This window comes from Ischnura elegans, chromosome 1 (genome assembly GCF_921293095.1).
Source record: "Ischnura elegans chromosome 1, ioIscEleg1.1, whole genome shotgun sequence".
Lineage (NCBI taxonomy): Eukaryota > Metazoa > Arthropoda > Insecta > Odonata > Coenagrionidae > Ischnura > Ischnura elegans.
Window position 1 is genome coordinate 125,386,855 of NC_060246.1, and position 246,105 is coordinate 125,632,959.

Consider the following 246,105-nt stretch of genomic DNA (forward strand, 5'->3'; position numbering starts at 1 on the left):
GTGTGACAATTTTCATGAATATTGCTCCATGCAAAGTTACTAAAATTACAGGTCAAAAATGACACACGACCCTTGGGACAGTCTGTATGATAAAAATTCTTGCTATGGTCCTGTATCCCCAACCGCTTATTTTCCCTCAGCTCCCAATCGTAGCCTGAGCTGCATCCGGGCACAAAACACCGAGATTTACCCATGATATTTCGTAAATATCTTACTGGTGGAGAAATACTAAAAAAAAACACCAAAATCGGTGAAATTCTCGGCTCACAGAGGATGATAACAGCCGCTCACTCATAAGCCGCCACTGACAACAAGCCTAATGAAAGGAATAGTAGTGTCGGTCGCGCCACAAGTGGCAAAAGTTGGAACTTGAATTAATGCGCGGGACCCGTGTTCAAATTATGACTGCTACCGCCACCTAGTGGGGCCTCCTTAGTAATGTAAACTCTATGGTCAAGATATACAGGCGCACTTGTTTTAAACCGCCCAAAAACCGCATTCAACTTTCCCCTGATATCTAGAAAAGTCGTTGGCTTGAAGTTCAATATCGAGGAATAGAGGTTGAAATCATTAGGAGGTGATAAAACACTAGCTATAAACGGAAGAAGACCGCAAACCTGCAACCACCAATAGGGAAGTAAATTTTACATACAAGTAAACGTAACAGCATTATCTATTCAAAAAATATTTTAACAGTGCACTAAATAATAGAAATAATAATTTTATTTTATACATATCCTAAGTGTAGCTGAAATATAGTGCTACCTATAGTTGATACCTATACCTCTACTGAAACTTAAGAAGCGTTTTTACTTACATGCCAAAATATTTATGAAAATTGACAGTATTTTTTCCTCCCCACTGCCCAAGTCCCCAATTCCACAAGATTTTTTTATTCCTTTAATAATCTCGTTCAAAGCTAAAGCTTTTATTGATCAAACTGCCTTGATTTATTGAGGAAAAGGTACATTAGCTTGATCAATATCGCTAAGTTTCGATACAACTGTCCGTTTATCTCTCGAAAGCGATATTTATTTTCAGAAATGAATAGTTTTCAACAACGCATAAATCGAATAACATGCAATAAAAATAAAACGTTTAATCCATATTTTTTTCTACCCTGGGTCCAGCCAACTCCATTTCACGCCACTCATCTATTTAAGCTTTGCCTTTGTACGAACGAAAGAAAAAAGTAATTGGGATAGAATTTAAGGGACTAGAATTGCGAGTGAGAAGAGGGAGGGACGTATAACTCGACGTTCTCCGGATTCGAATAGGAAAGAGGAGGAAATTAGCAGGGAGATGTACTCCATGCGCGAGGTTGCAGGGCGATGCTTTTGTCATCTCTCACATCCGCCTAACACGTACGCACTATACAATGCTCGACCACTTCCAATCATAGCTATTTTCACCAAAAAGTGAAGCTAACAGGAAATTATCACAGCAGAAATAATAGACGAAAAAAGCGAGGGAACAAATAGGGTGCTTGAAATACAAAACCAAGAACCAGGCATACTAATAATAAAAGAAAAAACAATTGCCTATTTTACAAGAATCATCTTCATCCAATGAAATGATGGTTAACTTTATTTCCACTCGACTCCTTTTTTTGCAGAGTAGTCTTCGGCTAAGATCAATTAGTTAAAATAAACGAAATCACCCCATAAAGTATGCGAAATCATTATTTATCAGTAAAATATTGAAAAGTCAAGGAATGATAATTATAATAACTAACTCATTTATTCTTCTAGGAGTGAACTCCTTTGGAGCATGGAAAGTACATTTATAGGTTACTTTTATAGAATTTTTCCCACCCATAGCCCGGTCAAAATAGACATTGACCCTTGCATGAATTGCCAACAAGCTGAAAATTTGCATGAACCTCAAGGACACCACTTTAATGAAATGCTGAAAAGTCCCCATCGATCCCGTGTGTGCAAAACATTTTATTCGAGGTCAAAGGTCACAAAAATGATGTTTTTGCATTTTTTGGCCAAACGGTTAGTTTTATGATAAAATTGCTAAAATCAAAATTGTAGATCAGAATTTATCTAGAAGATTGTTATTTCACTTTTTTCTATAAGATCCTAAGATTTCACTAAGATTACCGTTTCTGAGAAAAAGCCATTCGAATGTAGGCTGGAGCTGTATTCTCCGTAATATGCATGACTATACTGTTGCGCTCTCCGAACATTATTGGACGCGTAACTCGTATATTGGTTACTAGCTCTCACCTGTCCATCCGCCAACACTCCTCGTCCGTCCACCGCTGCATTAACTCTCCCCCTATCCTTTTGCATAACTCGTATTCCATTTCCTCATCATCCCTATTCCCTTCTTCATTCTTTTATAATTCCATTTACGTCCCAGCAGACCCAGTGGGCTTTCATACGGCACATCTTTTGCATCGTACAAATTTGATAATCCTCCGATTATCGGGTAATCCTGCCACGTAGGATGCTCACCGATATCTATCTATATTATACATACCTACCTACAGCAGGGTTTTCACGAATTTTAGAAATTATTCTATCGCTCGCCGAAAAAAATAAGTAAAAATCCTCAATTCTATATAGAATTTCATTTGATTTAGTACCGAATAAAATGAAGTGAGAAAGAGGAAACTCACAGAGAGACCTCGTTCGCGGATTGGTGGTTACTGTAACATCATGTTTTAAATCAATTTTGCATTGATAGACTACTGGCAATAGTCTGCAGCCATATGAATGATCAGAGAAAATATTTTTTCTTTATCTATAAAGAATTCAAAATGTGAGCAGAGATTTAATATTTTACCGCATTTACTTTCGTATTGAAGAACCATTATTGCTAAATTAAGCAAAAATCAAGGTTTACTCCAAATCTCAACTTCACACCGCTCCAAAATTGCTACATTAACAGAGTATAGAAAATTAATTAATTATTCGCCAATGTTTTTTTCGTAATCTAGTAGATAAAGTAACATCATTTCGAGCAATTTTTCAAATTTCATAGACATCCTCGAGTTGCAGGCACATTAAACCCCAAACGACCATACGAGCAGGCCAACACAGTCGTGACAGAACTACAGAGATAAATATTGTACCCTTTACCCCAAAAAAATTCTCCTTTGTATATTCTAATCTATTACATCTTCGTCTGAAGTCTCACTGACAGAATTCATCGATTCTGGAAGGTGCCTTCTTGGAAAGCAGCACAATTTCTCTGCCTTTAGCGCTCATTGAGAGGGGATGAATCCCCACAGAAAAGCGCTAAAATCTTAGGGTAATAGCAGTTGTTGATCCTTCATCATTGTATTTAAAACAAAATGTTGCTAGTATTATTTTACTGACGCTGTGAGCGCGTCAGTTTCTAAAAATGAGAAAAATGCGATCATATATCCCGTAGTGCACAATTACATTTCTAATAGCAATAAGTGATACAAATTTGAAGCAATTTGTCCATTTGCAGAAAAAATAATTATTTAATTCCTATTTTTGAAACTTGAATATGATCATGTCGAAATAAAGAAAAAATACCTCAATTTGAATCCTATTTTTTATTCATATCGACTCCGATTTAACAATTTATCTCATGTCATCTTTTTATTTAGCATATATTGAGAACTGAAATGGCTCCAGCAATAACACAACCTAACGGAAAGATATATTGTGATGGCCTGCTTCGACGCTTTCTTACGGGTAAAGGATTCCCCTCAGCATCCTCCGGCCCCTCGATTCCAACAGCCTCATACAATCCCTCGCAGCCGAGCGCACGCACGCCATTTTTATTGCCTTAATCTCGAGTCATCCCTCCCAAGAACACGTACGCTTGCCCCTTACACTCCCTCCCCCCGAATTTATACTACCTCGCCCCATTGATCCTTAAGGCAGCAGAGTGGAGGGATCTACTGGGTGATTGCGTTTACTCAAGTATTTGTCACTTGTCATTTCCGTAAAAGGGAGGAAAAGATGATGAACGGGTCCGACAGCCAAAACGAGATCAGTCTTCCACTATCTGCCCGTAACACTCACGCCCTGTCCTCCTCCATGGCGTGATCCACGTACAAATGTGGACGCTCTTACCCTGCACTTCCACATCCATACAAAATCGAATCCCAATTACGGCTCAACTGGATCTTGAAAACACTTCCTACTCCAAATGCGTCCAATGGCTGAAACAGTGGTGTAGCCAAGGGGAAGGGTCCAGGGGGTCCCCCCCCCCCCCGAACTATGAAAACACAATTATTTTCCGTCATAAAAGAAAACAAAATATTGAAAAATCATGAAATTACAAATTATTTCTTTAACAAATTAAGTTTTTTCGATTATGAAAAGTGTTAACCCTCTCATGCATGGTGTCCTCATATGAGGACGCCAAATCTCTCTTGCTACAATGTAACCAAATGCAACTGTATCGGTTTCCTGAGATACCAGCAGCTTTTTCATGATATTACGATCCAGCTGAGACAAAGAAACTTTGTATTAGTGTTACATTGTCCCTTTTGGATGTCTGCAAAGGAGTGGGGGTAGTGGCGCTGTGATCGGAGCGTGGAAGCTCATTTTCGTGCTGTGTTTTCAAGGGTCTACATGCAGTGGATTTTGCCTGTGAGTATAAATATTTGATTTTTGATGTTTAATTTATTATTCACGGCATTAAATTAAGCAAGTTTTATATCTATAAATATTTTTATGGGACAAATGTCATGCGTCCTCATATGAGGACATTATGCGTGTAGAAGGTCAAATGCATGCATATTATGGAGTGTTGTTTATTCCAAGATTTTTACTTTCTTACATGCCTAGAAACTCAATGCTACTTACTTTGAGTGTTAGTAATTATAAGTAATGTTGTGTGATATTTACAAACAGTACAATGACTACGTACTAATTAGTCCATAATTTGTATTGCCAATAACTATACAAGTTTTGCGATAAAATCACTATTGATCATTTCACAGGAAATGAGCTTACCTTGAAGTTATTTTGATCACTTTTAAGTAATTAAATGTAACTTGTAAATTTTATTTTTTTTCAGCAAATATTAATGTTTTTTATGTTTAATATTATTTTTGCAGCAACCATTAATATCTATTTGTAATAAAGAAGAGAACGTATATAAGTTAAGATATTGTAATAATCAATAGAATTAATTGAGGTAGTATTTTTGCAAAGGAGACTTGTGGCATGTAAGTTTATTAATACTGAGACTTTGTTATAGGATAACACAACCTACTGAGTTATCTTGCTGATACCAACCCAAAAGACCAACTAAGGACGTTATGGTAAGATATGGTGCTCCAATTTCCATTTTTTTCAGTGTTTGAAATTATAAGATATTTAAGTATTACAGTCAGCATGTTGGAACAATATATATTTATAATTGTTTCCCAAAATACATTGCATGAATGACCTTGTTTCAACTAGCTAACAAGTGGCATATCTTCCTCAGGATCGCATATGCATTTCAACTCGATCAAGAAAACGACTGGAGCAATGTGAAATCGTTGAAATCCTCAATGAAGAGTCAGAGGATGGAATGGATTGGGATAGTGATGGCTCTCTCCATGATCCAGGGAACACTTCAGAGGTGTCTCCTTCATCTGACGAAGATGCCGGTGGCATTGCAACAACCAGCAATTCTGCAAGTACAAGTCCATCGATATCTGCAAGTTTTGGGCAATCGTCATCCCCCGCTAATCGTAATGTAATATGGTTTGCTGAAAAGGATAACCCTTTATTAGGATCTCCCCCTTCGACTAATTCACGGGTGAAGGTAAAGGTCAATGGAGAGTTTCCCGTCGATTACTTTTTAGGTTTAATTACAGAAAAATATATGAATGATTTAGTAGAGCAAAGTTGCCTATATGCATTTCAAAATGGCAAAGAAAATTTTAAGCTCACTATTTCAGAATTGAAAGTTTTTCTGGGAATAACTCTTGTCATGACATATGTAAAATACCCCAGAGTTAGACTCTATTGGTCTTCAGACACGGGTTTGAAACTGTCATTAGTGGCTGAAAACATGACCATTAACAGATATGAAGAAATAAGGCGATATCTGCACTTCACAGATTCTTCTAGGATACCAGCAGATAACAGGGATAAGTTGATTAAAATCCGACCATTTTTGGACTTTCTCCACAAATCATTTCATAATGCCCTCGACCCAGAAGAGTTCCAATCAATAGACGAGATGATGATTCCTTTTAAGGGGCGCTCATCCTTGAAAAATTATCTCCCAAAAAAACCAAAGAAATGGGGATACAAAACGTGGGTTAGGGCTGGGGTGTCTGGATATGTTTTCTGTTTTGAATTGTACCAGGGGGCATCAGAACAGCCGCCCTCTGAATGTGGTGCATCTGGTGATGTTGTTCTTAGGTTTTGCCATGATATTCACCATCTAAATGTGAAGGTATATGCAGACAATTTTTTCTCTAGTCTTCCCCTCGTTCGAAAGTTGAAAGAAATTGGAGTATGGTACGTTGGAACATGCAGGGAAAACAGGTTAAAAGATGCAGTAAAAAAGTTGAAGGATGTAAAAGACATAAAGAAAGGTGGGAGAGGGAGTTCTTCCATTGCCACTTCTTCAGATGGTATTACTGTGGCTCGGTGGTTTGACAATAATGTAGTGCATACTATATCATCATACGCCGGAATTCAACCCATGGGAAAAGCCAAAAGATGGTGCAAACGGAATAAGGAGTACGTGGATGTAAACCGACCCGTGAGCATTGAAATTTATAACAAGCATATGGGAGGGGTAGATCTCATGGATTCCCTTGTTGCATTATACAGGAACGATATTCGCAACTCAAGGTGGTATATGAGGATATTTTACCACATGCTGAATGTGGCGGTGGTTAACGCCTGGCTATTATGGAGGAAAAGCAATAACGTACCAATTGATCTACTCGAATTCAAGAGCCGGGTGGCAAACGGACTGATTTTCAGTGGCAAAGCAGCGCAGTCGAGAAAAAGGGGACGATCAAATTCAACAAGTCCTTCCTCGCTGCCGACGAAGAAAAAACCGAGTCATAAGGTCATAGATGAGCTAAGACTAAGTAAATGTGGCCACTATCCAAAAAAAATTGAAAGCAATAACGCAAATAGGTGTCGGGACAAGAGATGCACAAGCAAAACCAGGTACATGTGCGGCACTTGCTTGGTCCCACTATGCCCAGACTGTTTTGAAAGTTTTCACTCATAATGTGCATTCAGGGCCCAAAAATATAAATTGTAATATATGTTAAACATTTTGTAACAATGGTAATTTTAGACTTCATATTTAAAAATAATTTTAATCTGGAAGTGCCAATTTTTTGTAAACTTATTATAAATTTTTGATGGTTATTTTAATGTTATTTTCCTTGCCTTTTTGCAAGATTGATGTTAAAATATTAAATGTGATAATATGTGTAAATTAACAAAATGTAGTAACAAACACCCGGAAAACGTTTCTATGAATGTTAAATAAACAATTAATGATATAATAATACTAAAAGTAGAGTTGAATATTTTTTGTACCTAAAAGATCCAATTCATAAGTTTAGCGGGTTATATAACGATGACCAGTTTCAAGCATAATGTCCTCATATGAGGACGTCAAAATTTTGCCATTAAATGGCAAAAATGTTTATTTTTTTCAATATTACTTCAATATTAGAGTCAATAACACGTAGAAACTCGATTTAAAAAAATTATATCGCTTGAATTTAGTAACTCATGCATGAGAGGGTTAACATTATAATAAAACCCATTACTTAGCATCCTGTTTTTCAAAAATTTTTCCCCCTTGTTTTGGACCACTCACCCCCCCCCCCCCCCCCCCGAAAGAAATTCCTGGCTACGCCACTGGGCTGAGGCCAGTCCCTCGATTATAGCCTACTTGATTGAATATGGCTCATTTTAATCATTGATTATAACCGTAAAGAACCCAGTGAAGAAAGCATTCCATCATCATTTACACCACTTATTCGAAGACCAATAGATCTGCGTTATGGCTTGAGTCACATCCCCCACCTGTGCACACAATTTACAAGCAAAGGCAATAAAATATTCAACCAAAAAAATTATTCCCTTCATAATTATTATTGGACTTCCGTTCTTCACGTTTAGAGGGTGATAATTGGATGATAATGACAGAGCATGCAGTTTAATGGAAACATTCTCAACCATCCATTGTTCGAAAAAACTCCTTGTTTTCATGAAGGACATCCTAATTGTCCATTGTCCGAAGCATGAATCTAGGCGGCGAAAAACGATTTCAAGCGGATAAAAATGCACTAGAGCACATTCAGCAAAAAAGGTATGAGAGGACGACATCGCAATCCACGTTCTCATTTCTTTTAAATTCTCCTCTCGCTCCAGTTCACTGCTTCGGTATAAATCACGAATAAAGCTGATGCAACAGAAGGCTCGTGAATCGTATTTCACATTTTCACATCCCTCCCACTACAGTTCTCTCCATCACGGTATCACACCTTGAATATACTTTCAATTGTTTTCAATTTCAATTTAGTGTAACGTCATGAGAAAACAATAGTAATCCATTGAGCCTAAAACATATCAGAAGTTCATTTCAAATGCTACATTTTCTGTCCACTCTTCACGCCCGCTCAAAGATATCTTTCCTTGGAATGTAGATGGTAAAATCAAATTCAATAGCTAATTTCATTACAGCGCCACAACCCTATGAAGACCTTATGGTCAATATTTGAGGGAAATCTACGCAGGTTTAATTTGAATTCTTGAACCAGGATAGATTTCATTTCCATTGACGAGACTGTATAGTACCCAACGCTGCTCATTGGATGGAACTAACTGATTTAGAAAAAAATTCTAATGGCCAAGTTTTGAAAAGATACATCCCCGGGAAGTCGACAAGTTTTTGCACCCTGCATGAAACTTGCCTATGTGAACCGTGGCCATTACCGTCACGAGAAGGGCTGGGAATTGGGTCGGGCCGAGATGTACGAGAGAGCCCATCGAAACCCTTTTTTTCGCGGAAGATACGCCTTGGTATATTCGATACAATTTCCATAAAAAAACCAGCGCTTCGCACAGACCCAACGGCACATCTCACACACTCTGTATCACGTACATCTCCCAAAATAGTTTTATTTCCTCAGGCCCATGCACTGCATGAAGGGCTTCGGAAAAGAGGATAAAAACTCAACTCGAAACGAACTCAAAAACTGTCAACACTAATAACTTTAAATTTTATTTAATTGATGAAGAAAAGATTGATATTTTAAGCACATTTTATGCCACTCTATTCATTTTTATCCGACATAGTTAAATTGATAAAACTCTACCGTATGAATTAACTTCACATCTGGGGATATTAAATCATCTCTTTCCTGTGCCAAAAGGTTCTCTGCAATTTTTTCCGTGGTCATTCGTCATAGAACGCAGTTACATTCAATGAACAACATCTCGATAAAATCGCAAGGATACTATTCAGCTACTGACTTCAAAGAGAGGGACTTCTAATTCCATCTCTTTCTAACTAAATATTATAGTAGTTATATTTCTTTGAGAAAATGGCTGGGATTGACACACACAAGAGGACGTATTCAAGAAATATAGCGGGGGAAAAAAGTACTCTTTACCAGCCAATAGCCGAAATGATAGCAAATCCAATTCAGAATTTGAAGAAAGAAACGTGGAAGTCGCAAAATGGAATCGACAGTTCATCTACATTATTTTTTATTATTTTTCTCGTGTTAATTTAATACACGTAATGAAATTTTAGTTTAAAACTAGCCATACTCCAACTGAGAAGTTTTTTTCTAAACTGAATTTCAAAGAAAATTACACCGGGAAATCGCATCGCCAGCAGTAATCTTAATATTGAACTGTATGAAGTATAAAGATTTTGTTTTTCCTCTTAGCACCACCTCATTAAATTAATGATGAAATAATTCCTGGAGTATAGGTCACATATAACCAATACTCTAATAATATACGGTATGACCTATACTACAGGAATTATTTTATCATTAAGAATTTGCACATTACAGAAACTTCGAAACCGGTATCAATTCATAGAGAGAAATACCTCCACAGATAGCATAATTTTTCAATAGCATACTTTCATTATTCCATGTCCTATTTTTTCCCATCTTCATTACACCCTAAATTTACCACTTAGTCACATTCAAACTATTTGCAAGCAAAGAAAGATGCTCGAAAAGAATAAAGAGTAGAGAATTCAAAATGTTTCTATTGTAGTCACTTATAAAGAGAGACTTTAATCTTGCATTGATGTTGTATGGGTTGGTTCAGCAGAATCTAGTCACCAAACTTGAGAGATAAGGTGATAGCATTACATATTTTCTTCGATTTTGCTACCTCTCATAAAGGACGACAGCTAGTAATTATATTAAATGTAATATTAGCAAATTACAAACGAGAACGAGGACATGATTTTAGAAGTAAAATAATTTGACGTAATTTAGAGGGGAAATACTGAAAAAGAGAGTATGGTTAAAGCGAGATAGAGATTCGAGCACTTAATTTTACACATTAATTTCTAAAGAAAGCAAGAGGACTGAAAGGCGTCGGGAAATTCAGCAGGAGGAAAAGGAGACTCCGCCGCGTTACCCCTTGCACTAGGTCTCTTAATATGCCTTGTTACAGGCTGAAGTCACGTGCCGAGGAGGAAATTAGACACGGTCTGGCGAGGGAGAATGTAGCATATTAAAGCGCGGTGACCTTAACGGACCACACAGACAGATTCCTAAACCCTATTTCTTCTCCTCTAGTCAACATTATACTAAGATAATCCAAAAACAGAGATAAATACTCCTTACCGATCATACAATTCCAAGCAAAATGACGCATGACGAATGAAAAAAATACAGTGAGAAGTTGTAATTAAGGAAAACGCTGAAAACGTGGCAAACAGGAACTGGCAGTTGTGATAAGATTCTTCAAAATACAAAGAACTGTTCAATTTTTTTGATTACCGTCTTTATGCCGTGTGTGCGATCCTCTTTCAAAATCTTCAAAAATATCCCAACTAATTACATGAATGGACCTCAAAGTTTTCGTTGCTACCAATATTTCAAATGCGATTCAGGCACCATTCGAAGTCAAACAAGTCCGTACAAATCTTAATAAGTTTGTTATTCCAAGTATATTACCTCCAAATTTCTGCCAGCATGGAAATTCTCTCCGCTTTTTCTTTATTTCTCATTTACTTCGTTTATTTCGGCCTTTTATGTTTTATAGCAAGCTTATTAAATCAGGAGATCACCCAAACCCGACTTTAATTTTCTATTTACTGCTGAATTTTAGTTTATGGCAACATGAATAGCGTGATCATTATGAGTAATCTCGGAGAAATAAGTGAATGATAGCAACAAGTTTCCTTCACGACTTTTCATGTTTCACTTCATGCGTGAATATGTAGAAACTCTGAATAACATGGAAAGTAATTCACCATTTAGAGCAAGGAAATATCTTAATTTGCCTCTCAAAACTATTTCATACGACATTCATGAACTCAAAAAGACTTATTGATCATATATGAGCTGGAAGTGAAGATTGCACGGGTTGATGATATCTCAATCAATGCTCTCCATGAAAAGGTTCTTGGAAGGTAACAAGGGGTCATAGAAATGAGAATGGAGAATACGAGGGTTCAAGGAAGGGGAAAAATTGTAGGATAGAAGATGGAAACCGATGATGCCGCAGGAAACTTGTCTCGGTAAGGCAGCTGATTCATGAGAAAGGGAAAGTTAATGATGGGCGGGTAAGGCCCACGAAAACGCTCTCCAAAGAAGGAAACGGGTCTATGGATAAATATTCCGCAGCGGGGAACCCTGATAAAAGGTTATAAAATTTAGAGGAGATTTCACATTTTTTAAGCTTATTTCAATGTACGAGGAGGAACATACTAATAATATAAACCGACAATTTCGCTAGAATCTTACGTACACACGCCAAAAACCACAGTTACCACAGAAAGAGCATTACACCCATCAGAAAAAGTTCTAAAGGGATACGGAGGTTGGTAATCAGTGAAGTTGTAAGTACAAGCAAGATTCGAAGGAATGAAAGGAAAAAATACGAGAGTGGATTAGCGTACGATTGGGTGTAGGTTGACCGAAAGTTTTGTAGATAAGAGACCTAATCATGGGCGTACCCAGAATCAAAACTGGGGGGGGGGGGGCAAAAATAGCCGTGGTCGTTCAAGTTGTAAATTTTTTGCAGAGAAAAGGTTAATGAAACCAATATTTTAAGGAAATCATGACAACAATTTATTAGTTTTTATAGCTATTTGCTTGAAAAAATAATGATTTTCATTTTATTTCCATATCTTATACTAATATTATTTTTCTTCAAAAGGAAAATTTGTTCATCACTTTCGTTTTGAATGAAATTTATTTTTGCTTCTAGGGGGGCAGTCGCTGGGTACGCCCATGGACCTAATCTCTAAGAAACTATGAAGTGGTGGATTGGTCTATTGGTGTATTGCATACATTTTAATCCACTGTTTACCATGCACATTAATTCAAAGAACTTCTTTGTATTTTAAAGTAGATACAACCGAATATATAAATACTTTCAGAAATTCTATCAATTTTTCAGACAAAACAGGCGTCGTTAAAACGCTCACGCAGAAAACAATTTCAAAATTATCACAAGTAAATTATTTGGAAAAAATGAAGCAAATATAAGTTATTAATTATTGCGTGATAGAAATTTCAAATAGGTACTTATGGACGCATCCATTTAAATATGAAATCTAATGACTGTAATTAGAATCAAAATAATATAAATCAATACCACATCCTCTGCTGTGCAAATATAACTATTTAACAGTACGAATATTAAGGCACCGAGTCTTAATTGATACGATGCACTCTCATTTTTACAAAAATCAAAGTTAAAATGTTGAAATAATGTTCCATATTGCACAAATATATCCCAAATACCTTATTTTAATGTTATATTGTACAAATGTGAGCATTTAAAGCGTTTTAAAGATAGTAACAGGCAATATATTCATCTGACAAAACTTTCATTTTCCAAAAAAAAATACTTTTTGCCCAGACTGTGATATAGATTCAAAAAATGGAAATGAGACAGATGCAGTGATGTCCAATGGTAAGAACGCTCTCCTGAATAAAATCAAAGAGAATATCTGATAAGTAGAAAGAACTTTTTCCTTGATTCCGAGTTGAAAGATTGCCAAGTGGAGCAAAGCAGTCAGATGAAATGGAACCTTCACTTTAACACAATGTTTGAGAGAAGATGAGATGAGAAACGGAGGAAGGCATAAGTACAAAAGGGCCAGGGGAAGAAATTTCAAGACAATCGAGGGAGTAAGTGCCAAGAAAAGAGACGAGGGAGCCCTCACAAGTGTGGGGTGAGGAGATCCAAGGAGAGACATTTAAAAAATGAGATGGCATCTTAAGGGGGTGCAAAAAACAATTTGATGAGGCCCCAACGTTGGGTCACAGATGATTAATATTTCAATTTGGAAAGGGGAGAGAGCAGGAGGGTATGAGAAATTAATGTCATCACATTATCTCGGATTAAAAAATTACAATAAAGAAGCAGAGCATTTTCCAAGGAATAATTAAATATGTATTCGAATCGAATTAGGAGCCAGGATATATTTTATTATATCTGTATTAATAACGTGTTTATTTTTTACGGTATGCTTATCAACTGTAACTTAGGTACTTATTGGTAATTTGAAATCAACATCAGGAAATAGTGTGAACACAATTCACACCACATAAAGTAAAATTTCATTAATACAGTTTTTACGTTCAACGTTGATGATTACGCATCAGTATAAGTTAAAATTATTTGAATAAACATAGGAAATACAGAAAATGAAAATAACTTTAAAAATTTCACAATTGGTAGAAATACAATGAAGAAATATGGTATCTCACATTTCAATGTCAAGTTTGGACGAATTAGAGCGAATGAGCAGATAAAGTGAGCTAGTAGGCGGATACTTACATTACATAAAAGCAATTATTATGAATTCAAGGAATAAATGCAAGCAGTAGCACGTTACACTCGTGTGCAGCAGATATTCAATTAATAGCGTGCTCTATTGCTATAACATTACTCGTTCTTATCAAGCGCAAATCATTGTCAGCTTCAGAAAAATTAGGCCACCAGCGACGTCCAAAAATACGCAGCTATCTTTTTGAGACAGAAAGTATCGTAAGATAGATCGTGAAATTGCTAAATATTCGACAAAAAGTCACATCAAATGATTTCATTTGTTTGTTTGACTCAGCACTGTATTTCAAAGAATGAGACCTCATTCCAGCTAACTTTCTAGAAATAGCGACGTAAGTGACCCAAAACGCGGAATGGTAACTTTTTTTTAGGTTAAAAGGAGTGATCTCACACATTTTGTCAACGCATTGCATTTCTTGAATACAGCCAAAACAGCTCCACATGAAATACACATACGTATTGCACCACACTTTTTTCACATCTTTTTGTAGGCGTTACATAGAAGTATCAGGTTTTCATGTCCATCTCAAATTACGCAATCCAGCTTATAAGAATAATATGAACTCATCACCTAATATAGTGAATACAATCATTTCTTATAGAAAATAAACTACAAAATTGTACGGAAAAGGGTCTCCGCCTTTTCAAAATTGACAAAGGGAAACATTTTAGCTTAGGCGGGTAAAAATTCAAAACGCAGAATTTTTTTATTTGAGAGTTCAAAGGCACCACAGTTCAAAGGCGATACTTACGTATTCAGAGCTCTATACCACCCAAAAACAGTAATTTTTTTCCTTCCATCACGATTTTTACCTCCCTTGCTCCTCGGTTTCCTCGCAGATATAAAAATGGTCCCCTAAAACAATGCGATTGATGCAAATGAGATGGTACAATAATTAACGACACATATAGGCCTTGAAGAAACATACAGATGAAAAATCTAAATCTTGACTTTTATTGCATGATTTCCTAGGATTTTGGAAGGATTTATGTTCCAGATTTAGGAGGCAGTATAGCAATATTTAAAAATGTATATTGCCATTGATGTATGATTCTGTATTATTAGCAAATCCTATTAGATTTCGTTAAAATGCATATCTAAAATTTAGAGAACCTGAATGTAGTAGTATTTTTATTATTGTGGTACATCTAACCATACAATGTGGTACATCTAACCATACAATGTGGTACATCTAGCAATATATCCGAAATATTCATTTGATATCTTATCTCTTGGTCCTATAACAATCTGAATATCGTTAAGATTGGCAAACAACAAATTTGTAAAAAATTGATTGCCGAACTACCTCATTATCTGCTCTACAACATTAGTTATTTCCCTATATATGTTCCAACCGGCAATATAACGTCGCGGAAACCCAACTGGGGCCCTTTGGGACGATGCGATTGATAACAACTTCGAACGGCGCCATATGGCACTGGACATGACATGACGTAATAAATTTCACCGAAAATCAGTAACCAACAAAAATCGACTGTAAAGCGCGTGGTGTTGAAACTCAGAAAGCCTTGGCTGATCCGGGTTTACATTTTAACCAATATTATCATGCTCCCATAATTCCCCCCTACTTCACTTCTTATCCAAGCTTCATTTCCAAACGCTGAACAGAAATAAATTAAACGACGGTGATACATTTCACTGTAAACATTAATATAACACCATAATGTAGGGGAAGATCATCAAACTCGATAAAATTATGTTCTACATACTCCTATTCCTCTACACCAGGTAAATGAATATTAACGCGATTTCAGTTCACAAATGTAGACTACAGGTCGTACATACGAACGTAAACATAAGTACTACCTTAAAGTACGCTTAAGTCACAAAATCAAACATCAGCGAACATCAGCGCAAAATATATTGCAAAGAATAAAACTAATTGAATATTGACTTTATGATCAATTTTATCACCTAAACACACGCACTGACATAATGCGGGTTGAGTTAAAGGGATTTATTTGTTACTATGACAAAAATATGTAAATTATCAGGAAAGGATTTTTAGCCATTCCAGAAGTTGTGGGAGAATAAGAGTAGAAAAGTTTAATGTGCAAATTTATATGCAAAAAAATGATCGCTGAAATAATTTTCTACCTTGCCCAACAAGTACCTTATCTAGGCCCCAGTGGTCATGTGTCATTCGCCATTTCAGCTAAAACATAAATCCTAACTGAGCCTTAATAATTTAAGTCACAAAACAAGAGAAAGTGTTAAACCAATGTTTTATGAAGATAGAATTTTTGTTGCAGCGTACATGAAAATCCCCAATAGCACCCATAGTTATGATAAAATTGAGGCGACATGTGTCCCCATTCTCCGAGAAAAAAAATAGTCTCAATTTCGAACCATAAATCTCCCATCAAAGATGCATCCATCCTCCTGTGTGAAAAAAAGCAAAAGAACGAAGCATGCTGCGACAGACAGGAGTCGCTAATCTAGAAAAATCGCCAAAGCCTTTCCTGGTATCAGTGACCTATATTTCAAATTTTTACGATGACATCGCCATAACATTCGCGCACTAGCGACCACTAACGAATATTTAGGCGCTCAAAAATTCCATCCCAGTTCCCCCAACCACTCTGTCTCGTAGCGAAATTGAAAAGACGCATTTACCTAATAGAATAGGTTGTTTTGCTTGTATCCACATGATCCCGTAGCTGTTGAATCTTCTACACACATAAAGATGGAACCAGATGTTATTAAGAGAAGTCATACCTTCCAAAGTGCACTCGAAGAACAAAAAACATGTTACAATACTCCATTAGTCCAGTATTAACTCGACATGAGATTGCGCTGTTAATTGCACACTTTTCGAAAACTTGCAAACCCATCGAAGTCATAAGAATTCAATCCGATTTGATAATGGATTGGAATTGATTTCAAGGTAAGGTTGAATACTAGGTAAAGCCCAACAACTCGCAAAGGATGCTAGCCACATCCAAATAGGTCATAATATTTTTTAGTCTTTAAATGCAATGTCTTTTAATTTCAACTCAGTTAGCTTTTCGGTTAATGAAAATTGGTTAAAAAAATTATGCCTATTCTATATGGCCATTTTTCCTCTTTCGAAATATTTCACTTATGTTTCGATCCGATTAGTATTATACCCTTGCAATGCTATACAGTTTTGTCCTCATCTTCCCTTTCATGGCGCCATTAGACGCTCCAATGTCCTCCTTCCGATGACGAAAAATTAATCTGACTGTAAAAACAGAAACGGCTACTATGACGTCGGCGATAGAGATAGGCCACATAAAATATATCCCAGAGCTGGGTTAATAAAGAAAGAACGAAAATGCAAAGGCGTTACTATCACAACAGGAGTTGTCACTATTCTTTCACATGAAAAGGGTTGTCACGAGCTTTGTAAGCAGCCAAAACATGTCGAATCACGATCTACCAAGCAGCTTCTAAAGCGGAGACGTCGTGGAACGAATTCGAGAGTAGGGTTACGGGCAGTGCAGGCATTCTTTGCGCCTTTTCTTTTTTCACTTTACACGCCGTCTCTCCCAAATTCCTCCTGCTCATCAATTTCCTGACTGCTCGAGCCGTTTACGAGGAGAAGTGAGCGAGCAGGAAAGGCCTAAAGGCTCGAAAGGAATGCGGAAGGAGCGAGGCTAATTCGCGATCTTCCCAATCACCTCTCGTGCCTTCTCCCGCCATTAGTCGGATCCATTTAACTCAACGCCCGGGGTTCCATAATGCATTCCGTTCCTTCTCAGTAACATTAAAAAAAGAAGAAAAAACTGTTAACATCCACACCATGGAAATTAAACTTACCATTCAGAAAATACCATTATTTTTTATATTTCCATCGTAGCATCTTAAGAAATCCTACTAGAAACGTCAAAAACCTCCCTTAAAAGTAATGAAAAAATCGGAAATAAAGGTATCACAACTATAAAACGTAGAAATGCAGAAAATATTAATTGGTTGTCATTTGAGGCATTTCTATGAAGCCTTTTCTATGAAGAAAGAATTCCTTATCGAAGAAATGTTTTCTCCAAATTAGTAACTAAAGGTCTCGTCCTGGTGCACTTTGCACCCAAACCGTAGCGTTAGCATGATCCATAAAAATGTCTCGTTGTAATTTCTGGGGCTAGTTTAATGCAAATAAAATCTGACTACGGAGATGAAATGCTCAAACTTTTTAAAATTTCTAACGCTGAGACAGAAATGTGCGCCATGAGGGAGATTTATTTTTTACTTTTTAACGGAATATTATTTATTTTAACACAAAGAACTGACGAATTGAAAAATTCAACTCTCATCTACATCTAAATACTACCCTACAAGCCGCCTAAAAGGCGTGTGTCAGGGGGTATTAGGACACCAGCCATTTCCACATAAAAAAGAAATGCTCTAACGTAATTACGACTGGGATTTTTTAAAGTCTTTTTTGGTTCGGGGGAAAAAGGAATTCGCATATCTATCCGTTCGGCAAAATATCTCTCGTAATTTATCGCTTCTGTCGGACCTGGAAATAAAATGGGGCTCTAATATTACGTTCTCCGAGTCGCTCCTAAAGATATCCATGATCAATTGTTCAAGAAATCTAAGCCTAACGCGCAGCCTACGAGCATCCAGCGGCTCCCAGCCTAATTCGCTTAATATCTGGGTAACGCTCTCTGTACGCCCGTAGCAGTTTTTGATGAACCGCGCAGCCTTCCTTTGTATTTTATTCAGTTTGCGGATTCTTTCTACACCGGATCCCAGACGCTCCCTGCATATTCAACGTGCGATCGAACGAGTGCGAAATAGCCCCTTTCTTTTACTTTCTCATCCGATAATCTTCCCACAATACCCTTGACGAATCCTAACCTCTTCAGGGCTGTGCCGCAAATATTCCTTATATGTGTTCCCCACGATAGGTTCGAGGTTATCGTAACTCGTAGGTACTTCACTTCGTCTGTTACCTTTACGTTAATACCATCCGCAAGATAAACATGGTTAAAGTTGGATTAACTCTGCAAAAAATGCACCGACATGCATTTACTCAGATTAAGTTCGATTCCCCCCTCTTGGCTCCACAAATAAATACTCTTTAAATCCTTCGATAAAATTTCATAGTAAGAGTGATCACTAATTTCGTTATAGATGACAGCGTCGTCAGAAAATAAACGTATTTTACTGCTAATTCTGGAGCAGAGGTCATTAATGTATATAATGATTAAAAGGGGGCCGATTACGCTTCCTCCTCTCATGCTAAACACGAAAAATTGCTGCAGAAAATTTAACAAGACATGTTTTGTCCCACTCACGTGAGGAAACGTTCTTCAAGCGTAGCAATAATGAAGTGCTTACAGTTTAATGCAGCGAGAAATGGGAACAATGTGGTGATTGATGAGGGAAAAAGTCCAGAAAGACATTTTTTTCCTTAAGGAAACAAATTTTCCGTTGGGTGACATGCATGGATCGCCCCACATAGCAATACTCTTAATGCGGAATAATTACGGTCAAAATAATAAATTGATAACCTAGTTAAATCTGAAATTAATTTCTAATGATGTACACTTACTATTCAAACCCTGGATGAGTACGTACTTCAAAGCCGTCATTTAATTGCCGGAGTTCGATAGCAAGCAGCAACAACTTTCCTCTATATTGATTATTTACTTAACCTCAATATGAGCTTGGGATGTTGGTTAGTTAAACAAAATATTTCATCGTCAACGTTTAGGAACCTGGTACACCGTAGCCCATCGCAGTGTAATTAAATAATCGATGCATCCTAAACAAACGACTACGAAATTTATTATCTATTAAATGGGTTTAATTATCAGTTCTAATGTAAACCTAATCATGTAAACCTAGTTTTTTTCCCGCCGACATTCCTCAGGGACCAACTTTTCTTACAAAAAAATGTTGATGATCATCCATGAAAAGACTAAATTTATTAACAGCGGGCTAGATCCGACATTAGCGATTTCCGTTAATGAGTAATCAAATCGAAATATAAATATCATCAACCAAATATGAAGTAAACCAAAATTTGAAACTCGGACATCGATTTAATAAGCAAACATCTAATGCATCAACTGCAGGAGATCAACCCTACTATTTGTGAATATAAATAGCGTAAAAAAATTAAATTTTACTTTCAAAATATCTTGACTGCGTCCTTAACCTTATTTTGAGCTTTGAAAATTGATAAGTGAAACTTGAAATTTCCTCACCAGCGTTTATTACCCTAAAATTTATTGATATAAGCTCTTACATTAATTTACAGCTCTTGTGCCGCAGCATGTGCATGTAAATATATATTAATATTAATCATGCTGGCAACTTACAAGTCAAATTCTTTGAAATCGTATTTCTGAAATTCTTTTAGTATTATCGATGCACAAAACATGTTCATAACTAGCAACCAGTTACACCACATTAAGTAAAATAGCATGTAATTTCAAGTCAACAGTTTAAATAAACGATAATAAATATAAGCAAATGTTAATATTAAAGTTTTTTATTTTTTTTTTTTTTGCTTCTTTTGGCATAAGCGAAACACGTTCTTTCTAGTACTGAACAAGGTAATTTTCATCACAAACATTCAAAATGATAACAATAATTCTACTTACTATCAATCGACTAAAGGTTCGCTGTCCTAGAAGTAGAATGAAAAAATACCCTTCGGCTTGGAAAAGAGAGAAATTACTGCCGCATTCAACTTTTGTTTAGTACATGGGAGACTAAAATGCGCAAAATCCGGTCCACGTCCTATGGGTGTTAAAAAAAACTACATAGTCATTCAAAACGCCCTTTAAAAATTTCAAGAATTCAGCCATGAAGAACATTTATATTTGAGATGAAAAGATAAGTATATCGCCGGACATTGGCGACGATTGCAGTAAATGTTTGCGGGGGATGGGCTTCCGGGAGGCCCAGGGGGTGTGGAATTCCCCCAATAGGCGGAGTCCAGGCGCCCTCACCAGAAATAATAAAAAATTCTAATTCATAACAATCTCATTATCATCATTCATCATTCTCTGCGGGACATATGCTACATATTGTCGGGGACGCGTTCCCCAACACGATCAACGCCAGTGTCGCTGAAGAAATGTTAACGTTTAAAAAATTATCAACATGACATGGCCATGAAGTTATTTTCTCTCAATTCTCCCGACGCTGCATTCCTCCGCCGGCACGCTGAATCCCCTTTACTCCTTCTCCAAAGTAACCCAGCCCTAGAATCTTAAATATGATATATTTCCCGCCCATTCGGTACAAGTTGCATCAGCTAGGAAGCAAAATATTTATGAGAGAATGAAGCGAGAACATTGGAAAACTAGTAGACGACTAGCGGATGGTGAAAACAACACCAACACCGTAATAAATGAACCGGATAATTAAAAGTGATACTACGCTTCTTTTCTAGAAAATTATCACATTTGAGATTTTTCTTCTCATTTTAAGAATTTAATTTAATTTTTTCTCTTTGATGCCAAGAGTTAAAGGTAACCTAACAATGAGATTCAGAACCTTTTTTCATGCTATCTTCGCAACATAAGATTCATACAATCACTCGTCAGGCAACTCTTCGTATACTCGGCAAGCATATTTGGTTCAGCGCAGAAATATTTCGATCGTGAACTAGATGGAGTACAAATGGAATGAAAGCGATTCGTCAAAATATGCTACGAGCGTTACTTACCATTTACACTAATTTAGCTGAGGCTGCAAAATTGTGGCGGACCCAGCATAGAGACAAGTAGATTTGGTGGGGGGCCTGGGGAGAGAGTGTCCGAAAAAAATAACCATTTTATCTAGTGTAAATTTAATTTATCAGGGTAGTACTATAGGCCCCCCAAGCACTCTCTTGATCCGCCGCTGAATACGAGTCGAGGATAGGAATTCATGGGGAAATATGTAAGTACTTACCTCCGTAATGGGAGGTAAGTACGAAGTAAATAGGGAGAGTGCAAATTATTTTCCCAAACAAAAGTTACCAAACTTGCCTCAAATCTCAAATATAATTTAAAACATCCAATGGAGAACGATAATCATTCATGCACAAACTAGTTAAACGGCATAATACGCCATTTTCTTTTTACTTTATGGAATTGACCTGATGCTCATGGTGTCATCTAACCTATCACGCGGAGCAAATAAAAATAATTCTTGGGATTGAAAATGAGTCCCAAAGAGGCGAGAACACTGTGGAAAGGTTCTCAGGTGAAAAGGTGAAAGGGGCGTGTTATTTAGCACTCGTCAAGTAACACTTATAATGCAGTGTCCGCAAGAGCGTTGGGAGCTACGGATAATTAAGAGAAGAATATTTTATAGCGAAAGGAGAATATCATCTTACTTAGTGCTATATTTCCAGGTCAGAATTGAACAATAAAATGAGACCTACTTTGATGGACAGATATGAAAAGGGAATTCATATTCCTCCAGAATAATCGAGACCTTTATAAAATTCTAGATCGAACTTCAGCAGTCAAACCTCACAGAACGCGCGCCTAAAATTTTTTGGTATTCTCGTAGACTTCTTTGATATATTGACAGCTCCCGCCATTCACCTAATGAAACGGCTTGCGGGGCAATATGTAGATGTACTCATACAAGCTCTAGTAAAAGAGAATTCTAAAAGAAGATTCTCTAGAAAGAAGAGATTCTAAAATTACAGGTAAAAGCGAATAATTCGGTTTTTATTCTAATACAAAATCGATTGATAGTTTATGAATTAAAAAAGTTATCCTTCACTCTGTGCAACTTAGATAAATATTTCAAAATCAAATAAATTTTTCACCAAATCGATCGATCAGCAATAGATACTTCAACAGGAATCTTACAGATTGCTCAATTTAATAGAAGAGACACTTCAATTCAATTGGCCACAAAGAGTAAACAAGAGCCTATCAACGAGAGACAAAAAGGCTTCACCCGGAATTTCAGCCCGTTTGAAGCTCTACCCAACAAGCTCCCTGAAGTTTTTAGTAATCTTTTACCGATCGACAGTTATAACCGGCGAAATTCTCAAAGAATATTATCTAATTTTTATCATGGACACATCGATTATATGAAATATGGGTCTCAGAAACACTACTACTTCATATGATTATGCTAATCAGAAATTAACGCAAAAATTTCTTTCATCTCCAACGTACAAATTGCGTAGAAATTTTCTGATTCACAATTGTCCACTAAATCTTAGATGAAAACGTTGCTTTGTCCTTACATATATTATATTTTACGTCAAACTTTTACTGCATTTACGGTCCAGGTAATTTGAACCGAGGATACATTTAAGAAATAAATGGCAAGACAGAAATGCGGTATCCAGAGGCAGACAGAAAATGCCACAGGGGGAGATCAGAGCAACAGTAATCATGACCTAATGTCCTCGAGTGGCTGGCTCGAAGACAAATGGCGATATATATTCGAAAATAGACTGGCAAATTACGTTTACAAACACCAGAACAGATTGTAATCTCCTCATTTAAGCCTGAAAAAATAATCCACTCCCCTATTTCTGCATGGTTATGAGGAGCCGGAGAAGGAATAGTCGGTGGATGTAGGAGAACAAAGGGAAAGCGTGTAAATACGAATTTCCAACATTTTGGCCGGTGGTAGAAGGTATACAAAACCGCAAATAACGCCATGAAATACACACAGCCGCAGGGTGGACTGAGCAGTCCTATTTTCTTATTTTTGGACGGGCAAACAAATCCCTTTCGGGACCAAAGTCAACAAGACCACAGGGTTTTTGTTATCTTAGAGCTCATCCTGAATCTCTGCAAAAGAGCAAAAAATCATAAGAGAATGAAGGTTAGAAAAAAATAACCAATGTCCCTACAGCAAGGTAGAATATGTTTTGTTTTGTGAAGCTCATCTCTAGTTCACTCAAAGCTACTTGTACTCAAATTGTGACATCTACTCGATAAAAGTAAACTATCGCCAGAGGAAGTGATGGATCAAAAATTATAAGGACAGAAAAGAATCCGCTTATTAAATAATTAAATGAATTTTCAAAATTATGAAGGAAATACATCAAAAATAGCTAGCAAATAATGCCTTTGTCATATGGCTAATTCAATCAAAAAATGCCAGCTTTACTTCAAAGAGCAAATATTGATGCGGTAATCAGATTTTAAGTCCGATAAAATTTCAACTTGGAGGCTTTCGATTAAAGTCTACCAAGAATGCACATAAAAACTTATGCTCTAAAATTGATTTTATTACTACATATATCTTTGACCTGCCTGAATAAAGTAAGTATTTTCATCCGCGTGTCAAGGGTACACCGCCATCTGAGCATAGAATGAAAACGTAGGAGAGGGTACAGAAATAAAAGTCCATTATACGTATAACTAACGGGATTCCTACTTGGAATTTCCAATTGCATGCTTGTTTGCACCGGTGTACGTGACAGTTTAACAGTCAGGTATAAATGGCAATGGAACAGTAAATACCTAATTGTTACACTGTCACGCATTGCGGAATTTGACTAAATCGAATGGATGAAGGTTATTTAAAATTCTTCGAGGCAATTTGAAAGCCATTTTAGAGCTGCAACTCCATCAAAAATACTTAATCCAAACCGTCGCACAGTGGTCTGAAATCGAAAAAAGCTGGACAAAAGTCCAAAATGACGTTTTTTGAGATAGAGACTTCAAACTTGGCCTAAATACTTATAAATGATTACCAACTATAGATGTATGTGCCTTTTTACATCAATACGACTCGTAACCGAGATACAGTGGCCCAAACATGACCAACTTTTTAGAAATACGCGCGATCTCGTTTTTCTTCAGAAACCTTTGAGTTTAATCAGGTGGTGTTGCGTTGGCATGATTTTTATGGAATAAAAAACGCAATATTCCTTTGACCTGATGCTTTGCCTATACTTTCCATGAATTTTGAAGATTTTGGTTCTCATTTGACTGGTTTTACAACGCAAAATGGCGGACCCGTTTTTCACGTGAAATTTGACGTAAAGTAGACATTATCTTTCGTTCACGAAATATATAACTCGGGAAATTCACATTATGGTGTAAAGTAGAGATTTCTTAATAATACTAAGCAGAAATCTTGGAAAAAAGTCTGCGACGAAGGAAATGAGAGCGATTTTTCGATCGCGAGTCAAGACTGAGCTACACGCCGCGGGACCCTGAGGCTCGGTAACAGAGGTCGATGTTTCAAGTTTTTTGAAACTTTATTCGTGAAAACCGTCATTATAAGCACAGAACCTAGTCAGTATTGATCTAAAACACTATACTGATGACATTAACAAGCATTATGGATCGACCGAATTGACCATTTAACGCGTTACTCGAGTGAAAATGCAAGGGATTGGATATTTGTCGGAACCAACGTATAAGAAACATGCTTCGGGTATTGAAGTGAAGTTAAGAGATTAAGTTGGCATACTAAAGAGAGAGAAAAACAAACTGTTTCCGTGAAAGGCAACTACCGATACCCTTTTCCATTTCCAACCTCGCCGAGGTGGGTCGCGCGGAAAGGGGCGTTTTATGACGACGAACAGCCTTTGAAGGTATTTAGCGGATTCTTTCCCCAGTCTTTATCATTTTTGATTTAACCATGAGATGTACAATAGGGGAACGTTTTAGTGTAAAGGAAAAAAGTTTAAATTTAAATTCATAATTTTTTCATTATTATAAAATGTTATGTTAAATGAAGAGTTAACTTGACCAGGTAAAATTTCACTTTCGGTCGTCTAGCGCAAAGTCAATATACGTGGTAACATGTCTAATAAATGGAAATTGAAAATAAAATAATGCAAATGCATAGGAAAAATGTTTGATAATGTTTTGCTCTCTCCGTATAGGGATATTTAAATATGAATAAAATATAGCATCGATGGAAATCCACGGATTACCTTAAACTTTCATATAATATCAATGCAGAATCATAAATTGGGATATAAATAGAATGGATGTATATTTGTCACACATTATTGTTCTTCCTTTACTGAATTGTATTGAATTGTATAACTGATAGTTGCTTAGTTGTATTTTTTTCATTTATAGAGTTTCCACCTTCAATCCGCCGATGAACTTATTTCCTCACTAGCGTTTGTTCCTCTTCTACACTCATAAAAAATAAGATCTCTTAAATCTTTTGGCATTTCCTTTGGTCTCCTCGGAGTTGATACCAGGATGGAGGAAGTAATGTATCAGACGATAATAATAGTCGTTTGAAAAGGTCTTCATACGAGGCCTCTCTGGAGTGCTTTCTGTTGAATCTCAGACGGAATTTACGGGTGTCCTTATTCCGGGCTCCAAATGCCCCCTCAGATAATTGTCCCATAGGAAGAGTCAACTCTTTTGCAAAATCGCTTCTATGCAGATGCATCTTATGTACCGTGGTTGTTATATAATACCAGGGATACATCTAAGCGAATAACTCCGCAGTTCTCTGGCAGTAGTCCGAGAAAGCTATATAATTTAAGGTTATGCCACTTGATATTGCCCTCAGAATGATGGAAAAATGTTTAATGAGGTCAAAGTTGATAGCTGGAATCATGAAAAATTAATTTTCTTCTGATGGTGCATTACATTTTCTTATGAAAACATACAATTTAGATAAATTATATTACCATTTCATATGCAAATATGCGTGAATGTTACATATGCTTTACAGTGCATGGTTTGCATATGCTATTACAGTCGACATTTACTCAATTACCCGTCTAATCATCGGTCAAGTTTGGGGAATCGAAGAAACGCATCGCGATGTTACCGTCATTCATGTTCCCTGATAAAGGCCTTGGAATATGAACAATAAACCCCATCTTTCCTCTAAAATCATTCTAAAATATAAATTTTCTGTTCACAAGGAGTGTTTTCAGATTTCCTCGGGCCTGTAAAGAATGTTGGCCGTAATAAAAAGGCATTTTCACCATTGAACTAGATTCCAGATTTGTTGTATTCTTTCTTGCCTGCAACTTTATTAATTATATCCTGTACGATAAAAAAATCGGATGTAGCAATGTGAGGTTGATAATCCAAAAGATATTTGATCACACCTACAAGTCGATTCTATATTGCCTTCAAATCATTCACCACCGTAGCTGTTGATCCGAAGATGTAGCACTAAAATATTTCCTTATTCCGTCAATATTGTCTCCACATTTTTTCATAATAGGACGAGAATCTCAACTTAAGTCGTTCACGGAGACCATCTTTAGCAGCCTCGTAGCTCTCAACATTTAATCTCCGCTACAAAAAATCCAAAAAGTGTATTTTTTGGCCTGGTGTCATTTCCTTCGTTTGTAATAATTCATAATGAAACTCAAAACGATTAACTTGGTTTGAATCCATTTGTACGTCAAAAAGCGCTCGAAACCCTACGAGGCGAATTGAAAATTATAAATATAAGTTAAGGAACACGCATCATAATTGCCATGGTTACTGAGTGACAAAAATAGTAAAAATCGATAGGTAATTAAAATATATCATTAAAAATGAACTAAAACAACTCATCTTTGAAAAGGAAAGAATAAATAAACTTACTGTTTAAAATTTAAGCTGGAAAATCACTGCGACGTCAAACTCCGAGAAAAGGTAGAATTTCAGAAAAACCCGCAAGAAATCAATAGGCAAAACGAACTTGACAATCACACTACTGCACGACACAACACTAGGAGAACAAGCTCGACACTACTTCACCTTTTCCAAAATAAGACTGCAAGTTGACACGTATTTTTGCTCAGGAAAGGGAAAAACCCTTGAGGAAGAATCCGCTAAATACCTTCAAAGGCTGTTCGTCGTCATAAAACGCCCCTTTCCGCGCGACCCACCTCGGCGAGGTTGGAAATGGAAAAGGGTATCGGTAGTTGCCTTTCACGGAAACAGTTTGTTTTTCTCTCTCTTTAGTATGCCAACTTAATCTCTTAACTTCACTTCAATACCCGAAGCATGTTTCTTATACGTTGGTTCCGACAAATATCCAATCCCTTGCATTTTCACTCGAGTAACGCGTTAAATGGTCAATTCGGTCGATCCATAATGCTTGTTAATGTCATCAGTATAGTGTTTTAGATCAATACTGACTAGGTTCTGTGCTTATAATGACGGTTTTCACGAATAAAGTTTCAAAAAACTTGAAACATCGACCTCTGTTACCGAGCCTCAGGGTCCCGCGGCGTGTAGCTCAGTCTTGACTCGCGATCGAAAAATCGCTCTCATTTCCTTCGTCGCAGACTTTTTTCCAAGATTTCTGCTTAGTATTATTAAGAAATCTCTACTTTACACCATAATGTGAATTTCCCGAGTTATATATTTCGTGAACGAAAGATAATGTCTACTTTACGTCAAATTTCACGTGAAAAACGGGTCCGCCATTTTGCGTTGTAAAACCAGTCAAATGAGAACCAAAATCTTCAAAATTCATGGAAAGTATAGGCAAAGCATCAGGTCAAAGGAATATTGCGTTTTTTATTCCATAAAAATCATGCCAACGCAACACCACCTGATTAAACTCAAAGGTTTCTGAAGAAAAACGAGATCGCGCGTATTTCTAAAAAGTTGGTCATGTTTGGGCCACTGTATCTCGGTTACGAGTCGTATTGATGTAAAAAGGCACATACATCTATAGTTGGTAATCATTTATAAGTATTTAGGCCAAGTTTGAAGTCTCTATCTCAAAAAACGTCATTTTGGACTTTTGTCCAGCTTTTTTCGATTTCAGACCACTGTGCGTCGGGTACTTTTCTCTCCATTTTTCTATCTGAGTCACTCCGCTAAATAACGATTTCTTCACCTTTCCCTGCAGGAATTTATTGGCAATATTATATCACATTAATGCCTATAATTGTATTTCAAATGTAATAATATCCTTTGTTAATGTGAATTATCCTTTTCCCTATCCTTTCTAACATTTCAACTCGTTTCGAGACATTTCTTTCGATAATCGCCATTTTTAAGGATAAGAAGAAAATTCTATTTTTGTCACAATTGACATTATTTTCATCATGCATAACAATGAAGAATACTAATGCAAAGTGGGCTCACATGTATCTCTGTCTCTTTATATCTTCGTCTTGAATAAGGTTCGCACATTAAGCCTCCAATTATTACATAATTCCAACAGCACTTCGTGCGGACAGATCCCCCAAACAACCAACTGCAGAAACCACCCTCGCCTCACCTCAGCATGCATATGCGCCCTTTGCGGTATAGTTTGAAACCCTGACTCCCGTTTAATCTAACCGCACCAACACATTCCAAACATATCTTGAGTTCCATTTGGTTGATACGTTTCCAGTTCACCAATATTCTGAAACCTTTCGGCGCACTCACCCCGCAACCCTTACTCATCGTAACGTCGGACGGACGAGAGAAAAAAAAGCAAGCCTCACCACCGCCGCGCGATTATTTCCATTCCGCTGCATATTTCATCTCCTCCTCTCCTCACTTATCCATTCTGAATGGCAAATGTTTGAAATCCGCCGTGGTTCTCGGCGCTCGTGGCTGCATGACAGGTACACGAGGAAACCATGCGAGTGCCCTTCTGCCGTGTGCACTTTTATATCGAGCGTGTGGGACTCGCCAGAATCGAGCGCTATGAACCTTGGCAAACACGCGAAGCTTCGGCGGATTGAATATGTATTTTTTGAGGAGGCATTAATATGATTGAGCACTTTTTCGAAGGCGAAGAAATCAAAATTCCAGATTTGAGTTATTTCCCACAAAAATTGTGATTGCAGGCAGGGAAAATGGTCTCTTTAACATATGTATCAAGCTATCTTTGCCATAGTACTTGTAGCTAGGGCTTACGTAGAGTTATTAAACAATGATACTTCTAAATTGTACCAAAATACCTCTCTGGCTTCAGTAAGTATATATAATATAATATAAAGCTGAATTAGTCAGTAACAGTATAGGACGAACCATAAGAGAAGAGCATGCATCGATATCTGATGAGGGTGGAAGAAGGTGAAAAATAGAAATACATAAATCAAACAAGCAATAATCGAAATGTTTATAGCAGAGATCACTATGATAGGATACGTGTCGATTGTGTATGTATTCATGAAACGATCGGAGCTTAAAGTGGCGTTGTGAGTTCCCAATAGGATAGACTGTATAACCAAAGTTTTGTTTCACCCCAGTTTACAGTTTTCACCCCAGTTTAAAAAATTAACTTAATATTGCATTGAAATGTATAAAATACTTTAAAATATTCCCTTGAGGCTAGGATTAAACTCTAAAGGAATACTACAAACATTTTCATCACTGCTCAAAAGATAAAAACCATACAGCAATCGCTGAATCAACGCGTTATTTTCCTACAAAATTTGGAAATAATATTCAAAATCTCGCAATACAACAGTTTTTATTTCCAATAATTTCGAAAATATGAGCATTAACTTTACAGCGACTTTTAACATACAAGTATTTTAAATGTGCAAAAACGTCCACTGGAGGGATGCAATCAAGGTAAAGCGAATGGATAGAGTTCATTAGTTAGAAGAAATGCACATCACGAATAACCAAATTTTCAATGTCGGCGTGTTGAGAATTTCTTTTCATATGAATCTTCAAGTAAAAATATCCCTTATACCTTGAACTTAACCTTCAAAAAATCAATATGATGCATCTGACATGCTTAAAACCTGGTAAAAACATGGTAGGCTATCCATTCTACTCATCAATTACCAATTTCTGACATAGGAGCGGATATAATTTTGTTACACTCATTACATATGACGTAATATTAAGGAAATCAGCGTCTTAATAGAAAATGGCGAGGTAATGTATAATAGTGAAACGTATTGCTATCGGAATATTTTCCTAACCATGACTCAGGTTATGAGTAGTAATTGCCAATATAATCAATCGAGTTTTTACACAATATGACCCAAAAATATTATAACATAGGGTTTCCGCGGAGATAAAATGTAGGTTTGACGACGGGTATTCTAAAGATGGTCAACCATTCATAACATAAATATATGACATAGTAGAGATGAATGAGGGATTCGGGAATGTAAAACTATAAGCGGAAGCAGTTGATAAAGGAGAGAAGGACAGAGAGAGATGAAAAATACGAGGGAAACAGTAGAGAGATTGTGAAGAGTGAAGCACGCGGCGAAGAGGGTGAGTAAAGGTCGGGAGAGAGGTTTAAGGGAAGATTCATGAGCAATGTACAAGTTGAGAGATTGTGTAGCGAGTCCTCGTCTGCCTTTGCGAGCGCTTTTAATCGTTGAAGGGCGCACTTAAATTGGACTGGACGGACTCATGAATGACAAGGGTGCAAGGATGGGACTTACAGAGTTTTTTTAGGGAAAAGAGTTGAAGGAGAAACAGAAAGAGCGTAAAAAAGGTTAAGTGATAAGATAAAGATTTGGGGAATTCAGGAATGAAGAGGTCGGTGGTAGAATACACTTGGGCACTCAAGCTTAAGAGGTTGAAAAGTAGCATCCCTAAAGAAGAAATCAGAGTTAATAGGGTGGCTAATGACAAGAGAAAATGATGAGTAGTGAAATTAATGCTGAAATGTGAAGAAATGCTATTGACAACGTGAGATATATATGCCCGAAAAGATTTATGGATGTAAAACTCGCACAGAATCTTACAAAAGGCGAACAGATGGCAGTTGAGTTAAGGAATATTGTTGCGTATTTTAAATCATGATACATGTTTGTGAACCAGTTTAATATATAGAAGAATGCGCTTACACTTTTCCAAAGCAATATTTGGGTGAATCTTCAAAATAAGGAATTTCGCCCCTTTCTTAATATTTTCGGATTTTACCCAATTTTAGCCTCACACTCAAATCTTGATGAAAGACTAATTTCTACTTGCCTCATAATTTTTCCTCTCAATTTCAATATTTCTTTTATTGGAAAAAATATGTAAGCAATAAGGGAATTCAACGATCAAATGGTAAAAGTCATTCCAACAAGCAAATAATTACGTGTGAACATAAATTTTCGATTCCTAAATTCCTAGTAATTTGTGGAAAAACATTTTTGTGAGGAGAGTCTCCTCAAAATCAATGTACTATTTCGGATACTTTAAAAAAAAAGAACCTATATTATCATGTTTGGAAAATTGTGTAAGGCAGGAAAAATAAAAGTAAGCTTTACGTTTGTCGGTAATTCCTTTGGTAGCTATGCATTCTTGGCCCACCAAGATATTTGAAAAATCTCTAAATGAGGATCGTTGTCAATTACGTCCACTCTTATACCATATTGGACCTCTAATCGACCAAATATTCATCCCTCTCCAAATATGAAAAATTCCTAACGTTCTCCATCGAGGTATGCGGGACGCAGAAATATCCACATCCCCACGTGGACACGTCCTCTCATTCTTCCACTCGCCATCCGAAAGGGCTCCTCCACAATAGCCGTTACGTCCCCTTTCCATTGCGTAGGAGGAAAGGAAAAGAGTAGAGGAAGAAGAAGTAGGTTTCAGTAACTCAACGACTACGAAAAATGCTCTAATCTAGCGAATAGAGAAGGACCATATTCCGTTACCAGAGTCCAAAACTTAATTTTCAATGTAAAACAAGCTTTTTCCTCGAATATTTCAATTGCACACTTTTCTTAATCGCTTAAGGATACCTACCGTTAACCAAGTTGCGAATTGGCAGTTAACTTTTTATTTCAGGACAGAAATATCTTAATGTTGGAAGAATAAATGCAGCTTCTATCGGAAATAATTAAACGATTGGTAATATTTACATGCTACAATTTTATTCCTACTTATACTTGCTACACTTCATCATTATCAGGCCTACAGAGCAACCTCATCTAAACTTGGTCCAAAGTGATATATTATTTTGCGTGAAACCAGAGGTAATCAATAAGAGGCTATTAAAGGCAATGATTGTTTGGCAACCAATTATTAGAATCGATGAATTAAATTGTGCTTTACCTTGAGGCATACTTGATTTTTTTGTTTTTAATATATTCATACTGAGAGATCAATAGGCGATTTCAATCTGAAATCATAAATAAGATAATCCAATCACGCCAATATAAGCTTAATATAAGTTTTACTGGATAATTTAGATATCAACGCAACCAGGAAAGAAATAAAATCTGGCATAAGCCACTCTGAGGCAAAGTAAGTATTTAATATTGGTGACTACATCTAGAATAAAATTATAGTTTTGAGTATCAACGTAACCTATAGGTATATTTACTTATGCATTTTTCAACACGAGTGGAAAATTTATCTATTTTAGGAATCTATCTATTTTTTTCATTTCATCAGAATTGTTTGACATCCGTAAGTTAAAACAGAGCAAGTCTGTTTATAGGAAACCAGTGATTAAAAGCGTACAGAAAAACTGTTCAGGGCGTTACATTAAAATAAAAAAAGAGGCGAAGATCTGAAGAATGAGTTAGAAAGGCGGATCAAAGGGTCAGAAAAGAAAAAAACACCTGATCGAAAAAAACGAACTTTTCGCAGCGCAATAAGCAATCGATCGGTTACGAAATTTGTTTGGAGAAGCAAAGAGTGGGAAATGGAAGTTGTGCGCAGCCTTCGGTTGTTTGCGAATCCTTTCAGTCAGCACGATTCGCGTCCGTATATGAGCAATCTGAGCGGCCCTGAGAAAGGAATTAACTCTCCGGAACAACAGAAGTTTCAAGAGGATGATGGGAATCCGACAAGAGCGTGCGCGAGAGAAACAGAGGCAACAGTGAAAGTAGAACACACGATGAAGGGACGTATTGAGCATAGAAACAACTGGAAAGGAATGAAATAATACAAATGGGAGAAAGAAGATGATGACACGAGGTCACAAACGTGAAAAGGAGGAAAATAGAAGCTATCTATGAAATAGGTAGTTGAAACAAAAATATGAGTATAGAATGGCACAAAGAAAGCGAGAGAGAGGGTATTTTAGAAATAACAAAGGTAATATACATCAAGGTATGATAAGTAGAGGACTGCTCACAATGAAGTTTCGAGAGAGAGATAAAAATCATATCAATATCACATATGGTGTGTTCGATGAGTGTCCACGTGGGCTCAACCTACGCTACGCTCAACAACGCTAAATGTCAGAGGATTTTTTAACTTCCAACTGGTTGGGTATTACGCAATGACAGCGATAAGAAACTGGAGCGAGCAGAGCGGTGCGAGTGACTCGGAAAACTGGAAAATATCCAAAAATAAACTAACACATAAATATGCTCTGAAGGATCACCCGAGTGGGTACGGGAGTGGATCCACTAGGTATTTTATCATCTCGAACGACGCCGACGGAGGAAAGAAACTTCCCTCGCATACGAGTCATAAAATACCAGAATATGGAATGAAAGCACCTGGTCCCAGGAAGAGTAAGTTTCACCCGCGCCATATAAAAAGGAAACACCCTTGGAAGAAATCGGCAGTGTTAAAGAGAAATGTAACATTTTATCGTATTGAAATTGAAAGATACATCAGGATATTTCCTGCCAGGAAAAAAGTATTACTTCGTTTTTTATGGAGATGAAATTTAGCGATCGAGGTAATAAATGCAGACGAACGCTCGCGGAGTCATTAAGTCGATCGATTCGTTCTGGCCTCAGTCTGAAGGACTCGTAACCTACCAAGAGAGAATATACGTGAGAGGAGAGGAAAATATGTACGATGGCAGATAACTAAATAAAGAAAACACAGCGACATGGTGTTCATTAAAATGAAAGGAACGCCTCTTTTCTTTCATTAAAGCTGAGGGTAAAAGATATGCAGGGATGTTTACGGTATCAGTAGAGTTTAAGCGATTGAAACGGTGCATGGATGCATGAGCAAAAATCGTGAGCTTCAAACCTATTTTTGCTCTCCTAAAATGTGTCGTTTATGAAATGAACCAAAAACGGTGAAAACAACGATTAATTAAACCGAGGACCCCGTGCAAGCGTGCATACGATTGGCTGTTTGCCTAAATGTCTAACTTATGATGATACGACTAAAATAATACTCACAATAATTTATAAATTTGAATACGTATGAGAAATAAGTTGTTTGGGAAGGCAAATTTAAACGTTGCATTTGAGGTCCTCAGCCATAAAAACTCTTGGCGGTCCTTCACTTTTTTGACATGAAGAGAGTGCGTTGAATATAAGCGTTGATACTGTGCAAACTTCCGATAAAGCGATCATGATCAGGAAGGAGAGATAAGCGGATGCGAAGGGTACGATTCTTTTTCGTCACGTAGTCTGCTGAAAGGTTGCAGATATTTTTTTCTGCTGCTGACACGGGAGAGACTATGAGAGCAGCTGAAAATATCAACGGAAGGGTCTGAGTGACGGAGAGGGTTGCAATTGTGATTACGATAACGCCAGAAGGGTATTCACTAGTGGTCGATTCCAAAATTTTATCGATTAATATCCCGATTCCGATTCTGACATTTCGATTCCGATTCTACCGATACCGATTCCATCGATTCTGATGCCATAGGCTCCAAGAAAAATATCACTTAATTCCAGGCAACAAGAAAACCACTTTTAAAAATATTACTCTGTGAAAGAGTCAGTCAAACAAAAGCATCTTTCATATCATCAATATGTAATTAAAATATAATAGCTAAATTTCAAAACAGAACATACCTGAAAAGTGGTGTTACATGATAGGTATTACTTTAGAATATTAGCACTCATGTTTAAATTTAAAATAAAAGTATTTCCTTTAATATCTATCATTTATTGATAATATCTTATCATTATCAATAATGTCTCACAAATTTAGTCTCCTTTTACAGACTAAATTTTTGCTCAGAAAGCAAAGCATCTTCACTCTGCCAGGATAAAGCCTGTTGCATTTTACATCACATATTTTTCCTGCAGAACTAAATGTCTTTCACTGAACAAAGTGGATGGCGGTATGGCAAGAAACCTCTTCGCTAATACTTTCAGCCTTGGGTAGGAGATACAAGTCTTTCAGTATTTCCCAGGGAAGGAATTTGGTGGTGCATTCATCTATGATAAATAAGCTTCCACTTCAGCTTCAACAGTGTTTGGTATGGTGACTTTGGGTACTTATCCAAATGCATCACTGTATCTTGACCATATACCTGTCACAGGCTCCCTAGTCTGCATTTGCTCCTTCGGAATATATAAGGGATTTCCAAGTAGCACTTTTTGATCTCGAGTTGAGTTGAAAATTACTCGTAAGTATTGAGTCGAGTATGATAATTTCTGAAACAGGCAATACAGCAATGCATACTACAATATATTATACCCCAATTTTCTATGATGAACGTCTAGCCTAATGTAAAAAGGAAAATATAATGAGGATCGTTGATGGTTATTGCCAGAAGTAGGAGATGAAAGAAAATTAATGTGTCTTCAACTGTTCCATAGGGAAAATTGAAATTATTTAACCCAAAGTAATATGTAGACCATATATATGTATCCAAACTACAAGGGAGAGCCCTGAGTATAGTAATTTTCATAGCTATAATAAAGACTACGTAATAAGTATATGAATCATGTAATATTTGTCCCTTTCAAATTCTCAAGCAGAAAATCCAATTATTCTACATGCTCCGCCAGCAGGTTTTGACATCTCCATGTTACAGTATTACTGCCTGCAGAAAATTGGCTTTCGCTACACACTTGTGTGACTGGGCAAGTACTTTCCTACCGAAATTGCAAGATTTTGGAGACTTTGGAATTTTTATTAAATATTATATCAACGATTTATTTGGACCTTGAATCTTCATGGACTTCAAGTGGACGAAGCGAATGAACTATAGAACTAAACTTTAGTTTTGTAGAGCTAAAAAAATTCTATACTTCTCACGTCACTTAATCAGCGTTAAAAAATCTTGCTTTTTTCAAGTTCAAGAAAGAAACTAAACGCTACAAATGAATATCACATCGGACGGACGCAGTAATAAAAAAGGCTAAAAGATGCCTTGTGATATGAAAACTCCCCCTTCCGCGCAACTCACCTCGGCGAAGGTGGAAAGGGAAAAAAGGTATCAGTTGTTGCCTTTCATGGAAACAGTTCATTTTTCTCTCTCTTAAGCATGCTGACTTAATTTCTTCACTTTACTTCAATACCCGAGCCATATTTCTTATGCGTGGGATGGTTCCGAAAAATATCCAATCCTTAGTATTTTCTTTCGAGTAATGCGCTAAATGGCCAAGTCGATCTATACATAATCCTTTTTAACATCCTCAGTTTAGTGTTTTAAGTCAATTGAGACGATTATCCATGCTTTACATGACGATTTTCAAGACTAATGTTTTAAAAAACTTGAAAAATCGGCCTCAGTTACCGAGCCTCAGAGGTCCACGCCGCGGCGTGTAGGTCAGCCTTGACGCGCGAATGAAAAATCGCTCTTATTTCCTTCGTCGCAAACTTTTTTTTCCAAGATTTCTACTTAGTAATCTTTAGAAATCTCTACTTTATATTGTGGTTCAAATTTTCCGAGTTATATTTTTCGTAAACGAAAGATAATGTCTACTTTATGTCAAATTTCACGTGAAAACCGGGTCGGCCATTTTGCGTTGTAAAACCAGACAGATGAGAGCCAAAATCTTCAAAAGTCATTGAAAATATAGGAAAAGCACCAGGTCAAAGGAATATTGGGTTTTTTTATTCCATAAAACTCATACCAACGCAAAACCACCAGGATAAATTAAAAGATTTTTTGAGGAAAAACGATATCTCGCGTGGCATTGAAAAATTGATCATGTTTAGGCCACTGCATCTCACTAAAGGGTCGTATTTATGTAAAACGGCATATAAATCTATATACGGTAATAATTTATGAGTATTTACGCTAAGTTTCAAGTCTCTATCCCCAAAAAGGTCATTTTAGACTTCATTTCAGCTTTTTCCGATTTCGGACCAGTGCGCGCCGGGTAGGAAGACGATCGACTGCCGCGGCTGGCGTAAAGGTATTCGGCGCCCACGTCGACAACTATAGTGTATTCGGCAAGCTGAAACTACCAGACCAAGGCATTAGAATGACTTATCGGCTTTATAAACTGCATTATTACATGAGTTTCATGATAGCGCTTCCTGTCGGCAGATCGCTGGACCTACTAGACTCGAAAGCTCTGTAACTACTCGACTCGACATTCGTAATGCTACTCGAAACGCTCGAGTCGAGTACCAACTACTCTACTCGACTTGAATTTTCGAGTACTCGCACATCCCTAGAAGATATGTGTTTTGTTATCACGATTACGAGGCACAAAAATTCAAATGACTGTTGGAAACGCGGTCGTATATTTTGTGGTTTTAAGTACTACTGGAATCAGAATCGATTTTTCACCTTGGCAAGTACTCGTTTTCGATTCCGGTTCTTGGTCGAGAATCGAGGAATCGAACCGACCCATCACTAGTATTCACAAAAAAATAATGCTCGATATCATCCGTTGCACCTCATGAGATCGATAGTATATCGGTGAACGAACACGCAAATACATTTTTTTATTCATTTCCCTGTATCATCAACACTAATACGTGCATTTCGCTTCAGTTGATTGCATATCTCTTCAGTAGCCATTCCATCGTCTAATATTGACAATTTTTTCCAACACAATCTCGAAATGCTACGCAAAATAGAAAAGTAATCCCTCGTGGGTGAGAACCACTGTTGACTACGTGCATGCTGAGAAAAATTTGCTTTTTTGTGTTTTCCGAGTTTTACAAAATCCGAATATACACTTCTTCCACTAGCATTTTTTCTCTCAATTTTATGTTTTAAATTATTACAAATATAAAGAAGGTACATTTTTTACAAACAAATTGGTTAAGCAATTATGGGTCTGAATACGCATGCAATGGGTAGAGTCAAAATTTCCACGGATATAATCTAGATGTGAGCTCAAACGATGCCTGGATGTGATTAATGAGATACCGCCTCACCGCTGCCGTTTTCAACCTAAGGCAGAGATGCGCCATAGTCTGGATTCGATGTGATCTGTACTGAAGCCCTATCCATCACCAACGGAGCTGCGAGAGCGCCCAGTACCCGTCATCCCCATTCAACCGTCCGCATTCCTCTCATGTCAAGTGGGGCAATAACCGCGAGATACGCTGCAGCGAGAGATGAAGAGGGGAGGATAGTTACTAAGCTAGAGGAGGTCTCCAGGATACGAGGAAGTAGGCGCAGTCAAGCGAGACGGGAGGCACAGCTTAAGGGTGGAACGAAAAAATGTTACCCTAAAGTGAACTCGAACAGCAAAAAGACATTTAAATTATTGCAATTTTCAAAGAATCCTTCGTTAAAAAATTACGGATTGTAGATAAAAACTGAACAGTGTGGGTTTGCACGTTCGGTTACTTGAGGCAGAGAACGTAGCCATTATTAACAGCTCGCTTCCTTCCTTCCATCAAAAAAAAAGTCTAAAATAAACAGTGGAAACTGTTCATAAAATGATAGCATCTTCAGAAACCCATCTTATTTCTCAATACCTACGGGAAACACTACGGCTGAAAGAAGAATGAAAATAAAATCCCTTTAAAGGCGACAAAGACATTTTCAAACTACCAAAATTGGTCTTTTGCTTTATTTAGGGATCTTATTCCTCAATTATATTTAAGGGCTTCTCAGACCGTTTCATTCCTGTAGAACGGCAGTCGTTTTAGAGGTAGCATATGTTATTTTTTCAAATAAAAGACAAAAAACAGCGGGCTCTGCGGACCCTTGACCAATGATAACAACTGCTATTTTAGCGAAAGAAAATATTCAATGGAAGGAAAATAAAATCTGAGGAAATGACAGAAAACTCCTCAAAATGAGGTTCCACTTTTGAATAAAATTGTTCGCAAAAAAATCATTCTAATAAAAGATATGAAGAAGAACAAACAGACCATCTTTTCTTGCCAAATAACTGTTTCTCAAAGCTTCTGATTTCCTCTTCTTTTCTCTAATGTGCCCCGTCAGTGCGTGAACAGCCATTCCAACGGTAATCACCCCACTCTTACCAATAAAAGTTAAGGATCCTCACCTGAACTCTCCTTCACAAAACTTAAGGATGAAGGACAACTGAAGGTGCAGACTACCACAAGAGTCTGCACCTTCAGTTGTCAGGAGAGAGAAGGAGACAGAAAATTTTAACAGGTTATGAATATATGGGCTGCATACATTATCATTTTTATATACCATTTCATAACTATATTTCCATGGCCTGAAAATTAAATAATATAATTGACAAGAATATACATCGCATACAAGCATACATAGATTGAAATAAAGCACTGTGTAATAGTACATTAAAAAAATCATGTGAAGGAATTTCAATAACTACACTTATGCCAAAACCTTCGATTACTTCCTCAATGCTGCCCAACGACTATCCCTCCATTACCACTCAATTGACGTCACCATTTCCCCCAGACGCGATTGCAAGATGAGGTTGAATGTAGTCGATAACACGCAGAATGTCACCCAGGCCCCATTGTTGCCTCCCTCACTCCACCCTCAGTCTGCCCCTTTCCACTCCAACAGGCACACGAGAGCCACCGCCAATGAACCCTATCCTCGCCCTCCGCATCATTCTTCAGCTTGCCCACCAAAATCGTATACAAGCCTTTACCGGAGCCACCACTCACACTAATAGAGGTCCCTCATTCGATTAATTTTACTGATAAATTCCCAGGGTATTTTCGGTCTCTACACTGAAATCAAGGTGTGATCGATTCTATGTGTTCAAAACCCCTGAAAACAAAAAAATTTTGGGCTCCTTTGGCTATCACGTAACGTTTTTCAGTATGTTTTCCAAAGAAATCACTCACCCCATCGGCTCTCCCGGTAACATACCATATTATCATGAGGACAGAGTGCCCGTGTATCTTTCATGCAAAAAAAAATTTTCAATCTATCTAAGCCCTGAAAACATCCAAACCGGTTCCTGCAAATATCGCGTTGCGTTGTGGAGATCACTCGCATCACATTACAAGAAGAAAATTGCTTATCTTTACTTGTCTTCACAATTTTTTTTTTCTAGTACCCAGAGGCCAATAAATCATGTGGGTTCCCACGGCTAACGCGCTACTCCCTGTAGTCTCCCTCGGATCCTAATACCGGAAAGACAGAGTGTCAATGCACCCTTCCTTACGACAACGAAGTCTCGACGAACTCGATCTCAAGGGTTGCAAAGGAACGCTCAATATTAGAGAGACGGTGCAACATGATATTCAAGGCACCGCCCGCTCATAGTTTCCCTTCTCTATTCACCATCGTCCATCCACTTTTATCTCGCCCGCGGCCCCCCTCTAACTCTATATCCACCTCACCTCCTTTTCTCTTCTGTGAGCCATCTCACCTGACTCACTACGCAGAATAGTCTCTCCTTTTCACATAAACGGGCTCTCTTCCAAAAAGTGACGACGCGTCGGGTCACCATCGGCGCACAGTGGTCCCAAATCGAAAAAAGCTGGCCAAAATTAATTACGCCGTTGTTGTTATGTATATATTTGACCTAAAGGTCTATTCTTATTGTTTTTGACCCGCTTATTCTGAATTTATAACTATTTTTTATGTATTTGCAATAATTTTATTGCTATTTCACATTTTGTTTAAACAATTAATTTTTTTAACATTGGAATTTGAGATTATACTGGTGATAGTAAATTAAAATTATACATATCATAAAACTGAATTAGTTATTTAAAACATACATGAATGCATATAAAATGACTGCATTGTTTATTTTTGGACAAATTTTGAACAACTTATTTTGAATGAACCAAGAGAACATTTTCTACTTTCTCATTTGTTTGATCGTATTTGATACGAAAAATAAGTTAATATTAATTGGAAATTTATATTATAAGTATATTATTAATATTATTGTACTGCATTAATTGTTTAAAAATTATAATATCTAATTCTAATTAAGTAGACAATTTTATAGTTCCTTGTAACGTGCCAATGGATTTGGAAGCAATTTTAAACGGGGTTCCGTATTTCACAAGTTTCAACGGAGGCATTATTACAATCATTAAAATGTTATAAACAATATTTCATAACTCCTATAACTCAAGTTAAACGCCAAATTTATTGATACGCTTGCAATAAGCTCTTTACGAAGTGAGGCATCAATTTAACGAGCACATGATTTGGTACGAAAAATTAAATGAGATTTTCCATTAATTTGGGCTTTTTTAATTATCAAAAAAATAAGTTAACATTTCTCCTTATCTTTCTCAGTCATTGTTACGAAAAAAATTTAAATACATTCATGATCACTATCCGACAAATCCTCATCACAGTCGTCATCCACTCAATTCTTCCAGGATTAATAAACTCTTTACCTCGACTGGTAATTGAAGTAATTTCCTTCTTTGAGCCTTAGAAATACTTGATATCATTGCATCTGAAGTTAGGAGTAATCTTTTAAACAGGTCTTCATTCGTTGCTATCCAGGAAAATTTCCTTGCATGGTGCTCCCTGAATCTTCTTATGTCCTTATTCCTCGCCTCCATTGCCTCCTCGGACAAGTGGACAATAGGAAGGGCAGCTTCTTTAGATGTCCGTCGGAGGAGCAAGTACTGATGTTTCGTGAAATTACCAGAAACTATCATGGAAAGGGCTTCTTCGTGGGAGATTTTACTTTGCCTCACATCCTTGGCTCTCCATTTTGATAACACTCGCCGCGCTCTTGAGAGAGTGGTTGTTGTCACCTCATTTATTATTTTCGCCACGAACTCATCACCTTTGCTTCGATAACTCATGGATGCTCTACTGGCGATGTGCTAGCTCTAAGATCCTCCGTTTTCCATCTCTAGGCCCTTTCACTGGACTTCTCAAATTGTTTAAATAAAGGCGGAGGAAATTTCAACTTCTCATTTAGGCAGTCAGCGAACTTTCTTCTAAAAAACCTGTCATTTCTTTTTCTTTCCTTCCACCGGCGAAGATAATTTGAGAGAAAAAACACTTCTCCGCAATTTTTTTAGGATAACTTTTGAATTAACGTCCTCATCTAACTCTATCTTGTTGCTCCAGCAATCCAATAAGTATTGGTTTTTAAACGATACGGACCCTTTTCCACTTTCAAGAAATTTTTCATGCATCTCAAGACGCGTGAAAATTTTCAGAGTTATCGAACTAAAACACTATGGGCACTCTTCTTTAACCCCACAAGTCTTCTTTAAAAAGTTCGAGGATACTCGACTTTTTCAAGACTCGATCTTCACGCTTGAGGAAACTAACTTTCACGTCTTTCGTTTGGCAAAATCTGAGTAAAACTGAGTTTTGGCGAGAAAATTTCGGGCAAGCGATGTCTAGAAGTAATTTGGGGGTTCCACAGTGTGAGGTTCGCGATGCTATTATCTATATTTTCTAGTAAATATCACATTTGAAAGGTGAAAAGGCTTACTCCGTTCATCCCCGGTGGCCAAAGTGCAATTCATAACAAGTGTACGGAGAGCGGTGGTGTCGTTTTCCCGATGGGCGCAATCAATAGCCTAGGCCTTTTCGGCCGTCGTTTGCCCTGCATGTGGTTGAGGAGGCCGCTAAGGAGGCGACAGAGGGACCATGTGCCGCGTGAGGGCGAAAACTAACCCGTCTAACGGAAGGAAAGGGTGGAGTAGCATTTGAGGGATTCTTTTTTGTTTTGAATGCATTCATGTTTTTGAGGATTACTATAAGCACAGCTGCGAACTTTCGTTCCATAAATATATCCTTCCGCTCGAGTCCTTAAGCAATTTTTATGAGAGCATGGGCACGCGTAAATAAAAGGTAAGGTCAAATGGAAACTATTAATGATAAAACGTTCTACGTATGACAAGAGATGTTTATTCATAGGGTAAATATTTTTTGTAGATATAAAATATCCAACAATGTTGAATAACACCCATAAATGCTGGATTTCCTCGAGCCCTACCACGCGCCAGCCAGGCCGCCGCCCGCGTCAGCGCATTGCATCATTATAGTTAAATCAATGCTGAGGTCGGAGTAGCAACTAGTAGCAAAAATTTTCTTCACTACTGCATTGCATATACTTTTCCCTTTGTATTGGTGCTAAAGACACCGTGCATTCACGTGCCTTTCTAAACGATATTGTACATTTTATTTGAAAATTTGGGTAAAAAACACTAAAAGTTACAAAATATATATAAAATAGTAAACAAGGTAAAATCCGAATAAAATTTATGTCCCACTATGTAATAATGTTTATATTTGTAGTTAAAAATGTTTTTGGCCAAATATATCGCGTAAAGGTTGTCCTGCATGACGCTGAACTTCCTCAAAATCGACCGATTTCACGCAACTGTGATTTTTACGGTGAATGCTCCATGTTTGACGGATCACTGCAGCCGCTCTGATGAACAAAAATACTAAATTAGTAGTGTATTTTGTAGACCATATCCTGTAGAATCCGAAAATAAGGTTCAAAAATTCCTTGAAAATTTTCGAAAAAACGACTTTTGGCCAGCTTTTTTCGATTTGGGACCACTGTGCGGCGTCAGAACAAACAGAACCCTCCTTCACACCCAAAAAGGTCGCTTTCATTCTTAAATTGCTCCCACTTCCCGGCTCAATTGGCGAGCCTCTCCGCACTCCGTGGGAACTAGTTTCACCAATTGTAATACTTCTCGCAGGAAAGAAATAATTGTCGGAGGTCAGGTTGGTGAGGTGGATAGAGTGCTTGTCTTCCACCCTGAGAGTGGATATTTAACGTAGATAGATTTAATAGAGATAATATCTGCTTGAGTGCTTAAAGGTTTTTTTTTCTAAAGCACTCCGTCCGTCGGGAGGGACGTAGAGCCGTTATCCTCTTGGCGTCTTCCTTGGGAGCCAGCCTTTTCCTAATGACCTAATCTGTCAGTTGACTCCTCCGAATACTATACCACACCAAGAAATGACTTACGGTGAAACAACTGCTTGTAGAGAGATGACATCACAAACTAAGAAATTTTATAGAAAACGAAACACTCAGGAGCAGCACTTATCCAAAAATGTTAAGAAATTTTGCTTTTAAGTCAGAGTGATAGCAAAGGACTCATGATTTAAGATGATTGGTGAGATTATTTATTAAAATTAAAATTATTCCACATATGAAAATTGGAATGATTCCACCAAGGCCATATTTTTTCCTATTGTACACTCCTCATAATCTTCACCCACTAAAAAAAATGGATAATTCAACAGCTATTGACATCGAAACTCATAAAACATACTAAAAGCGCCAGAATTTTCTCTGCTGTTTGTTTTGGGTGTACTCGGGCAATTTTTCATTCTCTCCTAGCTTCCATAAAATTCATCAAAAAGCATGATAAAATCTCACAATCGAATGATGAGACTTGGAGAAGCATCGCTTCAATTTGTACCAATGACCTTCACAACCAAGCGCCAGTGTTCAACGTTCAAGTAAATAAATCTCACCGGTTTTATATCATAAAAACATTTCGGGAACCAATACCAACACAAAATCTCGACCACCCATTCTCCATACCCAATTCACGCTCAAATATCTCTCCGATGAATCGCAGATTTTCGTAACCGTGGCTCCCAGCATTGTTCTCATTCCCTCAATTATTTACTACCCGAGGTTCTCAATTCCACCCTCTCGTCGTATATTTACCGATGACACTAAGTCAACAAAATATTACTAAGAAATCCTTGCGTTGCAACGATCAACGCGTTGGTCGCTTTATAATATTTTGTACTCTTTTTCGTGAAACAAATTCTTAAAAAACGATTCCTGTTATCCGCGTTCCATAACTAAAAGTGTAATTTCATCCAGTACTCAGAAATTTGTGACTGTAAAGAGCGCTCTATAATACGTATTGTAAAAATACACCATACAAAAGACTTCTACCTGGCCTTACGCATTAGCCTTGTAAAACTACTTCCCTAAATATCAATATATGATACAGGTGAATGCCACTAAATGACTGTGTTTGGTACTAAATCGCTTTCAAATTAATGACCAAATAACGAGCTTCTATTTTGAACAACATAAATTTTAATTTGATGAATCATTTAAGTGACCTAAACACTTCAACGCACTCGCGCCAATAAAACGAGAAATTTAAGACAATTATTCCTCTAATTGTAAATAAAACTTTGCATTTGCCGTACCTTTCTCTGCCCCCCACCTATCCCGAAGGAAGCCGGAATACTGTAAGATGAAACATTACTAAGCATGCTAAGTCATACCCCTCTTTCACTCTAAAGGCTAAAACCATTTCTTCCCCATAGCATGAATATATTTGGCACAAAACATCACATTGGAGTCTCCCGTAAAAATTCAAAAACTGAAAGTTTATGTTCTTTTTTTTCACCCACCAGTCCCTCAATCTCTCACCAATCTCCTTCCACCCGGGCTTTGTCTTAAGTCAACAGTAATATCCCTCCCGCCCCACTTTCATTACGTCAACGGTTTTGTAATCCCCTGGGCCAACATCACACAAGACCTTGTTCCACCATTTCAATCCCGTCAAATTCCAACTCGCTACTCCGCTTCCTTCACCCTCATTCAGTTTTTTCATTACTTCTTTCAACTTTAGCATTCATTAACCTCATGGCATATTTTTTCATTAAGTCGTGAACGAGACAAAAAGATTAAAAATGGAACAGGATAACATGGAAGGGCCCATTAACTAATTCCAACGGTCTTCAGCCAAGTTTTTTTTTCTAATATCGAGGTCCTTTACCAACTTTTCTCATCCCTCTCCGCGTTACTCTTCTTTCTCTCTTCATCTTTCTCCCACCTCCACGTTTCTGTTTCGCTTTGCTTTCAACCCTCAACCGCCACTGTCTGACCCCAACTTTTTCTTTCTCAGTCCTCTGCAAATTTCTTCCACACATCCCAAGGGTTGTGTTAATCAGCACCGTCTTAATCAATATTCGTGAACATTTATATCGCAAAGCATGACACGATAAGCGAAATCGATTTGAATTCTGATAATTTTAAAGCCTTTTTAAATTTTAAAATAGAACGATTAATTTACATCGCTAACCCTTCGAGCTTTAAAATAATGTAGCACAAGGAAAAGGGTGAGTAAATAAAAAGTTTTTTTTAGAATAAAACCAATTCCGCATCACCAACTATTAATTCGACCTCGCACTTCTAATCAGGCCAAACCGGCTATGAAAATATCATTGTAGGTTTTTTCTATAAAATATAATTTTCAATTTTACACCATAATCGCAAACAGAAAACATTTTCGTCGAAAAAAGCCAACGGAAAACCTAATTTACTGATATTTAATGTACACTATATATAGGAGCCTTTCAGGAGCAAATTCTGCTTCCCTGGTTACCAAAGAACCCTTCTGTTAATAAAAGTATAATAAGAAACAAGATTTATGTTTCCTCCACTGAGCTGAGGATACAAAAACAGTAAAAATAGTACGGCGTGAATTTACTAGAAATAAAAATATATGTGACATCAAATGCTCATTGAATGTTTATTTTTCTACATCTCTAAGATGGCTATGAAACATAGGACTAGACGAAATAAGGAAAAAGGCATTAACGAAAATGCATTGGTACAGACAGCTAGATGAAAATGATTTGAAGCACTAAGTATTCGCTACATTGACATGCTGAAATAGAAGGCAGTGCTACATGTGGCCCCAGAGTTATTTACGAGGATCAGAGGGAGAAATAGAGCAGGGCTAGCATAGAGTAAAAACAACGTAGGGCTGCAGTAGGGAAGAGGGAGAAATTGTGGAGAGCCAGAAGGGAGAGAAAAGTTAGGAATGAAAAACTGCCAGAGGGAAAGAAAAAATGAACCTGGACTTTTCAGTATGTGTGCTTTTGTGTGAATGTGGCGGAATTGATATGCCTAGCGGCAGCCCCGGCGTTGATAGGAGAGTGAGTGTTTCAGAATGAAAGCTTAGTGATAAAAAGCATGGTTCGGACAGTAATTTCTACGAGATAGATAAAAAAAAGGGATTTATGCCCTTCCTTATTCCCTCCATATTTCGAGGCCTTAGGCGAACGCAGAATTACTCAACGAATCTAAAAGCACAAACAAAATCTTTAACATTAAGGGATAGACGGAAGAATGAAATCAGCATTAATGAAAGAGTAGTCAACGGAATGGACAACGCAGTCTCGTAAGAGCAAAGAACGACACTCATGCGATTTTTATTGCGGAATTCATTTGATAGGCTAGATCTTACTTAATTCAGTGCCAATGTTGTTTATATGCTATAAAAATGTAATGAGGGTGTACCAAGAGATAAGTTATAAACCCCTCAGGGATAATAATTTTTTACTAACAAGGGGAGACCACGAAACTTGCTCCGCCTTTTTCAATGCCGTATTTTTTATGGCCTTCGGAATGGTGAACACATCCCTGAACTAGTAGTGGTTCCGTTGAATGGGTCTTAGTTTGGCTGTAATTAATTAAGTTTCATGCGGTACTTTTCACAAAACGCGTATAGTTCCATGATATCGCACCGCTCAGCAGGCGGGTCAGGTGGGGTAGTGGTAGCGTTTGCGGCTTCTACCCAGGGGACCAGGGTTCGGGGCTTCGTGGTGGCTGTACGTTTTGTTTTCTTCATTGTGATCATACGGCGTCAACTTTTCCATTCATTTTAAGCAAGAGGAACCACTACTAGTTCAGGGATGTGTTCACCATTCCGAAGGCCATAAAAAATACGGCATTGAAAAAGGCGGAGCAAGTTTTGTGGTCTCCCTGTAAGCTGAATAAAAAATGCAGCCTAGTTATCGATCATAACACCAAGACATAACCACGAATATATTAGAAAAATAGCAGCCTATCTTCAAAAAATGGCAATAACACAAACATTATCTAGAAGAGAAAAAATGGGGCAGAAAGAAAAGTACCAGAAACACCGATTACGTGGGACCAGTAGCAATAATAAATGAGGAAAATTGGCAATGAATTGTGGAAATATACAGCAGAAAGAACACTTTTGAGAAGTTCATAACTCCATTAGCCATTAATTCTCAAGAGCATACATTAAAGAAATTAAAATTACGTCGTTCTCTTGGTAATGAAGCTGTTACATTAACATCTCACTAATTGATTCCATGCATTGTATTTCCATCAGAGCTAACGGCACGTTTTTAATACTCTTGGCACAATTATGTAATCCAAATACATTGAATATATGTCATTGTCAAATAGTTTTGTGAATTTTGTGGAATATTTGGTGTTCCCCGAGTTACGCTCATGCACTATTTTCCGTCATACAAAAGGCTGCACAATTCTTAATACTAACTTTTGTCACGTTTTGGAGACATGCAAATTTACTGCAACTCAAGATCACAAGGAAAGTCTATTTCGCAAAAATTTGGTTTGTTCAAAACGCCATTGAAGTTATGAAAACGTTTCAAGCTTGACTTAGTATGTCATGTATCCGAGATCAAATATAAACTACGAATGGTCATTTTCACACTTTAAAATTTAAATCCACTACCGAACATGATTTCGACTCTCTATGCCATTTACAAGGGGAAATTTTTTTCATTTTTGAATTAATTTTCAAGTTTTCAAGGTTAACCTTGAAAATTGCCTACTATCGAAACCAAAGGGTCAGTAGTGGAAAGTTATATTAAACTTTGGAAATTACCATTTGCAGTAAATATTTTATCATGGCCATTGAAATTGCTTGCTCAAAAATGTTCATGACGACACATTGCTAACTCGAAAGTGCGAGATGAATGGAAAGGATATGCCAGACGGGAATGAAGAAAGAGAAAGAGAAACGGGTACAGGGCGATTATTGGAGCGCAACAGGACACGAATAATAGGAGAGCCATCGGCGGGTGGCGTCCCTGTCGCCTCGAGCGGTTTCCGACAACTGCTGACGACGCGACGCCACAGTGGGCGGAAATCGGAAAAAGCCGGACAAAATTACAAAATGGCTTTTTTTGAGTTATAGACTTGAAACTTCGCAGGTATACTCAAAAATGATTGCAGTTTATGGATATGTACTATATTTGGCATTGATCCTACCCGTTACTGTGATACAGAGGCTTAAACGTGAGCAAATTTCCATAAAAACGCCCGTCTTCAATTTTCTCTGAAAATCTTCCAAAGTAAGTAGATGGTGAAGTTATGGATGGAGTCTTGCGGAATAAAAGACCACATACTCTGTTGGCATAGGGTTTTTTCTTTAATTTCCCGTAATCTTAAAGAATATTAGCGATAAATTCTTTCCGTGCAGTTACAAAATGGCGGATACTGTTTTTCAACAAAGTTTTACATTTAGGTAGAGTTTCAAATGGGTTTTCGGCAAAGTCACGCGGAGTAACTTATATGAGAGCATTTTTTGAAGATTTCTTGAGGTGTTTATGCAGTTATCTTTGAAATAAGTTTGCGTCGCCGGAAATCAAAGTGATTTTTCGATCGCGCGGCAGGGTTCGTCTCCGCGCGACGGGAGTTGGATTGGCTGCGACGCGGTAAGGTTATTGAAGCTGAATGGGTTTTAACGCTCAGCATTCACCGTTTTTATATTTTGCTTCAAGACACCGATTCTCAAATGGCCGATGGCGAAGACAGTGGATGTTTTTCAGCCGAGGTTAGTGCACGTTTCATTGAAGTTCATTTCGTTTTCTTTGGATACGATCGAAGACCATGCTTCTATTAAAAGCGTTCGAACCTCGAAAAAGTGAGTTGTTTTCCTTAGACCCATACAAAAATACCTACCAGAAAGATACCAGCTGAGGCTCATACACTTTCTTTACCATCCGATCCCTGACCCCCACCTTCTACCGCGATTCTACCGCGAAAACGGTCGTTTATGACACCGCGGAGCGGAGCCTTTGACCGTCTTAACGGGGTATTTCCACGGGAACTTCTAGCTCTTTTAAAATGTGCATCATACCCTCAGTTCTAATTTGACTTATAGATTACTGATGTCTGCTACACATTTACCACACGTTCTTCCCGTGTACCCATTAGTACATTGGATAACCATTGGGTCTACAAATTTATTGTTTATTTTTAAATTTTACAGAGGCTCCTTCCGCCATTCAATAGAAAATGTCTCCTCACATTATTACATGATTGGATATCTATAAAATAATTTTGAAATTGGGAAAAATATCACTCACTCAGAAAAAAAATATTTGCTGCATTATTTAACGCGGAGGCAGAATTTAAGAGAAGACCCTTATGCTATGAAATTTCTCAATGACTTCCCGACAAAACGCATCTCATGGCCATGCCTTAAGAAGTGGGCAGAGAGTTCTCGAAACAATGAACGAATTTTGTGTCGACACAAAAATTGGTTCGCTGGATCCATAATATTTCCAGAATTTGTTATTCCAGATACTTCAATGATAGCCGGTTGGTATTGTATTTTTGTAAAAATCTATTCCTCTCAAATTGATTGATTAAATAAAATTTCCCCTTTAGATTTATGTTACAAACTAGCTGACCCGGCGAACTTCGTACCACCTAACAATCAATGAACTTACAGTATGAAATGAAAAATGATTTATAAATGGTGTAACTAAACTTACAGTTTAGTTACACCATTTATAAATCAAGAGCGGCTATATCGTTTTTAATCATGTTTAATTTATTATAATAAAATAAGGATACAAATTAAATAAAACTACGTAAATGAGTATCAAAATTGTTTGTCAGAAAGACATTCTCTTTATTGAATCTACATAGGGTGGATCGGAGCACGTTTACGCGGAGTTTTTTCAATGAATTTTCTTACGTCTTAGCTTAAGAAATTTTGGGAATTTTTGTTTTATAAAGTAGTTGATGAAATAAAAATTATACGGATTCAGTTGCTGGCTATTTGTGTTATTAACCGTAAAAAATGTTTTTAGGTCCAAGTCTGTTGCGTAAACTTGGCCCGTTCACGGAGCAGGTTAACACAACGCCAGACCGACACTTGACTGATGCTCAAAATCGTGTAAGAAAAGCCCCTATGAAGCAGCATTCGTATCAAATGACTTGAGCGCGCCAGTTATAGTATCTCTGTTTGGAAAAAATGCACTGCGTAAACGTGCTGCATGCGTGAACGCACAGCGGTGTGCCATACACATTCCGGTTTAATGTCTTGCGTCAAGCACCTTCTGATAAACAACAGTTTTTGTTTTGATATGAGGCGCAAAATAAAGCGGATGAAGCTAAATAAATATAGCGAAGCGAAGCAGTGATACAGCGAGGGGGGTTTTTGGGGGATAAAACCCCCCCAAGAGCTCAGAGAATATTTTTATAAAAAAATGTTACTAATATCTGGGGACGGATGAGTAACAAACAAAACATATTTAACTATTCACACAGCCGCAAAACCCACTATTTTGAACCGTTTATCTTAAAAAATGTGGAGGTGGAGGGCCCCCACACCTCTCGCTTACCTTAGCGAGTTTTCTATACCCTACAGACCCGTAGTATTAGCTGCGCCTAAAACCCCCCTATCCTTAATTCCTAGCTGCGCTCTTGAAGCGAAGGAAGAAATACTGCGGATGGTTTACCGACTCGTTAACATACCACGTTTAATTGATCATGAGAAAATCATGGGTTTCCATTAGCACATGAGCAAAAACAACACAAAAACTGAAAGACTGACCATGCGATTTGTTAATAGTTATCATGAATGCAACACGGACATTACCGTTTGTCAACGATTGCTTGGAGATTTGATTACAAACACGTTAGTGAAGAGTCAACCAGAGCTGGGCTTACAATTAGCTCGAATAAAATTTTTTAAATACAATTTCAATATTTTGAATATATTTAGTAATTAAACTGTTATATTGCTACAAAGTTCAGTTATCAAATTGGTAAAAACAAAACAAATAATTTAATTTGGAATTTTGACCGACTTATCAATTGTTGTTGCGTTACTAACTCCTAAAAACATATCACTAACAATAAGAAAGAGATGAATTTTTTGTGAAATTATGCTTTTTTTAATGTCCTATATGTTATCCGGGGCTGAGACGAATCCAAAGAACCTAATATCATTAAAATCGGTGCAGCCGTTCTCGAGTTATAAGTGTTCTAACTAACACGATTTTCGACTTTCTTTTATATATATAGATTTCATATTTTATTTGCCAGGCACTCCCGGGCGGCTAAAAAAAATTTCGCACCTCATGTGTTAGATCACGTAGAATAAAAATTCAAACTTTAAAAACTACTACTACTACTGCTCTGCTTGCTCTGGCGGCATCTGTGAGTTTGAGAGAGAGGGGAGATACTGCAACAGCTCAGCTTATTGCAGAAATAACAACTACGACCCCTACTCAGGCTAACAGAGTTCTTTCAAAGTGGAGGACGAGTTGAAAGGTCCACACTGAGATGACAGTCGAAGAGGCACTGTCAATGACGATTTGACTTTTTGCCTCTGAGTTGACTAAGAGTCAATATCGGTCTTTCCGTAGGACAGCTCTGAGCCATGGACACGAATTGAATCCCAGCTATGACAGAATAGCGCACGCAAAAAAGGCAGCTTATAACGAAGGAATTAAAATAACTGAGTCCATATGTGTATTGAACCTTCAAGTACTACTGAATTACACTGTATCGGGAATAATAGCCTGCTTAGCCACCACTAAAGAATTAAAATGTGTGGTGAAATGCACATTAGTCTCTAAGTACGGTTTTGATGGAAGTTCGGGCCACTCTCAATATAAGCAACTGTGGCAACAAGTGTATGCTTCAGACATATTCCGAGTCATGAGTTCCCTTGTACCTCTTAGTTTGATTAACGGCGCTACAGGTACCGATTGAAGTTTTATTTCCACTTTCCCTTGGTTAATAACATTTATCTCTAAACTTTTGATAAAGAATTTCACTTGCATCGGAGACACTTCTCACATCTAGGCTCCGCAATTTTAGGTGACACTATCTGGGAAAATCCACGGCCATCGTCGACACGATTTTGTCATCCCATTCGCTTTAAGTGAAAAAATAGACAAAAGAAGTTACAAAATCAGAAAGACATGATATTGAAAGGCAGGTGGATGACCTTAATGATTTCAACTCTGGAATTTACACAATCAAGTTCTGTTTACTATTGACAATGATCAACGGAAAGGTAATGCCTATATTGCTAACATTATTTTCATAACTTTTCTTAATCTTAAAGCCGATATAATTTATTATCCTACAGGAAAATATAGTCATTTCAAAATCAAGGAAAGCGAATGTTTTTAGTTTTCAACATACTGACGGACAGCTGAGTCATGAGATGCTAAATCTGCGGAGCAAGAGTGTGGGGTATGAATAACTTAGGAGATGTAAAATATACTAAATCTGATATCGATAAATATTCTGTTGGTTTGTCAACGCTAAAATGCCACATAAGATTTTTTGAATACATATTGGATATATCGTATCGATTGGAATCAAAACAGTGGCATTTGATAATTTAAGTTTTAATATATTTTAGTTTAGAAAGGCACGATAAGAAGTTTTTCAGTTTAAATTAGTAATATCACTTAAATAACTACCTATTTTGAAAAAGATTTCAGTGATTTATCCAAAAACATACTTACCTGAAACGTGGGATTTTGACATTTTTACGCTCCACAAACCAATTCAAATCACTTTCACAAATTCAGCGCACTCGAGATAACTTAACCTTCCTTCACGGCAGTCAAAGTAGAACTGAGAGTATGATACACATTTTAAAAAAGCTAGAAGTTCCCGTAGAAATACCCCGTTAAGACGGTCAAAGGCTCCGCTCCGCGGTGTCATAAACGACCGTTTTCGCGGTAGAATCGCGGTAGAAGGTGGGGGTCAGGGATCGGATGGTAAAGAAAGTGTATGAGCCTCAGCTGGTATCTTTCTGGTAGGTATTTTTGTATGGGTCTAAGGAAAACAACTCACTTTTTCGAGGTTCGAACGCTTTTAATAGAAGCATGGTCTTCGATCGTATCCAAAGAAAACGAAATGAACTTCAATGAAACGTGCACTAACCTCGGCTGAAAAACATCCACTGTCTTCGCCATCGGCCATTTGAGAATCGGTGTCTTGAAGCAAAATATAAAAACGGTGAATGCTGAGCGTTAAAACCCATTCAGCTTCAATAACCTTACCGCGTCGCAGCCAATCCAACTCCCGTCGCGCGGAGACGAACCCTGCCGCGCGATCGAAAAATCACTTTGATTTCCGGCGACGCAAACTTATTTCAAAGATAACTGCATAAACACCTCAAGAAATCTTCAAAAAATGCTCTCATATAAGTTACTCCGCGTGACTTTGCCGAAAACCCATTTGAAACTCTACCTAAATGTAAAACTTTGTTGAAAAACAGTATCCGCCATTTTGTAACTGCACGGAAAGAATTTATCGCTAATATTCTTTAAGATTACGGGAAATTAAAGAAAAAACCCTATGCCAACAGAGTATGTGGTCTTTTATTCCGCAAGACTCCATCCATAACTTCACCATCTACTTACTTTGGAAGATTTTCAGAGAAAATTGAAGACGGGCGTTTTTATGGAAATTTGCTCACGTTTGAGCCTCTGTATCACAGTAACGGGTAGGATCAATGCCAAATATAGTACATATCCATAAACTGCAATCATTTTTGAGTATACCTGCGAAGTTTCAAGTCTATAACTCAAAAAAAGCCATTTTGTAATTTTGTCCGGCTTTTTCCGATTTCCGCCCATTGTGCGACGCGCTGATGCACTCATACGAGCGCTTCACTTCACAGTCTAATCCTGGCTGACGGGGTTCCTTCGGCTGTGCACGTAGGTGAAGTCCTTGTGAGAGAACATCCCGATCCCTTGCGAGAGGAGCTGCTTTGGAGTCGGGAGGGAGATAGTCGGTGAGAGAAGCAGAGAGGTCGGTCGGGCAGAGCAAGGGTCGATGAAGAGGACGCAGAGATGCGAATCAGTTGGCTCGAATCTAGGCACAGAACAGATCCTCGAACCTAGCGCCACGGTTGCTGCGGAGCCAGAATTTTACTGACGAACAACGATGCAATAACGAAGTGAATAATATATTCATTATTACAAACTCCGTCGCTTTGAGCTACCTACGGAAACGGAAGGAAAAAATTATGGTACAATTGGGAGAAGAATATTTCAAGTCAACCTGAACTTTCTCTGCGACATTAACATCATATTCCTGAACCATACATTCGATTTTTCATGAACTTCAGCCCGAATTTCATAAATTTGTAACGTAGATCAACTCCAATTTCTTCGGAGATATGTGCTACTTCGACAAGACATTGTAATAATGCATAAAGCCAATAGTTATTGGAAATAAATTCTCATAACTCCTCAATAAAAAACACTCCAGGTAACAATAGGTCAATATCTGATTATTCAAAAATAAATTAAAAACTGACTGTGCCATTTAATCTTAAGCCTACCAATTCCTGTTCATTTGCGTAAGATATCCATTTAGACCAAAGCCTCAGTCTAAGATTTTGAATGAATATACCATTTAGAAAAAAGTGCAATTTTTGGGAAAGGAAACTCAATATCCTACGACAATTTAATTCTATGGTCTCTCTTTTGCACAAACATGAGCATTTTCTACGAATTTAAGCAATTTAAACATATTTGCAAGTCTCTGTAAAAATTCCCATCTTTCAAAGGAAAATTGGATACTATATCTGAAAAAAAAACAAAAAAGCAATAATTTATACATCCATGCGATCAAAAGTAGGGACTTGAATACGACAGATGTTTTACCTATAAATTAAGCAGACGTAATTGAAAAAGATGACAGAAAAAGTTTAGTAAAAAATCCTCACCCGTAGTGATTTACGAATGTAAACGAGAGCTTAATTCTGAGCCTTAGCTCACTGGGCCCATTCGAGTGCCGCAAATATTATGTTTTTGTTAAGGTTATGGGCTGTGAAAGCTACAAGTGAAAACATAGGTACGGAATGGTAATTTTCAAGCCCTCTCAAGTAAAAAAAATACCGCAAGCATTGGTGTCATGTTTAAAATAATACAAATCAGAGCGCAGTCGTATCAGTCAATTCACTTGCTATTATTTCCAATTGTCAGTCAATGGCGAGAAAGATGAAACAAATTGAGGACGAAGACGTGGCGTTGAAGAAGGAGAACGAGGAGGCAGATACGGCGATCTAGGTCGACATTGCTCCCAGAAACAGTCTTGAATGTGCGCCTCCACCCGAGACAGCGCGGTATACATATATCGTCCGAGGGAGAGGGTACGATGCATTCTGTTCTGAAGCACCCGTACAATTGGCGTCTAGAGCACATAATCAATGCCCAAGTGCCCATCACAAGCAAGCGAGGGCAATCACCAATCACTCTGTGGTGAGCTAATAAAAAAGCAAAGGCGCACGATTTAATTGGCAGGAAATAAAGCCAGGGACCTTGCACGAGAGTGGAGGACACTTGACGAAGAATAGACCCCGTAGGTAACAAAGTCAATAGTTTCTTTACCCTACTCACAGTAATCCCACCTATGCGCCTATTCCATCTTCTATACAGAAACTTTTTGGTAGGGTTTATTAATCATCACTTATTATTCATATGAATAAAAACTATAAAAAAAAACAAGTTATATCAGTTTTATCATTTCGACAGAGATCAATCGATCCATCCTCCTCGATACTTCCCGATCACCCCTAAAAGCAGTAACGTTTTCGGTGTGTTATTTATCTCTCCTATTTTAATTAAGTCATTAGAACTCCCATAAGAACCCTTATTATATATACGAGGTGTGTTCAAAAAATATCGCGACTTTTGTGTTTTTTCAAAAATTATTTATTTATTCATGAATATCTATTTTGTCCCCTTCAAAGTAATCCCCATGAGATATTATACACTTGTGCCAACGGTTTTTCCAATCTTCGAAGCACTTCAAAAAATCATTTTTTTTATCTTGTTCAGCTCCTCCTTCGATGCCGTCTTTATCTCGTCAATCGTAGCGTAACGTCGTCCTTTCATGGGTCTCTTCAGTTTAGGGAACAAGAAAAAGTCACAGGGGGCCAGATCTGGGGAGTACGGTGGCTGCGGCATCATTAGTGTGTTGTTTTTGGCCAAAAAGTCGCGCACAAGCAACGATGTGTGAGCAGGGGCGTTATCGTGGTGCAAAAGCCAATTTTTGTTCTTCCACAAATCCGGGCGTTTCTGGCGGATTGCTTCGCGCAAATTGCGCATAACTTGCAGGTAATATTCCTTATTGACCGTTCTACCCTGTGGCAAGAACTCATGATGCACTACGCCCCTGCAATCGAAGAAAACTGTCAGCAAAACTTTCACATTCGACCGAACTTGGCGCGCTTTTTTCGGTCTTGGTTCGTGCGGCAGCTTCCATTGAGATGATTGAGCTTTGGTTTCCACGTCATAACCATAAACCCACGATTCGTCACCAGTTATGACCCTCTGCAGCAAATTTAGGTCGTCGCGGACCCAAACCCAACCCAACCCGACCCGTCCCATGCCCAAATCATTGATAAAAATCGAATGGCACGAGCCAATCGATTTTTATCAATGATTAGGTCCTCAGCAACTTCTCTAACGGTGATTCGACGATTGGCCAATACCATTTTCTCCACTTCATTAATTTTTTCGTCTGTTGTTGAAGTGCTCGGGCGTCCGGCACGCTCTTCGTCGTTCACATCTTCTCGGCCTTCTGAGAACATTTTGTACCACCGATAAACGTTGCTTCGGTCCAAGGTAGCTTCTCCGTATGCCACAGTCAACATTCGGAATGCATCCGCGCACTTAATTTCGTTTTTCACACAAAATTTGATTCAGGTTCTTTGACCCATGGTAAAAATCGAAGACGATCCAAAACACGTGCAAGCAAAGCAGCTGTCAACAATTAAGTAAACATTCAAAATGGCCGAGCTTGTCGGCATAAGTTACAGACATGAGTACCAACATAACGCCACAAAAAAATCGAAATTCCATTATACGTAACCCGCGAAAAATTCAAAATTCGCGATACTTTTTGAACACACCTCGTATGTATGCAACGACACTAACGAGGGGTTAGGTGTAAGAGAGGAGTTCACCTCGCCCACACAAAGACATCGATGCATCACTCCTTTCTACTTCACTGCATTTCCTCCTGCATCGAAGGTATTCCAGGGGTGTCCACAGGATATGTAGGAGGTTGAAATTTTGGGGAGTATCAACTTTCTCTCGTGATAACGTGCTCTACAGGTGTAAAAAAATAAAGGCAGAAGCTCCGTTCTTACTCATCACTCCAGCAAAAGCTCTAGTACTGGAGAAAGAGGATGCTTATTTGCAGTAAAATCTTGATACAAAGGTACTTTTTACAAATTAGGGGGGAAGGGGAACGACTAAGTCATCAGCATCATATTTGCGAAGGGCTTTGACGCCACGCTTGAATTATCTATGGGTATCCATAAAATTGATAAGGTAACAAAAACAAATTAAAGTGTCCTAATTAAAAATTCAGCTACTTAAAACAACACCATTTAAAGCAGACATATTTTTAAAAATTAAAAATCGCAAGCCTACCGAAATAAATAAATGGAACCACGGGTCACAAGCTCCATCCAGTAGTTGTCCAACCCGCCCGTCAGAATGAACCAAGTGACTCACGTTTTCAACCTATAAAGGTATTTACATCATACAACGCTTAGGATGCCATTTAGTAAATTCAGTAATTAAATATCTGTATTCGAATGAAAGCGAGCGTACGTCGTTGCGTAGAGTAACTCCATAAAAAGATAATTTACTACGTCTAATTATAAGGCACGCTTTATTTTTTATTTTCAGGGTGTCTTTTAAGCTGAAGATGGTTTTACATGTGAACAGCACTCTTACTTAATACGATAAATTAGCAGAAAAAGTACATGTAATCAACATAAATGTTGAATAATTTTTCCAATATCTGTCTAAGATGATTTATATAAATTTGGACTTTATAAATTGGCATACTAGAGGACGGCGTGTGACGGTATTTGAGGAAATAATATCTCAGTGAATAAAAATATTATTTAATAATCCTGGGAAATATGAGAGGTACGCAAAATACGTGGGATGAGAGACGGTCTTTTCAATTATTACTACGAAATCACTCCACTCCATTTTTAACTAGGCGATGGGAGTGGGAAATGGAAAGATAAAATGCCAAGTTTTTGGGAGCGCGCTCGCTCAACGGAATAGGAGGTGCGAATTAAGGCTATATTGGTACCTCAGCTCGTAAAAACTTCATCCTCGTCTCTCCGCATTCCAGGAACCAAAATTAGCAGCACTTTTCCCTTTCCCTCCGTCATAAACCAATGAGCTAGATGCCGTCGCCTCCATATTAAAAATTCTTGCCGCGCTCTTCATCAGGGAGTGCGCGTCAAAGGGAAGGTATGCCTCCCATTATCGCGGGCCCCGCTCCCGAGACATCCATCACCTCATATGAGGCGAAGTACATAGAATCTGAAAGCAACGCTCAGTATAAGGTAATAGAGGGTTCAATATGTGATGGAAAGGGTTCAGATACGAAAATTCGTTGATATTTCTTCCTTCATGCCATTATAGGAAGATAATAAAAAGGCCATGGGGCTCATTTCGGGCTGTAATTACATTTGGTAAGTAATTGAACTGAAGTGGAGCAGGCTGACACCGATGCCTATTTTCTTCACATTTGACCGTAATATTCCTCAATCAATAAAATCCGAAGATCCAAGCGTGATGGAGAGGAATTTTTTCAATGAAAAAACCTTGCAATTTTTTACAATTATAAAATTTATTCCGAACTAGGTTTCGATGTCACTACATCAACTTCAATCAATATTCCTCAATGATCCAAATGACTTGTTGTACACCTATTTGCACTCATTACCCATCTATCTATAGTAATATGCCATTCTTTCACCACCAATTTCACGAAATTTCCAAACCTGTCATGCTGGTAGCTTAAGCCCTTACAGCTCTCAATTATTAGTTACATTTTTTTTACAAACAATCTCCATCAATGTATCGAAAGACGAACTTATTGATTTCGCCCTTTGGAATGCTGAAAACCTCTATCTTAATATGCACCAATATTAATAATCAAGAATATAGCTTGCAGAGGGTGCATATTTAGGGTCTCAAATCCCCTGAAATATTTCTATGATACAGCCTTGCGTGTACTCCCTCACCTAATGAATCTCCCGTACTTATTCTCCGACTATCCCTTGTGTGCAACAGGCAGGCATATTGATAGGTATTCACGAATATTTCATTCACCTCACTGGTGCCATCTTTTAACAATTTTTTCGACAAACCCCCAGCAATAGTCCTTTTCGTCAACATCCCTCCTTTACCCCAGAACAATTATAATTGGACTGAGGTAAAGGAGGTCTTTGATCTAAAATTGATAATTACCAACCATACCCCCTCTCACTCATATCACTTCCAATTACAAGGAATGTATTAAATGTAAATATGTGTAAATTTGCACCAAACTTTCCGGCATAAAGTTCCCCAATAATTATTTCATTCTCGTTTTTTTCATCACATTTTATTTATGACTGACAATGAGTCTACATCAATCCATTATCCAACTCCATTGCACATCAATTGTGTCCATTCTATGAATCATACCAGACCTATTTGTAAGTGTATCAATTTCTTTAGATTTTCTATTAGCCAGTGGATTCGCCACATTTAAAGGCTGAGCAAAGCGATTTGTTTGCTTAACTTCAGCGCACGAAAATATTAACAATTAGGAAAAGGGAGAAATCACAGAAAATAATATAGAAATGTGTGGAAGGAGGAACGCAAGCATTTGGCACAAGTACAAGGTTGTTAAAAAAGAGGTTGTGCAGGAGGAAGATAAATACTCAAGAGAAACCGAGTAATGAATAGGAAGTAAACAAGTACGGTGAGAGAAAGAGAGATCGCCCATGATGAGAGTTAAAACAAGAGAGAAAATGTCTAAAATACCCATCAAACGAATGGAGTGGAGGTACTGGAAAGTGGAGATGTATATATATAGGCTGAGAGGCGCTGAGACAATAATTCATGAGGACCATATACATTCTCATTTTCCCATTCATAAAAGCAACCATAAATCATGATACAAAGCAAACTGAATTCCAAAGACTAAGCCCAGTAATGATTATTGCGCAAAAATAAAGCAAACATCTAAAATGGTGACATCCCATGCACATTCCAAAATTCAAAAACGCTAGCCTCCAGGAAAATCCACCAGAAAATCCTACGATTCAACGGCGCCATAGGTAACAAAAACACTCATGTGAGGCAAACGAAAACGTAAAAACACGAGCGAAAAAGAAAAAAGGAAATGTCGGAGTGTTTGCGGAAGCCCTCGCTCTTCAGAGAGAGAGGCCTTCCCTTTGTTCGATTAAAAGAACATTCCACATATTGCCATTCTGAGTCGCTCTAACTCCCAGATGTTTCGGGCGATTCAGGAGGTCGTGGTACGCGGACTATGGTGAGGAAACGCTTATGAAATTCAAACAACGGAGAAAATGGCTCAGAATGCAAGTACAGAAAAGAGAGTGAAGGCTTGCCTTGAAAAATGGATAGCTTGGTTACCGAGCGATGCCGGTAAGTGAAAAAATGGAGCAATAGGGAAGTACACTAGTGTTTCAAATGCACCAAAAATATTTTTTAAATTAGAGTTCAGAATAACATAATGTCGTAAAACCACAGTTTAAATCCTAATAGTGAATACTTGATTCGAGATAACCGTCCGAAATATGGAAAAATTCAAAGGCCGCTAAAACGGGTGTCCATGTTGAATATTGGCCGTGACGTCACAAGGCAGTAGCAGAAGGCAGCTTCTACGCCGTTTAGTTCTACCACTATTATTGCATGGAAAAATTACTGAATTTGTGGGTATCCGTTTTTTGCTGTCATAAAATATCTTCAGAATATGTATGTGGCTGCTTCTCTTTTGAGTACATGACTTCATCATTGCGTAATATATTAATATTCATTTACGTGTCAACTTCAAGTTTGGAAAGAGTAGTGCGAATAGCACATTGAATCTTAAATAAATAGATGATGGTATTTATTTTTCGCTGGGTATATTTTGGCACAATGCCGTTTATCATGCCAAAACTTTTTTTGTAAGAACCGAGTAAAACTAATAAACCTATTTCAGACGTTTGCTGCAAGACTTATTCGTTGCGTATGTATTCACGCCGGCCGGAACGTTCGCCCTTCGCAAGTAGAATCATGGGATGTTAGCCTTATTTCCGTGCTGGCTGGTTTTTGCAATGGTTCGCTGTCCAGGATGGGTTCAAGAAAAGTTAATCTTGGTTGGGAGAAGGAAAATTCCAACGATTTATAAATGGTATACCCAGTGGCGGCTGGTGGTAATTTATCTAGGGTGTGCATTAGAGCAGATATAGGATGATTTAATTATATTATGTTAATCCTAATCCATGACCGCCATATTTCGTCGTAATAGAATACATAGCAAGCAAAACATATCACTGGTACACTCTACCCTTAAAATTGCATGAACAGAAATAATATTAGCATGTATGAAAATAATTATTCTCAACACACCTTTACAAGTGACGGTAGTTGAAATTCATTCTCTTTTCCTTACACCCTATGAGGAAGTAGTGTAGAAAACGGCTATACAGATGGCTCTGTAGACGGACTAGGATCCTGGGCACAGGTAGTGTAGGTGGCGGCTACACCACTACACTACCTGCTAGTCAGTCACAAAAAACATGCGCGTGCGCATTCGCATGGTTTTGAGTCTGCTCCCATCGCCCCTTTGAACAGCACATACCCCCCCGCTTACCTCGTCCCGCCAGAGCTCCCTCAAGCGATCGCACAGACCGAAAATGCGCCCGGCATGATGCCACGGGATCGCACACTAGTAGAGCGGTGAATTCGAAAGGGAGATAGCTGTAGCGTTCGGAGGCTCATGTTTCTTGCATATGCAGACAGTACTTTTATCCTTCGCGTTGCAAAGGAATAGTTTTCTTTTATAATTTTTTCATCTTTGGGTGTGCACTTGCTAACATGCGTATACGCACGCGCAGCCACTGGGTATACCAAACTTTGATGTATTTATGGTCACTGAATTTTTGAAAAAGGAGGACAGGTTCAACGCTCCATAGAAATGCGAGGCGTTAAGGCTAACAAGGGGCACCACGTACCTTGCTCCGTCTTTTTCAATTAGGGCCTTAGTTAGGCTGTAATTAATTAATTTTCATGAGGTACTTTTCACAAGTTATATATAAATTTAAAATATCCTACAATTCCCGATGGCTCAGTTGGGGTAGTGGTATCGTATACGACTCTGGTTGAGGGTCAGGGTTCAAGTCTTCGTCATAACATATTTTTTTGTTTTCATTGTGATCATGCGGTGTCATGTTTATCATTAATTTTAATTGCAGCAACCATAGGCATGAGACAATTTTTTTATCATCATAATGGCGTTTAGGTATTTTAGCAGAGTCATTACAAACGCAGAGATACGACGACTACAAGGGTTGGTGTGCGCTAAAATGTTAATTTTTCTTTGCTTATACTTACCAACTTTCACATTAAAAATGAAAACCACTCTTGCAAGAGCACATACCATTAAAGGCTCGCGGCAACAACAATATGCGTACAGACATAATTAATAAGAACACAAAACGAATATAAAATGCCATATATCTCGAACACTTGTAATTCACATTACTCCAAAGGGAGTTTACTTACTCAGTACCTACCTCAGTACCTTGTATCCAGTACCTTCCAGTTTACCTCAGTAGCAGTGCTAAAAGAACCATTCCGAAATATAATTTCAATTAACAAATGGGATGAAATAAAAGTAATTGTTAATATATTAAAAGTCATATTGTTGATAACCCTGGACCTGGCGCGCTGGCGTATAAAATACGTCAATCTTTGAAAACCAAGGATTTCTACATTGTACGTACATTCTGGGCTAGAATGGTCTCGTGTATTCCTACAATGTACTTTGACTGCCTATATTGCGAGTTTTCAAAGTTCGAGGTATTTTAGCTAATATTTTAGATCAGCAAGATGAACCCGTTACCAGTGGAGTATAAATTACGCCGCGCGACCTGCCGTGTACCTTTATATCTGTATCACCTATAAATGTACTAATTTCAACAAATAAAGATTAACGTTAACAAAAATCGTTTGTTATCATATATGCACATATCATGGGCAAAGTACGAATTTTCCCGGTCGTGTAAAATAACAGTCGCGCCATAATTCTTTAACCAAACTACTTTCAGTTTATACATTACATAGGTCTTCGCGGAAGATGCTATATTTTAACTCAACACACTTTCTGATATGACTAAGGTACCTATTAAGTAAATTATTATAATATAAATATCATTTTGATCTTACAATACCTTCAAATGATCTTCAAAACAGAATATCATCGATAGGTAAGAGTCAGGAGCAGCCTTGAACCATTTATTCCGTATGGCTGGTGCTTAAGGCACGGGAATGAATATCTTCTCCATGCTTTTGTTTCGACGTCGAGATGAAATTTGGAGCAAAAAATCATTTATAATTCTTTTTTGAATCCATGTTATCCGTACTAGCCGACATTTTTAGGAAGCAAACTCCACCGATTCCCGGAAACTCTCGCCGCGCTCAAGAAGGCGACGGAATACAGCGATACTCCACTGGTGACTACTGCCTTGTGACGTCACATCTCAATCAAGATGGAGGCACTGTGTTTCAGCGCAACATGAAATTTTCCGACTTTCAAAACGTTTTAAAGTGCATACCCCAGATGCAGGAAATAAAAGTGACAATACTAATGTTTCTTTTTTAGGCTAAACTTTCAAATTCAGCAATAAAAAAAATTAGTGCACTTCCTTATAGCACTAACTAGAGGAGACAAAAGCAGCTGATCAGAGGTAAGAGAGGAAATTTAGAAAGAAACTCTTAAATAGGAGTGCGTAAAATCCATGCGCCTTAGGAAGATACACCGAATTTTCGCTAGTAGCGAAATCTGGTACGTGAATGATGCTTCGCCAATTTTTGAAGTGATGCTTAAATCACCCGCTAAAGAGTATAACAAAGTGTAATGCGACGTTGGGAACTAAAAATACTGAAAAATTCATCAAAAACTTGCCAGCATACATGCAAAGTGTTTTGCTGTGGGCATGTTATAATTAAGAACCCAAAATATAGTACATACCGCTAGTATAATTCAACCTAATTTGAGAAGTCCGAGCAAACATTCCAGAAGACAGTATAAATTGGTAACCATTAGTGTAGTAAGTGGAATAAATATGCAGAGCAATAGACATACGGAATAAAATGAGACAGCAAGCACAGTGTAGGGTCGACTGCAGCCGTCGTAAATTGATAATGGCGTTTTGCGGCCGTAAGCTGCCCGAATGTCCGTTTCAATTACTGACCAACCTGAGCCCACTCTGATGCTATAACAAGTTTTATCGCTGTCTGGTAGAGATTCCATTACTGAAGTGAGGAAAATTACGTGATAAACGAAGAAGTGACAGATACATTGGAGGAAATCGTTCGCCGGAACCACGATAATAACTATTTCAACGCTTACCGTCATCACAGGCATAAGCGATGGGGGAGTCATACATGGAAACAGTAGTCCATATATTGTACTGACAAAAATTCAATTTCCGTTCCTTTTTTCTTGGCATCACCAAAACCTTTGCTTATGAATAATAAATGCAATAATTCGCCCTATTACTACCTCGTCATCCTCCACTATACTTTTCCACTGTCAAATTTTAAGAGCAAAATTCCCCATTACCCAACAAATGTTTATGAAAACAGGTTAAAGTCGATATTTTAATGGTAAAAATATATGCGCATTATTATATTTATTACTCAGAAGTTTAATCAGAATATGTATTAGCATTTACGTCAATATTTCATTTTTTAGTAGTAGCAATGTGCCCTTGAGAAGAGACTACTAGAGAGAGTGGGTTACTATGATTACAAATGGAAATAATAGCAGACTTACAGAATACAAAATACATATGAAACTTTATGTATGCTGTGACAAGAATGACAGTGTAACATGGATATGTAATTGCAATTTGAAACTGAAAACAGGCAGAGTAACGTGGTTTAAAGTCATGCCTAGTATATTACGTAACACATTTATTGCTAAATTATGGAATAATTATAATTACTAAATTATAATACAATAATTGGGACCTTACACTCAAAATCATAAATAATACAATATTACCGGCAAGACAAAATAATTAACTTTTATTGCTAAGGAAAATTTGGAGGTTATTTATGATGTTAGCCAAATAAAAATTAGTAGGAGCGTGAAATCATCAAAATCCCCGCAAATCAGGAAATACTTAAACGATAAAAAGCCCAGTGATTTTATCAAGAAAAAGAAAATATGCTTCACTTTCGGCCCATCATTTTCTTCGCCACAAAAAATCTCAGGTATCATGAAGAGTCTCAGATATCACAATTTAGATAATAAGAATATCTTACCATTTTTAACGTTCGTAGCTATTTTATCATTAGTAGTCATTATTTATCAGTAAATTTAATAGAAATAGATGTGGATTAAAATTATTTTTTATCACTTAACATCCACTGAACGTAGGTTGACTTTTGGATATTTTCTTTTTTTTATTTAAACTCCTCATCCTTAAGTTTTTCAGAAGAAAATCCGCCGATAGCTTAGGAAATTCAACTGGCATACCGAAACTCAAACCTTAAAATCTTAGCTTGGGCAGAGCTTTAATCTCACTTTATCTCTCTCACATAACCAGTCATTACTGATTTTGTGAGAGAGACAATATTTTCTGACTGGGACATGAACACTGCAGGTCCACGTTTAATAGTCAAATACATCGTTATATTGGGGCAGTGGCGGATACATGACGGAGACGCGGGTGGCGCACCCCCATTTTCCCCCTTGCGGAACCGCCCGCATCGCCGAATATTGTAGAACCACAATGTTAATTTTTTTATATCATAAGATGGCATTGTCTTGTAAACGTGTATCGGTTTCAATAAAACTTTCTTAAATTTTGCATGTGACTTGATTATTTTTTTACGTTAAAAGTAAAGGTAGATAGAAATATCTTATGCGCCCCCCCTTGAGTTTTCCCTGTATCCGCCACTGTATTGAGGGAGATAGAAAACCAGTTCCCACTCTCACTGGGCTGCTGAAACAAGAACATTTGCAAATTCATGTGATCAAAGAACATGCACTGAGCGCGGCGAGCGGGGTACCATTTAATTGGGTCTTCATTTAGTTTCGTCGACAATGGTGACCATATTGAGTCGCATTTTCTTCGGTCATAATTAAGACTTAAAACATGCTTTCCATATAGTTGCACCTGCAGCGCGTAGAATCCAGACCGAATAGTCGTGTTGTGCCTCCTTGATCATTCTCAATCAAATGGCATTCTTTATCAATAGATTTCACCCCAATAATTTGTTGTTATTATAACTTCACTTTAGCTAATAGCAAGCCCAATAATATTTGTGAAGGTGTCAGCTATTTATATAAAATAACTAATCCCAGAAGATTTTTTATCGACTCAGCTCTTGTGCAAGCTTTCCAACATAATTCCTTCAACCTCTGCCTTTGTCGTTACTCCTTTTATCATATAGGTACATTCACGATAAAAATCTCCCCTTGACACCAACATAAAATTTATCGCTGACAATATCTTTCTATGCCTTCATGTATACATTCCAGCCTCTTTTATTTAGTTTTTACGATGAAAAAACTCACTTAACGACTACTACAAGTGCTACAACATTGACCGACAATTATAGTAGGCCCGGGAGAGAGCTGTATACTCAGCGCGGACGACAATCAACGTCCGAGCTGCTACTTTGCAATGCATTTCAAATACCATTACCGAAAGAGATCTGCTAGTAGTTCTGGGTTTTCCATGATGAGCACTAATACTGATACATACTTCGTTCGGGCGCAGTGGCGGATACAGATGGGGGGCGCAGGGGGCGCCCCCCCCCCCCCTTGCGGGTCCGCCCGTAATGCCGAACATTGCAAAACCACAATTGTAACTTTTTTATATCATAAGATGGCATTATCTTTTACATGTTTACAATCATTTTAAATAAAATTTTCTTATACTTTGGCTGTGACTTGACTGTGATCTTTTATTACGATAAAAGTAAAGACAACTCAAGATATGTTGCGCCCCCCCTTGAGTTTTTTCTGTATCCGCCACTGTTCGGGCGTCATTTACCGCTTGCATAGCGTAAAATGAGGCGGAGTTTTGCGGGTTGCCTACCCCAAAACTGCTTGCGGGGACACGATAAAAGGTCATTTTCTCAATAATTAAAAGCAATTGAGCTGACGTATTTAGTCTAAAATATCAAGAAAAATCCAAAGTTACACCCCATTGGAAAAAATGAGTGCTGGCTAGAACAAAATTTAAATTATTTACATTTTTAACGGTTTTCGTTAAAAATTTTGAAATTTCAAGACAAAATGGCGAGCACAAGATATTAACCGATTTTGAAAAAAAATCATATATGTAATACCCACCCGGGCAACTTTTGCCGGGTATTACGATTCGCTCCTAAAAAAGTGGCAAAACAAGGCACCCTAGTGCCCACCAAACCCCCGATTTCCCTCCATTACTAAGGTAAAGCTGACGCCGCTGATACGACACGTCGCGACGGAGAAGGTACAGCAGGGAGCATGTGAAAGCAAGGATACGTGCTAAGTGAGCTGAGCAGGGATTTTGAATTTTGGCGATTTTGATCGAGGCGGAGCTTCTAGTTTTAAGCGCCGCCACTGGGATCCGCCACCTGGCTGAGATCGCTGCCGCCAGTGTGTTACCGGTGTTACCATCATAGCGCCAGGAAGGCGCCACTCACAGCGACCGCGAGACGAAGGACTTTCGCGCGAGAAACGACCGTCGTAACGCATGGAGACCAACTCTGAGAGCTGTGAAGCCAACATCTTGTGAGACCACTGGCGCAGCGAGGGGGGGATTTTGGGGGATGAAATCCCCCAGAGTTCAGAGAAATTTTAAGTTTAATCCATTTTACTTAATTGGATTGATATTACTAATAGAATAGTATAAGGATAAATAAAATATCCCTCAGAAAGCCGTAAAACTCATCATTTTGAACCATCAATCTTAAAATTCCGCAATTTATTAATTTTGCACCTACTACTTATCCTGGTGGGTATTCCATAACCCCACACACCCCGGTATTAGTTGCACTAAAGACTTTATTCCTAGCTGCACCCCTGTGTGACACTGCATTTCTCGGAATATGATAAATGTGGTTCGCCTTAACTTGGACTTCTTAATTGAAGCGACTTTTGATTACCTAATCCACCCAACTCCTTCGGCATACATTTTGGAATAACACGTATCCTGAAGCGAATAAGGAGGTCCTGTGGGACCCTGGGTTTCAAAATTCTACAAGACAACTATATAATGCGGCATCAAACTATCTACACATACAAATAATAAAAACAATTATCACCAACCGTCTTGGAGTGACCGCATGAGGAGAAATACATAATATCGCAGTCAACCGATTTAGCAGAAAGTCTTGCTGATATCTGTCCGCTGGAAAGTAATGTTCCGTGTCGGACATTGATACCAATATGAAATTGCACTGCCTCACCAAGGTGATAAAGAAGTTTCTATCACCTTGCTGCCGCACTACATTCTGGAAACTGCTATTTTTGTTACTTTCATAGCAAAAATACATTAACATCTTTAAATCCAACGTGGTGACCAGCGGTTCTTTTCATATATTTTTATGCATATTAATCATTAGTTCAATTTTTATTTAATACTTTTGCTTTCATTAACTCCTTTATTTTTGTATCTTTTTATGAAATAATTACCTACTTCCTAAAAAATTCCATTTAACCCTTTTAAACTGATAATGTATGTTGTATTTTCATCTATTTCGTTGGGGTTGTGTCGAAATATTTGCATTGAGTTGTAGTGGAATTGTTATTTCTGTTTGCTCTATCTTGCAGTCTATTAAGATATTTTGTATCAAAGCTGGTTCCCTCGTCCCCCCGTCGAAACGTACCCCCAGACACCTAAAAAAAATATACAAAATTTTTAATTCACAATTATCATGACGTTTGTTTTGTTTTGTGCTTCATGGAGACTCAATCATTTAATTTCAGATCAATAATTTTCACATTAAAATAAAGAGAATATTTCGTATTGAAATTGTTTTATCTTGTTATAAGTTTCAAGTATGAGAAGATGGTTTGCCTGTCAGACACCAGTGCCCCCCCAAGAAAAAAATCCTGGATCGCCTGTGATTACCAATGACATTGTTCAGCTGGTTGATGCACTCATTACTCAGGACCACTAAATGACAGTGAAAGCCAAAGTCGACGTTGTCAGAGTGATTGTCAGAACAGTTCACACCACCATGAAGGAATGACTGCAGAAGGTACCAGGAAAAAGACCTTGACTGTCGGTTGCCTCTTCCAAATACCATTCGGTACCAATAAAGAAAACGCTGTCGATTTTTCCATTCAATAATACACATTATCTTGTTTCTAAATATGTTACATTGCTCCTCAAGAAACTAAACAGGATGGGTGTTTGTGGCATACCTAATGCTTGGATAGAATCCTTCCTGTCTGACAAAATTGAACACATTGTTATCTTCGTTAATGGTGCAACTTTTGCTTCCCCAGGTAAGATCGCAATGTGATGTGTTCCTGAAGGCCCTGTCTTGTTTCTTTCATAGATGTATTAATGATCTTACAAATAGCTTTCTACTCGTAGATGGTGCTACCCTCGTGTTATATGCTGATGACACCAACATTGTTCTCATAGCACCTACTTTCCGTGGATTGACAGGAAAATGTAAACAGGTGATCCATACTTTACTTACATGGTGTCAACGTAATTCTCTAAATGATGTCTCCATGCTTCTGGGTTTCGCCGCGTTAATTTTCTTTTTCTTTGCGACGACAGTTTTGACACTGGTTGGAATACCGGAGAAACTGTCGTCGCAAAGAAAAAGAAAATCCATGCGGTGAAACCCAGAAGCATTGAGACATCATCTAGACAACGCCACAGAAAACTACGCATCAAATAATTCTTTAGATTTAAATATAGGACAGTCTAACCTAATTTACTTTGCAGATAAAAATAGAACTAGTAAAGTGCCTTCAGTTGAAATTAATGGGAAGGTGAACCCACAGGTTCAAAGTAATAAATTCCTGGGCTTCTATATCCATTTTCAAATCTGTTGGAATGACCACATAAATACTTTAGCTGGTAAGGTAAGCACAGCCGTCTATGTGATTAGTTCTATTTGGCTATTTACTTAGCCAAGCCTCCCTGAGTGCTCGGATCCTTTCCTACTCTGACAATGGCATACTAATACCCCATTAATATCAAGTGAGAGGTAATGCCAATTGATTTGACTAAGTAGCTCATATATTTCTTCCATTCCTTCTTTAGATTGACTGGATGTTGGCACGTACACATGGATCATTACTATGTTCTTTACAGCCTGCTCTCGTCGTGGTTAAGAATTTTTTCTTGCTTATCAGGTAAAAAAATGCATTTCATTTGGGTGCAGTTTGGCTTGAAAGAGTTCCTATGTCATCCTTATTCAAAAATACCAATATAAAGCTATCATCTATTGGTGTGAAAAAGGTGTTGAGTCAACATTAAGGCAGTGCATATGGCATAAAGATAAGACAATGTATGGTACACAAGAGTGCAATAATACAGAAATTGTTAAGTATATTCAAGTTGTATAAATTTTATTACACATATCGGTTCAAGTAATTTAATCTTCCCATGAAAATTTTGTTTTTCTATCACTATTAGTTTTTATAAATATTAGCACATTAAAAAAATATCAAATACATATCAGAGGTGACTTGTGACTGATTTAACATTCCTTCAGTGTGGTTTCTTTGTTGGAGAAAAGGGTAGTTTAGTAGCTATGCTGAATAAATAGTTCTTATCAATTAGAGGTTCAAGTTTGATGTAGCAGTAGAGCTTCTTTGACTAAGTATTAGTTCATAAAAATCCTCAAGGCATAAGTTTGTACAGAGCATGGGTGAAAGGTTAGAATGGGCATCAAGTTGGGATGAGAAATATAAAATAAAACAATATTTTTTTAATAGAATGGAAGTTGATGCTCAATGCACGAGCCAAAAAAAACGGGGAAGAGTGGGCCGCAATGAGGCACAGGCCACTTTGAGACAGTGAGCACATTTATCTTTGGAGTTGTGTGACAGGTGCTATTATTTTTTGGGAATGGCACAAGACTCATTATTAACCATGCTTTGCTTATGGCCATATCTCTATTGAAGATTGATGTACTTTCATTGTTTTTTAAGTGCAAAAGTTAAAATACTGCTGTTTTTATTGTCAATTACAACTCAGGTACGATGGATATTTTGATTTTTCATTCTAAAGTTTTAAAGAGTATTTTAAATGTGACATTTTAATATATTTACATTAACTTTATCCCTCTTGAAACAAGTTGTATAATCAAAACAATATAAGGCTGCACATTGGGCCACAACGAGACACTTTGGCTTGGGCCACAATGAGAAAATTTCCGGTGTCTCAATGTGACCCTGTATTTAAAATTCAAAACTTGATAGAAGATAAAAGCTAATAAATAAAACAAAAAACAAACTGCACTATAAAAATTCTTAGTGTTGACAAAATTTATTGAAGCTGAAACTAATCTTTTTTTACCTGAAAATTTGCTGACATTTATCAGTTTCTTATAGGTGACTTTTACACCTCCCAGGAAAACCAATAACCATTTATCAACTTGCTCCTTGTGTTGGAATTTCAATTGCAAGCATGCTAATGAAAAAGCTATGACTCCAGGTCACCGACTTCACAGAAATGAAGAATAGAATAAATGAAGGTTATGTTTATTTTCCTCTTATCTTAGATCTTTAATTGATTAGACTTTTTGATGTAATGATTTTGCCAAAACCTTCACCAATGGGTAACACAGCAAGACTCGAATTCTTTAATAAGTTTGCTTTTAACTTTAGATTGATAACTTTGAAGTATTATCACCTTAAAAGAGGTTTATTTGTAAAATAAACTTCCTTTATGTGTAAAATTTACAATAAGTAGCAATTAATGTACCATTCTGTGTTAATTACCATGTCTCATTGTGGCCTGACATTGGCCACATTGAGACACATGCAATGATTTTTGTTAAATAACTTTAGAGCTATTCAAACGTACATTAAATTATCATAAGCAGAGAATTAAGTGTAGAAAACAGTGAAGTTATCCGTAGACATGATAGCAATGCATTATATCAATTGGAAAAAATATGAAAAATGATAGTCATTTTTGTCTCATTTGTAGCCCTTTCTCCCCTATCTTTAAAAAATATTCCTGTCGTTTTTAGGATGCACCCTGTAAAAGGCAAAATTTGGACATCAAACAGGATACTCAAGCAGAATGCTTCTTAACCCTTAGGCTGCAGGAGTTTGCAATTTTATCTGCCAGCCAATGCAGAAGAGACCCCTGTGCAGGAGGCACCCCCTGCCACAAGCTGATCAGGTAGAGTAAAGCCCCTTAACGATACTTATGGTCAAGGAAAGTGCCCAAGTGCAAGATAACTGGTAGCAATAAACATTTCTGTAAATGCCACAGTCAGGGTGCAAAACATATGAAAACGTTACCACACTCTCAGGGTTAAGACTCGTTTAATGATTTTTCCTGTTTTTACACTTCATCCAAGACGCTGAATTTTTTATCATTTCACGATAACATAATCCGTTACACATTTCCTAAAACTATATAGGAATTACTATGCCAGTACAGAGAGAGGAAGTAAGTAGATTAACCAATTCCATATGAGACAGTGCATTAACACCCTCACTAACTCACTCCCCCTTAAACCCCAGAAATTAATAAGTAATCACTCTAAATAATAGGCATTTAGGATGAAATAAAAATGCTCAGTACATATTTCACACATTTATTTTTGTAAAATTATTGCTCTGTAAACAGAGGGTAGGGGTCAAGGATTTTCAATAAGAAAATGGTGAATGCTCAAAATAAATATAATTGAGCCAATAGTTCACTATGAAGCAACAAATATGGTGTTTCCACCATTGAAATAAACAAATGATAGTCAAAAAATAATAGCAAGTTGAATAGTGATAACCACATTACCCTGGGCCTTTGATCTATGTGTACACATTATCAACGTTGAGTCTTGTGGGTTCAAAATAGGGCAGTGAGTTTTCTATTTTATTTTAATCAACTTCACTACCAGATTACTGGATCAAATGCAATAATTGGACTTCAGAGTACCAAGGAACATATTCCCATTCTTAAGCTTCAGGCAGCATTCAATCTCTCATTTATTTCGGCTACCTTTCTGTGTCAAAAATTTTTATGAGCAAGTTATTTGTCCTTTCTTAAGAAAACATTTCCTTTTGAATATAATACATTTATACAAAGGCTCAAAAAACCTGCTCGTGGGACTAGTCACTCAAAATGTCATTTTTAAATTATTAGCTCTCCTGAGAATAAGATAAGGTCACACACAGCATTTGATCTTCACTGTTCAATGTTCACTATCTCAGCCACTCACTCTCACACACAAACACATTTATAATGCAGATAAATTTCAGGATACCTCCATCCCTGGATACATTTTCACAAAAGCTAAAACAAGGCATGATTACTTATGTCACTTGCTCGCTTACAGGCATTTTCGGTCCAATAGTAATACAGTAACCTTAACTATCACCAACATTCACACTTCACTAGTCTTGTTTCAATTTAAAATCTATAATCACCTGTGCTTCGAGGACTTCCCCTTCTTCTTTTTACCCTTTCCACTACCCCCACTTTTGCCCTCATCTTTTTTCCTATGTTTCCTCCTGCTACGCCTCTCATACTCAGATTCTGAGCTAGACTCCGACTGACTCTCACTACTACTGGATGATGATGATGAACTAGAACTTGATGGTGAGCTAGAAGATGAACTACTACTACTGCTTGAGCTGCTTACTTTGCGACTTTTCTTCCCACTGCCTTTGCGCCTACTTGCCTTCTGCTTCTTCTTCACGGCCGCCCCTGATGATGACCCATGCTTGCGACCCTCCCTGATGTCGGAGAGAGAATCATTATCATCAGAGGAGCTGTCCTCTCCTTCTACCTGTGGTGATTGAACTCGTTTCTTTGAACTTTTGGTGCCCTTAGCTTTTTTGGATGCTTCCACTTCACTAATCTTCCCCCCTTCCACCTTAGCTCGTTTCTTTTTGGCTTCTTGAGTACCAACACTAGGAGATCTCTCTCTCTTTCGAACCTCCACACTTTTGTCATTTCCTCCACTTCTATCACTTGATTTTTTACTGTCATTCCCATCCCCCAACTTCTTACTCTCCTCCTCATCTCTGTTTCTAGCTTTGTCACCATCATCCTTGGTAGCGTCACTTCTTGCTTCAGGATTCATGCATTCTCCAGGTATGTTAAGCATTGGGTCCTTCACTTCACCCTCAACAGGACCCACTCCAGCTGCTGCGTCTTCATCATCCTCAGATGAAAGAGCATCATAATCAGGCTCAAAATTGGCCTCATCCAGAGTAGGTCTCTTTCTGTCACTCGTGAGTCTAAGATTTTTTCTGTCCTTCAATCTTTCATCATCTTCCCCATACTCCTTCTTACCCTCACAACCTGACAAACCACTGCCATTGCTGTCACTTTTGTTTCTATCTGACTTGAGGTCATCTTTATTTTTTGAGCCATCTACTTCATTTTTAGTGCTAACCTTTTTCTCACTCAAATTATCTTCTTGCTCATCATCACTACTTTTACGGTCCATGTGCTCACTGTCAGCATCCTTTGATTTACCCTTTTGACGACTATGCTTTGAATCCTGCTTATGCTTCTTACTCTTCTCCTTTCGATGCTTTTTCTTCCTACTTTTTTTACTTACCTCTTTGTCAGAATTTGTAGCACCTTTTTTATGTGATCGGCTCCCACTCCTTGATCTTTTCCTTGTGCTTCCACCTTCAACTTTGCTTTTCCTTTTCTCCTCCTTTTTCTTCTTCAATTCCTTGCTCTTGTGCTTACTCTTTGGCTTTTCAGAAGCCTCCTGAGGCTGCTCTGCTTTTTTGGAAATATCTGGTTCATCCCTGTACACTTTTGCTTCCCTTTCCTCCCTTTCAACCATTCTAATTCGCATCATATCAGCCTCTGAGTACTCTTTTACATGACGGAAAGCTCTTTCCTCCATTCGCCTTCTTTCACGGTTATCCCCAATTTCACCCTCCCTCCTCTTAGAAATAGACGGCTGAGCAGTAACAGAGGCAAGAGACCGTTGATGAGGTGACCGAGAACGGGATGGTGATGGGGTTCTTTTCCTCTCCACTGCACTTCTGATTGGAATGCTGCGGCTGCCCTTGGGGGCAGATTTCTCCCTGCTAGTGCTTCGACTTCTCCCACCAACCACATGAGGTTTGCGTGAGGGAGGGACACCTCTCTCTCGACTAGGATTTCGACCAGTACCTCTCCTTTCACGACTGTGCTCTCGTCCATGCCTCACCAACTCATCCCTTCCACTCCCACCACTGCGAGCAAGTCTCTCCCTCTCTTCCCTCTCATCTCGATTTTGACGCCTTTTCCTTTGATGATCATCTTCATCACCTTCCACACGAGCCCCCAAACGTTCCTTTACTGAACGTCTTGGTGGGGTTAAACTTTCTTCTTGTCCCTGCAAAACCTGGCGGACATTGCTACTAACTCTACTTCCCCCACCATGTGGCTCCAAGCCTTCACGCAGTCCAATTACTCCAACATTGACATCAGAGGTACGAATAGATGACGGAATTGTAATCTGTAATGAGTTTCCAGCTTTCCTAGCCTCCCTCTCAACCCCCCTTCTAAACTCCCCAGATGTTTCAGATAATACCTCACTACGTCCTCTCTCCCTCTCAGCACTCCTGTCACCAGTACCAGGAGGACAATACACCCGCCTTTCTGCATTTCCACCAGAGGTGGAGGCAGTGGGCTTCTTAGCCTCAATTGGTCTTATGGCATTGATAGCTTTCTGGAATATGGCATTTTCAGCTCTTTTTAAGACTTCTGACGTCACCACTTTCCCCTGCTGCTTATCTCTTTCTACAGAGGGGCGTTCTGGTTCTCCACTACTCCTCTTCAGATCTTGTCCAGCGACACCACTGCCAACAGATTTGAGAGCATCACCAGAATTGCCAAAGTCCTCATCCCTCTCCCATCTAGATGGCTCTGGCAAAGGAGCCAACATAACATCTCTCTGAGGTGGTGCTTCAACTCTTGAAATAGGGCTTTGAGATTCCCTAGCTTCCCAATCATCTTTGTCTTCCATTTCACTCCTTTCTTCAGGCATTTCCCCTAATTCCTCTTTATCAGATAAATCATCAGTTTCCTGGCTGACCCCATCATCCCTTACAGCTTTGCCGTAAGTGGCAATAACCGAGTCATCAATACAAGCATCATCAATATCACCATAAAGACCTCCGGAAATCATCTGAGGATCCTCTTTTTCTTTGGAGGGGGACTTCACCACTAGTTGCTGATCTAAATGAGAGACACCAGATTTAGGAACAACATTAGAACCTCTAACTTCATCATTCCCATCACAAGTTTCTACAGATTTCTTGAAGACTCTTTCAGCATTATCCTCAGAACATGGAGCATTCTCCTCCATATTATCATCATGATGTTTAGGAGTCAGAGGATCATTTTCAGGACCCAAACTTTCCTGGACTTTAGTATCTTCCTTTGAGCCAGCATTATTTAAACATCCACTCTTGTCTACCTTCATTTCATCTCCTTCCCACTCATCACCACTCTCTATACCCTTCAAGTCTTTCGTCGTGGCTTCAACAACCGGGTGAACCACCTTTGACCTCTTTGTACTCTCTCTCTCCTCCTTCTTCAAAACTTCTTTCTCCTCCTTTTTCACCTCCTTCTTGCCCATCTTTTCTTCACGTTTTTCCTTTTTCTTCTTCTTGCTCTTCACTTTCTCGCCATCTACTTCCTTCTTCTTTTTCTTCTTCTCTTTGTTCTTCTTATCTTTTCCAGCTCCTTTGACAGGAACATTTTCCTCCACAGCCTGTTTAACTGGCACAGTCTCCTTTTTGACTTTACTTTCTGGCACATTTCCTCCTTTGCTTGTGAGAGTTCTCTCCTTAGGTTTATCTTCATCCGAGAAATCTCGAGAGCTTTGCATCACTCTATCAACTCTATCTCGAGATATGCCCACTGGATCCCTTTCCCTGTCCCTCATATCTCTCTCACGGTCCCTTTCCCTATCACGTTCCATTGCAGAAGGCATGCCCAGCAGGTCTGAGCCACCACCAATATCCATTCCCTTAACAATACCTCCTTCCCTAATCCCCAATCGTCCCACTGATCCTTGAGAGGAACTTCGTCCACCACCAGGTGCTCTTCTACGGCTGGAGGAAATAGGAGAGGACATTACATGCTGCTGTTGTGAATCACTGACATTCCTGTGATCTCTGATTCCAGGAGGGGATACTCCGCCACGGTGGTGATGATGATGGTGATGGTGAGGTGGAAGATACCCACTATGAGACCCACTTTCCCCTCTTTGGTGCCTGTCATATTGATCAGAATCATCGTAAGGATCCCTTGAGGTATCTTTACTAGATGACATACCATAACCCACAGGATCTCGCCTATGCTCAGAGTTATAATCTGCAAGACTGCTACTGGCTCCAGAAACTGACCCCTTTTCATAGCGTCGGTCATAGTCAGGGTAGTCTCTCATTCCGCCACCAGAAGAGGTCCCAACAGAACCACTAGTTCCACTGCCATGACCCTCATACTGGTCATATCTTCGGTAACTAGAATCAAACCGGCCACTGGTATGTGAACTGCTGGCAGGATACCTCTCAGATGTATATCTAGAATTAAAAGAAGGAACATCGCCACATAATAAATATCAGCAAGCAGCTAAGTACTTGCCTAACACAAAAAAATAGGGCTTAAAAAACTGGATCAATATAAACAATTATCTGAGCCTAACGAACTAGGATATATTTCTTCATCAGTAACACATTCGTTTCATATTTTAAGAAATTAACATAAAGTTGAAGAACTTAATTGAAAGGATTACAATTTCAGAGAAAATTACATCATATGAAAACATCCAGTAAAATAATATTTCCATGGAATCATCAATGAAGTAAAATTCTGTTGAAAACTAGAAAAATAATGGCAGCACATATCAATCCATATTGCACAGATAAAAAACATAAGATACCCTCCACTGAAATGCATTTCACACACAAATTAAAATATAACACACCTTTTAAGAGGGTAAATTTACTTAACTATTCAAGAAATTCATTCACAGAACACCAAGCACACTAATAGAAAAAATAAACATTAAGTTGATTGACACATATACAACCTATAGTTAAATAACCATAAAATAACCATTAGAATTGATATAATCCTAATCAATACATAGGTTTATTTGTACTGGTTAAATTCCAGTCATTATTCAATAACAATCTCAAAGTCACTTAAACTCATATAGATCTTCACTTACTCAAATATCAAGTTCATCAAATCCAATTCTCCAGGGACACTTAAAGGTAAAAACTGTCTAAAAATGAACAAATAATCTTTCAAGGAGGAAGCTGTTTCTCACACATTCCATTTTCAACCCCTGGCTTTTTAACTCACATATATCCCATTTTAATCAAACCACAAAAAATTGCAAGTTCATAAATGCAAGTCCCCACTTACATCCACAGTCAAAACATTATTAAGTAAATAAAAATACAATTTTATTGAAACTATGAATAGGAGGAAGAATCCATTTCACTTACTTCAGTCTTATTGAGTTAAAGGTCTATAATTTTGCATCATTATTTTATTAATTTGACATGAAAAGTAATAGAAAGAGGAATAATCACCAAAATTATTTCCTTTTTCATGAACCAAGATGTGCTAGAACATTACTTCAAAACTTAACCAATAAACAAATTAAATGTTCCAATTAACATCAACAACCAAGAGGCAAAGTTAAAGCCTATCACACGGATAGTAGACCTATTTTCTCACGCACCATTACTCATATGCGATATAAATTAGATTTTACTATAAAAATGTCCAATTTTCACAGAGGAGCAAAAAACAATCTCAACAATGCAACTTCAAATGGTGAGTACCAAAAACACCTAAATAAAATATAAAATTACATAGTGTGTCTTTCTCACTCAAAAACAATCCATCTCAACTCTCATCACAAACATCAAATAGTTGAGAACTATGATAGCAATGAATACAATACAGAACACAACAAAGGCCACAATAATTGAGTTTTCATGCTAATACATAAAGCTAGTTCATCTCGATTGATAATATCAAAAAACAATATTTTTCTTTGCTAGATCAATTATGCAACTATGTGTGGATAAATCTCCTAACAAAATTATACTGCGCTTTGTGAACATGAAATTATGTTAAGGACAGACCGCCAGTATTGATTAATGCAGTACCATTACTCATTACTCTACTTCATCATATACTGCATTAATCAATACAGGCAGTCCTCTCCTTAGCATCACTTCATGTTGACAAAACGTGATGAAAATTATAAAATAAGGAAATTGACTCATATACTGTAAGTGAAATACTGATCATGTGTACCTAAATCATGATTGTGTATCTTGATAAGACCTACTTCCCCAAATAAATCCGAATTGTAACTCTACATGCCATTTATTATAACAGAGCCTCACAAGTACACACATAAAACATCAATCTTAGTTTTAAATTGATTGAAAAGCAGAAATTTGAACATATCATCATAACCATAACAGAAATGCTGTAATTTTACTCCAATGGAAAGTATAATCACAAGGTGGATATTAAGATTAATGGATTGAAAAAAAAGCTAGCCTTATGTGTCACATGCAGAGTGAGTGTAAACTTTCCTTCATGAAAATTTAATTTTCATTCAATCTTGCAACAAGAATGAAAGAAAAACACAATTTACCCATAGCACCATTAACAATCCGTTTATGAGTGCACATCAAAAACCAATTAGTATGCTAAGAAAGCTAGGGAATATACACTTAAATCAAATGAAAGAAGATACCTCTCGTTAACAAAATTTAATTTAATAAACTAGATTACCAATGTTTTTCATCCATGAGACTTTAGCTGGTGCTAAGATGAAATGAGATGTGCTACAAATTGATGCTAAGTGAATTTAGAAATCAGAATGTAGAAAATCAGAAAGTAGAAAATCCGAATGTAGATTAGGTATAGTAGTAAAATTTATGAATACAGAAATCTGGTTGACTTCAGAAACAAAAAAACTACATTCGGAGACTGTGAGGCCAAACTTGACAAGTATTTGTGTTTTCCTTTCTAAATTAAATGGAGCAAGGAATTTTACATCCAAAAATCAGCTTAGATAGTAAAAAGAAAAAAGATACTCACAATATGGTTGCTATTGAAATTTGTATTTTAAATGCCTACCAACCAAATTCTTCTCACAAATATTGAATTAAAACTTATAAAATCTGCAATAAGTACCTAATTTTTAAACTGTTACAAGCTACGAACAATCAAAATCCCACATTTTATCAGATGACCAAAAGCATAGTAAATTTGCTTGAATAACACATGCCTGCATGTATTTACATGCTGAATGAATACTATTTAATTGAAACAGTAAATTTTAATATTTGGAACAAGTCAAGTAACACTTAGATGAAGATAGTTTAAAAATATCTGAAAACGCTGAATCAAATATTCAAGGAACTAGTGATAACCATGGATATTTAAATCACAGGCCATTAAAATATAATTTGGCTATTCGCAGCTTGTAACTTTGGTAATTTAGGGAAACAACAACTAGGTTGCATGTGATAAAGGGGTGTAATATGACCCAACACCATCAAAAAGGCTTCTATGGCAAATACAAACATAGTGCAGCAGTATTCATTAAGAAAAAATTTATTTTATTATTAAGGTAATTTCTATAATTATATGAAAGATTGCATTCAACCCTATTATGCATCATCAAAATCTAACCTCATTATATGTTGTGTTTTTAACCATGGATAATGATTAAGAGTAAACTAGGAATAAAATAGAAACATACACAATTGTAATAAAGAGACTGAACAGCACAACAACAGGATCTTAAAGAAATAAATGAGGACCTGCAGCTGAATACTATAATCCAAAAACACCCATATATTTACACTGAGTCCACATTTGATACAATTCTGAAATTTTAATTGGATTTTAAATACCTCTCTAAGAACCTTAGGTCACCACAGCAGTTTTCCATAGCCCCAGAGAAAAATACCACCGCAATATTCAAGGGAAAATTTTTAGTGAAGTCTGACAAATTGATAATGGATAATTCAAATCAGCGAAAAACATTACAGCAAATCACAATCACATATTTCTTCCAAGAGCCCAAAAAATTCGGGTCAATTCATGTGATGGTAATTTTCTAAGACTCTTGCCGGCATGCCTACTGCCATTCTTCACAAAACACTCCTACTTTCCAACTACATTTTATATTTGCCATATGATCTAATTGTGGTACGGCCTATACGAGATATTCAAGGGTTAAGTAGAAAAGTGCAAACATCCAAGGGACACATTCAATGCACTTTTAAACACACAAAATGATAATTTGTCCATATCTTAAAAAATAACTGGTCTTAAATCACTTCCTCCAAATACCTGTCATACATTAAGTAATTAAGATATTAGGAAAGTACAGTTTTGTAAGACTTGTGTTTCATAAAAAATGCCATAAATTTAACGCAAATAAAATCTTCATCTATGTTTCCCAGCATACACGTAACCTCTCCAACTTGGCACCCCTTGACCCCTCAGTCTCTACAACTGGCTACAAACATACAAGAGGCCCATCACTTCTAGTAAGTACTGACAACAAAGGAAATTGGGAAAGGGAAAACATTTTCCACAGGTGATCGCCATTATGTTGCTTTATTCTGATGTCTAAACAACACTAATGCCAAATTTTGAATACATTTAATAGTAGGGTAAAAATACAATGGTTATCCACAAGATCATTTACACTAAAGTAGGGTATAAAAACTAAATCATTTGAATAACTTTTTCTAACATCATACTTAAAGAGGATACCTAATTACCACCATTCTATGAAATTATCATAAATATTTTTACACGTAAGTTACTTCAGATACAAATTTTAAATACCCCACGAATGAAATTCTGCCATTAGTAGTTATTACATTCTATTGACCACATTGCAAAATTATATGTCCCAACCATGCAATTATATTGCTGAAGAAATGGGTATTGTTCAGGATGAAGTCAAGACTTTGGAGTGAATGGTCCCAATCATCCTCACTGATACCAACCTAAATTCTGATGGAGTCATTCTGCAGCATGAGACCAGTGAGGACACTGCACAATGAACTTATTATATTCTGGATATTGGTCAATTGGATGTAGCAACCATCCACTTTACAGCTCTGACTTGGCCCTGAGTAATTTCCATTAGTACCCTTCCAAAAATAATAAGGCTAAAAGATGAAGAGAAGTGCTTTGAAAGAGACAGCATCAATGGATTGGCAGTCAAGTTTATTTTCTGAGTATGTTTGAACCTTTTTCTAGAAGGTAAAGAAAATGCCAAAAATATGTGTGTTAATAGCATAGAAAAAGATTTTAATAAAAGTTTTTTATTCATGTAAGAAATTTGCAAAAGGAATTGTATTTTTAAAAACCTAAACTGAACTCAATCTGTGAATAGAACCCTGTATTTATTTTCTACCAAATAAATGAATTGTAAATTGTGATTCTTATGATACCGAAAAATATAGAGATAAGAGGCACTCTTAGTCTATAATTACAATCAATATTCAATTCTTCATAACATATGTATGCCCATTTTCAACCATGACTTTTCCTGAACTAAAAACTTCTACATAAGTGTTCCAATTTCTACCAGTTGCTGGACTTGTTGCCCAGAGTACACATCGCCTAAATTCGAGAGCTAAAAATCAAAGACATGACACAAAAATTATACTCATAGGGATGCACACTCACAATTATCAGTGGTGGCAGGGTTAGAGATCTTGCTTGCAATTACATGGAAGTGGATTCGAGTTCTGCCACGGTCTTGGCTCAGGGCATGAATATTTGAAACCACGCTATGGTTTCACCCCTTTGAGAAACCAGAAGAAAAGCCACAGGGATCTTCTGGGCATCAGGGTTACATGGACCACACAAAGTGTCAAGGGAGGTAATGGAAATACTTAAGATTAGTGTTGGCAGCATCAGCACAATTCATGCCACTGGGTATTTTCAAGGGATAAATAGCCTAAATTTTCTTAAAATAATGATAAATAAGATAACTCAGGAGAAAGAAGAAAAACCACATGGTAAATCAAATAACCACATTAAATGGGTCTCCATCCAGTTTAACTTCTTTAAAATCTAACACCTTGCAGTGGGTTACTTTGCCACCAGCTTCATGGATGTGAATCATCCTATCTCCATATTCATCTCTGTTCTTGGTGGCAAAGTTAGCCACTGAAATATGTTGGAGTTGCATAAAGAAGTTCACAGAATATAAACCAGAGAGATTTACCTGCACGTAATAAACCGGAATAGCTTTGAATCTTTTGTTGATCATTTTTACCTTGATTGATTTTGTTGATCATTTATTTGAGGTCTTAACAAAGTATCTAACTTTCAAGTTCAAACAGGTACCTACTCAATTTTTGTATCCAAAAAACTAACTCAAAAATGTACACACAGCAACCTCCTGATTATCCGGCTGTGGTTTATCTGGGTTGTGGATTATCTGTGCATGACTTTCATTCTCGCTCAATTTTTTCCGCGATCGTTATGTTAAAAAATCAGACGCAAAATCATCGGAATTACTTCATTTATACTAGGATACACCAGGCTAATTATTTCCCTTAGAATCCCCATCATAAAACGCAAGCGATCGCACACATTCATGGGAGCACCCTGTTCCTGTTTTCCAAGCCTCGCAGTGTGTGACCATTCTCCATGATCACAGATACACGTCCCACAGCAGTTGCAACCCGGGCAACTTGTGCGAGACGCAACTACGTGGCGTGGTGCCTGACTGTATTTTCCGATGTCGAGCAATGGTTTTGAAACATTCGTGCAAACCACTTTTCTGTATCCGTGACAACACAGCCACCGATGTGTGGTTTTCGAAACCAGGCCTTACATGGAGCATTTAATACAAGTACAACCATTTTATCGCCACTAAAAAGATGGTGAACTGGCGAAGAAAGCTCTCATTGAGTCAGGGAAGCACTCTTACATAACAGAATAACTGCATAATTAATAATATATTTTTTTATAGGTAAATTATGAGCACTGCAAGACATTAAAGTGAAAGTTTGGGTTATCCGTGTTTTCTGATTATTCGTGCCATCTCTCACCATCATTAGCCCAGATAATCGGGAGTGTACTGTAATTAAATTTTCTAAACCGAAAATTTGATAAATAACTTCTAAATATATGCTTTTAGCAGCAATCCCTTACCAGGGTACATTATAATTATAGTACATGCATGAAATTCAAGCAGAAGAAAAAATTAAATCCAAAGGAGACAACTATAACATCAGCACAAGATAGGTAAAATGAATACTTGACCAAATTGAAAGAAAACACCATGTAAATATGAACTGAACAAAGACAAGGCTACATTACCTCTTCCTTTAGTCCTAAATGTACCATCAAACCCAATTCTTTCAAACTCAATTATAATATTTTACTCTTTGATGAAAAGATAGCAAAAAAATTATCACATTTAAATACAACCACACTATTATGAAATGGGAAAACATATTAATATTTCTTAAGTATGTTTTGGGTTATTAGGATACATTGAGATCGATACACTTAGCCGCAATTAAGTCGCATTCATCCACAGCATGCATACACAAGTATACGCGGATGTTAAAATGTACAAAGATGACTACTTGAGAGTTGGAATACATAATTGCTCAATTATATCTCAGTTAAAGTAATGATATAATAATACTAATGATGCAAAGACTTTTAGATTCTGTGACAAGATAAAATTATACACGCATTTTTCTCAGCTTCCACACATCACATTGTTGCTGGCAATGCCAGTAGATGTCTTCCTCAGCCAATTAAATACAATAAACTTACTCTCAGTAGTTAAAATCATTTGCATTGTCAGCATCCTCATAATCTTATAAAAAAAGTTGCTTTGAAATGTTTGAAAAAAATTATTAAAAAAAGGGGACTGAGACTATATTCCAAAAGGAATTTTTAGGGAATTCTAGGCCTTCAGTCAAAATTCTAGTCTTCGTTCATTTCCAGAAGAACCATTGAAGCCATTCCAGGTCATATATGCTTCCGTAACTCAAACTTTCCAAGGGAATTTAATATAGTGTACTAGTTTCTGGCCAGTGCAATTTTGAATATAAAACTCACTCAATTATTAATTGTAGGAGAGTTGCACTGCCACATTAAGAAGCCTAAACAGAAGAACACTATGTTCGAACTATACCTTCAGCATCACAAATAAGGTAGGAATAGATAGAAGATGATGAACACAAATATTTGTGACACCATGGGGTAAAACTTATGCCAATAAATTAATTTACCTTCACACCAATTTAAAAATAAATAATTACGACCAAAAAATCAAAAAGTAAAAATCATAAGACCATACATGTAGATATTTCACCGAAGTGCGTAATAATTTCAAGTACCTATAGTTGATTTTTTTGCTATATCCTTCCCAATAAACAGTAAGCTGGATAAATTTGTAATTGCTAAAGCATTACTTCAACAGAATTTTCATTAGATGTATTTTCAGGAGGCTCCTAAAGAAATCCAGCCAATAAATAAAATATTTGTCTCATGTTTTCAAAATGAGCAAATACTATGGGTCAACTATAACACAACATACGTAATACTAGTAAAGAAGAAAGTATTTATCAACAACATTTAACCTATTGAGGGTGATTTGATTTGAGAGATCATAACAAAGCAAGGAATCCCCCAACGGAGGAATCAATGAATGCGACAGTTGCCTAATTATCAAAGGATATCACATATACACTTCAAATCTTGGCTCTTCCAGCATATTTGTGAGGCTTGACACTTCCTACGAGCGGTAAAAAAATTAATTTTGAAGATACATGGAAAAAACAAATTATTAGAAAGTGCTGCAAACAAGAGTGCCATGTGTACAGAAAATTACAGTATAAGCAATGAAAAAATTAACATTGTGGCGCACACCAACCCTTGCTAGTATAGTCGTCGTATCTCCGTGTTTGAAATGACACTGCTTAAACACCTAAATGCCATTATGATGATAAAAAAATAGTCTCATGTCTATGCTTGTCGTAATTAAAGTTAATGAAAAAGTTGACGCCGTATGATCACAATGAAGACAACAAAATATACAGCCATCACGAAGCCCCGAAACCTGGTCCCCTGGGTGATAGCCAAATACGCTAACCACTACCCCACCTGACCCGCCTACTAAGCGCTGCGATATCATGGAAGTATACGCGGCTTGTGAAAAGTACCGCATGAAAATTAATTAATTACAGCCAAACTAAGGCCCATTCAACGGAACCACTACCAGTAGTTTAGGGATGTGTTCACCATTCCGAAGGCCATAAAAAATACGGCATTGAAAAAGGAGGAGCAATTTTCGTGGTCTCCCCATGTAAGCCCAAAGAAAAATTTGACCCAAGTAGCATAAAAGAGATTCTTGATCCCTGAAAAACCATCCATAGACTCAAGAGATACTACGAAAAAGAACCAAATTTATAATAAAACTATACACAAGGAAAATAAAAAGGTTATCAAAATTATGATATTTAACTTATATGGGCTGAAATGCAACTCATTATTACAATAAATTATGGTCATAATGCAGTTCATTGTTGGTGTGTTTAGTTATGACCCCAAAATAGTGTCTCTCCATTTCACTACATATGATTTAACCTTTCATTAATTGACAATTCATTGATTTTTTTCATACAAATATTAAAAGTTAGTGGCACGAGAGTAAATCTAAAATTAAATTGAAGTTATGATATACAAATTAAGGCTGTAATATTTCCCATTTCAAAGTGATTTCATCACATCTACACATTGCATGCAGTTTACATTTCAGGGGTTAGGGTTTCCCTTCATTAAATGAGGCTCACAATTGAAGTAAAGAGCAAGGCAGCAGGGTCATGTCCTCACTTGCCAAACCGAAGGTCATTGGTTCAAGTCCCACCTGGATAGGTTGCCCCTACCAGGGCATGGGAGTTTGTGATCATCCTACATTGTTGTTCATTAGATTCCCCCGCTATAATGGCCTTAAATGTATGAGGCAGTGAAGTTAAATAAACATTTTCTACAAGTCAAAATTATCACTGTATCTAATGATTCCCATCATTGCCAGAGGAATAAAAAACACTGCTTTATGTTTTTTATGCTAATTCTGGAGTACCCTCTGGATTTCAATGGTCGCATTACACACCTAGTTATAACACTTTAAATAGGGTAGTTTCCCTCATCAAAGAAAACAATATGCATTGATTGCTATTCGTTACCCACCATTAGGGTTTTCATAATATACAAAACAAAGTTTAAACAAATGGCAATGGTCAATGTTAACCTCATTTGAAAAAGACCAGATTGCCGCCCACAAGAATCCTGGTCAAGTCAAATGATTTTTTCCTCTGCAGATTTTTTGCACAATTTGTGCATTGCGCGTGACTCCTGTAAAAGTTATCACCATGGCTAGTCCCGGCATACTTCCCCTCAGTATATTATCTCCCAGTAACCCCCAGGATATTATGAGACTAAGAAACACAAGAAAAAATGTCTATTAATATAGAACTATTACAATTAAACTTCTCCAAACCATCTTCACAAATGCACATTTCAATTAATGGTGTTAACAAATTAATACCTTGCTTTCGTAAGCACAGTAAAATGCTTCCCCAATAGCTTCTGTTGGAGTACTATAGTTAACTTGGTTGAAATATCCGGTAAAAAATTTGAACCTTGAACATATCTATCATTTGAAACAAATGTTAACAGGTTTATAACCCCATGATTATAAATAGGGAAAAAAAGAATAAAACATTATTTCTCCAAAATGCTTTTAAAATGTTCAAACTTCAAAATCAGTTATCTTCCAATTTAGCAAAACAAGTAGGCAAAAATCAATCTGCTTTGCAGTTTTTTCTTAGCATTCAATCTGTCCGTAGGGGGTCAAGGAAAACACACCAACTCATTACTACACCAAGCAAAATCAGGAATGAAACAGTAATAGATTCTGAATTACACCCAGTAGAGGAATTATTTAACCCCAATGAAGTAGAGCTAAATTAAAAGGCACAGTTGTCAATGGGAATCATAATTAATGGTAGTAATTGAGGCATGGAGAAAGTAAAAAGCCCTAAATAATGATTCCAAATTGGCTGTTTTCAACAGGCGACAGATGGTAATCTGTCAGATAAAAAAAGCCACACAATGAGAGTCTTCTTGCAGTTGTAACGCTACGTAGAAAAAAATTCTCTGAGCTGAAAAACTAACACAATAATCCATTAGAAATTTCTCTTATTGGTTACGTACTCCTGAATTTATATTAGTGTTTTTAGAAAAGTAAATCTCCAAATAATACCATTTTTTTACACTATTATGTAACAGCTTCACTACTAATCAATATGTATTACAATCCAAATGAGTAAAACATGCTGAGCATAGATACACTATAACCACTTTAAAACAACTGTGCCTCTGTCCTCTGCATTGTAACCATAATTTATTGTATTTTAATAATAAATTTCTTGTTATTAACTTCATCCAAGCGTATCTTTCAATTACTATCATGATAAGCAATCATATAACATTGAGGGAATATGTACAAAAAATCCACATTATCCCACAAATGTTGAATTAATATGTCCTGCAGTTGAATTACAAGATATCTAATCCCTTATTAAAAAAGATTACTTCATAAAAATAGATAATAATAGATCACTGACACACTGAAGAAGTACCCTATAACTATACTCATTATACCAGTTCTAATAGAAGATGATAACAGGGTAAAAAAATATATGAAACAGATATGTGATACATTAATAACTAAGAACAGGTATTGACATAATTTTTAATGCCGTAAGGCCACAAGTCAATGGTTGCATGAATTATACACATAAATTATTTTTATGAGACATTCTAGTATTTAAGGAACAATTGAACCTATTCCAAGCAATGCACTTTCTCAAAAAATAGTTTTTGAAGAATATGCAGCTTGTGGCTATTGGCTGCCAACCCTGATTTCAAATGAAAGGCTAGAAGGTTAAAAATAAATAATTTAAAGATAGAGTCCATAAAAATATTTTTTCCAGTGGAAAAATATTCATATAAAAATAAAAGAAGATAATTTATCAACTCAAGAATAATGCAAACCATAAATAAATTGCAATTCAGACCACTATTGTACCTTACGTGTAGGTATCAATAGGTATTATCCTACTCATTAAGTTTAAAAATACATTTATGAAAAGAAAATCCAAAATTAATTAACTCAAATAAAGATGAGAAGAAAATCTCTTTTTGGTGCATAAAAAAACATTAAATGAATACATATTACTGGTTCATGATTTTCTAGAAGTATAAAATATATTGCATACCAATAACTTTTAATTTAAGCCTACAAAAATGATCATGGTATAAGAAGGCTTACAAGAGCCTTCATGAAATACAGGGACATTGCAAAAGAATAACTAAAATGATTTAATAGGTTATATTAAAATGATAATGTATCTATTTATCCAGCTGGTCAGGCATTCAAAAAAATATAATTACAACCACTGTTACCACAGACATCTATATGTTAAACTCATTTCAACAAATTTTGAATTGAATTGCATTCCTATTTATGGGGGCTTACATTGAAAAAAATAATTAGTACTGTGTAGAACTATGTAAAACTTGATTACAGAAAAAACTGAACCACCAACTTCACTATCATTACAACAATAAAATGGGTTAATACAAAATAAATTAAAATTGAATGAATACATTTAAATGCCATTTAAAATATTTCAACGCTGATGCATTATTAGCCCATGGATGATAATATATCCAGGATGATTGAAATAAGCATTAGTCAAATATTAACAATATTTTTCCACTAAGTATTTTAAGGATTTTTTAAAAATTCAATTGAACATAAACGTGATGTTCTTAATAATAATATTTGCATTAGGGATGTAGCAAAAAATTCCAAGAGACCTGCAACTGTTACATTACAGCAACATGAAATAGTATTCTTACGTTACAATTGAACATCTCCTGGAAGAGCACACTCAATTTGAATGTCAAACTAATTTACCAGAATATCAATAGAAAAGCAAGTAATAGTATTTCCGTGTATATCTAATTTTTAATTTCAAATTAACACATCACTGGAGATTAATTACTTGAATAGACACCAGCAGTAAAATTTATCCAAAAATATCACTCGAAAAACCAATATGGTCCACATCACCGTTAAATGCAGGGTAGTCACTGAATGCCTTCATTGGTAAAGCATGCAAGGTCCAAAAGGATGGTACATCCACTAAGTACTTCCTACATTCACAGCAGCCACCAAATCGTTCTTCAAAACCGATGTCCAGATAATTAACAGCACATGGCACTTGGTAGTCACTTCTTAAGGCTAATGCACTGAGTTGATGAAATATTGGAATACCTGGGAGCTAAAGCATCTATGTAAGCCTTTCTGCTGGGAAGCTACATGATGATCCTTAGAGTGCACGAGGCAAACACCACAGACACTTGAGTTCTTTTATGGCACATAGTATTTTAACTTCATGAGAAAAAATTCAAATACTAGATAACATAGCTTTCCAGTCTGATTTTGTTCACAGCACCAAAGTATTCAGAACCACAAAACCAAGCAATATTATCACAAGAAATTGTTTATAGTATTAAATTGAAGCTTTTTGCCCAAGTAACATCAATTAGCTCTGGCAATATAATGCTCCATTTGATGATAACAGAATATCACAAAAGGTAAATGCATAACAAAAGGTAAAGAATGTGAAAAAATAAAACCTACAAACAGGAAATATCATGAAAACATAAAGGAACATTTTAAGTACAGATTGAAGTTTTCTTCATGAAATTTCACAGTGATCTTTTACCTTAAAAAATGAAAACTTTGGAATTTTAGGAAAATAAAATTCAGTAAGGTAATTATCAGAATAACATAGTAATCGTGGTGAACATGGAGCCAATTCGACAAATTATACAACAGATTCCTTCAATTTCATGGAATTGAATTGGATAAAAAATTAGCAACACTGTAATTTCAGCAAAACATTGTTCAATTTTATGATAAAAGTTTAAGTAATAAGTGAAACTAACCACTTCTCAAATTGCACATATGGATATCAGCAATGACAGGCTCCAAGCAGGTAGTTAGCAAGACCATCAATCATGTAGCAAACAGTTTTATGCAGTTTTGCAAAATTCAGCATCTAGTCCAGATATTTCTTTTAAATTATAAAAATTGTTCACACACTTAATTTTTCCATTCATGAAAAGTTCACAATCCACAATTAAAGCAAAGTACAATTATAAATTGATTGGGCAGAAGATGAAAAGGAAAACTATTACTTGATTGTCCAAGTGCTCAACAGATGATGAAATTATTTAAAAAGCCAATGTTTCATCAAATGAAAAAATTAACACCTGAAATAATTGTTTAACAAGAGAATAGGAACAGCATTATGCACAATTATAGATGATGAATTTCTTGTATCAGTCTCTTCTCACACAAAAAATAAGCACAACATCGAAATGAACAATCCTCCAGATTTGATTAGATGATCGATGAATCACTGGAGTAGTTTACTAAATGCATAGTAAAGTTATTCTTGACACCCACTATTGAGTCAACTTTTTATTCACCTGAATCAAAAACTCTTCACCAGTTTTCATGCAATTTTTAAGTCGGTAGCTTAAATATTTCTGTGCCATTTAATTCAAATTTGCATTTCACTTCCTAATGTGATCATTTCACCAACTATCCACGCATTTCACATATAATTTGAAAACCAAAAACTTAAATCAAACACTAAACAATAACTGCCACTGAAGAATCACAATTAATGGCCAACCTATGTCACCAAACAACTCCTGAAGTTAAAAAATTTTATAGGTACCAATGGTCTCAACATCATATACGAGAGAAAAGGAATAGCTTAAAATATTGAGACATAAGAATAAAATTAGCCACCCAAAATCTATGGATACGAATTTAGGACCGCAAAAGGAGCAGGTCTTAAAAAGGTTATTATTTTGTTTACATAACCCAATTTTCAAATTGAATCAAGCTTATGTAACCACAACACTTCAGTAAAACATATGAAATAATCTATAAAAATTCACCTGGAGGATAGTCCAAGGCTACCTTTGTAAAAAGTGAAAAAATTTCAGGAGCAAATATTTGTACCACTTGCATAAATTTTCATACCCATATAAAGTGGAAATATAGATACAGATTAGCTTCACAAAAAGTGCAGCTATCAAAACTTTTACTTAAAGGAGGTCATTTGACACTTGCTAGCACAATTTCCATAACTTAGGAATTAGGAGCCATACATTTCCCAAGTCAAGCAGCTGATGTTAATAACGGAAGAAGGGACTCAACTTCTATCAAACTCAACTTAAGCTGAAACTGTTGTGCTCCCACATCATCCGTTACCCCAAACAGAACTATATCCCAAAACTTCCTTCTAATCATGAAGAGGCAATGGAAGAGGATGAAGAAAATTTTACCAAAATATGAGATTTTTTTATAAACATTGTCGAGGAGTTAAATAAATTTTTTCCCTAATATCAAAAGGTACAAAACTGATTTTCCACTGTTTGCCAATAGATGGATCTAACAGTAATTGCTGGTCCATTCTGATATATCATAAATGTCATGAACCAAGCTCACACATTTGATAAACAAACTGTTTGAGGACAATGGTAAGCTTGTTTTGGCATCATATCCATTTTACTACATGAAAGTGTCTGAATAAGTCTAAGCTGCTGCCAAATAACTATAATTTGCAGGAAGTGTTAATTTTCTTCTTTCATTCAAAGAATACAGCAGCTGAAGCACATCGAGAGCTCCAAAAAAGAGATGCTGTTCTGAGAGAGACAACATGCTGTTATTGGTTCAGTTTCTTCAAAGACAGTCATTTCAATGTTGACGACCGTCTACATAAAACAAGGCCAAAAAACTTCAAAGATGCTGAATCGGAGGCATTACTCGGTGAAGAAACAAGCCAAACTCAAGAAGAGCTAGCTTCAGCATTAGGAGTTACCCACCAAGCCATTTCCCAGACATTGCATGCATTAGGAATGATTCATAGGAAAGGAACTTGGGTTTCTTATGATTTGATGCCAAGGGACGTTGAGCATAAGTTTTTTTTTGCTTCGGAACAACTATGTACTCCAAAGGCAAATAAAAAAGGATTTTCTTCATCACATCGTAGCAGGTGATGAAAAATTGATTCATAGCAGAAACTTCAAGAGAAGAAAGTTATAGGGACTGCCTGGTCATACTTTTACATCCCTGGCTTGGCTGAATATTCACACTGCAAAGATTATGCTGTGTATTTGGTGGGACCAGGACAATGTTATTTATTATGAACTGTTGAAACCAAATGAAACCATCACCGAGACATGGTATTGACTTTAATTGATGCAATTGAGCCAATCATTGTGTGAAAAACGAGCAGAGGCACAACAAAGTGATTCTACAACATGAATTTGCTTGACTTCATGTTGCCAAACCCCTTGAAATGCTCAAATGGGATGACTTAACCCATTCACCATATTCCCCAGATATTGTGCCATATGATTATTACTTGTTCCCTTCGATTGCACATGGTCTGGCTGATCAGCTGCTCCAGTCATATGAACACATAAAAAATTGCCTGATTAGTGGATGGCCTCAAAAGATGAACACTGTTACGATTTTTGAACTCCGCCAGACAGAAGGGAAAAAGTTTTAGCTGGAGATGGACAATACTTTGAATGATCATTTCTAACCATTTTTTCACAATAAAGTTGTATTTTCATTAAAAAAAAAGCACCAAGAACTTTATTGTGCATCTACGACATATCACACAATGATGTTACCTGTTAAAATAATTCATGTTAGGTTGGAAAATCAACATTTTCAGAGAGAAATTTCCAATCAACTGAAATAGTTGTGAAATCACTTGATATTCAGGCCATTGATGTATTAACACCTATCTAATTAGAGTCAACTTTGCTAATAATGTTTCAAAAAGAGGGGGACATTACTGTACTTCTCCGAATATAGCCCCAGCCCCCTAATTTTGAGGCTTCACTTTTGGGAAAAAAGTTTTAAAATGCGTATGGATATCATCCCCCCCCCTTACTTTTACCACAGGCATTATTGGAAAAAAAAGGCCTACTATATTCAGAAAAATATGGTTTTACCATTTATCACACAAGATTTTAAGGGTTACGCTAGTAATAAAAAATAGGAGTAACGTTACTAAAATAAAAATAGGAATGAATAGAATTTGATAATATATTTTTAAAAAATACTACTGCTTGAATTCCCATGTAGCATGAACACCACACCATACATGGTAAGGGGGAAGCTACCACGAGTCATTCTTGCCTGTATTTCTGTTGGTTTATAAGATTTCATCAACTCCTAACTTTGTTCATGTCAATGAAAAAACATAAATAATCTCTCATGGATGTGAGAACTCCAGAGCATAGAATCTAAGGTACCTCGGTCAACAGATAATCAAGGGAGAACAGAGGCATCAACATTAATGGCTTTACTACACACAGGAAGTGCAACCACACTTAAATCAATTCAATGGGTGCATTCCCTGCAGTAAATATTTGCATGATTCAAATTTGCATCAAACAAAATCATCACCATAATTCAGCAATCCTAAAATTGGTTTTATGAAGGTCTCCATTCTACCCTCTATTCCACTAGCCATTACAATTGATAGTGATGTATGTATTTCTTCTCTTTCACATCCTTAATAACCTCTCCTATGTAACTCGTTTGGGGCTGTCCCTTGCCCTTCTTCCCTTCCACATGTCGTTCAATGATTGTTTTCATCAGGCCATCATGCCTCATTATGTGGCCAACTAAATCCTCACATCTTCTCATTAAGGGTTTTAGAAGACTTCTCTTTTCTCCCATTCTTTATAAAATAATTTCATGAACTAAAACCAATTATCACATGACAGATGGATTACAGCTACCTAACAATGGATTGAGAGGAAATAATGACTGAAAAAATTGGGCTTAAATTGTGTGATAATAGGTACGAAAAGACAATGAGTCTGTGAGTCTGTACTAACCTGACAGAATGTAATATACACATCAAAAAGCATATATGTTTCTTTCCACATCCCCTGAAATACTTACAGTTGGGAAATTTAAACTTTCAAGATGTATACAGCAGAATATCCTCTATATATAGTAAACAGGGGAGAGGGCCAATCAAATCATGAACAATACATGGAAAATTAGTGCATGGTCATTTCCCTAGAAGTTTTCACCCTTGTTGCCATGATGTGGTTTCTCCAAGCCAAACCAAGAGAGTCTACTTAATAGAATTACTCACTAACAATAATATAACCTGGAAACATAAACAAATTATCAAGCTTAGAAAATGGCATGATTTGAGAATCAAGACCTTCGAACAGCACTGCCCCCATTTCCATTATCTTTCCAACAGCCTCTGCACACAAACTATACCCAGTTCTTAATATCTTTGTGGTTGGATGAGGCTAGAGCAAGTCGGAAAGGGAGCCTTCTGTGAGACCCTGCACAATTTCATCAGGCTTCACTGATGTGGGAGGGGAACTACTGAGAGAGATAAGCAAAACAAACTTAATAGTGCCAAATGTAAGAGGCAGCTTTTACTTATCAAAGAAAATGCTTGAGTCATGGACAGCTACGAATATTTCAGGTCTGGCAATAAGTTTATGCTTGCAAATACAAACTTACTCATCAGGAGGGGAGTGAGGATAATCTCCTCTCAGAACCCCCTTCATAAATTTTCTCATGATTAATAAAAAAGCTCAATATTTTACCATTTTTCACTTCTTATTTTTGCAGATTCAGTTGAACATGCTCAACCCATGTGCAAATTTTGCATGAGGATTACAATCTTAAGCTCATAATAATAAAGCTAAAGTCAATTTCAGCAAGATTCAAATAAAACTAAATATTTATGAGTAGAGATCCGTGAAATTCGCGAGATGCAATATCACGAAATAATGCGAAATAATTAAATAAAAAACGAAATTTCGCATTTTTTGCGATTTTTGGTGAATTAGCAAAAAAATCACATCTAATGAGTCATAATCTATTAAAGCCTAAACCTTCATTGTTTAACGCTGCTGACATTCATTCGATCTATCTCATTACGATTCCAAGGTTCATTGACTTATTTCGTCTCGCGCATATTAAATTGGCGTAATATCGCACACTTTAGTGATGCCTCTGTCGGACTTTGCCGTTAAATTAACTATGCCCTCGTTCTTCGATTCACATTTATCAACCCTGAAATTCTCGGAAATGTATAGAATAACGTGCTTTCTCTCCTGAACAATCTTTGAACATTCTGAATCAATAAAGTGCTGAAAGAAATTTAACGTGGCCGCGAGTGTAAATATAAGCTCACGTGCCCAGCACTCGTCAATGTTGAGCAGTAATTCCAGTGACTCACTGTGACACAGTAAACAGCGTTATTGGATAACTTGTTGCAGGAAAAACTTAAGTGTGGGACTAACTTTGTTGACTTAAACACGGCAGCTGGCTGGGAACGGAAGGCCACTTTCAGTCGAGACAACTTTCTGCCGGCTGCCGTTCACGGTACGGCACACAGCGTGGCGAGCAAGTCATCTCGTCTGAAAGCGGCCTGAATTTCACGCCTTTGTGCCATGAACGGCAGCTGGCAAAAAGAAATATATATATATTTTGACTGCAAATAGCACAAAAGCCTTATAGGTGAGCAAAATGTAGAAAGAAGAAATGTGGTTTAAATATGATGTAAATAATTTTTCTAGTTAATAATAAATTTAACCTTTTCAGTAGCAATAAAATGCATCACAAAACTGGAACGCTGGGACACCCTACATTTAATGTTATTGAGGAATACTTCCCAGCTGCTAGATGTTGTAGCAACCTCCAGTAGATGACCAAAGCTAGCTCAAGTGAATTTCAGGAAAGGGCTAATTCATAAATTTTATATTAATGTCTATTATGATAGTTTGCTAAATTTAGGAGCCTCTCCATCTCCTTAAATGAATCAAGATTTCCAAAATGCAAAATTAACCCATTAATTTCCGAAATAAATTACCATTATAATTTTTCCTCCACTTTTACGCACACTTGACTCATTTAGAGTATTCCTTGGTCTTTTTACTCATTTTCATCAATTTGTGTAAAACAAGACTCTTTTAACATTGAGAATATAGGGATATGGCCCCAACATTATTTATTATGGTATTGAATATCCTGGAAACCATGTATATTCCCATCAAGCTTATTTCCATGAACATTTATTGTAAACAGTATCGTTAAAGACAGTAGGCACATACTTTAAGTCATTTTCTCTAGTAGAAAAATTTCATACGAATTTTAAAAATTCATTCTTTTCATACAGGCAGGCTGATGTTTGGGAAAAATGCAAAGAAATATGTAAGGTATAACTGCATCGCTGGAGGTTAAAGAATGCATTTTGGCAAAGATAAAAAATTTTCACAATTGGCAAAGATAAAAAAACCTCAGAAAAAGTACAAAAGGATTGGATTAAAAATGAAATATCAATTTTTAACCTTCTGTGTGCCCCCACAAATAACATTTACGTGCATTTTGACTGCACTTTTCCATAGATTCGAGCAGATCACAAAATGTAGGTAACCAAGAGTATAAAGGTAATGATAATTCTTTACTTACACTTCTGATGATAGACAGCAATAGAGAAAATTTGGTGGACATTAAATCAACTTAATTACAGTATAACCTCACTTATGAACTTTCAGTGGAGAAACAAAAAAAGTTTCATAAGTGAGGAAGTTTCATAAGTGAGGTTTTTTGGTAGAGGCGCATGTAATCCTTTCCAATGGGGTCTGCTTTGTTTCCAGGATGCAATTACTCATTTCGAGGCAAGAAATTGAAGCCTAATAATTTTATTTACTCAAACGCAACACCACAGATGATGTGTTACTTTAAGAGAAACGTAACTTTGAATTCCTGAACAACATTACACACGGTTGAACGTCTAGGTTGAATTGCTAGCATTTCTGGCACTAAGCCACAGGGCTATTTTACTGGAGAAATTTCGGAATGGTGATACTAACTGTTCACAGAGAAGCCAATTTTCGAAAAAAAGTTGGCTAATAAATGGCAGTTTTCAGGAAATTCATTTTACTACCTTTAGACAAACCAACATTGGAGATTGAAGAAATGAAATACCTGAGGAAAGTCATGCAAATGAACCCCATTATTAGAAAGCAAAATTTCACTAATGCATCAAGAAGGCTTCACACCCTGTGGGCCTGGGTTCAAGTCCTGGCAGTGGCAGAAACTTTTCAAAGATGGCTTTATCCCTACCAGAGAGTAGTGTGGAGGGAACTTCCAGTGCAACTGTCCGACAGATGGGAGGTTATACCATACCACAGATAATATGGAGCACCCGGCACCTGGGATATTCCATAATTAAGATTTTTCCGGTGTTTAGATCACTTCTTTTAAGTGGGCAATTTAAATAACCGCACAACTGCCGTCAGTGATGAACAAAATGGATTAAGAGCCCAGAAAAATCTCCCCTCTCAACAATGTTTACACACTAAAAAAGAATTTTCCCATGAAATTTTAGCATTAGTAGATTGAATTTACCAGGTACAGTCGACTCTCGTTATTACAAAGTTCACGGGACTGAAAAATCGGAGGTTCATAATAACGAAATTCGTATGAACGTTTCTTTTAGGAATCATAAAAAAAGTATATTATAAATGCGATTAAATTACGCGGAAATATATATAAACAGGAAAATTTGTTTCAGTTTCTCAACAGAAGAATGTGGCATGATGCAATCGAGGGTTGATATCCGAATACAGTAAGACCAATACACGAACTAGATACGTTCGAAGGCCTTGTTCCTAGACTGATAAACCCACAGTCCGGCCGCCGAGAGCTGTCCGATGACAGAGAGAATAGTCTAGGTTGGGGTAGGGGGCAAGGTTGCCAGGTAAGAAAGGGAAATGCCTACAAAGGGTTCCGCGAAGAAAGAAGCCGGAAGGGACGATGAGCGTGCAGGACCCAGAGGAAGAATCACTTGTTTTGGTGGATCAGGCTCCTTATGCATTTAACATCATAGTATGACTAGACGAGGGTGTGAGGTATGTTTGGGGTAGAGTGATTGGCTGTATATCGTGCTGGCCCAGGGTTATCCACCCCTCCCATTGTGCTGTCATCGGATAACTCTCACCGGCCAGACTGTATGCTAGGAATCGAGGAGTACGATTATCCTGCAGAATGCAACACTGCGTTACACGTATGCGCTAACTCACGCGATTGTGACGAATTGATCTAGCAGGGCGTGCGACGCATCCGGAGCCGAAAAAAATAGCTCCCCGCGGTGTCGGAGAATTGGAGAAACGCTGAACAGTTCCTAAATTCACACTGGATTCAATGATACTTTGTTCAGATTGTGCCCACAGTGAGAGTTCCCCAGCGTCACACCGCATAGCAACGGCCAAATCGAAAGGTGCCAAAATTGAAAATTGAAAATTTTGAATGCTGGTATCTCTGAAAATTCGTAAATATGTGTGTAAGTAGAGGACTAACTATACGTCCAATTTACGGGTGGTTATAAGTGGGTCACCTTGACTCGTGAGGAATGAAGCTTATCAAATGATGTTGTGTGTAAACTGAATAAAGAACCATAATTGACACTCCTGGGCACATTACACGAGAAGAACTTAAACGTGGCGCGATAATTAAAATTTAATGTAGTGAATATCCACTTAAATGCTGTAGCTTATGCGTGGAACTTCGTAATAAAGATCATTTTGTAACCCCCGGGACCAGGACTGAGGTTCGTAATTTCGTAATAACGACAATTTCGTAATAACGTTTCTTTTTCTATAGCTTGGATAGACCTTTCCGTCGGGACCAACTATTTGCTTCGTAATAACGAGGACTTCGCAATAACGTTGTTCGTATTAACGAGAGTCTACTGTGTAGCTTCTCTGTTGGCATTCTTCCGCAAATTCAGCGCCGGGACCTTCGACCCACAAGCCGCGTGATTTGTCTTCACGGAATATTTTACTTTCCCATTTCTGATAACAACACTGGACATTTTATGTACTTCAACATAATGGTGCTAAGCCATTCCTGAGTCGAAAGGAACTGCCTTATCTTTCAGATTTTGAAATTGACTTTAATGATTATGAGACGACTGCCGATGCAAGTTATTCTTCAAGGGCATTCACACTAACTCCCATTCTATTAAAAAAGTAATTACTTGCCACCTGGCAGAGTTCAGAGAACAACTATTCAAGGTCCAACTATGTTTCATTTAAACCCACTGAGATACAAGCTGGGTCAGTTTTGAGTTGCACCTCACGTAAGCAACTTTCCCCCAGCTCGATTTGTCCCACAGATGTGGGATTAGCCCACGGAATGAGACCACGCATGCTGTTTTTACCATCGTGTTGAATCACCATTGACTTGTGCCCATGCTACAAATATGATTATCTTTTTTAGATGACCTTGGAAGCCAAAATTTTGGTACATGAGGATTTTTAACTGCTCATTAGGGTGTTATTTTGCTGGGGCGATGGAAAATATAACCTTGGAAAAATTCTAGAAATTCTTCTGTTAAACATAGATATTCTGTGGTTCATAATTCTGGATTAAAGATCATCTACTATAATTACAATTAATATCTAATAAAAAGCATCGCTCATTACTAAAACTTATTATTAGGGATGAGTCGATTCCAACTGTCGATTCTCGATTCCACCGATTCTCGGGCACGGAATCGGAATCGAGAATCGATCGCCTAAAGTCCATTCCGATTCCATCGATTCCAGGAAGATAAATGTTTTGAGCATAGACTATAAGTTTGGGGCATAAAGGCTGCCATACACCTAAGCGGCCGCGGTGACAGCCTTGCCCGCACAGAGGGTACGCCCGGCACGCGGGTGCTGCAACGAACATGCCTAAGAGGCCTCGGAAACATGAAAATGTCGGGAAGAGCGACAAACCGACTAACCCTGAATTGGCGCGTGTTCATGAGCAACTCTCAGAGAGAAAAAAATTGGAAACCACGGGATCGGGAAGCAATGCATGCGTTTTCCGTTCTTTTATTAACCACTGGTCACGGCAAATCAAATTATTGCGATTATAAATGATCATCGGAGAATTCATCGTGACCACCAATTTTAAAGTATAATAGATCGAAACATATTTTTTTATTTTCCAATGATATTTGAAGTCTCATGATAATAAAAACGTGCAGAGAGCCAGTTTTCCTGTGAAAAAAGTTTCTTATAAATACGCGCTGAGAGCGGGTTTTTTTATATGTGTAACCTTTTTAGACTAACACGCGTCTGCGTCAATAATAAAAAAATTAGACACATTCAGGTTTCTATAGCCCAGTTTCATCAATGCAACCCTTGAGAAAGTTGATACTTGCTTGGCATAAGCCGCCGCGGCCTCCGTGTGGACTCGACAGGTTGCGTTCGGCCGCCACCGCGCACCCGCCAGGCTGTTCTCGTATGTATGCACGCAATGAACGCTACATTATTGTTTAGCCACCGCGGCCAAACAAGAATGTAGCCACCGCAGCTACTATTATTTTTAGGGATGGTCGGTTCGGATACCTCGGACCCAAATATCCGCGGATAATGCCCTTCATCGGATACATTGGATCCAAAGTCGCCGAAGACATCGGATCTGGATCCGAAATTTTAAATAATAGCTTCAGTGAATGCAACGCCCCATCAGGGTGGAAAGAGTTCCGATTCTCTCTTCGAGTGCGTCATCGCATGCGATTCTTGTCCAACTCATGAACCGTCTTGTTTGAAAGCTCTCGCAGAGGTTACGAGTAGAATTTCAGCCGTGGCCAGGATTTTCAGCCAGAAAACAAAAAAGGCAAAATACGACTGGCACATAGTGTGACTCTTCCCAAGAGATTGAACAATCATCGGAGGAATCTCAGAGCCGTACGATAATAACCACGTCAAAAGTAACTACGTCGCAGATTTCAGAAAACCACCCTCGGCCGTCTATCAGCCCGTGCCTCTGTTGTTTTTTTCGTATCCCAAATCACACGGACCATAAATCATTGTCTTTAAGGAAAATATCAAATCACACGAAAACAATTGAAGCGTGTTTCATCCCTACCTCGTCTCACCAACTGACCCTTTTTGGACTACCTGCTTCAATTCTGCGTTTCTAGACGACAAATGCTCGGAAAGTGACTTTCTGGGCCCGAAGATATCTTGATAGCTTCGACAATTAGATGACATGCACGAGACTTAAAAAAGAATTAGACCAAACGAGACGCATTCCTGACTATATTTCTGTTTATTTTTCAGCTCTAATTGATTGCCACTCAGTTTTCTATCTACAATTCTACAATTAGACTTTACTGATATGCAAAATTGTCCAAACAGCACAGTTTTCAAAGAAATAAGCGCAGCATTAACCCCTCAAACAAATTTTTAAACAACAGGGTACAAAGGAGAGGGTTTCAAACTAATTTTAATGCCCTTCATAATAGAAAAAAACTTCATTTTTCAAAGATTCATTTTTTTTTCATTTTTGTAAATTCATGATTTTTAAATATTTTGTTTCCTTTTATGAAGGAAAGTAATTGTGTTTTTATATTTTGGGGGTCCCTCTCGCTACGCCACTGGTCAGTGGTTCATCCTAAGATTTATCCTACTTTCATTTCCAAGCCCAAGCGTAACAGTTTAGGCCCTGAGTATGTAAAGATGTTTTTAAAAAAACAACTTAAAATACCATAAAATAATTTTTAATTTATAAAAATATTAAAATGTGTATGAAAATCTATAAAGCATTCCATTGATTGTATGTACCCACAATAACTTTCAATTATGACTTTGTTTAGTGGCAGGAATTTGCAAAATGCATTTGGATTCGAAAATATTCTATTCGAAACTTGTGAAATTAAACTTGTGAAATTAAACTATTCGTGAATTTGCTAGCTGTGTTGCCAAATCTCGCGCGTTCTCTTGGTGCTCTTCGAGTCTTCCATTTAAATCCAACTTATAACTTACTGTTCCTTATTCTTCCACATCAATCCCCTCTAAATAAGTAGCTATACATTGTATGCATTGTTTCACCGCCGGGCCCAAAATATCTGGGGCCACGTATGTGTCACACCTTTTCAGTGGGACACTAGGGCGCCTGTGTACATTTGGCAACGTTAAGGTCGCTCCTGCTCTCTCTCTCTCGGTACTACCCCTTTCCCTTCAGCGAGGCCCCTCCCCCTTCAGCGAGGCCCTCCGATAGTGTCCGGGATCTCACGAAAGCTGACCCGCAGAGATAAAATGAACAGATAATAGAAGGAGTAAGAATCGATGTAATCGGAATCGAGAATCGGGAATCGATTTGAAGGAATCGAAATTGGAATCGGAATCGAAAAAAAGTGGAATCGACTCATCCCTACTTATTATTCTTTATTGACATACCTATGCATTGAACACTCACTGCTCCCGCTCGTATGACTAAAATCGGCGCAAGTACCGCAATCTTCTCGTAGAGCAGTTCTCTGACAAGTTGTATACGTGAGGTATTTTATTTCATTGGACTGGAAAAATATGTTTTGTAACCGAGGTTGTCGTATAAGTGAAAAGTTTCATAACTGAGGTTGGATATACAAGGGTTCATATGGAGTTATTCACAGGACCAAAAAATCGGTGCATAAGTGAGGTCATCGTATAACTGAGGGTCGTATAACCGAGGTTATACTGTATTTTATTTGCTTGCACTTGTTGAAGATACAGGGTAAAATGTCAAATAAGAAGTAGCCTACATCATCAAGCAATCGGGATTTGTTTGGAATTCTTTCACTCAACAAGCAGTTCTCTCTGAACGAGTTAAAGAACCAGAATTTTGATGGTGCTGCTAACTTATGAAAGATGAGCTGCAACTTTATCATTTTCTTATTTTTAACCTGCAAGAGAATGGCTGCACAAGAAGAGTACAAGCATTTTTATAACCTGTCTTTCCTTTTCATCTACCTAATTCTTTTAATACATTGCTATTTTGTGACTCAGTGAACTGGGAAATCCATCCTTAGCCTATTACTTGAGCTACTTGCGACGAAAAATCACCAGTCTTTACGCTTTCGCAGAGAAGTGCAATGACACCATAAACTCATATAGAGTAGAAAATCTGCAACAATGAATTAATCTCAAGAAATAATGGAGTACCAAAATTTTGTTGGTTCAAACCTAAAAAGGGGATAGGAATGTCCTTGGGAAAATGCTATTGTTTATGATTGATTTACAATCTAAATTAACTGTTGATAAGATAACTTTAGTCCGAACAGATCACAATTTAAGAACTTTTCAAGCTTTCAACAGCTATTTTATAATTTCCTCACTTTCATAAATAATCCTACAAAATGTTCACAAAATATATGATAAATATGACCAAGTTATGGAAATTGTAACTAACATTGTACATGTGTAGCATTCACAAATTCTCCTTCATCCTGACATTACTCAAAGTTATAAATTTCCAAGAAATGCTCCTCTAAATACTTAAATATAACATCATGATCAAAACATCTAATTAGTTATTGATAAAGGGCTGCACATTGCCAAAAATAAATACTGATGACAATCTCTATACATAGATACTTCACTCCACAAGATACACATGAAAAATCAAACATCACTCTTAAAACAGTAAAGAAACCTCACCAGTATAATGCTGAAAGTTATTTCAAGGAAAAGAATCATTAGCAATTCACTCAAGTAAGGAAACAGCAACTATGGCCATGTATGTCATTAATATCCCTGATAGTTAATTAAAATCTTCTGATGACACAATACATTTAGCCACATATGAAATGAACATCAACCTTCATGTCTTCATTCTAACGGTAATTCATTTCATGTAAATATCACATATTTTTCACACGTTATCTGAAGTCATGTTATTGGTTATGCTTACAAGAGTTACAGGATTTTCGATGATAGGCCAGAAATGGACTTTAAAAATGGAAAACAAGATATTCACATGATTATTATATCTTAATTATCCCTTTCTCAAGGCATAATGAGGGATATAGAAGAGATAAGGACAGCAGATTTTTGAATTTATCAACATTTAGTCAAACATTCATTCATAAAAACATGAAACAATGCAGCATGACTAAACTTCTACGCTCCATAAAGAAATAAAAGTCAATGAGGAATGATGGATTAGATAAAACAAGTTCACTTGGTTTCAAGAGTAAAGAGATGGAACTATTCTCATATCTATGCTAATTATAAGAAACCCGGGAAATTACTGATAAATATGGAATTAGCAAGTTTACAAGAGCTGCTATAGAAGGAGAGGATGGAATACTTGATAACAATTTGGATGTAAGAAGTGCCAACACAATAGAAGAATAGAAAAATTAAAAAGATCACTTAATATGTTAGAAATGAAATTTTTAAGCTAGAGAACTTCCCATGGTTTACTCCCTCACAAAACTTGTGGCATTAACAGATAACCATTTCATGGTTCGAAAAAAGAATGATATCTTCTTCTGTACAGATTCTGATGGCTCTTATAATTTCCCATAAAAAAGAAATGGCTTTAAAATGATAAATAAATTTACTCCTTTGCTCAATATAAGCAAACTTTAAATAAACATAGATAGTTGACAAGACTATCAAGCACACAAGGTAGCAAAAAGGCAGCATAACAATCCATTGCTATTCATAGCCACTGGATTGAAAAAGATTCATTTCAAATTAACTCCCCTTAGTGAATAAATATTCACTAACACATCCAAAATAGTGGTCCTTTCTATACGTATATGACTACATGGCTAAGAATTTTGGAACTTAATATATCACAGTGATGCATACCCAGCCAATCTATCAAAATATATTGGATTCAAAGCTGATATTTCAATAAATTTCATGAGAAATAATACATTAAAGAGCCAAAATTCACATGATTCTTAGTTGATACATATAAACAAACTGAGTTGAGCTGATAACACCAAAATAAAGATAAATAGGTGATATGACAATATTCGAAAATATTTTCTTTCTCAAAGGATTTCATGCATGATCAACCACATGACTACCCTATTTTCCACTAATTGCAGACTTAGTTTGACACAAAAGATTACTTCAAAGGAATGAATATTCCCAGTATTTAATGGAATGGTGTAAGCTGAATTCAATAACAGGCGGCTAAGTGGTAAATTTCCCTTTCCTGACAAAAATCCAGCAATAAAATAAAACACTAGCACTATTTTCAGAATACACATTCATGGCAAGACATAACCATAAACAAAATCACTGCAACAAATAAAATATTCATACACATGAGGCAACAATCAAACAAGGAATATAGAACACAGTACAATAAATATTGCATTGATAATTCTTCTCTGAAAACATGTGCTTGCAATGGAAACTATAAACAAACACATAAACAGTAACAATTGTAAATGTCAGATCTAAAAATATAAACATCAAAAATTGATTTCACAGCCTTTAACTTCAACAAAAGTGAAGAGGTAATATGAAAACAAGACTTTTTCACCTCAGAGCAGAAAAGAGTAAAAATTATACTTCTCCACATTTATCACATAAATGCTTAAAATATGACACAAATAATTTGTTGTAGGCTAAAGTTCAGACTTTAAGGCACATCACAGCTGATTAAAATTGTAATAATAAATTCACTTGCGAATATCACTGATGTATCACAGAATTCACGACAAAAAGGCTAGAAATATACTAGCCACCGCACAGAATAAAAATAAATATTTTTTCTAGCAGTAGAAAAGTTTAAAATGAACAATTCTGTTAGGATGTTGGACTAATCAGTTCATGAAGGATTAAGCTATTAATGGAAGACTAGACTGCAAACAATATATGCTGACTTTTCAATATATTGTGATCAATCATAAGTACAAGACCTTAAGGAATATTTCACATTCAGTGCCAATGTGAGGTAAGTAAAGTGGACAAATAACTTTGCAGGAAACCAATATGATATACAAACTAACAATTTCTTTACAGACTGTTAGATACCTGTAATTATCACCAAAATATTCTTTCCCATAATCCTTCCTCTGGGAATATCTCGATCTTCCACCATACTGGTATTCTGGTTCATAATAAGATCCAGATTCATAATCTTGACGACCATCCTTGTAGCTACGTTGATATCTACAGAAAATGAAATAAATAACTTCAAAACTACAAAATTGAATTGAATAAATATATCAGAATGAATTAATTGCTCAGACAACAAGGTAATGCCATCTCTAATGACAGGGCAACTCCATTTGTCAATTCTAAGTTTAAAACTGGAATTGAGAGATACAAAATGAATTAAATTAATTCCAATTTCACTATACTTGAAACCATTCAATAATCCCCCCAGCAGTCATTTGCATCTTTGCACCACTCACTTGCCAAAACAAAAACACGAAAGCATATTTTGTGATATTTTGATTAACTATATTCCAGGAGTAATCAAATAACTGTCAAGATAGTTGCTTTTTGATGCCAAATCACTCCTGATTGCTAAAATTTAAAAATCCACATGTTTCCAGAGATACAATATCTATGATAGTGAAAAGTGATTCTTACATTGAGTAATTGTTTAATTTCCTGATGCTTTATGATAGATTTTTTCAGGAAGTGATTAGTATATCAGAATCAATGGAATCGGTATTGAAAGGAGGATTAGAATATTAAAAATTGAAACAATCAGAACTATTAATGTCCAATTTCTATGCCATACGATAAGAATCAAAGACACATTTTGAATTAGGTACCTTCAGCCTTTTTTAATTGCACTAATGATATGAGAGAGAATAATATACCAGGAGCAAAAAGTGTACTTCAGAGAATTATTTTTTCTATAAAAAAATGGTTCACGTAATGATAATTCACATTCATAATCTATTTTATTAATCATCTCCCTCACGTGCCATGAATATTAAGGAATAGTATTCAGGAATAAATTGCCATGGGAATCAAGGAACCTGGATAGCATATGGTTAGCGGCCCAGAAAGCAAAAAGTTCAGGTCAAAGGTTCAGTTTCCAGTCCACTACTATTTTTGTCTAATGGGAATTAATATGATTATCCCTAGCAGATCAAGGTCAGAAGTTGATTAATTAAAGGCAAAATTTAAGTATTTTCCACAAAAAATTTAACACAGCCTGTTTTTACTTTTTGAACTGCCTATTCTCAACAGTAAGCATCAATGAAGTTGTATAGCCACAGTCCCATTTTTGTTAATTTTATCATTTTCATCATGTTCATAAATGTTTATTTAATTACTAAATAATACCACAAAATCAAAAGAATGACTAACACAGATGAATAAGGCTTCAATGTATACAGATAAAATTACGAAAAAAATCTCTCACTCAGAATTTAAAACAGACAAAATTGTGGCTAGAACAATGGGAACCTTTCAACTAGCAACCGATCAGCGAGAGTTAAACTTAGTTTCTCATCCATGCCATTAACTGCATGTTGTCATAGGCCAAGAAGCAAAACCTTAGAAGCTGGCTCCTACCTATGGCTGTCCAGTAACATTTCTTCCCCCCTTCACAAGGCTCATCTGTAGCTATTGTTTAATATGTGACAGATTGTCACATTAAAGGTTAAGGTAACTGGCTAACTAAGACCTCAATCGCTAATTTTTATTGAGTTAGTAGCCAGCAGTGAAAAAATTTTTTCTTCCATACTTCAAGGTAATTTGGAATACAAAAATTCTACATTTAAACACTAAATTCATTCAAATACCAAGTGATTAACTGAATGACTTTGCACTAATGAATAAATGATCAAATGCATTTTCGACTCCCTATTTTTAGAAGGCAAATAGGGGAAAAGTCTGAAAATTAAGAGGGCCCACATGCATACTTAAAAATTTATTGCTATCAATGTAACACATAATTATTTTATAGACGACAAATGAAACATTTTAAAAACCCTAAGATCATCATTTAAGGAAGGCATCATAAAGGAAGACTACTACAATCTGACCACAGTCAAAGCAAGTTGAAGCATTCACAGAAAAGTCTAACTCTCAGCATGATCTTCACTACATGGGGATAGGCAATAAGTGACAGGGCCAAGTGTGACATTATGCAAACTCAACTTTAAATTCATAGTGCCTTAAGGGAACAAATACATAATTACATTAGTGAAAACTTTTACTGTCCTCACAAATTTTTACAAATAACCTGTTTCCATTTTTATTATTAGCTCTATTTATCGACAGATCATTACAAACCTGGGTGGAGTTCTTGAAGCAGCACGATAACGTGAAGTTGAGGTACTTGGTGGAGGAGGTCGTCTGGGAGAATAATCCCTGGGTGAATTAACTCTTGGTGATGGAGACCTGGAGAGATATCAAGATTGTAATTTGCAGCCACTGTTGAGAATTTATGTTTAATTCTATACCTTTCATACCATCAATGTTTACTACAACAGGCAAGTTAAAATTTAAAAAAGAGCAGATGGAATCTTTACTTTATTCAAGTACATATATGGTAAATATTTCAAAATTGCATGATAAAAATATTGTCCTTAAAGCATGGACTTAATCATATTTGTAGTGCTGAGCATGGCAGGGATCAATGACCCCTGATTATTTTTCAGACTTTTTTATTCTTTAACGAGATTTTTTTTCTGCTCCATTAATGAAATGCTATATTTTGGCTTTATGGCTACAATTTATTTCTTTTTTTATAATTGGTAAGTATTGAATTGGCAATACTGAGAAGTGCGGAGGACTGACAGACATTTTTGCCCTTTTCCTTCAATATATAACTTTTCTTCTCTTATTTGATTAAAATCAGTTTTTTTGTTGGTAAAAATGAGGGCATACATTGTGAAATACTATATTATTTTAATTAAAGGAGCCCCGTAGTAGATGCAATAAGTAACAAAAAGAACCTACATTTCCACTGAAATTTATTCAAGGCAAGAAAAAAATTATTCAGTTTTCCTAACAAAATGCCAAGATAAAATTGTTGCTGGGATACGTTAACGAAGAATGGTATAACCAAACTCATAGTCAGTTTTACAAGCCTACAAACAAATGTCACTCCTTTTGAAACAATGATATTCCTCCATGAATGGTCACTTTCATGAAAAGGAAGATAGTAGCACATTGAACCCTCAGCAGTAAGATCCTACTTTGCCAGAGCATTCCTTTGAGAGCTAAAAATACTGAGTAAATATTGATGACATTGCACAATTATACCAGAGCCATTTCAGCTAAATTCCATGCATTGATGGCAGCCATCTCTAAATTGCAATATAGAAAGATGTTGAGGCCGTTTTCTATCTTCCCCATTATCCCCGTTTTCTATCTACAAAATTATGGACTACCCCGCCATTGGCCAATTTTAGTAGCATTCCTGAGCAGAGTACTGATGAGTCATTTGAAGAAAAGCTACTAATATAGCCTTGGTATATGTAATTGTATAGATCTAAAGTTAGTTGATTTCAAAAAATTTTTTTCGACATTTAACAACTGAATGCATAGCATTCAACAAAGATATGTTGTTATTCTTACTTTACTGCGATAGGTGCAGTATATCATTTTTTAGATGAGGCTTTCAGCAGCATTAGCTGAGTGCTTGAGAGCTTTACTGCCTCATGTTTCATATCACAGTGAGCTCATTTTATCAACCAGATTAATGAATTAGTTTGCTTTCATATTCGCAGCCAAATTCAAATTTGGAAGACAATTTTTGATGTATGTATCTACATTCTGTCCCTTTCTACGATATGGATCACTCAACTTCATGCTTGCCTACACTTACATCAGCAGAGCTGCTCTAATTCAACACTCTTGCAATTAAAAAAAGGGCATATAAGATCAATGAGTTGCTCCAGGCCTTAAGCTCAATTATCATCAAGCTTCTCTGATGCCACTTGGCCTCCATAATATCGTGACTGCCCACATATTAGTACACTGGATGACAGCAGCATCAGACAGCCCAGTACGTGGTTGTGTGTAGTCTCATGATGAGATGGTATCATTAGAGATTTTTTTATGAGTAACACTAAGGAGCAAGGGGCAGGGTATACTGCATATAGTAATCACTTATCAAACTTAGAGAAACACACAGTTTTGAAGGACAATACCCGGCGAATAGTCAACATCTGTCTTGCCAAGTAATTTCCATTACCCTAAGGGCCTCATTTTTCAAAAATCATCTTCAGATGCTATTATAATGGTTAGTGCGATTGAAAATTATATTAGTGTAAAAACCTGCTATTTAAATAATCAAACAAGTGAGTAGTATATTGTTGGACTGAATAGCGGATAGAAGAAATCGGAAATGCTTATAAGTGAAGAGCGCTGAAGGAGAGGTAGAGGGGAAGGAGTGCACTCCCTCCATCTTTCACGCAACGAGGCTGAGGGCGAAGGAGAAAGGGAAGTAATTGATATTGAGGCAAGTAATTTATGGTCCGTGGGGTCTCGGAAAGGAAAAAAAACGTCAGAGGCATGGGCTGATGGAGGGCAGGGGGTGATTTTGTGAAATGTTATTTTCTTATGGCGCTGAGATTCCTCCGATTGTCGTCCAATCTCTTGGGAAGATTCATGCTATGTGCCTGTCGCGTTTTGCTTTAAAATTTTCCACAGCTGCAATTCTATTGCAATACTCCTAAGAGAGCTTTAAAAAAAAAAAAAATAAAAAAAAAATCGATCGTGAGTAGGACAAGCATCGTAATGTAACGGCATATGCAAAGAGAGGATTGGACTCTTTCTACTCCCTCTTATGGGACACTGTATTAACGAAAGCATTGATTGAAAATTTGGGCTTCAGATTCAATTTCTTCGACGAATTTGGATCCGAAGTACATTAAGGTGAAGGGCATTATTCGTGAATATTTGGACCTGAGGTATCCGATCCGACCGTCCCTAGTAAGCATCATGAGGTTAAGACTACAAGTGAATACCTACTTATCTCAGAGAGCCATACATATCGTATAAATTTAGCTGAAATGCCTTGAAACCTGGATCAGGTTTCAATGCATTTAAAGACTGTTTCTTGTAAATGCTAGTGCCTAGGAGGACTTCAAATTAAAATGATTTATCATTCATAAACTCCGCTAGCTAGAAAATGGCATTCAAAGTAGCATTTGCCTGTCACTTCGATGAGCGACAAAAGGGTCTGGGTGACACAATAATTGTAAATAGACTGGTTTGAAAAATCGTCAACTGCCTGCAATGCATTACGAACCCTTGAGATAGCAGATGTTAGCCCACCCACACGACAGAAGGGAATTTCAAAAGCAGGTACGATTTTTTTTAAACGTGAATACAAGTCTTTAAATGTGTGCCTACTATCTTTAAAGATATTTTAAACAATAAACATTTATATAAATAAGGTTTCCTAAGGCTATTTATGGGAAAATATATGGTTTAGAGGAAATTCGATACCCAACACCTATGCTACCAGGAACGCATCCCTATCTTCCCAATGTTAAAATGCTCTCATATAACGCAAATTCGTATAGCGCAAAGACCCCAAGGAACGCATCCCTTGCACTATACGAGGCATAGGTATATAAGTATAAAAAAGACGGCTCGTGAAATGTACAGTGAAATGTTGTGTGCGTGCAGTGCCATGGAAGAAGGAGGACTACTCCTCCTCCTTCCATGGTAGTACCATTTGTGATATGATCAGCAATAAATATGTAAAACAAGTTAGATTAATTTGCTTTGTTTTTTATAAATAAACACCTCAAGTAAACTATATTCCCTATATTTCCACACTTCTACGCTGTCAATATTTGAAAAATTTAAATGTGGCGAGGCAGATAGTTGTGTTTCCTTAACTATAACATTTTAGGAGTTGCAAACATATGTAACTAATTTCTCGCATGTAGGAATTTTTAACATAGTCAATATGTATCATTCACACATATAACTTAACATTATTTTATTCACGATTCTTTTCTACATTGTAAAATTTTTATAATTTTTCGATTCTACTCCGACATTGAGGTGTATTTATTGCTTTTCAAGTATAAACGTATATAATACTGACGTTGCTAATTATGTTTTTCCATACTCATCACGCACGCACCAATGAAAGTAAATATCCGAAGTGCAAAAGATACAATATGCATATGCAAAAGATATGCAATATACATCATCATTGAATACACGGCCATTTGTACAAGAATTACTGCATCTCAAACATATAAATGCTTCGGTAGTACACATTAATCCCTCCTTTCTCAATGGTATAACATAATTATTTGTGTGCAATAATCAACAAATATATCTGCAATGGATTTACATCGACTTATCCATTACCAAGTAAATATTTCGATGAATTTTGCTGCATCGGTTTCTTTTATTTGATAGTTTTACTATCTAATGATGGATGAATAGCCCTTATTACAAGTGAGAATCGTTTGCTTTCCCGCTCGTATGTCATTTGATTCAAGCATTTTTATTGGCTCTTCACGCAACCACTGGCTTTGTATTCAATATTTTTCACGCCTATCTGCTGGTCCTATCCAATACTGAGAATCAGGGTTTTCTACAGTAGCGGCCAGGAACTGATCTTTTCTCCACCAAGGTACAGACTTCAGTTGGGAGGAATTTACGGTAGAAAACCGGTTCTCCAGAGAAAGGAGCTTTCAAGTTACAGACTTAGGCCCCAATTGCCATTTAAGTTGCATTTAATTACCATTTAAGGCTCCCCTGCCCTCCCCAAAACTCTGCCCGGACTCCTTTTCCCGGTTGGTGCCACCCAGAGTCCCCCAAGAAATGGCCGGAATGGCGGCTCCGCAGCGGCACTGCCTCAGAGTCCTCAGAATGGCAGTTGTGACGTCAGACACACAGAATCAACCACGCCCCCTTTCGAATGCAGTTTTTCGCGCCGTTGGAATTTCGACAACTTTGAGAATTTTTATCTTGGGAATGAAGCGTTACCTAGCCCTCGGGTTTTTTGCATTGTGCAAGATTCATCGTCCTCTATCTCCTCCATTTTTTCCAAAAAATGTGCAAGTTCTCCATTACACTCGGAATGGCCTTGCCAAGGGTGGAATTAGGTATGAACTCAATTAAATTCATGGAAGAACAGGATTCCATATTTTCTGTAGTATATTAAATTACAATAGCTAACCTTGATCATGACAAACCAATTGCACGATTAAGGCTGCATTGACAACAGCACCAGTAAAGTCTGCAGTTGGTGAAAAATTGCTACTAATGCACTATTTCTTTAAAATATCTTCAACAAAAGATCTAGGAAGGTCAACAATGGATTTTAAAATTTATACAACTGTGAGCTACCACAGCAACATTTTGCAGACAGAAGAAAGCCCTACTAAGCCTGCAGCACCAGAAGAAGACAATGCCAACCTAAAATGCAGGTCTTACTCCATTAGAGAAAAGCTGCCTCAGAAGGTAGCAGTTTTATAAATGCAAAATATCCTGTAATAATCTTCTCAGGACTCTACAGAGGTAAATATTTTGAAGAAGTAATACTTCATGTAACCTGTATAATACGTGGAATGACACAGTGGAAGTTATTACAATAAGTAAAATGAAACATAGCAATATTTCCACTGAATTTACTTCAGCCCAATGCCTTTAACTGTTACAACAACAACTGAGAGTGTTGTTCTAACAACGGAACACGTCATGCACAAATAAATTCAGTGGAAATATTGCAATTTTTCTTTAAACTAATAGTACAGTAAAACCTCACCTTAACGAACTCCCGCTAAACGAAGAACTCCGTTCAACGAACAAATGCTATTGGTCCGGCCAATTGCCTATGTAAACACAGTAGTGAAAACTCCCGATCAACGAAATGAAATTTCGACGCGATCGAGTGAAATTCACCTCTCAATTACCAATTTTTCCGGTTAAATTTTTATTTTCATATGAATAATTTAATATTCGTGGCGTTGGAGGGCCAATCAGAGGCTTCCACTGAATAAGCCAATCAGAATCGTCGTTATTAACCGTAACCATAGCCTTCCGTGGTGTTTTTCCACCGACCCCAACTCGCGGCTCGTGGCGAATAGCAAAAAATGTTAATGCTGACTTTCGTAAATACACTCATGTCTCGTATAGCACAAGGGATGCATTCCTTGGGGTCTTTGCGCTATACGAATTTGCGTTATACGAGAGCGTTTTAACATTGGGAAGATAGGGATGCGTTCCTGGTAGCAAAGGTCTTGGGTATTGAATTTCCTCTAAAACATATATATTCCCATAAATAGCCTTAGAAAACATTATTTATACAATTTTTTATAGTTTAAAACATCTTTAAAGATAGTATTCACGCATTCAAAGACTTTTATTCACGTTAAAAAAATTCTTACGTGCTTTTGAAATTCCCTCCTGCCGTGCGGGTGGGCTAACATCTGCTATCTCAGGGGTTCGTAATGCATTGCCGGCAGTGGACGATTTTTCAAACCAGTCTAAAAACAACTATTGTGTCACCCAGGCCCTTTTGTCGCTCATCGAAGTGATAGGCAAACGCTACTTTGAATGCCATTTCATAGCTAGCGGAGTTTATGAATGATAAATCATTTTAATTTGAAGTCCTCCGAGTCATTAGCAGCTACGTGAAACAGTCTTTAAATGTGTATTCAACGGTGTTCGGCGAGATGTTGTGGAACACAATGATACAATGGTAAATGAAGAGCAAACTTAGTGCATGTCCACAGTAATTACTACAATTACAATAATTACTGTGGACATGCACTAAGTTTGCTCTTCATTTACCATTGAGTCTTTAAATGTCTTGAAGCCTTCCCAGGTTTTCCTTCCCTGAAAATAATGAACGAGAAAGCATTCTTTTCCAATAGAATATCGTCTCGTCAACACTAAAAACTAGTTGAGGGGGAAAGGAGCCACTTTCAATCACAGCTTGGAGTTCATCAGAAAATGTTGTGGTGACTGGGCTATCAACACTTGCAGATTCACCTGATATCGCCGTACTGAAAATACCAGCTTGCCGTTTAAATTCTGGAACCAACCGGAGCTTTCACTAAATGTCTTGGAGCGATTACCACTCTCGTCTTTTTGTACTGATCCACTATGAACTTTCCGTACGTGTAGACCCCTTGGTTGAAGTTGGTGCGGCTGAGGTCACTGATGTTTTAACATCTTCTTTATTCAGAATAAGGCTTCGTGCGTTTAAACTTCCGCGCAATATCGCTTTGACGTTCTCCATTTTCAAAGCAATTGACCAATATCAATTCCTCTTCTAGGTTTATGGTTTTTCTTGATAAATTCTTGATTTTTCTACCTGCATTCCTATTTTTTGCCATTTTCTCTTTGTTTTTACTCTGCATGGCTCTATCGAAATCACCTTCTACTGCTGAACTGTGTTCTTGACACGCAGAGGGCCTACGACTGCGGGGAGGGAACGAGGCTATTGTGTTTGAGACTCTATCAGGGACCCTCTTATATGTTGGTGCTCTTCATGCGCAACTCGGCCACCGCTCCATTTCTCCCCCGTGAATACCGATGACCTTGAAGGCTTTAGCGTAGACCCTCTACCTGGAAGTCAATCGCCCGATAACCTATGATGGCAAAAATTACGTCTCAACCAGTATTGCTTAAAAAAAACTCATTTCCACTAGCACCACGCTTAATTAATGATCTAAATTAACTCATTCTGTTAAGTAGACGAGATAAATTACTTCGGTAGGCCGGCTATCTGGACCCAATGACGAGTAATCCTTTTGGCCATTGCACAGCAATGGATTTCGATTAATACATAAACAAAAAAGAAGATTTGAGGCAAGCAATAATATTTGTATGCGTAAAATGATAGAAATTTCGTGTGTACTTAGCGCAAGTTCACGTTTTATCACGAGAGCGTTTAAGATATTTGATTAGGCTACACTGCATTGCAATGTTTCCCCGAGGAACGAATTTGCACTATATCGAATTTGCGCTAATCGAAATTGCGCTATACGAGACATGGGTGTAACTCTATGTCCCAATATTTACACGCTCAAAGGTATGATATCTAGAGCTATGTACTTCGATCGCATTCTTTTGACGGTTGTTTAAGATACTTTACAGAATTACTACGCGTAAATTCCGAGAAGCATTTTTTTTCACTCGCCGCCATCTAGGATAATTTTTTTAAATTACGGAAGATACAATGTGCGCGCTAGAAGATGAAAGCCAAAATTTGCCTCTCTTAATTATCTTGATTACATGACTCAGTAGTTACTCTTGTTTCATTAACATTATTTATTTCAATATCATCTAAAAAATAGGAGAAACTTTTGCATTTGCCGCAATCTTGGATAAAAAATATCCGCACTTAAGAGACGAAAGCCAACATTTCCCATTGATCTAGACGTTACTTGAATTGAGTGCTTTATACCTAAGGTCGGTCTCTGTCTGTCGGTGATTGTAGCGATGTCCTAACATGATGTGAAGCGGTGTTGATTTTCTACAAAGGAAAAGGTTTTCGACGGCCGTCAATTGTTGCATGAAGAAGACGACAGTCGCAATTAAGTATGACAATCGGTCATAATACTATAGACTTGCATAACGGTCAGAAATTGTTAACTCTGCGTCCCAGGGGCCTAACCGAAAACGCTCCATTACCAATGTCGATGGACAAATGTCTTCAACTATCTTTCTGGAGCTGAGCCCCATTTCAGGGCCCATCTTGCAGGAGCAAGCAAGAAGTTGGGAATGGATAGCTGAATAGAAACAATTTTAAGGACATATTTAATGCTCACGAAGAGCTTTTTTTTATAATTTGCTTCCTGGCCGTACTTTAAAGGAATAGGTGGGCCGCGGGGGAAAATGAGCAAAGAATGTTTTATAGTACTCCGAAGCACCAATAGTGATGGCTCGGAGAGGTTATGTTACGTTTTTAGTGGGGAAGTATGTGAAACCACGCTGTTTTAACCCTTTCACTGCTGTGGACGTACCTAGTACGTCCGCACGACAGACTGCGGTGGACGTACTTTTTCTTCCTCCCTACCATACGGTCAGCACTTCCACGAAGCACTTCGAAGGGACCCACTAATCCAGGACCCTTTCCTCGACGAACTCACCCACGCAAGACCGTCTCATCGGCCCTACCAGCGGGGGCCCTACCTCCGGAAAAGTGACCGCTCTGACTGCAAATTGAAAATCAATCAATCAATCCGATCATCACAATATGATTGTTTTCATCGCACTCCTGCCAATCAAGCAATAATGTACGTCTTTGAACCGTGTTTCTGCGATGAAAAATAATGATTTTGTTAACTTTGATATAATGGCCATTTTCCGGTGGTCCGCAGCCACGTTTTGTTGCAAAGTTAACAAAATCGTTATTTTTCATCGCAGAGACACGGTTCAAAGACGTACTTGATTGCTTGATTGGCAGGATTGCGATGAAAACAATCATTTTTTGATGATTGGATTGAGTGATTGATTTTCAAATTGCAGTCAGAGTGGTACCTTTTCGGGAGGTAGGCCCCCCGCTGGTAGGGTCTAAGAGACGGTCCTGCGTGGGTGAGCTCGTCAAGGTTAGGGCCGCGGATTAGCGACCCATCGGAGGGTGTACCACACCCATCCTGGAAGTACCTGCTCCATGGGCCCAGGAGACGCATTTTAACATTTTCGCCGCATGTGAGGAGAAGGTTTCCGCAGATTGAATAGCAGTGAAAGGGTTAAGAATGATAGACAGGGGTGTATCCAGGAATTTCGTTCGGGGGGGTCCAAAACATGGGGGGGAATTTTTGAAAAACAGGGTACTAACTTTGTACTACTAAGTAGAGAGTTTTAAACCAATTTTAGCACTTTGCATAATCGAAAAAATTTCGTTTTTCAAATGAATATTTTGTACCCCCCGGACCTCCCCCCTGGCTACGCCACTGGCACAGTCTAAACATGCCATATTTAGACTGGGCCACTGGTGAGAGTAATGCCTCACCCCTGTGATAGCAGCAAAAATCCATGAATGACAGCGGGATTAATTCAGCGGTTGTTGGCGGGAGTTGATGTACTCATGGGGAAAGTAATTTCTCCCTCGATCGCTGCACGGGCCCGAACATAGGACTAACAATAAGAAATGTGCGCATTATTTTCTTCCCCCCAACTGCTCCAGCTAAGTTGCGACCTCTCGACCGAGGGGTCATTTCTGCGGCAAAGCGGCATTACCGTCGAATTTTAGTGGAGTTTTTGGTTTGTAGAATGGATGTAAGGTATCGGCGAAATTGAAGAGGACCATTATGCAGGTAATGCAGCGGCTTTGCAAAGCTTGGAAGCGTGTCGCACTTGTCACCATATTTAGTTATTTTGCAAAAACCGGGTTTGCAGTCAACAGCATCATCATCGTGACATATTTTACTTCAAGAACTCATGCATGAGGCCTTACAAGCTGTTTCCTTATCGGGAGTTGTCAATCTGGTTCGCAGTCAACTGCAACCACGCGATGGAGAGTGATGACGAAATCCGTGAATCCTGGCAGGGTCTCTCAAAAGACATGAGTATTGAAGGGTCGTTTGATAAGTTCACTAGAATAGTCTCAAATTTCGTTATCCGCGAAGCCAGTGAACTGAGGGTTGCAGAATATAATTTCTCGAAAACTCATTTCTCAAAATTGTGACATATTTTACTTCGAGAACTCCTGCATAAGGCCTTTCAAGATGTTTTCTTATCGGCAGTTGTCCATCCGGAATGCGATGGAAATGATGCTAGTACAATGAATAATTTACGAAGCCCGCGACTGCAAATATTGCTATGGAGTATTCTGGATTCGACTACTATAAAGAAATGCTGCCACCCACTGCGCTTTAATGGGTCGACGAAAGTCGCAACTCGCACCGTTATGGTAGAGCGATCTTCGAGCGAGCGTATTTCATGATGAAGCTATAATTGGCGCTATTACCTTAACTTTATATTAGTAATGGTCAAATCCGTCGAATTCTTAATTTTTCAGTGTAAACTTTGCGAATACATGTACTCTATTTCAAATACTGAGAATAAAGGGATGGCCTCGCGCTCGACGCTACGTTGCATACATTTTTGAAAACTGATGAAAAAGCACGCGAAGTGATTGAATAATACGAACTGAGGCTTCCTAAATGTGGTGTATTGCCCGCGATTTGCATTGCAGCTGAAGAAATCAGCACTGTTTTGAAGTATGCGAAGGTAGAATGAAGATAACGCATGCAGACTTTCTTCAATTTCCGAGCCCCTAGAATGATGCAACGTGCGTATCACCTCCGGGGAACGAACTCCCGATCTACGAAACGGCAAAATTTTGGTCCCTTGAGTTTCGTTTAAGAGAGGTTTTACTGTAATACTTATTTCTTTATACTATTAGAGGGCATTATCATTACCTGTGGTAATAGATTTGCTGATTTTTTAAATAATTATAATAGGTAATTAATAAATAACAAACTATGTATTGAATATTCCATTTTTGAAACTGAATCATTCAATTAACAACACAACAAGTCTTACTAACTGAACATGATGCAACATTACAGTAGAAGATAAATTAAATGCCACCCAAGATACATCATTAGCCACTGAGTCAGAAATGATAGGAATCTTTTCTCTAAATTTTTCCAATAATGATTCTTCTGTTATCATGGCAAAACTTTTTACCGAGATACAAGCTTTCAAACATGAGAGGCTTTGCAAAAGTAGAAAATAAGCCAGCAGGCCTGATTTTCCAATCAAATCACAGCCATATATGGCATAAAAAAATCAAAATACAGTGGAACTTGTTTAGTACGTTTCTGAAGGGACCACAAAAAATGAACGTACTAACCAGGAAAATGTGCTAACGAGGAAAGTAAAAAATAGCAGTCGGGGTAATTACAATCTGTGGAAAAGTCATCATAATTACAATTACTATCGGTAGTTCTCGTAGGATCGCCTTCCTGAACTCTTTTCACCTTTAAAATAAAGAAAATGGGCGCTACATTGAAAAACAAGACCATGTGAATAAAAGTCACAATGTTTCATAGATTTCCCGAAGACAATTACATGAAAACGGTGTCTTTCTCCCATGATTTACCCTTTATATATTTATAGAAAGAGGACAAGTAAAGCTAAGTCATTTCTTTTTTGTCACAGCATACTCGGAGAATATAACAACAACCCTGAGTATGTCCACTGGTTGTTTTTAAACATCATAAAAATTGGACAAAATTATATTAACCTTAAATTACGGCAACAGCCGTACACATTCGCTTCTGGAATAAAACCATATCGATTGTTACATAGATTAATAACACGAAAGATTATTAGATTACGACGTAATTACAAGAAGATTTTACATTATATGTACAGTAGAAATTTACTTTAAAAATTTGTTTTATGTCGTCTGCTTTCGTGCCGAGATCAAGTATTTTCAAGCTAAGCTTCGCGTGGAGATCCAGAGCATCGTCTGCTCCCGCAGCAGTAGTCAAATACGCACGTACTCCGTAGCATTGACGTCTAGTTTATGGAGTACGTGCAGTACTGCTTTCGATAAAGTGGGAATTGGATAAAACTCATTTCTTCATCATTGATAACTCGTGCAATAGCAACAATTGCTCACTCGTGAAATTTGTGCGCAGTGGGCACTCCAGAGGCAACAGAAGGTGGGGAAAATTGGGGCTTCTCATTGGCTGCAGTTTTACATAGGCATTCCTGATAAATGGCCGCATTTTATTATTCATCACGTCATAAGAATTGAGTAATGTATTTGGATAAATCACGGTCGAAGAAAGATATGTGGAATGAATGCCAGAATTTTAATGGCTAGTAATAATAAATTAAATCATGAATTCGGAGCTTCACGACCCTTAAGAAGATACTAGAGAACGAATTGCGGGTTGCGTCACGCCAAGCAATTGAGCGTACTAACCAGGAAAGCGCAATTTTTTCAAACGTACTAACCAAATACTTTTACCTGTATTTTGTTCCGATGGTACCGGGACCAAGAGCAATCGCCGTACTAAGGAGGAAAACGTACTAAGGAGGAACGTACTAACCAAGTTCCACTGTAAATAACAGAATAACAACAATCTCTGACGATGAAAATGAAAGAGGAAATATTTACCTGCTAATAGTAAATGACCTAGACCTTGTTCTTGACCGAGTCCTTGATCGTGTCCTTGATCTGGTGCGAGGAGATCTGAAAAAAGAAATATAAACTATTAAAAAAATGAAATAGCCCTTCACAAATCAATAAAGGCTTGAACAATTACTGATGATTCAAATATAGTCAAGCATCATGAACCATCATTAGAAATTAGGTGATGTTGGATTTAGAATTTAGCTGGATTTCGGGTGCTGCGGTAGTAACCATAATAATTAGCTGGTCTGCGATGTTTTAAGCGAAGGAATCATATAACAAAATGAGATAGCATTTAAGTGAAGTAAGTTTAATTTCTTTATAATTGATGATAACTAAGAAAGCAATTGGTTATATATTAACAAGTAGTAATATTAAACGATTAGGTAGCATTGCAAAAGAGCAGAGTGAAAAGAATGGACGTGGCAATTACATTTGTAGAAATTTATCTCAGAAAATGAAAATTTTTATAATGTTGTTCAAAAAATTGATAAAAGCATACATTTTTACTCGTTTTAAGTCCTTTGTGATCCAATTACACAGTATTTAACATAATTCAATGAGCTGGCTACTAACTGCAATGTCATCAACATCAACACCGTTCGCTACAACAATGGGTGCTTCCGTCTCCGCAAATATTCGTCAATCCAATATTTGAAGACTAGTGTCTTTTACAAAAAACAGGGTGTGCAATATTGTTCTTGGAAGAACATTAATTGCACTCAATAGCATCCTCTACCATAGATTTAAACATAATTATGCAACAGCTTAGTTTCACTATGGTAAATCCTTAACATACCTTGTCCTTGACCTTGTGTATGAAGAGCGTGATGTAGATCGTGAAGAAGGTGATCGGCTGTGGGAGCGACTATAAGATCGAGAACGATGCCTTCCACCCATCCTTCCTCGAAGCTTGCGATCCCTTTCTTCTTTCTCTCTGAGCATTCGCTCAAAAACCTCTAATGGATCATCAATAACTCTGAAATTACAAAAAAATAGCAAACTTGATAACAAATATCTTAAAATTTTTGTTCAAAGAATATGGATCCAAGAACAATATAGAACAAGGATAGATTAGACAGACTGCAGACCTATTCACAACATCTGAATTAGTAAACATGTACGCATCAGGCTAGTGACACATACGGAGCCATTAATTGATAAGTAGGGATGAGTAGGAAAGGCAATTCCAGTTTTGGGAATGGACAAAATATTTCCAAACTTTCCAAGTAAGAATCAGAACAAAGTAACTTATTTTTATATCAGTTGAAACAATTTCCCACACTCAAATAAACAGGTTCAATTTCTCATGATTGATATCTGCTGTTTTATCCATCAAGGTCAACCACCCCTTTGATTAATTAAAGCCATACCCAAGAGATACAGTCCGACTATTTTTGCCCATCCTTGAAAGTAAAGGCCATGATAGCAGGGTTAAGGAATGAATGGCTTCCTAACAACTAGGAAAATTCCATACAAGCGGTCCTCAAATTTTGTACAGTTCACACTTCCATACAATCCATATTGAAATCTTATGCTCAACTTTCATACACTAAATTTGGACCATCAAACGTTTATCTGCAAACAATTTCTTAAATTTGCCACAATGTTTACTGTGCATCCAAACATTCAACTGTTACATTTGGCAGTATAAGCAGACAATACGGATACACACATATGATCGATGCCAATTTAGACTTAATTAAGGTGATTTTTTTGTATCTGCCCCATTTCTTGATATATTGTGATAAAACTATTCAAAAACATAAGACAGAGGAGGCAGTGGTTAGAGGAAATAAGCGTAGGTTGCAAAAACTTAATACGTGCTTATTATCAAGCAAAAGTTGACAATTATTACACGTACCCAACTTGGGGAATCATTTGCTACAATCGGCCACTCTGCAATTAACTAATTCTACAGTGTGCTCCATTGTGAAAGAAAAATATAAAATTAGAGACCATGTACGAAATGCAGGTTACATTTCATCAATAATAGGGAACTTGCATGATTTTTTTTATTTCACAGGCGGGCAGAAAATTCTTTTCAGAATTCAATAAAGAAAACCACATGTAAGTCTGAGTTTTCCTTCGTGAGATATTCAATGATAAATGTAACGAATTTTTAAGTCACCAAAACTCCCTCACCTCCCTAGCCACTTCTGAAGAAGCTTAGATGACAACATCCGTAACGAAACAATTGTTGCAACTGTTTGTAACAGTTGCCAGCAGTTGTGAGAGCTTCGTTTGTGAGACGTGTTGGTTACTTTCAATTGAAAGCAAAGTATCCAATGATAGAGGCTCGGAAGCCCTCATATTTTGTATTTTTTATAATATTAATATCTGAGTATGGCATAAAATATAAAACTGGAGCATTTAAACCAAAAATTTTATAATACCTAAATAGCATCGTTGTAGGAGTCTGAGCCACGGCCATTGGAGGGGGATGCGTTAATTTTAAGTTGATGTCATCAACGGCATCTCATTCATTTAAATACATAATTAGTATAATTTTGATACAGTGGCACTTGTTCAGTACGTTTCTGAAGGGACCACAAAAAATGAACGTGCTAACAAGGAAAGTAAAAAATAGCAGTCGGGGTAATTGCAATCTGTGGAAAAGTCGTGATAATTACAATTACTATAGGTAGTTCTCGTAGGATCGCCTTCCTGAACTCTTTTCACCTTTAAAATAAAGAAAATGGGCACTACATTGAAAAAAAATACAATGTGAATAAAAGTCACAATGTTTCATAGATTTCCCGAAGACAATTACATGAAAACGGTGTCTTTCTCCCATGATTTACCCTTTATATATTTATAGAAAGAGGACAAGTAAAGCTAAGTCATTTCTTTTTTGTCACAGCATACTCGGAGAATATAACAGGAACCCTGAGTATGTCAACAGGTTGTTTTTAAACATCATAAAAATTGGATAAAATTATATTAACCTTAAATTACGGCAACAGCCGTACACATTCGCTTCTAGAATAAAGCCATATCGATTGTTATAGCGATCGATACATCAAATAATAACACGCAAGATTATTAGATTACGACGTAATTACAAGAAGATTTTATATTATACAGTTGAAATTTACTTTTAAAATTTGTTTAATGTCGTCTGCTTTCGTGCCGAGATCAAGTATTTTTAAGCTAAGCTTCGCGTGGAGATCCAAAGCATCGTCTGCTTCCGCAGCAGTAGTCAAATACGCACGTACTCCATAGCATTGACGTCATGCAGTACTGCTTTAGATAAAGCTGGAATTGGATAAGACTTATTTCTTCATCATGATAACTCGTGCAATAGCAATAATTGCCCACTCGTGAAATTTGTGCGCAGTGGGCACTCCAGAGGCAACAGAAGGTGAGGAGCTTGGGGTGGGGAAAATTGGGGCTTCTCATTGGCTGCAGTTTTGCATAGTCAGACATTCCTGATAAATGGCCATATTTTATTATTCATCGCGTCATAAGAATTGAGAAATGCATTTGGATAAATCACGGTCGAAGAAAGATATGTGGAATGAATGCCAGAATTTTAATGGCTAGTAAAAATAAATTAAATCATGAATTCGGAGCTTTACGACCCTTAAGAAGATACTGGAGAACGAATTGTGGGTTGCGTCACGGCTAGCAATTGAGCGTACTAACCAGGAAAGCGCAATTTTTTCAAACGTACTAACCAAATACTTTTGCCTGTATTTTGTTCCGATGGTACCGGGACCGAGAGAAATCATCGTACTAAGGAGGAAAACGTACTAAGGAGGAACGTACTAAGGAGGAACGTACTAACCAAGTTCCACTGTATTTCCTATTGCCTGCTATGCTTTTATATACAATAACTTCATCCATTTACTCGTAGGTACCGGAAAATTTGTCACTTAGGACTGCCTGTGCTTGTATTATAAGGTGAATTCCAGTCAATGCAACTTTTGCTCGCTGCTTGGAGATTCCTATGAACATCTTTTGTGCCGAAATAGTGTTATTTTCAACGTTACAACTCCCATTAATCTGCTACTGATAATCACAGTGCCAGTGGTTGTAATGCACAAAGTTTAACAAGTTTGAAAAATATTGGCCAAGAGTTGTAATTATCAGTGCTCCATCGTGATTGAATTGTAAAAAAGGCTATTACGCTATCCATAAATGTCTGACAGTAATGTAAAAAATGTCAGTGGCATGTTCACGTCCATTGTTAACCGTAGATATGACATTTCACGATCAAGGTATCAAGATCAAAGCTGTGTATGAAGTTTTTTTTTCTACATGAATTTCTACGAATAGCAGTGAGAAAAGTCACCTGTGCCACTTGCATGAGCTAATTTAAGGCTTTAAATCAGTAATTAGTTGTTTTCGTCATAACGAGCTCTGTGATTGTAAGTTTTACGTGATGAATAAAATAATGGTAGAGACTTCCAGTTTTTTATAATTGTATTTGCCTATTTCCCACTATATTTTAATGGTATGTGCTAGTATAACATCTGTTAATTTACATATATTATTGAAATACTTTGTAGCTGGTGTGTGTGTTGGCAGCGGAACCGATTCGCGATCTCACATGTGAATTGTGTGCAAACTTTTTCTGTGAATTCGTTTTCATGTAACCAATGAAATGGTGAAACTCTGTCACATTATCCTGAAATAAAAGTTTCTTTTAACAATAAGTGCATGTTTTGCATTTCTTTAAATGTCCATTGCTTTTCATAGATAGATATAAAAAAAGAAAGGAGAATAGGAAGCGAAGGGAGTGGGTGAAGTGGAAGCAGAGACAAAGGGAGTAGAGATTGTACGAGTCACAGCCAGGCATTCGCCTGCATAGACAGTTTGTCATAAGTCCTGGTCCCGTATAGCCGCTGATGCGTGATGGCGTGATCGTGCAACAGTAGCCTTCTTTGAAGATTTCGATTATCCGTGTTTTCCAATTATTCTACCTGCCTCTCCCCATCATTAGCCCGGATAGGCGTGAGTTTGCTGTACATAACGAGTGGTGTATTTTTAAGATTATTATTTAGATAATACATAGTCAGAAATTTTTTGGGGGAAGCTTTTCTTCTGACATCTGAAACTGACATTGAGCAGGAGTCAAGTTTATTGCAAGAAAAATGCTAAATGAGCATCTACACATCACCAGTTTAAGCTATACCAGAACTATGGATGCTTTCCTACAATAATTTACTCCAAATGTTAATTTATATTAATAGCCAGTGTCTGATTCATCATCTATTCTTTACGAGACACTCAGAAGTAGTTACCTATACACCATAATAAAATTGATTCACGTAACTAGGTTACTTAATAGATAAATTACTTTGAGTTTATATGCTTACGAAAGTTTACTTGATTTATGCTGCAGAATGAGATACTCACCCCTGTTGACTACCATTATGCAAAGGTGGCCGCCCTAAACCAGGAGGGGGAGGCTGCTGATGACTTATCATGTGCCCACCTCTGAAACCTGGACCTCCTATATGAGAAAAAAATCGAATTTTAGTGCATAAGGTAAACACTAAAAAATTTTCAAATATCTTTTAGGATAATTGTTGTTCTAACCATTTTTTAATAACCAAACACCTCTGGAGCAAACCATAAGGTACCAGACAAACACTCGCCACTTAAAACCTTAAGTAAGTTTGGCTAGAGTCCAAGGGTTGACCTCATCCCCAGACTAAGCCATTGGCATGTGTATTTTACACATTCAGGGCAAAAGGAGGCAGATACAGTAGAAGGAACATACAGCTACACTGCCATTATTAGCTTCATTCATAGTTCCCACTTCTCAGTAGCCCTTAATGTAAAATTCTTTTACCACTAAATTGAGGATTTCGTCTTCACTAGCTGACCCAGTGAACTTCGTACCACCAAAAAGTCAATGAACAGTTTGGTTACACCATTTCTAAACCAAGAGCTACTGAACTGATTTTGAATTAGTATTACAATGGCTTGTCAGAAAGACATTTTCTTTATTCAATCTATAAGGATATACCGGGCACATTTACACAGTTTTATTCAATGAATTTTCCATTTTTTATGTAACTTAGGATATTTTAGACATTGTGGTTTTATAAAGCAGTTAATAAATAAAAAATTTAATGCATTCTGTTGTTGACCTATCAGTGTTTTTAACCGTGGAAAAAAGTTTTTGGATCAAAGTCTGTTGCATAAACTTACCCCCTTCTCGGGGCAAGTTTACCCAATGCTAGACCGTTGCTTGACTGACACTCAAAATCTAGCAAGAATAGCCCCTAGAGAGCAGCTTTGATACGTCTTAACTTGTGGCGAGCCAGTTATAACTCAGTTTGGAAAAAGTACACTGTGTTAACGTGCCCCATGTGTAAATGTGTCCCAGTCTACCAAACACATTTGGGTTTATTCTCTTGAGTCAAAGACCTTCTGATATGGTTCTTTTTTAGTGTATTAACAGGTGCAAGAACAAACAAAGTGTATGGTTTACCATCTCAACTATACGCTATGAAGCCCACTTCCGACCACTCACTCACACAAATGTTTGGGGTGAACGAGACGAGATACGACAAAATGTCTAGCGACCGACCACCTCTAAAATTGTCTGGAATCCAAAGAAAATAGCCACCAAAATCTGATGGTGGCGCGGCGATCATTGGAAGGTAGATACAATCAAATAATTATAGCATTGTACTTGTTTATGCAAATAAAAGGAGCAGAAGTGAAATAGGGAAAGCAAAACAGAAGATTAAGGAATTGAAACGAAATAATGAGAAAGATAAGGTAGGAAAGGGTCTAGCAGGTTAAGATGGTGAAAAGTGCCCCCCGATGTTTTGAAAAATAAAAAATATACACTTAAAGTGCATCCCAAATTATGTGTTTCCCCAACGTTTCAGGCCTTTACAATGGATAATAACCCCAAAAAAAATTGAAACATGATTTTTAGTTTTTTAACCATATCTCCAGTTTTTATTTTTGTAAAATCGTTTTCTTGATTTTAAAATGTAAATACAATTATGTTCTATAGAGCGTTCCACATTTAGCTGACAGTACGAGCCTTATGGAGAACAGTGTTGCCAAGCTTCCGCTCTGCCGGCAGGCATCCTGACAGCGTATGCAACCACACATAAATGAGCGCCAAAATGGTTTAGTTCAAAAAGGAGTTAGGGATCGCACGAAAGACGGTGTAAATTAAGGAATTTTTTAGCGTAAATTACAATACCTTTGCTGCAATATAAAAGGAAAAGTCTTTTGTTACTTTATGTATGTACTTATTCAATGCACAAGCTGAATAATTAATTATCTGTAATGTAAAAAATAACAATAAATTGAAGGATAAGAAAAATTATCGCCACTCCTGAATGAGACAAAATTTCTATTCCTTCCATATTATGCAATATTTTTTTGGCTCTGGCTAGTATTACATGTAATGCGATGTTGTATAAGACAACGATGTTTATATCAGACAGATAATTGGGTTTTTAATGTTATCATGTAAGGGAAACGTCTATTTCCACTGACGTAAGCTCTAAGACGTTTGCCGTAAGAAAGGTGACCTTATTGATACCTTGCTTCTAAGCATTCATACGTGCCTTAATTTTGCGGAGAGTGTCAATAGAAACTCAAGGATAAATCGAATAGACCGTCTGGAATAAGTAGTAGCCGATTCTTATTACTATTCATCTCCTTTACTCCAAAGATCAACCATGGAACGTCCAACTTGAAAAACCATCCATAACCTATTTGAAATTTTCTCTCATATCAGTGTGGATCCAAACATTATCGACTCATGCAAGGAGATAAAACGCAATAACCTCGATGAAAACGAAGCAATAAATGTATGCGTAATTATGTTAGTAAAATAATTCACTACCATCAGAATTATTTTCACCCAGCAAAATTTTAGGACGAGGTAATTAAAGAACATTACTGACAACATTGAATACAAGTATTTTAACGCATTGCCCCCACACGCACCTTTTAGGGCAAGTGCTCATGTTTTTAAGCTTAGTTCTCTTCTTCAATTTATTGACTATCGTTTGGCCAGCGTTATGATGCAATTTGTGACGCGGATAAATTATTAACCTTTTCGCGCCGAGCTCTTTCACGGGAAGTTGCTTTTGGCTCTACGAAGGGTTTGAGATTTTCTTTTTCGCCCCGTACGGAGTTTTTTTTCGGCTTGGGACTGACCAGGTAGTCGCTTCCTCCCCTTAATGACCTTTCCTAGCGGGGTCCCTTGGCAACTGGGCAAATATAATCCTCGACCCTTTTCCCCGAAGGCAGCCCATCCCGGCGTACTTTTGCGGTCAGTTTATTGTTGCCAGTGCAATTTTAATTTTTTTAAATTGTTACTGTTGCATTAAATGTCAGTTCATCAATGTATTCCTTTTATTTTGCAATGCCTGTAGAACTTTTAAACGAAGTTCTACGGTTATTTTTAGGGTTTTCAGCAAAACAGCACTATATAATAGCCAAATGAGCTTTTCCGAGAAGAGTGAGGTTATTATCTTCCACATACATATATCAGTATGAGAATACTTACACCAATGAGAGTACTTACAATATGAGAGTAATTACCTGGGTAGAGCAGTTCGTATTCCTGCAATGGTATGGAATGCTTCTCACAACATGTGTCTACATAAAACATTCCCTATTGGTACATTAAATTTACGAATTTTTAGGATATGCATTAATCAGTATTTTTAGCGAAATTCGTTTATAATACCTTTGTATTCAAAGGTTGGTAAGAGGTTATTAAAAATAGCCGCTGTAATTTTGGCTCACGACAAAGAACTGAGGGAATCAAAATTATTACATTACGAGGGCTTTTTTTCATAGAAGTTAAATCGGATATTCTATCTAATTTCACCGCAAATGTACACTTAGAATGTAGCTAACAGAGTAACGTATACTTTTAGATGTAAATCATTACAATATCGCTCCTATAAACTTGCTAGTAAGTTATAAAAATAACAATTAAACATCTAAGCTTCTCCAAACAACTAACCTAGCGTCTCCAAAAATTGTTCTAGGTGATGATCAACTCCGTTAATATGAACGCAAGAATTCCGTTTAACATTTGGAACCAATCAGCAGAACATACAGACTGTAATTACTCGCATTGATTTTCAAAAAATGCAACATTTACGTTTTTAGTTATTCCACCTTATAAACAAATAAGTGACCATGAGCACCTTCCTTGAGTGGGACACTGAGAGCCGGAATGGGCCGAGAAAATCCCCACGCGGACAATAGGAAAGGGTCGGTTTTGGTTTGCTTCGAAAAATTCCAGCCGTGAAAAGCCGGCCTTCCTTCTTTAGCATCAGAAAATTCAGGCCGTGAAATCACGCCCTGCGTAGGGAAGAGGTTAATAGCAATAATCTTTCAAATCTCAATAAATACTCCTTGCCTGAGGATTAATATCACACGAGCGTCGTAATCAGCAGAAACACAAAAAAGGTAATAAATGGTAAAAGCCCCTCCATACCTTCTCGTTTAGGAGTCTGACAGACTTTCCACTCCCTCCATGTAGCGGGATGTGCTCGGCTGTGGCCCTGGCTCCTCCGTTGAAGACGATGCCATACGAACAATCAACTCCTCTATATCATCTTGCATACTGTCTGCATGCCACATGTCTTTCGATTTTATTTATGTTCCACTTTCTTGACGTGCTCAACATAGTTTTTCCAGTACTCCGAAGTAATAGTATCAAAGCTTTCTGCTCTCAGTTTTCCACTTTAGTATTCTTGAACGTTGAATTCTTCATGCCAACGTAATGTTTCACTTGGGCCCAAACCATCTCAATTGGATTTTATTCGCAATCATTTGGTGGTAATCTTAGAACTGTACAGCCGTATTACTTTGCTACTTCATCCATCTTTAATTTTTCAAAATTTTCGCGTACTTGGTTTATTGTAAATAAAAGATCTCTTTTCAAGCTGACATCATCAAAGCTAATTTCATTACCAGCTAACCATTACATAATGCTCTCTTTCTCCCTGCTTGTAGTAGGCAAGGATTCCAATTTCCTTGAGTGATAAGAGGCATTATCTACTACTATTCGCGTAGGTTTGCAAGAAGTGAGTGCTCAAACCATCTCTCGTAACACTCACCATCCACTTCTTCATGCTCATCCATTGAGTTCTTTTTGTACAGAAACACATGTGATGCTCCTTTTATGAATCCTTTTTCCGTTCCTGCATGTATAATTGCAAATCGTCATCCTCGGGAAGTGGGGGCCAAGCCCAGTACTTAGTCCAGCAAGGAAAGCTTGACGCGGATTTTCTATTTGTGTGTTTCGCAAAGTTATGTTCACTATTTGTCCAACATTCATCCAACTTTCGTCTGTGAATACACTCGTCCTGTGTTCGCGACGATATTTTTTTAGCTGCCTTAAATAATTAATTGTGCCGCCAACGAATAATATCATCCCTTTCAATAAGGATGCTTCTTTCCCCCCTGCGTTCGTACACGAAGCCTATGTCCAAAAGAAGACGACATAGTGCTGCCCTTTTGTAATCCGGGAGAATACTATCCATATTTACAGAGTTTAAGACGGATTTTAAATTCGGAGGAATATTTATCACGAAGGATTCATGTACCTTCCTTCTAATTCCCGATCTCACAAACTCGTCGAAAATCACTGCTCTCGAATTTTTGTAAGGCTGTCTAATTTCTTTAGTTTTTGAAGGAGTTGCCAATGGACCTCAAACTGTGTATATCACATTGCTGCACCATTGCCCCTTCGCTTTGAAGGCAACGACGTCGCATGCAAGATCAGACGTGTTCTTCCCTTTCTCCTTCGCCCTCAGCCTCGTTAAGTGAATTCCAAGGAAATAAAATCAATCTCCTTGATTCGTCAACATGAACATAGCCATTACCCATTGTCAACAATTGCACCGAGATTTGTTTACAAACACGGTGATGAGGTGTCAACTTGAGATGGGTTTAGATTGAATTTAATTTTTTTTAAATATTACTTTAGTATTTTTAAATATTGTAATGAATCTTAGTCATTAAATTTGTTAAAAAAAAAACAAGTCGTTTACTTATTATTTTCGACAGACTTGACAGTTGTAACATTGTTACCAACTCTTAATAAAATACCCCCAACATCAAGATTAATTTTTTTGTGAATTTTCACTATTTTTTAAAGTTAATTCTGCTATAAGGGGCAGAGATGGATCCAAAAAACCAAATATCATAAAAGTCAGTACAACCGTTCTCTATATAAATGGCGTAACAAATACGATTTACGGCTTTGATTTATAAATTTAGGTTAAGGAATGGAGAATTTTCTTGAATCAACGATATGATATTGAAGTAATTATATGCAGTCGCCAACATGTCCATTTTTTCGGAAAAAAGTCCCGGCACATCAATAAGTCTTTGATTAAGTCCTTAAAATACGTTCGATTAAATATATTATCAAATTTACGTTAGAGTATCAAAAAATTCCCTTTTACGAAAAGTCAATACATTTTCCACGCTCTTGAAATGCGTCGCTCAACTGAAAAGCGCCCATCATAAAATTGAATTCCCCGCTACCGTATCGATACGCGGGTGGCGCTACTCAAATAACTCGCGCGACCGTAGTTAACGTTTTCACCACATAGGTGGCTATCTTTTCCAATTACGCTCACAACTTGATGCTCACTAGCTCAATTAAAGTGATCCCGCGGTGCCATCCGTCGAAGTAAACAATGAAGACGTAAACAAGTCGCCGGCTATTCCAACTTCTTAGTACATATCAATAGAGATGGACCTTCGCTCCGCCCACTCTGATTACCGCCACTTCACGTCAGATTTCGTTTCTAAGTGCGCTATATTTTCAAATCTGTGATCTAACCTTAACGATGACCTGCACCTTATTCAGGACATTTCTATGTTACCAAACGCATGATTGAATTTCGTAGACTAAAGTTCACGTATTTGGTATGATGCTCATATTTAAAGTCCTTTACAGGCCTTAGTATTTCTGAGACTCATTACCTGCAGTCGATTTTCAAACTGCAACGCAAAGGCCTGTCTCTGCGGGATTGATGAATACACTGACATGAAAGAAATTTCTCCTAAGGTAAGACCAATTTTGTATTTTTCTATTTTCGCGTTAATTTTTTTTTTCATCGACGATTTGGATTCTTAAAAAAATTTTTCATTCTGTCTATCAATAATAGCTGTCACTATTCTCATGGCTTCTGTTCAGCTTCTACAGGTCTCATACGTCGCAAAATGAAACGAAGAGGGACTCTAACCACTTCCACTTGGTCGAATATATCAAGTGCTGCGACAGCTAGTAAGTATCATAAATATGTGATTAAAATTTTATGTTCAATATAATTTTTCAAGTACACAAATATTAATTTCAAGAATAACAGAATACACAAGTGAATGAAAATATTCAGCATACGAACTAGAAGGGTGCAATATGAATTCTCTTTAAAATGGAAATTTAAGCAAATTAATTTCAATGAAAAATGTGATTAAGTGTCACAATGTCAATATATTTTCCAAATGAAAACTCGTCTCTCTTTGACAGATGAGTCATACACAGTCCTAAGTGATGAGAGAGTTGGCAACCCTTCAGGTGTTTCAGGTATTCTCTTCTGACTCGTATACCTTTTAATTTCTAGTTTATTTAGTAAGACGTTTATTCTATATGCAAAAATTCAAAGCTGATGGATGAAAATGTCACAAAATTTTTATCACAGGCCAATCAAAAAAACAACCCCGAATGAGCCCAGATGATGAAGAAATACCATCATACGACTTGACAGACTATTTGGAGGTGGAAATGTCTTCCGAAGACTCTTCCCCAGGAGAAGAGAGTGACACAGACACTCAGAGTGAAACAGACAGTGACAGAGAGCCTGGTACATCCACATCAGGCACACCGGGCTCTACACTAACTGGTAGCACCAATAGCAATGATTCCTTTGCTGTCTGGACCGTAAAACCTCCTCAAACCAAGCCAAGCATACCTTTCCTGGGAGCCCCTGGGCTCAAAGCAAGGCCAACTGCTCCAACTCCAAGGGCCTACTTCACCATGGTTTTTACAGAAAAAATCTACGACATAGTTATACAAGCAACTCAGAAAAATGCTGAGGACTTAATTTTAAAAAATTCTTCACCAAGAGGTAGGGTTACAAACTGGAAGCCACTTAGCATGGAAGAATTAAATATTTGGTTAGGATTGCTTTTCCACATGGGGACAATTAAAATTGACCGTCTGAAGGACTATTGGAAGACATCCAAGTTTTTCAATATTCCCATTTTCCGAGAATCAATGCCAAGAGATCGTTTCCTTGGGATTTTGCAAGCATTAAGCTTCTCTAAAAGTTCCAAGGAAGCTGAACATGCATCCACAGATAAGCTCTATAAAATTACACCCCTTTTAAATGGCTTCAGGGAGGCAATGGAGACTGCGGTCTCCCCAGAAAGAGAACTATGTATAGATGAATCAATTCTACTGTGGAGACGCCAATTAATTTGTCAACAGTACCAGCAGAATACAAGGAGTAAGCATGGTATCAGAATGCATATGCTTAGTGAATCCTGGTTTAGTACATCAAATATTAATTCATTCAGACTCTATAGACAAAAAAGTAGGTGGGCAAGGGTATAGAGATCATGCAATACTGAAAAAACTCTTGGCAAATTTTAAAAACTGTGGCCACAGTATCTTCCTGAATAGTCGCTACAACAACTTGGCTTTGATTAGGGACCTTCTATCAGAGCAAACGTACTGCACTGGTACACTGAGACCAAATAGACCAGATAATCCTAAGGAAATTTTTAACAAAAAATTGGCCAAAGGGGAAATTATTTCCCGTTGGAGTGAGGAGGGAATATGCGTTTTCCGATGGAAAGATAAACAGGACATAGCAATGATTTCGTCTGAGTTTGGAAGTAACTTTGTTCCAACCACCAGACCAGGAAGAGAGAAACCTGAGGCCCTGGTTTCATACAATAAATTCAAGAGTGGAGTGGAACACTGTGATAAATTAATTTCCTATTATTCCTGGGAGCATAAATCTCTTAAATGGTATAAGAAACTTGGTATTCAGCTCTTCCAAGTAGTGTTAGTGAATAGCTACATACTGTTTAACAAATACAGTGGCATTAGTAGAAGTTTTAGTGAATTTAGACTAGAACTAGTAGAGTCTTTACTATCAAGAAGTTCTAGAGAGTCTGTAAGAACTTTGCCAGCCAAGGCTGCTTCATCCCATTTTCCAACCTTCACTGAAGTCAAAGCTAAGGGAAAGAAACACCAAAAAAGATGCAGAATTTGCCACATGAAAGGTATTCGTAAATCAGTTGTATTCATTTGTCCTGACTGTGAGGGTGAACCAGGACTCTGCCTAAGCCCTTGTTTCCAAGAGTACCACAATAATCTGTGAGCACAGCAAATTTCACTATAAATATTCATACTGTACAGCAGCTAAAAAAATTGAATACCAGGAAAGCTTTTTAATGCTTTTTTTGTAAAACATGTGAATGTTGACATGTCATTTTGCAATGCTTTGCAACTGAGACTATCTCCACATTTTTTTTTAATTAATGACCAAATATGTATCTCTCCTTGACATGCTCAAAACCATACACTTCCATGAAAAAGATATACATATTTCAGTTAATGGCAAATGAAGGTTTGACTTCAATTTGCAATACAGTGATAATATTTACCTGTACCATACATTTATACTGTTATTTTGGAGAAAATAAAGTGTAAACACTACATATAAAAGTCATGTCCCATCTATATACAGCCCTTGTGGTGACTGACTGATGGATACAAATTCCCGACCACTTCTAGAAGTGCTGGAGAGCTGAAATTTGGCACGCGTGCGGGGAAACCGAAATGATCCGGAGGAAAAATCCGAAAACCGGAAGTTTCCGCCACGTGTCGTCGCTAGGACGACAAAATGGCCGAAATCGGGCTTTTTCCGGTGACCGTCTTTCGGTTTTTATTTTACTGCGCGCGAACCGTGCGTGCCACACGAGTTGTTAATGCATTTTTTGAAAGCTGATGAACGTAGGCACGTAATTAAGTAAATTTATTAGTTTCCGTTTGAGAAAATTACAGCCAAATCGGCGTCCAAAAATTGATTTTTCGAAAAAAATTTCAAACTTTCCCCTCCCCTCAACTTAATTTAAGGTGTTGGACAACGAAAATGATTATTATATATGCTGATAACATCGTCTACGAAATGTAGGTAACACTTTTCTTTCATCGTGCTTGGTTACTCAGAAAAAAATTAAAGTATTCCGAAAATCACCGAAAATTACGATTTCCAAAAGATTAACACAAGGTTTTGTCAATTTTTACTCGACTGATTTCTTTCAAACTTTGTAGTGACATACAACTATGCATTGTCTTTCAGAAAACATAAACATCTAGTAAATGATTTAATGGGTTTAAACGCGAAAAAATAAAAATGGCGGGCACTACTCACTTTTTTCGGGGACTGGTTTCCTTTTTTTTGTATTACTCCTGAAATATGGAGTTCATAGGGCACACTACTGTTAGATATGACAGTAAATGAATGTAGCCATATGGTATCATCATCTTTAAACCCCCCGAAACCCCCTAAAAATTAAAATTTGCATATAAGTAGCCTTTTCGGGTATTTTTCGTCACGATTCCGCCACTTTCCCAAGCCTTGCCACTCATCACTACGGTATTGATGTGGACGACTGATGACCTCTGGTAGGACAAACCTATAAACCCCCGGTAAACCCACATACACCCCCCTAAAAATAAAATTTTGCATATTAGTCTACTTTTTGGGTACTTTTCGTGACTATACCTTCGCCCCCAACGATTCATCCCCACGGAAATTATTTGAACGGATGGTGACCACCTGGAATACACACATAAACCCCCGGAATCCCCCTGAAATACCCCCCAAATGTAAAATGTGCCATTAAGTCTCCTATTTGGGAACTTCTCTCAAACATTACGCCGCACTTCCCGTCCCCTCTGAGCTCTAGATCCGAAATATTTGGTGAGGGCGAGCCACCGTAAACCATACGGGAAAAATACCAGAAAACCCCCGATCACCTCCTGGAACATCGCCAAAAAAAAATTAAAAAATTTAAAGTCGCCTTTCCGAGTAGTTTTCGTCACAATTTAACCAGTGCCCCCACCACTTATTAAAACCCCTGATAAGCCCGTGAAACCTCCCAAAACCATTTCCTAATAAATCGCCTCTCCGGTAAAAGAATCGTCAGACCACTGTTCCGCACCCCTAGGACTTATCGGCACGGAATTTATGAGAACGATTTCTGACCACTGGTTTAACACAAGTATAAAACCCCCGGTATTCCGTTGGAACCCCCGGCAAAAAAATGAAAAACTTGCCATTGAGTCTTCTTTTATGGGTACTTGTCGCCACTATTACTCCGCATTGCACTACCCATTACAATCATCACTACGTGATCACTGTGGATGATTGGTGACCGCATGCATAACACATTAAAACCCCCCGAATCCCCCAGGGCACCCCTCTCGGTGGAGAAGAGCATTAATGAGGACTAAGCGGAGCGGCCGCGGGGGGCTCCTCAATCCCAAGGCGGCGAAGCCGTTCCGAGGAGTAACTGGCGTAGGCGAGAAGGAGCTTCAGTAACCCTCGGGCGGCGAAGCCGCCCCGATGTTCAAGCGGCGCAGAAGCTGTGGACTCCCCCCATCTCTGGGCGGCGAAGCCGCCCCTCTAACGAAAAACGGTGAAACAGCTCCGAAATGCCTTCGCCCTCTGGGCGGCTATGGCGACCTTAGACGAGGAACGGCGAAGCCGTTCCGAGTATTAAGCGGGGTAGCCCCGGGTGGGCACACTCAACCCATGGGCGGCGAAGCCGCCCTTCAGCGAGGAATGAGTGGGGCGCCTCCCTACCCCCTGGCCGGCGAAGCCGGCCCCTAGCTGAGGTGTAATTATTCGAACTTCAAAAGTCTTCGAATGACCACAAAAGTAGACGGCGAAGCCGGGATCGGGGTTTTTAAGGGGCGGAGCCCCTTAACGAGCGCGCGGAGCGTGCGTTTGAATATATAACCATTGTGTTATATTTGAAATAGTAAACCCAACTTCCACAATATTTGTGCATCATCAAATACATCAGAGTAAAATTTAAGCATAGAATAATTGTATTTAATAAGTTCTGTGAAACACATTTTTAAATCAAATATAATGGAAAATGAAAATCCTAAGCACATGAACCAGGAGGATGCAATGTGACTTCTTTTCAAATGGAAACTGAAGCAAAGCAAATTACCTACAGCTTAATTTCAACGGTGTATTTCAGTTTCCAGCATATTAGACTCAAAAGTTCGAACACTTGAATGTTGGCCCTTTCCTAATGTTTAGTATCCCAAGGGAAACATAAAACCCTTAATACCTTCAAATGAAGACCATAGCAAGAGGGGGAATCTAACATTCAAGCCCCTCCCTAACTGTTCGAAGGATACAGCATCAAACATACCCTATCCTACTGAATCCTCTATTAAAAAACTTCCATAAATTTTTTTTAAGTAGTGAGAACATTTCTTAGTTCTGTACAAAAAAATACATACACAAAACCTTTCCCTCGAGCCATATTGATAGTCAAATATAACAAATATTTTTTAGAGTGCCAAAAACATTTCCCCCAAACCCATTTTTAGAGGATCCCTGATGTACTTAGATAGAACACAGCCCACAGTTGCCTAGCCTATAAATTTACTGGGATGGAAGATAGAAGTGAGCTTATTAAATCCACGAGGGAGACAATGTTTTACAGTCAGCAACATACAGTAAAACTTCGATTTTACGCACCTCGATTTTACATCAAGTCTCGTTTTTACGCAGCGGCACTCAAGTCCGGCCGGAAAGCATAGGGAATTGTGATGGTGAAACTTCGATTTTACATCTTTTCTTGATTTTACGCAGTTTTTCGATTTTGCGCAACATAACCCCAGCCCCTAAGAGGTCGCTAATCTTGATTTTACGCAGTTGTCTTTCGGCTTGTTTTGAAAATCCGACTAGAGCAATATGCAGTTAGGTTATTATTTCGCCTCAATGAGTTGCAAAAATGAATACAGGAACGGTTGAAATGACATCGCGCTGTTGAGCGTGAAACTAAATACATCGCGAATCTAATTATTGCTTCCCCGTGAGCCCTCTCAGGCTCCATTACTAACGCGAATGTCGCTCTTAGTTCAAATTCGCCGTAGAAGGATATCGAAACCTAAAACACACGGCAATCGCCGTGTATGCGTAACTACTTTTGATTAAGACTTGATCGCTGGAGATATTAACATTATCACCTTTCGTTTATTATTCGACTTATTGATCGATGCTGTTTATATCCAGAATTATGAGCTACGGAATATCTATCGCCAACGCAAGGCTTTCTAGAATTTTGCCAACGCTATGTTTTCCGTCGCCCCAGCGAAATATAACGGCGAAATGAGTCGTTAAAAATACTCCCGTGCCTAAATTTTGGCTTCCAAGGTGATCCAAAAAAGATAGTCGTACTTCTAGTATGGACGTAAGTCGATGGTGATTTAACACGATGGTAAAAGCAGCATGCATTGTCTCATTCCCAGGCTAATCCCACATCTGCGGGACAAATGGAGGCGAGGAAAAATTGCTTGCGCTGCGCGCTTATCAGAACCGACTCAACTTGTATCTCATTGTCAGACGGTTTAAGTTAAACATGGTTGGAACTTGAATAGCTATTAGCTGAACTCCGCTAGGTGGCAAGCGTTTTAACGGAACGGGAGTTAATGCCCTCGGAGAATAACTCGCGTCGTCAATCGTCATGTAATCATTGAAGTCAAATTCAAGACGTGAGTGATAAGGCAGTCCCTTTAAACTCAGGAATGGCTAAGTACCATTAAATCGAAATACAAAAAGTGTCCGGTGTTGTTATCAGATATGGGGAAGCAAAATATTACGTGAAGCTGAGTCACACGGCTTGTGAGTCGAAGGTCCCGGCGCTGAATTCGCGGAAGAATGCCGACAGAGAAGCTATTCCCGGAAGAGTCAATCTACTAATGCTAAAATTTCATGGGGAAATGCTTTTTTAATGCGTATAAATTATAAAGAAGGAAAATTTTTCAGGACTATTAGTCATTTTTTATTCATCACGGGCGGCATGACGGCAGTTGCGCGGTCATTTAAATAGCTCACTTAAAAAAAGTGATCTAAGCACCGGAAAAATCTGAATTTCTGAATATCCCGGGTCCTGTGTGCTCCGTATTATCTATGGTATGCTATTTGGAGGTAACCAACAACTGGGGTCATTAGCGCCATGAAGTAAGGGCTGGGGGGATAGGAACCCTATGTTGGCATTAGCCAGGTTGTAATGATAAGCTCAAAAGGGACCAGGACTTAACTTCCCATCTGATGGACAGAGTGGTGCACTGGAAGATGGCCTCCACATTACACTCAAGTAGGGATAGGGCCATCTCTGATAAGTCTCTGCTACTGCCAGGACTTGAACCTAGGCCCACAGGGTGTAAAGCCTTTGTGATGTATTAGCAAAATTTTGCTCCCTGTTAATGGGGTTAATTTGGATGACTATCCTCAGGTATCTCATTTCTTCAATCTCCAATCTTTGTTTGTCTGCTGGTGGTTAAACGGATATCCTGAAAACTGCTTTTAATGAGAATATTTTCGAAAATTAGCTTCTCTGCGACCGTTAAGTATCACCATTCCGAAATTTCTCCTGGGTAACAGAAGTAATCTTAGTGCCAGAAATGCTGGCATTTCAACCATTTTGTTCAACCATGGGAAACACTGTTCAGGAATGCAAAGTTGTTTCTCTTAAGGTAACACGTCATCTGTGGTGTTGCTTTTGAGTAAATAAGATTATTAGGCTTAATTTTCCGAGCAGTAATGAGCTAGTGTTATCCTGAAAACTATACTCCTCCTCAATACCAACTCTTGATTTTACACACTTTGATTTTACACAGTGCCCATATTTCGGTCCCTCCAACTGCGTAAAATCAAAGTTTTACTGTATGTAATCATACAAGGTTCTTAGACTGTAAGGTTGCCTCATTCGTAACTGCGCATGCGCCAGCAGAAGTCCCGTTACGTCACTGTAGACCCTGCATCCCAGCTGATCCTAGCCATTTCATTGTTTGCACGCTAGAAATTGAGAGAGAATAAGTTCCTGAGACCTTGCGCCGCCTTGTGTTTAACGCGAATCTGAACACATTTCCTGCAATTTCACTGGAAATCGTCTTTGTAATCCACTACTCATAAGATGAACTTTTTGTGGGTAAAGAGTGCCATTAATCGTCGGATATGCCAGGCTGCCGTTGTACTGTGGCAACGTGCTCCAACAGCTTGTCGAAAACGATGAAAGCTAGACGGAATGTCTCATATCACAGGAGGATGCTTAAATTGAAAAATCTTTTTATTATGATGTGACGGTACGACTTGCACCGTCGTTTTTTTCATGATTTCATCGCGGCCAATTCCAGGTGTGAGCCATCGCTCATTTAAATTTAGCGGGCACAGCACTGTTAGAGCGGCGTCCCCATCAAGTACAAGGGTTTTTCGAGTGTCATTTTTTTTGTTATGTCACGTGAACGCCGCTATATAACGGGTGTTCACGAGGAGACGGGAGGACATTTGTGTTTGGAAGTGCGCGGAAGCAGAGAGACCTTCCGAGCCGAGATAAGGCCAGCGCACAAGAGAACGAGAGTCAACGGGAGATAAGGAGTCAGTCGGAGTTCACGACTCAACGTGGGAACCACCCGCTGTGCTTCGAAGCCGCAGGCGGAGAGTAGCCTGTTGGGCTCAACCAGCCGAGACGGTGATTCGACAGAGAACCACACCATTGACGCGGTAAAATACTCAGACCCATCTCCCCGGATAGTGTATTATCCACTCTCCCTGCTCGATCCAACATAATTCCTCAAGAAGAGACCCCGAGTGCTGTTCACTCGAAATTAGTGATTTGTGGAACGATATCACGCAACCCTTTGCCAAGCTTTTCCAACATTCAAAGAGAAAAGTTGTATCACTAATCTCCCGTCCACGAGGTTTGCATATTCAAAGCGATAGTGCTGGACATTTCGCAGAACTGGACGAGGAGCCTGTACATTCTTTGGCATTTGTAAATTCATCATTCATCCATTCATCCTATTATTTTTTGTATTAGAATTAAGTAATTTTGGTGGGGTAGTGTTCTTCGTCTTTTGATTCATTTATTTTTCATTTATGTTTCATCATAAAAGCAAATCATTCATCCCTCATTAGAACTAGGAAAGGGTATTTCTCTGATTTTTGTTTTTTTTTTTTTGTACGGTCAATTTTTGCAAATAAATGTGTAAACCCGATCATTTTGTAAGAGGTCGTTTCTATCTTGTGCTGTGCTCTGCACTGAGGTCAATCCATCCCCAGTATTTAGATACCTTTATCGCGAACGCGCGCCGCAGAACTTCCACGATATTATTGTATAGACCCGTGATCTATCACAATTGGCGCACCAACGTGCGGGGCCGCTCGAATAGTTCGTACTGGCATGGAAAATTCCTTTCAGTTGAAAGTGACCTTCAGTCAGCACCACTTTTTTGAGATTGAATTTAATGACCAATGGTCGCAATTGACGTCCACGAACGCGCGGTCATATTTCGTATGAATACGCGATTCATTTTGTCAAAAGGGTTACGTCGAATCAAAATTTTCAGATTCCGTATCATTGGGTTTTGCAAGTTTAATTTAAATAATGGCAGACAAGGAGGATCAGATGGCAGCGTTTAGACAGTATCGGGAGAAAAAGGATGACGAGGTCGATACGGACGACCAGAGCGTTCATTCGGATACCGATGGGTTGGCGCTCGGACTAGCGGGTATGGTGTTAGAGACCCCCGAAAGGAAGGAGGTTGGATCTTTATCCGTGCAACCCGGCGAACCCGGTAGTCTCAATGTCAGTCAAACGGAGTCCCGTGAAGACCCGCTTAATACCCTCCTTTCCTTAATGCATTCAATGCGACAGGAGATAAAAGAGATAAAAGGTAGTAATGATACAATGCGTCAGGAAATAAAAGGTAGTAATGATACCATGCGTCAGGAGATGAAAAAAGGTATTGATAAATGTAATGAGAGTCATGAAATCACGCGTCAGGAAATACGTGAGAGTAAGGAAAGGAATCAAGCCATGTTTCTTGAAATCAAAGCTGAGATGAATAGGTGGAACGAAGGTTTTTCGCAAGAGATTTCCCAAGTAAAAAGGAAAATTAATGAGGTAGAAACACGGTGTGCAGACGGTGTAAAAACGATAGGAAGGGCCGTTCGCGAAGAATGTAGAGGAATGGTAAGTGCGGAGATTGGCGATGTAAAGGTTCGTACCAGTGCGTTGGAACAGGCTTACGATGCAGTGATCGCGACGCAGAAGGAAGTGAAAGTACACTGCGACGTTAGAATCAACTCCCTTGAGTCTGAAGTGACCGCTTTAAAAGATAGGGGCACGACCACGCAATCAGCGGCCGTATCAACCCACTCTCTCACAAAACCCACCTTTTCTGCCCTTAGCAACGAGCACCCTATTGCCTTCCTAAAGGAAGTTAATAATTATTTTTCCATAGTCTCTGTGCCAGAGGCGTTGCAACCACAAGTGTTTTTTCAAATGTTGAGCGGTGATGCCAAGATATGGAGTAACTCGCTATGGCCAGTTCCGTCAACACTTGCGGAATTTAAGGAAAAATTTTTGGCTAACTTTTGGGACACTGACACCCAGTATAATTTCCGCATGCAAATCATTACAGACAGGTATGTGAGGGGAAAGTCGAACACGATGAAACAGTTTGCGATTGAAAAAGTAGCGCAAGCGCGATTGTGTTCCCCACCGATGAGTGAAGAAGAAATTATTCAGGTCCTAATTAGACAGTTTTCCATTCAGATTCAGAATATGTTAAAGTCAATTGATCATTTAACGGTTGAACGACTGATTGTATTACTAGGATTGTATGACCAGTCTTATCAGACAGGCACGCTGGCTACTCAAAATTCGTTCCATCCAGGTGCATTGCAAGGTTCCGAAAATACGAGGCCGCGAGCAGCTGATAAGGGTTATCGTATAAATTCCGTCACGTTTGAGCGAGGACGCAAGGTTGGGAAGGAGCGACACAAGGAGAAATCCCCCAGTCCGCCTCCTCCCAGCGCACCTCGAGTAGAAGGTCAAGACTTCGCGTTAAACTCGCGTCGGCTGGTGTGACTCACCTCCAGTCCCCAGCCGAGACAGATGGAGAGAGGGTAGTGGGTAAGATAATATCCACGTGTGAATTGGTAGGTGAAAGTTTTGAGAGCGGTGTGCAAGGCAGCACGTACTATGAAAGGCGGGTATGTCCCGTTGTTGAGTGTTGGGTTAATGGTGTGCAAGGGGCAGCTTTGTTGGATACCGGTAGTGAGATTTCCGCGGTATCAGATAGATTTTTGAAAGAATTAGAAGTAAAAGAAGTGATCCCATCTTTTCCCCTTAATCGATCAAGGATCGTGTGTGCGGATAGCCGCAAGTCCCCACCAATTACCCGGCAGGTTTTGATACAACTCCAAATGCGAGGGATTGAATTTGAAGTAGTGTGTCTTGTGATAAAAAATCTCATAAAACCTCTGATTCTGGGAATGGATTTTTTAGCAGACAATAAGGTTCTTATTGATTTCGGCGAAAAATTAGTAAAAGTGAGGGGTTCAGGTTCTGCGGTGATAGATTTTCCCATTAAGATTTACAGGGAACATAATATCGCTAAAGTATTGGCCATGGGGAATCAAGTAGATGAGGAGGACATAGAGGAGGCGGTTTGCAGGTCTAGTCAGCTAAGCGGCGACGAAAGAGATGAATTGCGTAAGCTGCTAGCTAAGTACAGCACGCTATTTTCTTCTACTCCGACCTTAATAAAAGGTGTCCGCCATCGGATCAAGCTCTCAGACAACCGGCCCTTCGTTCAAAAAGCCTACCCGATTCCTATAGCATATAAACACCTAGTGCAGGAAAAAATCGAGGAAATGCTTACCCAAGGTATCATTAAGAAAGAAAAAACCGCGTATATTAACCCATTGCTGGTGGTTAAAAAAAAAGACGGTGGAATACGTCTGTGTTTAGATGCTAGGCGATTAAACAGTATCACTATTCCTGAGAATGATGTACCCCCCAGGATAGACGATATTTTGTTGAATTTTTATGGTGCCAAATATTTTTCAAGCATTGATTTTACCGCGTCATACTGGCAAATTGAGCTGCATCCGGAGGATCGGAAGTATACCGGGTTTTTATTCAATTCTTGCAGTTATGTATTTCAACGCGTGGCATTTGGACTTAAGAATAGTGGTGCCGCGTTGATACGGTGTCTTGATGACATTCTAGGCCCCGAACTAAAAAAATGTTTGACTGTTTACGTTGACGACATACTTGTCGCTTCTTCCACCTTTCCTGAGCATCTTACGCAATTAAGTTTGCTTTTTGAGACACTTTTGAAAGCGAACGTGTCAATGAATTTATCTAAATCACAATTTTGTTGTAAGGAAATAAAATTTTTGGGACACATACTGTCCGAAAAAGGCGTCCGGCCAAGTCCGGAGAAAATATCGGCCATTGAAACCGCTCCACCTCCCGTTAATGTAAAACAGCTGAGGGCGTTTCTGGGCCTCTGCAATTTTTATGCGAAGTTTGTGCAAAAATATTCATTTTTGACTTTACCTTTACTGCGATTGCTAAAAAAGGGCACTCCGTGGAAATGGGAGGAGGCGCAAGACAAGGCATTCAAAAACATAAAGCAATGTTTTTTAGATTCCGTCATGCTAGGCTTCCCTGATTTTTCTAAAAAGATTTTTGTTCAGACAGATAGTAGCGACCTAGGACTAGGGGCTGTTATATTCCAAAAGGATGAAGATGGCTGCGAACGGGTTCTTTCGTTTGCGAGTCGGTCTCTGAAAGGCCCCGAGGTTGCGTACTCAACGACCGAGAAGGAAGCCCTTGCGATCGTGTGGACTTTAACGAAGTTTAGAACGATTTTGTTGGGAAGAGAATTTGTTATCTTAACCGATCACAAAGCCCTATCATTTCTTAATAAGTGCCACTTCAATAATTGTAGACTTACGCGATGGGCGCTTTTGATACAGGAATATTCTTTCACTGTTGAATTTTGTCCGGGAGAGAAAAATGTTGTAGCAGATTGGTTAAGCCGGTTTTCTATTAGGCATCCGAAATTGGTAAAGCAGCCATCCGGACATTACCTCGTAGCTGAAATCGACCTTCAGTTGGCACCCTTCCCCAAGGATGAATTCAAGAACCTCGCACAAATGCAATTTGATGATCGCGACTTGCGCCCTATTGTGAATTTTTTTCGAGGGATCGCGTTACCTAACGACGCACGGCGCAATCGCTTTCGAAAATTGGTAGATTCTGCGGCATTTAGAGGTGGGATTTTATTTAAGAAAATTTCTTCTCCCAACAACGCTGTTCGTTACCGAGTGTGGTTGCCCCGTGAGGTCAGAGAGCGTGTTATTACTTTTGCACATCAAAATTATGCTCACTTCGGCGGTACTAAGACTGCTGCCGTGATAAAAACCAGGTATTATTGGCCTAATATGGACCGAGAGATTAGGAAACTTGTTTCTAGATGTGACGTCTGCCAAAAAACCAAGTATCCATCAAAAAATTTCCAAGGCCCAATGGCCAACATTATTCCAAACAAACCCGGCGAACTCCTCGCCGTAGACATTTATGGAGCCTTGCCGAAGTCGAAGGGGGGCTTTCGATATGTTTTTGTGTGTGTGGACGTATTTTCTAAATTCGTCCAAGTTTATCCTCTCATTAAAACAAAGGCTAAGAATTGTTTAATTTGTTTAAGAAAAGAATATTTTCAGTTATGCGGGATACCCAAGGCAATTTTATCGGATCATGGAACCATGTTCACAAGCGAAAGATGGAAGGATGAGTTAGGTGGATTAGGAATAAAAATCATTTACTCATCCATTCGACATCCCCAATCAAACCCGAGCGAGAGAATTATGAAGGAACTGTCTCGCGTCTTCAGGGTTTATTGCGGTGGTGAACATCGGGCTTGGGTAAAGGTTCTGCCTTTTGTGAATAAGTGGTTCAATGAAGTAAGGCATGAGTCAACACAAATGACTCCTATTGAGGCTCATTTCGGTCGAAAACCACCAAATCGTTTTCCCGATGGGTTGACATGTCCGGAGGACGCCGTAGTAGGCAACGAAACTATCATCCGTTTCGCTGCTGAGAATTTAAGGGGGTCTGCCCGTAGGAGGAGGGAATGTCAAAAGGTGGTGCATTCTAATTTCCAAATCGGAGACTCCGTGCTGTTACGAACTCCGCGGGTGTCCGACACCAGACTTGGATTATTTCACAAGTTCTTTCATTTGTTTACTGGTCCATACAATATTTCAAAGAGGGTTGGTCCTAATGCTTACTTGCTGTCAAGGGAGGATGGATCCGAATTAGGCATTTATAATGCATTTTCCTTGGTTCCTTATAGGGGATAAGGAATCACTAAAGTAAATTGTTTCTTGATTTTTTTTTTTTTTCGTGCAGAAGCTCGAACTCATTTTTCATTTTCCTTGCATTCATCTTTCACCCAGCAAGAAAAAGGAAAAATTCGTTCGTGCTGGGGGGCGATGTGACGGTACGACTTGCACCGTCGTTTTTTTCATGATTTCATCGCGGCCAATTCCAGGTGTGAGCCATCGCTCATTTAAATTTAGCGGGCACAGCACTGTTAGAGCGGCGTCCCCATCAAGTACAAGGGTTTTTCGAGTGTCATTTTTTTTGTTATGTCACGTGAACGCCGCTATATAACGGGTGTTCACGAGGAGACGGGAGGACATTTGTGTTTGGAAGTGCGCGGAAGCAGAGAGACCTTCCGAGCCGAGATAAGGCCAGCGCACAAGAGAACGAGAGTCAACGGGAGATAAGGAGTCAGTCGGAGTTCACGACTCAACGTGGGAACCACCCGCTGTGCTTCGAAGCCGCAGGCGGAGAGTAGCCTGTTGGGCTCAACCAGCCGAGACGGTGATTCGACAGAGAACCACACCATTGACGCGGTAAAATACTCAGACCCATCTCCCCGGATAGTGTATTATCCACTCTCCCTGCTCGATCCAACATAATTCCTCAAGAAGAGACCCCGAGTGCTGTTCACTCGAAATTAGTGATTTGTGGAACGATATCACGCAACCCTTTGCCAAGCTTTTCCAACATTCAAAGAGAAAAGTTGTATCACTAATCTCCCGTCCACGAGGTTTGCATATTCAAAGCGATAGTGCTGGACATTTCGCAGAACTGGACGAGGAGCCTGTACATTCTTTGGCATTTGTAAATTCATCATTCATCCATTCATCCTATTATTTTTTGTATTAGAATTAAGTAATTTTGGTGGGGTAGTGTTCTTCGTCTTTTGATTCATTTATTTTTCATTTATGTTTCATCATAAAAGCAAATCATTCATCCCTCATTAGAACTAGGAAAGGGTATTTCTCTGATTTTTGTTTTTTTTTTTTTGTACGGTCAATTTTTGCAAATAAATGTGTAAACCCGATCATTTTGTAAGAGGTCGTTTCTATCTTGTGCTGTGCTCTGCACTGAGGTCAATCCATCCCCAGTATTTAGATACCTTTATCGCGAACGCGCGCCGCAGAACTTCCACGATATTATTGTATAGACCCGTGATCTATCACAATATATATTAACTAATCGAATCATTGACCGTGTCTCGCCCCCCACACATGTGAAGAAAGTGGTGAAAGTGAATCGGTCAGACAAACTAAGTGGATATGCTAAAGATTTCGTAATCAAGAACTTTGATGCCCCTATTGCATTGGAAAATCTGGAATTCTTCCCTTTTAAGGCAAATTGAACTTAATATTTTGCGCACTCATTCATGCAGGGACTATTTTTCAAATTCATTGTTTAACTCGTATGCTATGAGTAACATCGTGTACCAATGGTAAGATATCAGGTAAACAAATTTCTAGTACTAATAATAAGTCCATAAATTTGAGTCCTTAAGCATGCCTTTGAGAGCTATTGAGAAATTTTCGAAATTGGCATATGTACTTATGGGAAAAGGTCCTAAGTTTTGTTGAGTGTAAGCAAAATTTTACAATTTTGACCTTTTGACCTCACAATGTGGGTCCAAACCAAAAATTTCAATTTGCCTTATGGGGTTTCAATGTTTAAAAAATCGAGATAGAAAAAAGTCTGAATCTCATTGACCAAGATGACTATTCTTAGGTTTTCGGACACGAGAAACCCGAAAATAATACTTTTATTCACGAAAATTCAACTGTTGACCCAGTAAGGTCACTGTCAAGGTCATAAAGGTGGCAAGAAAAATAGTATACCAACAAAGGTGTCGATCCATGGGTTTTATAGGGTGCCCAAGTCATTGGTAAAGTCCAAAAACCCTTATTTTTCACTAATTGACCTCCCGAGGGTCACAATGGGGGTCAAAGGTCATCGGGTTAAACGTCGGGAAATCATGATAACCAGCGTGTGAAACCATAGGTTTTGAAGGGTGCCAAAGTCGGTTAAGCAGTTCATAGAACCGTAGTGTTGATTTTTAGACCTCCGAGGGTCACAATGGGGGTCAAAGGTCATAGGGTTAAACCTCGGGCAATCATGACATCCAACGTGTCACAAGATAGGTTTTGAAGGGTGCCAAAGTCGGTTAGGCAGTTCATAGATCCGTATTGTTGATTTTTTGACCTCCGAAAGTCATAATGGGGTCAAAGGTCATAGAGAAAGTATGCAACGCGCTTACCATCCCTTCCTTCCGAAATTTTGCCATTTCCTCGCAGTCTTTTCCAACAGGCCCCCCGTACTCTCTTACTTTAACGCCGCAGTTGATTATTTATTTCTCTAAATATTCTTTTGATTTGTCGCCCAAAGTGTAAGACAAAACTCCGTTTAAAAAGATATTGGCTATGTCCAAAACCGTAAGGTAAAATATAAAAGCAATGGATGAATCCAGCTTTTATTTTGATTGTATCAAGCAATGTGATAAAAATTTGACAATTTAAGAGAAAGATCATAAAACGACAACATTATAGGATAATAAACAGAAATATGAACATGGAGTTTTCATTGTGCTAGTCAACCATCCAATTGCAGATATGGTTTCGATTGCCATGCTCTTCTTCTTTTGAAGCTCCTGCACCATTACACTTTCTAGGTCTTCCAGTTTAGAATTTTTAAATTCGTTATAAAGCACACCTGTAATTTTCCAGTACACGCTGCGCGCTCACAGAGTCGGGAAAAAGGATGTCTAGGGAAATAAATAAGCAACAACGGCTCGAAACTAAGAGGGCAGGGGAGGCTTGTCGGAAAAGACAGTGGATATGTGTACTACACCACTCACTTGGTCACCCTTCTAAACCTTTGGCTGGGGAAATTAGTTTTCCTATTAATTCAAAACATACCTCTATGACCTTTGACCCCCATTATGACCCTCGGTGGAAAAAAATCGACAATATGGATCTACGAACTGCAAAACTGACTTGGGCACACTTTAAAACCCATGGTTCCACACTTTTGCTGTCATATTGGCCCGAGGTTTAACTCTATGACCTTTGACCCCCATTGTGACCCTCAACAGCAAAAGTCTATGAGCGGATCTATGAACTGCCTAACCGACTTTGGCACCCTTCAAAACCTATCGTTTGACACGTTGGTTGTCATGATTGCCCGAGGTTTAACCCTATGACCTCTGACCCCAATTGTGACCCTCGGAGGTCTAAAAATCAACACTACGGATCTATGAACTGCTTAACCGACTTTGGCACCCTTCAAAACCTATGGTTTGACACGCTGGTTATCATGATTTCCCGACGTTTAACCCGATGAACTTTGACCCCCATTGTGACCCTCAGAGGTCTTAAAATCAACACTACGGATCTATGAACTGCCTAACCGACTTTGGCACCCTTCAAAACCCATGGTTTGACACGTTGGTTGTCATGATGGCCCGACGTTTAACTCTATGACCTTTGACCCCCATTGTGACCCTCGGAGGTCAATTAGTGAAAATTAAGGGTTTTTGGACTTTACCAATGACTTGGGCACCCTATAAAACCCATGGATCGACACCTTTGTCGGTATACTATTCTTTTTGCCATCTTTATGACCTTGACAGTGACCTTACTGGGTCAACAGTTGCATTTTCGTGAATAAAAGTATTATTTTCGGGTTTCTCGTGTCCGAAAACCTAAGAATAGTCATCTTGGTCAATGAAATTCAGACTTTTTTCTATCTCGATTTTTTAAACATTGAAACCCCATAAGGCAAATTGAAATTTTTGGTTTGGACCCACATTGTGAGGTCAAAAGGTCAAAATTGTAAAATTTTTCTAACACTCAACAAAACTTAGGACCTTTTCCCATAAGTGCATATGCCAATTTTCATGAACATTGCTCGATGAAAAGCTACTAAATTTACAGGTCAAAAATGATACACGACCCTTGGGACAGTCTGTATTTTCAAAGCCCGGCGAAGAATGAAAACGAGCATAATTTCTATTTAAAAAGTTGCAGAACTGTAATTTTTTGAAGCAACTAATTTGGTTTTTGCGTATTTTCCTCCCAGCCATATTAATCTAAGTTTAAATTATAGTGCGGAAGTAGCAAGGAAAACAGTGTTTTGAGAGTTACAGGAAGGAAGTGTGGACACGGAATCAACTCGCACACCTTCCCATTTCATCACTTCATCAGGAAATTATGGCGTCTGAATACACGAATTTATCTTTTTTTAAATCTTATCATCATTATTTTCATAAATCGGCCTTCAATTTCAAATTCGGCTTATAGTGTTCGATAGAGGGTAAATTCAAGAACTCGCTGCGGTAAGCAGTTACACCCGCGGAAAGGCTAGAATTTGAAATGGCGCTGAAAACTGGGTCTACAGTGACGTCAAGCCAATGGGAGCCCGAGTCGCGAATGAGGCAACCTTTACTCTAAGAACCTTGGTAATCATACACGTAATAGAATGCAGTGGCAACTTACATTCAAAATCTGTAATATCGAAAAAAATTGTTTGAATCTCAAAATTTTGTCTTCATTACACTGAGAGTATGATGACCTAACTTCAACAACATAGTGAATGGTCTTGCCATTTAAGTCTTCTGTTTAAGTAATGCTCTGTGCAGAATTGCATGAGTGCCTTATAAAATAATTAATAGTTTGCCAACAATTGTGAAAAAAGGATACAAGTGGCTGAAAGCCATGTAAAGAAATTCATGGGATATCTTGTAAAAATAATGGATTTCATTTGTGAGGAAATTTCAACGTTATGATTCAAATAATGACTTTCGCCACTATAATTATGCAATGCATCATCTCATAATGATTGCATTCTTAATACCGTATTTATCTCAAAATAGTCCCCCCTTTTTTTTTCAAAAATGCCCAGGGTAATTATGAAGGGGGGACAATATTCAAATGCATTTTTTAAATTTTTCCCAGAAACTGAAGCCTCAAAATTAGGAGGGAGGGACTATATTCAGAGAAATACGGTAATTACAATGCTGTACTTTGATATAAAAAAATTGCAAAATAGGTATGTACTTCAATAATTTTGTGCTCATAATGATGAACAGAGTATAAGGTAAAGCTTGTAATGCCCGTAATGACTCACCGTATTTCTCCGAATATAGTCACCCTCTGAATATAGTCCCCCCCCACCCTAATTTTGAGGCTTGAGTTTCAGGAAAAATATTTAAAAATGGGTATGAATATAGTCCCCCTTTACTTTTACCATGGGCATTTTTGAAAAAAAAAGGGGACTATATTCCGACAAAGACGGTAAATATCTCACGCATTACCATTTTTGAGTTACTAACATTAATACAAGTGTTTCTACGTGGTGAGTAGGATGCTAGTGGTCACAATGTCTTGTGCACCTAGCTGTTGAGAGTGCTAAATGCAAAGGATTTGTTTGAATTTTCTAAGACACTTCATCTTGCCTCTTTAAATCTTCATCATCATCTAAAACTGAAACCTCTTTCCATAATACCGTCAACAGTTTCACCAACTAAAAGACTTCATACTCAATACACCTATCCTTAGAAAGCACCCCAAAACCTTAACCGTCCATGTTCATATTCATGTTTGCCAATAGAAGTAAAAATCATATGAAATTTTTAGAGAGGATATTTAATAGAGGATAAGACTTAATAAAAATGCCCACTACATAGATAATTTTAATTACCATTACCTGATTTTCCCACAGAGAGATGCAGTGCAGGGGACCCCTAATAAACAAATGCAAACCAGTGTTCTACACATGATTTTAAGTGATCCAACGCCACTAGATGAGATACAGAGCAGTAAATCAAAATTAATTATTACACATCAAATAAATTACAACTGACAAGGAAATTACGGAATTTCAGAGAAAAAATATTATGTAGTCAGCAGACCATTAATTCATCAAACCTTGTAAAGCGCTAATAATTTATTACCTATATAAAAAGAAAAATGGGAACAATCCATGCCTAACATCTCCTCCAGCTATTCTTAGATAGATAATGATGATAGATTGAAATTTTTAGAGATACTCACCATGCATCATTCTCCCACGTCCTCCACGATAAGGACCTCGAAATGGAGGGCCACCCCGTACTGGCATTCCTAGATGAGAAATGAAGTCAGTTATCACCATAGAATTTACTCAATTTCGACAATTTGTCCATATTAAATATTACCATCAAGAAGCTCAGTATTCACATTCTGACCTCCAATGAAATCTGACCGTGGTCAGCACAACTTACTTCCAAGGATACACCTTGTAGAAGGAACTTATTTCTTTAAACATGACCCTCGTGTGTGGTGATAAAAATAGCTTTTTGATTGATGTTCTACTGTTGATGAATTTTAAGTTTTCAGCTACATTTTACTGAGAAAGCAAGGTAACATTGGAGAGAACCAGCCATGACGTTCTTGATGGAACGAGTGGGTATAACTCTGCTGCCCAATGTTTGTGACCCTTACCTCATTAAGGGACCTTCCGAGAATTGACCACCTCCAGTGCAATTTCTACTATCTGCATTGCTGGGAATAGCTAGAATCATGCATTAAATTGGTTCATCACCAAATGACAATGAAGCTTGTTATTTGATTGATGTCTAATAATGTTTTTTGAGAAGAACAGCAGTTTCAACTAGTGTTTAATAGGTTTTTGAAAGTTTCGTTTATTATTTTGTGAGAGAAGAAATACATAGCTGTTAAATAATCTTTTTGATAAGATTTGGTACTTCACTTTCATAAGTCTGCACCTTGAACATTCTGCAAGAATTAAGCACCCAGAGTTAACTAAAAAGTCAAATAAATGAGGATTATATTCATGTAATGTGGGTATCATAAGTCTATAGAGTCACGACAATCAAATGCCTTGAGAGAGATAAATTCCTTTCTCCTCAATGAATTTTAAACAAATGAAAATGTTTTTATAAGTATCCCTACCTCATCTTATCGAAAAATCCATATCTCATTAGCCAATTTTCACCCTTTTCTCATGAGTCTCTTTCTATTCCAAGAAGTTTTAGCATGGCTGCAAGTGGCTAGCGATTGCAACTTAAGTAATATGCTTTGATTTAAAGTGATAACCAATCAATAAAATGCAACAGGAATCAGCATTTGGTTAGAAAATGTAAAATTCATTATTTTTAAGCAAACTTTTAAGACTACATACACACTTGAAATCTGTAGCCGCACATATGAATCCTTCTGCAGCAGTGAAAAAATAGAAGATCCACATGAAATCCTCAAAATTAAAAGAGGATAATTATACTCCGCCAACAATCGATAACCAGCAAAAATCTTGCAGTATTTGTATATAGTTTGAACCTTAACAAAGCTAACTTTATCAAAATACTTTGCCACCAAATATCAACAAAAGTTTAATTGATGCAGGGAATTGTGTAGAATGCTATTCTACCAATGCACACCTTTTCAAAGAGGCCTTTAAAGCACCGAAAAAATACACAACAAGATATTGAGAAAAACACACCTGAAAGAATATTTAAACTTTTCTCGGCTTTCCACATGTGTGAGATATTTGAAGAGCGCCGACGTCTCAGGTTCCGACTCATCACCCATTCTCAAGGCTACACAAAACTTCAGGATACATACCCAAAATATCGGCACTCTTCAAATATCTTACCCATGCAGAAACCCGAGAAAAGTTTAAATACACAGCAGAAAGGTTACAGGTTAGCCAACAGCCATGACATTTTCAAATCCCCTTCTGCTGACATCAGATCCTAACGTTTCTTATTCTTCTCTACTTCCCTTTGATTTCGCAAAATTAATGAATGGAGTGAAAAATTTTCCTATGCAAGACAAAAATATGGTGGTGTACGAAAAATCTTCAGTAACAAGTAGGAATAGGAGCTTGAATGGTATACAGTTGTTCAAGAGCAATTACCAACAACATTTTTTGAGCATTTTTTTACTACACTTCAATTGACAAAATTTAATGCCTAGAGACCACATAACAAGTTCAAATTTTTAAATAGGATATTCAAAGTTAGTAAAAAGCTTTAACACTATAGTCAATAAAAGTAATTCCATTACATATTCCACATATTTCCTGCATCACAATTTTGTCTAGCCTCAACTTCCTTTACTTACTGCAACCTTCCAACTATTTTTCCCTCCAATCCAATACTACAATCTACATCAGCTTAAATAACTTACCTTGATCCTAAAAAATATTCCAATCAATGGACGATGCAACTGGCTACTCAAAATAGAGAAAAGATCAATAATCCAGAAATCTAAATAATCGAATGATCTAAAAAACAGAAGGTTTTCCAGTGTTTTTCAAAATTTCTATTTTTTAAAGTTACATAAGGAGTAAAAACAGTACCATGAGGAGTAAAAGACCACCATTATGTTCTCGAGTTGGTCATTCGACACGCAAATCCCACCTCCAAGCACTCAGCCTGAAGGGCCTCTCTTCATACAAGTCATGCGGACTAGCCAAAGATTGTGAAGTTAATGCCCAGTACATTTTCCAAAATACTCGCGTTCTCTGCACTAATAAGATTGGGTATGACAACGAAAATTAAATTAAAGAGAAAGATTTTCCTAACTAACTCTTACATTTGGCAACTGACAAGTCTGGGAAATTACCATTGAACTTTGTATGCATCAAGTGTGTCCCCTGTAATATGTATATTCATCCGCATCATTCACTAATTCAAAATATTGATGAATTTTCACTAGCAATAGTGATGGCACTTTATGTAAATAACACTTACCCATATGAGGACGCTCTTGATGGAAACCAGGAGGAGGGCGATCAAACATGGCTCCTCTGGGACCCATACCCCTAAAATAAAAATGAGACCAAATTATGGCAACACATATTTCATGTTAACTCTTCTCTCTTGAATTGCAATTGATATCTTAAGTCACATGTCTTGTAAAAAATACTTCAATTTCAATTCACTGCAGTAATCTAAAAATTCCCACCTAAAAATATACAATTTATTACCTTATTGTAAATTAAGGGGATTGCAGTGCCACTTAACATTCCCAATGAATAGTGAAAAACATGCCATGACAAAAGGTTAAATGCTGTAAAGGTGACCTGTGCCTCATTTATTTATGTAAAATTACACAAGAAAGACCTTGTTAAGAAGAACAATGCAAAGAACAGCATACACATTCTGCACAGAAAGAATATACATATTTAATTGTGTAGCTAGGAAACTTATATGACCATGATTTTATATAAAATATTTCTTTCACTTAGGTCTAAATTAAACATAGGAAACTGCATTTAAATTATGAATGCTAATGTTAATACAGGGTGAGTTCCTCTTTTTATCGGTTCCAATTTGGGTTTGGTTCCTGGGGTCAATTTGGGGGTTTGGTTCCAGTCTTCATCAAGTTTTTCATTATCTACGCTTACATTTCAACTAAAAATGGGTATCATGAAAACTGCCTAAAATAACATCAATTAATCTCACAAGTTAAGTGATTCAAACAATCACTAAATTTGAGGTACATAAAACAAGTGAGTAAATTACACTCAAGAAAATTTTTCAAATTGGGCTAGCTAGCAAAAATTATTTTGATATAATTTCTTATTGGCTTTGGTGCCGATTCCGGTTTAAAAAAAATAGAACTGAACTGACCCAACCCCAGTTATAGTACTACAAAATAGTTACTACTACAGTATGAATGGTGAAGTTTACAGAAAGATAGCAGGTTTTCTTGGCAGTTCACCCTAGCAGTGACGGTTATTGCGGTCCTCCGTAAGACTTTGTCATCCAATCATAATCAACAAAAACTACTCGTAAATTTTGAGTTTATTTTATACAACTGACCCAGGTTTCAACAAGTTAAAGGTTATTATAGTGGTATCAAGGCAATAATTTGCTGATACCAGAGTGAGTTGAATAAAATTTACTGTAGAAATTTCCATGTTTTTCTGATAATGACAGCTAACATTTCCTCAAGTTTCGCTGGAAACTTAAAAAGTTATCCCCAATGCTGCTGATTCTTCAGAGAACAAGTAATTCATCTTTCTCTATCTAAAATACTGAATGTTGCTGCTTTGGGGAATTACTTCAATAACCTGCATTTGCAAGAATCTAAGATTAGGTTTATTTTTCCTTCCCAACTTTTCCAGAAAAGAGGAGTTGGATACCATGAGTTAGTTATTGGCCCCCCATAACATTTCTCAGTGACAAAATATTTTAGAAAAAAGTACATACTCTTATTATTGAGGCTAGAAACTTGCATAAACAACAAGGTATTGCATATTGGTGTTTTATGACACTTGGTTCATCCCATAACTCACAAGCAGGCATCATTCCACTTCTTAATTAATATACAGTGGAACCTCGATCTGTAATTTTTCAGGGGGATGGATGAAAAAAACGATCAATGCGGGAATGTTTGTCCGGGTTGCCTATGTCCCAGGAAACACTGGATTTTTTGCGAATTATGATAGTCATTAATGGATTCAAACAAGATTTTAGCTGATTACGGGAATATTATTACTTAATCGAAACACTTAGGTCATATTGTTGATTCAACTTATCTCTCTTTCAAATATCCTAAAGGAACAAGCCGCCTTGCTAAAAAATGTTTGCACTCCACTCACTTTGAATTTTCGCTGCTATTTCACTGTAAAAATTCTTATCCATCAAATGCCATTTCAAGTACACGTATTTACGAGAGAAATGTGCGTGTTATGCCTCAAAAAACTGATTTCGCCGTCGCAGTGATTGGTTATGAGATGGATCAAGAAGGCCAAAAATAGTTTATTATTTGAAACGTTCCTTACTAGCAATTAAATTTTTAATATGATTGAGGCAATGTGGCGTTAATCGTCAGCGGCACGCACACCTGATCCTCGGCTTCATCCCACTTCTTGTTTTCACTAGGGATCTCGCTCTACCCACACCCCTGCCATCATGTGCTACCGGACATACCGAAGCGTTCTGCAATATTCACGTATTTCTAGCCCGGATTCTTTTCTTCATCATCATTATTTTCAGTCCATCTTTTAGAGTTCTCACTTGTGTCTTCGGAAGGGCCATGGTCCGAAAACGAATAAGAATAAAACTAATAAAAATGAAACCGGACTCCATTGAACCCACACGGAAAACACTCGCTAGTTTTAAGTCAACCCACCCCGGAAAGTACGGAACCACTCGTACGAGTGGTTCGGCACTAATGCTATCGCGTAAGGCGTAAATAGAGCTTACTGCAGAGGGTGAAGCATGACCATATGACTGCGCAATGAAATTTTTTATCCTATAGAGAAGGCAACTTACCCACTCATTTCTAACAATAAGTAGCGTAGCTCTATATGAGCAGATGAATTCAGATTGCTAGTAGAGAGAAACAAAATATCCTGAGAAGACATGGCTTCGTTAGCAACTCAGACAAGTGAGACTTGTAGCATAACTCGTAAATTGTATCCAGACGCCCTGTTTTCGAAAAAAAATCGCATCAACTGCCGTGAAGCTAACTAACAGCTGCGAGCATATCGATATTCGCCAGAAATCACCATCGTATTATTCCAACTATTTCCTTGCTTTCCTCAATGCTTAAATAACGTTAGAAATACGTCGTGTTTGGTATCATTCTTTACTGCATTACGTGCACATCACTAATATCTCAATCTAATAAAAGTATAATACCAATTACCGAAATTCATTTTTAGACACCTTTTGGGCTAATTGATGATTCATGCAGCAGTAGACTTCTAGAAGTGGGGATCTTTGAAGCGAGTCGGCTAAAAAAAAAGTCAGCGGTCAAGAAAGGGGAAGGCATGAAAAAGGTTTCTTCTGTTCTCGAGTAACTTGATAATTTCTTTTGAAGCTAAGGTCGTCGTAATACGATCCCTGCTCGAGCTGGGACCTTTATTTATTTCGGAGAAGAAGAAAGCTTCAACTGGGGGGAGGCGAGTGCTGAATGGAGGGGGATACCAGATCTTGGGAAATGCGCTAATGTAACTATCCCACGGCACTCTGCTTCTCCCTGTCGCATTTCAATCTCCTGGGGAAGATTCAAACTATGCGTATGTCGTTATTAGCCATAAATAACACATTGTAAACACTTCCTCTCATTTTTATCAAACGATGAATGCGGGAAAATTATTGGACGGGACCGCGATCATCAAACGATCAATGCGGGAAAACGATACTTCGGGGAATGATAGATGCGGGAAAAAATTACATTGTCTTTATGGAACTTAATTTGGGACCAGGAGCGGCGAACGATGAATGCGGGAAAACGATCGATGCGGGAACGATAAATCGGGGTTCCACTGTACTTGTTTCCCTACTGCTTCAATTGGTGGAATTCTAAAAATATCTTATATACCGTATAAGCGCGTGAAAGAGACGCATCTTTTTTCCCAGAAATTGCAGCTGAAAATGGGGAGCGCCTCTTACACAAACTTCTTATCTTCTTCCCTCCTTCCCTTCCCCTGTTGCAAGTCCAAGGGGAACCGAATGGCCTTGGTTTTCAGCGTGAGTCAGTCATCTGAAACCATGGGTCAAAATCAAGTGGCAGGCAGGGGAGTTTCTCCCGTAGCAATGTATTTTTAAAATGCTCCTGTTTGTATTTCTTGTAAGCATGGCGCCGTCATGTTGGTACCCCAGAGGTGAACATGGAAAAGATCGCGCGGGGTTTTTCGCTCCTGAGGGCGTGCTAAATTTACTGCCACAGGTGGTCATCCCGCGGCATTTATACTGCATATATAGTAATTGCTTATCAAACGTGAAGAAACACGTAGTTTTGAAGGACATACCTGGTTAATGGTCAACATCTGTCTTGCCGAGCAATTTCCATTACGCTGAGCACCTGATTTTTCAAAAATCATCTTCAGACGCTAATATGAGGATTTTTGCAACTGAAAATTATATTGGTATCAAAACCTGCTGTTTAAAAAAATCGAGCGAGTGTGTTTATAGTTGTACTAAATGGTGGATAAAAGAAATCGGAAATGCTTGTAAGTGAAGAGCGCTGAAGGAGAGGTCGAGGGGAAGGAGCGCACTCCCTCCCCTCCGTATTTCAAGGCTACGAGGCTATGAGCGAAGGAGCAAGGGAAGCACACGTCCAATCTTGCATGTGACGTCGTTGCCTTCAAAGCGAAGGGGCAGCAATGTGATGTACCCAGTTTGTATTGCCTGAAGTTTCCAGTCCGTCTCGTCTTGTTTGAATGCGCTTATGCTACGCTTGTTTCTTCCGAAATTGTGCTGCTAGGACCTTGTTGAATATTAGTAGCCTTGTTTTAACTATAAATCTTTGTGTCACTCAATTAGAGATTAAGAAACTTAAATGCTGTCAGTACGTCGCGTTAGGTCTCATTATTTTTAGAACCTCCTGCGTGTCAGGCAATTGCTGAAAGATATCGAGATATCTTCGAGCTCAGGAGGTGACTCACCTAGCATTTAGCCTCCAGAAACTGGGAGAATTGAACCTCGTAGACCGAAAAAGGTCAGTTGGTGAGATGGGGTAAGGATGAAACACGTTTCCATTGTTCCCCTATAACTTGATATTTTCTTGTGGGGTCTCAGAAAAGAAAAAAAAATGGCAGAGGCATTCGCTGATGGAGGGCCGAGGGTGGTTCCGTTAAATCTACGACGTGGTTATTATCCTACGGCGCTGAGATTTCCCCGATTATTGTCAAATCTCTTGGGAAGGTTCATGCTACATATGTGCCTGTCGTGTTTTGCCTTAAAATTTTCCACGGCTGCAATTATATTGCAATACTCCTGCGAGAGCTTTTAAACAAAATTGTTCGTAAGTAGGACTAGCATCGTAGAGCAACGGCGTATGCGAAGAGAGGATCGGAAATCTTTCTACTCCCTCTTATGCCGCTATTACCGCCGCAGTTATCAAAATTTCCTCATTCAATTGGTATTGAAAGAGGAAATTTCGATAACTGTCGAAATTCCAGGCCTACGCCTGCAACACCGCACGATAGGATAAAAAAAATGCCACAAAATTTTTTTTTATTCATAGCTTCGATGCTCTAAATAGGGGTGCGCCTCTTGCACGTGTGCGCCTCTTACACACGCTTATACAGTAATCAAACACGTACATAGCTCTAGTTAATGATGAAATGACAAATTAACACACAAGACTATTACATAAAAACAATAAGACATTGCCATTAGAAATTTCTGGGCTCTCGCGCTGCCCCCACCCAAAACAAAAATTTGGAGTAAAATTCAGTTCATATATTCAGGTGATATATCCTACAAAACTGTTAAACATATAGTATATCAATGTTAAACAATAAACTCCTAACTTGTTTATTTTTAGAGATAGAATTTATTTTTAGCCTTGGAAAAGTTGCTTTGCCAAGAAAAAGATAAGATCCATCCCCTTCGAAGTCAGGCGTACACAAAATAAAATGCAAGGATTGCAAAAAAGTGTACATCAGTCAGACAGGCTGGAAATTTACCAAACGGTTGAAGGAGCACAGAAAATGCTGAGAACAAGGGCATATCACCTCTCTTGTGGTGAAACATCTCCTAAAAGAGAAACGTTCTTGAGATTTTGACCTGGAGATCGTCCACAGGGAGAGCAAAGACAGGACACACTTGAGAAATTGTGTAAAATGGGGGCATTTCTTTGATGAACAAACAAAGATTCATTGGCCACTCCCCACTCTTTGCCATCCCATTCCCCAAGTGCACTATCCAATGACACATTTCCCCCACCCCCTTCCTCAACCTTACCCACCCACTCATCCGAACTGTATAAACACAGCTCCAGATTATTAACAATTTCACATCGTACTTGAGAATGAATGATCTGACAGTCAAAATGTGTCGTACAGCGCAACCTCGATATAACGACACCCCACGGTGCACCAATAAACACTCGCTATAGCAAATTGTCACTTTACCGGAGGTGGAGTATATAATAGCCGATATACCTATTTCGAACAGTTATACAGGAACAGGAGTGGTGCGGCGACAGATAAATTTCTACCCGATAAACGTAAGCATAAATCCAGACGAAAGGTGATGTTTTTTGCATCACTAAATTTCCTTACTCAAACAACGACTTACTATTCAAACAATTTATAAGCGCCGTGCTGAATAAAAATCATGCAAAGCATTGTTTTGTCAATCATTATGCCAATGCACAACCGACGAAGCCATTTTTCTATGCACTTAATTAGTGCATTTACGTAATCATTCTATTATTTTAGTATTTTCCACTGAAATTTAAAAAAATAACTAATAAAACTGTATAACGGTTATTTAATGCCTCAAATGTTTCCATAGGTATATGTTTATTGTTCCTGTACATTGAGCGGCAGTGAAGGGAAATAACGTATTGCATTTGTTTCTGCAGTCGAAAACGATGGAAGGTTGTATAACCTTCCTGCCTTGGAAGACTTTTTCTATCAGATAATGTAATATCTTCATTATCTACGGTAAAAAGTTTGCTAAGCTCGAAAAATGATGTGATTAAAATTGCCGTTGTTAAAAAAATCCTGTTTGAGTGTCACGCTCGCAACGTATTTGAAATAATACACCGAGTTTACCACGGCACTGCAAACGAGAGTCAGTTGTTCTGTGAGTTCTTCCAGCGGCCACCAGGGGATGCTCGGCTACCAACGTGACGGAAGAGAATGCCAGTACTCCGACCACTGACGCGAATAGTTCACCCTTGTGAATCCGCAACGGAGAATAAATACGTCCATCCGGACAATTCACGCTCAGTATCATTGCATCGTACATCCTACATCATCGCTAAGGCGCACTACCTACCTTTAGAAGCATCATTGCAAGAAATACCTCGTACTGCAAGGATTTTGTCGGGGAGTAGGATGTAAAAAAGTTCCGTTTCGTCTATGTTATATCACGCGAGGAATACTTCTTAAGATACTTATGATCGGAGTCCTTTCTTCCACGACTTCAGGTTTAGACCGCAGGCATCACCAGCAATTATGAGGGGAGATAACGCTTTGGTGCTTTGCATTAGTATAATCAACCTTCCGCACTCTTGAAATTCTCGATTCGCAGTCCATCCCTGAAATACTCCACTTTAGGCTTAGGCGGAGCCCCTTTCTCAGAAGTTCCCGCAGATTGAAGTGGGCAAAACCACCCGAACAAAGCTCCTTATAACTCTACATAGTCTGCATTCCTTGGGTGCTTTTGTTTTTTTTTTTTTTTTTTTTTTGAATTGTGAAGAGCGAATAGGAAGATAAATTAATTTCGACACTCTCATATTACTCCTTTATTTTTATTTTCTCGCTTAGACGAGTTTGGTGTTTTTTTGGCCATGGTGTCTGCCATCAAATGCTTTCTATTCATGCAACTCATGGACGTGCGGGTATGCTGACGACAACTTTCTGACGCCCAAGGAACAAAAGAAGATCAAGCATTCGCGACTGCTAATGCCACAATATTTTCACCAAAATTAACTACTTCTTTATCAAACGACAGTTTACCACATAAATTTGAGACTGAGCACTCCATTAACTTCATTTCTAACAGATCGCTAGCAATTACAGAGATTAAGGAGTCTTGATGTAAGTTTTTCCGGCGGTGAAACCCTTGCTATGGCGAGAGCCAACACCAAAAGGGCCTCGTAAAAACGAATTTTTTAACATGCTTATTATAGGGTCAATTGAGGGTGCATCGGCTATCTCTCTTAATAGCGGAGGTCTCACTATAACCCGTACTCGCTTTAACGAGGTTCCACTGTACATTATTAAACACATTTGCCGAAAATTGCCACCTCTCTTTCTTATTAAATCAGGATGTCATTCCACGACATCTTGCCTGCCTCAATTACAATTTTCTCCTCATAAATAACCTCATGTGCTGAGACTTCATAAATTTCTAACGTTGTCTACTGCAGTGGCATGAGCTGGGGTAAATGACGAAACTAGGGATTAAGGTTAGTTATTAGGAAACCCTCACAGAAATAACCCTCCAGTTGCATAATATTTCTTGTTTACCAAGTAAAGAAAAGTTTATTTTTTAGTTGAATATGTGCTGTCCTTCAAAAAGTGTAAGTAGCTGGCATCTGCTAGTGAAAAAAGTTATACAAAACCTTCCATATAATGAATTGGACAGGACAGGTAAACTGGAGATTTCAATTTCAGGGAATTCATTGAACAGAGGCACTTTTTGGGTTGCGTTATCACAGTGTGTGCAAAGCATTCACGTACGTGGAAGAGGTGAGCCACAAATATAGCAGTCCATTCCTGTACAGACTTTTTTTGAAGGAATGAAAAAATCTGGATGGTAATTGATAAAGCAGGCTCATTATAGAGAAACCCCTTAGTGTGACTGACCGACTCACTCATTGATTGATACAATTCCCGACCACTTAGAGAGGAGCTAAAGAGCTGAAATTTTGCATTGAGCTAGGGGCCTAAACTGATTAGCACAAAAACTCCAGAAAACCAAATTTTCTGCACTCTTCCCCATAAAAAATTTCAAAATGGCACAATTTTTGGATCTACTGCACATGCCTCAGGTAGACAGCCTCAAACACCTAGTGTACTTCAGAGAAGCAGAGGATTGGTGCGTTGTTTGTTGAACTTTTTTTCAGTGATCCCGTAAAATACGGAGAAATAAGTCTTCGAACCTGATCTTCAATGGGCCACCAAAACATGCTACTTTTTTAGGCAAGTCTAGAGACAAAATTATGGAAATTTTTTCCCAATGACTTTCAATTCTGCTGCAGATTACGAATAGTGAGCTAAAAGTGTCGACCGAATTTAACTCTACCGAAAATTTCAATTACACCGATAAATCCCATCCTTCCCCTCAAAAGTATTCAACATGCATTCATACTATCTGCTCATACCTCTTGTTGACAGCCTGCAATGCCCAAATTATAGGAGTTAGGAGTCTTAAGGTAATAAAAGTTCTCCACTGACCATACCGGAATCTTTGGATCATGTACACTCAGCCCCAAAATTACTTGATTAGTATTAGATTAGGGTAGATTAATGATTTCCATTGGCAACTTCTAGCTTTATTTATTAGAAAAATTATAATTTAAGATGAATATTGCATCACATAAGGGCCACTAATATTGCATTGCATTAGGAAAAATGTCGAGAGCCAACAGGAATACAATTACACACCAAACATTGAGGCAGCCTTGTTTTAAGGTGAATAAGAATGGCTAACTGGAACATGGACTGTATCATTAATTTCGTGCAATTTTTTACCTCAAAATTTAGACATTTAAAGTTGAGCAATTTTTATGAAATTTGGCACCTCTGTGATACTAGACCACCACACAACCCCTTGGGGTCAAATGGGGGCCAATGGCAGTCTTAAGGACATCATCATTGGCTTTTCCATCCTTCTAAACCTAGGGTTTGATATCTAGGTTGTCAGGATACTATGACTGATACTTAAGTGACTTTTGTCCTCTGTATACCTGTTGAAGGTCAATTGGTTGTAAAAAAAAAAAAAAAAGGATCTGGGGACTTTTTCAATAACTTTGTCAACCTTAAAAACTCATGGATATATAGGCTGGTTTTCCGAATGGAATGGAAAAAACCTTACTGACATTTGACCTGTGGAGATAACCAGGTTGACAATACCTGATATGAAGGTACGTGGACCATACCATTGACTAGGGGGCCCTTGAAAACCTAAGATACCTTGGTAGCCAAGCTTCCCTTTACCACCCCTTCGACATCAGTGGTGACAACCCCTAAGACCTAACAAGGGTCAAGTTGATATTTTGCCAATTAAAGTAGTTCATTTGCTTTTTTCATGCCCGAAAACATAGGAAATGTCATTTTCACCAAGAAATTTAGACTTTTTTCCATCTTGAAATTTCTAATACTGGAACCCCAGAAGGCAAAATCAAATTTTGCATTACGACACATTATAGGGTCAATAATTCAAAACGTAAAATTTGGTTCACATTTCACAAAAAATACAACCTTTTCTGATGTGCACACAGAAATTAATCAAAATCACACCATTTTAAGTACCTAAAATTGGAGATCAAAAATAATACCCAATTAATGGGACAGTTTGTAAACTATAGCTTTCCTTTGTACATTTGCCTTTAATGCAGAGACAAATAAAAAAAACGGAAAATCTGGGCTGCGAGCATTACTTACAATAGTAAGTATTGAAGTATATAGCATGAGACCAAGAAGTAACACACAGAAACCCTCACACCCTCCTCCAGTCCTTGGCAAAGATAACCAGTACCCACAGGCTGAATCAAAATCACTTTTCTTTACTCTTTACTCCAGAAAGTTCAAACTTTTCTTAGCAGCTGCAAACACCGTGGACCATCCAGGAAAAAACAAGACCTTTTCCCTATTTTTCATTAAGATAATACAAAATTCCTCTGCTAACTTCAGAATCAATCATAAGCCACCATTCAATTCTACAATCACAATGACTTGATGTACGACTACTGCCATCCGACTTCCAGATTCCAAAAAAGTGGACTAAAAAGCAAAAAAGTGCATGGAGCATAATGGCGTTGGATCAGCCAATCAGTCACTGTGGCCTTGCGCATGTTCCTTTGAATAAGTCAGTCGATAGCTGAGGTCATTAGAGGTACCATCAGTCCAAGGGTCCATTGGTAGCATTATGTTTTTTAACTAGTTATTGGATTTTCTAGGCAATAGATGAGAAATAGATAGAAATGAGATGAAGGCAATAGATAGAAATGAGATGAAGACCATCTAATATGTTTGTAATACAGATTAAATTGAATAAAATAATGCATTACTGAAAGAGTACAACAATTTTAGATGGTGAAAAAGATAGGTGTTAAGATGATGAAACGTAGTCTATTTATATGACCCTCTAAATTATTGGTTTGTGTACTTTGTACTTAGTAGCTAATCTACTGTAAGTGGAGATTTGTCATGCAGGGGTTTTACAGCATTTCAAATTTAGGTTAATTATCCTACAATGTATCAGAAAAGAAATGAAAACAAAAAAAATAGGTAATTCAAAACTCAGGAGAGTTTCAACATCCATTTTTTTATCCCTCAGCATCAATGTGAATCTAGAAAATTCATAATTTATCATAAGCATAATATTAAATCACTACCTCTATTTAATGCACTGAATAGTAGAGGCCTTCACGTTGTAGAAATCCATCTTACTGATTTGTAAATGAAAAACTTTGCTGTTTCTACAATTTGGAACTTTATTTTCCTTCAGGAAAATAAAGTTCCAAATTGTAGAAACAGCAAAGTTTTTCATTTACAAATCAGTACCTCTATTTACATGACTAATAGACCATCAACAGAGAAACTCATCATTTATGAAAGATATCCTCCTTACCTGTGAGGAGGTGGTCCAAAATGGTGTTCCTGAGGCATTTCACTTGGTCCTCGGGGACCTGTAGCAAATTAAATGTGGAAATAAATATGGATTTGAAAAAAAACTTATGTTAATGTAATTTAATGAATACAGTACACTCTCGATTATACGAAGTCAGTGGGACCGGAAAATATGCACTTCGTCATTTCAAGTTTCGTAATTTCAAACCTTTTCAATGAGTAACGAAAAAATGTTTTCTTTTGTTCCCACCACCCTTTTTCTGTCTTTATTGGCCTTGTTAAACATTTTTGGTGGCTATTTCAGATGGAATTTTAAGAAAATACTCTTTCTAATTTCCTTTATGTCGTGAAGGATCGTTAAAAAAATCGTATGACCCTAAACTTCCCATTCTTTCAAGCTGAATATCAACGAACTTAGTGCTAAAGAAATTCCCGTCCATTTTAGAAATCGTAATCAAATAACATCTTGAAAATTTTTGCACAAGAATTTAATCTGAGAATTTTGTTGTCAGAAGCGAATAGTAACAATTATCTATGTATCGCATTAATTAATTATATCGCATAAGATGGATATCAGTTTCCAACGCCTACGAAATTTTCATGGCAGCCCATCTAACCACCATTTGTGATGCCGCCAATCGCTCAGTGACAAGAAAAAAAACAAGGATCATAGCCTGTTTTCAATATAAGATTGGTAGGTTAATATTTTTAGTTCCTACTGTATTGTCAGGTGAATGTCCGACCTTTTAAATTAGCTTTTTTCTAGTGATGGGTCGGTTCGATTCCTCGATTCTCGACCAAGAACCGGAATCGAAAACGAGTACTTTCCAAGGTGAAAAATCGATTCCGATTCCAGTAGTACTTCAAACAACAAAATATACGACCGCGTTTCCAACACTCATTTGAATTTTCGCGCCACGTAATTGTAATAACAAAACACATATCTTCTAGGGATGTGCGAGTACTCAAAAATTCAAGTCGATCGAGTAGTTGGTACTCGACTCGAGCGTTTCGAGTAGCATTACGAATATCGAGTCGAGTAGTTAAGGCTACAGAGCTTTCGAGGCTAGAAGGTCCAGGAATCTGCCGACAGGAAGCGCTATCATGAAACTCATGTAATAATGCAGTTTTTAAAGCTGATAAGTCATTCTAATGTCTTGGTCTGGTAGTTTCAGCGTGTAGTTTCCTGTATAGTTGTCGACGTGGGCGCCGAATACCTTTACGCCAGCCGCGGCGGCCGACCGTCTTCCTACCCGGCGCACACTGGTCCGAAATCGGAAAAAGCTGGATCTTGGATGGAAAAGCATTTCTTCTTCCATTTGTTCCGAAGGCGGATCCAATTTCGCCAGAGCATTAAATAAATGTTGATCAAAGGCAACAATCTATAGCTACTTGAACCTCCGTTTTCATCACAAGCTTTTTCGTAACTCGACTATTTACCTCCCCCAAACTTCTGTTCCCGGCAGGTATTCGGACAAACTTCCCGTTGGAACGCTGGTCAGGTTACCCATCATCCCCTAACCGCTGTAGACCCTTCGTAGTGGAAACAAGGCATACGGAATATGCCTCGGGTATTGAAGTAAAGTGAAGAGATTGAGTCAGCATGCTTAAGAGAGAGAAAAATGAACTGTTTCCGTGAAAGGCAACAATCGATACCCTTTCTCCCTTTCCACCTTCGCCGAGGTGAGTCGCGCGGAAGGGGGAGTTTTCACACCACAAGGCTCTTATAGCCTTTTTTATTACTGCGTCCGTCCGATGTGATATTCATTCGTAGTGTTTAGTTTCTTTCTTGAACTTAAAAAAAGCAAGAGATTTTAAGGTTGATTAAATGATGTGAGAAGTATAGAATTTTTTTGGCTCTACAAAACTAAAGTTTAGTTCTATAGTTTGTTCGCTTCGTCCACTTGAATTCCATGAGGATTCAAGATCCAAAAAAAATCGTTGATATAATTTTTAATAAAAATTCCAAAGTCTCCGAAATCTTGCAATTTTGGTAGGAAAGTACTTGCCCAATCACACAAGTGTGTGGCAAAAGGCAATTTTCTGCAGGCGTACATGTAACATGTACAATACTGTAACATGGAGACGTCAAAACCTGCTGGCTGAGCATGTAGAATAATTGGTTTTCCTGCTTGAGAATTTGAAAGGGAAAATATTTCATGATTCATATACGTAGTATGTAATCTTTATTACAGCTATGAAAATTTCTGTACTCAGGGCTCTCCCTTGTAGTTTGGATACATAGATATGGTCGACATATTATGAGTGCCAATATTCTAAAGTAATACCTATCATGTAACACCACTTTTCAGGTATGTTCTGTTTTGAAATTTAGCCATTATATTTTAATTACATAGTGATGATATGAAAGATGCTTTTGTCAACTGACTCTTTCACAGAGTAATATTTTTTAAAGTGGTTTTCTTGTTGCCTGGAATTAAGTGATATTTTTTCTTGGAGCCTATGGAATCAGAATCGATGGAATCGGTATCGGTAGAATCGGAATCGAAATGTCAGAATCGGAATCGGGATCGGAATCGATAAAATTTTGGAATCGACCCATCACTACTTTTTTCATAATGATTCTGTTACGATAATAAATTATGTATGCAGGATATGATTTTCTACCAGTGAATATTTGAAGTAAATTCTTTCCGGGCTCTCCATCCGCCTACCACGCTCCATCATTTTTACGGACGTTAAAATGGAAGTCTTTCATTAGTCATCAATGTCATTGATGCCGGAAGTGAGGCACCATGTACAGTAGAATCCTGATTTAAGGTTTTTCAGGGGGGACAAAATTTAAAACACTAAATGCGGAAAAACACTAAATGAGGACCTGCCATTTTTTTCAGGTTTTAGGGTCTGTAATGATTGGAATGGCTTTTTATGAATAAAAAATATTATTTTAAGTAACTAAAAGGTGCTGAATGCAGCAAAAAATTCTTTAATGAAATGTTCTCTGCCCTATGAAGGTTGGATAATACTTTTCAGGGATCAGCTAAAAAAATGGGTAGTAAAAATAAGTAATGAGAGGATGACAATTGTTTTAATGAAATATTTTAAGAAAATTCTAATAAACATCAACTTTAAGCATTCCCACACAGATTATTATTATGGACATTAGTGATTCCATTTTTATGCATATTCCAGTGGTCTCAATGAAATTTAGAATTTTTTCTGTAAAAGTGACATGTAGGTGACTATGGCATTTCTAATATAATAAGAAAAGGTGTAAGTAGGTACTCGAAAAATCATGAGGAATGAGTGAAATAAAGGGACATCAGAAGATCGCTAATCCCGAATTCTCAACTACCGAATATCTAGTAAAAGGGAGGTTTTCTGGAATTTTGCCAACTTAACGTTTTCTGTGGCCTCGGCGAAACAAAGGATTTATGGGCCTTTAAAAAGCCTCCTATGCGCACATTTTGGATTTTGAGGTCATCCAAAAAAGTAGAATCTTATTTTAGTATGCGTACAAGGTGATGGTGATTCGACTCGATGATAACACCAGATTCGTTGTCATATATCCGCGGCCTTATGCAGGTCGAATGGAGCCGGGAGAAGTTGCTTACGCGGCGCGCTGATCACCTTGACTCCGACTCGCCTTGTTTCTCGGCAGCTTTTAAAAAATTGGGTAAACCTTGAATAACGATTAACTAAACTCTGTTAAGTGAAAAGGTTTAACCTTCAACAGAACTGGATTTCGTCCGAAAAATTGTCAGTGCCTCTGGAGTTAGGCAATTTCGTCAGGGTTATGATGTCGAAGTCAACCACCAAGGGATACCTGCCGGATTTTCGTATTTTTCCGCGCTCATCTATTCTACCGTGAGTATGCGGTGATTTTTTTCCAGCATGAGCGATTTATTTAGAGTCATGGACCGTGATAGTTCGTCAAAACTCCGATTGTCATTCTCTTTTGACATTAATTAGCACCAGATAAATATTTTTGAATCGACAGCGATATCAACCAGCCGCATGTCGATAAATTGGCTCCGGGATATCTAAATTACGATGTAAAATAATGTTGTTCCGTAGGGAAAGAATGCTCTCACTCACGGTCATGACAGGGGAAACACTTCCACTGTTCTTTCGCTGTTCCTCCGTGGAAACTGACCTTGGAATGGATTATAGAAAGAATCTTCTAGTGAACTGCGCAATTGTTATTGGGCCTCCTCTTTTGAACAGAGAAAGTAGCCGACTGAAAAAATATTGGGCTAATAATCGACTGCCCGTAGGAAGTAGAGTTGAAAGGGGCATAAGCCATCAATTGAAAACATAACGAGAAAACCATTATTGTAGCGGCCCTCGGAGGATAACTCGTGTCATCAGTAGTCACGTATCATCAAAGTCAAGTTCAAGAAGTGAAGGATAAGGTAGTTCGCGGTTATTAAGGGATGACTTTGCTCCATTAGATCGGATCTGATACAAAAAGTGCCTGGTGTTTGGATCAGAAGGGGAGCGAAAAGTTACGAGAAGACAAGTCACCCAACTTGCGAGTTGAAGGTCGCAGTGCTGCGCTCGCGGAAGAAAGCAGTTGAAGAAGCGTTCCCCGGTAGATTCTATCGACTCTTGGTAAACTTTCATGAGACTGTTCTTGTTGATGAGCATAAATTCGAAGATTTGGATGAACCGTCATGAAAAAATGTTAAATCGGGCAAAAAAATCTTGAGCGGAACAAATTTTTACGACCATAAATGCGGAAAAACGCAAAATGCGGAAACACTAAATACGGTTAATTTTTACATTGTCCTAATAGGGAATGAATCGCGACCCAAAAAAATAAATGCTAAATGCGTAAAAACGTTAAATGCGAAGACCTTAAATCCGGATCCGACTGTAATATGTCTCTCTTCTTTGATGCCAACATGACCACGGTTTCTACTGGAGAAAAGCTAGAGAAGCATCTTCCATTATAGGGGAAATAAAGAAAGAAAAGTTTTTATCCACATTCATTTTATTTCCTACGACATACGTTTTATCATATCTCAAGATATTTAGGTGAGGTATTGGTTCACTAGCATGAATTCCCAAAAATACCCCAAAATGTGTACCTTAACCTCATTCAGTTTTCCTGTGTCTTTCTTAATCGTATTGAAAATTATGCAAAGTATCATTAATGTAGAGAAAAGATTATTTTTATGTTAGCTCTAAAAATTAGTGGTGCCATTATCATGACATAAGTAGTTGGGGGAGAGGACAAAGCAAATAACTACAGTAAAACTTTGATCTTACGCAACTGCAGGGACCGAAATATGGGCACTGTGTAAAATCAAAGTGTGTAAAATCAAGATTTGGTGTTGAGGAGGAGTATATTTTTCATGATAACACTAGCTCACTATTTTTAGAAGGCTTAGTGATACCTTTTTGTACATATAGTTCTGATTTAAGCCAGAACCGGAACCAGAAAAAGTCTCATATGTGAGGTTTTACGATAAATGAGCATGAAATCCTTTTCAATCGTATCAGATATATGTTTCCGGATTGAATTACTCATTTGGAGGCAAGAAAATGAAGCCTAATAATCTTATTTACTCAAAAGCAACACCACAGATGACGTGTTACCTTAAGAGAAACAACATTGCATTCCTGAACAATGTTTCCCATGGTTGAACAAAATGGTTGAATTGCCAGCATTTCTGGCACTAAGATTACTTCTGTTAACCAGGAGAAATTTCGGAATGGTGATACTAAATGCTAGCAGAGAAGCTAATTTTTGAAAATATTCTCATTAAAAGCAGTTTTCAGGAAATCCATTTAACCACCTGCAGACAAACGAAGATTGCAGATTTAAAAAATGAGATATCTGAGGATAGTCATCCAAATTAACCCCATTAACTGGGAGCAAAATTGGGCTAATACATCACAAAGGCTTTACACCCAGTGGGCCTGGGTTCAAGTCCTGGCAGTAGGAGAAACTTGTCAGAGATGGTCCTATCCCTACTTGACTGTAATGTGGAGGACACTTCCAGTGCACCACTCTGTCCAGCAAATGTGACGTTAAGTCCTGGTCCCTTTGGAGTCTCTCATTACATCCTGGCTAATTATAACATAGGGTTTCTATCCCCTCAGCCCTTACTTCATGGTGCTAATAACCCCAGCTGTCGGTTACCTCCTTCCACATAGCATACCATAGATAATACGTAGCACACAGGACCCAGAATTTTCGGAAATTCAGATTTTTCCAGTGTTTAGATCACTTTTTTAAGTGAGCTATTTAAATAACCGCCATAATAACTTCCGTCATTCCGCCAGTGATGAGTAAAAAAATTATTAATAGTCCTAAAAAATTTTCCCACTTCAAAATTTTTACGCATTAAAAAAGCATTATCCCATGAAATTTTGGCATAAGTGGATTGAATCTACCGGGTATAGATTCTCTGTCGTCATTCTTCCGCGAATTCAGCGCCGGGACCTTCGACTCACAAGCCGTGTGAATCGTCTTCACGTAATATTTTGCTTCCCCATACCTGATAACAACACCGGACACTTTTTGCATTTCGATTTAATGGTGCTAAGCCATTCTTGAGTTTAAAGGGACTGCCTTATCACTCACGTCTTGAATTTGACTTCAATGATTACATGACGATTGACGACACAAGTTGTTCTCCGAGGGCATAAACTCCCGTTCCATTAAAAATATACGCTTGCCACCTAGAGGAGTTAAGCTAATGGCTATTCAAGTTCCTACCATGTTTAATTTAAACCCACTGACAATGGGATACAAGTTGAGTCATTTCTGATAAGCGCGCCACGCAAGCAACTTTCCCTCACCTCCATTCGTCCCCCAGATGTGGGGTTAGCCCGCGGAATGAGACAACGCATGCTGCTTTTACCATCGTGCTGAATCACCATCGACTTACGTCCATACTAGAAGTACGAATATCCTTTTTGGATCACCTTGGAAGCCAAAATTTTGGCGCGGGATGATTTTTAACAGGACGTTTCGCCGTTATATTTCGCTGGGGCGACTGAAAACATAGCGAATGCAAAATTCTAGAAAACCTTCCGTTAGGGATAGATATTTCGTAGTTCATAATTCTGGATTAATGACCATCTACTGTAATTACAATAAATATATTATAAACAGCTTCGACCAATAAGTCGAATAATAAACGAAAGGTGATAATGTTACTATCTCCGGCGATCATCTGTCAACAATCACGCATACACGGCGATTGCCGTATATTTTAGGTTTCGATATCCTTCTACGGCAAATTTGAACTAAGAGCGATATTCGCGTTCGTTAAGGAGCCTGAAATATTACTGAGAGGGCGCAGGGGGAAGCAATAATTAGATTCGCAATGTTTTTAGTTTTGCGCTCAACAGCACGACGTCATTTCAACCATTCTTGTATTCCTTTTTGTAACTCATTGAGACAAATAAATAACCTAACTTCGTATTGCTCCAGTCGGGATTTTCAAAAGAAGTCGAAAGGCAACTGCGTAAAATCAAGATTAGCGGCCTCTTAGGGGCTGGGGTTATGCCGCGCAAAATCGAACAACCACGTAAAATCAAGAAAAGATGTAAAATCGAAGTTTCGACATTGCAATTACTTCCCTATGCTTTCCGGCCGGACTTGAGTGTCGCTGCATAAAAACGAGAATTGATGTTAAATCAAAGTGCGTTAAATCGAAGTTTTACTGTAATTTCTATTAAGTCTGCAGAGAAGAAGAGAGACAATTTTATAATGGCAGCACCTCACACACGGTAGGTATAAACAGCATTGACGGTGGAAAAGTCATCGATTGAATCGTTGGCAGAAAGGTAGATGGAGCCTTACCCGGACAGACTCCCGAGAAGAATTTAATTCGATCATTATTTATTTTTTTCTTTCTCCCTTCCGCGCTAATATTTATTTCCGCTCCTCATGGCACGCCTATTTCTGGAGCTAAAACTAAACGAAATCCTATTTCAATTCATATCAGCGTTGAACATCGTTTAAAATACAGTGAAGAACAAAATCCAAAAACTAAAGAAGGGCAAGATATTGAGCTATATTTTCAAGAGTTCACAAAAGAAACATTGCATTCACATTGCAAAATTTTTAATCTACACGGTATTCAGAAAATAATCAACCCAAATCACAACGTATTTCAAGCATCATTTAAGTTTGTTAATCATGTTTATGGTGGGTTAGCAAGACCAAAAAAATAAGCTCATAATATCAGATTGACGTCAGGTTTTGGCTCAATATTTTCAAATATTAAACAGATTGCTAATGTTTTAATCCCATGAACATAAATAATGGATTTAAAAAAGTTGGTATTCCATTTAGTTCTACCCAATACGTGATTCGTGCTTCCTAATTTGGATCAAATGATTAGGGTCAGTTATGGAATTGGCAAGGCAGGTATCCCAGCCGAATCTTTGCATGAACCTATTGGGAGGGCATCCTAATCTGTTAAGTGTCACGGGAGCAAGAACTGACTAAAAATATGTCAAGAAATGAAAAACAATGAGTCATACCCGATAGAATGAATAAGGATAACAAAGTTTTCTTCTTCATTTCCCTAATAATGAAAAATACTTCTCGAGCCTCTCTCCAGTTAGAAACTTACCCCCGTTGCCAGTAGAGATGCATCATGCACTTCCACAGTCATAGAGCATTCCAAGGGGGTGGGGTAAATAAGAGTGGGATGGGTGCAGCCTGGTTGAGGAAGTGGGGGCAGGATAAAGAGTGGTGCAGCGAGTGGGAGGAAGAGGGGTGGGTAAAGGGCCTTCAGCCTTGCCTGAGACTATGATTGGGGGTCGTGTTTTTTTTTACGATGCACTCAAGGTCATCACTGGGAAATGATAGGGAAGGAGAGAAATGCTAGTGAAGACGGGTTTGGGATGCGTAAGTTGGGTGTCAGGTAGATCAGCAAAAGGCTGAAGGAGAAAGTAAACAAAGGTTTTGGATAGAAAGATCTCTAGGGAATGGGGGAACGGGTAGGAGTGCTACCAGAAAGTTCATGGTTAGAGTTGAAAGTGCCTCTTCATTACGAGTAGCCTGCAAAATAAATTGGTGGTAAATAGCGCCCAATATTTAAGATACTCCTGCTCACTTTTATTTTCGTCTTCACTGCTTTCATGTATGTCTAGTCTCGGCCACTGCTTCTACTCCACTGTTAGCTGCTTAGACACTCACTAGGCACAGACTGAAGCCCTTAGCACATTATCTCATGAATTTAGTTCAAGCCCATACCTTACGATTCAGTGCTTCCAGGACGAAGGACAGCCAGACACGGCCTCCCTCGTAGATAGATAGCAAGGTAATTACACAAAAACTTAATGCCCTGAATCGTCAAATCCCCATTCAAATTGGCAATAGAGGAGCCATTTGGCCCTCAATATGGGTTCCTGTGTGAAGTATTATATCATCTGTGACTTAAATCCTTACTACATCTCAACACCTACTTGATGACAACCACAGTATTTTCCCTGACCTTTCCCCCTAGCCCCCCCCCGAAATGTAATGTGGTCTCTAAAATAATACTTTAAAATGAAAAATATTTCCTCTATCATTGAGTGACTTAATGCTCTTCTTTCCTCATATTTCCAACTGTTGATTTGGAAAGTGGTGACAAGAGGTTGCTTATTAACCGACAAGAACGTTGAAATTGGAGAAATTTTATGGACTTGCAGCATTTCCTTGGTATGATTCAATTAAGTAAGTTTAAGTAGGAGTATAAGAAATACCCTCATGACGTTCCTCGCATTTTAAATACGAAGTATTGTCGACGCGATGTTTACGAGTTTGCACGCAAATAGGGAAATTGTATCAGCCACAATATTTTTACTGAACTCCTACTTCTCCTCGATTCCTACCGTTGTTTTTAGGCGAACCCTTTCCCTCCAAAGTCGCACTATCATTTAAGATTTTGATCACTTTTTAAGATCACTTTGATGCACTGCTGTCAGAAGCACTTATTATTTTTGCTGCTTTTGCTGGAATAACTAGTTTTGTTGACAAATTTTTGCTGTAGTTCGTATAAACGAATACCATTTGCTCCTGGGGACCGAGCCCGATGTTCGTAATTTCAAAACATTTCGTACATCAAAACTTCGTATTATCGAAAAGCGCCATGTATTTACCGTAGGCTTTTCATCGAAACCACAATTTCACTTCGTAATATCCTGATTCGTATAATCAAGAGTTTACTGTGTTATTTCCATCAGTACGTAGGTAGTTACATAAAATATGTTAAAACATGCTCACCATATGGAGGTGAAGGGCCAGGCATCATTCCACGGGGACGAACACGAGTAGATCCTATTGTTTCAATTTGAAAGCCTTCTTGCTGAGGTTGACGTGCAGGTTCAGGAGCAACAAATGGCACAGTGGTTACACTAGTAACAGTTGATACAGCAGACACCACAGTCGTTGAAGGGTCATCAGAAACGTAATTAGGAGGAGGAATTGATGTATCTGGCAACGTGGATATGGGAATTACTGCATCCAGATTGCGTTCATCAACAGTTGGAGTTCCAGGCCTTTCCTCAACTGGACGCCTAACATATAAAGATGAATTGACAAATCAATTTAACAAAATAGTTTACACACATTTGTCAGCTTCTTATAATAATGTTAACAGTTCTCTCTCATAATAATACCAGAGGCATGCTCCCTTTATATCCAAAATCTCTCAAGAAATTTTTACATGAACAATTCATTTAGTTATTATGACATCTGACATACAAAGAGTGCTCTTCATTCCGTAAAGAAAGAGAGAATCCCAGAGAATTTTGGGAAAAAGTTCATAAAAAATGTTCAGGCAAGAACAGAACATGAGTAACTTCTTACCTTGGTCCCTCACTCCTCTTAAATATCATTGAAATGCATAATGTAGATTTTAAGAACTGCAACCACACACATATGAAATTTTTTACACCTAAATAGATCATATTAATATTTATGGCATACCATAATACTAATTTCTCAGGAATAGATAGAATTTGAATAAGAATACAGGGGATTAATTCTAATGAAAATCACCAGATAAATTTCACCTCAATGTGAAAAGTCTATGGTAATGTTTCAAATCTTAATGTAAAAATGATTAATTTTTGACTTAATGCCTAGAATAAAAAATAGCTAAAGCTTATGTGACATAAAATTATCTAGATAAGTGAAAACCATTGCAAAAAAATTAAAATACATGCACACTGATCTAAACTACAGATAATGGTCCTCCCAGGAAGAGATGGGTCTAAAAGAACCAAGATGTGAAAACAAACTGTTCAGTGAAATATAACAGTTCAAAAAAGAACAGTTTTCTAACACTCCCAGCCCATTGTTGGTCTGCAATGCACTTGTGAAGCACTTTCTGGTCAGTATGTATGCTCACCAAGAGGTACTTTGAAGTGCAGATGAATCACTAACTTACTCCATCAGGTGTTTAAAATTTGTTATTGATAACATACATTTATACAAAAAAGTTTCAATAGAATGAGATTTTGAGCAAAAATAATTTAATCATTTAATTTTCATTTTTCACTATTGATATTTTTTTAGCAGTTTGCATAACTGGGTTAATGTATGCATTTCTCTGCATTAAAATAAAATAATTATGGACTGTGATATTGCGAAAAAAAAACATTTGGCTCTAATTTTCCATAACCTTATTATCAAATCTGACTATACATTACTGTATTGTAATTTTAAAGCAAAGGGGAAGAACTTCCAATGCAGCTAGAGAAAGTCAATCGAAGGATGTAGGTAATCATTACTTTCACAGCGATGAAAAATAACTTTTTCACCTATGTGGATTTCATTAGATAACACGAGCTACATCACAAATTTTTATGAAAAGATATTATGACCATTTCACTTAATTTCACATAAATAAACTCAAAATATATACCCCTGTTTCATCCTTCCCTACGTCACAAGTTATGCAGATTCACACCAAGACAGAGAAAATACAGTAAAACCTCTATACCAGGGCCGGCCCTATCAGGTGCGGGGCTAGGGGCGAACCTTCAATGCGGGGCCCTTCACTTAAAATATTAAACTCTATACCCCATCTACAAACTCAAGCATTTTGAATCCCTACCACTCTCTGGCTAAGTATGTGTTCCCCTCCCAAATTCAGACTTCGTAAATACGCCGTTATTCTACCATCACGCAGTTGAGTTCAAAATATTATAATACAAATAAAATTTATAATTATATTTATTCATAAAATTATAAGCACAATAAAAATTACTGCATTATTATTCCTTTTTCATGATATTATTTTTTGTCTAGCACGGACTTAACAATACAGTAATAGTTGAAATTGTGTTGTCAAAACTATCGTATATTTTAATTTTTTTTCAAGAATGCCCCGGGCCCCCCAAAGCTGGCCTTAGGCCCAGGGCGGTCGCCCAGCCCTAAGGCCAGCCCTGCTCTATACAACAAACCCCAACACAGCAAAATTTAAAGGAAACCTCCCTATTTCAAAGTCATTGGCCAGGTACCAGACCCGTACAATGGACAATGCATGCAAAAAAAACCTTTAATGAACCTCTCTAGTTAAAAAAAAACTCCCAACAAAGAAGTATGCGTTTGGACCCAAAACATAGAAGGTGCCCCTCTAGAACGAATTATAGAGGAAAAAAGTGGTACAGCAAACTCCCAATTATCCAAGCCAATGATAGGGAGAGGCGGCACAAATAACACTGTTCTGCAAAAAAATAGTTCAAAAATTGCCTCGCTACAATTTAGGGTGTTTCTGGCTAATTTTGTGTCGCTGAATCCGAAAATGACCTCCGTTTTTTCTATCACCCTCCATTCTTACGCAACCCCTTAATTGGGGAAAACAACCCCTTATCTAAACTTATCGCTTTTCAAGGGACTTTTACTAATGTTATCTGCTTCTGATTGAAAAAAACTGACGTTTAAGGGCTATCAGGGTCAAGATAGAGACTAACTTCACCAGGGTTGAAAAGATTTAGGGGGTGAAAATTTAAAAAAAAAACTTAAAAAACATTAAAATAACCATTTTTCTTAGTTTTTTATGACGATATGATATGGTAGGTAATGGAAAAGTTTTTAAGGTATGAATACACTGTTCACCCCCTCTATTTTGTAAAGGATTAATATAACATAAAATATAAGAGGGGAAGGGGGGTATATGAGTGATACCACTCGTATACCCCCTTTCCCCTCTAGGAAGTGGTATAAAGAGCTGCCAAAAAAAATCTGAACACAAATGAAATTTGTCAAAATATTATTGTAACAGCATTTGGGGGCTCATGATTTGACTTCATTGACCTCCTTACTTTTAAAGTAAGAGCTTAGACCTTTCCATTAAATACATTGTAAATGCATTGGGAAAAATTTGGAATTACACTGTAAAAGTTACTCACCACATGTTTTGACATTCTTGGACACATTTTAACGTATCTTCATGTGTCTTGGCAGTCGCACTTGCTGATGTTTATCTATGAAAGAAACCAGTGGTCTATTCAGTACGTCACACTTTTTCCTGCGTGCCGAGTTATAATCTTCCAAGTCTTTTCTTTATTTTTCTAGCGTGTGTTCGATTTAGCGTGTTATTTTGCGAGCGATAAAGTGTTTTCTCACAATCATTCAGCGATCCTGCAAAAATCATCCCAATTCATTTTGTAACATCTGTGGAGATTTAGTGTTTAAAGACCAAAGGAAAGCAATGACTGAAATTGTGCGGAAATCTTATGAACTTTATTTCGGGTGTAAAATTGGTGACCAAGACAAATCGTGGACCCCTAAATTCTGTTGCAGTGGTTGTCATAAACGTCTTTGTGAATGGCTAAACTGGGAAAATCGTTCCCTAAATTGCGGAGTGCCAATGGTTTTAGTTGAACCCACTTGTCATTTAACGAATTGCTATTTTTGCAAAACCGACACTATGGGTGAAAAAAAAACAATTCTGGAATGATTTATCTGAATTTACCATCAGAAATTCGCCCGGTGAAGCATACTGATTCTATTCCTATCCCTAAAGCTCAAGCTACTAGCACCCTCGATGATTCTGATGTCTTAGTGAACAAAGCTACGCAGGAAGTGGAAGCAGGTCCTAGCCATCGAGATGAATATTACAGCCCTGATGTAGAAGAACCTCAGACTAGTCATAAAGGGCACCTCATCCCATAACACGAGGACCTAAGTGATCTAATACAAGATTTAGACTTACCGAAGGGTAAAGCACAACTTCTTGGCTCGCATTTGCAGCAATGGAATCTTTTGTCTGATAGTGTGAATGCTTCTTACTACAGAGACAGACAGTCAACCCTCACTCAATTTTTTCAACGGATAATGAAAATGATGATTTGATTTTCTGCACTGATTTTGAAGGACTGATGAGGGAATTAGCAATTAAGAATGATCCAGACCAATGGAGGGTATTCATCGACTTGTCGAAGACAAGTTTTATGGTTGTTTTACTGAACAGCAGCCACGATTTACCTTCGGTTCCTATTGGATATGCCACTGTTTTAAAGGAAACCCATATTCCAGATTTTTGTGGCAGCTCTTTATACCACCTCCCTAAACCCCCTCCTATACTACTCGTATACCCCCCTTCCCCTCTTATATTTTATGTTATATAGTTATATACGTTATATATATATTTCAAATTCACATTCACACTGGTCGCCACAGGCGAATATACAATCATAATAACATATAATAGAAATCGAAACAAAGGGATAGAAACATAAATACAGGACGATGACACTGTGGCGTGGAGATAGAATGAAGGCCGAAAACACATGGAAAAAAGTTCACCTGAACCGGGAATCGAACCACGGACCTTCTGCTTTCCGGGCAGATGCTCAGACCACCGAGCTATCCAGGCTAATCTAATCTCCAGTGTTTTCGGCGGGGGTTTATACACCCAAATCCCCCTAGGTCTAGCCCCATCAGTTGGCCAAGAGATGGCTCTGGGCAGAGGTCCCGCCACGAACGATGAATTCAACACACACAGAAGAAGAAATGGAATTAAAGATTGTCACAATCACACACACAGTAGGATAGATATAGCACGTGCATTTCGGGGAACGCTGATCCCAACAAGAGGAAACGAACCATAGAGGTCATATACATTTCAAATTCACATTCACACTGGTCGCCACAGGCGGAATATACAATCATAATAACATATAATAGAAATATATTTATATACAGTGGAACTTGGTTAGTACGTTTCTGAAGGGACCACGAAAAATGAACGTACTAACCAGGAAAACGTACTAACGAGGAAAGTAAATAATAGCAGTCGGGGTTATTGCAATCAGTGAAAAAGTCGTCATAATTACAATTACTATCAGTAGTTCTCATAGGATCGCCTTCCTGAACTCTTTTCACATTTAAAATCAAGAAAATGAGCGCTACCATGAAAAACAATACCATGTGAATAAAAATCACAATTTTTCATGGACATCCCGGAGAGGATTTCATGATTACAGCGTCTATCTCCCGTGATTTATCCTATATCTATTTACAGAACGAGGACGAGTGAAGCTCAGACAAGCGAAGACAAGTCATTTTTCTTTCTCACAGCGTACTCGGAGAATATAACAACAACCCGGAGTAAGTCAACTGGTTTTTTAAACATCATAAAAATTGGGCAAAATTATATTGACTTTCAAATTACGGCAACAGCCGTAGACATTCGCTTCTGGAATGATACCATTTCGATTGTAAAATCGATCGATATATCAACTGATGACACGCAAGATTATTAGATTACGACGTAATTACAAGAAAATTTTATATTAAAGTTGAAATTTACTTTCAAAATTTGTCTAATGTCGTCTGCTTTCGTTCCGAGATCAAGTATTTTTAAGCTAAGCTTCGCGTGGAGATCCAGAGGATCGTCTGCTCCCGCAACAGTAGTCAAGTAAATACGCACGACGTCGAGTTTCTGGAGCAGTACTGTTTTAGATAATGTGGGAATTGTCTAATACCGTTAAGACTCATTTCTTCATCATGATAACTCGTGCAATAGCAACAATTGCCCACTCATGAACTTTGAGCGCAGCAGTGGGCACTCCCAAGCTCCAAAGGCAACAGAAGGTGAGGAGCTCGGGGTGGGGAAAATTGGGGCTTCTTATTGGCTGTAGTTTTTCATAGTCAGACATTCCCAAAAAATGGCCGCATTTTATTTTTCATCACGTCACAAGAATTTAGGAATGCATTTGGATAAATTACGGTAGAAGAAAGAGATGTGGAATGAATGGAAGAATGTTAATGGCTAATAATAATAAATTAAATCATGAATTCAGACGTTTGCGACCCTTAAGAAGACACTAGAGAACGAATTGCGGGTTGCGTCACGGCAAGCAATTGAGCGTACTAACCAGGAAAGCGCAATTTTTTCAAACGTACTAACCAAATTCTTTTACCTGTATTTTGTTCGGATGGTACCGGGACCGAGGGAAATCGCCGTACTAAGGAGGAAAACGTACTAAGGAGGAACGTACTAACCAAGTTCCACTGTATATATCCTTCACAAAATAGAGGGGGTGAACAGTGTATTCATACCTTAAAAACTTTTCCATTACCTACCATATTATAACGTCATAAAAAACTAAGAAAAATGGTTATTTTAATGTTTTTTAAGTTTTTTTTTTCAATTTTCACCCCCTAAATCTTTTCAACCCTGGTGAAGTTAGTCTCTATCTTGACCCTGATAGCCCTTAAACGTCAGTTTTTTTCAATAAGAAGCAGATAACATTAGCAAAAGTCCCTTGAAAAGCGATAAGTTTAGATAAGGGGTTGTTTTCCCCAATTTAGGGGTTGCGTAAGAATGGAGGGTGATAGAAAAAAACAGAGGTCATTTTCGGATTCAGCGACCCAAAATTAGCCAGAAACACCCTAAATTGTAGCGACGCAATTTTTGAACTATTTTTTTGCAGAACAGTGTAATCAGTTAACATGAATAATAACTTTCACTTTCATTTCATCTAATTTCAAAATTAACATAAATCAAATGATCTATTATTATTAACACTCATTGTAGGTTATTTTATATTGCTATCTAAAATCAGTAACAGCTTTATTTTCCCAACCGTAATTTTTTTAATGGCAATAAAGTGATTGTACTCATGTTCCTACTGCAAAATGTAAGGCTTGGTTTCCGAAAACCACGCATCTGTGGCTGTCTGATGCATGGCGCATGACCATGGATTCAGAAAGGTGGTTTGCACGAATGCTTCAAAACCACTGCATGGCATTGGAAACTACCATGTCAGGTACCATGCCACAGAGTCGCATCTCTCACAAGTTGTACAGATGCAACTGCTGCAGAATGCAGATCCATGATCACCGAGAGCGAATGAACACCATGATGCTTGAAAAACAGGAATATGGAACTCCTGTGAAGGCGACAGGCGTGCAATCACACCATCGTGCAGCAGAGTTTCTACGAAGCCAGGACTTATGGCAAATTTTCTACTCAGGCGAGTGCCTGGCTATGACTCATGCTATCTCTATTTCCACTTCCCTTGCTGCATCACTTCTACTATTCCCTTCCTCTCCAGTTTGACCTTGAGTAGTCACGGTGTAAAAATGCCCAAGTGCAACAAAATCTCCAGGTCTCTTGGGCCATATTCAACCACATGCAAGGCCACAGCGATAATTGCACATTTGCAATATGAAATATTCTATAGATAGATAGCAAAATATTGATAACATTTCTTTTAATTTACCATTGGTTAACCAATGAAGAATCCTATAAAATAAAAGAAGGGTTTTTTCCTGCAGCTGATCATTGTCTGCAATGCTAAAGCAGAGTTCCAAGTAAACTTGAAACATATCTTCTCATCAAATAAATAAAATCCCATTTTATGAAGGGGATTCTAACAGAAACAATAAGCCTGGTGCAGCTTTGCATTAAAATGCGAATACCCTGGAGCTTTTGCATTCAATTCTATTTTTGTAAAGAGCACAGATAACATCGAAGGAATCAGAACTTATGCATGGATAATCCGCAACCCCCAGCCGGATAATCGGGAGTCTGCTGAAGTACTAATCATCACAAGGTAATTCATAATCATTTTCTTTGCAAAATTGATTTTTTTAATACAGGCGGTCCTCCACTTTCGTACACTCGACTTTTGTACAATTCGCACTTTCGTACGTTCAAAATTGACATCTTTTACTTGACTTCCGTACGCTAAATTCGGACTTTCGGATGTTGGTCTGTAATTTTTTTAAATTCCCATGATGTTTACTGTACATCCCAACATTCAATTGTTTCAAATGGCAGTATATGCGAACAATACGAACGTATAGAATGAAGGGAGTCGTTGGTATACCATATTCCCGAACTGAAGGTGGCTGACCTTGAGCGTGCTCGCAACCCACCCACTCTTCTAACCAATCACAGAAGAGCGACAGGAGAAAGTGTGGAAGATCCCGCAGTCTCTCTCCGAACTCCGAGCAGTGAACATCGCTCTCCAGCTGGCAGTGTTGCCAAGCCGAATCTTTGGAGATCGCTTTGGCACTCGTTCTGCCGCCCCCAAAAGTACCGTTACTCCCAAGGCTGGCAACGCCGGTCGGCCGGATGGAGGGGAGCGGAGTGGAAAAGGGAAGGGGATGGAGGGGAACGGAGAGGTGGAAGGGGCAGCGCTTCCCATTGGCTACTTTCTATTTTCCACCCAGCCGCCTTCAGTTCGGGAAAATGGTATAGTTGACTCTATTCTAGGTGATTTATTTGAGAGAGAGACTGCCTGCTATAGGCTCCTTCATCAAGAGAAAAAGAAAGCCTTCATTGGAGTGATTTTTCAAAAAAGTTGACTAAACATCATCAAATAGCTTCCAATAAAACTAGTAAGATCTTCTTTCTAATGTGTTTTTTTCGTTTGAGTGTTGTTTAATTCATGTACACCTTCGGCAACGATATTGTACGAAATATCACCCGAATTCCGTTTGTCTTTTGTCTTTTTTGAATAACTTGCGAAATATGCACGATCACGAATGTCACCTGCCGAATGTCGAATTTTGGTGTGAAAATTAAAAGGTATCCAGAGTGCGGGTTCAACAATTACATTTTGTCATGCTTCTTAATATGTCTTTTTATTTATAGTGGACGTAATAAGTGGAATGTCAACTTAAACGCCAAGAGGAAGTTTCACTCGATAGCCACCGGAGTTCTTGTTTTTTTAAACTTTTATTTACATTTTCTGCGTATTTTCGAAAGAAATTAGATGATTCAAGGAATTTTATTAACATATTATTAAAATTTAGTGAATTGAAATAAAATCCGTGAAAAAAAAGGTTTTAGTACATATATTCCGTAACCCCTTATTAGTATGGAAGTCAATGGTTCAACTTTCGTATATTCGACTTTCGTACAAGTTTTCCGGAACGCATTGTGTGCGAAAGTAGGGGACTGCCTGTAATCATATAAACATTGAGGAACATGCAAGACTGACAGATTTGATGTGCATATGCTAAAAAGAGCAATAGCAAGTGGACTTGCCAATTTCCAGCACAGAATAGGAAAAAACTTCTCAGAAGAAGATTAATTTACTGGGCGTCATTCTAAAACAAAGAAATAGCATCAACCTACATTACTCGTTTAAAGGACTGTTCATTTATCTGAACAGGATTATCATCAAAATAAACAGTTCATCAAATTAACAGTTTAACCCACCTCTACTTCTGGGTATTTGACGAACCATAGCCATTACAGTGTTAAACTCAAATATGGAATGAACACTAATTTGGAAAAATATTTTTTTAACTCTGTTACATGCATAAATTTACATAGTCTTTTGTTATAACTAAATTTCAGAACTTAAGTTTTGAAAAAATAAAAGATTTCTATAGAGATGTTAACACCAAAAAGACTTCATAACTAAGGTTTAGCAATAGCAAAATAATATTACCTTGGCTGATATCCATGTCCAGCCATAACAGGAGTTAAGTTAGATGATGAATGCTGAGCCACAGTTATAGGTCCTTTGTGAGATAATCCAACTGCAGACACACTGGACACTATGGGCTGTTGAGAACTCATTTGAGAGACAGGGTGGGTAGGTACTACCCTGGTATTACAAAGAGCAGGAGCTGTAGCTGGAGTGTGGGAGGAAGGGTAATCTCTGTTACTGGATGGATATGTAGAAAGCTGAGAACGTGACGACAAAGCCCCTGAGGAGTAACTGCCAGCCTTTGGAGCTACCTGAATTACAGGGGCTCCAAGGACTGGTATAACAGATGAAGACACAGACGTGATCACCTCAGGTGCTGCGCATTCACTTTCACCTTTAATTACGGAGAAAATCAGAAAACTTGTCACTTTATCCAGCACTTTGCAAAGAAATCATTAATTGATCAATTGCCAATTACTACAGTGCTTTCTAGTAGGCCTTCCATTAATCTCTACTCAAAGCATGCTAAATTATATACAAACTCAGAAAGTTAAGATAGCAATAAAGTTAAATTTGCATAAATATTTGAAAGAAAACATTGCATAACTATTATTGGTAACATGGTAAAAATATGCACTAAGCATGAGTAAGTACAAAAACAAAAACATGCTCTCACTCAGCAGTTATTTCTGATGTATTGTTCATTTCTATGTAGTATGTTTTAATTGAATTTACATGAATGAACTACTCCAGCATAAATGTGTCTGCAGATGGGTGTCCACTATGAATCAATACAAAATTTGCCTGAAATTTCCAGGTTTTCCAGGGGAACTTTCTCTTACAGAGAGCTATTCGGTCATAAACATAAGCATATTTGGCTATATATTGCTCATGGCATAGAAAATATTGCCCAAAAGAATACAAGTCAAGTCATTTTAACGGAGAGTAAAATTTCTGAGATACTGAAATTTATCTAGACATGCAAGTTACCAAAATTTGATGACATTCAATAAACCATGTACAAATGCTACAAAACTTAGCTAACATATCAAAACATGAAAAAAACAGGGCAGACATTATCAAATTATTCTAACAATTATAAATGATACTGTGGTGGACACTATTTAAAACCCTCGATCCATCACATGTCTATCATAAATGCTCTCAACATGACAGTGAAATACCTCATAAACAAACTGCAGTGGCCTCTGAACTGAAGCACAGTATGCAAACAGTTCTGCGAACTAGTTTCCAAATATAAGCTGTGGGAGCATCTCTTACACAAATAATGTAAGAAGATGAAGGAAGGATAAAGATGCATTACTCCATACAAATGGGGGAAGATCTTTCCCGGGAAAATCTGCCAGCTACCCCATCCTGGAATATAGGCTGGCACAAAACATAAGGGATAGAAGACAATGTGGCTGTACAGCATTGACAGATATGTGTTTTGAAGGCACTTGAAATAGGCAGAGAAATGAACATCAGCCATTATCAGTTGAGGGTAAGTGCAGGATGTGTTGATCAGTTTTATCGATGGAATGGTTTTTCAATTAGAGGAAGGACGACAATTTCTCTATGACTTCCTGAAATGTACAAGCATAGATCGCTCATCTTTCAGCGGTATATGATTGGCTTGAGACCAAAAAAAATTAATCTTGTTAGGCCAAATTGGAAATGCAGACCAGGTATCAGTGTACTACGGAATGCCTGTTGAAAACACAGTTAATGAGAAAAGACCAAAATCCATAATATTGACAACTGGAGGAGAAAACAGTGGTACACTTTCATGCTTGCAGAATTGGCGTATGGGTAGACTTCCAACGTATGAGATTTTTCAAAGAAAACACAACCCAAAAGAAAAACTGCCTGCAGGCATTATTGTTCAGGCTAATGAAAAGGGTTGGATGGACAATAGTTCGGTGTTGGACAGGAAAAGGTGTGCGTGGGAGTGTCGCCCAGGGGCTCTGCTCAACCTTCCCATTGCTTGTCCTGGACAGTTTTAGCGGGCATTTAACAGATGATGTGAAAAAATGCCTGAAAAATCATTTAAACTAGCCAAGTAATTATTCCTGGGATGATGACTTCAGTGTTGCAGCCTCTAAATGTCTATATAAATCACCCCTTCAAGGCTAGCATGAAGAGGCATTATGTGGAGTGGACGGGAGGCATAGCACATGAAACAACACCAACATGACAAATAGACAAACCAGGACTAACACAAATATGACATGGGATTATTAATAATCGGAAGCTAATTCCTGAAGACTTGGTAATAAAAAATTTCAAGAAGTGCTGCATTTTGAATAATTTGGATGGTATTTAAGACATTGTGACTTGGGATACCAGTGACAATTAAAGTTCTGCTGGAGAAGACAATATTTCTAGTGACAAAGAATAAAGGTCAGTAAAAATGATCATAATACAGTAAAACCTCTTTACATAATAATTGAGGGGACCAAAATTTGGACAATTTGATGTATGGAGGTTCACTATAGAAAGGTTTTAGTGATAGGCACCATTTTCCTTGTCCTTTGAAAATGAAAAACAGGTCTGTCCTTTAAACCATTATATCTATATGTTTAAACAAACATGCATGCATTAGTGAACAAAAATTTATTAATTAATAATAACAGAAAGCAAGCGGTATCACATGATTTTTAACATGACTCGAGAGAAAATGATGTGATCTCTCTTAATTCAACCGTCACTTGAAATGATTAGGATAGTTGGATACCTTTTTTCTTATTTACTGTTAGGTAAGCTCTCATATGGAGCAAACTGGCCATAACTAATGGTTAATGTAAAAATTACAGCATATTAAAGGTGTATAAGAAAAAAAATGAGTGTGAAACATTTATTTAAACATTTATCCTGAAAATGTCATTCCATGTACGTAATCATGGCTGCATTAATGGTCTCTAGTTGTTTTGGTACGATTTTCGGAGGTAGTTTGGCCATCTAGGGGGTGTCTCCTTTGTGTGATAAGTGGAGGTTTTATGAGATAAAGAGGTTCACTACATAGAGGTTTGCCAATAAATTTACTTGTAAATCTGACGGGACTATAAGGGTGGTATGAAGTATGGAGGTTTATGATGTAAAGAGGTTCACTACACAGATGTTGTACCGTAATCATTGATGAGTCTAATTATGTATTCCTCAATTTATTTTTAACCTCTCTCTCCTGAACCATATACAATTTTTTGCCACCGGGTAAATTTAAAATGGATGTGACAGGACATGCTTACACCACAACACTGGTCTGACTTATAATCAACCTGTTACAAAAAAAACTGTTAATATCTTTATCATTATTTGAAAAGCCAAAATTATGCTTTCCTAAAGCTGGGGGATTTCATCTCAAATCAGGCAGAGGGGTGTCAGGTGACCATCAATGATTTCTCTGAAATTTATATATGTGAAAGCAGTATCCTTGTGATGAATAACGATGACTTTATCTCTGCTCAGAACTGAACCGTCATAAAGTTACCGCCCCTTGAACATTGCAGTGTCAGGCCTCAGAGTAAAAAATGAAAAATCACATAAATGCTGATTACTAAGGAACCATGGCCCATAAAGCAGTGATTATTGTTTTATTTTGAAGAAAATTTATTTATGCACATTATGGCATAACTTGCAAGTCATTTGAAGCAATAATAAACAAATAGGACTTGTTTAAACAATAAAAATTAGTCATTATTTAACAATTTATTACTAAAAAAGGCCACCTTTTATTTTCTTTAAAATTTCTCAGCAAGTAGTTTAAATGTTCTGCTTTCAATTAAAAAAATAAAAAAAGGTAGTATTTTTATACTTTTTGTTTTAAGGCATGTCAAAGTTAGGCATGTTTAAGACTATTTTACACCAAGATTGCATACCTTCAAGGGGGGAAAAAATGCAGTTTCCTTCTACTTAGCATTCATAACAGTGAAAAGTTCATATCTGAATGATTGGTTACATCTATTGACTGAAAGCAAGTCCAATCTTGTTTACTTCCATGGCATCCAATGTATGCAAACACCCACTGCTACTGGCTGGAAACGGTGAATGCAGAATGAGTCGCAATTTGCACAGAGTATTTTTCAATGGCAGTTCACATAAGTCTTTCTTCTACTTTGGGCCATGTGGAACATTTCGATGGACCATGTGGATGCATAAATGAGACACTAATGTCATTCTCTTCTAAAGACACTGCAGTGATTTTTGAAATCAGGTTTGACCAGGTTTTTCGGAAACACACAATGAAGTCATTCATGGTGAGATTTTGAGTACTGTACGTCATTACATATATCTGAATTTGTAAGTGTCACAGCCTGTTTGATTATGTGGATTACAGAGCGAGCTTTAGTTGTCCCGTGTCTGTTAACTACCAAGCATGAAACTGTTGACGCCATGTATAGGTGCTACTTTCACCTAATTATTTTTTTGTTTAAATTGAGCTTGTTAACATGTGTAAAATGCAAGTTTCATATTAGGCAAGAATTTACTAACTTAACGAAAGTGATAAATGTCAAATTGTACCTTTATTACCTAGTGGATTGTACCTCTTGTAAAATAATACCGTCAAATGTGTACTTCATGGTAAAATAATGTCTCAAGGCCGTATCACACTAGCGACTGCGACCGCCGCTGCGACCGCGACTGCGGCTGCGACTGCACCCCATCACACATTGCGGCCGACGCCACGATCGCGCATGCGCACGTATGAACGTTTCTGCTTGTGGCATGTTTGTTTACGAAAGCCCAAAAAATAGATAGAGAGCAGCAATTGTTGAAAATATTCCTAAAATATGTTAAAACGTACTTCATTTTCATTCACCTGTGTACTCGGGTGCAATATCCAATATACTGGGCTTCCATCTTCACTTTAAAAATCCGAAATTATCTCAGCGTTATCTTATAACCTTCTTGAACTTCTCTCGCTACGGTAACCAAAACAAACAAACACGTCTGCCTCAAGCGCGCGAGATTGAAATGGAGCTCTCTGATTGGCTGCGACTGCGACTCAGAAGAATAGCCGGTCGGCTATTCTTCGGAGTCGCAGTCGCAGCGTCGACTGCCTCGCTCTGATTGGTCGACGGGCCAGTCGCAGTCGCGGTCGCAGCCGCAGCGCCGGCCGCAGTCGCTAGTGTGATACGGCCTTCAGCAGTTTTTGAAGAAGCGAGAGTGAAATGTCTATGAGTGACCATGTTCAAATTTTATCATTCATTTCCACAAGTTAATCTAAACAACATAAATTGGCTGCTTTTCCAGTTTCAACCAAACATACGATTGACATATCATGCAGAGCTAAAAAAAACTCGGAATTTGGGGCAATGCTGATGTATACTGCTGGCATCCTCTTCCTCATAGTGCTCAATTTTACATTGTGCTTTCATTTTACTTGGATGATGATAAAGATTGTTCTTGTGTAACTCCTAATCAGCAATATGTGTTCACTGCCATTGAGAATCATTCAGACAAAACATTCATTCAGAGAAATTCATTGCCGAAGTTTAGGATTGAACCAAGAAAAGTGTTTATCATCACCATATTTGGAAAAAAGAAAGGGAAGCTATTCAAAAAGAGAAGTTGGTAACACTAATTGGTGTGGAGTTGGTGCTTCATTTCAACTTTTCCGAGAATTGGAGTGTGATTCTTCCAGATTAAGTACAACCGTATGACTGGCAAAAAGTACAGATATCAATATTAACCTGTGTGGAATATAATAACTAAGGTATGCAGGCACTTCAGATGATTTCTCACAGGACACTGCACATGCTTTTCTTAGGATGAATCAATAGAAGAACAATAGAGTAAAAAGATATCATATGGAGAAATAAATCATATATTTTAGAAAAGTCAGCCGCTAATTAAAAAAAATATTTCAGATATTTGACTTGGAGAAAAGTCTTAAACAGGAAGAAAGTCATTGGTGGTTGTTCAATGCAACAGGACATGAATAGGGTCCTTCTGATAGAGTTGCAAGAATTGGTCAAAAATTATGACACAAACTGAAACCTGAGATATTTCAATTGTGGCAAGTAAATTCAAACAAGTCCTTTGTACAACATGTGAGTATATCCTTGCCTAATATCAAACTTTTGCATTTTACACATGTTAAACTAGCCAAATAGGGTTCATTCCTTTCATTTTCCTTCATCAAAGAAAACGAAAGGCATTGATTGCGATTCGTTACCCACCTTAATTGTATTCATAATATACAAATTATTTGATTTATAGAAATCCCTGTTTAGACCAATGTTAATGGTTAATTTTAACCTCATTTGAAAAAGGATAGATTGGCACTGATGCGATGCCACTCCACATGACGTCACAGGGACCTAGATGCCATACGAGTGGATATGAGTTTTACATCATCTGAGATTACCAATGTATACATGAGGCACAGAGCTGCGGGAAACATCCCTTAAGAATCCCCTCTTAAAATTGCCTTTGGTCAGAGAATTTTCTTTGTTTGATAGGGTATTAATAATCCTTTTTTAAACCAAGCACTACCTGCTAGCAAGGAACTCTACGCTACCGCCATGCTCGGCAGCAAGCAGCCAGAGGTCACACGAGCTTTTCGCAGCATTCATACTTAGCCGTCGCGTTTTCGTACGCTTGAAGATTTTCACTTATCATTTAATCACAAAAAACACATATCATCATTTAAAAATCTAAAAGCGAGATATATGTACTCCAGGAGTAATAATATTTCGATTTAGGCAATGAACAATAATAGGAAACCACCCTATGTAGACAAAAAAATTATTGGGTGAAAGGTGCACCTATACATGGCATCAACAGTTTCATGTCTTGGTAGTTAACAGACACGGGACAACTAAAGCTCGCTCTGTAATCCACATAATCAAACAGGCTGTGACACTTACAAATTCAGATATATGTAATGACGTACAGTACTCAAAATCTCACCATGAATGACTTCATTGTGTGTTTCCGAAAAACCTGGTCAAACCTGATTTCAAAAATCACTGCAGTGTCTTTAGAAGAGAATGACATTAGTGTCTCATTTATGCATCCACATGGTCCATCGAAATGTTCCACATGGCCCAAAGTAGAAGAAAGACTTATGTGAACTGCCATTGAAAAATACTCTGTGCAAATTGCGACTCATTCTGCATTCACCGTTTCCAGCCAGTAGCAGTGGGTGTTTGCATACATTGGATGCCATGGAAGTAAACAAGATTGGACTTGCTTTCAGTCAATAGATGTAACCAATCATTCAGATATGAACTTTTCACTGTTATGAATGCTAAGTAGAAGGAAACTGCATTTTTTCCCCCCTTGAAGGTATGCAATCTTGGTGTAAAATAGTCGTAAACATGCCTAACTTTGACATGCCTTAAAACAAAAAGTATAAAAATACTACCTTTTTTTATTTTTTTAATTGAAAGCAGAACATTTAAACTACTTGCTGAGAAATTTTAAAGAAAATAAAAGGTGGCCTTTTTTAGTAATAAATTGTTAAATAATGACTAATTTTTATTGTTTAAACAAGTCCTATTTGTTTATTATTGCTTCAAATGACTTGCAAGTTATGCCATAATGTGCATAAATAAATTTTCTTCAAAATAAAACAATAATCACTGCTTTATGGGCCATGGTTCCTTAGTAATCAGCATTTATGTGATTTTTCATTTTTTACTCTGAGGCCTGACACTGCAATGTTCAAGGGGCGGTAACTTTATGACGGTTCAGTTCTGAGCAGAGATAAAGTCATCGTTATTCATCACAAGGATACTGCTTTCACATATATAAATTTCAGAGAAATCGGTGATGGTCACCTGACATGATTTTGCACTATCTGCCTGATTTGAGATGAAATGGCCCAGCTGTCATTTACAGTCCCCTCCAAATTTCTTAAATTTCAGTAACGACCTGCAAGCTAATCTTCTAATATCTAATACAAAATAGCACAATAACCCTCATGCATCTAACTTGTGAACTGTGAGATGAGAATGTGCATAGCTCTAATTCATTGAGTAAAATCAACAACCAATAAACAAAAATAAAACAAATATCACCTGAGCCGGATCAATTATATATGCACTCCACTTGCATTAAAGCATATCAATGGCTAAGTTCTAACAGCATGTATCTCAAATTCAGCCGGTTTGAGACAGGTATCTTAAACAAAGTGAAATAACGTTGAAAAAATAAAAAACAAAAAAAAAACAACTTTGTTTGCAAATGAATGCTTCTTTTTCAGTTTTATGAACTTTTGGTTTTTAATTTCAGTGTACAAGTAAAAAAAATAATAGTTTTTTTTTCTCTCCTGAAAAGTTGCTATTTTTGAGATACGTGTTGTTATAACTTAGCCATCGATATGCTGGAAGTTTTATAAGCAAGGATTCAGTTTCCCTCTTTTTGAAACATTTATCAGAAAATAATCGTATGAGTGGCTTCAATCCATAAGCTTTACTTATCCTTCTCAGAGGTAAAATGCCAGTTGCTTTGGCTAAAATTTATAGCTCAACATTTAATGAAATCCATGAATTACATAAAAGTCAGTTTTTTTAAGGATAAAACTGTTATGGTGTTGCAACTTTACTTTCATAGTAGTATTTAGCTTGGGCAAAATAGTACTGGTGCTATATTAATGGCAAAACAAGAAGCGATTACAAGTCTTAAAATCATAATGTCAAAATAAAGGCATATCCAAGCCAAAACAGCATTTTCAAGTTGTCTTTAACAACGGGTTGCCCGTAACATGAGTTACCAATGAAACAGGAGTAACCCAGTCCAACAAGACTCAAATTTAAACTACAATTCACAGTAGTGATCAGGAGTTCATATTATACGTTCCTACATGGGGTTCAGCCATTATGACTTTGCAGATTTTCATTTTCCCAATACCTTGCATTGTATAATCCTAGCAAGATTGCATGCAACATACATGCTAAATAGAAACAACAGTTAACTGCTCCCATTTACATTGCCTTCTCATTAAAACAAAACCTTCCATTAGACTACAAGCTACTATGAAAAAGCACACAGAAGGCCACAACCCAGGCACTTGCCAAGCAAAAAATAAGAATTCATTAATCTACATACCTGTATCAGGTTCAGTAGTTTCCACGGACTGATTTACAGCCACACCAACAGAGGATGCAGAATTTGGAGGGGAACTACTTGAAACTTGCTCATCAGTCTGTGAAACAGAAGTCACAGTTGTAGCCACATTTGTAGATATTGCTAAAGATGACATATCTTTTAGAAGTGGTCTTGTATTTTGCTCTGTTTTGCGGTACCCAGTATCATTTTTAAAATTGATGACTGAATTCCTTAAAAATCGATTTGGAATAAGAGTGTCAGGGGAAACTCCCTTTTCATGACAATCTGGACATTCATGGTCTTCAGAATCTAATAATACTGTTCGAATACCTGAAGAAAAGAAAACCAGAATAAATTTTGCAAAAAAAAACCTCAATAGTATCATATTAAAAATTACTAGACATTTAAGTACCATGATATTACATTAATGTACTAAGGGCTTACATTCGTCACAAAAAGAATTCCCACAGCATGGAATCATTACAGCATCAGAGAGAAGATCTTTGCACACCGAGCAAACCAGGTCTTCAGGTATTTCAGGTTTTTCTTTAACATTTGGAGATTCTTGTTGAAATGGTGGTTTTTCCTTTTTCTGCTCTTTGTAAGCTTCACTGAAGTAAATAAAATAAAACTTGATGCAATGCCTACACTAAGAGCAAGGGAATATTTATGCACACCATAACTTAGGCAATTACAGGTGGTCAAGAAGTAATCCAGCATGATGTATCAGTGTGACAAGTAAACAGCAACATGACTGGAAGTTTTTAATTGGCAGGTTAAACTTTTCAGTTCTGAGGTAATTTGCAAGAATCACCATCATATGGTAGCATACAAAATACGAAACTAATGGCATGATTATAATAATAAATTAGTGATTTCCTCTATTATAGAAAGAAATGCATATGAAGTACAGTAGAACTAGATTGGTATGTTCCCTCTTTAGCACGTTTTCCTCCTTAACACAGTGATTTCTCTCGGTCACAGTACCATCCGTACAAAATACAGGTAAAATTATTTGGTTGGTACGTATTAAATAGTGGCGCTTTCCCGGGTAGTACGCTCACTCACTTGGCATGATGCAACCCACAAGTCATTTCCTCGTATTTTTTAAGGTAGTTATTTTATTATTATCAGCCATACATGTACCTTCTTACTTTCATCCCACACTTCTCTTTCTATAACCGTGATGCATCTAAATGCATTCCTCAAAGCGAGGGGTACATGTGTCATTGCTTGACAAGTGTTGAGGGAGCAGACGATGCTTTGGATCTCCACACAAAGCTTAATGCAAAAATACTTTAGCTCATCACAAGTAATAGAAAATAGACTGCATTGGACAAATTGTTAAGTGAATTTAAACAGTAAAATATAAAAATAAGCTAGTAATAATCTTTAAGTGTCCTATTAATCGTCATATCAATATTGATATATCAATCGATATAACAATCAATAGAGTTTCGTTCCAAGAACAAATGCATAGCGGTTGCCGATATTAATGGTAAATAAAGTTTTGTCAACATTTATGATGTTTTAAAACAACCAAATGATATACTCAGAGTTGTCGTCATATTCTCCGAGAAAGCTCTGAGAAAGAAGAAATCACTTAGCTTAACTTGTCCTCTTTAAACATATACATGACAAATCACGGGAGAATGACGCCTTTTTTATGTACATACATAATTGTCTCAGGGAAATCCACGAAACATTTATTTTCATTCACAGGGTACTGTTTTTGCAATGCAGTGCTCATTTTCTTGATTTTCAAAGTGGAAAGAGTTCAGGAAGACAATCCTATGAGAACTTCCAAAATTAATTGTAATAATGATGACTTTTCCACAGGGTGCAATTACCCCAATTGCCATTATCTACTTGCCTGGTAAGCACGTTTTCCTAGATAGTAAGTTCATTTTTTTGCTGTCCCTTCAGAAACGTACTAAACAAGTTCTACTGTACTCTTAACTAGTAGGAAAAATCACACACAGGCCACAATTAGAATAGCAGGGAACACATAGTACTTACTGATCAATAGCAGGAACAGCAAAATGTCCTGTTGGAGTCATCATAGCACCTGGTACAAGAGGTCCTTCCACTGGCACCATAAAACTACGGGGAATGCCTGTACTCTTTTTTATTTCAATAGGCTCCTAAATGTGAGATAATGAGACAATGATTATCACAGGTGCACAACCTACGTACTTAGTTGAAAAAAAATAAGTCAAAAGCTATACAGAAGAGCCTCTATTATCTAACCATCATTTAGCCACTTGTCAGTGAATCCTCTGATCACTTACATACATAGGCTATTCCCATCTCAACAATCCCTACTACTCATTTCATACCATCCCCTTTTCTCCCTTCCCCACATAAGAGCAACAAGGGTTACAATGTAATGGATGTAAAAGATGCAGACAAAGCAAGAGATAGAAACAAAGGACAATCAGCTGGGAAAACCATGTATGAATTGCCCTTCTCTTTTGATTATCTGTTGACACTTTCCCATCCACAAGGATTAAGAATTGAAGTCTTGTGCGGCACAAATCTGAAGGAGATTAACCATTAATGAAAATCATTAAAAAAACTATAGCCATTGAGCCTTAACATATAAACTTTGTGACATAGAAGTAAAAGCACCAACTACATAACTCACTCTATGAAGAAGCACATGCCTAGATTTTCAACGAACTAGCTTAAAATCAAGAATAACTATGAGATAGAGTAATCACAAATTTTACAGAAGCAAAAAAAGTAAAATGATGGTGGATGTCTAATTTTTAAACTATATTCTTTGAAAAATGCAAAAATGTGACCAAAATATTGTTTAATTATTGGATTTTAAGCAGCAATTAGCTGAAGAATAATGTTAAATATAATAATGATAGACCTTCAAATATTTTTCACCAATACAACTTGTAATACATAGTATATACAGGGTGGTATCCAGAAGTAGTAGTACTGTTTTTTTTTCCGCACGGGCAGGAAGATTGAGGGGGGTCTGTAATACCGGATGTTGTGATGGGGAGCCTTGGGAACAGATTTTGATGTGTGGCATTCGCCTGTGTGCATTAGTTGAGTGTGGACTACTGTTTTCGTGACCTCCTGTTTTGACGCCTCGTCGTTGGTTGCGATGGAGCAAAATTTAGAGCAGCGGTACGTCATCAAGTTTAGCTACAAACTCGGCAACTGAAACCAAGAAAATGCTTACGCAGGCCTACACGGAGGATACCATGAGCCGTTCCTCGACATTTGAGTGGCACAAGTTGTTTCGGGAGGGCAGGGAGGTTGTCGAGGACGACCAATGCGCCGGGCATCCGTCAATCTCGAAATTGAAAGTGAAATCGATGTTGATTGCATTTTTTGACTGTCGTGGAATTGTCCATAAGGAGTTTGTACCTCCTGGACATACTATAAATGCAAGATTTTACGTGGAAGTGCTCACATGGCTGCAAAATCGGATCTCACGCGTGCGACCAGACCTGGTGGAGAATTGGAAGCTCCACCACGACAATGCACCGTGCCACGTCGCATGGATTGTGAGGGATCTCCTGGCCAAATTCGGCGTTTCCACGTTGTCTCAACCTCCCCACACCCCTGATGTGGCACCAAAGGACTTCTCCCATTTCCCCAGGATCAAGAGGCACCTCAAGGGGCATCATTTTGATGAGGTGGAAGCGGTCCAAGCGGCGACGACGAGAGCGCTGAACAGCATTCCGGAGGACGACTTCCGGAAGGCGTTCACGACCTGGAAGACTCGCTACAAGAAGTGTGTGGATGCCCAAGGGGCCTATTTTGAAGAGTATTGAGTCGATGTATCAAAATGTTCAATAAATAAATTTTTAAAAAATCAGTCCTACTACTTTTGGATACCACCCTGTATTACATGTTATATCAAAAAATTGGAAAAACAAGTCCTCCAGTTAGGAGGACAAAATGTTGAATCTCCCTCTGCAATTTCTTCTTGGAATCCATTTATGCAGAGATTCAGTTTTTGTCATGTTTTTACCACTTCACTTTAAAATTTCTACATCAACAATGAAACTTTGATGGCACCACAGCTTTGCTGAAAAGATATTAGGCCATAACTAGATACCTAATAGGTATTTAGAATTAACTTAAGCATCAACCATCTTTTCACCTTGATTACTACTCATAAAATGTGAGCGCACAAACTCCATGTGAGCAAAATCCTCCAGTTAGAAAATACCATCTCATTCAAACTGATCCATTTCTTTTTATTTCCACAAAATGGTCCAAAGGTTACTTCATATTTGAGGATTGAGAATTATATAAGTTTCAGTATAATACATAAATAATAAAATGATAAGAAAATTTGACTAACTTAAAAAAGGTACATATAGATACATTAACCACATGAATTTTTGAAAAACACATTACACCCATGTCTCGTATAGCGCAATTTCGATTAGCGCAATTTCGATATAGCGCAAATTCGTTCCTCGGAAAAACATTGCAACGCAGTGTAGCCTAATCAAAAATTTTAAACGCTATCGTGATAAAACGTGAACTTGCGCTAAGTACACACGTAATTTCTATCAATTTACGCATATTAATATTATTTCTTGCCTCAAATCTTCTTTTTTGTTTATATATAAATCGAAATTCATTGCTGTGCAATTGCCAAAAGTATTACTCGTCATTGGGTCCAGATAGCCGGCCTACCGAAGATTTATCTCGTCTCCTTAACAGAAAGATAATAAATAATTTAGATCGTTAATTTAGCGTGGGGCTAGTGGAAATGAGTTTTTTTTTCAGCAATACGGTTTGAGACGTATTTTTGCCGTCGTAGGTTACCGGGCGATTGACTTCCAGGTAGAGGGTCTACGCTAAAGCCTTCAAGGTCATCGGTATTCACGGGGGAGAAATGGAGCGGTGGCCGAGTTGCGCATGAATAGCATCAACACATAAAAGGGTCCGCTATAGCTATAGCGGACTCTAGAGTCTCAAACACAATGGCTTCGTTCCCTCCCCGCAGTCATAGGCCTTCTGCGTCTCAGGAATACAGTTCAGCAGAAGAAGGTGATTTAGATAGAGCCATACAGAGTAAAAACCAAGAGAATATGGCAAAAAATAGGAATGCGTGTAGAAAAATCAAGAATTTATCAAGAAAAACCATAAACCTAGAAGAGGACTTGAGAGAGGTCAATTGCTTTGAAAATGGAGAGCGTCAAAGCGATATTGCGCGGAAGTTTACACTCACAATGCCTTATTTTGAATAAAGACGAAGCTAAAATATCAGTGACCTCAGCCGCACCAACTTCAACCAAGCGGTCTACACTAGTGATGGGGAAAAACTTTCCGTAATCGATTAATCGTATCATATGATAAAATTCAAGCATAATCGATTCAGGGAAAAAATCGGGCCGAAATAATCGATTACGCAGAGAATCGGTGAATAATCGAATCCAGCGCACGATTCTTGAGACGATTATGCACCGATTATCATCATACGATTATGGGGCGATTCTTTGAGCAAAATAATCGTGTGCTGAAGGTTAGGCGCTCCCGATTCTTTTGTCCATTATCGTCAACAATGACGCTGCGATTCTGTGGGTGAGGAGAACCCACCCACCCACAGAATCGCAATAATGGACAAAAGAATCGGAAGCGCCTGACCTTCAGCACACGATTATTTTGCCCAAAGAATCGGCCCATAATCGTATGATGATAATCGGTGCATAATCGTCTCAAGAATCGTGTGCTGGCTAAGTATTCGATTATTAACCGATTCTCTGCGTAAGCTAGGAAGATTGTTATTCTGTCCTGAATCGCTACCGTGCGCTACCGATTATTTGAGTGTGAAGCGATTCTTTTTGTGGCGTGGTAGAATAATCGTCTCGTAGGAACGCTAAAGACCTAAAGATATCGGCGCGCACCGTCTCATTTGTATTGAGTGAAAAATAAAATGCAAAGAATCGGTTTTATTGTCGTATTTTGAGATTGTGCGGATGCTGTAATGGTGGTATTTTGAAGGTGGGTGTCATGATGCGTGTCAAATAATTTAGTTCGTTTTTTAACTTGTAATATTAAGTTATTTTATCCCTGACATTCTTAGATCCGGATGATGAGTGGTAGCAATGCCTTCTTAAGCTTACGAAGGCATTAAGCTTAAGAACTTCTTAAGCTTAAAAAGGCATTGGTGGTAGTAATAAAGTAGCTAAGTTTTTGTCTTGTTCTTGACGGTGATATCGTCAATAGGTTTTTCATGCCATTATAGTACATGACTAGGAGATTGTTTTTCTTTACTCTCACTCAAATTTTTGTGGAAGTACTTCCACAAGTGACTCTTTACTGGTGCCATATCACTTTCATTTCTGAGCTTACACCGAACAAAGGATTTTAGTGACTTATGGGTGAATCGGCTTCGGATGAGGTGTCTGGGCTCTTCCACTTACGAGGTGTTATACATTTATTTACGATTGATTATTAGGTAAGAGTTGCCCAATTAGCTTTATTACTTATTGGCGGTGAAAAAAAATTGTTCGCCCTTGACCAATTAGGCCCTGTATTCCATATGATCGCTTCTTATTCCCGCCGATTATATTCAAATAATCGATTATGCAAAATAATCGGATGTCCATAATCGATTCAATAATCGCAATAATCGAAAGCAAATAATCGATTTTTACGTATAATCGATTATTTTTGCCCATCTCTAGTCTACACATACGGAAAGTTCATGGTGAATCAGTACAAAAAGACGAGAGTGGTAATCGCTCCGAGACATTTAGTGAAAGCGGTTGGTTCCAGAATTTAAACGGCAAGCAGGTATTTTCAGTGCGGCGTTATCAGGTGAATCTGCAAGTGTTGATAGCGCAGCCACCACAACATTTTCTGATGAACTCCAAGCTGTGATTGAAAGTGGCTCCTTTCCCCCTCAACTAGATCTAGTGTTGACGAGACGATATTCTTTTGGAAAAGAATGCATTCTCGTTCATTCATTTTCAGGGAAGGAAAATCTGGGTCAGGTTTCAAGGCATTTAAAGACTGCTTCACGTAGCTGCTAATGACTCGGAGGACTTCAAATTAAAATGATTTATCATTCATAAACTCCGCTAGCTATGAAATGGCATTTAGAGTAGCATTTTCCTGTCATTTCGATGAGCTACAAAAGGGCCTGGGTGACACAACAGTTGTTTTTAGACTATGTAGTTTTAAAAATCGTCAACTGCCGGCAATGCATTACGATCCCCTAAGATAGCAGATGTTAGCCCACCCGCACGACAGGATGGAATTTCGAAAGCACGTAAGAATTTTTTTAACGTGAATAAAAGTCTTTGAATGCGTGAATACTATCTTTAAAGATGTTTTAAACTATAAATATTTATAGAAATAATGTTTTCTAAGGCTTTTTATGGGAATATAGATGTTTTAGAGGAAATTCAATACCAAAGACCTATGCTACCAGGAACGCATCCCTATCTTCCCTATGTTAAAACGCTCTCGTATAACGCAAATTCGTATAGCGCAAAGACCCCAAGGAATGCATCCCTTGCGCTATACGAGACATGGGTGTACATGCGACAATTTGCTATCCTAGGCAAATCTTGACGTAAAATCTACAATTTATTGTTCATGGCATTAAGATGGATTGCCCAATTTTACAAAGATGAGTTTGGAAAATCAATGGACACAAACCTGTATTAAGGGGCAGTTTTTTATCCAATGACCAGCCTGATGGCATTTGTAGCATCTGTAATTCGATGGTACTTCACCAACTTGGTTGGCACCTTTAATTTTTATGTAACTGAAAAAGACATTTCAAAATTACCAACAATATTGGGTGAGAATAAAAAATTAGATACTAAAATAATGATCAGTTTAATTAGTGAACAAAACAGCTATGGTTATATTATAGACATACTTTGAAGGATCATAATCCTGAGTAGATTGAGTCATCATTGCCTTTATTTTATCTTCTTCACTTGCATCCATACTTGAAAGATCGACAGCCTGGAAAAAATAAAACCAGCCGCATAATATAAGCAGCTACATAAACAAAAACAACCCCACCTAGGTTGGTGTAATGACCAATGACTTTTTATGGAAAATTTCACCCCTAGTGTGCATCGGTATTAATGACTGCAAACAGCACTATGTACTCATTAATGTATTACTTTGGATTCAAGACTTACCTGTGCTAACCTATTGAGAGATGGATCTTGGGCATCTGGTGGGACTTCACCCTGGAAAGAAAATAAAAGGCTTCAACATTTATACAGCCCAAAATTGGAATCACCTTGACATGTTCTGCTATTATGAGCAAAAAAATTGGTATTTTTTAAGCAGCCAATCAATAATAATTAATAACGTGATATCATCATACTCCATTGTCTATAAGAGACTATGAACTAACAAGGCAATTTACTAAGTACAAATTACTCAGATTAATGGCTCCTATATTTTTCTTTTAATGATGTCAGTATGTATTGGAAGAAATTTTGGATTATACAACCACTTCACATAACAATTTTACAATAAGATGAAAAATGAAAGAAAAGAAATGAAATCAATTAAATTCAATAATGCATACTAATTTATAATAAACAACACTTAAGTAACATAAAAAATACTACAGACGCTAATAGAGGTGCTAATAACTAAATGCAACCGTGTGATTTCCATGTTTACTTTGAATTTACCCAGGTAAATCTAAGAGTAAATTCCAAAGAAGCAGAAACGTAATTTTCACAGACTGTGAACATTATTATTGTTTCTTGGAGAGTGACATATTTCATGCAACTTTGTGGAATGCCTTTACAAATTCAGGCAGTTAAATTGCAGAACTCTCCAGAATTAATTCATTGGCCACTGTATTATTTAGAGGCCCTCAGTTTGTCTGTTTTTTATTAACAATCACCTCAGGTTTTTGAGCACTTATTTCTTCAACTATTTGCATGTTTTTTTCCCTTAGCATTTACCATTTCATTCCCAGTTATTTCCTACATATAACATTTAAAATTTAAAAAATCTGATCATATACAGATACTGAGGAGTCCCCAAGAAGTAAATTTAAAACTGCTACTACAGCCAACACTTTTAGGACAAAACACCAATTCTGCTTTTGTAATCATGATATTATCCAATAGTATGATCACAGGTCACATAGGCCTGATAACTTATCTATATCCACATTAGGGTGTGCCTTGAAAATGCAATTCGAATAATAGCACAATGGGAGAGAGAATAGGGAATTCATGGGCATAAAAATTGTTGAATATAAAGTTGAGAAATTCTTCTAATAATTAGTAAATGAGTTTTAAGAAATATGATGTCATTTTCCATGTTTCTCACTCAATGCTCATATTTAGAGGATGGAAAATGACCAAAACTAGTATTTAAGACTACCAAGGAAAATGCTCAGGTATAGGAAGAAATGCACGTATTTCTCGGATGACGCTCTATGCTTACCCGAATTGTAAAAGAATATTCAAGCATTACCATTCAATGTGGTGGACACTATTGAGATAATTTCTTACTACAGTAAACTCTTGATTTTACGAAGTCAGTGGGACCAGAAAATTGGCACTTCGTAAAATCGAGTTTCGTAAATTCAAATCTTTTTCATAAGTCACGAAAAAAATGTTCGCTTTTGTTTCTTCCGCCGTTTTTTGTCTTTAGTGGTCTTATTTAAATGTTTTCGGTGGTTATTCTCGGTATAATTCATAGAAAAGGCTTTTTGCTATCGATTTATGATGTGAAAAATCGTTAAATAATTATACCACCATAAAATTCCCATTTCTTGTTCATACTTCAACATCAGCGATCGCTAAAGAAATTCCCGACCAGTTTAGAAAACGTAATCAAATAATGAATTGCAATGTTTATTATAAGAATTAACAGTTATAAATTTGTGGTTAGGAGCCAGTAGCTACTATTAAGTATGCAAAAGATAGGTATTTGTTTCTGACACCCACGGAATTTTAGCGGCAGCCGGCCTAACCGCTATTTATGTCGCCCTCTATCGCTCAGTGACGAGAAAAAAAGAAAAACAAGGGTCTTAGCCCGTTTCCAAAATAACCTTCGTAAGTTAATATTTCGAGTTACTTCGTATTTTCAGCAGAATGTGCTCTATTTTCACTGAGATTCAATTACGATCATAAATAACGTAGGATGTGATTATCTTCTGGCGAATATTTGAAGTAAATTCTGTTTGAATTCTCCGTCAGACTACTGTGTTCCATCATCTTCGCAGACGTTGCCATAAAAGACTTAATTCTTCATCAGGACTGTATTCTTCATACCGGGTGTGAGGTGACCTGTTCATATAGTATGTTTCTCTCCTTTTATGCCGACAGGAGCAAGGTTCCGACCGGAAAACGACAGGAGAAACATCTTACAGTATCGGAGAAATATAGATAGAAACGTTATTATCCACATTGATTGTTTTCCTACAAGATACGTTTTATCATTTCTCAACGTGGTTAAGTATTGGTTCGCTAGCGTGAATTCCCAAAAAATGACACGCAAAAACCTGTACCGTCACCTCATTTAGTTTTCGTGTTCCTTTCTCCGCCGTATTGAAAGTTAGGCAAAGGATCATTGACATAGAGAAAGGATTTTCTTAGTTTTAGCACTAAAAAATAGTCGCGCCATAATCGTAAATAAATAGTGTGGAAAGAGCAAAGAAATTAATTTCAATTGAGAAGTCAGCTGAGAAGAAGAGAGACAATTATAAGCGCGGCACCATTTTCCCGATAGTGGAAGATACTTCTTCCGCCTCTCTCCGGTTAATAACTTCCCCCGTTGCAGGTAAAGATGAACCATGCCCTTCTCCACAATCGGGGAACGTTCCCAGTGGGTGGGGTGAATAAGAGTGGGATGGGGATTGCCTGAGGGAAGAAGTGTGGTCAGCACAAGGACTGGTGAAGGGGGCAGGACAAAGAAGGGTGGGGAAATGGCCTTCAGCTCTGCCTCAGTCTACTTTTGGGGGCCGTATTTTTTTGCGACGCACACAAGCTCAGTCTCCTTAGGGAGGGAGTGAATGGGAAATGCTGGGGAAGGAGGGGTTTGGGATGCGTAAGGTGGGTGTCAGCAGGATCAGCCAAAGGCGGCAGGAGGGAAGGGACGGCTTTGGAAAGACAGAACCCCAGCATGGGAGAACGGGGAAGCGCGTGAGAAGAAAGTTCATGGTTAGACTTGGAAGTGCGTCTTCATTACGAGAAGCCTGAAATATAAATTGGCGGTAAATAGAGCCCAGTACTTAAGATATTTAAGTTGTTCATTCACAAAGGCCAATATATACACGAAAAGATATTATGGCGCGGATTGCATGTATCAACGTCCATTTCGGGATGTTATTAATTTCTGTTCCCATTTATAAAAGTAGCAAATAGATTTGAAAGAATGATAATCATGAATAAAAATATCTAAATCGATATCCAAACGCACATGGGCAAAATAGATGAATGTATACATACCGATCCATCGCAAGTAATACCGCACAAGCTTCTTCCGGTATAGGACTTTAAAATTCTGGATAATGCCTTGGTCTGGGACTTGCTAGTCGAGTTCGGGGGTAAAAAGAGGACTCGAACATTAGCCAATTTTAGATCTTCCACGTATTTATGAACGGTGGCATAATCCATTATTAAAACAATTTTGCTGTTCTCTCCAGCAATTTTTCTCTGTAGACGTATAACCGTTTGCTGGAAAATTTCTCGGGTCATCCAGCTGTTTTTATTTGCATGGTAAAAAACGGGGAGGGCTTCCAATTTTACATGTTTTAAGCACCGTGGCCTTTCAAATTTCCCAATGACAACGGGCTTATTTCGTCCGTGCCCGTTTGGTTGACGCACAGCCCCACAGTAACACGCACTTTACTCTTTTCCCCCCCCATGGCACCTTTGCCCTTAGAAACCCAGGGTTGCGTCAGGTAATGCATTAAAAAATAGCCCAGTTTCAGGGGCCAGCGAGGGTGAGCTCGTCGAGGAAAGGGTCCCGGATTAGGGACCCTTCGAAGAGCTTCGGCGAAAAGTAGTCAAGTAGTCTTCGAAGTACGTTCACAGCAGTGCAAAGGGTTAATTAGGGGTGTACGAAATACTCCGCGCGACCTTCCTGACATGTTAAACTACGAATTATTGTCGATGCTATGTTTACGAACAGGCACGTAAATAGGGGCATAATGTCAGCCGCGATATTTTAACTTAACTCCTACTCCCCCTAAATTCCCACAGTGAGGTTTTTGGCGACCCATTTCTCTCCAAAGTTGCATTATCATTTACGATTTCGCACTTTTGATGGACCACAGTTGGAAGCGCTGATTTTTTAGCTACTTACGCCAGCGTAACTAGTTTTGTTGACAAATTTTTCGCCGTAGTTCGTATAAACGAATGCCATTTGCTCCTAGGGACCGAGCCGAGGTTCGTAAATTCAAAAAATTTCGTATAATCGAAACTTCGTATAATCGAATAGCGCCATGTATTTGCATAGGCTTTTCACCGGGACCGCAATATCACTTCGTATAATCGAAAACTTCGTAAAATCCTGCTTCGTAAAATCAAGAGTTTACTGTATTTCCATAAAATTGGGATAATTAATGATAAGGGCAATCCTAAAAAGTACCCAATTAGATAAACCACTCCTTTCTGACACAATCATATAATAGGCATAGCATTAGTGAAGTGACAGTAGTAGTATTCCAACTTGTCCAATCCCAGCTGGCATATTCACCTTTCTAAATGATCATTAACTTATTTCCTTCCCTTAAAAGTACAATGCAGTTCATTCTAGGTCTGCCCCTCTGGTTCTTATCCTCCAATATGGTTTCAGAAAGCTATCATGCCTAAACATATGGTCAAATTTGATTTTCCTTGTCTAGTTAATATTTGAATAAAACTTCACATTTTAGTAACGATTCAGCAAAATTCCTCATTCATGATTGAGGAATTTCCGTTTCTTTGTCGCAAATATTACCCATGTGAGTTATATTCGTTGCAGTTTCTAATATCTTGCTTTTGTTTTACTTAAGTGACATCAGCATAATATCTGCGTTATATTTTTTTGTGAAATAATATCACTTTATATATATATAATAAAGTTAATATCCTTTATTATGGTATCAATTTTAATTCAAATTGTTTTTATTGCAGTCCTGTGGTAATCTCAGTGTATTATTTCCAATACATCGCGAGCGTAACACTCAAAAAGTAACTTTTTTTAACAACGGCAATTTTAATCACATCATTTTGCATGCTTAGCAAACTTTTTACCGTAGATAATGAAGATATTACATTATATCAGGGGTCTCCAAAATACGGCCCGCAGGCCGGATCCAGCCCGCAAAGGGCTTTCATACGCCTGCCCACTCGTTTCAAGTAGCACACGATTCTTGCTCGTTTAACTCTGTGAGACGCCACTAGGAGCATTGCAGTGCTGTGCTACACATCAAAGTCGCCTTCAACTGTTCGTAAATAAGAAATACGCCACCGGATACTTCAGTAGACGTTGGTATCAAATACTTCAGTCATCGGCAAATAAGCTATCCGACCTGCGGGGCGATTCAGAACTTGGAATGTGGCCCTCGTGGCCTAGTAATTGGAGACCCCTGCATTATATGATAGAAAAAGTCTTCCGAGGTAGGATTGTTATACAACCTTCCACCGTTTTCGTCTGCAGAAAGAAATGCAATACGTTATTTCACTTATCTGCTGCTTAACGTACAGGATCAATATACATACACCAATGGAAGCATTTGAGGCATTAAATAACCGTGATACAGTTTAATCTGTTATTTCTTGGAAAATACCAGAATAATAGAATAAACACGTAAATGCACTAATTAAGTGCATACATAGAAAAATGGCTTTGTAGGTTGTGCACTGGCATTATGATTGGCAAATCAACGCTTTGCATAATTTTTATACAGTACAGCACTTATAAATTGTTTGTATAGGTAGTGATTGTTTAAGTAAGGACGTTTAGTGATTTAGAGTCCGATTTTATTTTTTTATGAAGATCGTGGAAAGAATTGAGCGAAAGTGAAAATATGCACAGATAATCCGCAACCCGGATAAACCGTAGCCGGATAATAAGGAGTCTGCTGTACTTGAAAAATCTATGCAGTATACCATAGATATTTCCAGAAACCCCAGGTAAGTTAGAATACTACTCCTGCCACTTCACCAAGTCACACCAATCCTATGATCGTCTCCAGAAAGAAGTGCTTCGTCTATTTAGGTGGGGTACCCTCTAAGTTTGAAATTTCTACATCATCAAAAAAGTAAGCAATTAACACAATAATATCCAGCACATTGAATGTGCTGGATACCCTGCTTAAGATCACATTAACAGAGAGCATCACCTAAGAAACATATCCATCCATTCTTCCTATCCCATAATGAGAACATTTTCTTCAGAAATTCAAAATAAATACTTTTAGTCATATTTTTCACTCAAATTACCGTATTTATCTAAATATAGTGCCCCCTTTTCCTCCAAAAATACCCGTGGTAAAAGTAAAGGGGGGACTATATTCTTATGCATTTTTTTTTACCCCAAAACTAAAGCCTCAAAATTAGAGGGGGGACTATACTTGAAGGGGGACTATATTCGGAGAAATACAGTATAAGCAATGAATAAGGAACATGGCAAATGGCACCATCATCCTTAAGTTATTTACAAGTTAGGGAAAGGATTTTATTTTTATTATACTGGGTGATAAATCGAAAGTCATCGTTGAAATATGCTGTAATTGAAATCTAATGTATCTTTGATAAGGGTACCTAGATGTTTACCGAGATACTGTTCGGAAAAGTGATGTCAGTTGAAAAATTATAAGTTAAAATAATAACATTATGTTGAAATGTGTTTAATGTCAATGTAATTCACGGGTACACTCCTGTGGGATGTCTTATGTGTCAACCAGGCGCAACACACATCATAAGCTGCCAATGTGGCGTGTCCATTCATTAATATTTTGCTTCATTATTAAATGCCTCAATTTGCGGCCGTTTTTTGGTCACCATATTTTTGTTTTTCTGCAAGGGGAAGTATCCCAAATATTGTTCATTTCATAGTAGTATTAACATGAATATTGTCCATTTCATTGTTTATACAAATTATTTAATAATGTCTGTTCTTCCACACACTTCAAGTCTTGGAGACTATTTTTTCTGAATTATAAATCCTTCCTCAGGCTTCTCACAATCATCAACAGTACTGAAATGTGTTTATATTAAAAAAAAAAAACACTTTGCAAATACTCAGTTCCCAGAGCATTTCACTAGAGTGTAGAAAAATATTTATAACAAAATCTGTATAGGTCTTGCATACATATTAGGTCTATCAGGATCTAACTGATGAGCACAATGCTAAGATTCAACGCTTATTAAATATGTGCGTTAGGTTTATTTTTAATATAAAAAAAGGATGATGACATTTCGCCCTATTTCAACCGTCTTGATTGGTTGAAAGCAAAAGCCAAGAGAAAGTACCTGCTTGGTATATACCTCTTCTCTCTTGATGATGATCAGCCAAGCTGCCTGAAGCAATTTTTTTTCGTCAGAAATTAGAAATTCAAAATTTTGACAAGAATGGCTCCAGATTTATCAACCCCAAACACAGAACTAACGCCTATGAAAAACCTTCTCTGTTGTCGGAAGTTTGTTGAAGGGTATTCCAAAGGATGTAAAAGATTCCGCATCTTTGTCTTCTTTCAAGCTAAGATTTCTTCTATCTATTCAAACCCTTGAAAGTATGTCCCTTCATTTAGTACTTCTAGTATTATTGTATTGTTTTTCACTGTAATGGGTTTGCCTATTCCTGTGGTTTCTAGCTATCAATCTTAATAGTTTTTTTGGATGTGGGTTTGGTAGCAATAAGTGAGGGTGCTAAAAATATACCAGCAAACTACTTGAACAATGAGAAATACAAAATATATCGAAGTTGCAATACCATTAGCATGAGTAAAAATTTGTGTCCATGCTATTGGAAAGTATTTACAGGTTTTCAAACTAGTAAAGTATGCATTTAGTCGTCATTGTGATTTCAACTATTCATAATTAAATGTTTTATAATATTTACCTCAGGCCTGTTTGAAATTGCATGCCAAATTTGTTAGAGTAAATGATTTATCATTATTCATGTTCTACTCTAAATACTGTGATGAGTATGTGTGTACACTATGTATACTTAGGTTTTCTTGATATAATTGTGAGTGACTTCAAGATTTTATTTTTATGCCCTGCCGTGTTAGTTGTGCTGTATTCATTTGGAAATATTTTGTATGTATTCTGTAAAAGTTTATTTTGTGAGCTCTTTTGTATGCAGTAGCCAATTTATGTTCTTAATGGATAATTGTCCAAGAACAATAAATATTATTATTATTATATTTAAACACAAAATTAAATAGAAAATTCCAAGTAAATGATATTGAGCAATTGTTTTAAATATTTCAGTTGTTTTAACAGTTAATTAATTTAATTCAATTGTTAAAGGAAAAAGAGATTGAAATAATTGTCAGCTACTTCACTGAAGCCTTGTCGTCTTTACACTAGAAGGATGGCAGGGGTCATTGGACCCATTTTTAGAATTAAAATTTATTTATCTTTTATTAAAACATTTTTTTTAATTATGGAACATTTTCACTTTATTCATTTTGATCTATATTTTGATAAATTAGTGTAAATTCAACTATAATGTTTTGTTTTTAATTTTTATGACATATTCTACCCAGATTGACAGCTGGGGTCATTTGACCCACAACTTGTTTCCGTGCTATTTTCTTGCCCGTGGGCTCTTTTGTGCTATGTATATCATACAATCAGCAAGAGGCTAGAGAAGTAGAAGATTTGCTTGGTTTTGAACCAGCACGTACCCCGTTCAATGCCAGTTTTGTCCCATGGGCTCCTACCTATATTTCATTTACTTGTTGTACAATATCTTTCGATATTTTACAGGCCGCAAAGTGATATATACGCCTAGTATTCTACAATTTATTCTCTAATTTAAAGCCTTAAATTAGCCCATGCAAGTGACACAGGTGACTTTTCTCACTACTCGACGTTGATATAATAGAAAAACAAACTTCATACAAAGTTTTGATCTTGATAGCTTCATCGAGAAATGTCATATCTACGGTAAAAAACGGGAGGTGAACACCCCACTGACAATTTTTACATCACCGTTAGACATTTATCGATAGTGTAATACAGTTGACTCTCGCTAATACGAACAAAGTTATTGTGAAGTTCTCGTTATTACAAAGCAAATGATGGTCCTGACGAAAAGGCCTATCCAATCTACAATAAAAGAATCATTACAAAATTTTCATAACTACGAAATTACGAATCTAAACCCAGTCACCGTAGTTACAAAATGAACTATATTAAGAAGTTCTGCCAAAATGCAATGGCATTTAGCTGGATATATATATATAGAGGTCCGAGTATGTCGCAAGACGCGATATTGCGAAATAACACGCAATAACGCGTAATCGGTAAATAAAAACGAAATTTCGTGTTTTTTGCGATTTTAGGTGGATTAGCGAAAAAATCACATCTAAGGAGTCATAATCTATTAAAGCCTAAGCCTTCATTGTTTAACGCTGCCGACATTCATTTGCTCTATCTTATTACAATTCCAAGGTCAATTGGCTCGTTTAGTCTCGCGCATAACGCATCCGTGTAATATCGTGCACTGTAGTGATTTCTCCGCCAGAATTTGCCGTTAAATTTATCACAGCCTCTCTCTTCCATTCCCATGTATTAATTCTGAAATATTTACAATGAGGCGCTTTCTCACCTGAAGAATTACATATTATGAATTAAAAATGTGCTGGAAGAAATTAACGTGGATGTGGAAGAGCGGAAATACAAACTCATGCGCCCGTTACGTGTCAATGCCAAGCAGTAATTCCGGTGACTCACTCCGACGCATTAGACAGCATTATTGGATAACTTGTGGCAGGAAAACCTTGAATGTTGGTATAATGTAACAATTTCGTTGAATTAAACATGGCCGCTGGCTAGGACCAGGCCGCCGTTTACAGCACGGCCCACAGCATGGCAGAGAGTCGTCTCATCTGAAAGCGGCCTGAATTTCACGGCGTCGTGACATGAACAGCAGCCGTCAATGGTGCCGTGCCATCAACTGCACGATTCGATTCGTTTTAAGACATTCATGGAAACATATGGTTACTTAAAAGCACGAAGCGCTAGCAGTTAGGGGAAGGAAAGGAAGGAGCAGAAAGGATAGGAGGAGGGGGGGTTCTCCTTATCAGCGGACGTATGGTCGGATATTTGCCTTTCCACTGAGCTTCAATGCAAAAAAAATCATTTGGACATTGGCAAAATCTAATATCTAATTCTTCAGGTGAAAAAGCATCTCATTCTAGATGTTTCAGGATCGATAAATGGGAATAATTTTTCAAGTTTCTTTGAATCCGATTATGTTTAGGTATTTGTGATTCTTTCACTGCCTATCCTGACCAATTGGCAACAGCTGTAATCAAAACTAAGCAATTTTGTTGTATCTAGCTGCTGTCCTACCTTCCCTCAACACCTGGGTGAGGCAGTGGTATAACTAGACATAAGCTTAAGATATGGCCCTATCCCTACTTGACTGTAATGTGGAGGACACTTCCAGTGCACCACTCTGTCCAGCAAATGTGACGTTAAGTCCTGGTCCCTTTGGAGTCTCTCATTACATCCTGGCTAATTATAACATAGGGTTTCTATCCCCTCAGCCCTTACTTCATGGTGCTAATAACCCCAGCTGTCGGTTACCTCCTTCCACATAGCATACCATAGATAATACGTAGCACACAGGACCCAGAATTTTCGGAAATTCAGATTTTTCCAGTGTTTAGATCACTTTTTTAAGTGAGCTATTTAAATAACCGCCATAATAACTTCCGTCATTCCGCCAGTGATGAGTAAAAAAATGATTAATAGTCCTGAAAAATTTTCCCACTTCATAATTTTTACGCATTAAAAAAGCATTTTCCCATGAAATTTTGGCATTAGTGGATGAATCTACCGGGTATAGATTCTCTATCGTCATTCTTCCACGAATTCAGCGCCGGGACCTTCGACTCACAAGTCGTGTGACTCGTCTTCACATAATATTTTGCTTCCCCATACCTGATAACAACACCGGACACATTTGTATTTCGATTTAATGGTACAAAGCCATTCCTGAGTTTAAAGGGACTGCCTTATCACTCACATCTTGAATTTGACTTCAATGATTACATGACGATTGACGAATCGAGTTGTTCTCCGAGGGCATAAACTCCCGTTCCGTTAAAAAAAAACGCTTGCCACCTAGCGGAGTTAAGCTAATGGCTATTCAAGTTCCAACCATGTTTAATTTAAACCCACTGACAATGAGATACAAGTTGATTCAGTGCTGATAAGCGTGCCACACAAGCAACTTTCCCTCGCCTCCATTCGTCCCGCAGATGTGGGGTTAGCCCGCGGAATGAGGCAATGCATACTGCTTTTACCATCGTGTTGAATCACCATCGACTAACGTCCATACTGTACGTACGACTATCTTTTTTGGATCACCTTGGATGCCAAAATTTTGGCACGGGAGGATTTTTAACGACTCATTTCGCCATTATATTTTGCTGGGGCGACGGAAAACAGCGTTGGCAAAATTCTAGAAAACCTCCCATTAGGGATAGATATTCCGTAGCTCATAATTCCAGATTTACGACCATCTACTGTAATTACAATAAATATGTTATAAACAGCATCGATCAATAAGTCAAATAATAAACGAAAGGTGATAATGTTAATATCTCCGGTGATCATCTGTCTTAATCAAAAGTAGTTACGCACACACGGCGATTGCCGTGTGTTTTAGGTTTCGATATCCTTCTACGGCGAATGTGAACTGAGAGTGACATTCGCGTTCATAAAGGAGCCTGAAATATTACTAAGAGGCAGTGGCGGCTGGTGGTAATTTATCTAGGGTGTGCATTAGAGCAGATATAGGATGATTTAATTATATTATGTTAATCCTAATCCATGAGCGTCATATTTCGTCGTAATAGAATACATAGCAAGCAAAACATATCACTGATACACTCTACCCTTAAAATTGCATGAACAGAAATAATATTAGCATGTATGAAAATAATTATTCCCAACTAACCTTTAAGGCCGTTTTACACGGTACACGGAATTGCGTAGTCTGACATACGTGTGAAGGCGCAATCAAAATTGCGTCGTGAAAAGCGGTGAATTGCTAGAACACATGCGAGAATGCGTGGATGCGAGACGGCAAAATAGCCCCTGTTTTAATTTCGTTCATGCATTCGCGCAATTCCACGCCATTTTAGAAATGAATGCAGCTCTAACCTGCGCAATTCCGTGTACCGTGTAAAACAGCCTTTACAAGTGACGGTAGTTGATATTCATTCTCTTTTCCTTACACCCTATGAGGAAGTAGTGTAGAAAACGGCTATACAGATGGCTCTGTAGACGGACTAGGATCCTGGGCGCAGGTAGTGTAGGTGGCGGCTACACCACTACACTACCTGCTAGTCAGTCACCAAAAACATGCGCATTCGCATGGTTTTGAGTCTGCTCCCATCGCCCCTTTGAACAGCACATACCCCCCCGCTTACCTCGTCCCACCAGAGCTCCCTCAAGCGATCGCACAGACCGAAAATGCGCCCGGCATGATGCCACGGGATCGCACACTTGTAGAGCGGTGAATTCGAAAAGGAGATAGCTGTAGAGTTCGGAGGCTCATGTTTCTTGCATATGCAGACAGTACTTTTATCCTTCGCGTTGCAAAGTAATAGTTTTCTTCGATCATTCATTCATATTTGGGTGTGCACTTGCTAACATGAGTATACGCACGTGCCGCCACTGCTAAGAGGGCGCACGGGGAAGCTATAATTGGATTTGCGATGTTTTTAGTTTCACGCTCAGCAGCGCGACGTCATTTCAACCATTCTTGTAATCCTTTTTGCAACTCATTGAGACGAATAAATAACCTAACTTCATATTGCTCAAGTCGGATTTTCAAAACAAGCCGAAAGACAACTGCGTAAAATCAAGATTAGCGACCTCTTTGGGGCTGGGGTTATGCTGCGCAAAATCGAAAAACTGTGTAAAATCAAGAAAAGATGTAAAATCGAAGTTTCACCATTGCAATTCCCTATGCTTTCCGGCCGGACTTGAGTGTCGCTGCGTAAAGACGAGACTTGATGTAAAATCAAAGTGCGTAAAATCGAAGTTTTACTGTAATAAGCTCCATTCCGGTGGAATTATATTGACCCACTCATTAACGCTCGTAAATTGGACATACAGTCAGTCCTCTTTCTATGCACATTGGATTTACGAACTTTCAGAGATAAGAACATTCAAAAAATTCAAGTGCGCCCAAAATTTCAAATTTGGCAACTTTGGAGTTTGCCAATGCGACACGACGTGGCATAGAGGAACACGCACTTTGAGCATAATCTGAACAAAGTACCATATCATCCAATGTGAAGTCAGGAACTGTTCAGCATTTGGCCCATTCTTTCTTCCGGCAGACAGCAATTTTTTTAGGGCTCCACCTACATTGCAAGGTAGATCAGTTCATCACAATCGTGAGCCAACATATGATTGTGATGCAGTGTTGCATTCTGCACAATAACCAATCTCCTCGATGCCTTGTATAGGTTTATCAACTTACGAGCAAGGTCTCGGAAAGCATCTTCCTCATTTATTGAGGACTTGTGCATAATTTAATTACGTATATTATACACATGACTCTGAAGATTATAAGTAAGGGAGATTGAAGAGACAAGAAATTTTGACATAGAATTTTTTTTTTCCTTCGATGATTCCCAAAAGAAACATTCATATGAACTTTGTTGTTACAGTCCGATCCCGTGAACTTCGTAATAACGAGGGTCTAATGTAGCACTTTTTGCAATTCAATCACGATGGAACACGGATAATTATAACTCTTTGCCGATATTTCTCAACGTTGTCAAACATTGTGCATTACAATCACTGGCACTGTGATTGTTAGCAGTAGCTTAACAGCAGTTGTCACGTTGAAAGTAACACTATTTTGGCACAAAAGATGTTCCTAGAAATCTCCAATCAGCGAGCAGAAGTTGCATTGACTGGAATTCACCTTAAAATACAAGCACAGGCAGTCCTAAACGACAAATTTTCTGGTACATACGAATAAATGGATGAAGTTATTGTACACATAAGCATAGCGGACATTAGAAAACATGAAAATTGTTCTAATTACATACTTAAATGAAAGAGATGCCGTCGATAACATCAACTTAAAATTAACGTATCCCCCTTCCAACGGCCATTATTTCAGCACCTATGACATCATCGAGGCTGCGTAGACAGTGGCTTGGGGGATGAGGGAGTTTTTGACACGATTTTAAAATTCGTTATATTTATCATTGAATATCTTGCAAAGGAAAACTCATATTCACAAGCGGTTTTCTTTGTTGAATTCAGAAAAAAAATTCAGAAAATTCAGAAAATACTTTGTGAAATTCACAACGGTTTTTGGGCGATGGAAACTCTCGCTATGAAGAGTACCAACACCAAAAGGATATCTCGTAAAAACAGATTTTTTTACATGCTAATCATAGGGTCAATTGATGGTGCTTCGACTATCTCTCATAATGGCGGGGGTCTCGCAATATCCCATACTTGCTTTAATGCGGTTACACTATCTTTGAAACCGGTGTGAAGTGAGGAACTGTTCAGCATTTCCCCCATTCTTCTTTACTGGAGAGAGCATTTTTCTCCGGATCCGGCTGTGTCACACGCCCAACTAGTTCAGTTTGTCACAATCGTGAGTCAGCGCAAAATTGAGATGCAGTGTTGCATTCTGCAGGATAACCATACTCGATGCCTTACATACAGTCCAGCTGGCGAGAGTTGTCCGTTGACAGCACAAAAAGAGGGGCAGAAAACCCTGTGCCAGCATGGTTTGCAACCAATTGATGTCCCCCAAACACACCTCACACCCTCACCTAATCACAGCATTGTCACATGCTTATGCAGCACCAAAATAAGCTTGAACTACCACAACAAGCCCTTTCTTCGAATCACCAAAACAAGGGATTCGTCCTTTGCGTCCTTCACGCTCGTCTTCCCTTCCACCTCCTTCTTTCACAGAACCCTATTGTTTACAGAGGGACGGCAGGTCGGCTATCCAGAGGGAATAGGAGTGGGTTATGTTTTTACCCTTTACACCGCAATCAATTTCGACGAAAATATTAACAAAGAATAAGATTTGAGGCAAATAAAACTATTAATATGCGTCAAATGAGTAATTTTCTTTGTACTTAGCGCAATTTCACATTTTGCCAAGAGAGTGTAAAGGTTAAATGATTATAGGAAAAGCAGTGTTGGGATGTTTCCCAGGGGAACGAATTTGTGCTAAGCAATGCATGGGCTTACTGTTATTTTTTTGATGATTCCTTAAAGAAATGTTCACATGAACTTTGCTATTATGAACCTCCAATTTTTTGGTCTTGTGAACTTTGTAATAACAAGAGTTAACTGTATATCAGCCGCTGCGATGTCTTACAGGGCTTCCGGGTAACTAGGGGCACTGTCACGCCAACTAGGAGAAGTATCAATAGCTGTAGGGGAGGTGACGGAATCGGTGAGGGGGAGGTAGGGGAGGGTTTTCGTGGAACTCACGTGGTCGAACTTGCCTGAACTTGCCCACGCTGGTACAACCACATTTTGACAGGGTGTGGTGCCCATATTTCGGATGGGATGTGGTGTACTGCCTTTTGCTTCGTACGCTATTGTTAAAGCTAGTAGTATGATAGCTATTCAGTGCTCACACGCCTATTACTGAATGCATTGCATTCACAACTGTCCTTTGTTGATTGTGTTGAAGTGCCTCCAACTGTTGCACAGTGGTCCCAATTGCGAATCTAGCGGGACAAAATTATTTTTCCCAAAAAACTTAAGAGCTTTTGTCGTGAAAACATTCAAAATTGCCAAATTATAGACAAAAACACAAAATAACACTATCATAGGTCTTTTCAAGGTGGTTTTTATGAAAAAAATTAAAATTTTATTTATAAAAAAATTTCGTGTTACTTAGAAACTTAAACACTTAGAAAAATATGCAGAAAATCATTTTAAAAATCTATAGTAATGCGCTTTTCTTATTTTAATGAACTGATTACGTTAAAAATATACATACTCCTAAACACTGGAGATACACATAAAATCATTTTTCACCGAATGTGAACTGCGGAATATTAGTCACCTTCACCATTATTACTCTCCCAACTCCCTTCATCTCCGAAATTTACCGACTCCACATCCTCCATCTCTTCAACATTACTCATTTCATTAGGAACAGGTAATATTGGTTCCCTGAGAAGCTGTCTGACATCCATCGAGAGGGAATAACAATGCCTTGGGTGCAATGAACTAATACTGGAAACATAAGGATCAGATGTGACTAATAGTAGGTTAAAAACATCTGTAATTGTGCCCTTTCTTGATTATTTTTGCGCGTGATTTTCTTTGAATTTACGAATATGCTTGCTTTCATGTACCGTGAAAGGCATATAATTCCATGAGTATGACGCATGTATATTTTTTCTGTTTTTTGAGCATACTTCTCAAATACACTTGCACTTATGGAGAAACCACAGGAAAGTGCTCCAAACCATTTAAATAAATCCACCCCTACTCCAGCAATGCCTGATGAAATGTCAGGATTCTTTTAATGTCAAAATTCTGATACTATGTACAATTTCTTCCCGTTTATTTCGATGACCAAGGGCATCAGTAGAGAGATCTGCGCCTCTATCTTTTGCACTCCTTTCACAGTTATCTCCTAACTTTCATCTTCCAGAAATAATTTAATGGGTCTACAATACCTGATCGAAGATGGCCTGGTATTATGCCATAAGATGTTGTTTTTATCATTTGATTTTAGCTGACATAGAAATGGAAAACATATAGGAATCTTCCACTGGACCTAATTCCTTCCGAAATACAAATCTTTGCTTATATTGCTTGTGCCCATTACTCCCATTTTAACCCCATTTAAATATCATCGTTAGTTTGAATTCATTACCAGACCGAAGGAAAGCGGCGACAACATCTCTCTGAGCCAAAATAGTGTAATTCACTAGAGCCAGTAATTTGACATCGGCCGAAGTATCAGTAATGGTCAGTTCTTGTGATGGGGGATAGCAAGACAACTTTGAGTTCAAATTTATCTTGTATGAGGGATAAATATCGCACCGTCTCTGGTTGGCCTCTCTTCTGATGTTTACGCACTTTTGTTTAGTAGGTTTTTTTCCATGGAAAAGGACAAAGCTTCTGATGATGAATATGGTATTTGAATCAAAGGTGAAGACAATTAAGCCTTCTTATAGTTGGTAGCTCTCTTTGGTATGTTTTCAGTTATGTCTTATATAATTGCAGCCGCATATTTTTTCCCAGAGCTTGGCAATGAAATCTGGCTTGCAAAACAAGGTTCTACTTTCGATATATCCTTCAAAAGAGACTGTTCACATCTACCAAAATCTGCCGTATTTTCTGAGCTCTGTTTTCACTTTTTATCAAAATTACTTTAAAATAGCATCACAATTTTCCTGATGTCCTTTGAGGTATCTTCATTGCAACTTTCAAATCCTAATTTATGTTCTACGCATTTAATAAAACATCTATAGTCTTTTTTCCCTCAGCAATTATAACAATTCCATGCGATTTACCGCCGGTACGTTGAATCGCTCTGGATGCGACATGATTTTCCCTATCTATATAAAAATGTAAAAAATTGTAAGCCATGTAATAACTATACCATAATTATTAATAAAAATGTAAACCCTTCAAAACTGCAAAAGTTAAAATTAAAAATATTTCTTCTCTAGCGAAATTTATCCCGATATTCCAGGCGTCGTCCGAGGAAATGCCCCCAGGCCTGCGTCTCAACGGCTTTCGTTTGTTAACTTCATAGAACAAAAAGGGCATTATTGTCAAAAAGCGCAAGTAGGCGCAAAATGTGATAAAAGTATCTATAACTATAAGGACGTTTCCACATGTCTTTGAAGGTTTCGCAATCCTACCTCGACATATATTTTTTATAAGTCAATTTAAACAATTGAAGTCGATAATAAAATGAGGTTTTAAAGACTGAGAGATTGCCATTTGAAATCTAGTATTTTAAAACAATCATATTTGAAGAAAAATCACTCTAAATAATGCTATATACCGATGGCTTTAAGATCCCGTTAGAAATTGTCGTTCCTTGCGTTATTGCTATCTAGCAGGTACGTGTTAATGCTAGCGAGTCAGCCACCGTCTAGGTGTAGGCGGATGGTAGGCAATCTCAATGCGTGACTTTGCAGCTGCATAACATTGTTATAACTAATATAAACGTTGTAAAAGTTACCAATCATGATGACGCATTTAATTGCGGATATCGCGACACCTACGGCGACTTTATTTTTAAAAGTTGCAAAACTGACTTTTGTCCCGCTAGATTAGCGATTGGGACCACTGTGTGTTGGTTTAATTGCCTTGCATGGTTATGCAGTGGTGAACTGCCTTTTGCTTCATGTGCCAGTGTTTGATTGCTATTCAATGCTCACAAGCCTATTTTAATGCATTGCATTCACAAATGCCCTTTCTTGATTGTGTTGAACTGCCTCCGAATGTCTGTCGGTTTAATTGTCTTGCATGGTTAGGCTGTGTTGAACTGACTTTAACTTCATATGCCAGGGTTTGAGTTAGTTGTCCTATTGCTATTCATTGCTCACGCGCCTATTAATGCATTGGATTCACAACTGTCCTATTCTCAATGTGTTCGAGTAAGCAATATTTCTCTCTATGTCCCTGAATGTCAGTTGTCAATTGCCTTAGTAGATTGTAACTTTTACTGAAATTGCTTCCAACATTAAACGCTGAAGTGATGATCTATTGTTTTTCAGAGTTCTTTTAATACTTTTTCAAATGTTAATGTTTCCTTGCTTTGTAAATGTATCATAATTTTTTATTTTTAATCAATAAATATTACTTAAAATTTTACGACTTTTAGTTTTAATTTAAAAGAAACAAAAATTTTAGTATTTCAGGATATGCGAGTATTACTATTACTTTATACACCGGGGACATATTTGAATATCCAGTTTTGCCGCTCCATGCTAGTGCTGCCATCAGGTGCTTTCCAATCACCTTGCGCAGATTAGCTCACATCGCAACAGATTAAAACACATTGGCACACATAGAAACAGACGATTGGAACACATCTACGCTGATGAATTTAGAAATGGTGGACCGATCGGTGGCAAAAGTTGAATGTTCAAATGACTGTCGCTTATGAACTGACCTTTGCCACATGATTAATGCAGAAGGATGATAATCGTTCCTCTACTTCATTTTGTATTTAGTTAAAGCACTAGAAAGTATTAATTGAAAGAAAATAATGGAACTATCGCTACTTAATAATTACCTCTCCCGTACCACTACAGTGCCGGCAGTTAAACTTAATTTCGCATTTCTGCATTGAGATAAATATACAACTTACACCCATATCACGCAGGTAAAGCTGTAAAAAAATGTTAACACCACATTATAAATCTGCCGATTCTATAGTAATTTCACAGTACTGAATTATAATTAATGGAATGCAATTAACACCACATGAACGGTAAAGGAAATTTTGTATATTATACGCCTTCTGTTCATGTAAGCTAATGAAATAAATCTGCAGAGAATTTAAGCACTATAACATTTTAGTTTAGCTTACATTCTCCATTTCTAATTTTTTGATCAGGACAATTACTCTAGAAAATCTAGTAGCCTCCTCTTGCTATCGTCCTTTGCTCATGTTTTATCAGCCATTATGTTTGAAGAAGAAAATATTATATTTCCCAAATTACGAGGTTAATTAAACTTATCTAAGACATATAGATCAAATTATTGTTCATTATTCGCAAATGATCATAATAATCATCTTTGAGATGGTGAAATTCATTTTCCATCAGCAATATAATTTCCTGCCATCACAAGTTTTGTCTGCTAGCGCAGATGAACAACGGTGCAGGATGTGCTCCCATCTGTTTAGCACAAATGACGTCAGAGCTGCGAGTGGGACACGCACTGATCTAAACAGTTTAAAACAGATCAGCACAGAGCACAATTGGAAAGCACCCATCATGCGGCAGTTACCTACACTTTTTCGAGCTGCCCTCTGTGAAGAGTATCATTACTACGTTGACTAAGGAAAAAGGGGAGGAGGTAGACTACCTCCTCTAAACACGGCTGTTCACAATCCCTGCTGTATAAAAATGTGAATGATGGGCATTATTGAGAACATGAGTCTCTCTTCCACCACCAAAAAAGCATCACAAGACTACACCACAAACTGCACTGCCTTGAGGTCATGAACTAAATATTACCAACATTTTCTAAAAAGCATGATAATAACATGATGTCGGTAAAGGAAATTGAAAATCTTACTCTATGGCATAATGAAAATTAGAACATAACTAGGCTGATAGAAAAACTTTAATCAAGTTTTGAAAATTACAGTCCAATTAATATTATATGCACGATTCATAAAAAATATCCTATCAATAAATTACCATTGGACTCTCACTTATGATGTATTATCACAACAACAAACAAACACAAAACAGTACAATAAAAGTCAATGATTTTAATGTTCCCTAGAGTACAATAAAAAAAGATCACAGATGTCTACTAAGACAAAATACATAACCATTGATGCAACCAATAAATAGATTATGAGGCATCCTTATTACACTCAAGAAATATAATGAGTTCTGAGTAGGTGTTTGCATAGAGAAAACTCCTTACATTAAAAAAAAATACAATTGTTGTACCAACACAAAACTAATTTGCTCACTAGATAAGTACAGGTATATCTAAAAATTAACTACAGCATAGTCAGATGTATAAACATGCAAGAAGGTTGCTAAGTTGAAACACACACAAGAAAAAATATTTACTATTCCAGTGGCACTAGATAAAAATAAAAATTTCCATAGTACATACGGCCTTAGTCATCACCGAAACAAGTTGGCCTCCTTCTCCCCTGTCCCTACAAGAAAAAACAAAGGAATTCCATGAAATTTATGTAAAATAAAAACACACAAAAATATGGCTTTCAAATTCCAAAGTAAAATTACCACCAAAAACATATACTGACATGAATCATACATTAAGCAATTTGTTTAACTTTGGATGACATACAATCAATTACAATTCAGACCTGTGCCACTGTTTTATTAGCTTTTCAGTTTTAATTTCTTAACAGTTGCAGCAATATCACAAAGCAGTGACAGCATTATATTATATTGCTAGGGGACCTTCCACTGGTGCAGATCCTTACACAGGAAAGAAGCAAGAGTGCAATGGCTAAGACATGAATGACAACCCTTCAAACCATTACACAGAAAACATTGCTGCTTCACTCACTTCACCGGAAACTGATTTGATTGGACTACTTTTTTTGTAGGCCGTTGGATGACTTTACAACATCAAATAGCAAGAAATGATCAGTATACACATATAACATGCGAACAAGTTTATGAAAATGCCTTTTGTCAAAATTGTGGTGAGGTAGCACATTCTCTAAAAGAATTAATGGCGGACTAGTTAAAACTAAGATGCCTCTATGTTGAATATGATGTCCACAAAGTAATTCATTTTAGTTAAAAAGGCACCACTCTTGCCAGCCAATATCTACCGTTTTTCCAACATGGCAGTTTAACTTGTATGAGGCGCCAATTCCCCTTTAACGGAAGGGTAGATTATGAGTTGCTTGAAGTATTACCCTTTGCGTAAATTCTCTCAATATGATACCAGAACTGCTAATTGGTGATACTAGCAATAACTTAGTGAAATACAAATTAGTAACTTAGTGATAATGGCATATTCTAAATAAATCTTGAATTTACATCTGAAATTGGACAATAAGAAACATACTGTCATAGACTACACTAGGGAACCAGTATGGAGCATTAACTGCGACAGCGCAGAGAACCTACTGGTTAAGTAAATTTCCTATAACAATTTAAAGCAAATATGCTTGTTCTGATAAACATGAAAAACACATACCACAGTCAAGAAAACCTCTATATCACTGTATTAAATGCCCCGATTTGCTCTTGTGGCATAAATTTCCCGACTAGTAACTTCTATTCTACGTTTGTTCTACGTTCTAACCAGAATCTGACTGTAATTGGGAACTGGTTGGACACGTTGAACAAGATAAATTGAAGTGGCAACAAATACTTAGAAATAGCTGCAATAATTTCCAAGTTTATCACTAACAAGGAAATAATACGTTCACTTACCATGTTCTCTTCAATTGTGAAGCAGATAGAGGTACCCTGGCGACAGTGAGTGATGTGTTCTTCGGTATAAGGGTGGAATCATCCGTGTAGACTGAAATACATAATCCTTACGTTAGATGAAATGCTACCTATCCAATGGCCATAGGAATGACTCCAAAGCTTAGTCATTAGCACAATATGTATGAAAATTTAAATAAATCGCGCAGAATAAACGGCATTAAAACATGTCAAATTATTTACTCCCAAAAACAATCATCTCATTTACCTTCTTTGGTTTGGGCATTGGTTATCTGCAAGTCGAAGTCCGTGTTTTTCCCAATACGTTTTTGGTGAAGGATAGCCTTTTTCAAGTCTCTCACTGAAATGTGAAGACCATCAAAGGTCACAGTATCATATTCCAAGGAGGACTTAAACTTGTAGTGGACAGACATCTTGAGCAGTCATCAACCGTTAGTAGCAGCTGTTGTCGGCAGCCTCCAACATGCGACAACAGCCACGGATTGCATATATCTGATCGAGTAAATAGAAAAGAACACCTATGTATACAAAATATCGCATGAGTCATTTCAGGCGCAAATTTGTCACTTCTAACCTCTCAGATACCAATCATATTTTTTTAATATTGGGCAACAAACATATACTGCATTCTATGACGCCATTTTGTGCCTTTAGTTTCTCGTTGACTTAATACGAATATAAAATCAGATAACTCAAATTAACATAGAAGACGGATAATTGTTATGGCATGTACAACAGGCGGGAAGCTTCACACTTCCACTACATGAAAAGACACCACTAAACAGCAACCACGAGATAACATAATAATATCCCGGCAAAGAAACGGAGCAGTACGAAATAACGAACACATGCACTATATAATTAGCAACAGGAATGAGGATTTATTAATAAGACGCCCGTACTTAAATTACCTTGTACTAATCGGTAATCCCTTTCTCCGCTAAGTAATATCGGTTGCACTTTGCTCAATTTTCAACGTACTACGTGATTCAACGGAATCGTCAGTTACAGGCGTTGATGGTAAAAAATAAAACAAGCTCAGAAACGCTCAATATTAAAATTGAAATACGAGTAAACATATTTATAATTGTACTTTCACAAAGATCAAAGCGTATCTAATTTTATTTGACAGATTAATTTTCACCAATAACCGCCAATAACCCAATAACGCCAGTTGGTTGGCCGGTTCAGGCCGGTTGCTCCGAGCATAAAGTGTTGTCGTGTTATGGTATTGTTTTTTCATCAATAATTCCCCGAACCTGCCTGTGATCACCCTGCATGCCCTGTGTCAATTAACTGAAAATGGCTGGCTTACTCTTCGTGCCGCGGAAAGATCTATTGGTTTCGGATAATCAGAAAAACCTAGTAATCATGAAGATCGACATGACTGCTCCAGTTTGCCGTAATTCTACAAATAATACTTAGCTATGGGCCAGCGGAACACCAAGGTTTCTTTCAATTTTATTAGTAAGGTGATTTAAGAGGATGATTAACTATGATGTCAACCTTGCCTTTTTCGATTTTAATAAGGCCGATAACGTCGAGGGGTGATGATGTGTGGTACGAATATTCGAGTTTTTTCCAGTCCACTGCTTATATCATGGATCGCACGGGTTTTACATTGAGCCCATCCTTATTTTGATGACCACTTGATTGCCCATGGTGACTACAAATTTACTCAATACCACGGTCTTAGAATATGAGACTCAATACCTATAATTATTTCGATTATATAACTTCTATTGTTTCCAGATTCATTTCTCATGGAACGTATCCTTCAATCACATTATCTCCATGGCATCGAGGATGTCTTCAGCTTGTGTGCATCACTTTAAACAATACCATAACTCTTGCATCGTGTGCAACGAAATGTTGCATTCAAAGTATGATAAAATGTAAAATCCTTTGAGAAAATTTTATAACCATGTCAAACCTTGGCCCAATTACTCTCTATGGACTTCGGCAAGATATTGACTAGGTGGTGAGCATGTAGATAACTTGGTATGAAACGCTAGCAGTTGGCTACAACTGATCATGTATTGATTCAATCTCCAAATACCATAACCTTCGCATGAATTTTTTTTTCGCTGATTCGAGTAAATCGTTTAGTTACGCAACGATAGAACAATTAGCTAATCTTCATAATGATACATTGTATATGTAATTCTGTGAAAGATGCTGAATATGCAGTCAAGGATTCCGCTCCATTTTCTGAGGGCCCCAGATTTATGAAAGTCAGGGTCCCTGGAAATTATTTTACAGCATGTACTTGATGAAATACACTTGCTGCCCTACCAGAAATCAGGATCCAGAATTTCCATTCAGCTCCTCCCCTCCTTGCAGTAATGAACTTGTGAACTAGTTAAGTCTTACCCTACAACTAAATATCGGAAAACATGGTCAACATATTCCCAAGACATATGGAACCTCATAGAAAGCATTCTTTCCTGCCTACTTTTTGCCTTTACACCCTGAAGGCTTTTCTCTATTTCTATGTCGAGATACCCATATCTTAGCATTCCGATCTTCAGCATTCCGCCTTGTGAATGGATTTTCCAATGAATTGAAATATGACATGATTGTGTTATGAATGAAAACATGCACAAATTTACCTGCAGGAGGGGGAAGACTGCAAAGAGAGTATCTCCAGATCACAGGCGATTTTGGTAGGCATTATGCAAAAGTTAACAGTGCTAGGGAGGTGGTATGAAAGGGCTGGGCAAAGGGCAAGTTGGGCCCCTCAAAGGGTCCCATGGTGACTCAAGTTGGAGAGTGACAGGTGTGTCTGCATCCCGAGGGAGTGAAACAAGTTTCTGTATAATAATGAGCATAGGAGGATCTAGGGGGGGGGGGGGGGCATGTGCCTCCCCAGACCCTTATGCAAGATTTTTAATATGATCCAGTTGTAATTGTTCAAATTGTATTACGGGGTATACTTGCCCCTTCCCCCCAGGATAAAATCCTGATATGGCCTTGCTTGTGCCCCCCCCCCCCCCCTTCAAAAAGAAATCCTGGATCCACCCCTATTAAGTAATGATGATAAAGTCCCTTCTTGGTTAAAAAGTTAATTTAAATACGTGCATTTTCAAAATTACAAGAAAATTTACTTTCACTCAGAATATGCATAGTTGAAGGGGCACTTTCATCCATGGGTAGAGTTTTGGGGGTGTCAGGTGAAGCTTGGCTTCCTAAATTAAATGCCAATTTTTCCGAAAAAAAAGTATGAAACCTGTACATTCAAGTACAATAAAAACATAAAAATCAAAATTTTAAATAAATTTTAGTCGTAGATTTTACTTAAAATGCTTTCTTTGAAGGCTAATTTAAACAAATTTTTCACCAACACTTAGGGGCTATGGAATACCCCGTTTCAATGGGAGGAGTTCAATAGCCCCAAAACACACAGCATGATTGCTGTCCCCCCAGCATAAAAATCTTATCTTCGCCAATGCTTCCATCATTTCATTTGACCAGCAGTCATAAATCCAAACAAACATCGCACATCACTCTATATATCTGATCAGCCTATACAAGACTTGCCAGCTTAGCCTTAGTTATCTCAGAAAATAAATTATGTCATTTAATACTCGGACTCTCTTCAAAGTTCTTTGCATAAGGTAGATCTTTCAATTATCTGGACCTCCAGTGGGCTACAAAAAGTACTTCATGATACCTGAATGTACAAGTACATCCATTGGCATAGCCACACATTTTTCTAAAGAAATCATGAGCAAAACATTGCCCACAGAGATATATGTATTATGCATTATTATTCTCTATAGCAACTGGCCTATAATCATTCCAAAAATCTACTTCAGCAGCCTCATTCCACTCAGTGCTTTCCAAAAAAAACTGCTTTAATAGTAAGTGGTTTATGGAGTACCAATTTTATCCTACCTGAACACAATCCTCATGATCAGCTCACATCTGGGTCTTTTATCCATTGTACAAATACTACTGTTCACTTAGACAGCAAAAACTTCAAGCTGAAAGAGACAATTAGAGTCACAGTCGATTAGCCTTTATTTATGGTTTGAAATCAAGTTATCACACGAATCATTACCAATGAAGAGCAATGAAATTGAAAGGCTGTGTTGTAATCTAGGGATAACTCAGCTTCTTCGAATGAATAAATGCTAGTCACATTTAAGCCACTCTGGGAATCCTCACCATCCCCACAGATATGACAGGAGATATATACTCTGCCACATTTTATTAGACGGGCACATGATAAAATTGAGGGGTCACAATATAGGTAATATGTGCAAACTTATTTTGGATGAGTGTCAAGCCCAAGGATAAAATTTGAAGTTGGTTAATGTTATTTAATGCATTACTTAAGAAAATAATTGACTCAGGCTTTATTTTGTGGAGCTTATCTGCCATGATGGATAAGAAAATCACTTCTCTCGTAATCATTTATACTGAACATTCACAAACCCAGGTTTGACAAGTGACCTTGAAAATAATGGTCATTTTCCAAAACCTGGGTCAGGTTGTGTTTAATAAAATGATTATAACCAGAGAAATGTTTTTCTTTCACTGTCTTTACTTCAATATAATAATTGGGAGTAGACAACATGGGTAGGGGACTGGCAAGGGTCAATAGGGTGGTTTCCTTCATCAAAGAAAACGAAAGGCATTGATTGCGATTCGTTACCCTCCATTAGTGTATTCATAATGTACAAATTATTTTGTTTTAGAAATACCGGGTTAGACGAATGGCAATGGTCCATTTTTATCCTCATTTGAAAAGGGCCAGATTGGCGCCCATGCGATGCCACTACACGTGACGTCACAGGGACCTAGTTTCTATAGGAGAAGATAGGAGTTATACATCGTCTGAGGTTACCAATGCATGCATGAGGCGCAGAGCCCAGGGAAACATGTCTTAACAATCACTTATTAAAACTGGCTAAGGTCGGAAATTTTTCCTCGTTTGATAAGTTATTAATAATCCTTATTTAAGCCAAGCGCTACCAGCCAGCAGGATACTAGGCTACCCGCTAGCAGCCTGCGTCGTATCAGCGCTAAGCCTTGCCTCAAGGTCACCTCGCAGGGCGGCAACGGGAACCAGAAATACGTCACGCGGAGAGATTTCCCGGCATTCATACTTACGCGTCGCGTTTTCGCGCGCTTGAAAATTTTCACTTTTCATTTAATCGCGAAAATTAGATATCGTCATTTAAAAATCTAAAAGCGTGAAATACGAACTCCAGGAGTAAGAATCTTTCGATTTAGGCAATAAAAAAATAATATGAACCACCCTATTGGAGGCTTAAATGCAAAAATAATATTCATTTTCCTCATAACGTGAATGAAAGTGACCATGTAACCCTGAGGCAACAAGTGTAAATAAGGCCCTAAACCATTAAATTAAAACTAAAATATCCTTCACTGCATTATTGGAGATAGTACATTTCATTCAAGCAAAATCGATACACTTGAGCACAACTGTTTCACAATTTTAACAAGCTAAATACCTTATGAGGATTCTTGTGATTTAAACATGAAATTTACAACCAACATCATTCATCTACCCACTTCTTTGTTATACAAGTACTTTCACATCACTGCTGAATGCAGACAAAAGGTATAATACAGGGTGCAAAACCATTGCTCACATCATGTTTCTTTAAATCAATATCAAATAATGAAATTATTCATTGCACACATAGCTGCTCCTCAACACCATGCCATTTTTATAAATAAATATTCTATGAAAACAAGAACTAAATGAATAGCATCACACCTCTCAGTCTTGAACAATAAGTTTTCCTATCGTGCACCATTTACCTCACAAGGCTGAAAATAAAGTTAATCACAAACCTCTTTCATTTCATCCTTCTCTTTAGAAATATTTTGATTCATTTGATCATTTTCATATTCCACAAAATCATCAAAGAGGCTAGGCCAAGCTTCTGTGTCATCATAGCAGCCAAGATCATCTCCCACAGCCTCTGTGAAGTTGAGAAACATATTCCACGTATCCCTAGGGATACCACGGACCAGAGGATGTTTATCTAAGAAGCACAGCCATCTATTCAAGATGGGGGGTTCTCTCTGAGAAAAAACTAGCCGCCACAGACAAATAGCCATTTCCAAGGGAAGAATTCTTTGACCCGTCTCACTATCTAAACCAAATCGAAAGGTAAAACGATAAAGATCTTTAAATTTTTCAGGATCTGTTTTCACTTCAGCCACAATTTCAGGTAATTTGTTACGTATCCCTCCAACTGAGTCTACTTTCAAATTTCTCAAACCATTCACAAATTCTTCTCGAGTAAATCTACACATTTGCTCTGCATTAAGCTTCCATGCAAAACCAAGAACTTTAAAATCATCAGGATTTACTCCCAAGTCAGAACACAATTTCTCAATGCCCTCAGCATAAATGGCATTTTCCTCCACATTATCTTTGTACTGGTCAAATAAGGCATTGATCTTGGACTCGGACACTTCACGTGTTCTCTTCCCTCCACTTTCCCCACTATAAGTACGGCCCAAAGGTGGAATTCTTGGACAGAAAAGCCTCTTCTCACTAGAAAATTGAAGCCCAGGCACCTTACTGTTTCCATTGCTCTGGGAGTCCACAAATGTCAAGGCATTTTGATTATCTTGGGCATTGAGAACTGATGCAACATCCATTGCCTCTGAAAAATAAATCATTGAGATTTAGAAGTTTTATAAGTGGTAGCATTTAATCATCTTATACCTATTTATATATATAACAAAGTTGAAAACTGTGTTTGTTACACCATTTATACCTTGAGAACAGCCGTACCAATTTGAATGATATTTGGTTTTCTTGATTCATCTCAGCCCCGGATAACAGAATAAACATTAAAATATAGTAAAAGTTCAAAAAAAAAACCTTGAATTGATGGGAACTTTTTAGAAGTAGGTAACCCTGTAAAATCCGTCAAGTCAGTCAAAAGTAAATGATTTGTTTTGTTTACACCACTTAATGACTGAGCTTTGTAACAATACTACAAATATTTTAGTAGTAAAAACACATTAAAAATATTAAAATTATATAAAATCATTGAATTTGAGCTAAGTCCAGCTCGAGTTGTATTCAATCACCAAACACGTCACTACCGTGCAAGTAAAAAAATCTCCAAGCAACTGTACATATTTATTATTACATATTATTTATTATTTGTTCTTGCACCTGGTAATAAAATGAAAAACTAACGTGTATCAGAAGGTACTTGACTCAAGAGAGCAATACCGAATTTGTAGGGTAGACCGGGGCACGTTTACCCAGTGCACTTTTCCAAAACAAGGCATAAGTAGTGCACCACAAGTCTTCATAACATATTAATGCTGCTCCAAAGCAGGTATTCTCACCAGATTTTAAGCGTCAGTCAAACATCGGTCTAGCGTTGCATAAACTTGCACCCAGAACGGAGCAAGTTTCTGCAACAAACTTGGATCTAAAAACATTTTTTACGGTTAAAAACAAAAATAGGCAAACGACTGAATGCATAAAATTTTGACTATATTCACAGCTTTAACCCTTTTACTGCCAGCCTATTTCAGGTGGGATGTACGAAGACTGCCAAGGCTATTTTCCGGAATTAGCAACATTTAAGATTTAAAAATTTTTCAGCTACTTAATTTTATTTAATACGTCTAGGTTTTTTCCCCAAATCTTAAGATATATTTATATATTATAACAATAGATAGATTATGGGGTTTTACATAAATTACAGCCGTTGAAAAGGCCACAATCACGAAAAAAAAGTGAAATAATTCGGGCCAATAAATCGGCCCCCGGCAGTTTTCGCTCAACCAGCGAGGGCCGATATATCAGCGGATATATTGGTGGCAGTAAAAGGGTTAAAAGACCACTGTCTAAAATTTCCTAAGCTAAAAGATGAAAATTAGAAATATGTATCATAGTAAAAAATCCTAATATATGTACCCCGGTCTAGCCTATATAGATTGAATAAAGAAAAGGCATTTCTTACAAGCCATTGTAATACCTACTAATTTCTGTAGTTTCATTGAATTTTTTCTTATTTTATTATAATAAGCCAAATTTATTAAAATCAGAACAGCTGTTCTTAATTTATCACTGGAATAAATAAAAATTTCATTGATTGTTAGGCGGTATGAAGTTTACCGGGTCACCTAGTGTTATATAACAAGAGATGTATAAATGCTCCGAAACACACGGATCTTTGAGTTGCAGATATACCTTTGCTAAGATGGACACTAGTGAGGCTTATATTTTAATTTTTCTCTGAATCTTGATTTCAGCCTCTGAAAATGTGCTGTGGGGAGAAGAATAAATACTCGCAGCGCTCCGCCCGCTCGCTAAGGGGGCTACGCCCCTTAGAAACCCCGGATGTGGTTTTGCCATCCAATTTTGTGGATGTTCGAAGAATTTTTATGTGAGTAATCTGACCGCAAAGTGCTAGTGCAGAGGGGAGGGAAGCGGACCCTTGGCTGCGCCAGTCCTTGGAACGGCTTAGTCATTCCTCGTAGCTCTGTCCACATGGTTCTAGGTACCGGCTTCGCCGACCAGGCAGGATGGGTAGTGCACGTCACATCCAGTGTCGCCGGCACACTCCTCGTAACGGCTTCGCCATTCCTAGCAGCTCCGCTCCCAATTTCCCTGGGGCCAGGGGGGAAGGGAGGCATCCTGCGGCTAAAGTTTACTTTTACCGAACTGCAATGCAGTACTTCATGTAAGTGCAAACTTCGTAAGAAATCGGTTGGCTGAAAGTGCATGAAATGTTGTGTGAATCTTTTACTTATCAAAGTTTATGTGATTTGGGAATTGTTTAATTTTTATAACTGTAACCAAGAGGGATGAAAACAATCTGTAACCAGCATGTGATGGAAGACATTGTCTGCATATATAAAAATCGTTTTCATTATCAAATCCACGAAACTACATCGAGGGCAGTGGATCGTATGAATTTTTTCCATACAATCTACTTTCGGACGGATTTCTCGTAACATTGCATATAAATATCCACTTAAAAAATGATAGAAAAATGTACTAATATTCTACTCCCCACAGCACACCTAAAACCTAAAAATCCTATTCTTTTCCTTCCTCTCCCTTGTTTACCCTCTAACACTGTTTTAACATCCCCTCCCCACTAAGTACTCGCTCCATCCAAACCTTCTGTCTCCTCCGTATCTCATCTAAAAGCTACCCCTCCTCACCCACCATGTCCAGCACTTTGTCGTTCCTCCTCCTCTCCATCCACTTCACCTTCTCCATTCTTCACCACACCCATATCTCGAATGCCTCCATTCTTCTCTCGTCCTCCTTCCAGTGTCACATTTCTGCACTGTAAAGCCCTCACCCCAGATCAGACTCTTCACTAACCTTTTCTTTAAACTCTTACATAATAATCCTTTTATAAGCTCATTCCTTTTCATAAATGCCTCCCACAATTCTGGAAATAATTGGTGCATATTCTCGTTGGTGTTGGTACCTCACCATTATCAGACATTGTTGTCAATCTTCCTTAGTCATCTATGATGGCTACTGTAACGTAAAATTTACCCATCTGACATCAAGATAAGTACCATCCAAGCCATTTTTTAATTGTAGTCGCAGCACTTTTGCCCACCCCTAGGTTTTTTTAAATGTGAAATAGGTCATATACCCAAAGTTAGGTAAAGATTCGACTAAAATTGGCATTTTGGTAAAAGTTTGCCGTTACCTATTCTTAGCCATTGGAAGTGAGTACCATTCTTTTCTCGTTATTATGTGTACCTGCTAATAACATACTTTGTTTGCAGAGGTGTTGAAAACAAAGGGGAACTCAGGGCCCTAAATGTAGCTCCTTCCCTTGGAAAGGAGCATGGGCATATGGTTGCACCTTACAAGGGTGCAGACAGGTGTCAAAAAATTAATGCTAAGGCCCCTATTAGCCGAGGCAACCAGACGCGCAACCGGTTGCGCGTCCGGTGGAACTGGTCAGTCGTGGGGCATAGAATCAAATGAGTCCTATTAGCCGTGGCAACCAGACGCGCCACCAGACTTTCCAGTCGCCTGAGCCCCGCAACCGTGCCTTCCACCTTGGGTTGCTCAGGCCCCTATTAGCCGAGGCAACCAGACGCGCCACCGGTTGCGCGTCTGGTTGCCTCGGCTAATAGGGGCCTAAATGATGGTGCATATGTGCCAAAATAAAGACCATTTGTTATAGACTTCTGAATTTATTTTGTGTAAAAATATCCCTATGTGAGGAATCCTTATCCTGTTCAGAGTTAATAATAGTAACAAGAGCAAATTGTAAGAATGTCAATTCCTGGATGTACTATTGTTGTTGATTTTCAGGTAGGTTTATTTTTAGTAACTTAAATCGCTAGATCCCTACCTTTTAAGTTTGTTGCTTGAGTGAGTCTATTTCCCCACTTTCGGCAGTTGCATAATTGATGATGGAATGAACGCATTAATTTGTCAAATTTAATGACAGAGAGAAATATACATTCTGCAATGAATGTAAAAAAAATTCAAAGAGCGAACATTTAGGAATTGAAAACATAGTACCGGTTTTGGCCATCCAGTGGCAGTAGTGTACTAATGAATTACTCTTAGTTCGGCATATGCCCACTACGAAGTGCCTTTTTTCTATTTTTTTCTGTCTTATTTAGGAAATCTTTTCCCTTTCCGTATGAGTTAAAACTAAAATATACAGAAAATTTCCATATTAAATAGAGAATTTTCTCTATTTAATATGGAAATTTTCTGTATATTTTGGTTCTATTTACAAAAGTGGCGTGGTGAGGGGGGGGGGGTCCAGACTCCCCCCAAAATATAAAAACACGCCAACTTAGCATCATAAATGAAAACTAAGTATTGAAAAATCATGAATTCACAAAAGATTTCTTTGAAAATGTAAGTTTTTGTATTATGAAAAGTGTTAAAATTAGTTTATAACCCTCTTAATTAATACCCTGTTTTTCATAAAAATTTCCCCCTGGTTTTGGACCCCCGTGAGCAAAATTCTAGGCTATGCCACTGATTTACAACGTTGTGCTGGCTGGTTTACAGTGAAAACTAAGTCACAATAACAGGGACTACTTGGTACTGGATATTATATTACATATTTTGTTCGAACTGATCTGGAGTAGCATAGATGTGGCAGCTCTAATACATACACCCTCAAAAACATAACCTCATTTTCATAAATGTACATATTCTGTCGTTGAACTAAGAAATAATTATAGAGGAATAAGCCACTCCAACACGATTACTGGCACCATCCACTCTGAAGTCATGTTTACACAACACATTTACCCAAGCGGGTTGATATGTAAAAACATTCACCATCAAAATTGCACCAGCTGAACACCCACAATGGTGAAAATGCAAATATTCATGATCGGGAAAGAGCCTGCTCTAATTTGGTGAAACTACCCAAGAATTTTTCCTGCCTAGTAATTGCTTAGGTAAATATGGATTTGTATATGGTATCTATTCACATTCTTCAGCCAAATTCCATACAGATGAATGGCAGGAGGTAATTATCATAAATATAACAACTAATAAATTTTACTTATACAAATGAAAAATCTTAGCCTCTCACCCCCAATTCCAAAACTACCAACATATGCTAATGAAATATTAATATTTTGCGCTAAATAGCATAACAAGAAGGCATCATCTTGAATAGAAACCAATCCAATGTCTTTTTATTGCCCTCTCGAATGTATGAAGTTAAATATCGCAAACTTTATGAGCATGTATTCAGTCTTAAGCAGTTAATGGCGCTTCTACCAATGCCAAACTGACAGGTCTTCATTAACACCGATTAATAATCAGAAACACGACATACTACTGTTATTTTTATAGCATATCCACGGCTCTCCAGAATGCTCATTTCGTGCGCTATCGAAATCTTTAATTCGTAAGTTGTAACACCAAGAATAGTTGTCCATAGTAAAAATATTTAGTAGCTGACACAAAAGCTCACCGTCTTTGTCTTTCTCCACACCACCTTGCGAGGAGGAATCAGACAAAGGTGGTATCTTGATGCAAGAGAAGCACTTTCCCATTTGGCAACTCTCTCAGGACTGGAGGGTGAGGACGTCTTTACAATCAGCTGGGCAGTCATGAAGGAGCTTTCTTGGCAAACCGTACTGATGAAATTTAAAATAAGTTAAAATACGAAGCTTGCACTTCAGCCCACCAAAATTAAATATTACCACAATTCTTAAAATGCAAAAAGAAATGACAGCACTGACACAAGGTGCATGAATTCATTTTCTCAATAGCATTCATTGCGCAACCCACTTCAAAGTAAAATGTTATTATCAATTACAATAAGGAGTAAACAATACTTTAGTCTACGAATTAACGAAGTTTTTGAGGGGTGAATAACCATATTACACCTTCCCCGTAGATGACCTACAAGATTTATAAATAATTTTGGCCTCGGTGCTCAAATAAAAACAAATCATTCCTCACCTTTATCGTAGGACTAACTTTCGAACCCCAGGCTCCCAGCAGGTTTCATTCGGCTAAGAAACCGAAAAACTATTTCTTCTCGGATAAAAATCAGAGTTAACACCACAAGCAATACCTATATACCTTGATCCAATTTGTAAATTGAGGAAGTAACATAATATTATTGTCATCATTTTGCCTTGAGATATAAATCCTGCCTAAAACTGACAGCTTACAGAAAAAAATTAACTGCGCATAATGAACTTGCGAATCCAGTCATCCTACTACAATCAAACAAGAAATAGATACGTTTAAAAAACTTCTAACTATTCAATCTTCTACCAACTACTCACAATAAAAAAATATTTCAACATGGCCCTTCCCGTGACGTCACTTTCAGTGCTTTGTTTCTTTTTACAGACTGCCATCTACAGGGAGTCTAACCAACTCCGAAAGAGGCGCGTGTACGAAATAGTTATAAGTGGCCTATTTATGTATTTACTCTCAAGCATCTTCTTTCCTCTTCAAGTCTTTGGATAATCCACACTTTTCTTCATCATTCTAAATGGAGTTAGAATTCATCTACAGCGTTCCTCTGGTAATATTTGTATTAATAACTTCAACATATCACAGTATATAATGCAGAGCCTGCACTGACATACTTTTGGAGGCTGGGAATATATGTTACCTAAAGGGCTTCTTGTCCAAAACTTTCAAAACAATAGGATTTTACTTGAGGTCCTTCACAAAAGTGGTCTGAAAAAATTTTCCCTTTAATTCTCCTAAACAGAAATCACAATCCTGAATAGAAGAGCCATTGGAAACCATATATATAAAATAATAAATTCTTCCTAATCTTTCTGTTTAGGTCACAAAAGGGATTTCCAGCAGTGACGTAGCAAGGGGGGGGGGGGTTCAGGTTCACCCCCCACCCGCGAAATAAAAAAACAGATTTATGTGCTTCATGAAAAAATATACATTTGAAAAATTATGAATTTACTAAAGATTTCTTTAAAAAAAGAAGTTTTTTCGATAATGAGAATTGGTAAAATAAGTTTAAAACCCTCTACATACTTGGTACCCTGCATGATTTCCAGCACTCTTATATACAACTTTAAGCTAGTTACAAATTATGCAAGGCTAAAATTTGGTGGCTTAAACTGAAATTTAGAACCCGCTGCTTATATAATTGATACCATTAAAATAAAGTTGTAAATTAATATATAATTCCAAGTATTTGTATATCCTCATCAATTTTTAAAATTTAATTAGTATGTCTTTCTGTCTTGGTGATGGAAATCAGGAAGGCCCTCAAAATAAGAAATTATATGTATAATATTTTAAACAGAGACATCCCGAGAGAAAATATTTCCAGATTGATTTTATTGTGAGACATGTATGTGAAATTTTTACATTTTTCCCTCAAACTTCCAATGATTACTGAGTGAAAGAAATTTGGAACTCAAGGATTTTTTTGAAATGATGGTGAAATCATGTGGAAGAAACAGTGTATTTCATGTGAAATTGCACAGGATATATCCTTTGGAGTTATATATATAAGACTTCTTGATTGAAACCAGGGCCGGCCCTAGCAGGTGCGGGGCCGGCCCTGGTTTAGGGCATAGGGGCAAACCTTTAGTGCAGGGCCCTTCACTTAAAATATTATAAACTCTATACCCCATCTACAAACTCGAGCATTTTGAATCCCTACCACTCTCTGGCTAAGTATGTGTTCCCCTCCCAAATTCAGACTTGGTAATTACCCGTTATGATACCATCACGCAGTTGAGTTCAAAATAGTATAATACAAATAAAATTTATAATTATATTTATTCATAAAATTATAACATAAAATAAACATAAAAAGTGCGCTTTTTCAATAGCGTTTTCAAAACTATCGTATATGTATTTTAATTTTTTTTCACAAACACGGGGCCTGGGGCGGTTGCCCTGCCTTAAGACCGGCCCTGATTGAAACCTTGCATTTGTACCTGATGATAGTGAAGGTGATTCGCTGAAACGTGTCGTACGATAATAAATACTGCAAACATTCTCAAAGTTTTTCATTAAGTGGGACCTGTCATTTCTATCAAATATTCACATTGGTCCCATGCTTTTTCTACATGGAAGTTGGCCAAATGTGGAACCCACATGAATGTGTATGTAGTTGGAATGTTCAATATGGAAATTTGGTGGGGATTCTAAGGACTTGCCCAGCTTCTGTAGCCAGACACCATTTTGAAATGGCTTCTCCTCCTAAGTATTCACAAAGAGGCTTACTCCAGCTCTATACCACATACTCTGGGCAAATTTTTATCTTGTCAGGAGCAATTTTTTAAATATTTATGTTACCTTTTTTATATTTTTTAGTTCACATATTCGCAGTTTGATATCCTGACATTGGCTGATTTGAAATGAAGCTTGAAATCGATCAGCCACTACTTACTCCACTGTACCATTGGGACCTTGCACAACAATGAATGGTCCATGTTACACTTCTCATCAGCCATCTTACCAGTATAGGCTCCAACAAATCAGTTTTATTAGGTTACCAATTGCAGGCTGAGTAAGAAAGAGAAAAGACAGGCTTTTGAGACATGGGTATGGAGGAAAATAAAGAGGGTGAAACAGAAATAATAATTAGGAAGTGCTTAACATGACAGTTAGGAGGGAAAACTGTTAAGAGGAAATATGGAAAAAACAACGACGGAATGAGACTATGAGGAGAAGGAATACTACCAACTGTGTTAGAGGGAAATCATTTTAGCTAAGTGGGGATGGGAGAAGAAGAAAATAGGGCTTATAGATACAATAAAATTGAAAACACAAGATAAGGGAAGTTCAGGCTGAGATAATGCAATGCTCCAAGCAAATCTACCTTCACTGGAAGAATATCTTAATCACTCCCCTAAAGCATATGCAAAAATAAATCATGAGAAATCAATCAGTGATCGAGACATCAATGAGAAAGCATCCATTAACAAGATGTCGTTGTAGGCACATAAGTAGAGGATCCAAACATCAATTTTGAGTGGGATTTATTGATGGCATGAAAGGGAATGGGCTTTCTTGTGAATTCAAAGGAGAAATTCAACGCAGAAGGGTGGGCAGAGGCTTCATCCTAATTGGTAGAAAACTTTAATATGTAACAGTACAGGCTTACATGTGAAATATCTTGGCATGGCTAATTATGTTCAATTCAAATCCAGTCATTACATTAAGTGAAGAGGATATTAAGTACTTGGCATGATAACTTGATTTGACCTGATATTAGCTATTAAGGACTGTGTTGGAAGTTTTACATCATTGATGGCCTAGTTGGCAAAGGGGTAAAGTCCTGATCAGTCAAACAGAATACCATGGGTTGGAGGCCCACCTGGGTAAGTTACACTGCCCAGAACATGGGTGCATGTGAATGTCCATTGTTATTTGATGAAAACAACTGTATAAGGCCTCAGGGCACTGTTTTCAGGATGGTAGAAATAAATTGGTAAATCAGCCCGAAAGATAATACTAATGATAAGAATCTCCAATAGTTAATTGATACTCAAGGCAGGGCTTACTGTTGCGAATATATATTAATACTAGAGAAAGATATCGTATTCTG

General features: G+C 37.7%; 5 protein-coding genes and 1 long non-coding RNA gene across 11 annotated transcripts; 4 read left to right on the plus strand and 2 right to left on the minus strand.

Moving 5' to 3' along the window:
- Window positions 1–5,517: 5,517 nt before the first annotated feature.
- LOC124163511 (piggyBac transposable element-derived protein 3-like) lies at window positions 5,518–7,188 on the plus strand. Its single transcript, XM_046540502.1, has one exon. It carries the CDS (start codon window positions 5,518–5,520, stop codon window positions 7,186–7,188), a length of 1,671 nt encoding a protein of 556 aa, XP_046396458.1.
- Window positions 7,189–74,647: 67,459 nt separating this feature from the next.
- LOC124169276 (E3 ubiquitin-protein ligase RBBP6-like) lies at window positions 74,648–231,085 on the minus strand. Of its 3 annotated transcripts, none has more exons than XM_046547857.1 (21): window positions 230,989–231,085; window positions 230,325–230,569; window positions 230,060–230,150; window positions 228,756–228,801; window positions 207,900–207,950; window positions 207,629–207,717; window positions 207,403–207,511; window positions 201,769–201,893; window positions 200,194–200,360; window positions 199,750–200,079; window positions 190,711–190,897; window positions 181,070–181,362; window positions 170,870–170,927; window positions 159,347–159,417; window positions 156,645–156,713; window positions 129,490–129,586; window positions 124,925–125,104; window positions 124,111–124,185; window positions 111,330–111,437; window positions 109,104–109,241; window positions 74,648–79,606 (listed from the first exon to the last, which is right to left on the minus strand). In XM_046547857.1, the coding sequence occupies exons 2-21, from the start codon at window positions 230,488–230,490 to the stop codon at window positions 75,487–75,489; spliced, it is 6,570 nt and encodes a 2,189-aa protein (XP_046403813.1). In that variant the 5' UTR covers window positions 230,491–230,569; window positions 230,989–231,085; the 3' UTR covers window positions 74,648–75,486. The 3 variants fall into 3 exon arrangements, with proteins under 3 accessions (XP_046403813.1, XP_046403800.1, XP_046403808.1); XM_046547844.1 differs by having other exon boundaries at window positions 190,711–191,086; XM_046547852.1 differs by lacking the exon at window positions 230,989–231,085 and adding an exon at window positions 230,652–230,947 and having other exon boundaries at window positions 190,711–191,086.
- LOC124169305 lies at window positions 135,713–138,829 on the plus strand. Of its 4 annotated transcripts, XM_046547890.1 has the most exons (5): window positions 135,713–135,900; window positions 136,049–136,159; window positions 136,289–136,378; window positions 136,622–136,678; window positions 136,794–138,829. In XM_046547890.1, exons 3-5 carry the CDS (start codon window positions 136,315–136,317, stop codon window positions 137,705–137,707), a joined length of 1,035 nt encoding a protein of 344 aa, XP_046403846.1. In that variant the 5' UTR covers window positions 135,713–135,900; window positions 136,049–136,159; window positions 136,289–136,314; the 3' UTR covers window positions 137,708–138,829. The 4 variants fall into 4 exon arrangements, with proteins under 4 accessions (XP_046403846.1, XP_046403853.1, XP_046403836.1 ...); XM_046547897.1 differs by having other exon boundaries at window positions 135,713–136,159; window positions 136,260–136,378; XM_046547880.1 differs by having other exon boundaries at window positions 135,713–136,159.
- On the plus strand, window positions 145,446–147,448 carry LOC124169295. Its single transcript, XM_046547869.1, has 2 exons — window positions 145,446–146,089; window positions 146,123–147,448. The coding sequence occupies exons 1-2, from the start codon at window positions 145,801–145,803 to the stop codon at window positions 147,286–147,288; spliced, it is 1,455 nt and encodes a 484-aa protein (XP_046403825.1). The 5' UTR covers window positions 145,446–145,800; the 3' UTR covers window positions 147,289–147,448.
- Window positions 231,086–231,225: 140 nt separating the features above from the next.
- On the plus strand, window positions 231,226–232,907 carry LOC124169325. The gene is made up of 3 exons (XR_006867095.1): window positions 231,226–231,525; window positions 231,608–231,739; window positions 231,830–232,907. It is a non-coding gene; the product is annotated as an uncharacterized LOC124169325 (long non-coding RNA).
- A 2,560-nt stretch (window positions 232,908–235,467) lies between these two features.
- On the minus strand, window positions 235,468–242,889 carry LOC124169333 (DCN1-like protein 3). The gene is made up of 3 exons (XM_046547919.1): window positions 242,520–242,889; window positions 242,026–242,191; window positions 235,468–236,730 (listed from the first exon to the last, which is right to left on the minus strand). Exons 2-3 carry the CDS (start codon window positions 242,105–242,107, stop codon window positions 235,895–235,897), a joined length of 918 nt encoding a protein of 305 aa, XP_046403875.1. The 5' UTR covers window positions 242,108–242,191; window positions 242,520–242,889; the 3' UTR covers window positions 235,468–235,894.
- Window positions 242,890–246,105: the final 3,216 nt, after the last annotated feature.

What these genes read in the sequence shown, in the direction of transcription:
- LOC124163511 (XM_046540502.1), top strand. Translation starts at nt 5,518, where the DNA reads ATGGATTGGGATAGTGATGGCTCTCTCCATGATCCAGGGAACACTTCA.
- LOC124169305 (XM_046547897.1), top strand. Translation starts at nt 136,315, where the DNA reads ATGAAACGAAGAGGGACTCTAACCACTTCCACTTGGTCGAATATATCA. An exon ending in ATCAAGTGCTGCGACAGCTA is followed by an intron (nt 136,379 to 136,621) that starts GTAAGTATCATA and finishes TCTCTTTGACAG; the next exon opens with ATGAGTCATACACAGTCCTA. An exon ending in CAACCCTTCAGGTGTTTCAG is followed by an intron (nt 136,679 to 136,793) that starts GTATTCTCTTCT and finishes TTTTTATCACAG; the next exon opens with GCCAATCAAAAAAACAACCC.
- LOC124169295 (XM_046547869.1), top strand. Translation starts at nt 145,801, where the DNA reads ATGGCAGACAAGGAGGATCAGATGGCAGCGTTTAGACAGTATCGGGAG. An exon ending in GGAGATAAAAGAGATAAAAG is followed by an intron (nt 146,090 to 146,122) that starts GTAGTAATGATA and finishes AGGAAATAAAAG; the next exon opens with GTAGTAATGATACCATGCGT.
- LOC124169276 (XM_046547844.1), bottom strand. Translation starts at nt 230,490, where the DNA reads ATGTCTGTCCACTACAAGTTTAAGTCCTCCTTGGAATATGATACTGTG. An exon ending in AACTACTGAACCTGATACAG is followed by an intron (nt 191,087 to 199,749) that starts GTATGTAGATTA and finishes CCGTAATTAAAG; the next exon opens with GTGAAAGTGAATGCGCAGCA. An exon ending in GCTTCAAGAACTCCACCCAG is followed by an intron (nt 109,242 to 111,329) that starts GTTTGTAATGAT and finishes CATTTTCTGTAG; the next exon opens with ATATCAACGTAGCTACAAGG.
- LOC124169333 (XM_046547919.1), bottom strand. Translation starts at nt 242,107, where the DNA reads ATGGGAAAGTGCTTCTCTTGCATCAAGATACCACCTTTGTCTGATTCC. An exon ending in TGTGGAGAAAGACAAAGACG is followed by an intron (nt 236,731 to 242,025) that starts GTGAGCTTTTGT and finishes TTTATTTTTCAG; the next exon opens with AGGCAATGGATGTTGCATCA.